This window comes from Microtus oregoni, unplaced genomic scaffold (assembly GCF_018167655.1).
Source record: "Microtus oregoni isolate MIOR12 unplaced genomic scaffold, Mior012 000034F_ref0000314, whole genome shotgun sequence".
NCBI lineage: Eukaryota > Metazoa > Chordata > Mammalia > Rodentia > Cricetidae > Microtus > Microtus oregoni.
Genome location: NW_024543093.1, coordinates 13563874 through 13806815, shown reverse-complemented (window position 1 = coordinate 13806815; position 242942 = coordinate 13563874). Strand labels below are relative to the sequence as shown.

At 40.5% G+C, this 242942-nt stretch overlaps 6 protein-coding genes and 4 pseudogenes across 14 annotated transcripts; 5 read left to right on the top strand and 5 right to left on the bottom strand.

Moving 5' to 3' along the window:
• The first annotated feature begins 15937 nt into the window (after window positions 1-15937).
• On the top strand, window positions 15938-32229 carry LOC121432384 (zinc finger protein 14-like). Of its 2 annotated transcripts, XM_041630320.1 has the most exons (4): window positions 15938-16047; window positions 28917-29043; window positions 29226-29283; window positions 30255-32229. In XM_041630320.1, exons 1-4 carry the CDS (start codon window positions 16027-16029, stop codon window positions 31648-31650), a joined length of 1602 nt encoding a protein of 533 aa, XP_041486254.1. In that variant the 5' UTR covers window positions 15938-16026; the 3' UTR covers window positions 31651-32229. The 2 variants fall into 2 exon arrangements, with proteins under 2 accessions (XP_041486254.1, XP_041486255.1); XM_041630321.1 differs by lacking the exons at window positions 28917-29043; window positions 29226-29283 and having other exon boundaries at window positions 15961-16047.
• Window positions 32230-52121: 19892 nt separating this feature from the next.
• Window positions 52122-65875, top strand: LOC121432345 (zinc finger protein 14-like). Its single transcript, XM_041630201.1, has 4 exons — window positions 52122-52252; window positions 60952-61078; window positions 61289-61349; window positions 62453-65875. The coding sequence occupies exons 1-4, from the start codon at window positions 52232-52234 to the stop codon at window positions 63777-63779; spliced, it is 1536 nt and encodes a 511-aa protein (XP_041486135.1). The 5' UTR covers window positions 52122-52231; the 3' UTR covers window positions 63780-65875.
• Window positions 65876-72679: 6804 nt separating this feature from the next.
• Window positions 72680-83559, bottom strand: LOC121432344 (annotated as a pseudogene).
• Window positions 83560-88999: 5440 nt separating this feature from the next.
• On the bottom strand, window positions 89000-89352 carry LOC121432348 (40S ribosomal protein S27-like). Its single transcript, XM_041630203.1, has one exon. The coding sequence runs from the start codon at window positions 89321-89323 to the stop codon at window positions 89069-89071; it is 255 nt and encodes an 84-aa protein (XP_041486137.1). The 5' UTR covers window positions 89324-89352; the 3' UTR covers window positions 89000-89068.
• Window positions 89353-94715: 5363 nt separating this feature from the next.
• LOC121432349 lies at window positions 94716-95085 on the top strand (annotated as a pseudogene).
• A 7261-nt stretch (window positions 95086-102346) lies between these two features.
• LOC121432346 (zinc finger protein OZF-like) lies at window positions 102347-120255 on the bottom strand. Of its 2 annotated transcripts, XM_041630202.1 has the most exons (3): window positions 120147-120235; window positions 107889-108015; window positions 102347-106256 (listed from the first exon to the last, which is right to left on the bottom strand). In XM_041630202.1, the coding sequence occupies exon 3, from the start codon at window positions 106175-106177 to the stop codon at window positions 104834-104836; it is 1344 nt and encodes a 447-aa protein (XP_041486136.1). In that variant the 5' UTR covers window positions 106178-106256; window positions 107889-108015; window positions 120147-120235; the 3' UTR covers window positions 102347-104833. The 2 variants fall into 2 exon arrangements, 1 of the variants encoding a protein (XP_041486136.1); XR_005972190.1 differs by lacking the exons at window positions 102347-106256; window positions 107889-108015 and adding an exon at window positions 116166-116596 and having other exon boundaries at window positions 120147-120255.
• A 417-nt stretch (window positions 120256-120672) lies between these two features.
• Window positions 120673-122798, top strand: LOC121432319 (zinc finger protein 14-like). Its single transcript, XM_041630172.1, has 3 exons — window positions 120673-120725; window positions 121083-121372; window positions 121657-122798. The coding sequence occupies exons 1-3, from the start codon at window positions 120673-120675 to the stop codon at window positions 122796-122798; spliced, it is 1485 nt and encodes a 494-aa protein (XP_041486106.1).
• Window positions 122799-135725: 12927 nt separating this feature from the next.
• On the top strand, window positions 135726-137044 carry LOC121432425 (annotated as a pseudogene).
• Window positions 137045-149841: 12797 nt separating this feature from the next.
• LOC121432366 (zinc finger protein 709-like) lies at window positions 149842-237400 on the bottom strand. 7 transcript variants are annotated; one of them, XM_041630285.1, is made up of 9 exons: window positions 237208-237400; window positions 230685-230801; window positions 230146-230203; window positions 220976-221102; window positions 220347-220404; window positions 218774-218906; window positions 154057-154183; window positions 153796-153853; window positions 149842-153166 (listed from the first exon to the last, which is right to left on the bottom strand). In XM_041630285.1, exons 4-9 carry the CDS (start codon window positions 221007-221009, stop codon window positions 151267-151269), a joined length of 2310 nt encoding a protein of 769 aa, XP_041486219.1. In that variant the 5' UTR covers window positions 221010-221102; window positions 230146-230203; window positions 230685-230801; window positions 237208-237400; the 3' UTR covers window positions 149842-151266. The 7 variants fall into 7 exon arrangements, with proteins under 7 accessions (XP_041486219.1, XP_041486220.1, XP_041486218.1 ...); XM_041630286.1 differs by lacking the exon at window positions 230685-230801 and having other exon boundaries at window positions 230146-230201; XM_041630284.1 differs by lacking the exons at window positions 230146-230203; window positions 230685-230801.
• On the bottom strand, window positions 222632-225997 carry LOC121432296 (annotated as a pseudogene).
• Window positions 237401-242942: the final 5542 nt, after the last annotated feature.

Sequence of the window (242942 nt, the reverse complement as noted above, 5' to 3'; positions counted from 1 at the left end):
CCGTACCAGATTCAAGCCAGACCTATTGGAGAACACCTCTCTAGTTCCTCTGCACTGGGGGCTGGAGGGGAGAGCATGCAGCATCTCTCAGTGCAGAACCAGGAGGCTCCGAAATGCGCCCCCCCTTCCCCGCCCTTGCACCGCTCCCGCCCACCAGTTGCACTAGCCTGGCAGAGATCAGTTTTTCCTTCTTGCACCCCAGGTCCTAGGTTGACCGAAGACTCCCAGGGCTTTAACAAATAATGCAGCCCTGCTGGAACCAGCGGGGGCAGAGTCTATGGATTAAACTCAACGGGGTCAGAGTTATAGATTAAACTCATCTGGAGGCTGAGGTGTCAGAGGTCCGCGGGAAAGCGTGGGGGTAAAGGTCAGGCTAAGAGGGACCACGAGCAGAGGAAGTGCAGGAAGTGTGGGTAGAGCTTGGCCTGGGCTGGTGTCACAGCCGCTCCTTAAGTATTGAGGACCAGATAATTTTTGAAGCCACGAGGAGGATTACAGTTTCAAGGCCAGCCGGGGATATGTGGGAGAATTTGTTTCAAAAAAAGAGAAAAAGGTATTTTAGAAGGGGTCCACACAAGTCTGAGGGCATATTGAAGGAAAGATTGGATTCGGAGTGTGCCAAATCCCTCAGTCAGTCTCTCTTCTTGAGTGTTCCTTCTACTTACTCCTCTGGCTTTCTTCTCTCCCCTACTCCCTTCTTCCCTTCCTCCTTTCCTCCCTTACAAAAACTTACCCTGAAAAACATCAATCATCCCAAGCTAGAAAAGGAACTCTTAAAGAAGGGTCCCTTCATATATTCGTTGGTCATAGCGGCATCGGAAGCTGCCGCGTGTCATGCAGAAGACTCTAGGACCCAAACAGCTTTACCTGCAAACATTTAGTGTAGTGAGTTCGAAGCCTCTGGCTTCTGCTACACCGTCAGTACTGGACCCGGATGAGACTCCTCTCAGATAGATAACCTGCTGTTGTGCTGAGTCATGGAAATCCTTCAGCTACGATGGAGAGGTGGAAGGACACATGGACAATGGAACTGGAGACGCCACAATGTGATGGAGTTGAGAGAAAACTGCAGTTGATCCAGGAGCAGGTCGTGCCCAGAGGGGTCGGCGAGATGCTTTTTCTTCCTTACTTATGGGGAGGAAGTTACAAGGACAGATATGGAAGGACTGAGAAATTAGTGGGATTGGGGTGCATGATGTGAAATTCCCAGAGAATTAATTTAAAAAATCGTTAAAAATTAAAACGAAGGGACTCTTGGGAAATGTAGCCTTGTAAAATCAGCCCCCTTCCAAGCATAGTGGAAAAACCAACCATGCTTCCTCTCCCACTGAAAAGCGATTGTGTGTTTTCTGTGTTAATTGAATAGCACCACCCAGGTATCTACTGGAAAAGACAGTTAGGTAAGGCTATAGGAGGGTTTTTTAGTTTGTATTTAATTTTCTTTATTACGTTTTTTTCGTGTGTGTGTGTGTGTGTGTGTGTGTGTGCCAAGACACACCTGTGAAGGTCAGAGAACAATTTATAGGAGCCAGTTCCCTTTCCACCACGAGGGGGCAGAGCATTTATGATGCACTGCCGGAGGAGAAGGGATTAGCTGGTCTAGGTCTGGACTTTTCTACAGGGGGAGGTTTGGGAGGGTAAACATCCCCCTGGGGGGAGGGGGGAGCTGTGATCGGCAGTTTCTGCACACACTGGTTTTAGCTACAGTTTAATAGTCAGTCAGTACTAATGTTTGGAGCCGGGGAAGGCTCTGACCTTCGCCATTTCCGTGAGTCTGAGGCCTCGGGGTCCTTGATGAGGCTGTGCTCTATCAACACCACACACATGCAGGACTGCATTGGTTCCCTGCAGGCCCACCCCCAAGTCCAGTCTTTCCCTAAGCTCTTTTTGACATTTTTTTTTTTTTTGTCACCGAGAGAAAAGTAACTAATACAGTCAGCCCTTCCGTTACTGTAGTAAAGTGTATGAAGTGAATGATTTATCGGGATGAGGCTATGCTCTATCAACACCACACACATCCTGGAATGCATTGGTTCCCTGCAGGCCCACCCCCAAGTCCAGTCTTTCCCTAAGCTCTTTTTGACATTTTTTTTTTTGTCACCGAGAGAAAAGTAACTAATACAGTCAGCCCTTCCGTTACTGTAGTAAAGTGTATGAAGTGAATGATTTATCGGGATGAGGCTATGCTCTATCAACACCACACACATCCAGGAATGCATTGGTTCCCTGCAGGCCCACCCCCAAGTCCAGTCTTTCCCTAAGCTCTTTTTGACAATTTTTTTTTTTGTCACCGAGAGAAAAGTAACTAATACAGTCAGCCCTTCCGTTACTGTAGTAAAGTGTATGAAGTGAATGATTTATCGGGATATGTTTTTATTTTGGCTCACCCTTTCAGAAGTTTTAGGCCATGGTGAGCAACTTTTATAGGTTTAGGGTCTATGACCAAACAGAGAATAATAGCAGGGGAAAACCTAATTTCCACCTATTGGGCTCTACCTCTGACAGCTCCCACCCTCTATATAGCACTTCTGGCTTGGGAACAAGCCTGCTTGCAACACAGGAGCCTTTGAGGAATGTTCTGACTAGTATTTGTCGACTGGCCTCGATAGTAGGAGAGAAGCTGAACTGAGGAGATGCTTGCAGCACACGACGCAATATCTGTGTGTCACCGTCTTGATTGATGTGGAAGGGCCCGGCCCATTGTGGGACTATGAGGCATAAAACAGTGGGAAGGTCCTGTGAGATATAAAAAAGGGCTGATGTGGCCTTGGAAGCCATCCAGCAAGCAGCTTTTCTGCAGAGTTCCCAGCTCTGTTTCTGCTTGAGTTTCTGTCCTAACTTCCTTAAATGTTGGGCAGTGATTGGGACATGTAACTCAAATAAATTCTTTCCTCCCCGCAAGCTGGTTTGGCCAATGTTTCATCACAGCAGCTAAAAGTAAATAGAACAGGTCACCAAATCAAAAAAATAAATAAATAAATAAAATTAGGGCCAGGGATACAGTTCAGTCGGGAGAATACTTGACTCGCATGTACAGGGTTTAGGTTCAATGTCTGGAATCACATGAAACCAGGCATGACTGGGCAGCACCTGGGAGGCACAGGCAGCAGATCTCTGAGTTCGAGGCCAGTCTGATCTACAGAGCTACTTCTAGGACAGCCAGGGCTACACAGAGAAATCCTGTCTCAAACAACAACAACACACCCCCCCACACACACACACCAGATATGGTGGTTGTGGTTAACCTGGTTACCTGGTTGTTCTTTAATTTTTTATTTTTTATTTTTCTGTCACCTTGACACAAGCTAGACTTATGTGGGAAGAGCCGAGCCCACTAGCACAATCTGGGCAGGTGGGTCCTGGATTGTGCAGGAGCGCAGACTCAGAAGGCAATGAGGAGTAAGGTAGGAAGTCGAACTCCCCCATGGCCTCTCTTCAGTTCCTGCCTTGAACTCCTGTCCTGACTTCCCTCAGAGCTGGAGTGTGAACTGAAGTTATAAATGGAAGTAAAGCCGTTCCTTCCCAAGTCGCTGTTGGTCATGGCAGCTTGTGACAGCAATAGTTGACATAGTCACTCAGAGGCTTAATATTAGTTGCAAATTGTTTGGCTTGTAACTCATGCTTATTACTAACTAGTTCTGACAACTTAAATTAACCCATTTTTATTTTTTGTTTCTATTTATTATTTTTAAGCAATCTTTTTTTATTTTACATATCAATCTCAGTTCCTTCTCCCTCCTCTCCTTCCTCTCCTCCCACCTTCCCCTCATCCCACCCCATCCACTCCTCAGAGAGGGTGAGGCCTCCCATGGGGAGTCAACAAAGTCCATCACATCACTTGAGGCAAGACCAAGGCCTTCCTCCCTGTATCTAGGCTGAGTAAGGTATCCCTCCATAGGGAATAAGCTCCAAAAAGCCAGTTCATGCCCCAGGGATAAATATTTGTCCCATTTTTATTAATCTACACTTTGCCTCGTGGCTTTGCAGCTTTATCTGTTTTCATGCATCTTGCTTCTCTGCTGGCTGGCTCACATCTCTCCCTGACTCCACCCTTTTTTCTCCCTGTATTTCCATGAGACTTCCCAGCCTGCCTTTATTCTGCCTTGCTATAAGCCAAAGCAGCTTCTTTATTGACCAATGAGAGAAATACATACAAGTTTATAGCATACAGAAGTATTATCACACAGCACAAGGGCAACATTTTAGTCTACCTTTTCCTATATTAATTTCCCCACTAAACTAACCTCTCTCATAATCCCCTATTATATTTATTAAAGACCCCCATCATCAAAAATCCTATTTAAATTAACACTATTAGTGTATAAAAAATTGTTGCTTCAGTTAAACAGTATAGCTTAGGAGAAAATCATCTTCATAACAATCCTCCTGTAAAAATGCCCAGTAAGGTCAGTGGGGATCTCCCCATGTCAATTCACATCATGCCAAATACCAGAGAAGAATGGCAGCAGCGAACATGTAAAGGCACAGCAGTAGGAAGAGACATTGATCCGCTGAAGTCAACTGATGATCTCCTGACATGACCACCAGCAGTGCATAAGAGTGTGCATATCTGCACACACAGAGACACATAAGTGAAATGAAACGACTCGAAAATAAGAAGCTCGGAGGACAGGGCCGGAGACATCGCTCAGGGTTCAGGGCACCTGCAGCTATTGCAGATGGCCTGGATTCAATTCCCAGAACACACACGGTGGCTCACAGGCACCTGCAACTCCAGTCCCAAGGGAGTCGACATCCTCTTCTGATCTCCATGGGCACCACACACACATGGTCACTTACATACATGCAAGTAATATAAAATAATTAAAGTAATTAAAAAATAAGAGGCCAGCCAGGAACACATGAATTCCACAGAGTGAGTTCCAGAATAACCAGGGTTACACAGAGAAACCCTGTCTTGAAAAACAAAAACAACAACAACAAAAAAATCTTTTTATCAATCAAAGTCCCAGGCGAGCTCACTGTATGGACAGGCACGTTAATTATGATATTCATAAGAACATACAAAGGACATGGAGCACCAAAACTATTCAGAAATAAAAATATGCCCACTTTGTTTCCTCTTAATGAACGTGGAACTTTCTTTTCTTTTTTTTCTTTTCTTTCTTTTCTTTTTGAGACCGGATTAAATGAGCATGATAGACTTGTGGATACGTTGAGGTGGTAACTACATTTGATTTTTGAACCACAGCCATTCACATCAGAACAAGATGGGGGCATTACACATCACCCAGAGGTCTTGAACTTGGAGCAAAATAAAAGGGCAGATGAATTTGGGGTTTGGTCTCGTGGAATGTTGTTAAGGCAGTTCTTGTATGGGCAGTGAGGGTACACCATTGGTGTTTTGAGGGGTAGTGGGGTAGACTATTTCACTGAATTCTGCTTCAGCACACTCTCAGGATTTCCAGAGTTTGGGGGTAATAAGAATCCACAAGGTCGGTTCCAGGCCACAAAGAGCTACATAAGCACGACCTCGTTTCAAAAACAAAAGAAAAATGCAGTGTTTGCTTCGGTGACAGAACCTCAGATCTGTTTCTTCTGTTTAGATATCTACTGTAGCTCTTACAGAATAATCTACCCTTGAGCTCAGGAAGAAAGCCCTGTGGCCCTCTAGGCGCCTGGAAGGTACCAGTCCCGCCTCTTCTCATCCAGGCGCGGGTGGTTCGCAGCGCCCCCTGCAGGTGCTCGGAGAGGTTCGAGTTCAGCTACATTTCTGTTGATTCTGGGATCCCAGAGAGGTAAGGGAGTAGGTGAGGCTGCCCCAGGCCAGGTTTTTGGTCACTACGTGTCCGAGCTCAGCGGCTCCACCCGCAATCACAGCCCGTCCGCCACGCTCAGAATCAGCTCTGGCTGTCTGCGTGGCTCTTTGTTGTCGGTCCGGACGCGGAAGCATAGCAGTGTGAGCGCCAGCGCCACCTTCATCTCGCTCATGGAGAAAGTCTGCCTACGCAGTTCCTGCGGGAGAGCCCCGGTGGGGACTCTCACCGCGCTGGGACCCAGACAGGCGTCCTCGGACCGAAACTGACCGTCCGCCACAGCCTTACCTGAGACTCCATTTTGACATTTGCATACTGTAGGTTCATAATGTAGCTCAGACTTCCACAATAATTAGCAGAAGGAGGGAAGAACTCTGATGCGGTCACCCCTCACCTTCCAATCCCGACTCTCCAAATTTATACAGGTAATCTAAGTGGAGGGCGAGAAGGAGATCCGGAACCCCAACCATCCCACCCACCGTCTGTCCTCACCAGCAGCCTCAGACAACATCCTGACACCCCAAACCCTCTGACTTCACCTGGGGCCTGCCGAGAAGGGACCTCTCCGGGTTTTCTGGGTCAAAGAGAAAGGGGTTATAGACCTGAGAGAGGGGCAAAATTAGGCAGATTGGGTCAGGTTTCTCAGAACACCCAGCCAGTCCCCACTCCAGAAATAGGCAGAAGTCAGGTTTCTCCTGTTACCACCCCGCCTCCTCCCTTGTTCTGGTGTTGCTGGGTTCCCGGACTGGAGAGATGGCTCAGACGTTAAGAGCATTGCCTGCTCTTCCAAAGGTCCTGAGTTCAATTCCTAGCAACCACATGGTGGCTCACAACCATCTGTAATGGGGTCTGGTGCCCTCTTCTGGCCTGCAGGCATACACACAGACAGAATATTGTATACATAATAAATAAATAAATAAATATTTTTTAAAAATTGGAAAAACCACTACAATGGAGGAATCTGGGTCTTTGTATGATGATATGATAGACAGTTTGAAAATGGAATTATTAAATGACAGGACGTCTAATTTACATGGGATTTATGTGATGTCACTTGTAAATATTATCAGCTTTTTAATTTCTGTCTAATCACTAAAAAAGTTGATTTATCTGAGTGCTAAGATACAGGCCTTAGAAAAACCAAATAAAACCTCTCACAGAGGGCTGGAGAGGTGGCTCAGAGGTTAAGAGCACTGGCTGCTCTTCCAGAGGTCCTGAGTTCAATTCCCAGCAGCCACATGGTGGCTCACAACCATCTGTACTGACATCTGGCGCCCTCCTCTGGCATGCCGGCATACATCGAGGCAGAATGTTGTATACATAATAAATAAATAAATCTAAAAAAAAAAAAAACAGATCACAGAGATATTCAAATCCAGACAGAAGAATTTAATGTAGATCTAATTTCAGCATTATAAGAATAGGGAGGGGGACTGGAGAGATGGCTCAGAGGTTAAGAGCACCATGGTGGCTCACAACTATCTGTACTGAGATTTGGCGCCCTCCTCTGGTGTGCAGGCATACATCGAGGCAGAATATTGTATACATAATAAATAAATAAATCTTTTTTAAAAAAGAATAGGGAGGAACAGCCTAAGGTTTTCAGACAACCAACTTTAATATATCCAGTAACTGTACAGGAGTTGCCAGATGGCAGAGGCTCTGTTATGGTTAACTGAATTCCTGTGCCAAAGTTAGATTTAAGGAGATTCAAGGAAGCAATAGCCTCATGTGGCATGCACTCATTTTTTTTTTTTTTTTTGTGAAGCAAATGTTGAACTCATGGTCATTTTGTTATAGAATTATCCCTAAAGACTGGATAGAGTTGGTTAGTGGTGTTTTAGAGCCTGGTCCACGGTGACAATGGAGTACCTGTGTACCTTTTAAAGTGACTATAGCTAGGAAGTTCCTAGAAACAAGCTTTTTCCTATGAATAATTTATTCAGAACATCCCTCCCTTCTGGATTATGCAGAAGGTGTGACAAAGGCTGGCATTGAACTAATGAATGCAGGTCAACAAGGAATATTCAAGGTACTCCTTTGCTGTCAGGAAACTCCACAAGAGGCCTCTTTGTAGGCCCCTATGCCAAATCTCATTCAGTCATTTCCTGCCATCTTAGAAAAAACCCCTTCCCAGAGCAATAAAGAACCTAAGCCTATTGTAAGAAGCCATACTGCTCTGGATAATAGAACAGCAATAGAAGAGAGAACAAAAATTCAGGAGAAATCATAAAAAGCAAGTATTTTGACAAACTTTTATAAGTGAACAAAGACAACAATTAAAAATTTGAGCAAAAGAAGTTGTCATTGAAGGTCTGATAGACATAGGCTTCCTGCTCCAGTTTTCCCCTTTACCCTATAATAACTACAAATATCTTGTCTTCAACTCCCTCAGAGACCCAAGAAAGAAATAATATTAACTGAATATGCAGGAAGTGCTAGAAAGCAACTTTCAAAAAAAAATGTGATAAATGAAAGGAACAGCTGGCTACCTGGACAGTCACCCAGAGTTCCTCTGAAGCATTGGGATTTCCTATTGCAGCGCCAGCATCCACAGCTGTCTTATTGTTGCTCCAGCCTCCAGAACTGAGCTGTTTTATTGTGGCTGTACCCTTCCAGAGCTGTCCTATTGTGGCTCCAGTCTCCAGAGCTGTACCATATGGCTTTATCCCTCCAGAGCTGTTCTATTGCAGCTCTCTACCCTCTCCAGAGTTGTCCTATTGCAGCTGTAAGCTTAGCCTGGCTTCCCGATAAGTCAGGATATGTCTGCAACTCTACAAGTGTAACACATTCCCATATAGTTAGTTAGAGCTTTCCTTGTTTATCAGAAGCAGAAATCAAGTTATGATAGAAATCAAATTCGGTACAAGACTTGGACTCACCAAGATAGGATAGATAAAGAATATTTTCTCTGAATTTGTCAAATGCAAGTGGAGTATACATTGTTGATGTATTTATTGCCTGTAATATATTGTATATAGTTATTTTACTTATTGTATAGCATTTTTCTTAAATTAGTTAGAGCCTGTCTTATTTTAGACAAAAAGGGAAATGTAGTGATATTTCATTTGTATTTTAATAAATAAAGCTTACCTGAAGGTCAGTGCAAAGCAACCACACTAGTCAGCCATAGAGGCCAGGCAGTGGCGGCACACACCTGTCATCCCAGCAGCTACACTAGTCAGCCATAGAGGCCCAACAGTGGTAGTGCACACCTTTAATCCCAGCACTAGAGAAGGCTATAAGGAAGGATGAGACAGGAACTTGCTCTTTTTCAGTCTGAAGATTTCAAAGAGGTAAGAGCTCTCTAGTGTCTTGGCTGCTTTGCTTTTCTGATCTTCAGTTGAACCCCAATTTCTGTCTCTGAGTTTTTATTAATTGTGCTACAGTGGTGACCCCAAAACCATAAAAAAGAAAATTATTTTTGCTGCTACTTCATAGCTGTAATTTTTCTATTGTTATGAATTGCAGTGTAAACATCTGTATTTTCTGATGGTCTTAGGTGACCCCTGTGAAAGGTTAGAATTGCTGTCCTAGATTATATCTTTTGTTTATTCTTCTCTCGGGTCTCATGCCCTTTACTTGTTGATTTTTACAAATTGTTTGTATATTTTAGATGTGTGTGTTGATTGCAGACATCTCTCAGTCTTTTGTCTGAATTCTCACTTGGTTCATGGTATATTGTTGGCAATAATTCTTTATTTTTATGTTACTTGTCCTCCCCTTCTTCCTCCTCAAAATATCAGGCTTCCAAAGGCTTTGACTTAACACATTTGGTTAAGGCTCAAATGTTTGTGGGTTTTTTTTTTAATTATTGGATTTTTGAGACACGATTTCTCTGTGTAGCTTTGCTGGAACTTGCTTTGTAGACCTGGCTGGCCTCAAACTCAGAGATCCACCTGCCTCTGCCTCCCAAGTGCTGGGTTTAAAGGTGTGCACCACCCCTGCCTAGCAAAGCTCAAACTCTTAACAGTTTCAAAACATTGGAAACAGGGCTTCCACCCCCAGTTCCAGCCTCTCTGGAAGGTTCCATGGTCACTACATTGGACATTCTGGATGTGCCTGGCCCTGTGACTGCCTGTGGCCCTCTAAGAAGGTCACACTGCCTTGTGCATACTCCCCACCTGGCACAGGAGAACTGTTCCTGAAGAGCTGGCATCCTCACACACTGTGCCATCAGCCAGACTGGCCTCCTTCTCTCTGCCTGAATTTTGCCCAGTTCAGGTTAAAACAGGACAGAAATACTGGCAGGTGATTGTATGAACCCATCAGTTTGGTACCAGCCTGGACAATAAAACAAGACTGCATCACAAACTAATCAACTTAAAAATGGAAATAAGGATGGGTATGGTGACTTAATCTTGTAATCCCAGTGCTTGGTGGGGGAGGGATGGGTAGAGAAAAGCTTGAGGCTAACCTAACTACATGAAGATATCCTTACTCAAAAAAGAATTGTAATTTTGAGGCAGAGTTTCAATGTGTTGCCCAGGCTGGCTTTGCAATGAGTCTTTGCAGCTCTTTTCATTGGAAGGTGGGGCTGTCTCTCCACGCGGGGAACCTGGGCTGAAAAGGGGACTTACTTGTTCTGGACTGAGGAGTGTTGTAAAAATGCTAATTCTGACACTAAGCTCTTGAAGAGATCCTAAATGTTCTGCCCGTTCTCTCTTGGAGCCCTACAGTTTGTTTCCTTGCTGGAAAACCCAGACTCCCATCAAGGAAGGAAGGAGACAAAGGAAAAGTCCAGCTGGCCCAGCAAGGTTGTAAAGTCCTTTTCCTATTTGTTTTGCTTTGCCTCTTGTTTTTATTTTGCTAGTGTTGTCTGTACAGCTCAAGAACATGTGCACACTAAGCAAGCCCCCTATTCCTGAGCTATGCCCGAGACCTTTATTTGAGAGAAGATATTGTTATATAGCCCAGCCTGGCCTGAAACCCATAAATCTGGCACAGTCACCCACATTCTGAGATTACAGGTGTGTGTTGTCCCCCTGCCCAGTTTAAAGCCAGTGACTTTAAATGGTGTGGTAATTAGAAAGAGATATTAATATGCTTGACATTAATGTAGTGGTTTCAGTGAGATGTGTGCCATATCTCAGGCATTTGAATGCTAGGTCCCTAGCTGGTGCTGTCTGTGGAGCCTTGAGTGTGGCCTTGTTGGAGGACATATATCACAGGAGGCAGGCTTTGAGAGTTTAAAAGCCATTTTGTGTTTGCTCTCTAGGCTTCGTACATGGGTTTCAAGATGTTAACTCTCAGTTTCTACTCTAGCCTCTTTAGGAAGTTAAGGCCTACCAGGCCAAAAGGAGCCAAACTGGAGTCTTCCTGGAGCTGTCAAAGGTCCTATCTGTGCCTAACCAATAAGGAGCGACCAAATGGTGTTTCCTGAATGCCTAGCAACAGGCGCTGTCAGAGGTTCTGATCGTGCCTAGCCAATGAGAGACCAGCATGAAATGCCAACGGTCAATGGATCAGAACCCCTGGGTGCTGGGAGGGTATGTAAGTTTTTCCAAGCTGTTAAACAAACAAGTCTGCTATAAACCTTCTATATGACTCTCAGCACCTGTGTCCGTTGACGTCGCAGCTTTTTACCCCCTCCCCCGGGGAAGATGTTAGGACCCAGCACTATCCCTCCATATCTGATGCCTGCTGTCATATTTCCCTGCTGTAGTGGACATATAGCCCTCTCTAACTGTAAACCAAGAAAACCGTTCCTATCCTAACTTTCATTGGTCATGATTTTTTTTTACAGCAATAAAAAAATGAACTAATAAACATGCTGAGTTTCCAGGACGACTGTGTGGCAAAGTAGAAAGTGTTCTTTGCTGAGCTCCTTGGTATGCAAGGAGCATGAGTCCATGGCATCATTCCCATAACTTTTAAGTGCAGAGTATTATTCGCACCTTAAAGATGAGGAAACCGAAGTGTGAGAGGGAAACTCTTAACCGCGAAGGTATTCTCCAGACCCACGTCTGAAGACTACATATGTCTGAAGCCACATCCCTTTTCACAAGGGGTTGGGAATTGACTCAGTGTGTAAAGCACTTGCTATACAAATTTAGGAATGAAGTCTGGATTCCCAACACCTACATAAATACCAAGCTGGATTGGCAGCCTCTTCCTCTGTTTCCCCCTTCTACTATAATCCCAGTGTGAGACAGAGACAGGATCTCCACAGCAAGATAGCTAGCAAGTTTAGACAAATCTGTGAACTCAGGGTTCATTTGAGATCCTACTCCACTGTACAAGGTGGAGGGCATTGGAGGAAGACACCTGACATCAAATCCAGGCTTCCACAACCTGCACACATTCACATACATGTATACGTTCTCACATGTGATCATACCCCACACACATGCACACATGTGTATGTTCACACATACGTGTTCCCACAGAAACACGACACATGCATGCATACACACTCATGTGCAGCAAACAGAAAGGATTGTTGGAGAGATGCCTACAACCTGAACATCTTGTTTTTGTTTTGTTTTGTTTTGTTTTGTTTTTTTAGTCAGGGTCTCACTGTGTAACCACAGCCGACCTCCAGCTCATGATTCTTTCTCTTGAGACCGTTGAGTGCTGACATTGTAGGCCTGCACCGGCACCTGGCCTCCCCAGCATTCTGTTCACTGCAGGAAGAATCTCTGTCTCAGTGCCCTCCTTCAGGGTTCTCAGTCTCACTAGGGACCACAGGAAACTGAGCAGGTAGCTCCTGTTTCTTTCCCTTTTTCTCATGTCTCCTAGTCCAACTTCTGGTCTTAGCAGATCTTGAAGGCCTCTGCATCTTGAGGGTACAAGGTCCCTAGAGCCTCCTCTTCCCTCACGGGGGCAGATCCCCTGCCAGAGAAGAGCCAGATGTAGGAGAGGATCCCCAAACCACAACAGATGGTAAACTCAATGGGGTGGGGGAAGAGGAAACAGAGGTGCAGTCACTTGTTTAAGCCACACAGTGAAGTAAGTACACATGATGGCACAGGTAACATATTTTAAATGGCCTTTAGATATTTAGGAGTACAAAAGAAGACTTTGTAGCCATGAGCATGGTCACAGTTTCAAGACCAGCCTGGACTACATATAAAGTAAAATTTCATTAAACAACAACAGCAGCAAAGGCAAGCCCAGTGTAGTGGTGCACTCCTTTAATCCCAGCACTCAGGAGGCAGAGGAATGTGGATCTCCATGTGTTGAAACCCAACCTAGTCTACATAGTGAAGTCCTAGACAGACAGAGCTACATAGTGAGACCTTGTCTCAAAACGAAGAAACCAAAACAAGCAAGCAAACAAAAACCCACCCGAGAGTATGTTGAGGGCAACACCAGCTTAGGGGTGTGCTATGTTCCTAATTTGGTTGCAAAGGACCTAGTGAACTGTTCTGGAACATGGAAGAACAAAAGATTGTTGTCTTTTTAATGAAAGGATGAATAATGAGAGGACCAAGAATGCATGTGACTCATTGGTTCTTTTTATCCTTCCTTTTTTCTTCTTTTCCTCTCCCATTCTCTCTCTCTTAACTCACCCTCCCCCAAGTGATTACTTATATAAAAGTCAGATACTGGAGTAAAAACCTGATAGATCCAAAGAGTGACAGAGGAACGATCAGCTGACCCTGCCTCTCCACACTTCCAGATGGAAAAGACCTTGCATCTTTCTAAGTTCCTCCCCACTATCCCTCAGATGACAAAACTTAGTTGGAATACCACCAACCATTCCAGGCCATGGAGAGAATGGAAAGCCCTTAAGATGTGTTGTGTTGCCAGGCAGTGGTGGCACAGGCCTTTAATCCCAGCATGCAGGAAGAAGAGATAAGCAGATTTTTGTGAGTTCGAGGCCAGCCTGGTTTACAGAGCAAGTTCATGGACAGGCTCCAAAAAGCTACAGAGAAACCCCGTCTCAAACTCCCCCCTCAAAAAAAAAAAAAACCCCAATGTGTTGTGTTATAAGAAGTGGCTTTTTGTCCCCCATTTTCTGATAGTGTTGACTTGTTACCTCTCCCATTGAGAGATTGTGAGGTTGTGATAGTGGCAGATTGTTTTGTCAATTGAGATGGATTAAAGCACCCAATGATTTAAGCAGATGCATCTATATGTGTGTGTCATGTGCTTTGTGACCCTCTGTAGTAGAGGCCATGCCTGAAATGCAAGAGGCCCTGGATTCCTTTCCTGGTACTACAAAAAGAGATGATGACCTTGGTTAATGTGAATGGGTCTCACTCTTTAGTTGAAAGGCTACAGAGCAAAAAATGACTCTCAGTAAAGACAAAATCCTGCTCTGTGCCTATAGACTCAGCATCTGTCTGAGTTTGTGCCTGGAGCCAGAGGCTCTACAGATTTTGGACTTGTCTGTCAAATAACCACATGGACCAAGTTCTTAAAATAAACCTGCTAAGATAGAAAGAAGCTAGGTATGGCACACGTGAATTATGTACCCATCTGGGAGGCTGAGGCATAAGGAGCATATATTTAAAGTGGACCTGGGCTTTATATCTCAATATAAATGTGCTACATACCTTCAGATAAATAAGTAAAATGTATTTTAGTCAGAAATCAGTTGCTTAAACAAAACACCCAGGACAAACAGTTTGGGAAAAGGAGGAGCTTATTTTGGCTCATGGTTTTAGCTGGTCCCATTGGCTTAGGCCTTAGGTAAAGCAGAGAGGCACGGTGGGAAGCCCAAAGAGAAAGCTAAGTTGTTCAGCTCACAGTGGCAGGGAGGTAGAGAGATAAAGGCTAATGCTTGGGTCCTCAGCAGAGGGCTAGAGTTCCAATACTTGCTTCGAGGACACATCCATCACCTCCAAACAGCACTTATGGATCATGTCCTTCAACACATGGACTTTGTGGGGGGCATTTAACATCCATCTCCAAACTAAAAATCAAATTATTTCATTATTCAACTCTAGCCTCCTATACACACAACAGAATAAATGTTACCACGTAACTGAGATTCCTGCACACACATGCTTATTGCAGCATCAAGTACAATAGCCGAGTAGTGGAACCAGCCTAGGTCAATAGATGAATAAACGGATAAAACAATGTGGTAATTATGGACAGTGAAGAATTATTCATCCACAAAGAATGTTGTTTGCAGAAAAATGATGGAACTGGAGGAAGTCAACAGATATTACATGTTTGCCCTTATATGATGACTCTAAATAGAAGATGATATGAAGATAAAGGGAAGTTTATTAAGGAAGAGAAAGACAATATCAGGAGGAGGGATTTCTAAAATGCCATCAGTGAACACGATCAAAGTTATTGCGTAGAGGAATTTAAAAGAATCAGTGTTAGTTTGCTATGTCATGTCTTTTTCTGGCTTATTCTGATTGAGGAGCAAACGATTTAAGATGGAATTTATTCCAGAAGGCTGTTGTGACACTATTTGTATGTGGAAAAACAGGAAGGCCCCACTGAGCACAAGAGGATGATGAAGTTGGAGAGTTGCACTGAGTTCGTATCCCAGCACTCAAGTTAGAGGTCCCCTATACACGCCTGAGATCCTATCTATGAGGGCGCATCACGTAAGAGGATCGCTGTGGTTAGCGGGTTTCCTTCCAGTTTAGCCAGGGAAATCTGAGCCGGAGCCAAAGTGATGAGTGAAAAAAAACAAACAAACAAAACAAAACAAAACAAAAAACAAAAACCCTGCCTCTAAGGAAAAGCGAGACGGCATCTGACGCCCTCTTCTGGTCTCCGTGAAGTCTCACACACTCAAACTCGGATCCATCCACTCAGAAACGTAAGTAAAAATAAAAACTAATAAGTCTTTCAAAAGCCCTGGATGAGTGAGCGTGTGTGCGGAGGAGAGCAGGCTTGCTAGACAGCTCTGGCTGGCTTGGATCTCACTCTGTAGACAAAGGTAGCGGGGGACTTGGAGACTTCCTCTGCTGACCGAGTGCTGGCTTTAAAAGTGTGCACCACCAAGCCCGGCCTGGGACGTGTTCTTAAATGTGGAACCCTCTAGTTTGAACCAGGTTTATTCCAGAGACGGGGCAGTAAATTGCAATCTGCACTTAAAGAGCCACTGGGCTGGTAAATGCTGCTGGACTTGCTAACTCAGTTCTAAGGAGTTGGGCTCGGTATTATTCACCAATCAGCGATACGGTTACTCCCCTGAGCTAACCAATGAGGAGCACGGATAATGGACGGTGGCACCCTTGCCGCCATATTTGAGTTCCGGGTAGCCGAAGGGAGGAGAGTTGTTCTTGGGCTTCCGTCCTGGTTGCGGGCTCCTTAGGTGGGGAACACCTGGATGCATCCGAAGCAGGACATGGTGAGTGTGCCCGGGCTCCTGGAGTGGCGGGCGGCAGGGTTGTGACACTGCTGCGGCTTTGCACAGTTTCCCTGGCGCTGTGCAGCCGAGTCTGGCACTGTGCAGCCCAGTGTGGCCCCTCGTCCCCAGGGCGCTTGGATGGTGGAAAGCAGTACCGGCAGTCGTGAGTGTGGCGTCCAGTCCAGGTCTGTCCCTTCCCTGCAGCATTCCTGGTCCGCAGTGCTCCCGCGATGAGGCTGCGCCGCGAACCTGCGCCTCCGCGGACGCTGCAGCTCTTGCGGGTCGGTGACGCCGAGTGCAGACTCTGCGGCGAGGGCACGTGGGTGGTGCGCGCTGTTTTGCACTTTTTCGTTTCCTTGTTCCCTGCTTTAGTTTTACACTGTGGTCACCCGTTTTTTTCTCCTTAAACCTTTTCTTTTTTAGGTGCTAGCGATCTCAGGTCTCACTCTAGGCGAAGGCTTTACCGTAGGCTTGTACCTCCACCCCTCTTCCTGGGTTTGTTTTGTGCGAATAAAGCTGGATTTATGTAGCAGTGACTTGACTCTGTGTAGACAAAAATCCCCCAAGGAGAAAGGAGAGAAATTTAAAGTTACTCCAAAATTTAATTTATTTGTACTGATCATTTCCGACGCAGTATGTGAGATTTTGGGAAACCTTTCCAGCCATGGTAGCTCTGAAAAAAGCCCAGGGAGTAAGGGATTATGTAATTTTTTTTTTTTTTCATACAGGGTTTCACTGTTTAGCGCTGGCTGGCACACAACTAGCTATGTAGACCAAGCTAGCCTGGAACTGAGATCCTCCACAGTCCTGGGATTATAGGTGATTCTCCCCCGACTGTGCATAATTTTATTTCTGTTGTATAGCTAGCCCTAAGCTATTTCTGCAAATGTACTGTGAGTGGGAGGAATTTCTTCAATCCCAATGGAGGCAGAGACAGACCTATCTCAGAGCCACACAGTGAGACCCTGTTTCATATAACCTAGACACATAAACAACAACAAAAACCAAACAGAACACCAGGATTACAGTCCTTGGGGAAAATATTAATATCTTCAGTTTCTTCCTGTTATCTTCAAGTGGTTAAGTCTTTGTAGACAGTGTAATTTCTTTGTTATTTTTTAAATTAAAAAACTTTTTTAATGCGTGCATATAAATATTTATGTCTGTGTGAGTGTTTGCTGCCTGTGTGGGGGTACCTGCTGAGACCAGAAGACAGCATGGATCTCCTGGAATTGGTGTTACAAGCAGTTGTCAGTAGCTTTTGTGGATGCTGGGAACTGAACTTGCGTCCTCTGGAAGGACAATATGTACTCATAACTGCTAAGTGATTTCACCAACTCTGGACAGTGTGATTTCTGACGGTTGGAAATCTGGGTTTGTCAGAAAGAAAGACAACATGTTTGTTTTCTACCTGCTACAGAAAACATTTTGAAAGTTGATTTTGGTGTTCAGAGCATTTTTGTTTTTCTAGTTAAGTTCTGATGTAGCCTACTATTCTGGAACTTCTGATCTTCCTGCCTCCACTTCCCCAGTGCTGGACCTACAGGAATGAAGGAAGCAACAAGCCAGGCCTAATGCAACACTTGGAATCCAGGGCCTTGTACCAACTGAGCCACATCCTCAGCCTTGTAGTTCAATTTTAAAAGTTGGCCTTTTTTTTTTTTTCTCAGATTCTGACAGGGAAATCCTAAAATAGAAGCAGACAGGAGGTAGGTGTGTGTGAGTTAGGGTGTTACTCTCAGCATTACTAAAGGCCAAGCCAGTCACTATCATTAACTGGCCCCTCTACTTGAGTTGGTATATTGGTTTGAATGTGATGTGGGAGTGATTTCTTTCTAATCTGTTGCTTTCGTTGGTTAATTAATAAAGAAACTGCCTAGGCCCATTTGATAGACCAACCCTTAGGTGGGTGGAGTAAACAGAACAGAATGCTGGGAGAAAGAAGCTGAGTCAGGAGTTGCCATGATTCTCCCACCTGACACAGCCGCAGGTTAAGATCTTCCCTGGTAAGCCAGCTCTTGGGCTACACAGATTATTAGAAATGGGTTAGATCAATATATAAGAGCTAGCCAGTAAGAGGCTGGAACTAATGGGCCAGGCAGTGTTTAAAAGAATACAGTTTCCGTATAATTATTTCAGGTATAAAGCTAGCCATGCGGGCGGCCGGGTGCCAGGAACATAGCCCACCGCTCCTATCACTACATGAATGGTATAATATTTCCACACAGCCTCATGTGTTTGTTTACTTAGTTTTTCAGTAGATGCAGCTGTTTGATAGACTAGACCCTTTAGGAAGCAGACTGAGTAGGGAAGACAAGCCTTGAAGTCAGGCCTTGAAGTTTCATAGCCTGGTCTGGCTTCCTGACTGCGGATGTAGTGAGATGCATCCCATGCTGGTGCTATCATGCTTTTCCCTCGATGAAGCCTCTATCTCTTCTTTAACTGTGAGCCAGAGAGGGTGAGGGCTCCCAGTGCGGAGTCAACACGGTCTGTAACATCACTTGAGGTGGGACCAAGTCCCATCCCCTACATCCAGGTTGAGCAATCTAATTTCTCCATAGGGAATGTGCTCCAAAAAATAGTTCCTGCAAAAGGGATAAATACTGGTTCCTCTGCCAGTGGCCCCACTGCCCAAGCCACACAACTGTGTCACCCACATTTAGAGGGCCTCGTTCTGTCCTATGCAGGTTCCCCAGCTGTCAATTCAGGCTCAGTGAGCTTGCACTGTGTGTGGGTTCTCCATCATGGTCTTGAGCCCTTTGCTTATTTAATCGCTATTTAATCACTCGTCCCTCTTTACAACTGGACTCCAGGAGCTCAGCCCAGTGCTTAGCTGTGGATCTCTGCATCTGCTTCCATCAGTTGCTAGATAGAGGTTCTATGATGACAGTTAAGTAGTCATCAATCTGATTACAGGGGAAGGGCAGTTAAGGTACCCTCTCCACAATTGCTTAGATTCTTAGTTGGGATCATACTTGTGGATTCCTGGGAATTTCCCTAGTGCTAGGTTTCTCACTAACCCCATAATGGCTTTCTCTATCAAGCTATCTTTTTCCTTGCTCTCCCTCTCTGAACTTCCCCCAACTCAACTTTCCCCATCCCTCATATTCTTTATGTATAATATCCATTTATGAGTGAGCACATACTGTGTTTGTCTTTCTGGGTCTAAGTTACTTCACTCAGGATTCTTTTTTTTCCTAGTTTCATCCATTTGCCTGCAAATTTCAAGATGTCATTGTTTTTTGCCACTGAGTAATACTCCATTGTATAAATGTACCACATTTTCTTTATCTATTCTTTGGTTGAGGGGCATCTAGTTTGTTTCCAGGTTCTGACTTTTACAAATAATGCTTCCATGAACATAGTTGAGCCAGTGTCCTTGTGGTAGGAGTGTGCATCCTTTAGGTACATGCCCAAGAGTGGATTGCTGGGTCTTGAGGTAGATTGATTCCCAATTGTCTGAGAAACCACCATACTGATTTCCAAAGCTGCTGTACAAGTTAGTACTCCCACCAACAGTGTGGAAGTCTCCTTACTCCACATCCTCTCTAGCATAAGCTGTCAACAGTGTTTTTGATCTTACCCATTATGACAAGTGTAAGATGGTATCTCAGAGTTGTTTTTTTTTTAATTTTTTTGTTGTTGATATTTATTTATTTATTTATTTATTATGTATATAATATTCTATCTGTGTGTTTGTCTGCAGGCCAGAAGAGGGCACCAGACCTCATTACAGATGGTTGTGAGCCACCATGTGGTTGCTGGGAATTGAACTCAGGACCTTTGGAAGAGCAGGCAATGCTCTTAACCGCTGAGCCATCTCTCCAGCCCCCTCAGAGTTGTTTTGATTTGTGTTTCCTTGATGGCTAAGGGTGTTGAACAGTACCTTCAGTGCCTTTTGGCACTGTTGAGAATTCTGTTTAGGTCTATACTCTATTGTTTTTTTTCAAACTTTATTTAACTTCATTTCATGCACATTGGTATAACAATGTCAGATTCTCTTGAACTGGAGCTACAGACAGCTGTGAGCTGCCATGTGGGTGCTAGGAATTGAACCCGGGTCCTCTGGAGGAACAGTCAGTGCTCTTAACCACTGAGCCATCTCTCCAGCCCCTATACTCTATTTTTTAATTGGATTATTTGGTTTTTTTTTGATGTCTAGTTTCTTGAGTTCTTTGTACATTTTGGAGATCAGCCATCTGTCAGATTTGGGGTTTGTGAAGATACTTTCCCATTTTGTAGACTCCCATTTTGTTTTGTTGACTGTGTCCTTCACCTTACAGAAGCTTCTCAATTTCAGGAGGTCTCCTTTATTAATTGTTGATCTCAGTGTCTGTACTACTGGTGGTATATTTAGAAAGTGGTCTCCTGTGCATTCAAGGCTACTTCCCACTTTCTCTTCTCTGAGGTTCAGTGTGATTGGATTTATGTTGAGGGCTTTGATCCATCTAGACTTGAGTTTTGTGCATGGGGATAGATATAAATCTATTTGCATTCTTCTACATGCCACCATCCAGTTATGCAGCACCATTTGTTAAAGATGCTTTCCTTTTTCCATTCTATAATTTTAGTTTCTTTGTCAAAAATCAGGTGTTCATAGGTGTGTGGATTAATATCAGGGTCTTTGATTCAATTTTATTGGTCTACTTATCTATTTTTCTGTCAATGCCAAGCTGTTTTCATTAATGTAGCTCTCTGTATAATAGAGCTTGATGTCAGGGATGGTGATGCCTCTATAAGTTCTTTTATTGTACAGGATTGTTTTGGCTATCCTGGGTTTTTTTGTTTTTCAATATGAAGTTGAGTATTGTTCTTTAGAGGTCTGTGAAGAATTGTGCTGGGATTTTAATGGGGATTGTGTTGAATCTGTAGATTACTTTTGATAGGATTGCCATTTTCACTATGTTGATCCTACCTATCCAAGAGACTGGGAGTTCTTTTTATTTTTATGTTATCTTCAGGTTTTTTTTCTTAAGACTTAAATTTCTTGTCATACAGGTCTTTCACTTGTTTGGTTAGAATTGCCCTGTGGTTGCTGCAGGCCGCTTCCCTGCCACCCCAGCTCCTGGCTGCCTGGCTAGCTTATGCCCCGAAATAACAACACACAAACTGTATTCTTTTAAACACTGATTGGCCTATTATATCTAGCCTCTTCTCGGCTAACTCTCGCACCTGGACTAGCCCATTTCTAATAATGTGTGTAGCACCCCAAGGTACTCTTACCGGGAAGATTCTGGCCTACGTCCATCCTGGGTCGGAGCTTCATCGCGTCTGCCCTGGCGATGAGCTGCATGGTGTCTGTCTGGGGCATCTTCCTCTTCCTCCCAGCATTCTGTTCTGTTTACTCCACCCACCTATGTTCTAACCTATGAGGGCCAAGCAGTTTCTTTATTTTTTAACCAATGACCTTCCTCCATCACTGTAGAAACGAGGGGACCACTTGTTCATCCCAGCTGCCCAGCTAGCTTAGCCCTGAAATAACCACACAGAAACTGTATTAATTAAATCACTGCTTGGCCCATTAGCTCTAGCCTCTTATTGGCTAACTCTCACATCTTGACTTAACCCATTTCTATTAATCTGTATATTGCCACATGGCAGTGGCTTACTGGCAAAGATTGAGCATGTTTGACTCTGGAGACAGCTCCATAGCATCTCTCTGACTCCTCCCTTCTTTCTCAGTATTCGGTTTTGTCTTCCCTGCCTACCTAAGTTCTGCCCTATCAACAGGCCCAAAGCATTTTATTAACCAGTGAAAGCAACACAAAGAAGGACCTCCAACACAAAAAAGGGGGAAGTGCTGTGGTACATGGTCTGTACCCTGTTAATTGTATTTTAATAAATGCTGAGTTCCAGTAACCAGGCAGAAAATATAGGCAGGACAACCAGGCAGAAAGTAGAGGCAGGATGATGAAAATAGGAGAATTCTGGGAGAGGAAAGCTTTCTCTGCAGTCATGACCCAATCACAGATGAAGCAAGATATGACTGCCTCACTGAAAAAGGTACCAAGCCATGTGGCTAACACAGACAAGAATAATGGGCTAACATAAGTTGTAAGAGTTAATAAGAAGTCTGAGCTACTAGGCCAATCAGTTTATAACTAATGGTAGTCCTCTGTGTGATTTCTATAGGACTTAATGACTGCGGGAACTGGGCAGGACAGAAACCAGACAACATTGCCTTAAGATATTTTATGTTGTTCATGGCTATTCTGAAGCATAATGTTTCTCTAGTTTCTTTCTTAGCCTGTTTATCATCTGTATATAGGAGGGCTAATAATTTTTTTTTTTTTAGTAGATCTTGTATTAGTAAAGGTGTTCATCAGTTGTAGGAGTTCTCTGGTAGAATTTTGGGGGTCACTTATGTATACTATCATATCGTCTGCAAATAGTGAAAGTTTGACTTCTTTACAATTTGTATCACCTTGATCTCTGTTTGTTTTATTAATCTAGCTAGAGCTTTGAGTACTGTTGAATAGATATGGAGAGAATGGACAGCCTTCTCTTGTTTTGGGTTTTACTTTGATTCTTTCCATTTAGTTTTATGTTGGCTGATGGCCTGCTGTCTATTGCCTTTAATACAATGAAGTATGTTCCTTGTATCCATGATTCCTCTGATACTTTTATCATGGAGGGGTGTTGTATTTTGTCAAAGGCTTTTTCAGCATCTAAGGTGTTGTATTTTGTCGAAGGCTTTTTCAGCATCTAATGAGATCATCATGTTTTTTTCTTTGAGTTTGTTTATATGATGGATTATGTTGATAAAGTTTTGTATGTTGAACCATCCCTGCATCTCTGGGATTCAATTTATGGACCTATTTGATTATGGTGGATAATTTTTTTTGATGTGTTCTTGGATTCAGTTTGCCAGTATTTTATTGAATGTTTTTGCATTAGTGTTCACGAGGGAGATTGGTCTGTAGTTCTTTCTTAGTTGTACATTTGTGTGTTTTGGGTATCAGGGTAACTGTATCCCCATAAAAAGTGTTTAGCAATGTTCCTTCTGTTTCTGTTGTGTGGAACAATTTGAGGAGTATTGGTATTAGCTCTTCTTTGAAATTACAGTAGAATTCTGTAATTTCTGAAAACTATCTGGCCCTGGGTTGGTTTTTTTTTTTTTTTTTTTTTGGTTGGGAGATTTTTGATGGCTGCTTCTATTTCCTTAGGTGTTATAGGTCTATTTAAATTGTTTATCTGGTCTTGATTTAATTTTGGCATATGCTACCTATCTAGAAAATTGTTCATTTCCTTTATTTTTTTTTCAATTTTATGGAGTATAGGTTTTTGAAGTACGACCTGATGGTTCTCTGGATATCCTCAGTGTCTGTTGTTAGTCCCCCTTTTCATTTCTGATTTTGCCAATTTGGATATTCTCTCTCTGCCTTTTGATTAGCTTGGATAAAGGTTTGTCTATCTTGTTGATTTTTCTCCAAGAGCCAACTCTTTGTCTCATTGACTCTTTGTAATGTTTCTTTGTTTCTATTTTATTGATTTCAGTCCTCAATTTGATTATTTCCTGCTGTCTAGTCCTCCTGGGTGAATTTGCTTCTTTTTGTTCTAGAGCTTTCATGTGTGCTGTTAAATTGCTAGTGTGAGATTTCTTTATACATTCTTTATGTAGGCATTTAGTGCTGTAAACGTTCCTCTTCACACTGCTTTCATAGTGTCTCATAGATTTGGGTATGTTGTACATTCATTTTCATTGAATTCTAGGAAGTCTTTAATTTCTTTCTATATTTCTTCCTTGACTTGGGGGTGATTCAGTTGAGCATTGTTCAATTTCCATGAGTTTGTGGGCTTCCTGAAATTAGTTGTTGAATTCTAACTTTAAGCCATGGTGGTTTTCCAATTTTTTAATTTCTGTTGAGATTTGCTTTGTTACTAAGTATGTGGTTAATTTTAGAGAAGGTCCCATGAGGTGCTGAGATGAAGGTATATTCTTTTGTGCTTGGGTGAAATATTCTATAGATGTCGGTTAAACCCATTTGAGTCATAACATCTGTTCTCCTTTATTTCTCTGTTAAGTTTCTGTCTGGCAGACCGGTCCAGTGGTGAGAGTGGGGATTTGAAGTCTCCCACTATTAGTGTGTGGAGTTTGATGTGTGACTTAAACTTTAGTAATGTTTCTTTTACAAATGTGGGTGCCCTTGTATTTGGAGCATAGATGTTCAGAATTGAGACTTAATCTTGGTGGATTTTTTTCTGTGATGATGAATATGAAATGTCCTTATCTTTTGATTAATTATAGTTTGAAATCTATTTTGTTAGATATTAGGATCAGGACACGAGGTAGTTTCTTAGGTCCATTTTTGTTTTTGCCAGATAGGGTTTCTCTGTAGCTTTGGAGCCTGTCCTGGAACTAGCTCTTGTAGACCAGGCTGGCCTCGAAATCACAAAAATTTACCTGCCTCCACCTCCCAAGTGCTAGGATTAAAGGTGTGTGCTACTACTGCCTAACTTTGTTTGGAAAATCTTTTCCTAACCTTTTACTCTTGAGATAATGTTTGTCTTTGAAGTCGAGGTTTTTTTTTTGTATGCAATAGAAGGATGGATCCTGTTTTTATATCCATTCTGTTAGCCTGTGTCTTTTTATAGGCAAGTTGAGATCATTGATATTAAGAGATATTAATGATCTGTGATTGATAGTTTTTGTTGTTGGCAGTATTGTGTGTGTTTCTCTTCTTTGTGGTTTGCTGGTTCTACTTCATTTGCATTGGGATGTTGAGGCTTTGCTGGTGTAGAACCACTAGTTTTTGGTGATGCCATACTGTTCTTTAGGTTGTTGAATATATTCTTACACTATCATCTACCCATATCTTTCTCTAGTTGGTGCAGATGGGGCCTGTGGGTTATGTGGTCGCTCTTTCTCTAGAGGCAGGCATAGCTGTGCCTCTCGTGGTTGCTGATACTGTGGCTCCCTCAGGTGCAGGTGTGGCCAAGGCTCTGGTAGTCGTGGTTGCAGATTTGGTGGAGATATGACTGGGGGTTGGAGAGACTGCTCCCAGGTCGCTGGGGTTTTGGTGGGTGGGGGTGGGGCATGGGATGTGCCTGTGGGGGCTAGGGCCTAGAGAGCGGGGGGCCCTCCGGTCAGGAACCCCGTCACTTCTCCAGGTGCAGTCAGAGCCAAGCCACTTCTTGGATTCTAACAAGTGAAATCAACTTTTCTGTCCAGAGCTTCTTGGTCTCCCTGAGGATTTTAGGTCTTTAACCCTTCCATGTGGGTTCTGGGAATTGAACCTGGATCCTCTGGAAGAGCAGAAAGTGCTCTTAATCACTGAGCGATCTCTCCAGCCCAGATCTTTATTATATTATTATTATTTAAATATTTATTTTATTTTATTATGTGTTTATGTGTGTTTGTCTTCATGCGTGGGTGGGTGCCTAAGAGTCAGAACTGGAACTGGAGTGACAGTTGACTCTGAGGTGCTTGGCATGTGTACTGGGAACTGAACTAGGCCTTCTGTAATAGCAGTACACACTCAGTTCCTAATTTTAAAAAGTTTATTTTTAATGTGTATGAGTGTTTTGCCTGTGTGTATGCATGCATGTCACTCAGAAGCCAGAGGTGGTGTTGGGTCTTCAGAAACTGGACATCCATCCAGATGGTTGTTAGTTACCATTTGGGTACTGGAAGCTGAAGCCAGACCTTTGCAAGCAAATGCTTTTAACTGATGAACCACTTCTCCAGGTCTTAGATCTAGTTTATGTTTAAGGTCATTACTGAGATGTTTACTAATTCCTGGATTTTTTATTGGTTGATTTTCTGTTTGGTTGGATTATTGATTGTTCTTTCTCTATTGACCTTAAAGATTTTCCTTTTTTTTTTTTCCCTCTCCCGAGATAAGGTTTCTCTGTAGCTTTGGAGCCTGTCCTGGAACTAGCTCTTAATCTTCTTTCCTGCCCCCCACCCCACTAGTGTATGTAGCTCTGGCTACCCTGGAACTCGCTATGTAGACCAGGCTAGCCTCATACTCACAGAGATCTGCCTTGCAGGCAGGCAGGCAGGCAGGCAGGCATACTTTTAATCCCAGTAATTGGGATTAAAAGTATGTACCACTATGCTCAATTTAAATTTTTTTAAAAAAATAAAACTTTAATATCAAAACAATCTTTCAAATAAATAAAAACATTACACACCAAAATTACCATACCCAAAGTCATGCACCTCAATGAATTTATATATGGTTAGGATTGGCATTTGGATGGAAGCTGTGGAACTTTACGTTAAATTTTATACTTTCAGTATTGGGCATATTTTATGTACTTATTTACCACCAAACCCCGAAGTCCATGACAGATTAGAAAAACTTAGCTTTATATCTTCATTCCTAACTATTCCCTGCATTCACTCCCTATAGATTTCTCCTTTCTTCTGTGTTCTGTGTTGTGCTGTTCCCATATGGACAATAGTTTATGCAGATGCATGTATTATTGACTTCTTCAGCATATCCTCCCAGTGTGTACTTTCCTGTGTGTACTTTTCTTCTTACAGCTCATAATATTACTTCATTTTTCCTGTGTGTTCTGAAGTTCTTTTCTCATATCTGTTTGGTGTTTTAAGTGCCCTTTGTGTTTGAATGTCTGTCTTGATTGAGAATTTTTCTGCTATGATTTCATTGAATAGATTTAACTTTGCCTTTAATTTTTAATTTCATCTCTTCCCCCATCTCATGGATTTTAGGTTAAGAGTTAAACCGTCTCCTCAGCTTTCCATTCCCCCCGCCCCCAAATTTAGGTTTGAAGTTGAGAAAGAGGAACAGAGAAGGCTTCTGTGACAACCTGTACCCCATGCCACTTCTCACCCCCCCCCCCAAAAAACCAATAACAGTCTAGACAGAAAGCCATTTATAAGGGGCTAGGGTGGTGCACACACCTTTAATTGCAGCACCCCAGAGGCAGAGGCAGGCAGATCTCTGTGACTTCAAGGCCAGCCTGGTCTACAAAAGCAAGTCCAGGACAGTCATAGCTATTAAACAGAGAAACCCTGTCTCAAAAAAAAAAAAAAAACCAGTACAAAAATTGTGATAAAGATGCTAAAGTGTAGTTCTCTAGAACTGATTGCTTCTGGTGGGCATATGAGTGGGGAAGGAATCCGTTTTCTTTAAGAGGCTGGCCACAGGGAGTTCGACCGTACTCCAGTGAGTATTTGGGCAATATAAATTTATAAATTGAACTTTTCTTTTTCTTTTAAAAACTTTCTTCCACTTTTTATTTTGGGGGGGAAGGGTTCCCAGGGTTGTGGGGCAGCCCAGGGAGGAGCAGAAAGTGAATGTGCTTGGTGTTCATGATGTGAAATTTCCAAATAATCAATAAAAATATTATGAAAAATTAGGTTTTGATTCATAATCCTGTCTCAAGGATCATGGTTGTTGTGGTGATGCTAATTTTTTGGTTTGTCTATTGATATTTGATTATATTTTGATGATTGCAAGCTCCACATAGTCTTTATTCTGCTTATCCAACCATATTTTATAAGCTGTTATATTCTATTTAATTGACTTTAAATTTTATATTCTTTTTCACAAAAATGTTAATTTCCTGAAACTTGCAAGGAGTAAAAGAGAAAGGATGAAATTCCAAATAAATAGAACCACAAAGCAGATGGCCCTAGCAATTTAATTACCCCAAAAAAGATGTAAATAAATAAAAGTATTGAAGATAAGATTTTGGTTTTTAATGCTATAAAAGTAGAAAAGCTGGTTACTCATTAAAAAAATAGTGGAATTTACCCGTACCTTCACTCATGGAATAATTAACTCAATGTGTATCCTCTGGACTCTGAAAAGATGAGAGCAAATACAGCAGACGGAGGTACAGGGTGGTTGTCAGAGTAGGACTCAGAAGCGTGGAGTCACTAATTGGATTTCATCAAATGGAAAAAACTTCTGCCTGGCAATGGAAATGAATGAAGGGACAATTTATAGAATGGGAAGTATTCTACTAGGTGACATCTGAGAGGGAGTAATACCTAGAGTATATGAAGAACTCAGCAGAGGAAGCATTAAAGTTGAAATCTATATAAGCAGGCAAATTAAATGATCATACTTTTGAAGTTCAAGTGACCAGCAAAGGCATAACATGACAGTCTATTTAAGATCTTTAATCATTCTGCCAATCCTAGAACTACATTGAGAATCAGCGAGTGCTCGGATTAAAGGTGTTTGCCACCACTGCCTGGCCTCTATTGCTAACTAATGGCTTAGCTCAGGACTCTGATCTTCAGGCAAGCTTGATTGGTTAGACTACAAACAAAATATCATTACAAAATATCAGTGAATAAGCTGATAAATTTTGATCAGTTGGTTTATTAAATTGTGTATGTTAGTGTGTGATTTATGTATATGTCTGTACACATACACACATGTAAACTCTATGGTAAATTGTATTGTGCTAGGGACTAGGGAGATGACCTGATGGCTATGAGAGCTAACCATTCTTCTAGAAGACCATTTGATTTCCAGTATATGTGCCCCATAGCTCATAAATTCTAGCTTTGGGGGAGGGGTGTGTGTCCTAATGCCATCTGCAGTTGCACGGCATACTAACCTGTAAACACACACATAAATACATCATAAAAGAAAAGAAATGGATCTTGTCATTTTCAGTAAAATGTTTTGAACTCTAGCCACCATCATTTATAACTAAGCCGGAGTGAAGAAGGGTAAGTAGTATATATTGTATTCTGCGTGTAGAAAACACACCTGAAAGTGGAATGGGAAAAGTAAAAGGTTAGAAGGTAGGAATGAAAGGGGGCAGCCAGATACACAGTGACTTTTGAGGAATAAAGCATGAAGGAAACTAGTCATGTGACTATGTATCACCTGTGCTTTTCCACTATTCTTCCTGTAAATGTATGTGGATTATTGTAGGAGCCAGTGACCTTTGAGGATGTGGCTGTGAACTTCACTCTAGGAGAGTGGACTATGTTGGATTCTAGTCAAAAGAAGCTCTACAGAGATGTGATGAAGGAAACCTTTATGAACCTGCTCTCCGTAGGTAAATTCAAAACCACTCAGATTCCTTTACTTTGATCATCACAGTTGTTTCTTGTTCATCTGTGTAGTTGCATGATTTTAAAAAGTGAAAGAACAATGTTGTGTCACATGCTTGATCATATTATAGCAGAAAAGTGTAATTTTGAATAAATCTTTGCATAATTTTTTTGGGTGTACTTTTAGGGAAAACAGAAGAAGAAGATATTGAAGAGGAGTATCAGAAGTATAAGGGAAACCTGAGGTAATTTACCATTACAGAAAGATATGCATCAAGTATCTGGTGGTGAAAGAAAATCTTGAGCACTTAGAATATTGAAAGATGCCATAACAAAAACCATTTTGCCTTATGAATGTTCAACTGCTTACTGGCTTAGTGTCATATACAGTTAATGTTTGTATAATATCTGAAAGATTACAGAGCCTTATTTGATTGTATTGCCATCCTCACGACCTCTAGTTAAATGTTTAACCCTTTAATATTCATAATGATTCTCTTTTTAAAATGTGTATTTATTTGTGTCTGTGTGCATTGGTGCATGCATGCTTAAAGTGGTACAGTTGTGGAGGTTAGAGGATAACCTTCAGGGATGGGCTCCTTCCCTCTTTGCAGATCTCAGGGTTCAAACTCAGGTCTTCAGACTTGCCAGCAGATGCCTTTATCTACTGAGCCATCTCATCTCCCTGTAGTGGGAGGAGGCCACTTATTGGTTAACTGGCTAGCTTAGACCCGAAATAATCACACAGAAACCATATCAATTAAATCACTGCTTGGCCCATTAGCTCTAACTTCTTATTGACTAACTCTTAAATTTCTTAATTTAACCCATTTCTATTAATCTGTGTATTGCCACGTGGCTGTGGCTTACTGGCTAAAGTTCTGGCATTTGTCTCTGGTGGGACTAAATGGCATCTCTCTGACCCTGCCTCCTTTCTCCCAGCATTCACTTTAGTTTTCCCCACCTAGCTCTGTTCTTTTGCCCTATTACAGGCCAAGATGGTTTCTTTATTCATTAACCAATAAGAGCAACACATAGACAGAAGGACCTCCCACACCACCTCCCCAAAGTTTATACATTCTTTGGAAATTGAGTCAATACTCTTATTTCTTTCTTTGGGAAAGGTTCTTTTTGTGTAGTCCAGTTGGGCCACTAGCAGGCTTTCCTCCTGTCACAACCTCTTAGTATAATTAATATTACTCTTTATTTTTTTCAGAACCCTGGTGGTTGAGAGGCTCAGTAAATATGATCACGGTAGTCAGAATGGAGAAGCCCACCGACAGAGCCCAGAGCGTGTTGTGAATGAGAAAATGCTTCCTGCAATAACTGACTGTGAAAGAGACTTCATTGCTCATTTTCCCTCAGACACACATGCCAAAGGTCAAACTGTAGAGAAACCATACCAGTATCAGGAGCATATGGAGAAGGCTTTTAAATTTAAGAAATGTTGGAAGGATTTCACTTATTCTGAGTTACTTCGGATGCATAAAAGTCCTCCTATGAGACAGAAACCTTATGAAAGCAAACAATCTAATGAAGCCTGTAGGAGTTTCACTTCTGATCACGATTATGAAGGAAATTGCACCGAAGAGAAATCATATGTTTGTAAACAGTGTGGGAAAGCATGGAGTGATTCCTGTAGCCTTCTCTGGCATGAAAAAAGTCATATTCAAGAGAAACGTCACACGTGTAAACAATGTGGAAAAGCATTTAGTCGTCCCTCACAACTTCACAAACATGAAAGAATCCACACTGGTGAGAAACCTTATGTTTGTACACATTGTGGAAAAGCCTTCATTGATCGTAGAACCTGTTACAATCATGAAAGAACTCACACTGGAGTGAAACCCTATGCTTGTAAACAGTGTGGGAAAGCATTTCTTCGTTCCTGCCAACTTCTCATTCACGAAAGAATTCATACTGGAGAGAGACCTTTTGTGTGTAAACATTGCGGAAAGGCTTTCACCTACTCCAGTGCTTGTTATTATCATGAAAGAATTCACACTGGAGAGAAGCCCTGTGTTTGTAAGCAGTGTGGAAAAGCTTTTAAATGCTCTGCATACCTTCACATTCATGAAAGATCTCACAGTGGAGAAAAACCCTATGTATGTAAGCATTGTGGAAAAGCCTTTGCTTATGCCACTGGATGTCACAAGCATGAAAGAATCCACACTGGAGAGAAACCATATATGTGTGTGCAGTGTGGGAAACTCTTCAGTTTCCCCAGATCCCTACACATACATGAAAGATCTCACAGTGGAGAAAAACCCTATGTGTGTAAGCAGTGTGGGAAATCATTCACTCAGGGAACTTCTTTGAGAAGACATGAACGAATTCACACTGGAGAAAAACCTTATGTATGTAAGCAATGTGGGAAAGCCTTTATCCAACGTGATGATTGTTATAGTCACGAACGAACTCACACTGGAGAGAAACCATACATGTGTGTTCAATGTGGGAAAACATTCACTTTTTCTAAATCCCTTCTAATACATGAAAAAAATCACACTGGAGAAAAACCGTATATATGTAAGCAGTGTGGGAAAGCATTTACCTGTTCCACGTACCTCCTTAGACATGAAAGAACTCACAGTGAAAAACTTAGTGGATAATATTTCTACTAATGTGAAGCATGGGACTGTCTGACATGAACTTTTATTTTGATGTATGAAAAAAGAAAGTGGAGAGATACTAGACTATAAGAGCTGCAGAAGTATAATTTTGGTCCTTGTAGACAGGTTTCTGTGAGATGAGACCCTGTACACCAGGCATGCTGGTCTGTGCCTTTCATTTGAGCAATGAGAAAGTAGAGGCTAGACAATTGCAGTATTAAATGAAGGCTGTGCTATTTACTGGATTTTAACACAGCTTGAGAGGCTTAAGAACCAATTACAACTAAATAAAATTGTAAATATAAGAAAGTTGTGTTTTTACCAATAAGATAAAATTTATGAAAAATTTCCCATATGGTTGAGTTTTATGAAAGTAATGTGAAGATATCAAAGATTAATTTGTGTTTAATATTTCTTAAAATAAACCATATGAAAGAGATACAGTAAGTTCTGAATGCTTTTTTTTAAAAACTTGATGATTTACATAAGTATGTTCTGTTTTGCCAAACTTATGTCAGTGTGTCTCATAACACAGAGAACATATGTATACCAAAGCAAATTATCAGAAAACCTATTAAAAAGTCTAACTCATGATATTGCCTGTGTCTTTATATAATTTTATGTATAGCTTTTTTCTTATTACATGGAATTAGTAATAAACATTTGGAAAATGTAAGCCACAACAAATTTCTCATGTGAAAAGTTAACTGTCTTAGCTCACCCATGAGTCAGTAAACATCTGTTGTGCTTAGACTTCCCTAAGCCCAGCCCAGTGTGTAGTTTAGTGCTGTTTGGGACAGATTACTCAGTGCCCTATCCTGGGATCCATTTTATTTATCAATTGAACAAACATTCTGAACCTGAATGAACAAAGTATTAATTTTTATGTATGGGCTTATTGCCTGCACCATATTTGTGCAGTGCCAGTGAAGTTCTGAAGAGCATGCTAGAACTGAAGTTGCAGATGGTTGTGAGCTGTCATAGGTGCAGGGAATCCTTACCCCAGTCCTCTGTAAGAGCAGCCAGGGTTTTTAGCTGCTGAGCCATCTCTCCAGACCTAGGCAAAGTGATTTTAAATATAATATTGCTGCATTTAAGGAGGAAGTGCCAGAAGTTGAATGTCAGGGACCAACCTTGACAAAAATACCACTTGCCAAGATAGGGACATGGGGATCAGAAAAATGAGTAAAGAATATGAAGATGCGAATACAAGTAATAATAAAGCAGAAAACAAAGGATAGTATCAGAAGGGAGTTCCAGTGAATACTGAAATCACCTATGTTTTATACCCCAACACGAAAGGGGGAAGAAGGTAACAAAAGAGTTCTTTAACACTGAGACATCAAAGCATTCTGTTTTTAGGCAGAAGCCACCCTAGACCAAGACCAAGTATCCTGAAGGTAAGTATGCTTGCATGTCAGGGTGGAGTGGATATATCTGTATGGATCATCTTAGTGTCAAAAGTACCAAGTAACCACATCCTGAGTCAGTATGTGTAGCTCTGGTTCTTGTCAACAATTTTTAGCAACCTCCGAGCTCTGTGACCATCACATGAGGTAGAAATAGGCTCACATTTTTGGGCCTCCACAGTTGAAGCTATTAAATGTGCTTGGAATAAAACAAGTCAATCTAATAATATTGTAGGTGTATTATTTTTAATCATGGTCTATTCTCAAACAAGAAATCTTGATTTTTTTCATCATCATTTTACTTTTGAAAATATGGTTGGCAAGTAACTTATACCTGGTTTTGCTTGTGGTCCTTGCACTCCATAGAATGCTGAAGCAGAATAGCTTGAGCCCTCTATTGAAGACCAATAAGACACTCTTTGAAAGAGCAACAACAGAAAATGTATAAAGAAACTATTTGCACTGAGGTGATGTAAGTCTAAGGTTGGTAATGTATTAATGAGACATACCTCTAAATAAATTATATAAACATACTGGTTAGTCCATTATGTTTTATGTCAATTATTTATAATCTCTTGCCTCTTAAAAGTCTATTAATGACAAGTATGTTTACGTTTTCTCAGTATAAGGCTTGTAATGGACATAGCCTTCTAGAAATAGAAGAAATAGCATGTAGAACATAGAGCTAGCACCATTGTTTCCAATAAAGCTTCTGTTTTTCTGGCCAAAATAAAAAACACTGATGACAACTTATGCTGGAGAGGTTGTAGGGTAAAGGGAACACTCCTGCATTGCTGGTGGGAATGCAAGCTGGTACAGCCCCTTTGGATGTCAGTGTAGCGATTTCTCAGAAAATAAGAAAACAACCTTCCTCAAGACCTAATAATACCACTTTTGGATATATATCCAAAGGATGCTCAGTTGTGCCACGTGGATATATGCTCAATTATGTTCATAGCATTGTTTGTCATAGCCAGAACCTGGAAAAAACCTAAATGTCCCTCGACTGAAGAATGGATAAGGAAAGTGTGGTACATTTAATTGATGGAGTACTACACAGCAGAAAAAAATAATGCCATCTTGAATTTTGCAGCGAAATAGATGGAGCTAGAAAACATCATTTTGGGGCTGGAGAGATGGCTCAGAGGTTAAGAGCATTGCCTGTTCTTCCAAAAGTCCTGAGTTCAATTCCCAGCAACCACATGGTGGCTCACAACCATCTGTAATGGGTTCTGGTGCCCTCTTCTGGCCTGTAGGCATACACATGGACAGAATATTGTATACATAATAAAAAATATTTTATTTAAAAAGAGAAAACATTTTGAGTGAGGTTACCCAGACACAGAAAGACAATTTCACATGTATTCACTCATAAGTGGGTTTAAAAATAAAGCAAAGAAAATCAGCCCACAAATCACAATCCCAGAGAACGTAGGCAACAATGAGGACCCTAAGAGAGACATACATATATCTAATCTACATGGGAAGTAAAAAAAGACAAGATCTCCTGTGTAAATTGGGAATGTAGAGCTCAATAAAAATCAACAATAATAAAAAATAACTTATCTTGTTACAAAAAAAAAAGCTTATTGTAACATGAGTGCCTGTTTGCCGGGGTTTCTGTCCTGCCCAATTCCTGCAGCCATTCAGCCCCAAAGAAAATCACACAGAGGTCTCCATAATATTATAAACTGATTGACCTATTAGCTCAGGCTTTGTTTTAGCTGTTATAATTTATATTAACCCATTGTTCTTATCTATGTTAGCTACACTGCTCAGTACCTTTTTCAGTGGGGCAGGTCACATCTTGCTTCTGTGGTCTTGGCAGGACTCGGGAGAGCTTCCTTCTTCCCGGAATTCTCCTGTTCTCATTGCCCCACCTCTATTTCCTGTCTGGTTGTCCCGCCTATACTTCCTGCCTGGCTACCAGCCAATCAGCATTTATTTAAAACATGATTAACAGAATACAGACAATTCTCCCGCACCAGCTTATGTTTCTTAGAAAATATGCATTATGTGGCCTGGGGAGATGGCTTAGCAGAGGGCCAGAGATGAGTTCCCAACTATATAAGTCTTCTCACAACTTCATGTAACTCCAGCATATAGCACCCTCTTCTTACCTCTTTGGGTATCTACATTTAATTATGCATACATAGATACACATATGTAAAATATAATGTTATCTATATGTACATAGGTATGTGCACACACACATATATATAATATAGATATTAGATGGTAGTTTTCAAGTATCCTTCACATGCCAGCACTCAGAATTAAGCATGCAAAGTTGGAGGATTCTTTGCTCTGTCTATATTGTTACAAGAAGACTAATTGTTGCAGTGCTAGGGTTGACAATTTTGGTGAGAAAATTGAGGTGTGGTGAGTAAACACTGGACAAATATTTGTGAGATGGAAATAAAGCTACTGTTGAAAATCAGTTTCTGAACATTTCTCCAATGTAAATGACCTTGGCTTTGATACCCACTACTGTCAAACAAGAAAAAACATCAAAATAAAGGTTAATGAAATAGTGTATAGATGATTTACTCAGCAATCAAGCTTCATTGGCATTTCATTTGTTTCTAATCAAATGATTCCTGTTTTCATTTAAAGGATGAAAATATTCCAACTAGACAAAACAAATAGTAGCACGAAATGTCTTATTTCTCATTTCTGCAGGTCACTCTGCATTCTGTAGCCCCTTTGCAGCTTTATTATACTATTTATAATACAGTTGGTAGAGTAGTTACCAAAAACTGGATGCTACCAAAATGGATATTCACATTTAGAATCAGTAAAATTAGAACTTCTCTCTTTGCATAAAATAATGAATTCTAAATGTACCAAACATTTTAACATAAAATTTGAAATTCCAATATCTGGTTTGCACAGCAAGTACTTTTACCCATTGAGCCATTTCCCCCGGCCATGCTTTTGAGTCTGTATTCTAGGATTTTGTTGAATGTTTTACTAAAGCACTTTTAACTTTTCCGTTGCAGCCTTTAGGGTTTCTTATCTGATATTGTGTGCATTCAGGATATACTGGCTTTCCCTTATTATATTCACTTTATTTACTTCCTTTTTATTATTGGTCTACACAAGATATCTTACACTTTGTTGAATTAAAACTGGAGAAAATGGACACCGTTGTCTTTTCCTTTAATGAAATTTCTTTTACTTTTTTATTTGTTATAATGTTTGCTAATTGTTCTCTGTTGCTTTTATTATATGAGGGATGTTCTTTCTATTTCTACTTTTTTCAGGACTTTAATCATGGGTGCTGATTTTGATAAAATATTCAAATGGGAAAAAGTAAACCTCTGCTGTTGGTGTGATCTTATGATTTCTATATTTAAATAAATGTATGTGATATACTGCATTTTATTGTGTATATTGTGTATATTATATTGTGTATATTGACTATAAATTCCTGGGATAATGCTAACCTGGTTGTGAATGATGGTTTTTATGTGTTGCTGAATTACGTTTTCAAGTATCTTACAATTTTTATAGATATGTTTTATGAACATTTTCTTGCAATTGTCTTTTTGAAAAAATTTCAGAATTACCATATGTATATGTGTGTTCATTTATAGTATGTGTGTCTGCATGGATAAGCATGTCAAGGTACACATGTGGTGGCCAGAACAGGTTTTCTCCTGCTTTTATGTTTGTTCTAGATATGGAATGCAGGCCATCATGATGGCTTGCCTAGCAAGTGCCTTTACCGGTTGAACCATCTCATTGCTCCAGTAACTATCCTCCCCTCCCCCCAAGACAGGGTCTCTCTTGTGTAGCCCTGGATGTCCTGGAATTCACTTTGTAGACCAGACTGGCCTCGAACTCAGGTTCACCTTGCCTTTGCCTCCCGAGTGCTGGGATAAAGGTGTGCATCACCACCTTCCAGCTGCTACTTTCTATCAGATCATGGAAAACATCTGACTTTTTGTGTTTCTGTTGAGAAATTTCTAATATTAAAAACTTTGTTTTTTTCATGGAACTTTTCCCATTGTTATTTTTTATTCTCCGTGCTAATGTTTTATATGTAATATGGTATATGTAGGCGCTCTCCCATCTTTTCAGTTTGTATCCTAAATATTTCCTGAGTCAGAATAGTAATTTCTCCCTGTTTTAGGTAATTTCCTGCTACAGTTTCACAGAGTGTGTTACTTTCGCCATAGTTTGATGTTTTCCTATATCCTCATGCTTCATGAATGTAATCTGTTTTGGGTGGGAGTTGATCCTACATGCTCTGTTCATCCTTTTCTGTTTTCTCCTCATTAGTGTCTAAGTGTGCTCATTCATGTTTGTCTTCTAAAGTTGATACTATCTTCTATTTGATCTATATTATTTTTGTAGGTTTTAAAACTTTCTTTAGGTTTGTTTCTTTTTTAAAAAATGTTTTATGAATATGAGTGCTCTATCTACATATGGAGGCTGCAAGAAGACATCAGATTCCATTATAGATGGTTGTGAGCCACCATGTAGTTGCTGGAGATTAAACTCAGGACCCCTGGAATAGCAGCCAGTACTCTTAACCTCTGTGCCATCTCTCCAGCCTCTGTTTGTTTATTTATTTGTGTTTATATGTGGGTGTGAGTGTGGTACTATGGATGTGTAGAAGTCAGAGGAATCAGTTCTATTCTACTACTCTATGGGTTCTAGGGTTCAAACTCAGTTCATCAGGCTTGGTAGTAAGTGACCTTACCCACTGAGCCTCTTGCTAGTCCTTGTGGCTTTTTACTGAGTTTTTGACTTGATGACCTCTTCATTCATAAGATTTTAATTTAATGTTCTTAGTTTTTATACAGCTATTGAATCCCTCTTTCATATCTTCAAAGAAATCCCCAGTTTTATTGGGGTACACTTACTTGTATTCTTTTATTCAGGATTTTATTGGTTTGTATCTGTTTTGTTTTGTTGTTGGCCCCCCTTCCCTTTGGTTAGGCATTCTTATGATTGATTGTCTTTTGGAGTACTTTGATTTAATCTGATTCACTCTCATTGGAATCCACTGCCTTGGATTTGACATTTTCCAAGAGGTTCATTCTACCATGATCCCTTATGTTTGTGCTTTGGGATTTCCATATCTCCGGTTATCCTGTTGGTTGGATTCTCACTCCCCTCAGCTGCCATCTTCTTTCAATTGAATAGTTACAGTCTGCAAAGGGAACTGGTTTTTAGTAGAGGCTGGGATTTGTTAATCAGTGTACTGGTTGTAGGTTAGTACCTAAACAGACCATGTACTGACTCCTTGAGTCATGATCCTCAGTACCACTCCAGCTGCAGAAACAACTACAGTTGCTGGAAAGGATCACCAGGCAAGTCATGTTAGAAAACAGTGGTGCAGCCAGATGTAGTTAGTGGCATGTGTCTTTAATCCAGCACTTGGGATGCAGAAGTAGGCAGATCTCTGTGAGTTCAGTGTCAGCTTGATCTACATAGTTCAGGCCAGTCAGGGCTATATAGTGAAGCCTTATTTCAAACAACCACAAAAATTGCTGCCTTTAAATTCTGTATCTATTGGAACAAGGATAGTATGGTTTATAGTAAGTATTAGTTACTAAGTTTAGATGTGGAAGGGAATTCGATCAGCTGAGAGAATAAGGCTGACAAAGTAGACAAAAAGAGAAAATGGAGAGGTTGGTTTGGTTCCACAAAGGTAAGGGTTTTTCAGGCCATGGAGAGTTATAGTTGAAAAGTAAAAATGAGTGTGAGGGATGGAGAGAGAAAATGAGGTAGGAATGAGAGGGAGAGTATATGGTTCGTAGTAGGAAGAATAGTAGAAAGTAGAAAGACAATGTCTGTCTGCATGTATGTCTGCCAGCCAGACCAGAAGAGGGCACCAAATCTCATTACAGATGGTTGAGAGCCACCACGTGGTTGCTAGGAATTGAACTCGGGACCTCTGTATCTTAACTGCTGAGCCATCTCTCCAGCCCTACCAAAACACCTTTAAGATGTTTTGAAAAGCATAAAAGCTAAAGGCAGACCGTTAAGAGATTTATGCAAGAGTAAAGATTAAAAAATCAATTGTAAGTCAGGTATGATGGTACAACTTAAATCAGAGCACTAAGAGGAAGAGGCAGGCAGTCTCCAAATTTGAGGCCAACTCTGTCTCACAGTTCCAAGCTAGCTATAGCTACATAGTGGGACTGTCTCAGAAAATCTAAATGAACGCTGAAGTGTAATAAAAGTAAAATTAGTTAAAATATATATTTTATACGAAAACCTTCCCTCCCAATGCCATTCCATGTAGAAATTTCTGGTGCTGAAAGAAGTACAATTCAGTGCCCCAACTCAAACTGTTAGAACCAGTTTGTGGCTACGCAGTGCCCAGAGGATTTTAAACAATTTGTCCTTGGATTGCTCTCCTAGCCCAGCGGTACAGAGGTCAACTTTGGATTTCTCAGTTCCCACAGTGCCCTGGCACGTTGCAACGCTTCAGGAGAACCCCCTCAGGCAATCAGCTCCAGGCATGTTTGCCATCCTTACGCTTCTTTGTCCTGAAAGTACACTGATCCCAAACATGTTCATGAAACACTTGGTTTTATCTCCAGGCCAGTCTGTCACTCCCCACCTACCTGTTCTTCAGGTGCCATTGTCAGGGAGGGGGAAAGCAGTTACCCAGGCGTTCTCACTAACCAGGCTCAGAGGTCACACAGCAGCCTTGCCCTCTTCCCATGTCTCACACAAGCCCGAAGCGTGGCTGGTAGATCTGCTAAATGTTTCCGCAGTCCATCATTTCATTTGAAAAAACAGTTGAGATCGTTTCTGTTCAGAGGAGCCCACAGTGCACTGTGCATTCATCTGTTTCTTCTTGGCAGACATCCAAGTTATTTAATTTATTTTCATCTTGTCTTTTATTGGAATAGCAACTATTGCTTATTCTGATTATTTTCTTTCACTGAATTGCAATGGTGGGACTTAAGTAATTCTCTGTCTTACATCCAAGTCTCCAGCATCTCTCCACCATCACACTCAGTGGGCCTTGATTGTGAGCTCACTCCCCCATTGTCCTGCATGTGCTGCTGACTCCACTGTTCATGCATCTTTGCCTGATCAGATGGCTGTGGTTTCATGGGATTATGTTGGGGTCTTCTGTTTTATGTCAGCACCTTCGTATTCTTACTACTGTGACGTTCTAATATACCTTGAAAGCAGCTCTGGTGATGCTTCCCACGTTATCCTTTGTCTTCAGGGTGGCTTTTGCTATCAGGGACTTTTTGTGCTTCCAAATGCATTTTAGGTTTTTTTTTCAATTTCTGTGAAAAATCACATTGGAGTTTTGATGTGAATGGCATTGAATCCAGATTCTTTATGTAAAGACATGCTCATTTATCTGAGTACACACCCTTGCCTGGTGAATTACATGTTGTTAGATGAGCTCACTACCAAATCTTGGTGTCGAGTATTTTGGGTTCTGATCAGGTAGGCATCCTCTTGGAAAATCCGACAGATATTCGAGCATACAGAGGGACAACATGAGGGAAGCAAGTAGCATATTGTCATAAATGAAATGCTAAAGAAATTTTGGTGTGAGGACTCATCTTCAAGATATCTTATTATTAATATGCAAGCATTTCTAAATATACTAATGTATTGTTCCCTTGCATTTCTTTTTTGAGCAGCATGTAAAATGCTAAATAGAAATAGTATTAGATGTGTTTTGATAATAGCTGACGTGGAAGTCTGAGTGACATTTCATCCTTTCAGGTTTATGCATTCCTGTTGGAAATAAAACAATAGTTCTCATCAATCATTAATACATAAAATTGCACTAATGTGCTTCTCATATTTTATAGACCTCAAATAACAGAGTTTTTATGAACATATTTAAAGTAGTCAATGTGGAGAGACCTAACACAGACCAAAGCACAGTGTGAACATGAAAACTTTTTCCTCTAAGATACCTTGTATCTTAGTTTGGGTTTCTATTGTGGTGAAACACCATAACCAAAAGCAACTTGGGGAGGAAAGAGTTTATTCCTTTACTCTTCCATATCATGGTTCACCATTGAAAGCTGACAAAGCAGGAACCAGGAGACAGGAACTGTTGTAGAAGTCATGAAGGACTACTGGTCACTGGTTTGCTCATGGTTTTTTCATCCTTTTTTATTGTTTGTTTTGGCTTTTTGAGACAAGTAGTCTTGGTTATCCTGCTAAAACTCAGTTTGTAGACCAAACTGGCCTCAAACTCATAGAGATCCTCTTGCCTCTGCCTCCTGAGTGCCGGTATTAAAGGTGTGTGCTACCCAGCATGCAGCTTACTTTCTTATAGCACTTGGGGCCACCAGGCCATGGGTGGCACCACCCATACTGGGCTGGTGCCATCCACATCAATCACTAAGAAAATACCATGATTTTTCTTAAATGCCTACAGCTCAGTTTTATGGAGGTAATTTCTAAATTGAGCGTCCCTCCTCTCAGATGATCTCAGCTTGTGTAAAGTTGACATAAAACTAGTCAACAAACCGTGTATTACTCATCTGTTTGTAGATATTCTCATTGATCATTTATCCATTTACTTCTCAGAGTTTATATCAAATACCAACATGAGAATGAGCCATATTTAGAAAGTACCTGTAAATGTATGGAGTGTAGAAAACTCTTCAGTTCTTCTTACTGATTTTAGAGCCATAAAACAGTCTCATACTGGAAATAAAGCTTATGAAAGTAAGTTATGCAATGAATTCAATAGGCACCTCACATTTGATAAGGGTCATGAACCATCACACTTAGGAACTCACCATGAATATAAAGAAAGTGGGAAAGCTTTCAGAAAATGTAGGTATGTTGAAATTCATGAAGGAAATACTCTGGAGAAACCATTTGTTTGTGACCACAATGTGACAGCGTTTGCTCCTTATAGTTTCCTTAAAAACCTGAAAGGGAGAGCCAGTCCAAGCTCTCCCATTTCCATACCTGCATGCCTATCAGCTACCCCACTTACTGCATCTACCTGAGACCATGTGGAATCCCAGTGACATTCCAGTGGTCTGCCGACAGATAGCTGCCCCATCTACTGCTGGGCCTCAACCATGTGAGCCCTAGTTAGAGATGCTAGGATCCAGTTTCCCCCTCACCTGCCTGCCTATCAGTCACCCTATCTATTGTGTCAACCTGGAAGCCTTACCTGGAAGCCCAGAATAGTTTTAAGACTAAAAAGTATCATTCAGCTGTCCACAACCTGACAGTTTGGGTGACAGCAAAGATCCAAACCTTCATCCAACAAAGGTAAGGCCCAGGTATACGTATTTTGAAATACCACAAATTACAACAAATGTCTAAATCTCATCACAAAACACAAAAAGCATGAACAACCAAAACAATGTCTCCTCCAAAAACTAGCACCCCCATTGTAATGTTCCCCAAGAAAAGCAACTTAACTGATACACAAGACAAAGATTTCCAAGTAACAATTATAAATATGTTCAAAGAGCTCAAGAAGGATTGTTATAAATAAATGCTTGAAAGAAGGCCATGGAAACCCAAACAGTTGAATGAAATAATTAAAGCAGGTCCCCAGATCATAGGGCTACCAGGTGGCCCTGTTTAGGTACTGAGGAGTTCCATCTGGACGGGTGAGTGTGTGCTATCCAGGGGTGAATTGTCCCGGAAGAGAGCACAAACCCCCCTCCCCCAGCTCCTTCTGCAGGGCTGTCTTTCTTACACATGACCCCCCCCCCCCCCAAGCCTGCGTTTTCTGCTAGGTCCTTTGCTCAGGAACAGTTTTCTGCTTCTACACTAAGGCTACCCACCCAGAGCGGTGAGTGCCTACCAGGCAGGCCTCAAGGACCCCCGAAAGGGAGCCCGGGCACCTTCAGCTTGTGCTCCAGGGGTGCCTGTGCTCTCCTGGATCTCACCCCACCTGCCCGGTTTTTCCTTTTGTCCCCGGATCATCGGGCTACCAGGCGGCCCAGTTTAGGTACTGAGGAGTTCCATCTGGACGGGTGAGTGTGTGCTATCCAGGGGCGGACTGTCCCGGAAGAGAGCACAAACCCCCCTCCCCCAGTTCCTTCTGCAGGGCTGTCTTTCTTATGCACAACCCAGCCCCCCAGCACCCCCCCCCCCCCAACCCTGCCCTGCTGTATGCTAGAACCAGTGCTCAAGAATAGTTTTCTGCTCCTACACTAAGGCGACCTACCCAGAGCGGTGAGTGCCTGCCTACCGGGCAGGCCTCAAGGACGCCACCCCCCCCCCCCCAAAGGGAGCACACGCACCTTCAGCTTTTGCAGCAGGGTGTCCTGTGTTCTACTCGTCCCCGCCCTGCCCCCCAAGTTCTACCTTTTTGTCCGCAGGTCATTGGACTACCAGGCGTCTATGTTTCGGTGCTGAGGAGTTCCATCTGGACCGGACGGTTCTTGCTTCTACACTGAAGAGATACACCCAGAGAGTCAGTCACAGCAAAGACTGGACCAAGACACCAGGCCTCTCCTGGCACCATTTGAAGGAAGAGATGGGAAGATGCCAAGGCAAGAATTCCTCCAACAACCTGAAAGGCAACATGACATCACCAGAATCCAGGGATCCCAAAATAAGAAGAATTGTACACCCTTCTCTAGAAGAGTTAGAAGAAATCGACTCAAAAGTGAATTATATGAAAATAATAGAAGACCTTAAACAGAAGGTGAAAAACTGCCATAAACAATTAGAGATCACAAACAAAAAGGTAGAGGAAATGAATAAATCGCTCAAAGATACCCAAGAAAACCAAGAGAAACAAGAAAAAGCAATCAAACAGGTAAGGGAAGCGGTTCAAGACATGAAGAATGAAATGGAAGTAATGAAGAAAACACAAACCGAGGGAAGGATGGAGATGGAAAATCTGGGTAAACGAACAGGAAATACAGAGACAAGGACTACTAACAGATTACAAGAGATAGAAGAAAGAATTTCAGACACTGAAGATACCATAGAGAAAATAAACACACTGATCAAAGAAAACAGCAAAGCCAACAAATTCTCATCACAAAACATGCAGGAAATCTGGGACACAATAAAAAGACCAAACCTAAGAATAATTGGGATAGAAGAAGGAGAAGAAGTACAGCTCAACGGTCCAGAAAATATATTTAATAAAATTATAGAAGAAAACTTTCCCAACCTAAAGAAGGATATTCCTTTGAAGGTTCAAGAAGCATACAGAACACCGAATAGACTGGACCAAAAAAAAAATCTCCTCACCATATAATAATCAAAACACAAAACATACAGAATAAAGAAAGAATATTAAGAGCTGCAAAGGAAAAAGGCTAAGTTACTTATAAAGGTAAACCTATCAGACTTACAACTGATTTCTCTATGGAAACAATGAAAGCCAGAAGGTCCTGGATAGATGTACTGCAAAAACGAAGAGACCATGGATGCAAGCCCAGACTACTATACCAAGCCAAGCTTTCATTCACTATAAATGGAGAAAACAAACTTTTCCAGGATAAAAACAAATTTAAACAATACGTAGCCACAAATCCAGCTTAACAGAAAGTAATAGAAGGAAAATCACAAACCAAGGAGTCCAACAATAACCACAATAACTCAAACATCTAGAGACCCTTCACCAGCACAACTCAAAGAAAGGAAACACACAAACTCTACTACTAAAAAAGTGACTGGAATTAACAACCACTGGTCATTAATATCACTTAATGTCAATGGGCTCAACTCACCTATAAAAAGGCACAGGCTAAGAGATTGGATACAAAAACAGGATCCAACATTCTGCTGTTTACAAGAAACACACCTTAACCACAAAGACAGGCACCATTCAGAGTAAAGGGATGGGAAAAGGTTTATCAAGCAAATGGACCTAAGAAACAAGCAGGTGTGGCCATACTAATTTCTAACAAAGTTGACTTCAAACTTAAATCAATCAGAAGAGATGGAGAGGGACATTTTATACTCATAACAGGAACAATTCATCAGGATGAAGTCTCAATCCTGAATATCTACGCCCCTAATATAAAAGCACCCACGTACGTAAAAGAAACATTACTAAAACTCAAGGCAGCCATCAAACCGCACACACTAATAGTAGGAGACTTCAACACTCCTCTCTCACCAATGGACAGGTCAATCAGACAGAAACCTAACAGAGAAATTAGAGAATTAATGGAGGTAATGAAGCAAATGGACTTAACAGACATCTATAGAAAATTTCACCCAAATAGGATAGAATATACCTTCTTCTCTGCAGCTCATGGAACCTTCTCGAAAATTGACCACATACTTGGTAACAAAGCAAACATCCACAGTTACAAAAAAAATATTCGTAACCTCCTGTATCTTATCAGATCACCATGGATTAAAGTTAAAATTCAACAATAATGCTACCCCCAGAAAGCCTACAAACTCATGGAAACTGAACAGTCAACTACTGAACCACACCTGGCTCAAGGAAGAAATAAAGAAAGAAATTAAAGTCTTCCTCGAATTCAATGAAAATAAAGAAACAACCTACTCAAACTTATGGGACACTATGAAAACAGTCCTAAGAGGAATGTTCATAGCACTAAGGGCCCACTTAAAGAAAACAGAAAAAGCACACATTGGAGACTTAACAGCCCACCTGAAAGCTCTAGAAAAAAAAAAAAGAAGCAGACTCACCTAAGAGGAGTAGAAGACTGGAAATAATCAAACTGAGGGCTGAATCAACAAAATAGAAACACAGAAAACAATCCAAAGAATCAATGAAACAAAAAGCGGTTCCTGGAGAAAATCAACAAGATTGATAAACCCCTATCCAAACTAATCAAATGGCAGAGAGAGAATATGCAAATTAATAGGATCAGAAAAGAAAAGGGGGACATAACCACAGACACAGAGGAAATTCAGAGAATCGTTAGATCTTACTACAAAAGCCTGTATGCCACAAAACTGGAAAATGTAAAAGAAATGGACACTTTTTAGATAAATACCATATACCAAAGTTACACCAGGACCAGGTGAACAACCTAAATAGACCTGTTAGTCGCGAAGAATTAGAAGCTGTTATCAAAAACCTCCCTACCAAAAAAAGCCCAGGACCAGATGGTTTCAATGCGGAATTCTACCAGAACTACCAAGAAGACCTAATACCTATACTCCTTAATGTATTTCACAATATAGAAACAGAAGAGTCATTGCCAAATTCCTTTTATGAAGCTACAGTCACTCTGATACCAAAACTGCACAAAGACTCAGCCAAGAAAGAGAATTACAGGCCAATCTCACTCATGAATATCGATGCAAAAATCCTCACAAAATACTGGCAAACCGTATCCAAGAACACATTAGGAAAATTACCCATTATGATCAAGTAAGCTTCATCCCAGAGATGCAGGGCTGGTTCAACATAAGAAAATCTATCAATGTAATCCATCATATAAATAAACTGAAAGAAAAAAACCATATGATCATTTCATTAGATGCTGAAAAAGCATTTGACAAAATTCAACATCTCTTTATGATAAAAGAAAGTATTGGAGAGATTACGGATACAAGGGTCATACCTAAATATAATAAAAGCTATATACAGCAAGCCGACAGCTAACATCAAATTAAACGGAGAGAAACTCAAAGCCATCCCACTAAAATCAGGAACACAACAAGGCTGTCCACTCTCGCCATACCTCTTCAATATAGTGCTTGAAGTTCTAGCAATAGCAATAAGACAACATAAGGGGATCAAGGGGATTCGAATTGGAAAGGAAGAAGTTAAACTTTCGTTATTTGCAGATGATATGATAGTCTACATAAGCGACCCCAAAAACTCCACCAAAGAACTTTTACAGTTGATAAACAGCTTTAGTAATGTGGCAGGATACAAGATCAACTCCAAAAAATCAGTCGCCCTCTTATACACAAAGGATATGGAAGCAGAGAGGGAAATCAGAGAAGCTCCACCTTTCACGATAGCTGCAAACAGCATAAAATATCTTGGGGTAAATCTAACCAAGGAAGTGAAAGATCTATTTGACAAGAACTTTAAGGCATTGAAGAAAGAAATTGAAGAGGATACCAGAAAATGGAAGGACCTCCCTTGCTCTTGGATTGGGAGGATCAACATCGTAAAAATGGCAATTCTACCAAAGGCAATTTATAGATTCAATGCAATCCCCATCAAGGTCACATCAAAATTCTTCACAGATCTTGAGAGGACAATAATCAACTTTATATGAAAAAACAAAAAACCCAGGATAGCCAAAACAATCCTATACAATAAAGGATCTTCTGGAGGCATTACCATCCCTGACTTCAAACTCTATTACAGAGCTACAGTAATGAAAACAGTGTGGTACTGGCATAAAAACAGAGAAGTCGACCAATGGAATCGTATAGAAGACCCGGATTTTAACCCACAAACCTATGATCACCTCATTTTCGATAAAGGAGCTAAAAGTATACAATGGAAGAAAGAAAGCATCTTCAACAAATGGTGCTGGCACAACTGGATGTCAACCTGTAGAAGAATGAAAATAGACCCATATCTATCACCATACACAAAACTCAAGTCCAAATGGATTAAAGACCTCAATATCAGTCTGAACACACTGAACCTGATAGAAGAGAAAGTGGGAAGTACCCTACAACAGATGGGCACAGGAGATCGCTTCCTAGGTATAACCCCAGCAGCACAGACATTAAGGGCAACATTGAATAAATGGGATCTACTAAAACTGAGAAGCTTCTGTAAAGCAAAGGACACTGTCACTAAGACAAAAAGGCAACCTACTGACTGGGAGAAGATCTTCACCAACCCCGCAACAGACAAAGGTGTGATCTCCAAAATATATAGAGAACTCAAGAAACTAGACTTTAAAATGCTAATTAATCCAATTAAAAAATGGGGCACTGAACTGAACAGAGAATTCTCAACAGAAGAAGTTCAAATGTCTAAAAGACACTTAAGGTCATGCTCAACCTCCTTAGAAATCAGGGAAATGCAAATCAAAACAACTTTGAGATATCATCTTACACCTGTCAGAATGGCTAAAATAAAAAACTCCAATGATAGCCTTTGCTGGAGAGGTTGTGGAGGAAGGGGTACCCTCATCCATTGCTGGTGGGAATGCAATCTTATGCAACCACTTTGGAAATCAGTGTTTTGGTTTCTCAGGAAATTCGGGATCAACCTACCCCTGGACCCAGCCATACCACTCTTGGGAATATACCCAAAAGATGCCCGATCATATGACAAAAGAATCTGTTCAACTATGTTCATAGCAGTATTATTTGTAATAGCCAGAACCTGGAAACAATCTAGATGTCCTTCAATGGAAGAATGGATGAAGAAAGTGTGGAATATATACACATTAGAGTACTACGCTGCGGTAAAAAACCATGACTTCTCGAATTTTGCATGCAAATGGATGGAAATAGAAAACACTATCCTGAGTGAGGTAACCCAGACCCAAAAAGATGAACATGGGATGTACTCACTCATAATTGGTTTCTAGACATAAATAAGGGTCATGGAGTCTACAATTGGTGAACCTAAAGAAGCTAAATAAGAAGGTGAACCCAAGGAAAAACATATAGTTAACCTCTTGCCTATGGGAAGTAGACAAAATTGCAGGGGAGAAAAGTGGGATCTTGGGGGTAGGGTAGGTTGGGGTAAGGGGAGATGGGGAGAGAAAAGGGAGAAGGGGAGGATGGGGGGAACTTGGGGAAACAGGATGATTGGGATAAAGAAAGGCTGGATAGGGGAGCACGGAAGCACAATTGTTAGTTAAGGGAGCCACCTTAGGGCTGGCAAGAGACTTGAACCTAGAGTGGCTCCCAGGAGCGCAAGGCGATGTCCCCAGTTAGTTCCTTGGGCAGCTGAGGATAGGGAACCTGAAATGACCCTGTCCTATAGCAATACTGACGAATATCTTGCATATCACCATAGAACCTTCATCTGGTGATGGATGGAGATAGAGACAGAGACCCACACTGGAGCACTGGACTGAGCTCCCAAGGTCCCAATGAGGAGCAGAAGGAGGGAGAAGATGAGCAAGGAAGTCAGGACCACGAGGGGTGCACCCACCCACTGAGACAGTGGGGCTGATCTATTGGGAGCTCACCAAGCCCAGCTGGACTATGACTGAAAAAGCATGGGATAAAACCGGACTCTCTGAACATGGCGAACAATGAGGGCTGCTGAGAAGCCAAGGACAATGGCACTGGGTCTTGATCCTACTTCATGTTCTTGCTTTGTGGGAGCCTAGCCAGTTTGGAGGTTCACCTTCCTAGACATGGACAGAGGGGGGAGGACCTTGGACTTTCCACAGGGCAGGGAACCCTGACTGCTCTTTGGACTGGAGAGGGAGGGGGAGAGGTGTGGGGGGAGGGGGAGAAGAGTGGGAGGAGGAGGGAAATAAAAAAAAAGTTCAAAGTCAACGGTGAGTGTCTGTTGAAATAAAAAATGAAGTAAATATAGAAAAAAAATAAAAAAGAAAAAAGAAATAATTAAAGCAAAAATATGATTTATTAAGGAAATATAACCTTTGACAAAAGCAAAATGAAACTTGGAATGAAAAACCCAGGGATTCAAACACAAAGCACAGAGGAAAGCCTCACCAACAAATTGAATCAAGAAAAAGAGAAATTACCAGGTCTTAAAGAAAAGATAGAAGAAATGGATCTCTCAGTCAAATGTTAGACCTGTGAAAGGAAGGAACATTCAGGGAATCTGGGACACAATGAAAAAGCCTAATAAAAATAAGGAGAAGAAATCCATGGCAAAGGTGCAGAATGTATTTTCTACAAAATTATAGAAGAAAACTTTCCTAAAGAAAGATGTCTTTTAAGGTACAAGAAGCACATAGAACACCCAATAGAGAGGACCAGAACAGAAATTCCCCACAATACAAGACTAAATCAAAATACTAAGTGTACAAAACAAAGAAAGGCTGTTGAAACACTAAGAGAGGAAACTCAAGTCACATTTAAAGGCAAACCCATCAGAATAATACCTGGTATCCATGGTGATTTTTAAAGCTAGGATGGCCTGAATTGATATTTATAAGATGTGAATTGTCAGTCCAAATTACTATACCCAGCAAAACTATCAGTCATAATCAAGAAAGGAGAAAGAAACAAAAACATATTCAAAGGGAGGCTGGAAGAATGGCTCCGGAGATAAGAGCACTGGCTACTCTTCTAGGGGATATGGATGTAATTCTCAGTACTCACAAGGCGGTTCACAGCCACCTGTAACTCCACTTCCAAAGGAACTGGTGTACTCTTCTGGCCTGTAAGGCCAGCAGTCAGTCACATGTGTGGTGCACAGACATACATGCAGACAAAAGACATATAAAATTAAAAAAAATAGACTTGGGCGTTTCATATCCACTAAATTATCTCTACAGAAGATACTAGAAGAGAATTATATTTGAATTTAAAGAGAATATTAAACCCACTGAAGGAAAGAAAAAGAATACTCTTGGAACAGTTAACCAAAAGAGGTCTAAGAAAACAAGACCACAACAATAAAATAACAGGAATTAATAAACACTGCTAAGAAATAATTTATAATATATAATTTATAATAAGCAATAATACATCTTTTTGCTGACTCTAAGAAATATACTTCACCATCATGAATGGTCATTACCTTAAAATAAAAGTATGGTGAAGGTAATCTAAGCAAATGGATCTAAGAACAAAGCAGGCCTAGCTATTCGAATATCTGGCAAAAGACTTCAAATTAAAGTTCCTCAGAAGAGATGGGGGATGACACTTTATATCCATTAAAGGAAAAACCCAACAAGAGGATATAATTCTAAACATTTACACCAAACACAGGGGCACCCAGTTTCATAAAAGAAATAGCATTATATCTTAGATCACATATTGCCCCTAACACAATGGTAGCGGGTGATTTCAATACTCGTCTCTCATCAATAGAAGGTACCCAGACAAAAACTAACACAAAAATTCTGGAGTTAAATGATCTCTCTCTCTGTTTTTCTCCCTCTCCCTCTCTCTCCTCTCTCTTTCTCTTTCTTGTTTTTGTTTTTCAAGACAGGTTTTCTTTGTGTAACAACTCTGGCTGTCCTGAAACTTGCCTCATAGGCCAGGATGACCTCGATCTCACAGAGATCCACCTGTCTCTGCCTCTAGAGCGCTGGGATCACAAGTGTGTTCTACTAAAACCATAATTTGACTTGGGATGACATTTTCCTTCTTGTAAATTTTAAGGTATTGGAAGATCAATTCATGGCAGAGGAAGCAATGGAAGACTTGGGTGAGCTCCCAGAGTTCAGTGGCTCAGTGTCTCTGCCTCATCGCTAGAGAATGACCCACTGGGGCTCCAGGTCCGAAAATCAGTGTGATCTAGAAGCTTGGGAATATGTTACACTTCTGAATGTAGAATTTCCTCAAGACCTTGGGCCAAAAAAAAAAAAACAAAAAAAAAACCAAACAAACAAAAAAAAAAAAACAAAAAAAAAACACTTTTTGTTTGAAGTTGAAAGGTTGCTTTTCATACCTGTTGAATCTCTTGTAGAACACTTCTGCATGCAATTCCATTTTTCTCCAGACATTGTATAATTGCATTGTCGATATGTTTTAATTTTCTTGCCAGAAAATGGGTAGATTGAAACGCAAGGTGTGAGAGAGCCTTAGCTTTACCTCATCCCTAAATCTTTAGCTTGCACATCAGGTCCTCCTTTCTGTTCCTTTGCCCAGAATGATTTAAAGATTCCTTCGAAGGTGATATCTTGGATTTTCTCGTTGGGGTCTAGAAGTTCCAGTGCAAAGCGGGGTAACTCTTTCCTCGGTGCTGGAGAGGGGTGGGCGGAGTAGGAAGGATCCATTGAATACACAAGGCAACGAGCGCATGCACTAAAAAAACCTACAGAATGTTTTCTTAAATGCCATGAAACTCTAGGTTGTGCCAGGGTTGTACTAGCGAAGAGCAAGCTAAATGAGTCACGAGTGACAACTGTGTCTTCGGCGGCACTTGCACGCAGAAAAACCGTTTTCCCTTTAGTTCGGTGTATCGGAGGCGGGGATAATTTTATTCACCAATGAACGACGCTGTTATTCTCCCGCATGGACTGTCCAATAAGAGGCGCAGATAATCGAAGGATTCCGCCCTTGCTGCCATCTTGGAGGCTGTGTAGCTGCGGGAGGGTCCTAGCCGCTTTGCCTTGGCGGCCATCCCTCCTGCCGACTGCAGGCTCCTAGGAGAGGACACCAGGATGCGTCACAAGCGGAGAATGGTGAGTGTACCGAGCGCGTCTGGATTCGAGGGTGGCGGGTTTGTGACGCTACAACGACTTTGACCAGGAGACCAGCCTCCAGTCCTGTCCCTTCCCTGGGAAGCGGCTTCATCCCAGTCCTCCCAGGGGGAGTCCGTACCTCCAATTTGAGCCTCTGCAGAAACTGCAGCGCTGGCAGGTTGGTGATGCTGAATCCAAACTATGCTGGGGACGATCGTGGGTGGTGAGCGCTATTGCCCGTCTGTCTGCCTCTTGCATTTCTGTTTGCCCTGCTTTAGTTTTCCTCTGTGATCACCTTGTGGTTTTCTTTTTGTACTGCCAGTTGAACCCTAGGCTTTATGCATGTTCGGCACAGGTCCCTCGCTGTGTGGAGGATTTTCTCCTCTGCTTCTCTTTCCTACCTCTCTTTCGATCGCTCCGTCACCTTTTAATAATATTACAGGTCAAAATTGTTTTTCTTGATTATTTATAAGGCAAAAGGTGGGATTGTGAAAAAGCTTTCCTAGCCTTGTTGATTGTGAGAGAGGGAAAAAAAAAAGCCTGGGGAAAGGGGAGTTCATGTAACTGTAATTCTGTTTGCTTTGGTGGGTTTCTCCAAACAGAAAGAATTGGGAGTGAAAGTTCGCCAGTCAGAATGTAATTGGAATACAGTTCTTAGAAGAAAATTAATCTCCAGCTCTTTCCTTTTGCCTATAACTATTTGTTCATTGTACACAGTAATTTCTGACCGTCTGGAATAGTCAGCCTGAGACAAAGACTCTTTCTGGTGAAAATATTTTTTGAGCTTGAGTGTGCAGTACATTGAAATTAATATTACTATTAAGTGTGTGTGATACTTGGTGTTGCCGCCTGGGCCATGGCGTGCTTGCAGAGGTCCGAGGTCAATCCTGTGCTGTTGGTTTTCCCCTCACTTTTATGTGGCTTCTGGGGATCACACTCAAGTCACTCATCTTATTTTGCAAGTTACTATTATTATTATTTTTTATTTGATTTGATCAGTTGAAGCATTTGAGACCTGTTCCCTCCACTCTTTTTTTCTTTCTTTCTTCCTTTCTTCCTTCCTTCCTTTTTCTTTTCTTTTTAAAGAGAGACAAGTTATCATGCATCCAGCTTGTCTTAGAACTAAGTATATAGCTGAAGGTGACCTTGAACTTATGACATTGCTGCCTCTACCTCTGAAGTGTGAGTACAGACCTGAGCAACAAAGCTCAGCTTTATGCAGTGCCGGGGATGACATTCAGGTTTTCAGCAATGATTGTCAAGCAGTGTAACAACCGATCCGCACCCTCAGCCCCAGTGTGTTGCTTTAAAAAGTTGCATCAAGAAAACTGAGATGCCTAATGACACAATTGTAAATTTTAATGTGGAGTGTACATATATGTATAATGTATGCCAATTAAAAGGCAGTGACAGACAGTATTAGCATATGATAACCATTTCTTTTCAGGAGAAAGGAATATACACACAACACACATATACATACATATATACATACATTTACTGGATAGATAGATAGATAGATAGATAGATAGATAGATAGATGGAATAAGGGAAGGAGGGAGGGATAGGGATAGTTGTGAGATTTTCCAGAAAGGAAGAATTGAAATATACCAAGGACTGATTTTACAGAAAACAAAACTATTTCCCATTGTTTGAAGCTCTTGTATGTACAGCTTAATGGAAGTTGGCGGTGGGGGGGGTGTGTGTGGTGGGGGGGTGGTCTAAGGTTGCTAGCTGCATTGTTTGGATAGTATACTAGTGTATACTGGTTAGGTTTTGTTTTTTGTTTTTCTTTAGTCAGATTGACACAAGTTAGGGGCTTCTGGGAAATGGGAACTTTCTTAATAGGATTGCTGGCAGGCAAGGCTCATTATGTTGAAGAATGATTGATGTGAGAGGGCCCAGCTGACTGTGGGCGGGGCTACCTCTGCACAGGTTTCCTGGGTTTTATAACAGAGCCGACCCAGCAAGCCTCAAGAAGCCAGCCAATAAGCAGTATTTCTTTCATGGGCTATACTTCAGTTCCTACCTCTAGTTACCTGCCCTACTTTGAGTTCCTGTCTTGGCTTCCGTGATCACAACACGTAAGTCAAGTAAATCCTTTCCTTCCGTATTTGTTCTTCCCAGTTGTGTTCTTATCACAACAATAGAAAACAAACCAGGTTAGATAGGGATGTGTTCCCAGCCCAAACCAGGTTAGATAGGGATGTGTGCACAGCCCTAACCAGGTTAGATAGGGACGAGTACACAGCCCAAACCAGGTTAGATAGGGACGAGTACACAGCCCAAACCAGGTTAGATAGGGATGTGTGCACAGCCCTAACCAGGTTAGATAGGGATGTGTGCACAGCCCAAACCAGGTTAGATAGGGATGTGTGCACAGCCCAAACCAGGTTAGATAGGGATGTGTGCACAGCCCAAACCAGGTTAGATAGGGATGTGTTCCCAGCCCAAACCAGGTTAGATAGGGATGTGTGCACAGCCCAAACCAGGTTAGATAGGGATGTGTGCACAGCCCAACCAGGTTAGATAGGGACGAGTACACAGCCCAAACCAGGTTAGATAGGGACGAGTACGCAGCCCAAACCAGGTTAGATAGGGACGAGTACGCAGCCCAAACCAGGTTAGATAGGGATGTGTGCACAGCCCAAACCAGGTTAGATAGGGATGTGTGCACAGCCCAAACCAGGTTAGATAGGGATGTGTGCACAGCCCAACCAGGTTAGATAGGGACGAGTACACAGCCCAAACCAGGTTAGATAGGGATGTGTGCACAGCCCAAACCAGGTTAGATAGGGACGAGTACACAGCCCAAACCAGGTTAGATAGGGACGAGTACACAGCCCAAACCAAGGAGAGCCCCAGTCTGTTAAGCTATTCCCTACACGTGTCTGGCTCAACTTCTCAAAGACATATCTCCCTGCAGTAGAGAAGGCAGAAAGTCAGTCATCTTGGACAGTCATGCTGCATAGAGTTGAGTTGGGCAGACGTCAACTGTGAAAAAGTGATCTCTTATTTTGTATTTAAAGCTACTTCACTTCCTTTAGAGTGCCAAGAAACTTCTTGTTGATCCTGGGTCAAGTAGCTGTTTTCCCTGCTCCTGGTCACATGAGTTTCCTGAGGGTATCTGATGTCATTGTTGAAAATGAGTATCAGCCAGCTCTCTGAAGCTGTGACAATGTGTCTCAGAAATTGACGGAAAGCTGAGATGAGACTCTATGAGTTTATGTCCTGAAATGTTACAGCGCAGGAGGTAGTTTGAAGTGCCTGGTAGAATCCTTTCCCTCCGGGTTGCTAGCAAATTTTGTGGCCATGAGTTTTGCTCTTCTCAGTAGCTCACTGTGGAAATACTGTGTAACCAATTCTGAATGCCTAATTGTCATGTGTTATGAAAGACCCTTATAATAGTCACTAAGGTTTCCTCCTTCCCTCCCTCCCCCCAACCCCAGACAGGGTCTCACTAAGTAGCTCTGGCTGTCCTGGAACTCACCGTGTAGATCAGGCTGGCCTTGAACTCACTTATCTGTGTTCCTATACCACATTTGTGTTTTTATATTTGGGGTGTGTGTGTGTGTGTAGAATACCCAGTATTTCTTTTTCTTTTTTTCATTTTTCTTTTTGTCGTTGTCGTTGTTGTTTTGTTTTTGAGACAAGGTCTCACTATTTAGCTCTGGATGGCCTGGAACTCACTACATAGATCAGGCTGGCCTCAAACTCACGGAGATCCACCTGCCTCTGCTTCCTGAGTGCTGGGATTAAAGGCATGTGCTACTACATGTGGCCCCCCACTAACTATTTTCTGAGGAGATCATGGATGGTTTCTAAAAGATGTACATCTTAGATTCTGGAGAACTCACGAGAGTGTCTCAGGAAACCAAGAACTTTACTCAGTTTTTATAATTAGTGCCACTGGGCTATTTAATCATTGGTCTAAATGATTGAAGGTCATAGACACAAAGTGTTGTGTAATTGGCCAAATTTTACAAATAGATTCAAATATTTGTGATACAGCAGAAATATAGGAACTTTTTTTGTAACAGAATTCTTCCTGTCATTTTGGCAGTGAGCCAGCAAGTGAGACTTTATCTGAGTGGAAAAACATAAGTCATAGAAACTGAGCATTTGAATAAAAATTGATCATGAAATCTTGCCTCATTCAGTAAAAAGATATAACATAAAATTCTTGTTCTTTGAGCCTATTTTTGTAGGAAATTGTTACTAGGTGCAGACAAGTATTTAAGAAAACCTCATGAAGCCGGGCGGTGGTGGCGCACACCTTTAATCTCAGCACTTGGGAGGCAGAGGCAGGCGGATCTCTGTGAGTTCGAGACCAGCCTGGTCTACAAGAGCTAGTTCCAGGACAGGCTCCAAAACCACAGAGAAACCCTGTCTCAAAAAAACCAAAAAAAAAAAAAAAAAAAAAAACAAAAAACAAAAACCTTATGAATCAGGTATCAGTTTACCTAGGATAACTAAGCATCAGGTGGGAAGGGGTGTGAGTTTAAGGTCAGCCTGGGCTACAGAGTGAGTTCCAGGACAGCCAAAGATACACAGAGAAACCCTGGAATGCTTGTTTCCTCAGGGCTTCAGTAAGAAACCAGAGATTGAAAGTCCATAAACTGTTTATGCTTTACTAATTGACTGGTAGAGTTATGCTGCCTTTTGATACAGAAGAGACATCTGAACCCCTGTCTAGTGGCAGATGTCCTAATGGCTCTTGATTCTTAGACCCTGCACACAGACCTTTTAAAGGTAAAAGAGGTAGCTAAGGGAAGGTAGAGGCTCAAAGAATCCCCAATGAGGGGCTTGTTTCCAGGAGGTTGGGGCTTAGGAGAGCAGTTTTGCCTCGTGTCTTAGTTAGGGTTTCTAGTGCTGTGATGAAACGCCATGGCCAAAACCAACTTGAGGAAGAAAGGGTTAATTTGGTGTACATATCCTGAATCACAGTCCACTGAAGGCCAGGGCGGGAACTCAGACTTACTGAGAACCTAGAGGCAGAAGCTGGTACACAGGCCATGAAGGAATACTGCTTACTGGCTTGCTCTCATGGCTTGTTTCCTTATAGCACACAGGGCCACCAGCCCAGGAATGACACCACCCTTTCTTATGGAGACAACTTCTCAATCAAAGGTCCCTCCTCTCAGGTGACTTCAGTTGACATAAAACTAACTAGCATACCTTGGGGGAGTGGTAGCCTGGTGTCTTCCAATCTCAGGGCCGTTTTTCCTCTTCTTCACCTGCCAAAGATTTGATTTGGTCAGTTCTATAATCCTTTGCAATTGTTAGAAGTAATTTGCCCATGAAGACTTTTGATGTGTGTGTGTGTGTGTGTGTGTGTGTGTGTGTGTGAGAGAGAGAGAGAGAGAGAGAGAGAGAGAGAGAGAGACCTGATTGTCTCCAACTTGAGCATCAGAAGTATTCAAGCTGTGGCATGCTAGACACATGTGAGAACAGAAAAAGAAAATGAGAGAAAAAAAAAAAACACTGGGGAAAAACTATTAAAATAAAAGTAGCAGCAGAATTTGGCTCTGATCCAGACAGCAGTAGCATTAGGAGGCAGGAGGATTTATCATGTTACAAGGTTTCTCAGTTAAGGCATTACATTCACTTGGCGTGTTCCGAGTCTCATCTGACCTTGGATAAAGAGGCAGCTGTTGGTCCCCTTTCCTCCTCATTTCATGTCCTTTCTTTCCCGCTCAGTCATCTGCTCTGCCTCTTCGAAGCCACAGCACAAGAGTACAAATGTTCTTAATGTTTAATTTCAGGAATAGATACTTTATCAGCTAGGCAGATGTGAAACTAGGAAAAAGCAAGGCTGGAGAGAGAATTTTTTTTTGTGTTACAGTTTCTATGTAACTTTGTCTGTCCCAGAACTCACTATATACTGTGTAGAACAGGCTGACCTCCACCTCACAGAAATGGCCAGCCTGTCCAGTGCTGGAATTAAGGCCTGTACCACCACACCCAGTCTGAGAAAAACTTAAAATTCAATCAGCTGTAGGGATAGGTCCTGCTCCAAAGAACAGAAATGATTTCAGCGAATCCAGAAGACCCATGTTTTAATTTTGGGATAGCAAAATGTAGCAGAATCACTTCAGGTGAACAAATACATAATCAAAGGAGAAAAATGGAAAAGAGAGAGAAAAAAACATTTTCTGTACATACCAAGTGACTGTGGACTTAGGTTCTGTGGCTCCACAGAGCAGAAACCATCCTACGGGGAGGACTAGGAATGTTTCTTTCTTCATGTCCGGACAGAGAAGGCTGTTGCTCATCTTTATTCCTTCTTCTTGTCCTCTCTGTGACAGGCGAAACAACTGCAGAGAATGTCTGTCCTCAGCCACCGTGTTCTTTAGGACAGGGAGGCCTTAGCTTGTTGACTTTTTTCTTTTTGATCATGAGCTTAGCCTTTGAAGACTGAGCCACCTACCTCTTCAGCCCTTGAAGAATCTTTTTGACCATATTGATTGATTACTTTGATCCATCATTGCAGTCATAAACATCTGTATGGAAAAACTGTTAGAAAGTAGTGGATAAGTTTTAGTAGTGAGAGAGGAGAATTTTGTTTTCCTTTCCTATCAGATTTGCCAAATGTGTACTGGAAGATGGGATCTGAACCTGGTGTTTCCAAGTTCTAGTTTAGTTTAGTTTATGTATCTGCCTGCCTGAGTCTATGTATGTTTACATAGTTTGTGTACATCCATGAAGAAGCCAGCAGATGTCAGAAGAGGGTTTTGGATCCCTTGAAAATGGAGTTATAGTTGTTTGTGCGTTACCATGTGGGTGCTGAGAATTGGACCTGGAATACTGAAAGAGCAAACAGTACCCTTAACTGCTGAACTATGTCTCCAACCCCCATTACCAGCTCTTTGCCTGTGTTTAAACCAATGGTTCTTAACCTTTCTAATGCTATGCCTTGATGTGGGATTTCCCTTTGTATGCTGTGATTACCATTGATTAATAAAGAAACTGCTTTGGACCTATAGCAAGGCAGAACTTAGCTAGGCTGGTAAAACTATATTGAATGCTGGGAGAAAGAAGGTGGAGTCAAAGAGAAGCCATGTAGCCCCACTGGAGACAGATGCTGGGAACTTTACCCTATAAGCCACAGCCATGTGGCAATACACAGATTACTAGAAATGGACTAAATTAAGATATAAGTGTTAGCCAAGCTAATGGGCCAAGTAGTGTTTTAATTCATACAGTTTCTGTGTGGTTATTTCAGGGCTGAGCAGCCGGGAACCAACAAGCAGCTTCCTTACAACAGTGACCCTTTAATACAGTTCCTCATGTTGTAGTGATACCCAACCATAAAATTATTTTTTGTTGCTGCTTCATAACTGTAATTTTCCCAATTATGAATTGTAATATAAATATCTGTGTTTTCCAATGGTTTTAGGTGACCCCTGTGAAAGGGTTGCTCAACCCCAAAATGGTCATGGCCTACAGGTTGAGAACCACTGGTTTAGACTATTGAAATAATAATCCTAACAGATTTGTACATGTAGCCAGGTCTAGTAAAGCAATAGTACAGATCAAAAATAAACTCTGAAGAATGATAGTAGGCCATATAATTGGGAATATTCAAGGTGTGTATCATGTACAGATGATTATTTTGATAGGCTTCTATTTTGTAAGCGTTTGCTCACTGTGATTGTTCCTTCCCCTAATATACCTAACTTTAATCCTATGAAGCCCCATTATGATAAACATAAAATAATAGAGAAATCTCTGAAAAGATTCATTTTGTGAACATTATTTGCCTTTTTGTGCATGCACCCAAAATTAGTTCAGAGTAAATCCCATAGGCTCTGCCCATGGTTCCTGAAGCATTGTACAACCTATTTGACTAGAAACATGATAATAAGGGGAGTGTTTTCATTGTTTAAAGCAGGTATACATGTATCCTCCTAGTAAATGTAGGGGTTCTAGGTTGCTAACTGGTTGATAGGTACCTTGTTTCCAGAGGGGTGATAGCATAGCCCAAGTCAATGCAGTCCCATTTTGCTTATACAGTTACTGTGCTAATAGTGCCTCCCTATTATATTAGCCTGTAACTTTTGTGTGTGTTAGCCACATGGCTTGGTACCTTTATCAGTGAGGCGTTCTCATCTTGCTTCCTCTGCATCTGAGTGACGAGTGTAGACTGACTCGTTCCTCTTCCCAGAATTCTCCTGTTTTCTTCACCCCACCTATACTTCCTACCTAGTTGCCCCACCTATACTTTCTGCCTGGCTACTGGCCAATCAGTGTTTTATTAAAATACAAGTGACAAATCTTTAAGTATGAAACCATTGTCCCACAGCAGTCCTACTGCTCAGTGCTAACCTCCATGGCCGCTTTGTCATCTGTGCTCTCCTTGTCCAAAATTTTAAGCTCGTTTACACTTATTTTCTATGTCAAATTATTTCGTTTTCTTTAAATTAACTTCTTTCCAGTCATCAGGCTCTGGACAGAATGAAGACAGATTTTGGTTAAAACCCAAATAGCCTCTGTCCTGATTTCCCCTTGAAACCTCATGAGCCAGGCCTTGACAGTTCCCATTTCTTTTAGCATTCTCATGTTTTAAGCGTCTGTCAGAATGGCCAGTTAATCTCTGCTTTCAGCACACTTAAAGTATCCCTCAACATCTTTCATGATTCTAGGTCCTGTCAAGTTGGCAGTTAATTTTTGATATTTTTTCATGTGGATTCTTGCAGGAGCCAGTGACCTTTGAGGATGTGGCTGTGAACTTCACTCTAGGAGAGTGGGCTTTGTTGGATTCTAGTCAAAAGAAGCTCTACAGAGATGTGATGACAGAAACCTTTATGAACCTGATCTCCATAGGTAAAATATATATCATTTCTTTACTCATACAATTAGAGAACAGCTGTTTCTTGCTCACCTGTATGGATACATGAATTGAAATATTGGAAGGGAACTTCATGGAAAATGTAGCATTCCAGGTCATATTGCACATAACAAAATGTAGAGTTGAGTAAGTTTTTGTATGATATTGAATTCAGTCATAATAATTTTTTGGGGTTTGCTTTTTAGGTAAAACAAAGGAAAAAGAAAACATTGAAGACAACTACCAAAATCTCAGGAAAAATGTGAGGTAATATACACTCAGAGAGAGAGGAATTTGTATCAAATAAAATATTTGCATGTGATAGGAAATCTAAAAACAAGCAAATGATCCTGTACATCTTGGTGCCATTGATTTGATCTCAAATTTTCTCTACAAGTACATTGAGTTAGAACATTCAGAATTAGAAGATTCTAACTCTGTAGTGTATGAATATTGCCAAAATGTGCAACATCAACCTATGTAAGACCTGTCCCCAAAATTGTCCTTCCTAGAGAAATTATATGTGTATTTTATTAAGTTACCTTTCAACTTTGAATATAAGGAATGTGAAGTAAAATGAGTTTCGGGTTTAGACTGAAACCTATTATCAATAAATCACATATAGGATGTTCAGCTCTTCCAAAACCCATAATGTTTGATGCACATCATTTCTCATTAAAAATATTTAACTTTGTTAGCTGTGGTGTACACAGTAGTTATGAAAAAGAAGCAGTAGGGGGCTGGAGAGATGGCTCAGAGGTTAAGAGCATTGCCTGAGCCGGGCAGTGGTAGCACACGCCTTTAATTCCAGCACTTGTGAGGCAGAGGCAGGCGGATCTCTGTGAGTTCGAGGCCAACCTGGTCTACAAGAGCTAGTTCCAGGACAGGAACCAAAAAAGCTACGGAGAAACTCCGTCTTGAAAATCAAAAAGAGAAAAAAAAAAAAAAAAAAGAGCATTGCCTGCTCTTCCAAAGGTCCTGAGTTCAATTCCCAGCAACCAGATGGCGGCTCACAACCATCTGTAATGGGGTCTGGTGCCCTCTTCTGGCTTGAAGACATATAGATAGACAGAATATTGTATACATAATAAGTAAATAAATATTTTTTTAAAAAAAGAAGCAGTAGTATTTAAGACCTTTTTTTGTTTGTATGCTGTCTTCAGGACCGCAAACTGACTGTTCAGTCCCTTTATATTTACAAATTCTTAGAGAAGCAGAATCAGCAGCGTCATTCCCTTTCTCCCAGGGTCTTGTATATGGCCCAGATGGACTTACTTGCTGTCCTTCTGCTGCCTGCAGAATACTGTACCAGTGGCCCAGCGTCCAGCCTCCAGTTAAGAGTGTAGTTATGCTTTTCTCCTTTTTTGCAGAACTCCGGTGGTTGAAGGAAACTGTGACTATGGAGATGGCAGTCAGTGTGGAGAATCCCAGCAGCTGATTCCAGAGCCTGTTGTTCAAAGAGCCGTGCCTCCCGCCGTGATGATGTCTGAAAACGGTGTGCTCGCCAGAGACGTTATTGTTCATTCACGCTCACGTGTGCACCTCAGATGCGAAATTACAGAGAAACCATATGGGTCTCAGGAACAAGTGGAGGAAGCTTTTACACATGAGAAATGTTGGAAAGATTTAACTTATTCTGAGTTCTTTCAGGCAAAGCAGAGTCCTCCTAGAGAGACAGCCAATCAAAATAAGCAATCTAATGAAGTCTGTAGGAGTCTCAGTTTTGATCCGTGTTGTGAGAGAATTCACACTGGAGATAAACTCCATGAATGGAAGCAAGTGGAGAGAGCCTTCTGGAGGTACAGTTATGGTCAAATATATAAAAGAATCACCGTTGGAGATAAACCTTTTGTGTGCGCGCAGTATGACGAAACCTTGGTAAATTCCAGTCACCTTATTAAACATGAACTAATTCACCCTGAAGAGAAGTGTTACACATGTAAGCAGTGTGGGAAAGCATTCAGATATTCCTCATCCCTCCAGAACCACGAAAGGATTCATAGTGGGGAGAGGCCATATGTATGTAAACAGTGTGGAAAAGCATTCATTCGTTCCTATGACCTTCTCATCCATGAAAGAATTCACAGTGGAGAAAAACCTTACACTTGTGAGCATTGTGGAAAAGCCTTCACCCATTACAGTGGCTGGTACAGTCATGAAAGGATTCACACCAGAGAGAAACCCTATGTTTGCACACAGTGTGGGAAAGCGTTTTCATGTTCTACATCTTTTCGGAGGCATGAAAGAATTCACACCGGTGAGAAACCTTATATATGTAAGCACTGTGGAAAAGCCTTCACCCATTCCAGTGCTCGTTACATTCATGAGAGAATTCACACCGGAGAGAAACCCTATGTTTGCAAGCATTGTGGAAAAGCATTTCTTCGTGGGAGCCATCTTCACAACCATGAGAGAATTCACACTGGAGAGAAACCCTATGTTTGCAAGCATTGTGGGAAAGCCTTCATCCAACGCGACGCTTGTTATAATCATGAAAGAATTCACACTGGAGAGAAACCATATGTATGTAAGGAATGTGGGAAAGCCTTCAGGATTTCCACATCCCTTCGTGATCATGAAAGAATTCATACTGGAGAAAAACCTTATGTATGTAATTATTGTGGGAAAGCATTTAGGGTTTCCACATGCCTTCACAAACACGAAAGAGCTCACATGGAAAAGAAACCCAGTGGGTAGAGCCTAAATCCGTGTACGTCATGTGGAATTGTCTTTGATCAACTTGCTGTTGTTGTGGGGTATGAAAAAGATAGTGTGGAGGGCCAGTGAGATGGCTCGGGGTAAGAGCGCTTGCCTTCAAGCCTGGTAGAGTGGGATCCTCAGAACCCGTGTGAGGAGAGAGAACTGAGTCCCCAAGGTTTCCTCTGACTTGCACACATGTGCCGTCGTTTGCATGCACAATCTCCCACACATATATAAATAAATGGGATAGTTTAAAATGCTTTTTTTAAAAAAAAAAATTTGGTTTTTCAAGACAGGGTTTCTCTGTGAAGCCCTGTCTGTCCTAGAACTTGCTCTGTAGAACTCAGAAATCCACCTGCCTCTGCCTCCTGAGTGCTGGGATTAAAATCCTGCACCACCACAACCTGGCTTTAAAATACGTTTTCGCGGTATTTCCTTATTTTTTGGTCTTTTTGAGATGGGATTTCTCTGTGTAACAGACCTGGCTGTCTTGGAACTCTCTTTGTAAACCAGACTGGCCTTGGACTCACAGAGATCCTCCTGCTTTTGCCTCCCAAGTGCTGGGATTAAAACCATGTGCCACCACCCGACTTTTATTCTTCATGACGTGTAGGTGTGTGGGTTTGTGCATGTGAGGGTTGGTGCGCGTAGAGGCCAGAGGTGTCAGAGTCCCTGAAGCTGGAGCGACAGGTGGTTGTGAGCTTCCCAGTGTGAGTGCTGGAAATCCAGCCGCATCTGTACTCTGAACTACTGAGCCGTCTTTCCAGCTCTATAAGAGTAATAACTAAAAAAAAAAAAAAGCTGGAAAGAGCTGTAATAGGAGACTGAAATTTATACACATCTGGAATGTGACCTGTTTCATCAAATGTGCAAAGGCACATATTTCCTTGAAAATTTCATTTTATATAAACTATAGTTTATGATGATTGAATTTTTGCAGGTGTACGTGCATGAGTGAACACATGCCGAGTGCGCGTGTGTCAGTGCACAGCTTCAGGCGTCTGTCCTGCTCTTTCCACTGTGTAGGTCGGTCCTGGGTTGTCCGAGTTCAGAGCAAGTACCTCAGCCCGTGAACACTCTTGCTGGCCCTGGTGCATCTCTCTTACTCACTAGGGAAGTAGAGGCGAGAGAATTCCAACATCGAATACAGGGAATTTGAACACAACCTGGAAGAGTTAGGAACCCCTTCCAACCAAATGAAAAAATTCAGCATTAAAAATATAAGCTGTGTATTGTCTCAAATAAGGTGAAAGGAAATTTTCTTCTGTATGTTGTAAAAGTAAGGAACCCTCTGAAGAAATGTTTTCTTTTGGAAGTGTGATTTTGTGGAATTTGTGGAAAATGGTTTTGCCTGTTGTCTCTTCTGCTTGGAAAAACCAAGGCTATCAGAATACCGTGTTAAGCAACAATAGCAACAGTATGCCTACATGTATTGATGTCTTTTAGTTTGATAAATCAAGTTTTGTATTGAAATAAGGTCTCATTTTGTAGACCAGGCTGGCCTCTGCCTCACTGAGATTGCCTCTGTCTCCCAAGAGATGTTATTAAAGGTCTGTGCCACCAAGTCATGATCAGTTTGATTTTAATGGGCTTTTTTTTTTTTTTAAAAAGCCAAGCGAGGTAATACCCTTTTCCATTTCAATCTGAAGCTGTGTTTGACTCATGAAATTCAAGTACATTTGTGAGAGTCCAGTGGACTTAATTTATATGGAGTTTTTTAATGTGGTTCATTTGACATTGAAAATAGATTGCTTGTAAATTGTGTTTCCAATTATCCTTGTATGACAAATTATGTTTTTCTTATTATTCTTCATTGGCAATTTCCTAACATTTATATGAACGCTTGGATTTTCTAATAATAAAGTTTCTTACATAGATTTTTGTAATTTTTTACTTTAAAATATATATTTTCAATTAAGATGTGTTGGAAAATTGGCTTAGTGGGTAAAGTCATTTCCCATAAAGCCTGAGGATCTGGGTTCGATTCCTAGAACCCACACATGACACCATGTGATACTCGTTTATTTGGAGAAATTCTCATTGCATCTCAGAGTTTACACCACATTTGAACAGGGCAATCAGGAACTTGTAGAAAGGCCCAATAAATTTTTCCCTAATGTTCTCCAGACTTTTGCTTTTATTAAATTTAATTACATGGGAAATAGCAAAAGATAAGATCTCTTGAGTAAATTGGGAGCATGGGGGCATTGGGAGAGGGTTGAAGGGAAGGGGAGAAGCAGAGAGGGAAGCAGGAAAAAAAATGTAGAGCTCAATAAAAAAAATAAATATACATCACTATCCCTTCAATTTCCTCCCCACTCCTACCCAAATTCTCTCCATATTATTTCACTATTGTTATAGTACATACAAAGGAATAAATGAATACAGTCTGCTGAGTCCCTTTGGTGTTACCTGCATATATTTGTGTTTAGGGCTAATCAATTCGTATCGGATAAACAATTAGGGGATTCATTTCTGGGGAGGCTAGTTCTCCCTCTTAGTAGTTGTTGATGTGGAATTGTTTGGTCTTTTTTTTTTTTTTTGACAATCATGTTTCATGTGTGTGGCTTCCCTATCCTATCTAGAGGGCTCAATCTCACAGTAGTCTTTCTTCCCCTCTTTCAGCAAAGTTCCTGAGCCTCAGGTGCAGGAGTTTTGTGGTAGATGTACCAATTGGCCATCCCATGGTAACTGACTAGTCATGCTTTTTGTAATGGACTCCTGGTGCTACAAAAACAAGCTACTTTGATGAGAGTTCGAATCTACTTATCTGCAGGCATAGATAAGGATGAGCTTTGGGGGAGTGTTAGGAGTTGCACTGATTTAGAAAAGTGCTCAGAGTAGGTTCTCTAGGCATGAGTAGCTGGCTTAGGTTTAGTAGGCAGGGTTTCCCTCTCGTTGCATGGGCCGTAAATCCAACTGGACAGTTGTTAACACTCAAGATAAAATGCCACATTTTTATTGTTGGGATTCATAGCTTTACATTTGGGTATTGCTACCTAATGCTCCCCTTCCTTGGCAACTTGCATAGCACCTTCAGATACTCAGAGCCACAAGGATGAAGTTTCTGGGTCAGTTCCAGCTCTCTTACTCCAAGTTCTGTGTCCAAAATGTGTCACGTCCTCAGCAATAGGGGCTCACCTTTAAGCTCTGGGAAATAACACAAGGCCACATAGCCTATGTTTGGGGAGTCTCTTGCACTTCTCTAACCAACTTGAATGGGCTGGGGTTTTTTCCTGTGATAATGAGGCTCTTGGGAGAAACAACATTGCTCCAAGTCATATAACCTCTTTAAGTTTGTGTGTGTATATTATAGATATTTGTATTCTAGATAAATTTAGGTAAGTGTAAAATGATTCCCTATGTACTTTTTGAGCATTCTTAGTTATTTATCCCTCCCTGCTCTCTATTGCCCTTCCGTTTTCCTCCCCAGTTAGAAGCCCCATGTTCTCCATACCACCTGTGTCCTGCCACTCCCCACTCTAGCCCTCTCGCCTCTGCCCCCAAATTTCGTTATTTTCCTGGTGTCTATCGTTCCTTGATATTCATGTCTGAATTTTCAGAACTAGAACCACAAAGAGAACATGCGACGTTTGTCTTTCTGGGTCTGGGCTACTTCATATGTTACAGTATGTCTTGTTTCTCCCCATTTGCCTGTGTCACTCGTGTTTACGTATGACTAGATTTCCATTGTGTGTGTGTGCTCATTTTCATTATTCATCAGTTGATGGGAATTTAGGTTGTTTCCATTTCTTAGCTATGTGAGCAGAGCAGCAGTGAATATGGCTAAGCAATGTCTATGGAGTAGGATAGTGAGTCCTGTTGGCCAAAGGGTGGTATAGCTGAGTCATATGGTAGATTGATTTTTAGCTCTTTGAGAATTCTCCACACAGATTTCTGGAGTGGCTTGATTTGCAGTTCCACCAAGAATGAATAGGGTCCTTTCCATGCATCCTCTTCAGCATTTGTTTTTTGTTTTGTTGACCTTAGCTGTTCTGATTGAGATAAAATGAAATCTAGTCATTTTGTTTGCATTTCCCTAAGAAGAAGGGGTAACGGACAACCCTGTCTTGTTACTAATTTCAAAATACACAGGAGGGAAAATCCTGGGATTCTTTTTCTAGAGACGTAAAACACTTAAATAAAAGGCCTCTGTGGGCTTTTTTTAAAATTGATTTTTTATTGAGCTCTACATATTTTTCTGCTCTGTTGACTTTTTTTTTTTAACAATAACAAGAAACCATTAATATTAAAAGTTATTAGTTAACACTTGATCCCTGTGAGTTTGAGGCAAGACTGGTCTAGTTCCAGGGCTGACAGAGAAATATATAGAGAGAGACCTTATCTTTAAATAAATAAGTGTTGTGTCCAGATTATGACCCCCCCCCCCCAAGAGAGAGACCACCAGAGAGGCCCAGACTGTAATAAGCAAGGTTTAATCAGCATAATACAAACATGTTTGGAATCCCTGTCTTCAAACCCTGTTGCAGCGAGGTAGAGAGAGGAGTTGTATCTCCTCTGTGGGGTAAGCTTTTAAAGGCATAGCTACAAAGAGGCTTTTTGAAGCTGCTTTCCGCAGGGCCAGGGCGCAATGTCTTTTCTTCTCTCCCATCCTGCTTCTTTATCACCAGGTGGCTGGCTGGCTGGGCTGAGCTAAGTGACCTTGTGCTCAGAATCTCCCGGGTAGGAGAGCAGAAGGCCACTATCTTCCTGGGAAAATATTTTGCTAGGAAATTTCTTCTCATCCCTTCGAGAATAAGGGGTGAGGATCCCATAATAAGTAGGTAAATAAATGCTATTAGTGAGCAGTGTGTGTTAATTTCCATTATTTTTGTTTGGGAGTGGTTTTTAGACCTCTTTTGATTGACTGTTCTGAAATTCATTATTTTCTGTGACTGCTTGGGTGTGTTTGTGTTTGCCTTCAGATTGTATATTCATGTCTCCTTCGATTGTACCTCATTTTGCTGGGTATAGTATTCTCTGTTGGCAATTGTTTTCTTTTAGAATGTTGGTGCCCATAGAGGCTAGAATAGGGAATTGAACCCTCTGGACCTGCAGTTACAGTTGTTAGTATCCTGTGGGTGCTGAGAGTCAAGTGGATGTCCTCTGGAATAGGCGAAATTACTCTTCACCCTTGAGCAGTCACTGCATCCCCAAGCAACACTGTCTTTAAATATTTTCTTATTTACATAGTGCTTTTCCGTCAGTTAGGTTTTAAAGCAAAATTTAATTTTATTATTGTGGCTATGATGTATTTGTGTAAGCAGATATACCTGTGTGTACATACAGTTGCCAGGCCAACGTTTTGCTGTCAGTTTTACTCCTCCTACTTTTTTGTGGGTTTTTGAGATCAAATTCAGGCTCTTATAGTCTAGCAGCAGTGTCTCTGCCTGCTGATTCCCTTAGAAGTGATTTTTTTTTTAAAGAAAATAATTTATAGAAGTGCCAGAATACAAAAATTAATATGCAAAATTAGAGGCTTTGTTATGTCTTAATTATAAACATTCTATGAAAGAACTCAGGGAAAAAATCGCATTAAAACTATTCAAACCTATAAAAGTAAACAACCAAAAAAATCTCCCGAAGAAACAAAAATCCCTGGAATAAACCCAAAGACAACAACTTTGTGTTGGGCTTTTTTTGCTGTTGATTTTATTTTTTAAGAGAGAGTCTTACTGTGTAATCCTGGCTGGATTTGAATGTCTCTCTCTGCCTCCCAGGTATGGAAATAAAAGGCATATGACACCATACTCATCAACCCCACAAGAACTTTAAAACACACACCTTAAAGACAAAGAAAGAAACTGAGTAGAAAAACAGCCTACAGAATCTTGGCTAACTACAGAGTTGACTGATGATTAATAAACAGAATATGTAAAGAACTAAAAAAAAAAAACCTGAAGAAACGAAAAAAATTCATTTTAGACTGAACTTGTTGCTGTGACTGAAGCCAGTGCAGGAGCTGCTGCAGCTGGAGGATCCACCAGACCCTGAAAGACTGAAATGAGGTGGACAGACCTCTACTAGATCTACAAAAGATGTACTAGTAGCAGTTTATCCAGTAATTCTCCAGCAACTGTTGCTGGGACCAACATCAGCACCCCAAAAGGAAACTGAAAAACTGTGAACTAATCACAAACTCTAGATAGTGCTTCAGACACCAAAGACTCCATCAACTGTGATCAATTTGTTTCTACTGTCCTCAGTTTGTTAATGGACTTGATTATGGCAGCAAGAGCGCTAACAAAAATGGAGCTGGGAATATGTAGAGGGTATTATTTGCCTTGATAAATCCTGTCCCATGGAAAGGATACATGAATGGCTCAACAGGCATAAATCAATGGATGTATTTAATTATATAAATGGACCCAAGGATGTAAACCACGTGATTATGGTGTACATAGGATTTTTGGCAAAATCCTAAATCCTGTTATAATAAAGTCCCTGGGGTCACTAGAAAGGGGTGGAACATATCTCAACAGATATAAATTAAAAATCTATAGCCACCATTTAATAAATAGTAAAAACCACAATGAATTCCAATAAAATCATGAACAAGACAAAGGGGTCACTTGTCACCACTATTATCCAATATGATGATTGAAGTCCTGGCTAGGGTAATAAAAGACAGACAGATTATATAAAAGGAATAAATAGGAATGGGAGAGGTCAAAGTGCCCCCATTTGGAGATGCTATATTCTATATACGAAAGACGCATTCATTCACACACTCAGGAGTCCCTGGGTACTAAACTGAAAGCTATATTTATGCAGAGGACATGGTGCAGACCCACATAGGTCCTGTACTTGCTGCTTTCGTTTCTGTGAGGTTATATGAGCCTTGCTTAGTTGATTCAGAGGGCCTTGTTCTCATGGATTTCTTCATCCTCTCTGGGTCTTATCCTATTCTACGAGGTTCCCTGAGCTCTGAGGGAGAGGAGAGATTCGATGGCGACATCTCATTTAGACTCTTTCCATGCAATGTCTGGCTATGGGTTTCCATCCTTGTTCCCATCTGCTGCAGGAAGCTTTTCTGGTAATGACTGAATAAGGAACTGATCTGTGAGTATAGCAAAATACCATTACTACTGACCCTTTTTTTCCTTCTTAGACTAGTAGTATTTGATTTTACCCTAGCTCTTGAGCTATCTAGTCCTGTGTTCTTGGCTATCCAGTGTGCTTCCGTGGGTGTCAATGGGTTCTGTCTTGAGGAGTAGGGCTTAAGTCAAATCAGTCATAGACTGCTTATTCCCACGAGCTTTGTGTCATTGCCCTAGTATATTTTGCAGGCAGGACAGGTTGTAGATGATGGGGTTTGTGGCTGGGTTGGTGTGTATGTTCCTCTTCAAGTAGCCTGCAGAGTAACTTCTCATACCAAAGACACTAGAAGATGGGGGTGAGGGTTCTGTGTAGGCAACAGCTCAATTTTTCCACATTTTATGAGTTGTGTGGGTGTTGTTTTCAGCAATGGAACCTTGCTGTTAGTTTGTGGGGAGCAGTCTTTGTCTTTGCAAAACTTTGGGGATTTTCATATGATCCCTTTGGTCAACAACTCAATTGGATATGTCCCTGTACTAGAAACTTCATTTGGTGACAAGAGAGATGCATGCCTGGTTCTTCAAATCCAGTTTTAAAGTCTGTGGCTGGTGGGGTCACAGGTCCTGGAGTAGGGGATTTCTTACTATGTGGATAGCATGGCCACTTTGTTAAGCCATCTTGTAAGCACTTACACCCAGAGATTAATGTTGTACACATCCTTCATCAAAGATGCTCCCTCATGCTCCCTACTGTAGGAGGTAATGGCAAAGAATCCCATGTCTGATCAGGTGCCATGACTAAGTAATGGTAGAGTGTTGATTCCTAAATGGATCAGAGATATTACTCCCTCCAGGGTTCAGGTAACAGTGCAGAAGTGTGGGGGTGGAACAAAGACGAAGGATGGGAAGGAGTGAATGCAGCAAAAACATGTAAAAACTTGCTGGGCATAGTGTAATACGACTAGTCCCAGCACAGGAGAGAGGTAGGGAGAACTGAGTTAGACGCCAGCCTGGTCTACACAGCCACTGCCAGAACAGATACTGTCTCAAAGAATGGTGTGTGTGTGTGTGTGTGTGTGTTAAGAACTCACTGCACCTACAGTTATCTACACTAGATCCACACAAGATTGGGCCTGTGAACATTTCTCCATGGATAGGAGAAGGAAACACGAACCCACACATATCCAGTAGGGGACTATTGATAATTCATGGTTGTAGAGGAACAGCCATCTTTGCAGTGGCTTAGGCTCAGACAATCTGCCCTTCAGTAGATGATCTCTAATGCATGCTTGAGCAAGAAACTCAAATTAGCCTTAGTGGGGCCCACACAGAATATGGAACTAAGAAGGGGATTTGTTAAGGATCCCAGAAATAGAGGGACAGAGATGAAAAGGAAATGTGGAAGAGAAAAGGACTAAAATTAATTATAGAGGTGAATAAAACCATCAGAAAAAATTAAGAGCAAGGAAGGGCTAGAGAGATGGTTCATCAGTTAAAGATTCCTTGCTGAAGCCGAGCGGTGGTGGCGCACACCTTTAATCCCAGCACTCGGGAGGCAGAGGCAGGCGGATCTCTGTGAGTTCAAGACCAGCCTGGTCTACAAGAGCTAGTTCCAGGACAGGCTCCAAAACCACAGAGAAACCCTGTCTCAAAAAACCAAAAAACCAAAAAAAAAAAAAAAAAAAAAGATTCCTCGCTGGTCTTCAGAGAACACGAGTTTAGTTCCTAGCATCATCACAGCTGTTTGACAACATGCTATAACTCCAGCTTCAAGGATCTGATGATTGTGGCCTCCACAGGCACCCATATGCGGGTGAGCTTAATCATATAAACACACAGCCAAGTGTACTGGTTCATGCTTTTAATCCCAGCCATTGGAAGTCAGAAGCCAGTGAATCTATGTTTGATGTCAGACTGGTCTAAATAGCAACAGCACAGTCATAGATACAGTATGAGGCCCTTTCTCAAAAAACAAAAATATCCCCCCAAACCCAACCAAAGAAGCAAATAAATAAATAAGGGTAAAACACATATACAAAAATATAATTTGAGCAAGGTGTGGTGGTGCAAGCTTTAATTCCAACTCTTTGGTGGCAAAGGCAGGATCTATGTGAGTTGTATACCAGTCATAGTGAGATCCTGTCTACAAACAAAAAAGAAACAAAGCACTATTACTGGAACAACACATACATTGAAAAGTACAACATATAAAAATCTATGTAAACACCAGAAAATTTCCATTTTCACATAAATGTAAGGAAATTGCAAAGGAATTAATAATACTTTTTAAAAATATAACACATGAGAAAATACTTTTAAGAAGCATATATTTTTACTTTCAAATGAACCATAATTACCAATAAACTAGGTGAAATTAAGTCTACTGTTCTATTAAAAATGCATCTCAGTTCAATGAATCCAACAGCTCTACAGTAAAGTTGAGAAAGTTTTACCTCATTTCATTTAAACAATACCATTTAAATGAAATTAGTTAACCAAACTTACACTACCTCAACACAATTTTTTTTTTTTATATGATTGCTATTGTTAGGGACAGTCTCTTGGTAGCTTCAACATTCCAAACAGTAGGCAATACAGGCAGGCAAAATTATGACATTGTTTATGAAATCTTATTTCAAAACTATAAAAAAACAATGTAAAAGGTTACATATAAGACTTGAACAATGACAAAAATGGTCATAATTTTACTGTACTCCAGGTTATTTCCAGAAATATTCTGTACAAATAAATTTGTTCAGTCTCCACATTTATTATTCTTATAAGATTGAACTACATTTCATAAATTTTCTTATTTGAAAAAATTCACAACTTTCTATTTGCTTTATACACATAATTACTTAAAGATGTGTTTTTATTTCTAAGTACGTGTATCACATGTGTTCTGTACTTGCAGAGGCCAGAAGAGGGCCATCACATCTCAGATGTGGAATTAAGAGCTGGCTGTGGGCCACACTGTGTGGATGCTGAAAAACACAGATCCTCAGGGAGAGCTGTATGTGCTTTTAACAGTGGAACCATCTTTTCATTTTGTAAAGAAAATTCCACTTGCTTATAACTAGTTCTTCTTAAACTTCCCATGTGGTGCTCAAACCCACTATATCCATTATAGTTCTCTACCTCTACCAACCCTCCTTCACCAAGTGCTAGAATAAAAGGCATGCTCTACCATGCCCAGCGCAATAGGATTTTATCCTATATATATTTGCATATTGGGGATACAGCTACACTTTTGTAGCTTTCAGTTAGTTAATCTCCACTATTTTTAAAAATAAACATTCAGTTTGTGTGTGAGTCCATGTGTGTACATGGAACTCAGAGGTAAACATTTGGGAATTCTCTATTTCCACTATAAGGGACCCTGGGATGGAACTCAGATTACCTGACTTAGAAATAAACACCTTTACCCACCGAGCCTTCTTGTGAGTTGTTCACACTCTTCTTTAATACCTCACAACATAAGTAAGTTATCCACAGGCAAGGTCACCAGATACATTGCTGTAAATTTCCAGTTCTTTTCTGTTGGCTTCCATGCATATAAAGGGATGTGGAAGACACAAAAGCTTCTCTTATTTTTGAATGTGAAAGGTTTCTCGCCAATGAATTTTTTCATGTTTCACAAGATAGCTGCAATCACTGAAGGCTTTCCCACATTTTTTACATACATATGGTTTCTCTCCAGTGTGAATTCGTTCGTGACGGTAACGGGCACTCTGATGTGTAAAGGCTTTTCCACAATGTTTACATATGTAAGGTTTCTCTCCAGTATGAGTTCTTTCATGGTTGCGAAGGTATGTGGAACACCTAAAGGCTTTTTTACAGTGTTTACATACATAAGGCTTTTCTCCAGTATGAGTTCGTTCATGATTATAGCAGGCCTTACGTTGAATGAAAGCTTTCCCACAATGCTTACATGCATAAGGTTTCTCCCCAGTGTGGATCTTTTCATGGCTGATAAGATGACTGGAATGAATGAATGCCTTTCCACACTTTTTACATACATATGGTTTTTCTCCAGTATGAATTCTCTCATGACTGTAACGGGTACTGGAATGGGTGAAGGCTTTCCCACAATGCTTACATGTGTAAGGTTTCTCTCCAGTGTGAGTTCTTTCATGGTTGCGAAGGCATGTGGACCATGTAAATGCCTTCCCACACTGCTTACATACATAGGGCTTTTCTCCAGTGTGAGTTCTTTCATGATTGTAACAAGCATCACGCTGGATGAAGGATTTGCCACACTGCTTACACGCATAAGGTTTTTCTCCGGTGTGAATTCTTTCATGGTTGCGAAGGGACGTAGAACAGGTAAATGCTTTTCCACATTGCTTGCAAACATAGGGTTTCTCTTCAGTGTGAATTATTTCATGTCTATAACAGGCACTGTGATGGCTGAAGGCTTTTCCACAATGCTTACAGGTATAAGGTTTCTCTCCAGTGTGAGTTCTTTCATGGACAAGAAGGTGTGATGAACGAATGAATGCTTTGCCACACTGCTTACACACATAGGGTGCGTCTCCACTGTGGATTCTTTCATGTTTCTGAAGGTACGAGTAGTGTCTAAATGCCTTTCCACACTGATTACACACATAACATTCCTTCTCAGTATGAATTTTTTCATGGTAGACAAGCTGACTGAAATTAGCAAAGGTTTCGCCACATTGCGCACACATAAATGGTCTCACTCCAGTGTGCAATCTTTCATATATTCGAAAGTAAGTGTATTTCCTGACGGCTTTATCAAACTGATTGTATTCGTGACATGTACCATCACCGTCAATTTGCTCATCATTTTTGTCAGAAGTGTGAATCCTATACGCTTCATTAGATTGTTTCTTTTTGTGAACTATCTGCCTGGGATTTTTGAGTACCTGAAAGTATTCAGAAGAGGTGAAATCTGCATAGTGTTTCTCATGTTGGAAAGCTATTTCCACACAACCCTCATTCTCAAATGGCTTCTTTTCAGCTTCACTTGTGAGATGCACATCTGAGGGGAAATGACCAATGGTGCCTCTTGCACACACACTGCGTTCACGTACTGCTGTTGCAGAAGGCATGCGCTCATTAGCAACATATTCTGGAACCGGGTGGTGGGCTTCTCCACACTGACAACCATGTCCATATTTACAGTCTCTCTCAATTACCTGAGTTCTGCAAAAAGAAAAAGGAAACAAAAGAGCATAACATTTTAAGATTAGCCAAGAGAAGCCCTGGAGGCTGGATGCTGTGACTCACTCCCGTTAACTTCCATTAATAGAGTATTTAGGAGGCAGCAGCAGAATGACATCAACTTTGAGATTCACATGGAAAGGGCCTGACTTAAGGGACAATACTAAATGCGGACTTTATTTGTATAAAGAATTTTTCTTCAAGAGTGTAGACCCAGCCGGGCGGTGAAGGCGCACGCCTTTAATCCCAGCACTTGGGAGGCAGTGGCAGGCGGATCTCTGTGAGTTCGAGACCAGCCTGGTCTACAAGAGCTAGTTCCAGGACAGGCACCAAAGCTACAGAGAAACCCTGTCTCGAAAAAAAAAAAAAAAGTGTAGACCCTTGTGGGTTCCTCATGCTCCACTGGAATACCCTGTACCCACTGCTATACAGGTAATACTGATGGGACTCCAGGGATTATTTAAAAAAAAAAAAAACAACTTCTACAAAGAAACCATGTAGTTACTAGAAGAGGATGTGAGGAAGGATGCTGTAGGAGTTGGCGAGAAAGGAAAAGGACACATCTATGATTAGATACATTGCACACATGTATGAAATTACCAAGGAATAAGTTTTGGAAATGTCTCTACCAGTTAACAATGGGAAAAATTACTCATGCAAAGGTGTGAAGCAAGCATGATGAAATTTGAAATACCTGAGTCGTCTTCACGAGATTTATTGAAGCTAGATCCCAATGATCCCAATTTAAAACTGAAATTCATTGTACTTAATATAGAAGCATATATCCAAGTCCTAAAGTCAACCTGATAAAAATAGATTAAATACTTTTGTGCATGAAGAGGAGATTGTATAGCTCAAATCACTGGAGAATGTCTTACACTGCCTGATGTTGTAACACATTTAGGAAATATTACTAGAGTACAGAGATGGAATTCCCAACAACTCTGGATGGACAAACTAACACAGGTTTTAGAAAACATTGTCATAGAACCATTTTACATTTAGATGTAGTTGGATCATTGGTTTGGTTTTCTTCTTCCCTAAAATAAATTACACATACTTCATGCAAATTTCCCCCTTTTGAGTGTGAATTACCGGAGACTTCTTCTGACATTCACATACTCCTCTTCAATGTGTTCTTCTGTTTTCCCTGGAAGTAAATCAAAAGAAATCATTATGACTTATCCAACACTAGAAAACACTTATTAAAGTCTACCGTTTGCTGTGGTACAGTATGACTTGGTATGCTACAAATACCATCACATCCCCTTTCAATATTTCAGTTCATGAAACTATACAAATAAGCAAGAAAAGCTGCTCTCTTGCTGAACGAGAAGCTATAAAAGAATCATAGCATCTTGTTTTTACCTATGGAGATCAGGTTCATAAAGGTTTCTGTCATCACATCTCTGTAGAACTGCTTTTGACTAGAATTCAAGAAAGCCCACTCTCCTGGACTGAAGTTCACAGCCACATCCTCAAAGGTCACTGGCTCCTAAAAAACAGGGAAATGGTTAATGTGAACTGCCAAGAGAGATAGAAGGAATACACCTGGATAGAGAGAAGAAAAAAAAAGAAGATGATAGGGAGACTCTTTAAAGGTGTGTGTGTGTGTGTGTGTGTGTTTCCCTTTGCATTGGCCTTAGAAAGTTAAGTTTAGCCCCACCTCGTCAGCCCTAGAGAATTAAGTCTTACTCCCTAAGATAGAAAAGTTGAGTGATTAGTTTGCCAACTTCATGGATTCCTCTCAGTTCCTGATCTGCTAAAGGTTGGTCCTTACAGCAGCAAGATATATTCTTAGGAACTCAGTGTCACACTCACACACCAAAACAATCTCTTTATCATGGATGCATCAAAGTATGAAATTCCCACAACACTTGACGTTATGTTAGTTAAGTTTCAGCATGGATTTGGGAGGGCACACAAGGGAGGAGAGTCAGTATTTCTTCGTGGCTACTGGTAGGCTAAATCATACTCCACACCCACCACTTTTTTTTTTTTTTTTTTTGGTTTTTTCGAGACAGGGTTTCTCTGTGGCTTTGGAGTCTGTCCTGGAACTAGCTCTTGTAGACCAGGCTGGTCTCGAACTCACAGAGATCCGCCTGCCTCTGCCTCCCGAGTGCTGGGATTAAAGGCGTGCGCCACCACCGCCCAGCACACACCCACCACTTTCATCTGCATCTCCTAATGGCTGAGAATGTTGAACACTTTGTATTTATAAGACATTTCTATTTCTTCTCATGAGAATGTTCTGTACAGTTCCACAGTCCACTTTTTTAATTTGCCTTGGTGGTTTGCCTGCATGTATGTCTGTGTGAGGGTGCTGGATCCCCTGGGACTGGAGCTATAGACAGTGTGGGTGCTGGGAATTGAACTGGGGTGATTTGGAAGAACAGTCAGTGCTCATAATGGCTAAGCCATCTTTCCAGCCCTACAGTCCACTTTTTAATTAGGATGTTTGATGCCTTGATTCTTTTTATGTTGTTTTGAATCGCTTTGTATTACAGACACTAATCCCTTTTAGATGTATAGCTGATTTTCTCCCATTCTGTGGGCTGCCTGCCTCTTCATGTAATTGACTCTTTGTTGTACAAAAGATTTTCAGTGTCATGAAATCCCATTTGTTTTACTTGAAGTCCTATCTAGAAATTCCTTACCTGTGCTTGTCATCTGAACCGCACTTACAAAATTTTCATCGAGAAATTTCTGGATATTAAGTTGTTAAGGTCCTAATCTATTTGGGGTTGAGTTTTGTGCAAAGTGAAAGATAAGGATCTAGTTTCATTTGTCTGCATTTTACAGCTACATTAAGAGGCCACCTCACTCCAGTCAAAATGGCTATCACGAGGAATAAAAATGACAAGCGCTGGCCTGGATGTAGGTAAAAGGGAGCCCTTGTCCTGTTGGTGAAAATGTAAACTAGTGCACACGCTGTGCTCATCAGCCTGGAGGATTCTAAAGAAAGAGAAATAGGGCTGAAAAGACTGTTGAGCAGTTGAGAGCCCATCAGCGCTTGCAGAACCCCCAGGCTGTATTCTCAGCATTCACCTCACAACTGTCTAACTCCAGTTCCAGGGGATCTGACACCTTATGCTCTTCACGAACACATACATACATGCAATATTCAGAGATACATGTAGGAAAAATACCCATGCAAATAAATATAAAAAATTTCAAAACTTGAAATGGATTTATCATATTGCCCGCCTATACCACTCCTGGGCATATGCCCTCAGCACTTTGTACCTTATTATAGAGATACACTTGCACATCCATATTCACGCTGAGCAATTCACAACAGGTAGGAAAAAGAATCAACCTAGATATCCTTCGACTTAAGAACGTATAATGAAAATATGGTGTTATCTACACAGCAGACTATTATTCAGCTGTAGAGAAAATGAAAATTTTTATGTAAATGGACAAAACTGAAAAAAATTATACTGAGTGAGTTCAACTAGGCTAAAAAAAAAAAAAAAACACTGCAAGGTTTTTCCTCATATGAGGTTCCTAGGTTCAAATCTTTGGTTTTTGTGTGTTTCTAACACCAAGTGCATGTGGAGAAGAAAGCAAAACCAGGCTATTGGCAGGGAGGATACATGGAGGTGTAGAATGCAGATAAAACAAAAGTAGAGAGTGGAATACAGGGGACTGAAGGGCTCAATCAGGTTTGGGAATGACAGAGATGGCAAAAGAGGAACCAGAATAAGGCTTAAAAAAATAAAATACACATGAAAAAGTTATTTGGGCACTTAATGATCTTGCAATCCAAGTTAAATAAATACATACATATATTGAGTGAACACACATATACTACAGTACACATAATGAGAGGGGATATTAGAACATATGTCATATGAATGATCAGTGAGAAAATATTGGAAGCTAAAGGTTTAAGAAGGGACGAGGATGGAACGTAGGGGAAAGGAGTGTTAAGAACTGAGTTAACCACTAAAGATGTGTAAAGTAGTGTTATAAAACAGCACTAGCTTGTAAACTAATTTAAAATACATTTTTCTTGGAGGGGGTGGGGAACAGAGCCTTACGAGGTAGCCCTTGTTAGCCTGGAGCTCTGCCTATAAACCAGGCTGGCCACAAACCCACAAAGATCTAAGCAAGCAAAAGTACCACCCATTAGTGAATAATGCTGCTCCCTAAAAGCCACAGGTACTAAATAAAAATGTCAGGGTCAGGCACAGGTCACTACCATATGAGTTATTGGTCAGAGAAGCTTCTGTAGCATCCCAAACAATATAGGCTATTGTCATTGCTTTGGATTACCAACCATAACTAGATGATAAAATTCTACTGTTGAAGACACCACACATCTTGGTTGCTGGATACAGGGAAACCAATCATGAGCTAACCAGGAAATCCCTGGGTAGCTATCTTTCAGAGCGCTGCTGAGTGGTACTATGAAAGCTGCTGGGGGAGAAGAGGCACCAAAGATTTTATCCTGAGCTGAACCCTGGATGCTACAATACTGATATGCCAGACAAGATGAGCCTACTGGAAAAGATGTTTATGGAGCTAAGGAGTTTTGACAATGAAATTTCAGGTCTGCGGCAGAAGACGGAAGTCACGTCTGATAATTTAGCATGGTTAAAACCCATGGCTAGGAATGTCAAAGGTCCTAAGGGACAAGTCCCTGATGTTGTGTTTCTAAGTGCTGATGTTGACACACTCACGGCCTTCTGAATGTCTGGGCTTCCTTCCCCAACCTGGGTCAAAGGGGCTTCTTACTGTAGCCATGGTAGTTAAGACAGAGAAGCATTACTGTTTAAATTATGAAAATAACTGTGTGTGCTCAACCATAGATAGGACATTATATCAACCCTCTATTCCCAAGACTCAGGAAATATTGCAGAAAAACTGAAGTGAAAATGTAAGCGCTGGGGCACGGGGAGCAGTATTATCAAATGCTGCGCTCTGGACCTGACATGGCTGTTGCATACATGAATTAACAATCACTGTGGTTACCCACACAAGGAATCATGCCAGTGAAAAAGCCCAGCAATGGACTTGGGAGAGGCTTCCAAAGCCCCATTCTTAACTGAATAGCTAGTTTTAGTTGGTGGCTTCTTGGGGAGGGAGAGTCATTTTTCTTTTGGAGTGTGGCCTTGTTATGTTGCCATATTCTTGTATAGAACCCCTTGCCCATGTAAATAAGGGCTGCACTAATTAAACTCAATGGTCCATAAGTACACTATTTTAGAAACTGACCCTGTCTTCATACCTTGAATCTACCTTGACCTTAACCCTAGGTACACCTGAAAATATTCATTTGTAAATAACAGAAAGACTTTACTATACAGAACTCATATGATCTTTTGAAAGAGGCATTGCTATGACGGCTGAGGAAATTAAACTATATATTGCTGCATAACTATTCTTTCCTTGGTAAAAAGTCTTCCACTTATTTACACTGCGTTCTAAATGCCCATCATATTAGAAGATAGAACTCAAGTAATTTCTCCTGTGGCACAAATGTTTGATCAAGCTGTTTTGGTTTGTCTTTGAGACAGGACTTGACACTATTTACGGTTGAGGATGTCACTGAACTGACAGCAATCCTCCCACTTCAGCCTTGCAATTGCTGAGATTTCAGGATTTCATTATGACCAACAATGGCTAATGTTTTTAATCCCTTCAACAATGGTACCACAACTACTAAACTCCATCTCTTTCATGTAATTAGTTTTACCCATCGAAGAAAGACAGTTAAGTTTTCTAGTCTAATGTTCTCTGTCACTCCCTTGTAACTGGTGTGCGCATGCACACTTGTACACAAAGACACATCCACAATCTTGACATTTAAACAGATAATTTTAACAAAAATGTGTATGTCTTTTATGTGTAACTGCTTTCATTGCAATAAACTATTTTGCTTGATTTTCATTCTGTATTATTTTTTGATATGTCTGCGTGTATAACACCTGTGTGCAGTCTCTAGAGGCCAGAAGAGAATGTCAGGTCCATGGGAGCTGGGTTTACAGGTATTGGTGAGCTGCCCAACCTGGCTGCAGGGAAAAGAACCCAGGTCCCCTGCAAAATTGGCAAGTATTCTTGATAGCTGTATCATCTCCTGAGGCCTAAACTTTCCGATTGATTTGGTACTTATTTTCCTTTCAACTTCTACTAGAAAATTAAAAGTGTTCTTTTCCAAGTACAGTTTACCCTGAGTTTTAAAAAATTCAATGTACAAGTAATTTAAACTCACTTTCAAGTAAAAGTATACTGTTTCATCCACAATGGAAGTATTTTAGCCTCTCCAAGTTTGTCTTTCTCGTCTTAATATGCAAATGCTCATTATTTTACTTATCATTAACTAGAATTATCTAGTACACTGCTAAAAATCCCTTCAATTTGAGTATGAATACAACACAGAGGGAATTTAAAAAAGTAAACATTTTCTTTATAGCATTTAGTACTTTCTTGAACATAGCAGAATATAAAATCAACATTCAATAAGCAAGAACATTCCTCTATTCCCATAAAGACTGGCTGAGAGAGAAAACCAGGAACACGATCCCATTCGCAGTAACAGGAAAAGAACTTGAAGGAAAAGATCTCGACCATGACAACTTCAAATGGTAAAGAAACTGAATACCCCAGCCTAAGGACTGCAAGAAACGACACTGTACAAATGGAGATCCCCTCAGAGAATGCCATGTGATAAATACTCTCAGACTCAGCTCCTTCTTCTTGGAGAAGCAGCTCAGGGCACACAAACAACAATACAACCATAAGCACCTGTTCCCCTCCAAAGAGCTCACAAACACCAGGTCTAGCAAAGCTTTTCAAAAATCCTAATTTTGGCCTCAGAAATAGTCACTGAAAAAAAAAATTTAGGTTTCTCTCCTTCTTCTAAGATTGGGAATTTTGGCCCATGTTCACAGAGGGCAAAATCAAATACCCTCTAGAAATCACCATTTTTTAAAAAGCAGAACACACACCCCCACACACAGTTTAATTGATGAGTTGAGGTTTGGGGATGTAGCCTAAAGCCAAAGTCCTGTCCTATTGAACCGCGGTACTAAAAAGAATATAATTCAGATAGGTGACGACAGAAAAAAATCGAAAGCAGCCCAGATATACCTGTAAGGGCAGACGAGCAACAGCTCTCACTGCCCACGTCCCCTCACACCAGCCTGGACTCTGAGTCACCAACCTGCCAGCGCTGCCGTAAGTGCTGAGGTGCACATCCCAGGGACGACTCACCCCAGGAAGACAGGGACCCGGGACGAAGTAGCTTCCCTGGGACAGAACCGGACGGGATCCGGTGTCCGGCCGCTGCTCTGCACGCAATTCCAGAGCTCTGGGGATCAGCGAGCCAGCAGGGCACACCCGGCTGGACAGCACCAGAGGACCGGCCAGGCGACAGCGCTCTAGGAGGATTCCAGGATCCCGGGGCCCACTCACCATTTCCTCTTTCAGATGCATGCACGTGTTCTTCCCAATCGGCTCGAAACCAGGAGAGACAGGTAGTGCAAACCGAGCCCAGCAGGCCTCCTCGACAACACAGGACTCAAACATGGTGGCACGGAGGGCGCCTTCCGAATATCCGCGCTCCTCATTGGACAGTTTGTGAAGGGCAGCAACAGCCTCCCTGATTGACGGAAGATGAGGGCAGCCTTGCGCTTAAATGCCTGAATTAATTACCTTCACCTTCTCAGAGGCAGTCAGAGTGACAGTTTCCATCGTACTCCAAGTTCTTTTTTTAAAGCTGGGTTAAGCCTGTTCCGACCAGGTTTATAGCTTTTCATTTAAGGGGAGCATGCTCCAAACTTTCAGGTGCCCACGCGCTTGGTGTGTGTGTGTATGCTGCAAACTTTCAGGTGCCCACGCGCTTGGTGTGTGTGTGTGTGTTGTGATTGTCCTACACAGTATGTTAGTACATCTTACAACAGGTCCTAATGGGAGGGCCTATATAAGGCCTGAATTACCATTTGTCTCTTTGAAAGTCTAGGCTTTGTTTTTTCTTATACCAATCATTTTCTTTGGTTATACTTTACTGCTGGGGTATAAAACCATTAGGGATGGCCAAAAGTAACCATTATAATTACTGTTATTGTTATTATTATAAAAACTATTGTTATTTATAGCTGTTATTATAGTTGTTGCTGTTAGGGTCAGTTGAGATTACAGTCCATGAGATACTGGGTATTTAAGACTCCCAAGTTCCTTTAGCTTTTCACCAGTGGTTTTTCCTGGGGGAATTTTGAGGTACCCTGTAGTCCCATGGAAATTAGTAGACCTGGAGACAGGTCCACAATATTATTCCTGTGGTCCTTGTGCACATTGGTACAGGTTTCCAAATATGGCTTTTGAACATCCGAAAGAACAATTACTTCAGTATTGATGAAGTCCTGTTTGAAAATTGAGCTGTAGGGGCTACAGAAATGGTTCAGTGGTTTAGAGTACTTACTGTTCTTGCATACGACATGGCTCCAATTTCTGGCAATCAGTTGGGGGCTCACAGTCATCTATAACTTCAGTTCCAGGGGATGTAGAGTCCTCTGACTTCCACAGGCCCCAAGCCTTCACTGAGCATGCACACATACAGGCAAAACATCCAACCAAAACACATACAATTGGGCCGGGCGGTGGTGGTGCATGCCTTTAATCCTAGCACTCGGGAGGCAGAGGCAGGAGGATCTCTGTGAGTTCAAGACCAGCCTGGTCTACAAGAGCTAGCTCCAGGACAGGCTCCAAAACCACAAAGAAACCCTGTCTCGAAAAAACAAACAAAACAAAACAAAAAACACATACAAGTGGCAAAAGTTTGACCGTGAAAGATTATAAAGTAAACTTGAAGTCAGGTGGTGGTGGTACATACCTTTAATCCCAGCACTTGGGAGGTAGAGGCAGGTGGATCTCTGTGAGTTTGAGGCCAGCCTGGTCTACAAAGTGAGTTCCAGGATAGTCAGGGCTACACAGAGAAACTCCATTTCAAAAAAACAAAAACAAAAAAAAAACAAAGTAAACAAGCAAATAAAAGATAACTTGATATAAGTTTTGATATGTTAATATGTTAAGTAGAAATCTGGCATAGTGAAAAATATGAGCATTTATTTTGATGAAACATAACTTTTTTTTTTTTTTTTTTGGTTTTTCGAGACAGGGTTTCTCTGTGGTTTGGAGCCTGTCCTGGAACTAGCTCTGTAGACCAGGCTGGTCTCGAACTCACAGAGATCCGCCTGCCTCTGCCTCCCGAGTGCTGGGATTAAAGGCGTGCGCCACCATCGCCCGGCCATAACGTTTGTTTTTAACCATATTAATTACCTAAACAACTCTGAAATCACAGGGCTAAGTTCTATCCCCAGTCTTTCCATTTTAGGAATGGCAGAGTCTAAAGGATCATTTCTGAGAGGAAGGCCTGTTCATGATAATGAAATTGTACACTGGAGTAGAAGCTATTGTGTTCTGAGAGCAATGAGGGCATTTTAGATTCCTTACAGACTCAGAGCTGAAACGGTGATTAACCAAAAACCATACCAACTAATGCTTATCTTTTCAAGAAAGTGTCTTTAGTTACACTGTGAACAAAAAGAAATTTAGGACAGCCTGAAATTTTAATTAATATTACCACTTACTTATAAGCTGAATTGTATCATGGAAAAAATATAAAAAGAGGTACATATTACATATATACATGGGTATTCTAAAGATAATTTTAAATCAATAAATATTGTATAATATTTTAGTTTTGGGTTAGTCTATTGATTGTATCATATTTTACTGTCATCAGCAATCTCTAATATAAAGCTTATCCTTTTTTAACAAATTATCTTTTATTTGCACGGTCGTTTTGCCTGCATGTATGTTTCAGGGTGTCAGATCTTGGAGTCAAGGACAGTTGTTACCTGTCATGTGTGTAGCGCCTGCACACAAGCTGGAAACTAAGCTGGAGATTTAAAAACACATGCACACCCAGACAGACAGAGACACGGGGACACAGGTCATCCTTGATACAAGAATGCCAAGTTTATTGTGCTCCAGGGAAGCTTATATAGGGATCCTTAACTGATAGCCATACCCCAGCTCTTGGGGTCTTTCAGCTGCAGGCCTCCTCACCAGAACCCACTCCCCTGCCATCAGGGTCTATTGCTCAGAGCAGCTGCAGGCACAGGTAAACAAGTTGTTTTGCTCAGTTCACTCCAGCAGGCTAAGGGTCTGAGGCAGGCAAAGAAAGTCAAGGGGCCAGGGGGCTGCAGCCCCCAATACATGTGTGTGCTGGGGACTGAACCTGGGTCCTCTGGAAGAGCAGTCAGTGTTCTTAACCATGGAGCCCAAAGCTTGTCCTCCATATCAAAGACTTAGAGACTAGACTGATTATTGATAATAATATAAGCATGTGGGACAGAAACCACCAGCTTGGTATTTAAATTACCTTTTTAAAAATTGACTTAAATTGGACAGAACCAGAACTTTAAAAAAAAAAAAAGCCTGTCATGCAGACCACCAGGAGGAGAACCATGAGCAGCAGGGCTGTGGGTCAGGCCAGGCTGCTGGGAGGGGAAGGCTAAGCATCAGCATGATGGGCTGGAAGGGTCAGGCTGCCTAGAGGAGAAGTGTGAGCAGCAGCGAGGTTAGCCAGACTGCCGGGAGGAGAAGTATAAGCAGCAGCATGTTAGATTGGGACCAGGTCAGGCAGCCAGGAAGAAAAGTGTGAGCAGCAATGTGGGGGATAGGGCCTGGGCCAGACTGCCGGGAGGAGAAGCATGAGCAGCAATGACAGCAGTGGCCTCCAGAAATTATCTGAGCGCCAGAGCCTCAGCCTTACCAACACCAGGAGGAGCAACCATCTGAGCATTGGGCTCAAAGGCACCTGGAGGAACAATCACCAGAGGCTCTCCTCTACCTACACCTGAAGAAGTGATCAAAGGAGCCACAGCCCCCAACTACACCAATTGGAGGAAAAGGGACACGCCCCCTCCCAAACAGGCTTGATCTGTTTAGATCGGCAGAAAAGATGGGTAGACAACACAGTAAGAACACACTCAACAACATAAGGAGCAAAACAACACCACCAGAAACCAGTGGTTTGACCACAACAAAACTTAAACATCCCAATGAAGATGAAGCAGAAGAAGAGCAATCTTAAAAACAACTTTATGAAGATGATTGAGATTTTTAAAGAGAAAATGAAAAATTCCTTTAAAGAAGTGGAAAAAAAGACAATCAAAAAAAACTGGAAGAAATCAATAAATATCTTAAAGAAAACCAAGAAAAAGCAATCAAACAGGTGAAAAAAACAGTTCAAGACTAGAAAACTGAAATAGAAGCAATAAAAGAAAAACACAATCCAAGGAAAATATGGAAATGGAAAATTTGGGTAAATGATCAGGAACTACAGATGCAAGCATAACCAACAGAATACAAGAGATGAAAGAGAGATTCGCAGGCTCTGAAGATATGATAGAGGAGATAGATTCATAGGTCAAAGAAAATGCTAAATACAACAAATTCTTTTTTTTTAACTTTTTTTTTTTACAACAAATTCTTAACACAACATGTCCAGGAAGCTGGGACATCATGGAAACATTGATCCAAAGAATAACAGGAATTGAAGAAGGAGAAGTCCAGCTCAAAGACACAGAAAATATACTCAACAAAATCATAGAAGACTTTTCCAACCTAAAGAAGGACACACCTATAAAAATATAAGAAGCCTATAGAAAACCAAATAGACTGGGCTGAAATCAAAGTCCCCTTGCCACATAATAATCAAAACAGTAATCATACAGAATAAAGAAAGAATATTAAGAGCTGCAAAGGAAAAGGACCAAGTAACATATAAAGGCAAACCTATCAGAATTGCACCCGACATCTCAATGGGAACAGTGAAAGCCAGAATGTCCTGGTTAGGCATTATACAGACATTAAGAGACCACAGATGCCAGCCAAGACTACTATATCCAGTAAAAACTTTCAATCAACAAAGATGGAGAAAATAAGATATTCTATGACAAAACCAGATTTAGTCAATACCTATCCACAAATTCAGCCCTAGTGAAAGTACTAGAAGGAAAACTCCAACCCAAAGAAGTTAGTTATATTCACGAAAACACAGGCAAAAGATAATCCCACACCAGAAAATCCCAAAGAGAAACACAAACACACACACACACACACACACCCCTCCACCACCACCACCACCAACACCAACAACAACAACAACAAGAAAATAATAGGAACCTGCAATCACTGGTCATTATTATCTTTTTATATCATGGGGCTCAGTTCATCTATAAAAAGACATAAACTAATAGATTGGTTACAAAAACAGAATCCACCTTTCTGCTGCATACAGGAAACACATTTTAACCTCAAAGACAGATATTACCTCAGAATTGTGGGGGGCCAGCCTCAGCAGAGAAGAGGGTCTTAAATCTGGGATGTCTGGAAGGCAAAATGAGTACATGAACACAGGACTCTGATGCAAGCTAACAGGCTATCAGCTGCATGGCAAGTACTTTTTATTGTGCTTCTTTCTGCCATGATCTTCAAACCTCAGTCTTTTATTGTGAATTTTACACAGGAAAATGATTCTTTTTTCTTGTCACAGGTTAATCATTCCCTGGGCAAAGCAGTTCACAAGAAGTAAAAGGATTCTTTGAAATCATAACATCATCATTCATTATGACATTTTCCCAGTTCCCAAGCCCCATGCCAGCCACTATATTCTTAATTCTTAGCTGAGTTAATCATAAAACAACTTCTGAAGCTTTCATCTCAGAGGCTACCTTCTTGCAGTTACAGAAGCATAGTTCAGTGGGTTTTATTCCATAGTCGTACCCTTCCTATTGTTGGTCCTCACAATTCCAGTTTTGATTTATAAGGCCATAGTCAGACAGACCTAAAAGTCCTAAGTTCCTCAAAAACTTTATTCGTCATAGTCAAGTTCTTTTCTGTCAGTGTAATTATTTTGCCAAGTTTTATAATCAGGTAAAAAAGAATTTCTGCATTTTTCTCAAATTTCCCCAATTCTTTTTTTTTTTTTTTATACCAAAATGTGTTTATTGGGATGGTTCCCACTCATCTCGAATCCGGTGCTTTTCAGTGCTGCTTCCTCCTGAAGGAGCATCCTTCTGTCAGTCTTGCTTTCCCGCATGTAGGCTGACAGAGGACAGGGGAGCAGCCGACACACAGGACTACTGTCTGTGCATGGCTAAAGACCGTGGTGATTTTATAGCATCCTGGGCACTTCACATCCATAAAGTAGGAATTGGGGCTCTGCACCAGGCACTTTTTCTTGTGTTTCCTTTTTTCCTCCTCTGGTGAGGGATGAAGGAGATCCTTTGCGAGAGGCATGTTCTCGTAGGGAGGTCGTCACCGCCGGAAAGGCAAATTTCCCCAATTCTATCATTGGTGAGGTTCTTTCCCCCCATAACCTGATTTACAGCTTCAATGCCTGCCCGCTCTATCTGATCAGGAAGACTCATATTATTGTACAGCACATCCATATTTTCAGAAGCCACTGGTGTGGGAAAGAGAAAAAGAACATGAAGAACAAGTACACTAAATAGAATTGTTATAACTAGAATCATTGCCAAGTGGCATGTTGGTGTTTTCTCCTTGGCCCTCAAGTAACACACTGTTTAGCTGCCACTGGGTTGCCTGGAGGGAATTATTACTTCCTGCAACTCAGGAACTGCATGTGGAGGGGGGCTGTGCTTTGCTGTCTCCGACACAGAGTAAAGGGTTGGGGAAAGATTTTCCAATCAAATGGACCTGAAAAACAAGTTGGTGTAGCTATCCTAATATCTAGCAAAATAGACTTCAAACTAAAATCAGTTGAACGAGATGAAGAAGATCATTTCATATTCATCACAGGAAAAATCCATCAAGATGAAGTCTCAATTCTGAACATCTCTGCCACAAATGCAAGAGCACCCTCATTGTAAAAGGAACATTATTAAAGCTTAAATCACACATCAAGCCCCATACACTTATAGTGGGAGACTTCAACACACCCTCTCACCACAGGACAGGACAGAAACTTAACAGAGAAATAAAGAATCTAAATGGATGTTATGACTCAAATGGGCTTAACAGACATCTATAGAACATTTCACCCAAACACAAAAAAATATACCTTCTTCTCAGCACCTCACGGATCCTTCTCAAAAATCAACCATACTTGGTAACAAAGCAAATTTCAACAGATAGAAAAAAAATTGGAATAACCTCCTGAGTCTTATTGGACTATCATGGCTTAAAGTTTGAATTCAGCAACAGCACTAATTGCAACAAGCCCACAAACTCATGGAAACTGATCAATTCTCAACTGAATCACCACTTGGTCAAGGAAGGAAGAAAGAAAGACATTGAAGACTTCCTAAAATTCAATGAAAATGAATGCATAGCATATGCAAACTTATGAGACAGTTTGGAAGCAGTGTTAAGAGGAAAGTTCACAGTCTTAAGTGCCTACATTAAAAACCTGGAGAAATTCCACATTAGTGAATTAACAGAACACCTGAAAGCCATAGAACAAAAAGAAGCAAACTCACCAGAAGGACTAAATGACAGGAAATAATCAAACTGATAGCTGAAGTCAACAAAATAGAAACAATGAAAACAATGCAAAGAATCAAGAGACAAAGAATTGGTTCTTTGAGAAAATCAACAAAATAGACAAACCTTTATCCAAACTGACCAAAAGGCAGAGAGAGAATATCCAAATTAACAAAATCAGAAATAAGAAAGCTGACAGAACAGACACGGAGGAAATACAGAGAATCATCAGGCCGTACTTCAAAAACCAGTACTCCACAAAATTGGAAAACTTAAAGGAAATAGGCAAATTTCTAGATAAATATCACATACCAAAATTAAATCAAGACCAGCCAAGCAAATTAAGTAGACCTTTAACCACTAAGGAAATACAAGTAGCCATCAACTACCGATGGTTTCATTGCAGAACTCTATCAGATTTTCAAATAATTAATACCAATTCTTCTCAAATTGTTCTAAAAATAGAACCAGAAGGAACATTGCCAAGCTCTTTTTTTGAGGCTACAGTTACTCTGACACCCAAACCACACAAATTGCAACTAAGAAAGAGAATTACAGACCAGTCTCCTTCATAGACATTGATGCAAAAATACTCAATAAAATACTGGCAAACCGAATATAAGAGCACATCAGAAAATTCATCCACCATGACCAAGTAGGCATCATACCAGAGATGCAGGGATGGTTCAACATACAAAAATTTGTCAATGTAATCCACAATATAAACAAACTGAAAGAAAAAACCCCCACATGATCATCTCATTAGATGCTGAAAAAGCCTTTGACAAATTTCAGCACCCCTTCATGATAAAAGTTTTGGAAAGAGGAGGTACAAGGAACATACCTAAACATAATAAAGGCAATATACAGCAAACCAACAGCCAACATTAAACTAAATGCAGAGAGAATCAAAGTGATCCCACTGACATCAGGAACAAGACAAGGTTGTAAACTCTTTTCATATCTGTCCAATACAGTACTTGAAGTTTTAGCCAGAGTAATAAGACACAGAAAAAAAGGAGATCAAGGAATACAAATTGGAAAAGAAGAAGTCAAACTGTCACTATTTGCTGATGATATGATAGTATGCATATATGACCCCAAAATACCACCAGGAAACTCCAACAACTGATAAATATCTTTAGTAATGTAACAGGATACAAGATTAACTACAAAAATAAATCAGTAGCCCTCCTATATACATATGATAAATGAGTTGAAAAGGATATCTGAGAAACATCACCCTTTACAATAGCCACAAATAACATAAAATACCTTGGGATAACTCTAACCAAGCAAGTGAAAGACCCATGTGACAAGAACTTTAAATATTTGAAGGAAGAAATTAAAGACATCAGAAAATGGAAAGATCTCCCATGCTCTTGGATAAGTAGGGTTAACATAGTATAAATGGCAATCTTACCAAAAACAATATACATATTCAGTGCAATACCCCTAAAAATTCCAGCAAAATTCTTCACAGACCTTGAAAGAACAATACTCAACTTCATATGGAAAAAAACCCAGAAAGCCAAAATAATCCTTGTGTAATAAAGGAAATTCTGGAGGTGTCACAATCCCTGACTTCAAACTCTACTATAGAGCTACAGTAATGAAAACAGTTTGGTATTGGCATAAAAACATACAGGAGAACCAATGACTTTGAAATGAAAACCTAGATATCAACCCACAACCTATGAACACTGATTTTTGACAAAGAATCTAAGATTATAAAATTGAATAAAGAAAGCATATTCAACAAATGGCGCTGGCATAACTGGATGTCAACATGTAGAAGAATGCAAATAGATCCATATCTATTGCCACACACAAAACTCAAGTCCAAATGAATCAAAGTCCCCAACAGAACACCAACCACATTGGACCTCATACAAGAGAAAGTGGGAAGTAGCCTTGAACACATAGGCACAGGAGACAACTTACTAAATATAATTCCAGTAGCACAGACACTGAGATTGACAATTAATAAATGAGACCTTATGAAACTGAGAAGCTTTTGTAAAACAAAGGACACAATCAAAAAGACAAAATGGTAATCTACAGACTGGGAAAGGATCTTCATCAACTCCACATGTGATAGAGGACTGATCACCAAAATATACAAAGAACTCAAGAAACTAGACATCAAAAGCACAAATAATCCTATAAAAACACGGGGTAGCACCTAAACAGAGGACTCTCAACAGACGAATCTCAAATGCCCAAAAGACACTTAAGGAGATGCTCAACATTTTTAGCCATCAGGGAAATGCAAATCAAAACAACTCTGAGATATTATCTTACACCTGTCAGAATGACTAAGATCAAAAACACTAATGACAACGTTTGCTGGAGAAAATGTGGAGTAAAGGGAACACTGCCCCATTGCTGGTGGGAGTGCAAACTTGTACAGTCACTTTGGAAATCGGTATGGTGATTTCTCAGAAAATTAGGAATCAATCAACCCAGCAGTACTACTCTTAGACATATATCCAAAGGATGCTCAATCATACCACAAGGGTATTTGCTCAACTGTGTTCATAACAGCATTATTTATAATAGCCAGAACCTGGAAGCAACCTTGATGCCCCTGAACTGAAGAATGGATAAGAAAAAATGTGGTACATTTACACAATTGGGTACTACTCAGCAGTAAAAAATAATGACATCTTGAAATTTGTTTCTTTGGAGGCAAATGAATGGAACTAGAAAAAAACCATCCTGAGTGAGGTAACCCAGACCCAGAAAGACAAATATAATATTTACTCACTCATAAGTGGCTTTTAGACATAAAGCAAAGAATAACCAGGCTACAGCTATCTAGAGAATCTAGACAACAAAGAAGACCCTAAGAGAGAAATACATGGATCTGACTAGGAAAGAGAAAAAGTCAAGGACCTCCTATCCTTTGGGAGTAGAAAGAGGATGGGAGGGAGAAGGGGAGGAAGGAGGAGGAGTGGGGAAGATATATAACTCAATTAAAAACAATAAAGTATAAAAAAACTGTCATTAAAGAGAACCTGAGTAGACCGTCTGTTGGTCTTATTTTATAAGTTATAATGTGTCTTAGAATTATGAGATACTGTTGTTATTTTAATACTTAATAACATGGTCAATTTTCTTATGCATGGAATAAGCATACTTTGATTTTGACTGTGACTTTTGATTGGTATTGTACATCTTGTTATCCTTACTATGAAAGTAGAATTTCACAGAAAAATTGCCAAGCAGTTTTCTATCATTATATATACATACATACATATATATATCCGCCAATATATAAAATTTTACACTTAACATTTGTATATCAGGAATATTTCTGGGGACTATGAGATGGTTCAGTGGTTGAGAAGTCTTGCTACTCTCCCAGAAAACTTGAATTATCCCCAAGACACACATGGTGATTCACAACCATCTTCACCTCAACTTCCAGGGAATCCAATGCCTCTTCTATTTTCTATGGTACTAGACCTGCACATGGTGTCCAGACATATGTCCAGGCAAAATATTCATACACATTAAAAATCAAAAAACTTATTAAAAAATTTCTAGAGCAATTTTTCTTTTCTTTTCTTTTCTTTTTTCTTTTTCTTTCTTTCTTTTTTTTTTTTTTTTTGGTTTTTCGAGACAGGGTTTCTCTGTGGCTTTGGAACCTGTCCTGGAACTAGCTCTGTAGACCAGGCTGGTCTCGAACTCACAGAGATCCGCCTGCCTCTGCCTCCCGAGTGCTGGGATTAAAGGCGTGTGCCACCATCGCCCAGCACTAGAGCAATTTTTCAAAGACTTATAATACATATTATCCAGAGGCATCCCAAATGTTATAAATCAATTTTTTGTTTTATTATTTTGCTATACATGAAACTCACTATAAGTGTAAATAAAATAAAAAATTCCTAAAAATAGATCATTATTAAAATTTCTGTATCAATGCTAATTGTAATACCAGAATGACAATTATATTTCATGGTAAAATAAATATTGTTTTATAGAACTATTTAACATTTTAAGATTTCATTGAACATTTAATAGAGCTTAAAATATCATATTAAAATGTTTTAAGTCCCTCCCCTACACCCCTCCTTCCCTGCAATTGATAAATTGTGTGGAGGTGGATGCTTGGGTATGTTCAAGATTTGGCCTCACCTGTAATCCACAGCTATGGCCTAGGCAGGCATTTGTTGCTGGAGGTATAATGGATGCCAGTACTGCTCTATAAGAGTATGGAAGACCATCCTCATACGTGATTCCCTAGCAGGTGGCTTACGCGAAGCTGCCAAAGCCTTAGATAAAAGCCAACTCCATCTTTGTGTGCTTACGTACACTTGTGATGAGCCTATGTATGTCATGTTGATGGAGGAACTTTGTGATAACCACCAAATCAACCCAATTAAGGTTGAAGACAACAAGAAACTAGGAAATAGGTAGACCTCTGTAAAATTGATCAAGAGGGGAAGCCATGGAAAGTGGCTGGGTGCAGTTATACAGTGGTTGAGGACTATAGCAAAGAATCTCAGGCCAAGGATATCACTGAAGAGTACTTCAAATGCAAAAAGTGAATAAATAAAAATTTTGACTCATTTAAAAATAAGAGGTTTTAAGAGTTGCTGGGGTAGGTGCCAAGTATCTAGGAAGAGGCACTGTCAACTCAAGTGATATAACTTCATTTAAGATGTGTGTGTCTGTGTGCGCGCAATGCATATATTATATTCACATATATGTTTTGTATGTAATTTTATGTAACACATAATGAGTCTTTGATGATGTATCAAACATCCTATAAGTATCTGTTCTTCCTCCATCTCCCGTATTGACTACCTTCATCTTATCCCCAATTTAAATTCCCCCTCCTCCAGATTTTCTACTTTTTCCCTGTATTATCACTCATTCCCTGCTTCTCCCCTCTCTAGATCTACCCCAACATCATTTTCAGGTAAATAGAATCAACTAGAAAACAATTGCAGTAACCCAGAAAGATAAAAATCTCTCTTCTCCTTGCTCTTCTGTAGTTCCTAGCTCCAAATCTTCAGATGTGAAAATATAACCTGGAGTAACCACTGAAACCATATCTTCCAAATAAAAACATATGAAAGCTCTTGTGTAGGATTGAGCCAATAATTAAAATTCTCAAAATCTAACTGTACCCTTTTCACACCGGTTTTTTCTAAATTAGTCTGCACAAAATTTAAAAAGTATTTATTTCTGTGATAAGATTCAACTACATAAAATTTTCACAAATGTCATCTTATTAAAAGGACTCAGCCTTTTCATAATCTGTAATGAAAATTTCATTTGCTGGACGTGGTTCTTCTTGGAACCTAAGTTGGTTGTCTGGGTTTCTCTCTTCTATAGCTCTGACAAACCACTAACTCCAATGTGACTTTTAAAACAAAGTGTTTCATTGGGCTTGCAGCTATAGAGGGCTAGAATCTGTGATGGCGGGGCAAAGGCATAGTAGCAGCAACAGTTGAGAGCTCACATCTTAATCCACAAGGAGGCAGAAGAACACACTGGTGTGCTACTTGTAATGCTATACTTTGTTGTCAACTTGATTACATCTGGAATTAACTGAAATCCAAACAATAGAGGGCAAACCAATGGGGGGATTTTGCTTGAGTTTTGAAGTAGGAAGATCCAGTTCTAATTTGGCTCTTGAGCCAAATTACACACCTTTAATCTGGAACACACCTTCTCCTGGAGATTTATATAAAGACATGGACTAAGGAAGCTTTTGCTCTTGGCCTGTCTGCTTTCAGGTCTATTCTTTCACTGGCATTGGAGCCTACTTCTTTGGGATTTTAGTGTATACTGAGGAAATTTAGCTGAGATATCCAGTCATGTAGACTGAGCAGCTACTGGATTCTTGGACTTTGTTTACTGCTAGCTGTTAATGGATTAGCTGAAGCACAACCTAAAAGTCATGCTAATACGTCTCCTTTCTAGATAGAGATTAATTCTATAAGGTCTGTTACTTTAAGCACTCCAACTTAAACACTTGCCTTTTGAAACCTCCAAACTTGCCTAGAGTGACAGATATTTCAACAAGGTCATAATTCTTAACCATTTTCACACAGCTCCACAAATTCCAAACCAAGTATTCAAACTTATGAACCTATATGAGCCATTCTCACCCAGGCCACTACAGTGGTAGGCATACTTGCTGTTATAGCTAATAATAACAATAATAATGATCATAATGAATATTACGGCAGGCACTTGCACACATAGTATAGCTGGTTTTCATACTATATATAGTAAAACATTGTATATAAAATAATACTTTTGCAGGTCTCACAATCTGTTTCTTTTTCTCTTTTTTCCCTTTTGTTCTCTCTCTTTCATTCTTTTTTTTTCGAGACAGGGTTTCTCTTGTGGCTTTGAAGCCTGTCCTAGAACCAGCCTAGCTTTGAACTCACAGAGATCCACCTGTGCAGGTTGGGCTGAACTGGAAACGACAGAATAGAAAAAGGTTTGGAGAAACTCAGATTTGGCACAATTTCTTTTCATCAATGGCCTCCTGGGATCACTTCAGGAGGCCATTGGTGAAAGAGCATGTGCAGAACTTCTGGCACATTGGAAAAGCAATGGGAAGCTTTCCTAGGACTGAAGCAGTTGTGCAGTGGAGTCTGAGGCTATCAGTCAAGCTATGTGTTCTGTGCATGGCAGAACCAAAAGAGTGAAGACCATGTAAAATAAGATCCGAATATGCTGAGCAAATTCCAGATACGATGTACAGAGCTAGATCATTTGATTTACACTGTAGAGTTTTTGTTTTCCTTTGATCTGAGTGGAAGTCTGCACTGGTTCTTTGGATTTGGAAAAGAGAAATAAAAAAAATTGTGATTTTCAGGAGCCCACAGTAGAGAGCTTTTGGGCCTGTTTTTAAAAAAGACTTATTATAAAACATGTAAAAAAGTTATTATAAAATGTTTAAAGTGTTAGAATTTTTAAACACTGGAAGACTTCTAAAGTTATAGTATGCTTTAAATTTAGATATTAAGAATATTTGGCGACAAAAATATGGAGGTTTATAGACTAGTAGTGATGTCTTTGAATGTCATGTTGACAAGGGGTCAGTTGTGTTGGCTAAATTTTGTTAACCTGGCACAAGCTAAGATACACATCTGAGAAGGAATTTAAGTGGATAAAATAGCTCTATTAGATTAAGGTGTAGGCAAGTCTGTGGGGACATTTTCTTGATGAATGATTGATGTGGAATGGCCCAGCCCACTTGGGGTGGTTTGCGCCTAGAGTGCTGGGCCCACACTGTGAAAACGAGGTAACTGAGTAAGCTATGAGGAGCACAGCAATAAACAGGATTTCTCCATCACCTCTGCTTGAGTTCTCGCCTCCAGATTCCTGCCAGGCTTGACTTCACGCCCTGGCTCCCTGTATGATTGGACTGTGACATGGAAGTATAAGTCAAAAAGAAGCCCCACCTCAAAGTTGATTCTTTTTTTTGTCATGGTATTTATCATCGAAAAAAGAAAACAAACTAAAAACATAGCCCTTACACTCAAAGCCTCAAAAGAACATCATTAAGCTGGGAGGTGATGGTGAATGCCTTTAATCCCAGCAATGGGGAGGCTGAGGTAGATGGATCTCTGTGACTTTGAGTCCAGCCTGGTCTATAGAGTGGGTTCCAGGCCAGCCAGGGCTACACAAAGAGAAACACTGTCAAAAAAAAAAATAAGAAAGAAAGAAAGAAAGAAAAGAAAAAAGAAAAAAGAAAAAAAGGGAAAATAATTTAAAAAATCTGCAAATGAACCATATAGATCCTTATAACCCTGCAAAAGACTCAACTCCAGGCCAGGCAGTAGTGTCTCATGCCTTTAATCCTAGCACTGAGGAGACAGAGGTAGGTGGATGTCTGTGAGTTGGAGGCCAGCCTGGTCCACAGGGAAAGTTCCAGGACAGACTCCAAAGCTACACAAAAAGAAACAATAAGAAAAACAAAAAACCCAATTCCAAAGAAGAGAAAGTTGGGGAATAGCCTTGAACTCACTGGCACAGGAAAAGACTTGAACAGAACACTGTTAGCATAGACACTAACACTAATAACTAATAAATGATACCTCATGAATCCGAGAAGCTTATGCACAACAAAAATCTTCATTTTGGGACAAAGCGACACCCTACAGACAGGTAAAAGACTTTGACACAGTGGAAATTTATTACAGTGTTAAAAGCAAAGGAATTATGAAAGTTACTGACAATTTGGTGGGTTTGGGAAAAACCATGAGTGAGTGAACCTGACACAGAAGACGAATGGCTTATGTTGTCTTAGAGGGAGGAAGAGTGAATATTAGAACACATCATATATAAAATGTAGGCCAAAAGGGTAACACTGGGGAGAAAGTTATAAGGACACAGGGCAGTTGTTATAAGGATATATGTTGGACAGAACCAAAACACTATTATGGAAAAAGCATATAGAAGTGATGGAACGGTGCTATTAAAGGCACTGGCTGTTCTTCCAGAGGTCCTGAGTTCAACTTCCAGTAACCACATGGAGGCTAACAGCCATGTATAGTGGGATCTGATGCTTCCTTCTGGCATAAAGTTATACATGCAGACAGAGCACTCATATATATAAAATAAATGAATACATCTTAAAATAAAAAAGCATGTAGGAAGCCGGGCGGTGGTGGCACACGCCTTTAATCCCAGCACTTGGGAGGCAGAGGCAGGCGGATCTCTGTGAGTTCGAGACCAGCCTGGTCTACAAGAGCTAGTTCCAGGACAGGCCCCAAAACCACAGAGAAACCCTGTCTCGAAAAACCAAAAAAAAAAAAAAAAAAAAAGCATGTAGAAACCTTAGTAAAGACATAAAATGTTTCAATGGAGACATTCTTTATTGATGAGTAACGTTGCTCCAAGAATCATTGTTTAAACTGGGAACTCAGTGCCAAATTTCAGACACTTCTAGTGCTTGTTGGCCAGGGAGGAACCAGCATCTCCTGCAAAATATAGGTTATCCATGATTGCCCACCAGAACTTGATAGCAAGATCCTATGGCCAAAGAGAACATGTACTTTTATCACAGTACATTGAGAAATCAAGCTGGAGCTGAGTTGGGAGTTTTCTCTCTATCCCCCAGCCTTCAAAGTCTATGAATTTGCTATGCAATCTGCTAGGAAGCAGTCATCCATTATTACCAACTGTGAATCCAGTGAGCTATCTTAACAACCTGCTGAGAAAACATATACATTCTCAAATTATGGAAAGTTACAAGGATGACCCATTCCTTTCTCACTGGCTTTGTGACCCCTCCACAGAGAAAACTCATGCCAGGTTTTAAAAAAATAATCATTTTTATTCTCTATGTCTGTCTGTGTATGTGTGCATACACAATAGTGTGTGTGCCTGTGGACAGTCAAAAGAGGCATATGGTCAGATCCTTTGGAACTAGAATGACATGTATGTGAAAGTCACCTGACTTCCATGGCGGGAAACAAAGTGAAGCCATCTGGAAGTATAGCCAATGCTCTTCATCAAGCATTAATTTCCCCAGGCAGCAATTCATTTCCTTATACGTTTGCTATTGTTGGAGAGTTTATTGTTTGCCTCAGGTTTCCAAGAAACAGAAATGGCAGGGAAGCAAAATCATGCCAACATTATCAAGTAAATATTTTGTAAGTTCAATTATGTACATATTTTATGTGTTTCTGTGTATATGTGTGCGCCGTGTGCTTGTAAGGACCTGCAGACTTCAGAGGCATTGAATGTACTACCACGAGTGTGTCTGCAACTGAACCCGAGTCCTCTGCCAAAAAAAAAAAACAAAAACAAAAACCAAAAAAAAAAAAACAAAAAATGGTAAACACTCCTGTTGAGTCAACATTCCCACCTATTTTTAAAAAGTAGTTAAATAACAACCACAACTCCCCTTCCCTTTTCTCCCTCCAACCCTTCATACATTCTCACAATAATTTGTGGAATTGATGACGTTTGTCTTTATTGTTACACACACACATATTCATAAACATATGATCATAACCTCCTGATACTGTTCTTGTTTAGGTATCTCTGGTTTTAGGTTTGGCCACCCTGTACCCAATACAGGGCTCACACCTGGGAGATAGTTCTGTCTCATTATTTGTTTATAGTTCTTTTTTAAGGGTGGAATCCTCCTACTTCCCTGTCTGTTGTCATTGTTCTTGTTGGGCACACAATGTTGAGGTATTATAGGTGTAACTTCTCTGACATTTCTAAGAGACCAACTCACTCAAGAAATCCTTCTAATCTGGTTCTTAAAATCTTGCCACCCCTTTTAAGATGTTCTCTGAGCCTCAGGGGCAGGAGCTGCACTGTAGTTGTATCAAGTAGGTCTGAGGTCTCAGCTATCAGCTGATCTCTGCATTATAAAATTAGGCTTAAAGAACTGTTTGCTCTAAAGAGTTTTTAAAAAGTACTATACTTGTTTTAAAACTCAGGAATTATGCTAGCCTAGCAAATTGGCAGACATAGGTTCTTTTTCTTGTTCAGAATTATTATGTATACAGTGTTCTGCCTGCATCTATGCCTGCTGGCCAGAAGAGGGTAGCAGATTTTATTACAGATGGTTGTGAGCTACCATGTAGTTGCTGGGAATTGAACTCAGGACCTCTTATCAGTGCTCTTAACCTTTGAGCCATCTCTCCAGCCCCAGATATAGATTTCCTAAAATCCATGACCTTGCTAGCCCAGATCAGGTTTCCAGTACCAGGAATGATTTTTGTCCTGTTGAGAAGGTCTTCAATTATACAGTAGCTGGTTACCACCACACAATCCTAACTCTTTGGTATCTTGTCAGGCTGATCACTGTTGGGGTTCATATGGTTCTTACTTTCCTATTGCTGTGACGAGACATCATATCCAAAACTTATGAAAGAAAAGATTTTCTGGGTGGGGTGCTGCACACCTTTAATCCCAGCACTTGGGAGGCAGAGGCAGACAGATCCCAGTGAGTTCAAGGTCAACCTGGTCTACAAAGTGAGTTCCAGGAGAACAAGGGCTGTTATATAGAAAAACTCTGTCTTGAAAAACTACACACACGCGTGGAAGAAAGAAAACATTTCTTGGCACTCATGCTTGCAGAGGTTAGAGCCCATGATTATCATGGCAGGCAGTCTGGCACCAGGCAGACAAGCACAGTTCTGAGCAGTAGCTAAGCCCTTACCTTACATCATGACCTGAAAGTTGGAGGCAGAGAGAAAGAGCTAACGTGGAAGAACATAAGCACTGAAACCTCAAGGCCACCCCAGCCCCATCTTCTAATCCTCCCAACAATTCCAAGTGGAAATCAGTCATTCAAATATAGGATCATATGGGGACCATTCTCATTCAAACCACAATAGAAGTCACAGCTGGGGAGGGCTATGGACTGCTTCTCTTACTTGGCAACTTGCACTATATCTATTACCATGCCAGTTAGATTAAATGAAGGTGGGGCTGGAGAGATGGCTCAGTGGTTAAGAGCACTGAGTGCTCTTCTGAAGGTCCTGAGTTCAATTCCCAGCAACCCACGTGGTGGCTCACAACCATCTGTAATGAGACCTGGCGCCCTCTTCTGGCCTTCAGGCATACATGGAGGCTGAACATTGTGTACATAATAAATAAATAAATCTTTAAAAATAAAAAAAAGATTAAATGAAGGTGGTTTTGTCGTTAGATCCAGCTCAAATCCTTCGAAGTCCTGCATCCAAATTGTGCAACAAAACCGACTTACCTTCAAGCTTGCAGAGATGACCAAAGGAAAGAGAAAGCCCCTAAATTACTTTGGGAATCACACAGACTATCCTAAACAAATCAAATGGAGATTTCTCATACTGGTGTTTTTATTAGTGCAGGATTCTTGGGAGGAGGCACTACAAAGTCAAATGATACAACGTCATTTAATATACACATGTACGTATATCCATGTGTGGATACATAATCTCAGTTGCACTATTATGTATTGTATTTAACTTTAGGTATGTGCAAAATAACAACTCTTAAGCATTATCAAACATTGGTATTTGTTCCTCTTTCCTGTATTCACCTTTCCCATCCTGTGCCAAACTAGAAACTTCTGCCTCCAGTCTTCCCATTTTTCTCCTCACAGCCCTCACATCCAGCTAGTGCCCTCCCCAGCCTCCTCTCTAATCACCAATGGAACACCATTCAGCTATAAAGAAATCTTAAATCAGAAAAGTTTGACACATAGAATCAACTAGAAAACAAGTACATTAACCCATATTCAGAAAGATCAATCTCTCTCCTCTTTCATTTGTGGTTTCTGGCTCTAAATTCTCAGACGTGAAAAGATAACCTGGACTAAAAGAAACCACATCTTGCCTTCCTAATAAAAACGTAATGAAAGCAAAACTCCTGTGAAAGAATGGGCCAATAACAAAAATGCTCAGAATTTGACTATACTTTCCTCAAACTGTTCATTTCTAAAATATTCTGGAGTAACTTCCAGAAAGTATTATATCTTACATGAGATTCAAATACATGAAAAATTTTTTTTAGCATATCCAAAATGACACGTAATTCGTTTTTTTTTTTTTTTTCAGTTTTGCAATGAAAATTCTCTTGACTGGATTTGGATGGATCTTCTTAAGGTCCAAAGAAGGTTGTGTTTTCTATAGCTGTGATGGATCACAACTGCTAAAACAAGTTTTAAAAGCAAGTGTTATATTTGGCTTGCAGTTACAGAGTGTGAGTATCTGTGTTAGCAAAGAATGGCCATGCTATCCCATAATAAGGAGGCAGAGAGAATACACTGGGAGTGTCACTATCTTTTGTATCACCTTAAAACTTCCTGAGAGTGACAGATGTTCTCCAACAGGTCATACCTCTTACCCATTCTCAGTTAGTACCCATTTCAGTTAGAAACCCAGTATTCAAACTTACGAGTCTTTGGGCCCATTCTCACTCAGAACACTAGTATAGTTGTATTCAAAGGTACTGTCCTAGCCATAGAGGGCAAAACAGACATTATTCCACATCTTGTAAGTGGTTTTTATCATATACAGAGTCACATATAATGAGTTAGGTATTACACTTTTTCTGGGTGGTGGTGGCACACGTCTTTAATCCCAGCACTTGGGGGGCAGAAGCAGGCGAATCTCTGAGTTTGAGGCCAGCCTGGTCTACAGAGCTAGTTCCAGGACAGCTAGAGCTGTTTTACACTCTTACACACACACAAAAACCTGTCTCAAAAATCAAAACAGAACCAACAACAAAAAAGAATCACACTTTGTTCTCTCAGTGTTTCTACATTTAAAAATGTATCTATTAGTTTTTGTTTCAACTGCTTTGAACATTTTATTCACTTCATACTCACCTGTATGTCTCTGTGTATGTATTTATTGGGAAGTATACATGTGATTGTCAGAATACAACTTTCAAGACTCGGGTTTTTATTTACACAGTGTAAGACCCAGGGAGGTAACTGAGATAATCAGGTTTTGCATGAGAACTACTCTTAGCTGATGCACCTCATGACCAGTTTTCTTTCAATCCTCACAATGGAGGCGAGCTGATCAAATGCAGCATCGCATACTTACGCTGGTAGAAGTGCTACCCACTGCACTTCTTGTCACCGTGAGATCACACGGGTTTGTGTAGGGATGTGAAACAGAAATGCAGGCATATTCTGGCTATATGAAAGATGTTTCTTTCTTTCTTTCTTTTTTTTTTTGGTTTTTTTTTGAGACAGGGTTTCTCTGTGGCTTTGGAGCCTGTCCTGGAACTAGCTCTGTAGACCAGGCTGGTCTCGAACTCACAGAGATCTGCCTGCTTCTGCCTCCCGAGTGCTGGGATTAAAGATGTGCGCCACTATTGCCCGGCCCGGAAGATGTTTCTGAACATTATAAATTGATTTTCCACATCCATTTCAAAGTTTTCCACCACTATGAAATTCTTTTATGGATATAATCAGAACTATGATTGCTAAAGGCTTTTCCACATGATCACAGATGTATGGCATCTTCTAATCTTTCATGAGCATTACACCAACTGGAAATGGGGAAGGCTTTTCCACAGTGCTTACATAAGGTCTTTCCCACAATGCTTACATCCATTTGCCTACTGTCTAGCGTGATGCCTTTTACGACTGTCATGCCAACTGGAAGTGAAGGTTTTTTTCAACAATGCTTAGATGCACAAGGTTTCTCTCCACTGTGACTCCTTTCATGAATGTTAAGATAACTGGATCGGGCAAAGGTTTTTCCATAATGCTTACATGTGAATTCTTTTATGATTATGACAGGAACTCAAAATGGCAAAGGTTTTGCCACAAGAATACACACACAAGGTTTCTCACCAGTATGAATTCTTTCATGAATGGTATGTACAACTAGTCAAGCTGTTTCCACAATGATTACGTACATAAAGCTTTTCATAGTGAATTCTTTCATGTCTCTTTTGATGAGAAGAACTCCTGAAGGCTTTCCCACAATGCTGACATGCATAAGGCTTCTTTCCAGAGTGAATTCTTTCATGAAGGTCACGATAATCCGAGGTGGAGAAGCTTTTCCCGCAATGCTTACATGCATAAGGCTTATCTCCAGTATGAACGATTTCATGTCTCTTAAGATAAATGGAGCGGGTAAAGGCTTTTCCACAGTGCTTACACGAGTAAGGCTTCTCTCCAGTATGAATCCTTTCATGAATGTTACGATAATAAGAAGTGCTGAAGACTTTCCCACAATGTTTACATGCATAAATCTTCTCTCCCGTGTGAGTTCTTTCATGAATTTTACAGTGCTTGGAACTGTTGAAAGCCTTTCCACAATGTTTACAGGCATAAGAAGTCTTTACATTATGATTTTGTTCGTGGCAGTTATGCAGACTGGGAATGGTGAAAGTTTTTCCACAGTGCTTACATGTACAAGGCTTCTCTCCAGTGTGAACTCTTTCATGAGTGTTATAAGAACTCAAAGTGGCAAAGGTTTTGCCACAATGTTTACATGTATACAATTTCTCTCCAGTGTGGATTCTTTTGTGAGTGTTACAAGAATTGGAACTGGTGAAGGTTTTTTCACAATGCTTATGTGCATAAGGCTTCTCAGCACAGTGACTTCTTTCGTGAATGTTACAATTACTAGAATGGGTGAAAGCTTTTCCACAATGCTTACATTCATAAGGCTTTACTTCTCTGTGAGTTACTTCATGTTTCTCAAAACATGTTTTCTCACATTGCTTACAAATGTAACTTCTCTCTCCAAGATGACTTTTTTCATGGTTGACGAGGTCACTGGAATCAATGAAAGCTTCTACACAATGCTTACACACAAAGGGTTTCACTCCTGTATGGATTCCGTGATTTTTCTGGTCACGTGTACATCTCTTTAAGATGTTCTCACTGAGTTTCTCTCCAGTGTGAATTCTCTCCTGAGGCTGATCAGAAGGAAGACTCCTACAGGCTTCATTACATTGTTGGTTTTTATAAGGTTTGTCTCTAGGAGAGGTTTCAAGTACCTGAAGTGATTCAAAATGACTGATATCTTTCCAATGTTTCGTTGGTTTAAAAGACTTCACCACAGCTTCCTGACATTGAAATTCATTGCTTCTACTTTGGTCTCTTTGATAAACTTGTAAGGATGAATCATCAATGACATTCCTTTCATGTAATCTGCTTTCATATACTGTTTTTGCAGGAGGCACGTCATTATTAACCATATTCTCTGGAGTAGATTCCTGGTTTTCATCACACTCAGTATCACGCTGATATCCACAGTCTTTCTCAACCACTTGAGTTCTGCAAAAATAATGAGAACAGCATTACTGTAGAAAAAAAATATTTGAGGCTGGCTTATGGAGTACACTACAACCATACTATCCTGAGACAATAGCAGAATGTCTCCAATGTTAAGGACAATATGAACCACATGTAAAGACCCTGGCATGTGTAAAGACGGAGAGTGGTGATATTTATTTAAGAATTATGAAGGAGCTGTATCATAGGGTCAGATATAAAGAACAATTCCAGCTCTTCGAGCAGATCCTCCATCGGCAATCATGTGGAGAGCACATAAGTTCCTGTTGATCTGAAGGATCTGATGCCCTTCTCTGGTCTCCACAAATGGTTTTGCACAGGTGGTGAATACAAGCACACATATACATACACATAAAATAAGTGACAAACATAGAAAGAGTGAATATGAAGGCAAAAGTCCTGGTGTTAGCAGACAGTCATAATAATCACATAGTCCTCGAACAGTATGATATTTTGACATTTGAAATACTTAGCCTGTGTTGGCTAGTTTGTTATCAGTTCAACCTGAACCAGAGTTGAGAACATGGCTAGATCAGAGTGGCTTGTAAGCAAAGGCTGTGGGAGCATTTTTTAATTCCTGATTAATGAGGTCATGTTAGGTAATATGTTCCTGGGCAGGAGTACAGGAGCTGTAAGAAAAGTATGTTAGTAATCCATGAGGAACAAGCCAGAAAGCAGCCTTCCTCCCCGGTCTTCAGTTCAGTTCCAGCCTCCAGGTCCCTGTCTGTTTTAAGCCCCTATGCTGCCTTCCCTTGCTGGGCTATAACATGGAAGTGTAAACCAAAATATGCCCCATTACTCAAAAGATGACTTTGGTCATGGTGTTTAACACAGGAACTGAAAGCATCATAAAACAGAAGTTGCTTACCAGGTTCACAGGGGTAATCCTGAGAGAGGTGACCATGTGGTTTTTATGAGGGCTATGAGAAGGTCTAGACTACTGGGCTCTTTCAGAGCTTCTTACATGACACATTGGTGATATTACTCGATTACACAGATGAGAAACTCAAATACTGAATGAGACAGTTCAATATTGTTACAGAAATTGGTGTAGAATCAATTTGCAATTAGATATATTTGGATCATTTGGTAGGTTCGCAGTTAGTTGTCCTACCACTCAAATGTTTGATGTAAATTGTTTTTGTTTGTTTGTTTGTTTTTGTAGATAGGGTTTCTCTGTATAGCCCTGATTACCCTGGAACTCACTCTGTAGACCAGACTAGACTCAAGCTCAGAGATTTGCCTGCCTCTGCCTCCCGAGTGCTGGGATTAAACAGGTGTGCCACCACCACCTGACTGTAAATTGCTTTCTATTGAATAAAAATTACCCCAGATTTCGGCTGAGATCTCTGTGGTCCTCTTCAATATTTTCTTCTAGTGTTTCCTCTAGAAATAAACCCAAAGAGTTCATTATGACAAATTCAATGCTTAGAAACAAGTAGAATCTAGTTCTTATGACATGGATGCATTCATTAAATTCGATAAATATTCCCTGCAGGAATTCAAACCACAACACCACACACATAACCAGGACACAGTTGCTCTCTGACTGCTGACTGAATAAGCAAGGGCAGTGTGCTGGTGTTTATTTTTTATTCATTTATTTATTTTTACCTATGGAGATCAGGTTCAAAAATGTTTCCTTCATCACATCTCTGTAGAGCTTCTTTTGCCTATCATCCAACATCGCCCACTCTTCTACAGTGAAGATCACACCTACATCCACAAAGGCCACCGGTTCCTAAAACAGTGCACATATTAGGATGGTTAGTTTTAACAGCCAGGTTGATGACATACAGAATCGTCTAGGACAGAAATTACTGAAGACAGCTCTATAAGTGATTATGTAGATAAAGGTTAACCCAAAACATCCATAGGATACCGTCTTGAGTTTTTGCTGTAAGAAAGGCAGATGCACAGTCTCAGTTACTATTCTGCTGCTGAGATGAGAGCTCATGATCAAGGCAGCTACTATAAAAGGAAGCAACGGATCAGGGCTTGCTCACACAGTCAATGATTGTCACAGAAGAATCAGGACAGGCATGGAGTGGGAACAGTAGCTGAATGTTTTACTCCTGAGGAAAGGCAGCAGGCAGAGAGACAGACACAATGCCTGGAATGGGCTTTTGAAACTCAAAGACCACTACTAATGACATCCCCTCCCACATATTGCCACATCTCCTAATTCTATCCTAATTCTAACTTCTACTAACTGGGATGAAGCTTTCAAACATATGAGCCTATGAGGGCTATTCACACGTAAAACAACACACCCACCTATTCGAGATGCAGCATTTCGTGAAATATAAAGGGTTTATATTAGTGGAAGGTGGGAGCCGAGACACAGGCAACTATACACCAATCTAGTTCTGATTGTGTGTGATTTGATCAGCTGCTTCAGAATCCTGTATTTTACAGACTATGCCCTTAAATTGTGAGATAAAATAATAAACTCATTCTGCCTCAAGTCACTGTTTTCTGAGTCATTTCTGACAGACAGATGGAAAAGCCTAACATAACAAATACATTTTTTTTTTCGAGACAGGGTTTCTCTGTGGTTTTGGAGCCTGTCCTGGAACTAGCTCTTGTAGACCAGGCTGGTCTCAAACTCCCAGAAATCCGCCTGCCTCTGCCTCCCGAGTGCTGGGATTAAAGGCGTGCGCCACCACGGCCCGGCCTAACAAATACATTTTTTTAAAAAGTGGGACCATTGTTGTAAATAAACCTAAGCAGGGCATTTAGAACTTGTTTTGGAAGGAATGTGGAGGAACTGGCAAAAAAAAAAAATTCTTTAGAGAAGGAAAAATCTAGAACACATTGAATGACTCTAAGAAAAAAAGGTTGATAGAAATGGCATGGACCAGGAAGGTTCAGAGGAGACAGAGAGTCAGGAATTTCAGTAAGGGCTATGCTTGTGCAATTAGGATTAAGAACAGAGCTGTGTTCTGTCCTACATCAGAGAACTTGAAATGAACGTGAATGTAGAAAGTGTTGAATACTTTAGTAGAAGAAACGAGGGTGAACAAACTAAAATTCCAAACAAGCAAAGCAAATGCAACTGATGACACGATTAGCACTAACCACTGAACCAGAGCGAAGCAGGCAAGCACAGAGCAAACACAGGGACCGGGTTTGCACAACGCCCATTGTACAGAGAACTGAACAATGAACCTAGCATTGTGTGGGTATCCTTTGGACAAACATCTTTAATGGGCTGTACCGATATCTGCTTTAAAAATAGAAACAAGCAGTCCCTTTAGTAATGGCATGGTAACTCCTTATTGTACTCAAATACCTTTTGGGAATCATATGGAACATAGGGGAAATAGGCAGACCTGCACTTACTTCAGTCTGAGGTACATGCGCAATAAGGTAACCTGTAGTGTGAAAAGGAATGTTCAAGAATAATCTTTCTTTTTCTGTTGTTACAATATTTTTTCTTCTAAACAACTGGGCTTGCATATGTTTAGAGTCTGATGACTCTGGGAATGTCATGTGCATTAGGCAGGTTTACCAAATGACATCCTGTCAGTCAAAACACTAATCCTCTGTGGATGCTGCATCCTCCAGCAACCAATTCCTCTTTCTTTCAGTCTCCCAGCTAGCTGTTGATACCCGTGAGCACCCTCACTCATGTAGGCTGTTAGCATCTTTCACTATAGATTGATTCCTATAGTGTGCCTTTGCTTTGAATGAACTGGGCCCTGCCCAGATCCCAACAACAGACTAATTTAGTTCCTGGCAAATGGGTACATAGAGGGAAGTAAATCAATTCTCTCATTACTAAAAACTTCCCGCTCACTTTCTATACCTTTTTCATTGTGGTATCTATTGCTCCAATGTCTAACTAGTCAGTTTTGTCAATAAGAATCATCAACCTAGCCGGGCGGTGGTGGCGCACACCTTTAATCGCAGAGACAGGCGGATCTCTGTGAGTTCGAGACCAGCCTGGTCTACAGGACTGGCTCCAGGACAGGCTCCAAAGCCACAGAGAAACCCTGTCTCGAAAAATCAAAAAAGAAAAAGAAAAAAAAAAGAATCATCAACCTAAATAAATCGTCGACCACGTTCTACAATAAAGGATATATCTTTTCTGACATGTTTTCCCTCCAGGAACAGATGAGAAATTGTATAGATTGCTTTTATCTCAACTTGACACAAGCTAGAGTCATCAGAAGGAGATCCAGCTACAAGGCATTTTCTTATTTAGGGACCAGTGGGAGAGGGCAAAGCCCACTGTGGATGGTGCCGTCGCTAAGCGGAGAGTCCTGGGCTCTATAATTTATTTATTTTTATTTCATGTGCATTGGTGTTTTGCCTGCATGGATGTTTGTGTAAGTGTGGGAAAGATCCTAGAACTGGAGTGACAGACAGTTGTGAGCTGCCAGGTAGGTGCTGGGAATTGTACCTGGGTCCTCTGGAAGAGATGTCAGTGCTCTTAACTGCCGAGCCATCTCTCCAGCCTCCGTCCTGGGTTAGAGTGGTATATCATTTGTGTTATAATAAATAAAGCTTGCCTGAAGATCAGAGCATAAAACAGTCACACTGGTCAGGTGTACAGATCAGGCAGTGGTGGCACACACCTTTAATCCCAGTAACCACACTAGTTAGTCATAGAGGCCAGGCAGAGGTGGTGCACGCCTTTAATTCCTACACTGGAGAGGAATAGAAGATGGAAGGAAACAGGTCCCAGTTCAGGCTCATTCTAAGGATTTGTGGAGGCAAAGAAAGAGTGAACAGGAATTGGGCAATGTGGACGACTCTGATGGGCCCTATCAGAGACATGCCATTGCTCAAAACACATGTAACAGAGTTAGCATGAGGAGTTTAGTGAAAACTGAATGAGAAGGCAGGGTAAAACCAGGAGAGTGTGGTCACGTGACCTGGCTCTCAGCCAAGATGGCGACCACCACATGAAAAGTTGTCATGCTACAGTGCACGGCCACACACCCCTGCACAGGCTAGCTGAACTCAGTGGGTTATAAAAACTAAAAAGGAAACCAAAAGGCACATAAAATTAAGAGCTGGGTGTGCTGATGGTGTAAGGGCTAGATACGATTACATCACTTCTATGTAGGAAATTCCCAACAATAAACATATATTTAAAACGGCTGTTATCTTAATAATAAAACAGTAAAACAGATGTAGGGCTAGGATACAGGTAACCAGGTGTAAAGCTTGCTGTGCAAGCCTGAAGACCTCAAACCCCATGGAGGATGAGAACAGTGAATCCTTACTCACCGTGGGTGGGAGTTTAAATTGCTGCAATTAACAAGCCATCAGTGTGAGCTTGTCTCAAAAGGGAAAAATAGAAATACTATTTCATCCAGCGTACATCTCTCCTCGTATAATGAAAACAATCCATACACTACAACAGATACTCGCATTCATGGTCATGGTTGCTCTAGTCCTAATGGGTGGAGAAATATCAGCCTGGATGTCCATCAGCTGATGACCGGATAACAGTCACATCACACACACACACGCAGGAATATGACTCCGTAATGACCAAACTGAAGTGCTGGATGGAACTGGAAATGTAACTACCCTGTGCCGGGTAACCGAAAGGTACAGAGTCAAACAAATGCTGTCTCTTTACCTCATATATGGGTTCTATCTTTAACCTCTTCCTGTATGATTCAGAACTGGACTGAGTGTCTACACAGAGCATGGAGAAGGCAGGCTCCATGGGATCTGTGCGTAGGTGGGACTGGGACGGGAACGGTAGTAGGTATGTGATGTGGTGGACACGGTGTGGCTATGGGAAAGGGAAGAGAGAAGGAGTTTACTGTATCAAGGTTCAGGATTCTCCTCGGCTATGCAGTGCTTTCCAGGCCAGCCTGCTGGTACACAAGGGGCGGACCAAGCCTTTAATCCCAGAATGCATGAGGAAGGCCAGGGAGAAGTCCAAGTCTAAAGCTAGTCTGGTCAACACAGCTAGTTTCAGGGCTGCACTGAGAAACTCTGTTGCCAAAAGCAAAACAAAACAAAAAGAAAGAAAAAATATATTAAATACTAAATAAAAATCAACAATAAAATGAAAATCATAGTGACCACACATACAAGTGTAATAAATGTGTTATAAATGTACAGCACACTCAAGTCAATTTTTAACAAAACAATGTCTCCAGCAGGTAAGCAGCTTGTTTGTCATTCTCTCCGATGAACATTTCGAAGCTTTTCAATTGCTCAGAAATTACATTACCTACAAGACCCAGCTATCTGAAGGCTAAAGGAGGAGCTGAAATGTTAGTACTTCTCCTCAAGGAATGTAATCTTGAAAATGACTCCTTACAGAAAGCACACTCCCAATCTCTTCTGCTCCAAACAGTGTAGAGCAAAACCAGGAGCAGCAATGAAATTCAATTTAATTCCATGAAGCTCTTCACCAGACTCGCTGCCCTTCTTCATATTCGGCAAAGTTTGGAAAACTTCGCAAAATTCCAATTTTAATCTCAAATTTGATCACTGCATGCCACTTCTCCCAGGGCAATGGTAGGATGAAGGTGACTCACACTCTCCCTTCTGCTCCTGAAATCCAGTCCAGAGTCTCACATCCAGCTTTGTTACAGAAAACCTGCTGTGGTCTCCCTTTCCTCTCCCCCCAACAGATCACAGAGACCTTCTCCTCCCACATTCCTTCCTCCAGCTCATCTCTTTTCCCAGTCTCTCACACCAGCAGTCATTCCCTGGGAACACAGCAGCTGAGCAGGCCAGGAGAAAGGTTAAACAAACTGGATTCCTAAACTACCCCCTCCTCTCCTCCAAAGGCAACCCCCCCCATCATCCCCATCTCTGCAACAGAACACTTACACAGCCTTCTTGCCCCCTCTGCCCACATCTCCTGGGGATCCCGCAGACCTTCTCTTCCTTTCCTCCCTCTGCCCACTTGTTGTTTTACCCCAAGCCCCAGCTCAGAGCAGGCATTCTCTGCTAACAGACCTCTTCTGTCTGGGAAGCAAGTCAACTGTCTGTAGATCTTCCCCTCTCCTTCAGTTCCTACAGATCCAAGTATAAAAACACAATCAATAACATTCAGGGCAGTATGTTTCTACTACAGCCCAGCTATCTTACAACAGGTCCTGAATATCCCAACATAGTTGAAGCACAAGAAACAGACTTTAAATCTGACTACATGAATATTTAAGAGGTCCTTAAAAATGGAAATGAATAAATCCCTTCAAGAAAGCCAAGAAAATACAAACAAACAAAGGAAGGAAATGAATTAAGTTTTTCAAGACCTGAAAACAGAAATATAATAAAAAAAAAAACTCAGGAAATTCTTGAAACGAAAAATTTAGGAATTTGAACGGCAACTACAGAGGCAAGCTTCACCAACAGAAGGCAATAGGTTGAAGAGAGAATTTCAGGTGTTGAAGAGACAATAGAAGAAATGGATACATCCATCAAGGAAAACGTTAAATCTCAAAAACTCCTGTCACAAAACATCCAGAAGATCTGGGACACGATAAAATGATCAAACCTAAGAAAAATAAAAATAGAGGAAGAAGAATACCATTTCAAAGGTTCAGAAAGTATTCTCAACAAAATTATAGAAAAAAACTATCCTAACCTAAACAAGGGCATAGCTATAAAAGTACAAGAAGCATACAGAACACCAAGTTGCCGGGCTGTGGTGGTGCATGCCTTTAATCCCAGCACTCAGGAGGCAGAGGCAGGCGGATCTCTGTGAGTTCGAGGCCAGCCTGGTCTACAAGAGCTAGTTCCAGGACAGGAACCAAAAGCTATGGAGAAACCCTGTCTCGAAAATCAAAAACAAAAAAACAAAAAACAACACCACGTAGGTGCACATGCCTTTAATCCCAACACTCGGGAGACAGAGTTAGGCAGATCTCTGTGAATTTGTGATCTCTGGTCTACAAGAGCTAGTTCCAGGACAGGCTCCAAAGCTACAGAGAAACCCTCTTTCTAAAACACTAAACATACAGAACAAGAAAGAGTATTAAAAGATGTAAGGGAAAAAAAACCAAGTAACATATAAAGGCAGACCTATTAGTAAGACTGACTTCTCGATAGAAACTAAAAGTCAGAAGAGACTGGGCAGAGGTGCTGTAAACTCTTAAGTGACCACAGATGATGGCCTATACTATTATACCCAGCAAAACTTCCAAATACCATAAATGGATAAAATAGGATATTCCTTGATAAAGTCAAATTTAAACAATATTTACTCTAAATCTAAGTGTACAGAAAGTCTAACAGTACAACTCTAACCTATATAGGTTAACTATACTCATGAAAAAACAGAAAATAAATAATCTGTGACCAGCAAAATCAAGAAGGGAAAGCACACACATGCACACACACACACAAACACACACCGTCACCACCAATCAACAAGACAGACAAACCATTATTCAAACTAATTAAAAGGCAGAGGTAGAATATCCACATTAACAAAAAGAAAGAAATGAAAAGGGGGCATAACAACATACACCAAAAAAAAATCCAGAGACTCATAATGACATGTTTTAAAAACCTGGACTCCACCAAATTGAAAAATCTAAGATACAGATAATGTTCTCAATAGGTACTACTTACCAAAGTTAAACCAAGATCAGACAGACAATTTAAATATAATCCCTCATGAAAAAGAAGTAATTAAAAGTTTCTCAACACTTCTCCCCCGAAAAAATCCAGGACCAAAAAGTGTTTCAGTTCAGAATTCTACCAGACATTCAAAAAAGAGTTAATGCCAATGCTCTTCATATTATTCCACAAAAGCGAAATTGAAGGAATACTGCCCACTTAATTTTGTTATGTCACTTGTTGCACTGATATTCAAACCACATATAGATCCAACAAAGAAAGAGAATTACAGACCAATTTCACTTACACATGAATGCAAAAATACTCAGTAAAATACAAACCCGAGAACACATCAAAAAGATCATCCACCATGATTAAGCAGGTTTCATCCCGGAGATACACAGATGATTCAACACATAAAATAAATGTACTCCCCCATATAAACAAAAACAAAACAAAACACATGATCATCTCATTAGATGTCACTTTGATGAAAACCAACACCCCTTCATGGAAAAAAATCCAGGAGAGATTAATGATACAAGGGACATATATAATCATAATAAAGGCATTTTACAGCAAGTCAACAGCCAACATCAAATTAAATGGAAAGAGATGTAAAGAAATTCCACTAAAATCAGAAAAAAGAAAAGGCTGTGCACTCTCCCCATATCTACTCAATATAGTACGTTAATTGCTAGCTAGAGCAGTAGGACACCTGAAGGAGATCAAGGGGCTACAAATTAGAAAGGAAAAGGTCAAAGTATCTCTATTTGCAAATATTTCCTAATATTAGCTCCCTGACGACGCAAAAATTCCCAATCAAGCCAAATCAAAACAAGCCAAATTAAGAAATATCCAGGTTTAATGGAAGATCTGCGCTCTCGGGTGGCCCCGAGGGGAAACCGGGAAGCTGGGAAACAGGACCACTGGGAGGGAGAGAGACCACTGTGTTTTTTTTCTGGGGGGATCACTTAAGTACCCTGGCCTGCTGGGATTTGAAGTCCAGACCAGGCCTGGGATAGATGCAGAGGGACTGGGGGCCTATACTCCCAACCTAACATTCCAGACTCTTTGGCTATAGGGGTGACAGAAAATTGGAATGGTAATTATGACAAACATTTAGGCTCTCTTTGGAAAAAAGGGAGTAGACTCAAATCCAGCTACTTCCTGCGGGCAGGGGGCAGTGTGGAGAAGGCGGGGCAGTGTGGAGAAGGGGAGAGAGCCAGGTGTCCACATTTAGCGAGAGGTGTGGCTGGAAAGGCATCCCATGAACTGTCATCCCGGAGAAGGCAGGCATCATTCCTTGGGGGAGATGAGAAGGCAGGTGTCTAGGAAAAAAGTTGTTATCGCTAAAGATGAGTGTGCCAGAATGAGGAGCATGTAGGCCCTTCATTGTGGCATCCTGGAAAACAGGAGGGTGGAAGGTCCTGTCTGCTGGACAGACCACGTGTCTTGAGCAGGTGCCCGCTTGAGCTGAGAGATGGTCCCAGCATGGGTGTCCCAAGAGCTTGGCAGCCGAGGGGGTGCTGAGGATTATGTTAAGGAGAAAGGGCCTGCCATAAAGCAACTCAAAAGGGCTCAGGCCTGTAGGGGAACATAGGGTAGCCCTGAGGCGAGGGCCAAGACAACCTGAATTCAGTGGAGAGCTTGGTAGGTTGTTGTTTGATGAGTCCCATTGTCCAGATGTTGAGAGCTTCTGACGTGAGCTCCATGACCCTGAGCTACCGCATCTGCTGTTTCCCTGGAGACCGGAAATGCTTCTGTCCGTCCTGTAAAAGTGTCCACGAGTGTTAAGAGATAACAGTTCAAAGCCAGGTCTGCTTTAGTCCCTGTAAGCCTCTTACAGAAATCTTTTAAATTGAGCCTGCCTGATACAAATGAACAAAGCTCACATATGTATGGTTTTTTGGTCTCTGTGCTCTCCCCCCTTCCCCCTTAGCCATGCTCTCTCACAGCACCTTGCTGCCTGAGGCACTGGCCCCTCCCCCACTCCCTCTGGCCCAGACTCCCGACCCCTCCAGCGGAGCACCATTCTTTCCCCAGCCCTAGTTGGAGGTTCACGGTCAACTTCCACCTTCCCTCCTCCCCCTCCTACCACACAGCTCCACTCCAGGACTGCCTCTCCAAACTGGGTTAGTCCCTCCCCTGCTCCATTTTCTCTTCCAAATCTCTCTCAGGTAAAAAAGCGGCCAGCTTCCTTTTCTACTAATCGGTCTGCTACCTCAGTCAGTACAAGATATTAGAAAAGAGTTAAAAAAAAAAAAAGTTGAGGATGGTCCCCAAACTCCTATACGGGAATTGGTGAAAATGGCCTTTAAAGTTTTTAATGCCCGAGAAAAATCAGCTGAGTCTTCCCGACAGACAAAGCTACAACAATCTATAGGCCCAGGCCTTAGCAACTGCCCTAAGGTCACAGGAAGTGGGACAAGGGAAGTCAATCACAGGGCTCTATCAAGCATGGCCTAAATGGTCACTTGGCACGATATTGCACTACACCTGCTCCGAGGTTGTGCCCTATCTGCCAGCAACCTGGACACTAGAAATCACAATACCCCCATGCAGGCTTGTCCTCTATGCCAAGCCACAGAGGTCCCGCCTCATCACCATCAGCAAGTGAAACTGTACTAGCCTTCAAACGTCTCAGCCTTGCAGAAGATTGGCTCCCCAAAAGTGGTATATCCTATAACCCTCTCCTAGCCTAGGGTCATGCTACAAGTGGCAGGTAAGTCCATTACTTTTCACTCGGGTCTTAAGTTTCCCTCACCAATTTCAGATATGGGGGTAGATGGGACCTGTTCCTCCCCACTTAAAACTCTGCCACTGACCTACATTCTTGTAGGACAATTTTTCTCCCATTCTTTCTTAGCTATACCTGCTTGCCCAGCACCCTTACTGGGTGGAGATATCCTTAGCCACTTCCTCAAAGCTTTGTTCTACTTCTTGGAGCCCCTTTTAACCCCACCCATCTCCAAGATTCTATTTGACAGGTTCACTCCTCCTGCCAGTCATGTGCCCAGGCCAACCCACAAGGAGCTTTCCACATATACCACCTTCGTGAACACCAACTGGGCAAAGATTGACAGGTTAATTTCACCCATGCCTACTCAAAAAAATTCTGTTATCTCTTAACACTCGTGGACACTTTTACAGGACGGACAGAAGCATTTCCGGTCTCCAGGGAAACAGCAGATGCGGTAGCTCAGGGTCATGGAGCTCACGTCAGAAGCTCTCAACATCTGGACAATGGGACTCATCAAACAACAACCTACCAAGCTCTCCACTGAATTCAGGTTGTCCTGGCCCTCGCCTCAGGGCTACCCTATGTTCCCCTACAGGCCTGAGCCCTTTTGAGTTGCTTTATGGCAGGCCCTTTCTCCTTAACCATCACCTCCCAGTTCAAACTCCTCCACTGGCGGAGTACCTACCCTACCTCTCCCTTTTAAGGTCCCTTCTCTGTTCACATGCTGACAGTTGTCTTCCTGCCACCACACCAGTGGACTCTAATGCCCCTAAACCTGCCCCACTCTCCCCAGGGGACAGAGTACTCCTCACACAGTTAACTCCTAGCTCTTTCAAGCCTCGATGGACAGGACCTCACATAGTAATCCTCAGCACCCCCTCGGCTGCCAAGCTCTTGGGACACCCATGCTGGGACCATCTCTCAGCTCAAGCGGGCACCTGCTCAAGACACGTGGTCTGTCCAGCAGACAGGACCTTCCACCCTCCAGTTTTCCAGGATGCCACAATGAAGGGCCTACCTGCTCCTCATTCTGGCACACTCATCTTTAGCGATAACAACTTTTTTCCTAGACACCTGCCTTCTCATCTCCCCCAAGGAATGATGCTTGCCTTCTCCGGGATGACAGTTCATGGGATGCCTTTCCAGCCACACCTCTCGCTAAATGTGGACACCTGGCTCTCGCCTTCTCCACACTGCCCCGCCTTCTCCACACTGCCCCCTGCCCGCAGGAAGTAGCTGGATTTGAGTCTACTCCCTTTTTTCCAAAGAGAGCCTAAATGTTTGTCATAATTACCATTCCAATTTTCTGTCACCCCTATAGCCAAAGAGTCTGGAATGTTAGGTTGGGAGTATAGGCCCCCAGTCCCTCTGCATCTATCCCAGGCCTGGTCTGGACTTCAAATCCCAGCAAGACAGGTCCTGACCCCTCCCTGGTGGTGGGCTCAAGACCACTCCCCAGGGTACTTAAGTGATCTACACCCCCCCTCCCCAACACATGGTCTCCCTTTCTTCCTCCCAGGGGTAGCGTTCCTGTGGCTTCCCGGTTTCCCCCTTGGGGCCACCTCAGAGTGCAGATCTCCTATTAAACCTGAATATTTCTTAATTTGGCTTGTTTTGATTTGGCTTGATTGGGATTTTTTGCGTCGTCAGGTAGCTAATATTAGGAAATCTTCCTAACATTTATGATATATATCGTCATGTTTGGCTGCTATCTCTTAGAAGCCTGTTCTTTTCTAATGAGAGACAGAAAGGGAGTGGACCTAGAGGGGGGGGAAGGAGAAAGGAACTGGAAGGATAAGAGAGGGGAAACTATAATCAGGATATACCATATGAGAATGAAAACGTTTTCAATAAATGGAAATAATCCACTACAAACAAATAAAATGCGAAACTAATTTAAATTTTTCTCTTTAAGGCAACTGCAGTCAGGGGAAGAAGAAAAAATTTCCTGAATAGTGTCATTTTGTAAAACTTAAGTAAAACCAACCAAACAAACAACAAACAAAACCCAACAAAACAAAAGGAAAAATGCAAAACCACCTTGGATGAGGTGTTAAGGTGCTGAGACAGCTCTGTGGGAAATTTCTCTCACACCAAGAGGTAAGGGAAACAATTCCGAGTCAGACCAGATGGGGTAGGGGAGTGAAGAAGCGTGAAATGAAATCCAAGGTAATAATGGGAAAAAAAAAAATCTAAACCAGCGCAAACCGAAAACTCCACAGATCACCCAAGTCCCCACACAGCACAGCAGCCTGGATGATCAACAAGCTGGATCAACAACCCGCCAGCGCTGCAAAAATCCGTGTAGCACAGGTTCATGGCAAGGACCCACCCAAGAGTGCTGGGATTGTGATGAAGCGGCTTCACAGGACACAAAAGTGGGGCGCTCGGGGCTCAAGGCCGCCTGTGGGGTGCACACTTCAAGCACAGGTGGGCACAGGCATTGCTGAGCCAGACTCCACCTTCCACTGGACTTCACAGCGCCAGAGGAAACCCCACGTGCTGGCGTCACAGAACTCCAAAGCAACTGAAGTCCCACATCCGCCCCCCAGGATTCCAGGAGCCCAACGCACACTCACCATTGTGTGCTTCTGATGTGTCTAGGTGTCCTCCCAAAGAGGTCCGCAGAACGCACAATCGCCCCAAACAGGTACTCACAAGAATCCCCCGGTAACAAGCGTTAAAAAGGCTTAGGGCACAAGCGCTGCAACCATCCGTACTTACTCCTGATTGGACAGCTCAGCGTCTTTTAGTAATATGGTCCCTGATTGGCGCACTGTACTCCGCCCGCGAAAAGTATCAAAACATTTTAGAAAAGCTCAGCTGCAAGTCCTGACTGCCTGCTCTCTAGAAGAAGGCGAACTTCTGTGAATTCAAAGCATTTCAGGGCTACATGGTGAGACCCTGACCAAAAACGAAACAAAGAAGCTCGGCATGGTGCAGGCATTTCTAATCGGGATCTCTAAGTGGAGCTAGTCTGGTCCAGAGAACTAGTTCCCGGACAGACCATAGTACCAGAGAAAAGCTGTCTCGGAAAACCAAAACAAGTAAGGAAACAAAAATAAACAACAATAACAACAAATTTTAAAACAAAAGCTCTAACGTATGATCCGTCCCCTGTGGAATGAACCTGTTCCTTTCCGAGATTTCACTGCATTGTAAGACAACACACTCTGGGATTTGGGATGCACTCAACTCACTGCGTCACACCCCCCCCCCCCCCCCCCCGTATTTGCCATGTGCCCTTTCCATAGAGATAGTGCCTTAAGTTAGCTCAGTCCATTACTATCTCTTGCCCCACGGGAATAAAGGACTAAAGAGTAGAAGCAGGCCCAAAGTAGGTTCAAACATAGGAAACACACCTAAGGCTTGATAAGAAACCTCAAAGATAAGAGATGAGGTAAAATCCCATGACTTTCTCACACGTGGGTACAAGTTTCAAAGTATCCATTTCGGCCCTTAACAACCTTCAACCTTTCCCTTGTTTACACTAATGCTCTCTCTCTTTCTTGCAGAACTCAGGTGATTGAGAAAGACTGTGGATATGAATGTGGTAGTCAGTGTGATGAAAATCAGGAGCCAGTACCAGAAAATATTAATAAAGACACGCCTTCTTCAATTAGAGTTTATGAAAGCCAGTCACATGTAAGAAACATCATTGGTCATTCATCCTCACAAATATGTCCACAAGACCAAACTGGAGTAAAACAGTCTGAATATATGGAAGCTGTGGCAAAGGGTTTCAAACATGAGAAACATTGGGAAGATATTAATCAGATACTTGAAACTTTTGCAGAGAAGTCCTGTAAAAATTAATATAATGAGGTCTGTAGGAATCTTCCTTCTGGTAAGTCTCAGGAGAGAACTCACACCAAAGATAAACTCATTGTAGAAGTCTTTTTTTTTTTTTTTTAAAATTTATTTATTTATTATGTATACAATATTCTGTCTGTGTGTATGCCTTCAGGCTAGAAGAGGGCACCAGACCTCATTACAGATGGTTGTGAGCCACCATGTGGTTGCTGGAAATTGAACTCAGGACCTTTGGAAGAACAGGCAATGCTCTTACCCTCTGAGCCATCTCTCCAGCCCCCATTGTAGAAGTCTTAAAGAGGGGCAAATATGGCCAGAAAGATGAAGGGATCCATACAGAAGTGAAACCATTGTGTAAGCATTGTGAAGAAGCTTTCATTGATTCAATTGACCTCATCAGCTATGAAAAAATTCATACTGGTGATAAAAGTTACATTTGTAAGCAATGTGGGAAAACATTTAAATATGCTTCATGTTTTGAGAAACATAAAGTAAGTCACAAAGGAGAGAAACTTTATTCATGTAAGTACTGCGGGAAAGTCTTCACCCGCTCCTATAGTCTTAACATTCATGAAAGTATTCACACCGGAGAAAAGCTTTATATCTGTAAGCATTGTGGAAAAAGCTTCACCAGTCCCGCTTATTTTAAAATTCATGAAAGAATTCATACTGGAGAAAAACCCTACACATGTACATATTATGATAAAACCTTTGCCATTTTGAGTTCTCGTAATACTCATGAAAGAGTTCACAGGGCTGGGAAGGCTTATCCATGTAAGCATTGTGGAAAAGCCTTTACCAGCTCCAGTTGGAGAAATGTTCATGAAAAGAGCCACACTGGAGAGAAGCCTTATGCATGTAAGCATTGTGGAAAAACCTTTTATGGATCTAGTTCTCGTGACTCTCATGAAAGAAGTCACACCGGGGAGAAATCCTTTGTTTGCAAAACATGTGGGAAAATGTTCCTTCTCTCTCATCATTTTATCAGCCATGAAAGAATTCACTCTGGCAAAAAACCTTATGCATGTAAGCATTTTGGAAAAACCTTCACCAGTTCCAGGTGGCGTGAGACTCGTGAAAGAAATCACAATCTAAAGAAGCCTCAGTTTGTATGTAAGCATTGTAAGAAGTCTTTCACCAGTTCAAAGCTCTGTACCATTCATGAAAGAACACACACTAGAAAGAAACTTTATGCTTTTAAGCATTGTGGGAAAACTCTCACCAGTTCCATGCACTGTAATATTCATGAAAGAACTCACACTGGAGAGAAGCCTTATCCCTGTCGCATTGTGGAAAAGCCTTCCCTAATTCTTATAATCGTAATATCCATGAAAGAACTCACACTGGAGAGAAGCCTTATCCCTGTCAGCATTGTGGGAAAACCTTTGCCAGTTCCACTTGCCGTAATATTCATGTAAAAACTCACACTGGAGAGAAGCCGATACATGTAAGCATTGTGGAAAAACATTTACCCGTTCCAGTCATCTGGATATTCATGAATCAACTCACACTGGAGAGAAGCCTTATGCCTGTAAGCATTGTGGGAAAGCCTTCCCTAATTCTTATAATCGTAAAATCCATGAAAGAACTCACACAGGAGAGAAACTTTATGCATGCAAGCATTGTGGAAAAACTTTTCAAACTTCTTATAGTTGTAACATCCATGAAAGAACTCACACAGGAGAGAAACCTTATGCATGTAAGCATTGTGGGAAAACCTTCACTAGTTCTACTTACCGTAACATTCATGAAAGAAATCATAGTGGAGAGAATCTTCCTGCATGCAAGCATTGTGGAAAAACCTTTCAGACTTCTTATAGTTGTAACATCCATGAAAGAACTCACACAGGAGAGAAACCTTATGCATGTAAGCATTGTGGGAAAACCTTCACCAGTTCTGCTTACTGTAACATTCAGGAAAGAATTCACAGTGGAGAGAATCTTCATGCATGCAAGCATTGTGGAAAAACCTTTCAAAGTTCTTATCATTGTAACATCCATGAAAGAACTTACACAGGAGAGAAACCTTATGCATATAAGCATTGTGGGAAAACCTTCACCAGTTCCATTACTTGTAAAATTCATGAAAGAACTCACACAAGAGAGCAGCCTTATGCATGCAAGCATTGTGGCAGTACCTTTGCCATTTTGAGTTCTCTTAACATTCACGAAAGAACTCACACTGGGGCTGGAGAGATGGCTCAGTGGTTAAGAGCATTGCCTGCTCTTCCAAAGGTCCTGAGTTCAATTCCCAGCATCCACATGGTGGCTCACAACCATCTGTAAAGAGGTCTGGCGCCCTCTTCTGGTCCTAGGCATACAGACAGAATATTGTATACATAATAAAGAAATAAATATTAAAAAAAAAAGAACTCACACTGGAGAGAAGCCTTATGCATGCAAGCATTGTGGAAAAGTTTTCACTCGTTCCAGTTATCGTAATATTCATGAAAGAGGACACACTAAAGAGAAGCCTTTAGTGTGTAAGCATTGTGGAAATTTTTGTCAATTTCAATTGGTGGAACACTCCTGAAAGAATTCAGACTAGTTAAAAACCCTTTGTGTGAGAGAAACTGTTCAGTCTGATGATCTTACCATTCATGGAAGAATTCACATGGGAGAGAAGCTTTATGCATGTAAGCATTGTGGAGGGATCTTCAGTTGCTCTTGTCATAAGAATCATGAAAGCAGTCACTCTAGAAAGTAGTATAATACAAGTAAACGTGGGTAAATCGTTCACAAGTTCCACTTGCCACAGGAGTCATAAAAACATTCACACTGGAGAAAAACCATTTGTAAACCATGGAAAACTGTTTCTTTGCTCTAATTATTTTACTAAGCATAAAAGATCTCATAGTGGAGAGGAACATTATTAATGTCACCATTGCGAGAAGCCTTTAATGCTTCTTCCAGTTCCTGTAGCATGCAGTGGAGCAACTTACACTGGGGAGAAGCCTAGTGCATGTAAGCATCTTGCAAAAGTTTTCACAGTTCCGTTTGTTGCAACATTCATAAAGAATTCACCCTGGAGTGAAGCTGTACATGTGTAACCATGTGGAAAAGCCTTTGGCAGTGATGTTTTCTATTATACTCATGAACACACTGATGGAAAACTTTGTAATAAATGTGCGTTGACTGAGTTTTCTGTCCTGCCTGGTTCCCACAATCATTAAGTCCCAAAGAAATCACACAGAGGTCTATATTTGTTATAGACTGATTGGCCCATTAGCTCAGGCTTCTTATTAACTCTTACAACTTATATTAGCTCAATTATTCTAGTATATGTTAGCCACATGGCTCGGTACCTTTTTCAGTGAGGTAGTCACATTTTGCTTCCACTGAGGCTGGGTAAAGGACTGCAGAAAGAACTTTCTTCGTCCCAGAATTTTCCTGTTCTCCTTGACCCACCTCTACTTCCTATCTGATTGTCCCGCTTCTACTTCCTGCCTGGCTACTGGCCAATCAGCATTTATTTAAAATATAACTGACAGAATACAGACCATTGTCCCACACCAAATGTGGAAAATGATTCATAGAATTTAGATGCTTCTGCGTAGTGTGTGCCTATATTTCTGTTTTTCATAGCCTTACACAAACCCATAGAATCTCAGAGTGAAAAGGAGTGTACTGGGTAGAACTTATTCCAGTATTAACTGTGGCAGTGCTTTGGTCAAGTTGCCTATAGTGTGAAATATAAAAGAAGAATGTTGCTGGACATGAGATGTATCAGCTAGTAATGGTTCTTTCCAGAAAACCTGATGATTTCAGTTACCTTCCTGGGTCTTATATGGTGGAAATAGAAAACCAATTACTGAAAGCTGTGTTTTGACAATCATATGCACACTTGTAAACGAACAGAGAAAGAGATACAAATGAGTAAAGTAAAATGTGCAAAGGAGTGAAGACATAAACTAAGAAATATGATGTATTAAATATGGAAAGAAACAGATTGGTAGACTTCAAAACTAATTTTAACTATCAATATGTTAGTATATATAGGATGAAAACCACTTGCAGTGTGTGTAATAATATGGATCATTTTTCATTCCCTAGGACAATAGGCTTTGAATACAAGTGTAGTAGTCTGAGCGAGAATGCCCCTATAGGCTCATAAATTTTAATGCTTTGCTCTCAATTTGTGGGACTCTTTGAGCATGTTTAAAGGGTATGGTAGGTTGAAGAATATCTGTTAACTCTAGCAAAGTTTTGAGATTTCAAAACCTGAAACTCCCAGTGTTTTCTCCATCTCCTGATTATGGATTAGGAGGTGACCTCTCAGCTATTCCTGCTACCATGCCTTTGCTGTGCGGTTGTGGATATGAAACCTCTGTGACTGTAAGGCTAGTGTGACCCTTCCTTTTAAAAGTCGCATTAGCATTTGATTTGTCACAGTTATATAAAAGAAACTTTGACAACCAACTTGGGGCTTTAACAAAAACCAAGTTCAATCAAAAGAAACTTTCAGCCGGGCCATGGTGGCACACGCCTTTAATCCCAGCACTCGGGAGGCAGAGGCAGGCGGATCTCTGTGAGTTCGAGACCAGCCTGGTCTACAGAGCTAGTTCCAGGACAGGCTCCAAAGCCACAGAGAAACCCTGTTTCGAAAAACAAACAAACAAACAAACAAAAGAAACTTTCATTATAAAATTATAAGAAGGCTTGGTCTCGTTTTAAATGAGATAAAAATTTGTGAAAAATTTTTAAGTCGTTAAATTTTATATCAGAAATAAATATTTTGTACAAGTGAGTCCAAATTATTTTAGAAATAAATAGCTTGGAAGAAGTACAGTCACATTCTCAGCATTTTTATTATTCATTCAGTCCTACAGAGGAGTTTTACATTGCATCATGTCTTTATTAGGAAGGTAAGATGTGGCTTCTCTAGTTACTCTAGGTTATATTTTAACATCTGATAATGGAGCTGGGACCCGTATATGAGTGATGATAAATGGTATTTATCTTTCTGGGTCCGGGTAATCAGTTGGTGGAGCTGCTGAGAAGGATAAAATGATATGGCATAGTTGGAGAGGGTGTGTCACTGGGATGGCTTTGAGGTTTCCATGCTCTTACTGTTTCAAGTTAGCCCTATCTCAAGTTTGAACTTTGAGATCATGATGGCAGCTCTCCACTACTGCTCAGGACTATCCTTGCTTGCCCACTGCCATGTTGCCTGCCATGCTAGTCATGGGCTCTAACTTCCAGAAGTGCCAATAGATGTTTACTCTCATAAATTGTTTTAGTTGTCAAGTCTCTTCACAGCAATAGGAAAGTTACTAAGAACCCTATGAACCACAACAGTGATCATAATGGCAAGGTATATCAGTAAAGGCATTCATGTCTTAATGGGCAATCAGTGACTGACTATATATTTATATTTAAGGTCTGTTCAACAGGTGGGCAATTATACCTGTAACTGGAACCCTAATCAACCAATACCGGGCCCACAGAAGTGGGTCCACTCCACCTTAACTGAAGGTCAGAGAGTTTAAGCCTGCTCTTTCAAAGTTGTTGACAAGAAGTCTGACTTAAGGAGTGATTATAAGCAAGATATTCTGACCTAGGGTATGGTTACTTGGGGTTTTGGGTATTATGATGGCCCATAGAGGTGGATCCACTCCACCCTGACCTTCATTTTTCAGACAGGAGGTTTGACCCGGGGAGTGGCTGCCTACAGGATACTTGGTCTAAGGTGTTGTCGCTTCATGTCCTGCCTAAAACATTAGAATGCTTAACTCAGGAGATATTGGTTTGATGTCTCAATATTTGATGAACAGACCAAGTGATGAGTGGATGCTTAAAATAAATCTCACACTAGTTCAGAAATGAGAAATAGATAGTTTATTTAGGGTTAAACTCACAAATCAGAATTCTCTGCTTGAACGGTGGACATAGATCGAATCCAGCAATCCAACAATCTGAACGAACAGCTGGCAAAAAGGAGAAAGGGGCAGATGCAGGCTCTGCATCAGCATATATGGTCTGAGAGGCCACACCCCAGTAGGCAGGTGAACACAACTGTACGACTTCCTACAGTAAATATTGAAACAAGTAGTTGTTGTGTTTGTCCTTTGTGTCATGTTAAAGCAGTCTTGCCTTCCCCCCCTTTTGGATTGGAAAATAAACACAGGCATATTCAGGATTCAATATTCACTGGGTTGCCCTCCAAGTACTATCCTGTGCCTCTGTATTTCTTTCATATCTCTGTCCCTCTTGCCTAACATTCCTAACCCACATGCTTCTACCCTGGAACTTACAAACCCATCGAGGCTGGACTGGGACAGATGTCATCGCAATGTGTGGCTATGACAAACCTGCCAGAATAGGTCATGGAATTTAGGGAACCAACATCTGCCTCTACTAAATCCAGTTGTTTAAATTTTATAAGTCAAAAATGGTAGCTTGAGTATAATAAGGTATAGTTGTACCGCCTTGTTAAGTTCTCCATTCCTCTTGCAAACTGAGGGTGTAGCCTAGAGAACGTTCTTCATCAACATTGATATATAATCCAGGAAAACAGTTCTATCTGTTCCTTCTTGGTCTTAGTTTCCTTCCAGTTCTTTTTGCATCGTATTTTCTCTAAATCTGTTGACATGACACGATCTTAAAATGTTTAGTCTTCCTTATTGATGGAATGGATGACATGAGTGTAATACCCAGGACAGAGATGAGAAATATATGCAGAAAAAGCTTTCTGTTTGGGTCTAGAAGGTCTGGAATCCCTTTCTCTGGCATAAATGACCAATATGTGGTCATTTGAGGAAAATTGTAAGCATGATAGAAGTAAGGTCTAGGAAGATGTCCTTTAGGGGATGCACTGGTCATGACCTATCTCTCTCTCTCTCTCTCTCTCTCTCTCTCTCTCTCTCTCAGATTTTAAAATCATCAAATAATAATCAGCTAGTGATATAAATGTTTACAAGAAACTATACATTACAAATAAATAGTTATCTTTCTGAGTGTATTAAGATTTTAGATTTTTTAATACCATTTAGTGATGATGTCTAATACCATAGATCTAAAGAACGGAATACTTGACATCCAGAGTGGCTTCCTCTGCTTTACAGACATTCCACATGACACAGCCATCGGATTTTATCCTCCGTCTCCAAACTAGTGTGGCCACATGTTCACATTTCCCCCAATCATTCCAGATTTATAAAAAATGATCAATAACCCTTCTTCTGGAGGAAATTGCATTTTCTCTATGGAAAAAAGCAGTCACGTTTAAACTCAGACAGTGAAGGCCTCTTGTGGATCCCGACTCTCTGACTGGGAAGCTCAGTTCTGCATGACTAATGTAAATCTGGATTTCAGTGGAAATCAGCTGTCCCAGTTCTCGGTACACCTTTAGGCCTTGGTTCTAGACAAATTAACTGGAAGTGAGCAGTGCAGTAACTACAGTCTAAGTGTTCTATTTCAGTACTCACCACTAGGAAAGGACCTCCATGCCAGTGTGATAGCGAGGCTCATAAGTATATATTCATGTAAATATAAGCATATTCAAAATATGAATATGTTTACATTTGTGGCTGCACATTTTTTGCCAACTAAAGAGCAGGCACGCTTGATAATTAGGGAATGTGATTCATGTGTAAAAGGTATTATCATGTCTCTTTTGTCTTATGCTGTAACTTCCATAGGATAATTGTCAAATCATATTTGGCACATAAATATTACTCATATCCCCACTTTTGGAAATTTAAAATATGTACATACCATTGCAGACAACTATTCATTGGTCATGTTTGCTCTTCCTCTATCAGGAGAAGCAGTTAAGGATGCTATCATCTTTTTACTTAGAGTTTTGCTATTTTAGAACCCTGTAAAATATTTGAAACTATTAGTAGTCCTCCTTTTCATGAATTTTGCCAACATCATGCTGTATCCCACATTACAGGCATTCCATATAACCTGCAGGGTCAATCTTTTGGTGAAAGAGTCAATGGACAACTTATTTCTTTAGAAATAAAGAAGCAGGAGAAGGGTAGTATAGCTACTCCTTATAATATTGATTTTCTATTTTATATACTTAAAATTTTTTAAATTTGGGAAAGGGTGGCCTTACTGCCACAGAATATTATTAGGCCCCTTCAAGTAAATTTAGGATCAGGGTTCTTTGGTAAGGTATTATGTCTGATCAATGGAGTAGCTCAGATCTAATAATTCACTGGAGCCAAGCCTACATTTGCATTTTTCTTTTTTTAAATATTAATTTATTATGTATGCAATATTCTGTCTGTATGTAGGCCAGAAGAGGGCACCAGACCTTATTACAGATGGTTGTGAGCCACCATGTGGTTGCTGGGAATTGAACTCAGGACCTTTGGAAGAGCAGGCAATGCTCAACCACTGAGCCATCTTTCCAGCCCTGTGTTTTTCTTCAGAGGACGGAAAAGCCACTGTGGATGCCTGGAAGACTGACTTAAACTGTGGAAGATTGATGAAGAGGTTCCAAGTCTTCTGCAGAAGTTTTAGATTAAGAGAAGAAAGTTGAAGAGCTACTGGGGCAACCTGGACCTGGTTCTCAAGTCTACAGTGGCCCTATTCTAGTTAGCCTTTGGGCCAACCCTGACTCGAATCAGCAAGGGACATAGAGGACGTACCCCCAGACTCTTGGGTCTGTGGGGACCCCATTCATGCAGGAACATCGATCCCTACCTATGGCCCGAATGGGTGATGGCCACAACACAGTGGAGTAGGCCATGTGATTCTAAACCTGGCCTGCAGTGATACTTCAGCCAAAACCCCACAAAAATGCCGCAGCCAAGAGCCCACCCTTATGGTGGTTAGGCCATGGGGCACTATAAGAATCTCCTAGTAATGAGGATTCATGGATCAGCCTTGCATTACAGTGCTCTGAGTGGTACAGGGAGACCCACCATCAGGCCTGGGGCTGCCCATCCCAGGATTCAAAAAGAAAAAAAATGGGCCCATCTGGTACCTTACAGTATCAGCTAGAAGGCCACTATTAGAGTGAGCAGTGGTATGGTATTGCATCTTATAGGAGAGAGAGAGAGAGAGAGAGAGAGAGAGAGAGAGAATGGTTCAGTGATGTGGGTTTCCCCTCTGTATAGCATTGGGTAATAAAGAAGCTTCTTTGACCTATGATAGGACAAAATAGAGCTAAGTGGAAAAACTAAACTCAATACTGGGAGAAAGGAGGCAAAGGAGAAACACGCCATGTAGCTGCGGAGGAGACAGATGCTGGAAGGTTCTTGGTAAGCCACGATTGGTGCACAGATTAATAGAGATGGGTTAATTTAAGATTTAAGAGCTAGCTAGAAATACTCACAAGCTAATAGGCTAAGCAGTGATTTAATTTATACAGTTTTTGTGTTATTATTTCATGGCTGGGAATGAATGAACAGCCTCTGTCAACAGATCAGGTCCTGTGGACAGAGGCAAATCTGACGAGATGTGAGAGGAAGGGAGTGGGTTGAGACAGTGAGGGAGTGCAACCCTTGACCAGGGGCAACAGCACTCAGGAAAGGGAGCCCTGCACTTTGTCTGAGCAGCACACCAGAGATGATCCTCTAGATGAGAGTACGGATGAGCCAACTTTGAGGACTGGATAACGGAAGACCTAGCCTCACCCCTCATCTGCAGCATAGCAACAAGGGCTGGCAGGGGATGACCCTCCCCTGCCCATCAACACTGAAGCAAGTAGGAGAGTTGACCCTGTGTTCATCATCCCTGGTCCATACCAGCTGCACCAGTCAGGAGAGCAAGCCCTGCACCTCATCAGGGCAGCACAATCCATCCAACACTGTTGGCACAAGTGTGGAAGAATGGATGCTGCAAGAACAAACCACACCTTTCTCAGTGGTTTTGTTACCCTCTCCACAGAGGTCTTATAAACTATTTATTTTATGTTTCTGCTCATTTGTGTAGATGTATTTGAGTGTAAATGGGTGTGTGTGTGTGTGTGTGTGTGTGTGTGTGTGTGTGTTTGTGCATGTCTCCAAGGGCTAGAAAAGAGTCATGACTGCCCTGGAAAAGGAATTACATTAGTGTCACTCACCAGTATGGGTGGTTGGGAATGAACTGGGGTATTCTAGAAGACATCCAAGTGCTCTTAGCTCCTTAGTCCTCATTCTAGATCTTTTCAACTTGGTTCAGAGTCTGTGACTGGAGAACTATGTAAATGACAAAGAAACCACCCAAACTGCCATGCAGATGGAGGGTTGGTTTGGTTTGAAATAGGTCAGTCATATCCTCTACTCCAAGCTTCAAGGAACATCTAAGAAAAAGGGTAGAGATTCTAAGGGCCAGAACATGAGAAGAGCAACCAAGGTTTTTTCAGCATATGATATAGTCACTGCACATAAAAATTCTGTACATGTGGCAATGTTCAAAAGCTACATGGGATTGAGCTTGTGGGTGTTTTATCTTGGGAAAAGGAGGGGCAAAACTACTGAACTGTATCACTCAGGGAGAATTTCCGACAAACAGCTACTGAGTACAGGGGAGTTGGGTTCTTCAATTAATAAATTGCCATCCAGGCTTCAGCAGAAAATCCAAATTAAATTCGGTTGACCACAAATAGATACAAAAGGGGGAGAATGTGCTGAGAAGTAATTGTTGAGGAATAGAAAGAAGGGATTAAAACAGGTAATTGAAAATTTGAAAAACTAAACTTTTTTATACAAATACATGAAACTGTTTAAAGATTAAAGGATCAGTAAAAATTGAAAAATAAAACACTGCAAATGTTTATTTGAAGAACACTGATGAGTATAAAACAGAATTTATATAAGTACAGGGGTAGAACTAGTACAAAGATTAAAAACACTTACTGCTCTTCCAGAGTACTGGAGTTTGTTTCCTTGTATCATGTTCACAACTTTTTCTAGATCTAGAACATCCTACACTGTAGGAGAAAATGCAGGTATAATCCAGTGGCCAGCCTACTTGGCATACCGCCCTTCTAAAGAAGAAGCATGGCTTACCATGCTCCTGAGTATTCCCAGAAGTCAGAACGCTGAATTCTGAAGTACCATGAGTAGATGGTAGCTGGCCTGCAAATGAGTCTGCACTCTTCGTGTCTCTAGTGTGCTTCTGTATAGAGACCCTGGTGGTACGGGTGCTCAGTGACCAACCTGAGCTAATGTGCTAACCTGTCAGAGTGGAAAGGCTTCCAGTAGAAGCAGTTGTTCATGTACAATGGAGCAGACGGTGCTCCCTGAAAGTGTGACTCTTTCGTAAGTCACAGGCATTACTGTCTTGTGGAGGAACACCCTGGTATACACACACACACACACACACACACACACACACACACCAAATAATTATTATCTGTGTGGAGAAATAACCTATATTTTATTTAGTGGCACAATTATTTCTAAGGGCTCTTTAGCAGTAGGGGATTAAATGCTATGAACTATCATTTTACTAACACCATTTTTTTTTTTTGGAGATGAAAGGGTTTATTTCATCTTAGAGCTTACATTTCACCATGAAGGGAATTCTGAGTAGGAACCTGGAAAGAGAAACTGAGTAATACTCCTTATTTCATTTCTCCCCTGATTTGCTCACCTTACTTTCTTTTTTTTTATATTTTAATTTTTTTTCATTTTTTTTATTGCGAAAAGAAGAAAAAAAACATAAACAAAAAACAAGTTTCCACCTCCTCCCAGCCTCCCATTTCCCTTCCCCTCCTCCCACCCTTCTCCCCCTCCTCCCACCCTTCTCCCCCTCCTCCCACCCTTCTCCCCCTCCTCCCACCCTTCTCCCCCTCACCCCACTCCTCTCCCCCTCCCTCTCCAGTCCACAGAGCTACTAACACCATTTTTAATAAGACAATAACCACCTTAGCTTCAGGTCATACATGTTTTATAGAATTTAATTTAAGTCTCCAGAAAGCAATTTAAGTAGCAGAGCCAAATCCTTAATAGTGATAAGCAGGTAAGAGTGTATCCCATTGACCTAAGTCAAAATTATAAATTTTGCTATTTTAGTTTGCTTACTATGGAAGCTAAGCATTCATTTACATGTTGATTATACATGAAGGAGAAAATGACATGCATATCTCGAATGACTAAGAACTCTGGAAATTTTATCTGTGTTGGTTCAAGTGCTTAATGTCGTAATTGTAACTGTTTCTCTAGGAGAGGTTGGGCTTTTTAGGCCTTTCCTCATGAAGGGACCATTGACAGTCTGTATTTATTATTTCCACTATGACAAAAATGCAAACAAACAAAAATAAAAATAAATAAACTAAGAGAAATCAATCATTCAAGCAAAGAAGCAAAGAAGCAACTACTATAGCACAAAATAACCTCAGGTTTGGGGCAGTTAAACTAGCTCATAGTGCAGGCCGTGGACTCCCACCAGCCATTTCTTGGAATTAAGATATTGCAGTGGCCTATCTTGGCATATTTGTGGCAAAAAAGGCCAAGAGTCAGAGAAATTTGATCTCTATTCAGATTTCTTGGGAGAGCCTGGCTGCAGAAAACATTTATTCACCCTGCCCAGAGTAACTGAAATGTGGCCAGCGGAAGACCATCCATCTTCCCTTCTCCCTCCCCCACCATCTCAATTTAAGAAAATAATGATATGAATTTTAACTCTGCTTTCATGGTCTCTCTCTTTTTTTTTATTGAAGAAAAAAAAATTTCCGCCTCCTCCCAGCCTCCCATTTCCCTCCCACTCCTCTCCCCCTCCCCCCACCCCTCTCCCCCTCCCTCTCCAGTCTGAAGAGCAGTCAGGGTTCCCTGCCCTGTGGAAAGTCCAAAGTCTTCCCCCCTCCATCCTGGTCTAGGAAGGTGAGCATCCAAACTGGCTAGGCTCCCACAAAGCCAGAACATGAAGTAGGATCAAGACCCAGTGCCATTGTCCTTGGCTTCTCAGCAGCCCTCATTGTTCGCCATGTTCAGAGAGTCCGGTTTTATCCCATGCTTATTCAGTCCCAGTCCAGCTGGGCTTGGTGAGCTCCCAATAGATCAGCCCCACTGTCTCTGTGGGTGGGTGCACCCCTTGTGGTCCTGACTTCTTTGCTCATCTTCTCCCTCATTTCTGCTCCTCATTGGGACCTTGGGAGCTCAGTCCGGTGCTCCAGTGCGGGTCTCTGTCTCTATCTCCATCCATCGCCAGATGAAGGTTCTTTGGTGATATGCAAGATATTCATCAGTATGGCTATAGGATCGGGTCATTTCAGGTTCTCTCTTCTCAGCTGCCCAAGGAACTAACTGGGGACATCTCCCTGGACACCTTTTACATCTTAATATATCAATGATTGTACAAAATGCATTGTCTCAAAGAACTCGTATCAATTTATCTGGCATACAGATGCTAGAAACCAGCCAAGGTCCTCTGGAATTGACGTCTGTGGTATCATCTGCTGAGCCATATATCCACCTCTGATTGACATTAAGATTTTAACAGAAATAAACCATAACATTCACCAATACTTTCTTCAGATGGCCACCCTGGGGTGTTGAGATAATTCAGCCAATAAAAGCTAGGCTCGAGTCTGTCAGCTGCCCTAGGAGTCTTGGGCCCTTGGCTGCTGTCGCTGTCTGCTCAAGCCTCTCGGGAACTCTGTCCGCCTGCTCAGACTGCCCAGACCGTCTGCATCTCTACCCAGCGCTGCCTCTGAGCCCTCAGCGTAGGCCCTGCGGCCGACATGAGCAAGGACCATCTCCTCAACGACTCCCAGATTGAAGCGGATTTCTGATTGAATGATTCTCACAAATACAAAGATGGAGAACACCAACATAAGGAGCACAAGAAGGATAAGGAAAAGGACCGGGAAAAGTCTAAGCACAGCAACAGTGAACATAAAGATTCTGAAAAGAAACATAAAGAGAAAGAGAAAACCAAACACAAAGATGGAAGTTCAGAAAAACATAGACAAACATAAAGACAGAGACAAGGAAAAACGAAAGGAGGGAAAGAGTAGAGCAGCTGGGGATGCAAAATTAAAGGAGAAGGAAAATGGCTTCTCTAGTTCACCACGAATTAAAAATGAACCTGAAGGGCTGGAGATACGGCTCAGTGGTTAAGAGCACTGACTGCTCTTCCAGAGGACCCTGGTTCAATTCCCAGCACCCACATGGCAGCTCACAATTGTCTGAAGATCCAGTTGCAGGGGATCTGACACCTTCACACCAATGCACATAAAATAAAGTTAAATACAGCATTAAAAAAAATGAACCTGAAGATGATGGCCGTTTTGCTCCTCCAAAAGAGGATATAAAGCCCCTGAAGAGACCTCGAGATGAGGATGATGCTGATTATAAACCTAAGAAAATTAAGACAGAAGATATTAAGAAGGAGAAGAAAAAAATTAGAAGAAGAGGATGGCAAATTGAAAAAGCTGAGTCCCAAAGCAGAAGAAGTAGTTACATTCTTTGCAAAAAATGCTTGACCATGAATATACTACTAAGGAAATATTCAGAAAAAAAATCTTTAAAGATTGGAGAAAGGAAATGACTAATGAGGAGAAAAATACAATTACCAACCTAAGCAAATGCGACTTCACACAGCTGAGTCAGTGTTTTCAAGGCCAGTCTAAGGCTCGGAAGCAGACGAGTAAGGAAGGAAAATGGAAAATCAAAGAAGAAAATGAAAAATTATTGAAAGAATATGGCTTTTGTGTTATGGATAATCATAGAGAGCAGATTGCAAACTTCAAGATAGAGTCTCCAAGGGCTTTTTCGTGGCCGAGGCAACCATCCCAAGATGGGCATGCTGAAGAGAAGGATCATGCCTGACAACATCATTGTCAACTGTAACAAAGATGCCAAGGTCCCTTCTCCTTCTCCAGGACACAAATGGAAAGAAGTCCGACATGATAACAAGGTTACTTGGCTGGTCTCCTGGACAGAGAATATACAGGGTTCTATCAAATACATCATGCTGAATCCCAGTTCCCGAATCAAGGGCAGAAATACGAGACTGCTCGGCAGCTGAAGAAGTGTGTGAACAAGGTCCGAAATCAGTATAGGGAAGATGGGAAGCCCAAAGAGATGAAAGTTCGGCAGAGAGCTGTAGCACTGTACTTCATTGATAAGGTTTTTAAGAACTTACAAATATTTATGGAGAACAAACAGCCTGAGGATGATCGTTTTGATGGATTTAATACTGGTATTCTAAATAAGCATCTTCAGAATCTCATGGAAGGTTTGACTGCTAAGGTTTTCCGTACGTACAATGCCTCCATCACGCTACAACAGCAGCTTAAAGAGCTCACAGCCCCTTATGAGAATGTACCAGCAAAGATTCTTATAACCGTGCCAATCGAGCTGTTGTGATTGTAACCACCAGAGGGCGCCACCAAAGACCTTTGAGATGAACTTGCAGTCTAAGATTGCTGCCAAGAAAAACCAGGTAGCAGATGCTCGAAGGGACCTGAAAAGTGCTAAGGTTGATGCCAAAGTCATGAAGGATGCAAAGACCAAGAAGGTTGTAGAGTCCAAAAAGAAGGCTGTCCAGAGACAAGAAGAGCTGCTGATGACGCTAGAAGTTCAAGCAACAGATGGAGGGGAGAATAAACAAATTGCCTTGGGAACTTCCGAATTCAATTATCTGGACCCTAGGATCAAAGTGGCTTGGTGTAACAAGTGTGTGTGTGGGGGTCCCAAATGAGAAGATTTACAACAAAGCCCCTAAGGAGAAGTTTGCTTGGGCCATTGATATGACCAATGAGGACTACAAGTTTTGACCAGTCTTGCCAGGGGTTCTATGAAAAGGTGTGGTTTGGGGAAGATGGGAGAGGCTGCAAGTCTTAAACAAACCAACATCTTCGCAAAAAGATAGACCTGGAGATATTATAAGGGACATCTGGGCCAGTTATCCTATGGACAACTTATTTAAAAATATTTCAGATATCAAAATTCTAAGTGTTTGATTTGTTTTGAATTTTATTTTTATTTTCCAGATTATATTGGTGTGTTTTTACAGTTAGGGTTTTGCAATAACTTCTATATTTTAATAGAAACAAATTCCTAAACTCCCTCCTCTCCCCTATTTCAGGAATTTAAATTTAAGTAGAACAAATCAAAAACCCAGCACACCTATTGGAGTTGTCACTCTATTGTCATGGGAATCAGATTTCATTAAACTTGGAGCAGTTGTGACATTGGCTGTGTTTTGGTTCAGGCACCTATTCACAGAAAAGCATGATGGGAAAATATTTCCTGACTTGAGTGTTCCTTTTTAAGTGTGAATTTTTATTACTTTTTAAATTATTTTAAAATATTTACGCCTTCTTCTTGATCTTAAAGATCGTGTAGCTTGGGGTGAGGAGAGATGAAGGGCGAGCGAGTCTAAGGATCATGAAATAAGCAGTGACTGAAACCATTTTCCCGTCAGTTTTGGTTTGGAGCATTCTTGGTGCCCTTTAAGAGATCCATCTTTTTCATTGGAGACCCCAGTCTTTCATTTGAAAGATTTTATTGTCTAAAAACTTCTACAGGTCAATAAATTTAGAGGAAAATGAGCATTTGGTCCAAGAAAAAAAACAACAAAAAGAAAAAAACCAAAAAGGAAAAGTAATAAAGATTTTAGTGCTTTTATTTTTTCTTTTGTAATTGTGTAAAAAAAATGGGGGGGGGGACATAAAAAGCAAAATTTTTAATGTGAAGACTTTTTTCTACAATAATTAGTTTTAAAGGCATTGTTAGCTTAGTATGTGTGCAGAGGCCATTCCCTCATTTTTCCTCAAGTATCTTCTATTTTTATCATGAATTCCTTTTTAATCAACTCTAGGTTATTTAAAATAAACTCCTATAACTTAATGGGAAAAAAAGCTAGGCTCACTAAATTTTAACTAAATTGCATCTCTGAACATGACCATCACAGATGTTCTTCATATGACAGTGACTGTTTTAACTAATCTTAGTCATGATGTGACTGACTGTCCTCACAGCTAAACAACCCCCATATTGGTGAGTTCAAAAATGTTCTCTTGAAGAAGATGATTGCCACCCACTCTCTGGATGAGCCAAGGGGATGTTGTTAAAAATGTACATTGGACCTGATACAGCTGCTAAAGTCTTTGATGTTTCAGGTGTGACTATGATTTCAGGATTGTCAAGAAAAGGATGTTGCCTGTCCAGCATACCTCTTGACTAGTTTGAAGAGTAACAATAGTTCAAGAAATAATAAAGTTGCATAATTGTCCTAGGAAGAATTATCCTAACCACAAGAGTCTAAGAAAAATGCAAATAAATAGATGATATCAAAAGTTAATGAGAACAGTCTAGGAATAGGGAATAATGAAAGCAAAATCATAGAAACTCAAATGCCCTCATTTCTAATAACTGTGCCAATAATGTGGGACACAACAGTGTAGGAAGCCAAGAGAACAGGGACTTGAGAACAAGAGATAAGCAATGCCAACTTAAAACTAAGTTTCTAAGTTATGTATCTACAGGATTATAGGAAAAAACCTGGTATATTCTCCAAAGGAGATACAGTAGTATAGAATATAGAACGAAGTGATTCAACCTTGGCTGATGAGTTGATTGTGAGAGTTTAGATTTCACTACAGCTAAATATTAACCACCAAAGCTAAACTTCTTTTTTTGCTTTGCATCACACTGTAACTGCAAAGACTGCTGACTGGGCACACTCTATTTTTCTACCTGTAGACGTGCCTAGTGAGAAAACATCCTTTGTTGCTTGCTATCTGCTTATGCTTGTGATATTAAAGTTACAAATCAAGTAGGTAATGATTACCAGTGGGAAAATTCAGGAATGGAAAGGATAGGAAGTAAGGGAACAAATTGGCAATTATTTTAATTATTATTAGAAACTTAAGGAAACAAATATGAGTGTAACTGTTTATGAATCTATTAAAACTATGAATATAGTATCATGGTATCCATAAAATGACTCATGCTATCCAGGGCCACGGCCACTTGTTTGAAACAGGTGGTCAGAGATTTCTTTCTTTCACCGACTTCACACATCCATCCCAGGTCATGGGACCCATTAGGAGCAAGGCTCCTAGCAGCCTATCTCTCTTGGGCAAATGATTTCCAAAAGGAGAGACTGCATAGCAGGGTTTCCTATAAGGAGTTGGTGCAATGTCCTCATTGCAAACCCGCCCCCATCAGCCCTATGTAGGATCTCTGCTAGCTTTCTCCCATTGCACACCTTCCCTGCATAGCAGCAAAGTAGGTGCCACTTGACAATGAGCTCTTTGTCTTCTGAAGTCAGACTCCACTCTCCTTCCTGCGTTTAGTCTTCTGTACCCTGAAATGTAGTACTAGTGAAAATTCTATTTTTGCCTCCAAAGAAGTTCACCTTGTAAAATGATTAATTCCTGATTAAATATTCCTTCATGCAATTTCTTCTACTTGGAGAGGCTGAGAGCAAAAGAAGCAAACAACAACGCAATACCAAGCCCTTGATCCACTCTCAAAGGGCAAGCCTGGGAAAGATTTTCAAATACTTCAATTTTGCCCCAGAATTAGTCAGTGAAAAGATGTCGGATTTAAAACTTTCTTCCTCCATGACTGGGAATTGTGACACCCTATTACAGGGCAAACCGTTCAACCCTTGCATATGATTAATGCCATTTCCCTCCATCTCGACTCTCCTCCACTGTGTAAAATGTACATTGCTTAGTTCTAACCACTGAGTCTTCCTTCTTGTGGCCTCTCTGATCTACAGAACAGGAAACTATCATAGTCAGAGATATTTCAGTGTGTCCTGTAATCCCATGGAACTCATTTAACCTGGAAATAGGATCCAAAATAGTATTATCCTGTCCACACTGGTTCAGGTTCCCAAACATGAGTTTTGAACATTACAATGGATATGTGATACAGTAGTGAGGAAATCCTGCTTAAAAATGTAGCTGTTGAAGCCGGGCGGTGGTGGCGCACGCCTTTAATCCCAGCACTTGGGAGGCAGAGGCAGGCGGATCTCTGTGAGTTCGAGACCAGCCTGGTCTACAAGAGCTAGTTCCAGGACAGGCTCCAAAACCACAGAAAAACCCTGTCTCGAAAAACCAAAATAAATAAATAAATAAATAAATAAATAAATAAATAAATAAAAATGTAGCTGTTGAGGCTACAGTGAGGGTGCAGTGCTTAAGAGTCCTTATTGCTCTTACAAAAGGCATGGATTTTATATCCTGAAACTACTTGGTGGCTCCTAATCACCTATAAATTAAATTCCAAGTGATCTGGTTCCCTTCTCTGACTTCCACAGCAAACAATCATGGTGGTTATACAAACATGCAGATAAAACATTGTGGCATACAAAATGAGATTCATTCATCTAAGGATTTTAAAATTTTTAACTGAATATTATTTATTTATTTGTTTGTTTGTTTATTGTTGTTCTACAAAGCTTTATTTTTACTTAGTCCAAGGCTTGAGGGACACCATGGCTGTTATAAAGCTGCCTAATGGCTTGAAAGGTTGAGGTGGAGGTCCTCAGGCTGACTGGTACAAAGACAAAGCCACAGCCTCTTGGATGGCAAGGGGAACTCCAAGTCATGCATGAGTGTGAAACAGTAAGGACATAGTCACCCAGAGATTGTCTGGGCATGCCAGTCTGCTTGGGTCTGGCCCTGTCAGTCTAGGGAAGTAGGTCAGGTTGTTGCCAATCTTCTTGATGGGCTTCACCTCCTCATGCAGGAGGTGGTTTTTCAAGATGTCACAGAACTGCGTCTTTGCAGGTAGAAGACAGGGAATGAAGACACAATAGGGCTTACTAGAGAATCTTCTCCTGGGCCAAGACAGGTTCCATGGCTTCTTGAGTTTTACCTCACTCACTTTAAGAGGGCTTCTGCACATCCTAGAAGAGAGTGTGGCCACAGTGACTGTTTTGCAGTTTGAAGAGATCCTAGGCACCCTCGAACTTCTCCTTGGCCAATTTGTAGAAAAGGGGCCTATACCTTCCAGAGCCACATCAAGTCAATCAAATTGTAGTTCAAACATGGTAGGTGTAGGAGGCCTGACAGTGCAAGACCACCAGGGGTTCCATGGCAGCTTCCACTTCAGTGGAATAATTCTGAGGAATCCACAAGGTCATTGCTGATCATCAGTGTGGATCTAACTGCAAAGAGATGGTGCTGGCTGGTCCTAGGAGCTGAAGGCAGTGAGCCTATAGTCCCAGAGGATGCCGCTAGAGGGACTGTAAGGTGACTGCAAGCTAACAAAGAGGGAGATCCTGGATCTTTTCTGTCCTAACACTGTTGAAACAAGACCCAGATCCACAGGACCTCCAAGGTGCTGTTCACATCTAACAGTTTCTAAAGTAAAATATTTTTTTTTTGTCTGTTGTATAGCTCTTGGTTTAAACTTGACAGTGACAGATTTTTAAATAAACTTGACTTAAGACTCGATTTGTAAATTAGAAATCTCTCCCATTTAATGGAAACTATAACCAAAAACAATATTGACCAATGTTTTATCTAACTTTTAAAAATGTTCAAATACACTATGAGCCAGGCGGTGGTGGCAACACGCCTTTAATCTTAGCACTCAGGAGACAGAGGCTGATGGATTCTGTGAGTTTGAGACCAGCCTGGTCTACAGAGCAAGTGCCAGGACAGGTTACAAAGCTACAGAGAAACTGTCTTGAAACACCCCCCCCCTCCCAATACATTATGAACTAAAAGAAATTTCGGTCAACATGCAAATTATAATTAATAGGAACTTTTTTGTGTTTGTGTCTCTCTGTATTATTCTTTTTGTTTTTGCTTTTCTTTTCTTTTTTTATACAGTGATTCTCTGCGTAGTCCTGGCTTTCCAGGAACTTGCTCTGTTGAGGAGGCTGGCCTTGCTCTCACAGAAATCCACATGATTTGGTCTCCCAAGTGCTGTGCCACCACTGTCCAGCCTAATGTGACCACTTACTTATGAACCAAATAGTACCATATTAGTTTTATAAAACAGAGTAAATATAAAGAGTACCTTTATATAAAGATTTAATAAAGATAATTTTAAAGCTAAGGAATTGCATAGTTTCTCAGTTTTAAATTACTCTGTTGATTAAAGCATTCTTTAGAGTTCCATGGTAGTGGAGGCACATACCTTCAATTCCAGGATTCAGAAGGATAGGTGGATAGATCACTGTGAGTTCAAAGCTACCCTGAACTACAAAGCATGTTCCAGGACAGCCAGGGTACTTACACAGAAACTCTCTCTTGACAAACTAAAAACAAACAACAAATAAACAAACAAAAACCATATTTATATTTTACCAGAATTAGCAATCTTTAATCTAAAGCTTATTCTTTTAAAGATATGATTGTGATCTAAATAGAAAACCTGAATGTCCAAAACATAGAGCCTAACCTGATTATTGGTAAGCCTTTTAGACTGAACAGACATCACCAGCTTAGCATTTAAACCACATTTTAAAATTTATTTTAATTTGGGAAATTAAATAATCAAAGCTTGGGAAAGTCAGTCTTCTAAGCGGAGAGCATGATCTTCGATAGGAAGGATCAACATAATAAAAACGGCAACCCTACCAAAAGCAATCCCTTCAAAATATGAACACAATTCTGCACAGATCCTGAAACAAAGATAATCAACTTCATATGGAAAAACAAAAAACCCAGGGGAGCCAAAACAATCCTGTACAATAAACAAACTTCCAGAGGTATCACCATCCCTGATATTGAGATTCATTATACAGCTACAGTAATAAAAACAGTTTGTATTGGCATAAAAACAGAGAGATTGATCAAAATTGATAATCTAACTACCTCAGGACCCAACAGTACCACTCTTGGGCATATACCCAAAAGATGCTCAAGCACATTACAAGGACATTTTCAACTATGTTCATAGCAGTATTATTTGTAATAACCAGAACCTGGAAACAATCTAGATGCCCCTCAACTGAATACTGAATAAAGAAAATGTGGTACATTTACACAATGGAGTACTACTCAAAGGTAAAAAACAATGACATCTTGAAATCTGCATGCAAATGGATGGGACTGGAAATAACTATTTTGAGTGAGGTAACACACACCCAGAAAGATAAACATAGTATGTAATTGCTCCTAAATGCATACTAACTCTAAAGCAAAGGATATTGAGTCTATAGTTTATGATCCTAGAAAAGCTAAGTAAGAAGATGGACCCTAAGAAAAACATTACATAGATCCACCTAGCAAGTCAAAATAGACAAGATTGCCTAAAATATTGGGAGCATGTGGGTGGGCGGAGTAGGTAGGGTAGAAAAGGGAGAGGAGGGGAGAAAGGGAGGAGGGAGAACTTGAGGGAATATGATGGTTGAGCTGGAGGAAAAGCAGAGATGAGAGGAAGGTAAGATATATTTTGATTGAGGGAGCCATTATGGGGCTAGCAAGAAACCTGGTTCTACAGAAATCCCCAGGAACCCACAAGGATGACCCAAACTAAGACCCTAAGCAACAGAGATGGTGCCCTAACTGGCCTTGCCCTGTAGTCAGATTGATGATTATCTTAAATATCACCAGAGAACCTTCATCCAGCAACTGATAGAAACAAAGGCAGAGACCTGTATCAGAGCACTGGACTGAGGGAACTGAGGAAACGAAGTCCAGTTGAAGAGTGGGAAGAGTGAGAATATGAGCAAAGAGGTCAAGACCATGATGGGGACACCCACTAAAACAGTTCACCTGAGCTAATGGGAGCTCACCAACACCTGTCAGGCAAAGAAGGAGCCAGCATAGGTCCAAACTAGTACCTCTGAATGTGGGTGATAGATGTATGGCTGGGACAGACTGTGGGGACACAGGTAGTGGCAACAGGATTTATCCCTACTGCTTCTACTAGCTTTTTTGGAATGGAGAGCCTTGGACCTTCTCCAAAGCAATGTGCTTTACCCTCTCTGAGGAGTGAATGGGGAGTAAGGTGGTGAGGTAGGTGGAGGGAATGAGAGAAGGGGAAGTAGTGGGAACTGGGATTGGTGTGTTAGATGGAAAAAGATAGTTTATGTCTAAAAATGTAAAGAAATAAAGAGGAGAGCATAATAGACAGGCCATCAGTCCTTTTTAATGTTATAAGTTAAATTTATCTTAGATAAGATCCTTCTTAATCTTAGAAAAATGAAGTGAGATATTAATTATTATGATTTTAATACTTATCAGCATAGCCAATATTACTTGTATGGAATAATAATACTTGGATTTTGACTGTGACTCTTTTTTGGTTTTGGATGTTTTTTCATTCACACCATGGAAATGAAATTACACACACACACACAAAATACCAAGTTCGCAATGGTGTACAGACATGCAGACACACACCCATACACATAAAAAATAACATTAAAAATTTTAGAAACATATTTTTGAAAAGGTATCCATAGCAATTTGTCCAACAATGATTTACAATGAATATTATCCAGAGGCATCCAAAATGCCAAAAAACAAAATTAAGACTTATTATTTTTGTTATGCATGAGAATTACCACAAAGGAAATCAAGTTAATATTTTCTGTAAATAGATTATTATTAACATCTCTGTAAGAATGTTAGCTCTTCTACTTCATTGAAAAAAATGAAGAGTTTTAAAGAAATAAATGGCAATATAACATATTATCAAACATTGAATACAGCCCTAAATATTTCATTTAAATATTTTACAAGTTGCTGTGGCAGAGAATTAAATTCTCTTTATTTAATAGCAGGTAAAATTATGTGTCGCTGAGGCTGAGTATTTGAATGCACTTCATATACTATAGATATTCCACTGCTCAATTCCAGTTAATTTGCCTACAATGAAGGCCTAAATATTTACTGATAATTGGATAACATGATTTCCGTTCAAATACATATTCACATTAGTCACCCAGGACCAGGGTTTCCAAGTCTGAGAGTTGGGACCTATGTTATCTGGGTTTGCCCTTAACTTTTTCCCCAGAAGAATATGTAGTTTGCTCAAGAGGATAGGCTATTAATTTTTTTAATCTGGAATGTTGTGGAAAAATGTAACCTTTTTGTCACTGTGTATTTGAGACAGAGGTGAGCTAAATTTCCTTTATAATCCCATGGTGATATTGTGCAAAATGTCTCTAAAACAAAAGAACCAGCACTGGCCGTCTAGTATTCCTTTCTACATTTATTGTATGGGAACTTCATCATTAAATGATTTAAAAATACTATAAAATTTAGTACAGTCAGAATAATTACTTTTTAGCTGTGATGTGTATTTCCTTTGAAACATTTGTATCTCAAGCCAGTTGATGTTTGATAAAGATTATAAGTCAATATTTATTTAAGAGTGCAATGCCATGTCCGATAAAAGCCCTAAAGGACATCCTTTTAGACCTTACTTGTATGATGCTTATAGATTTCCTCAATCACATGAGCACATCTTGGTCATGGTTTATACCAGAGTAAGCAATTTCTGACCTCCAGGGCCCCAACAGAGCAATTAATCTACATGTTTTCCTAGTCATTGCTTGGTATTACATTCATGTAATCTCTTCCTTCAATAAAAAAGACTGAAAATTTTAAGATTATGTCAACAAGACTAGAGAAAACATGAGACAATAAATAATTGGAGAGAACTAAGACTATGGGAGAGGAGATATAACCTTTATTCATTGATTATACTTCAGGAAAGAAAGAAGGTAACTAAATCTACATCCTCCTCTCCTCAAGATGCTAGAGGAAAGGAAAATGAAACAAGGCTGTACAAATCTACCTTCTCATACCAAAGCTAACATTTTGGATTATAACAACATCAAACAGTTGGAATTTAATCACTTATAAAATCTTTCCACAATATCTTTGAAGATTAGGACCCATGACAGAGTTTTCTGAAATTATTGTGTTTTATTTTGCTTTTAGTTGCTGTGATAAATGCCATGACCAAAAGCAACATAGTGAAGAAAGGCTAATTTAGATGACACATCCATGTCACAGTCCAATACTAAGAAAACCCATGGCAGGAAGATGAGCAGTAACCATGGAAGAACTTGATTAGTGGTTCCACTGTAGGCTGAATCATGAACAGATAACTTTCTTATATAGTACAGGACTACCTGCTATGTGATAGTGGTGACAAATACGTACTAGTCCCCCAGCCACCAATCAAAAGAATCCCTCAAAGACATGGATGGTCACAGGCTGTACTGACCAATACAATATCTAGACTGAAGTTCACTCTTCCAAGGGAACTTGGAATAAAATTGCAATAAAATTCATTAGTACACTATGACACCAAACATTCATTTTTTGAAGTTCATCTAATTTTCCAAACAAACTGAGTTTGCAACAAATTACTTTTGAAACCACAGAGACAACATTGTTAACAAATTCAGTACTCATTTGCACCACAGTGTCATTATCAGAGACTAGTCTACAGTACAGGTCTGCTCTGTTGTCCTGTGACTGCCATATATACACTATGGGACACATACGCCTAAATTTACATTGACACTCTTTCTCGTCATCTCCCACTCTCCGTCCCTTTACTTCTCACAATATTAAAGGAACAGCATGAATTATCCCTAGAGTTGGCTCACAGAATGAGTTAGTCTCTTGATCATTTCCTGTCACACATGATCGTTTGCCTCTCTGCCTGGGATTATGCAACACAAAGGATATCAGTAGAAGTAAAGTAATGGGACTTTTTAACATAAAGAAACCACAGGAATTAAACTGCATTCTTTTAAAATATTTATAACTGTGTGTGTGTGTGTCTGTGTGGCACTCAACATGGCTGCTGGGAAAAGAACTCTGTTCATCCATAAGAACACAAGAGCTCTATCTATACTGCTGACACATCTCCACACTTATGTTCTTAGTAAGTTCATTGTTCTGTAATATCGTCATACATGAAATTCTTAGACAAAGTGAAAATTATCATTTCCACATGACTGTGAATAGACATTTCTTCCATTTTAGAACTTGGGAGGCTGAAGCAAGAGGCATCTTCAAGGTAAGCCTTAGCTAAATAGCAAACCAATAACAAAAATCTTCAAAATTTAACTTACTATTGGTATTGAAGATATTTACCGACCTACCCATCAAACCAAAGGAAATTGAGCAAGACAAAACCTGGCTAGAGATTAATTTTCAAGAGGTGGAATAAGGTAATAAATCAGAATAGTCAAAAGACATGGCATAGAGGGTTGATTAAGTTCCCAGACTAGATACATATACATGTGCACTTCCAACAAGCCACCATGGTGAGACTCATTATCAGTTAGGCAACACACAGCCCTTGCAGATGGTGTCTGGTGGTCAAATATGCATGGAAATCATTAGGACATTGGGTGGTTTGAAAATCTATTGTGCTTAAAATCATCTGTTTGCTCAAAGTCCACACAGATGACTATCTATGTGTATAATATCCCAGTGTCTATACTGGATGCAAAGTTGAAACTTTTTCAGTCTAGTGAGAGAAATGTTTTCTGATACCAGCACACATAATGACAAACATTTCCTGAGGAGGCACAGAAGTCACAGTGCTAGTTAGTTTCCCCTCTCTCATCTTGTGATATTTTTAATTTCTTCGTAGAGCATGCCCCAAAAGTAATGGATTATAGAACATTATGTGATTGTGTACTACCCAGAGTTGAATTTCTTTTGATTTGTAAATATAAATTTTTATAGAAACATCATCAGCATTTTATTGCCCCCTCCCCACAAATAGGGAGTACTAGTTTGTCCCAGATAAATCTCAAACATGTTGTGCTTTTTCTAATGCATCCTAATAGGACAATAACAAAAGCACATCTTCCAGTTTACAACAGTACTTAGTGAAATTTTGTAGTAATGCTATCCTCACTGTTTTTCAGAACAAAGGTGTGAGAAATACTATGTGTAGATACTGAAAATGTGGTAAATATATATAGTGAAAAATTGGTACATGGTTATAAGCATTTAAGCTATTGAATTTGAGGGCAGTTAGATGGGATTTGGAAAATATCATGGGTGAGTGAACCTGACACAGAAAGAAAAATGCTTAGGTTTTTTTCTTGTATGCAGATCTTAGCTACCACATTTCCATGTTTATTTAACCATGTGTATAGGAAAGACAATAAAAATAGGGACAATTAGATGGAAGAAGAGTTTGTTAGAACACATCACAAAAATATTGGGAGAGAGTATAACAGTGGGTTAAAAGGTATAAGCAAAGACCGTAGTTTTAAGATTTGAAGAATAGGGTGTATGTGGTAAAAAAAAAAAATCACACCATCCATGTCACAGAGAAAGCTAGTTTAAAACCATAGTTAAAATATAGATGACTCAGTAGATATTTCTCCATTGATGATCACTGCTGCCCCAAGTGCCATTGGCTAGTAATGAGAAATTAGTGCCAAGGATGGGATACTTTCCTTTTATTTCCCAGCCCAGGCGCAACTAAGGTCTCCCTCCCTCAAATTGCAGGTTATTGCCAATATTCTTTGTTGTCCATCACAAAGCTTTTTCGAAAGGAAACATATGGTTTGTAAACAGTACATTGAGAAATCAAGTTGTAACTTAGCTAAAAATTTTCTTTTTAATAAGTAGCTCCAAAGTAAAAGCCCTTACTTTACTACATGGTAGAAAAAAAAACCACTCAATTATTACCAGCAGTAAAACCAGTAAACCACAATAACAACCGGTCAAGAAAAATATGTATTTTCAAACACTAGAATGAATATTAGAAGAATAAATCACTCCTCTCTATATAGATTTGTGAAGACCTCCAAAGAGAAAACACATATGAAACGTTTTTAAACTACTCATTTTTATGTAGTGTGAGTGTAAGAGTTGTGTGTTTTCATGTATGTGCATGTGTGTTTGTTTGGCATGTGTATGTACATGACTCCCGGGGCAAGAAAAGAATCATAAGTCGTGTGCTTGATGTGCAAAATTGCAATGTAACTCACCAAATGTGGGTTGAAAGTAAATGTGTATTTTGGAGGACACGTGCACAAAAGAGATTATGAAATGTGTATATTTGTAATTTAACTCCTAATATTTAGTACATATAAAATGAAAACCAATTATAGTAAGTGCAATAATTCCTGTCATTTTTTGCTTTTGTTTTTCTTTTTTAAAAAATTATTGCTAGTGTAGTAGGTTTGAAAACAATTGCAGTAGAGGTTCACTTGAAAATGCCCAGTAGGTTTTTTGAAACTTTGTTCTCATTAGTAGATATGTATGAGGATGATCAAGAGCTATGGGCTCTTGATGAGTATCTGTCATAATCTCTTTTGTTCTACATTGGAACTTTTTTTTTTTGGATTTTCGAGACAGGGTTTCTCCGTAGCTTTTTGGTTCCTGTCCTGGAACTAGCTCTTGTAGACCAGGCTGGCCTCGAACTCACAGAGATCTGCCTGCCTCTGCCTCCCGAGTGCCGGGATTAAAGGCATGCACCACCACCGCCCAGCAACTACATTGGAATTTTTTATTTGTTAATTGTATCTCCACCTCTATGAATATGTTATTTATTTATTTATTTTTTGGTTTTTCGAGACAGGGTTTCTCTGTGGTTTTGAAGCCTGTCCTGGAACTAGCTCTGTAGACCAGACTGGTCTCGAACTCACAGAGATCCGCCTGCTTCTGCCTCCCAAGTGCTGGGATTAAAGGTGTGCGCCACCACCGTCCGGCTGAATATGTTACTTTTTACTCATTTGTGTGTCTCTCTGTGTTTGTGTGTGCACACATATGTGTATGTGTGTGTGTGTGTTCAATAGTAAGTGTACATGTGATTGTTAGAAGACAGCTTCAGAAAATGATACATTATTTCCACCATGTAAGATCCAGGAAGGCAATGCACATAATCACATTTACTGGGAAGAATCATGACTAGCTGATGTAAATCACAGAATATCCGGAACACGCTACCAAAGAGGACAAACACTTTTAAGTTTTATTCATTCTAAACCCTTTGACTATTTTCCCACATTTATTCTAAACATAAAGGTTCTCACAAAGTGAAAAATTTATTGAGTATAATAGGAACTGTGGATGCTAAAAGATTTTCCACATGGTTATACATGTAAAGTCTGTCTCCAGAGTGAATTCTTTAGAATGGCAGCAGGAACTCTGAAGGCTTTGGACAATACTTAAATGGATCTATGCTTTAGAATTCTTTCCACTGTAAACCTGTGCATGCGGGTTTCAGAAGCTGGATGTGCTGAAGACTTTCCCACATTACAGACAATGTGTGAGATCTTTATGCTTGTTAAAATCACAAGAATAAAGAAATAGTTCATATACCATGCGTACATACAAAAGGTTTCTATCCAGTGTGAATGTTTTTACTCTTGGACCAAGTGAATCTAGTAAAGGCTTTCTGACAATGGTTACACGCATTAGGCTACTGACTAGTGTGAAAAGTTTCAGATCTGTTATGATCACAAGAGCAGCTGAAGGCTTTTCCACAATTCTTATGTGCATAAAGCTTTAATTTCAAGTGAAATATTTTATGCCTGTTAAGGTCAATAGAATGAACAGTTTCCACATCTTTTACACACACAGGGTTTTTCTCAAGTTTGTTTTTTTTCATGCAAATCAGGAGAAGTTGAAGTGTTCAAAGTTTTCCTGTAATGTATACATGCAAAAGCCTTCTCTCTAATTTGAACCCTTTCATGCATGATCAGCTGAATGGAGTGGATAAATGCTTTTCCACAATGCTTTAATGTATGAGACTTCTCTTTAATGTGAACTCTTTTCATGAGTCTTACAGAAAGTGAAATTGGTGAAGGCTTTTTCCACAATACCTATACGAACAAGGTTTCTATGCAGTGTGACTCTTGCCATGTCTGTTATAACTATTGGGGTTGTTGAATGAATTTCCACAATGCTTACTTACATAAGGCTTTTTCTCCAGGATGAATTATTTCATGGATGTTCAGATGACTACGCCAGAAAAAGGTTTTCCCACAATGCATGCATATATAAGTCCAATGCTTCTCTGTAGTGTGGCTCTTTTCATATCTGTTACACCTACTGGGTTGTTGAAGATTTTTCCACAATGCTCATGCATAAGGTTTCTCTGCAGTGTGGTTCCTCTCATGCCTGCTACGACTACTGGGGTGGTTGAAGGCTTTTCCACAATGCTTACATACATAAGGCTTTTTTCCAGTGTGAATTATTTCATGGATATTAAGAAGACTGAGACAAGAAAAGGCTTTTCCACAATGCGTGCATGTATATTGACTCTCAACCCTGTGCATTCTTTCATGAATTCTACAAGCATTGGAATTGGTGAAGGCTTTTCCACAATACTTACATGCATAAGGTTTCTCTCCAGTGTGAATTCTTTCATGAATGTTTCGATAAGTAGAACTGGTGAACTTTTTTCCACAATGCTTGCAGGCATAAGGTTTCTCTGCAGTGTGGCTCCTCTCATGTCTGTTACGACTACTGGGATTGTTGAAGGCTGTTCCACAATGCTTACATGCATAAGGCTTTTCTCCAGTGTGAATTATTTCATGTGTATTCAGAAGACTGGGACAGGAAAAGGCTTTTCCACAATACTTGCATGTATAATGCCTCTCTGCCGTGTGCATTCTTTCATGAATACTACAAGTATTGGAATTGGTGAATGTTTTTCCACAATACTTACATGCATAAGGTTTCTCTCCAGTGTGAATTCTTTCATGAATGTTTTGATAAGTAGAACTGGTGAACTTTTTTCCACAATGCTTGCAGGCATAAATTTTCTCTGCAGTGTGGCTCCTCTCATGTCTGTTACGACTACTGGGGTGGTTGAAGGCTTTTCCACAATACTTACATACATAAGGCTTTTTTCCAGTGTGAATTATCTCATGGGTATTCAGAAGACTGGGACAGGAAAAGGTTTTTCCACAATACTTGCATGTATAATGCCTCTCTGCCATGTGCATTCTTTCATGAATGCTACAAGCATTGGAATTGGTGAACGCTTTCCCACAATGCTTACATGCATAAGGTTTCTCTACAGTGTGCATTCTTTCATGAATGTTTCTATAAGAAGAACTGGTAAACATTTTTCCACAATGACTGCAGGCATAAGGTTTCTTTGCAGTGTGGCTCCTCTCATGTCTGTTACGACTACTGGGGTGGTTGAAGGCTTTCCCACAATGCTTACATGGATAAGATTTCTCTCCAGTGTGAATTCTTTCATGAATGTTTCGATAAGAAGAACTGGTGAATTTTTTTCCACAGTGCTTGCAAGCATAAGGTTTTTGTCCATTGTAACTGCTTTCATGACTGTTATGATGATTGAATTGGGTGAAGGCTTTTCCATAATATATAGAAGCATTTGGCTTCTCTCCTATGTGAGTTACTTTATGTTTCTCAAAACATGCTGCATATTTAAATGTTTTGCCACATTCCCTACAAATGTACCATTTCTTTTCAATATGACTTTTTTCATGGTTGGTAAGATCGCTGGAATCAATGAAGGATTCTTCAGTGAGATTACATATGAATTGTTTCACTTCTTTATGGGTTCCTTCATCATTCTGGTCATATGTGCATCTCATTAAGACATTCTCATTGGGTTTATTTTCAGTATGACTTCTCTCCTGAGGCTGATCAAAACAGAGACTCCTACAGGCTTCATTACACTGTTGAATTTTACTGGGTTTCTCTTCAGGAGAAGCTTCAAGTACTTGAAGTGATTCAGAATAACTGCTATCTTTCCAATGTTTCTGATGTGTAAAAGCTTTTGCCACAGCTTCCTTAAACAGTGGTGGTTTTCCTCTAGTATTTTTTCGGAGATACCCATGTAAGGATAAATGACCAATAATGTTTCTTACATAAAATGAAGTCTCATGAGCTTTTACTCTGGGTGGCATGTCTTTATTGATCATACTCTCTAGAATAGATTGCTGGTTTTTATCACACTCAGTATAACATTCATATCCATGGTCTTTCTCAATCCCCTGAAATCTGCAAAAAAAAAAAATGAGAAAAACAATACTGTAGCCGAGAGAAATATTGGAGGTTGGCCTGTGTGGAACACAACTATACTATCTCAGAGGGAACAGATAAATGGTATCAATGTCAAGGACAATATGTATGACATGGAAAGAACCTGCCATGTGTGAAGCAGTATTGATTTTACTTCTCTAAGAATTATGAAGAAGCTGTATCACAGGCTTGGAGGTTAAGAACAATTCTTAATCTTTAAGAAAACCAGATTTAATGACAGGGATTCATGAGAAGAATTTTTTTTTTGGTCACAGCAAAAGAAAGCAGACAAAACACAGTATTGATGCTCAAAGCCTTATAAGTATGAACAGAAACTAAAACCTTTTGCACATGACAGGATGTTTTGTGTAATAATCCATTGGAAACACTTTTTTCTGCCCTCCGTCCCACTTGACATATTTGTAATATTAATAGATTAAAGACATGAAATACACAAATATTGAATGTCACAATACAATACTCCATTACAAGAATTTGTGTAGACTTGTTTTTCACTTAGGTATATTTGGAGCACTTCACAAATTCTCAATTGTCCTTTGAGTTCTAAATGTATAATATAAATTATTTTCTACTGAATAAAAAATTACCCCATATTCCTGCTGAGATCTTTATAGTCTTCTTCAATATTTTCCTCTAGTGCTTTTTCTAGAAAAAAAAATCCAGAGAATACATTATGACACATTCATATTCAACATAAAAATTACTGCAATCTAGTTCTTATGATATGGGTATGCACACTAAATTCACCACATTTTCACTTCAAGAATTCAATATCAACATGATATGCATAAGTATGACACAGTTGTTCACTGACTGGATAAGCAATGGGTATATGTAGTACTTTTTACCTATGGAGATCAGGTTCAAATATGTTTCTTTCATCACATCTCTGTAGAGCTTCTTTTGACTAGAATCCAGCACTGCCCACTCTTCCGAGGTGAAGTTCACTGCCACATCCTCAAATTTTACTGGCTCCTATGAGTACATATATTAATTAGGACGTTTATTTTCACTGAAAGACCAATAAGATATATAATCATCTTGTATATATATTTCTGAAGAAACCTCTGAGTTATTGTATCAATAGGATTTACTGAAGAATATCATGGGATTCATCTTGATTACTTGATGACTCACTGTCTCATTTACTATTTTAGTGTTTCCTTTATTAGCATCTTCACACTTCTGAATTTTATGAACTTGACTCTTTAATTGTGATATGAAATAAACTGCTTCTGCCTTAGGAAACTTTTCTCATAATAATCTGTGACAGCCGGAGGAAAAGCCTGATATAAGGTAGAGCAATGCGGAAATCCAAGCAGCGATAGAGGAAGGAAGAAGGTGGAGTCAAGATGATGCCATGAGCTGTTGAAGGAGAAAAACACCAAAACTCTTCTAGTAACCCACACCTTCATGGAGACTCACACATTAATAGAAATGGGTTAATTTAAGATGTAGAGTTAGCTAATAAGAAGGCTGAGCTAATAGGTCAAAGAGTATATAATCAATATTAAAGCAGTTATTTCATAAGCAACTGTAGGAGGTAATGATCAGGACCCAGTGGGTGGAGAGAAACTGGTCCAGGGCAATTAGAGGAATGGAGAATATTTGCAACTACATAAGGGTGCCCAATATCTGGCAACATACATCTACATAAAGCCCCAAAAAACGTTTAAAAAAGTGTTTCTAGACAGGAGTCGAATTGGAGCTTCCTGGTAACTGCATTTTTTTCCAGAGAGCCTCTGTTTGCTGGTGGCTTGGAGAGATGCTGTTCCTTTAAGACATGGCATCATGATGATCATGCTGTGTCTGGAATGATTCTGGCTCTTTCAGGAGGTCCTGCTGTGGAGCACTTATGGGGTTTGTGAGCAGTATGCAGCAACATGTTTGCTGGAGCTGGGGTGGCGAACATGGTTTAAAGAACTAGTGGTACCTCCACCATACTGAAAGGCTGAGAGAGGCAGAGTCAACATCCAGGGACTCAGAAACCATACTGCTTACCATGTAAATAAACTAAACAAAGAAAAATCTCCTTGTTAGAAAAGGATTTCAGATACACAATAGGACATATTTAGACATAAAACCCCTCTAAAGGAGACATAATGTTTCAAAAATGTGCACAGGCTTCGGTGAGAGGACAAATATAGACAAGTATAAATAGAAAGTTTTAAAAAATAAAGAATTTGAAGAGAAAGTAAAAATAATATAAAACAAAAAAGTCACATAAAAATGGAAAATACACAGAGTATCTGGATTGTGCATATTATTGTATTTTCTTTGAATTTTTCACTGCAGAGAGACATTTGATTCTAGGGACTGATAAACTAAATATATATATATAGTATTTTGACTTCCAAATTTGAGTTTAAGGATATGTTACTTTGATAAAGATGTTCTGCTTTTGTTTTCACACATGAAGAGCACCTGTGGATTCCTTCCAGGCCAATGTGTTTTGATGGAACAAGAACCACCCAAAAAGGTCTCCATGAACCCTAAAAATACTTCACCCAACAACAGCAGGAAGTAGTTTAGAAAAAACAATGTACAGACACCGTAAATGTTTGTTTATAATTGTTTGCTTTCATTTTAAGTGAGTTGATTAGAAGTGGTTAACAGTCACAGTCAATCTCCTTTTTAAAAAGAGGGTGGGGTGGAATATGATATAGAAATGAATACTTTACATTGGTATGGACTTTGGTTTCTCAGTAAAAAAATTTAGGTCAATTTTGTTATATGTATATTTCTAGTCTTGCTTAAAGTATTAGATTTATAAAGTTCATTTAAAAATGTAATGCATAATTAAAAATTACAGATTAATAGATAGTCATTAACAATAGTCAAACTTGTAATTATGTAAGTTATGTTTCCTAGATATACTGAGATATTTTTCAGTTAGATAATCTCCAACACTTCAAAGTCCTAGAGAATATGGCATTTAAAAGGCTTTAAGAACTTAGACTTTTTCAAAAGTAACACACGTCTGCTTCTGGCAGCACCAATTACTTTGGAGAGGTTGATGGGCACTGAAGAAACTCATTACAGAATTTGCCTTCAATGTGACAAGGCGCTAGCCATTTAAGCAAGAAACTGCTCTTCCCTGGACTGATTCACAGTAGTCTGTATAAATTGGACATGCAGGACCCACATCTGGCAAGGAGATTACCTCCCACCTGAACCCAGCTTCAGGCACTGCCTGAATTCCCAACAAGTCAGGATACCTTTCTCATCAAAGTTGTAGGTATCCTGAGTACCTTCCCTTCACAGTTGTAGGTAGGTATTGCCGGACTTTCAGACAAGTCAGGATACCTTTCTCATCAAAGTTGTAGGTATCCTGAATACCTTCCCTTTCACAGTTGTAGGTAGGTATTGCCGGACTTTCAGACAAGTCAGGATACCTTTCTCCTCATAGCTGTAGATACTCAGCATACTGTCACAAAACAGCCACAAGTATAGTCTGGCTTCCTGATAAGTCAGTATACTTTTCTCTCCAGAGCTGTAACACTTGCAGGTATAACCTGACTTCCCAACAGTCAGGATACATTTCCGTCCAGAGATGTAATACTTGCAGCTAACACACAACTCTCTCTGAACAATGAACCTAGCCAACTTTTGGGCATCCTTCTCGGAACAATGAACTTTATAGGGCTGTATCAATATCTTATTAAAAAATTGCAACAATGGCCATCCAGATAGAAACTAAACAGAAAAATAAAGAAACAGATGTTATGACTCAAAAAGATGTAGCAGATATCTATAAATACACAAACACAGAATTTACCTTCTTATAACCCTTCTCCAAAACTGACTATGGAACTGAGTATGTAACCATCTCCAAAACTATGTAATTGGCCATAAAGCAAGTCTCAACAGATATAAAAAATTGAAATAACCCCTGTATCTTTTTGAACTACCAAGGATTAAAGCTGGATTTCAACAACAACAGAAAGCCTACAAACTCATGGAAATTCAGCAACTTTCTACTGAGTTACCACTTGATCAAGGAACAAAAAAGATAGAAAGAAGTTAAGGAATTCCTAGAATTCAATGAAAATAAATGGTCAACATACCTAAATTATGGGACACAATGAAAGCTGTACTAAGAATAAAGTTCATAACACTGAGTTTCTTATGCAGAATTTGGAGAGATCTCATACTCAAGACTTAACACATACCAGATTTAACAGCACAAAGCTGTAGGACAAAAGGAAGCATATACATCCAAGAGCAGTAGATGGCATGAAATAACCAAATAGAGGACTGAAATCAATAAAACACAAAGAGAACAATCCCAAAGAACCAATGAAACAAAGAGTTGGTTCATCAAAAAAATCAACAAAATAGATAAACCCTTATCAAAAGTAAAGGCAGAGAGCAAATATCCAAATTAACAAAATCAGAAACAAAAAAAAATACATAACAACAGACTCTGAAGAATTCTGTAGGATCATTAGGTCATATTCAACAAGCTTTACTACATAAAATTGAAAAAAGGAATGGACAAGTTTCTTGATAGATACCACTTATCAAAGTTTAAACAAGATCAGATAAAAAGTCCAAATAGACCAATCCCTCCTAAAGCAATAGTAATCAATAATTTTTTTGATTATTTTATTGTTTTATAAATAATACCATTCAAAATTTCCACTTCCTCCCCTCCTCCCATTTCCCTCCTGCTCTCACACTCAGTCTCCCCCCTCCCCCTCCAGTCCTAAGAGAGGGCAGGGTACCTTGCCCTGTAAGAAGTCCAAGGCCCTCCCCCTCCATCCAGGCTTAGGAACGTGTGCATCCAAATAGACTAGCATCCCCCAAAACCAGCACATGTGGTAGAGTCAAATCCCAATGCCTTTATCATTGGCTTCTCAGTCGGTCCCAATTGTCAGCCACATTCAGAGAGTCCAGTTTGATCACATGCTTGTTCTGTCCCAGTCTAGCTGGCTTTGGTGAACTCCCATTAGCTCAGGCACCCTGGACCAACCCCTTGTAGTCCTGATTCCTTGCTCATATTCTCCCTCCTTCTGTTCTTCAACTGGACCTTGGGAGCTCAGTCCAGTGCTGCAATGGGGTCTCTGTCTCTATCTCCATCTGTCGCCAGACGAAGGTTTTATGGTGATATTCAAGATAGTCATCAGGAACACGCCCCACTGGATGGCCAGAAAAGTTTCTCAATAAAATTTTTCAACGAAAAGACTTTCAGGGACAGATGGTTTGAAGGTAAAATTCTACCAGCATTTCAAGGAACAGTTAATACCAATACTCTTCAAATTATTTCACAAACTAGAAACAGAAGGAACACGGCCATTTTTTTCTATGAGCCAACAGTCAGCAAGACGCCAAAACCACACAAATACTCAACAAGAAAAGAGAATTACAGACCATTTTTACTCATGGACATTGACGTGAAAATACTCAATAAAATACTGGCAACCAAATCTAAGAACACATCAAAAAGATCCTCTACCATGATCCAGAGATACACAGATAGTTCAACATAAGAAAATCTGTCAATGTAAGCCTCCATAGAAACAAAATAACTGGAAGAAAAAAACCACATGGTCATCTCATTAGATGCTGAAAATCCTTTGACAAAATCAAAGACCCCTTCACAATGAAAGTCTTGGAGCAATCAGAGATAAAAGGTCATACTGAAACATAATAAAGAAGTATACAACAAATCAAACGACAACATCAAATTAAATGAAGATAAACTCAAAGCAACTCTATTCAAGAAAAAGACAAGACTGTCTACTCTATCAATACCTATTCAATATAGTACTTCGAGTTCTAGCAAGGGGATACAAAATAGAATGGAACAAGTGTCCTTCTCTAATTCCTGTTTCAGTCCTAGTGTTTATCTCAGCAATAAAAAGCAAATTTAAAGGACATGGCTTATTGGGTTGCTCCTCAACACATCCTCAGTTTCATTCTGAGCCGGGCGATGGTGGCGCACGCCTTTAATCCCAGCACTCAGAGGCAGAGGTAGGTGGATGTCTGTGAGTTCGAGACCAGCATGGTCTACAGAGCTAGTTCCAGGACAGGCACCAAAGCCACAGAGACACCTTGTCTTGAAATGCCCCCGCACCAAAAAAAGCTCTTCTGAGGCTAAAGAGGTAAGTCAGACGTTTGGAGGACTGATGGTCTTCCAGAGAGACCACGCTTGGTTCCCAGCACCACAGGTGGCTCCCAACTGTCTGTAACTGCAACACCAGGGGATGGGGATCTTACACACTCTTTTTCTTTTTCTTTCTTCTTTTAAATATCAACTAAAAGGATTTATTTCAGCCAGCTGAGACTACACTCAGGTATTCGAGACCTAAGGGAAGCCCCAAGCACTTAGACCAAATCCCACATCCTGTAATCTTGCTCAACAGTGCAGGGGGAGCTTTTGCCCCAGCAGGCAGTTTAACAGTAGCCAAGATAAGCAGTAGCTGGAGGGGGAGGTCTTATACCCTCTTTTGGCCTTCAAAAGAGGTCAAAATGTATTCACATACTACATGAAAGCTGAATACAGACATACATGCAAATAAAGCATGCATGAAGAACAAATAAATCTAAAAACCAAGATAACAACAACACACATCTCTTATAGATAAAGCCCCGAGAAAACATCATAAAAATACATCAAGTACTTCTGAGTAAGTTTTTTTGTAATGAGCCACTGAAAAATCTCTTACATAGTTAAATATTGCAGCATATTTTGGTGACATTCAGAAATTACAGAGATGGGATATTCAAATTCTGAATGATCATATACAGTTGCAGTTTTATAAACATCCATGTTCAAATTAATTTATACTGATATATATTTAGATAATATACTAGGTTCTCAGTTGTCTTATCATACTCAAATGCTTGATGAAAATTCCTCTCTCTTGAGTATAAATTACCCCAGATTTCTCCTGAGACTCTGGTAGTCCTCTTCAATATTTTCTTCATGTGTTTTCTCTAGAAGTAAACCCAAAGAAATCATGACTTAGTCAACATTACAAAAATTTATTACATTCTAAATTTTATGATGTGACCAGGCACATTAACTTCACTCCATGTTCCCTTTCGATATTTCAAACCAAAAACCACTAAACACGTAAGCAGGAAATAGTTGTCTGAATGAATAAGCTAAGGAATCATAGTGTGTTTTACCTATGGAGATCAGGTTTAGAATTTTCCTTCATCACATCTCTATAGAGCTTCCTTTGACTAGAATTTAATAAAGTCCATTCGTCTGATGTGAAGTTCGCATCCATATTCTCAAAAGTCACGGGCTCCTAAAACAGTGCACATATTAGGATGGGTGGGTTTACCTGACAGGTTGATAGGATGCAGAACCGTCTAGCACATGTGCTTCGGAAGACACTTCTAAGTGGTTATGCAGATAAAGGTTAACATGAGGAATTATAGGGATTACATGAGTTAATGTGAGAAAAACCACTCATGGTGCATGGAAGCAATCTCTGACTTGTATGCAGGATTATATTAGAAGAAGAAAGGAACTGACGAACATATAGCCACACATTGTAAATTGTGCTTATGATTTTGTAGACAGAAGTTTCTGTACCTTGGTCCTTCCGTGTTAAGTCCCAAAGAAACACACAGAGGCTTATATTAATTATAAACTGCTTAGTCTATTAGCTCAGGCTTATTATTAAATAGCTCTTAGAACTCAGATTAAGCATAATTCTTGTCTATGTTGAGCCAAGTGGCTTGGTACCTTCTCTCAGTGCCTGGATGGTCTTTAGCTCTCTACCTTACCTCTTCCCAGATTTCTCTTAGTCTGGTGGCCCCCAACTACACTTCCTGCCTAGCTACTGGCTAATCAGCATTTTCTTAAACCAAATGGGTGACAAATCTTTACAGTATACAAAAGGATTATCCCACAGCATGATTGGACCATCTGTTTCACTCTCTAGCTTTAAAGTTACTATCATGATTTACTAAACCCTTCAACCATGAGAAGAATTAAACTTTTACTGCCTTACGTCATTTTGTCAGGTAGTTTATCACAGCCATAGGAAAAGGCTAATATAGGAATAGACACAAAGAAGTTGGGCCAGTGTTGAAAATAAGCCTGACCAGGTTCTCTAGGCATTTTAAACTTGTGTGTGCGTCTGTTGGAAAATAGTTTTTTTCTTTTTTTTTTTTTTTTTTTTAAATTTATTTATTTATTAAGGATTTCTGCCTCGTCCCCACAACCGCTTCCCATTTCCCTCCCCCTCCCCCGATCAATTCCCCCTCCCTCATCTGCTCGAAGAGCAATCAGGGTTCCCTGACCTGTGGGAAGCCCAAGGACTGCCCACCTCTATCCAGGTCTCGTAAGGTGAGCATCCAAACTGCCTAGGCTCCCACAAAGCCAGTACGTGCAGTAGGATCAAAAACCCATTGCAATTGTTCTTGAATTCTCAGTATTCCTCACTGTCCGCTATGTTCAGCTAGTCCGGATTTATCCCATGTTTTTTCAGACCTAGGCCAGCTGGCCTTGGTGAGATCCCAATAGAACATCCCCATTGTCTTAGTGTGTGGGTGCACCCCTCGTGGTCCTGAGTTCCTTGCTCGTGCTCCGTCTCCTTCTGCTCCTGATTTGGACCTTGAGATTTAGCACAGAGAAAGAGAGCGAGCGAGAGAGAGATCATCATAGAAGACAAAGCAAATTTGAGCAGACCATTTGGTAGATGCGGTCTAGACAAAAATGATGAAAGAAATGCTTACAGAAGACACATAGATCAGGAAGTCTCAGAGTAGAACAAGGATTCAGTTTTGAAGTAAGATGGAGGTCATTAATTTCTAATTTCTTCAATAACCTAGCTTCTTTCTGCCCTGGGACCAGGAACATAAAGGAACTTATGTTTAAAAACAATGAAGTACTTTAGGAAGTGAAAAAGAGTATAAGCAAGCTTAAAATTTTAAGACATGACGTGATGATAAAGCAGTTATAATTGGTATGAAATTAATTCTAGGCCCTGGGAGAATAGCGAGACAGAACAAGAAAAACAACCTGAGACTTTACTTGGGTTTTGCACCCAACACCCTGTGAGTATTGTTTGAACAGTCATCTGTATATAACCTTGAACCACATCTGCTATCAGGTTTCATGTTTAAGAAAAATAGCAATGTGTTAGCCCCTCAAACACCTTATTAATCCCTTACATCTATTTAATTGCATTTTGAAACACATCTGGGAACAATGAAAAATGGCCTGAAAGTAATGTGCCATTTTGGGGCACGTGTACCATAAGTCAAACTGTGTTTTCAAAATTAGCATCTAAGGAAAGTCTTTTTACCACTTTTCATGTGAATAAGGCATATGATTAAAATCAGAGGCATGATGGGAAAGGGCATATGCAGGGAGCAAGGCTTTCCAAATGTCCCCCTTTCTGTCAAAACGCAGAACCTGCTGTTCATTCTTAGACACCAAATCTATCTTTAAAAGCCCCAGGCAACTCTTTTGGCGCGTAGCATCGCCCAGCGCAGCCTATCTGGGCGCTGGGTCCGAATACCCGGGGCTCCCGGGCGGGCAGCAGTTCCTTTGTCTCTGTGGCCTGCCTGCACCAAGCGGGGTAGGCGCTTTGTCTGCGGGCTGCCCAACCAGCACGGAGGCCTGATCTTTCGGCGCCAGGAGACCCAGCATTGGGGTGAGTTTCTGGCCCACGGCGCCAGCCTGGGACGGGGAGCTCGGGGGTTTCTTGGCCCCCTGTCCTGCTTGGGCTCTCTGCTGCCTCTTTCTTCCTGGCCCACCCAGCTTCCGTCCAGAGCCCTCCCCACTTCGCTCCCACTGCCCTCTTTTGGCGCGTAGCATCGCCCAGCGCAGCCTATCTGGGTGCTGGGTCCGAGTACCCGGGGCTCCCGGGCGGGCAGCAGTTCCTTTGTTTCTGTGGCCTGCCTGCACCAAGCAGGGTAGGCGCTTTGTCTGCGGGCTGCCCAACCAGCACGGAGGCCTGATCTTTCGGCGCCAGGAGACCCAGCATTGGGGTGAGTTTCTGGCCCACGGCGCCAGCCTGGGACGGGGAGCTCGGGGGTTTCTTGGCCCCCTGTCCTGCTTGGGCTCTCTGCTGCCTCTTTCTTCCTGGCCCACCCAGCTTCCGTCCAGAGCCCTCCCCACTTCGCCCCCACTGTCCTCTTTTGGCGCGTAGCATCGCCCAGCGCAGCCTATCTGGGCGCTGGGTCCGAGTACCCGGGGCTCCCGGGCGGGCAGCAGTTCCTTTGTTTCTGTGGCCTGCCTGCACCAAGCGGGGTAGGCGCTTTGTCTGCGGGCTGCCCAACCAGCACGGAGGCCTGATCTTTCGGCGCCAGGAGACCCAGCATTGGGGTGAGTTTCTGGCCCACGGCGCCAGCCTGGGACGGGGAGCTCGGGGGTTTCTTGGCCCCCTGTCCTGCTTGGGCTCTCTGCTGCCTCTTTCTTCCTGGCCCACCCAGCTTCCGTCCAGAGCCCTCCCCACTTCGCCCCCACTGCCCTCTTTAGGCGCCTGGCATCGCCCAGCCCAGCCTATCTGGGCGCAGGGTCCGAGTATCCGGGGCTCCCGGGCGGACAGCAGTTCCTTTGTTTCTGTGGCCTGCCTGCACCAAGCGGGGTAGGCGCTTTGTCTGCGAGCTGCCCAACCAGCACGGAGGCCTGATCTTTCGGTGCCAGGAGACCCAGCATTGGGAGAGCCAACATTGGGGAGAGACAGCGTTTGGTAGGCAAGGAGACCTAATCCGGTAAAAGAAGATCCATAGGGAGCATTTGGAAGAAGAGATGGGCCGACGTCAAGGCAAGAATTCGCCCAACAAGCTGAAAAGCAACATGAAGCTACCAGAAACAAGCGACCTCACAACGGGAGGACAAGAACCCCTTAATCAAGAGGAAGGAGAAAAGATTGACTTCATGAAAGTGATTGACACCCTTAAACAGCATGTAAAAAACGCCCTTATAGAAATGGATGAGAAATATAACAGAAAGTTTGAAGAATTGAATAAATCAGTGAATGATACCCTAGAAAACCAAGGAAAAACAATGGAAACAGTTCAAGACCTGAAAACTGAAATGGAGGCAAAGAAGAAAACACAAACAGAGGGCCGTCTGGACATGGAAAATCTAGGTAAACGAATAGAGACTACAGAAACAAGCATAACCAGCAGAATACAAGAGATAGAAGAAAGACTCTCGGATTCTGAAGATACCATAGAGAAAATAAACACACTGATCAAAGAAAACAGCAAGTCCAACAAACTCTCATCACAAAACATTCAGGAAATATGGGACACAATAAAAAGACCAAACCTAAGAATAATAGGAGTAGAAGAAGGAGAAGAAGGGCAGCTCAATGGTCCAGAAAATCTATTTAATAAAATTATAGAAGAAAACTTTCCCAACCTAAGGAAAGATTTTCCTATGAAGGTGCAAGAAGCATACAGAACACCGAATAGGCTGGATCAAAAAAAAACATCCCCTCGCCATATAATTATCAAAACACAAAGCATACAGAATAAGGAAAGAATATTAAGAGCTGCAAAGGAAAAAGGCCAAATTACTTATAAAGGTAAACCTATCAGACTTACACCTGACTTCTCTATGGAAACCATGAAAGCCAGAAGGTCCTGGATAGATGTACTGCAGAAACTGAGAGACCATGGGTGCAAGCCCAGATTACTATACCCAGCCAAGCTTTCATTCACTATAAATGGAGAAAATAAAATTTTCCAGGATAAAAACAAATTTAAACAATACGCAGCCACAAATCCAGCCTTACAGAAAGTAATTGAAGGAAAATCACTAACCAAGGAGTCCAACAATGACCACAATACCTCAGACATCTAGAGACCCTTCACCAACACAAAACAAAGAAGGGAAACACACAAACTCTACGACTAAAAAAAAATGACCGGAGTTAACAACCACTGGTCATTAATATCACTTAATGTCAATGGACTCAACTCACCTATAAAAAGGCACAGGCTAAGAGATTGGATAAGAAAACAGGATCCAACATTCTGCTGTTTACAAGAAACACACCTCAACCACAAAGACAGGCACCTACTCAGAGTAAAGGGCTGGGAAAAGGCCTATCAAGCAAATGGTCCTAAGAAACAGGCAGGTGTGGCCATACTAATCTCTAACAAAGTTGACTTTAAACTTAAATCAATCAGAAGAGATGGAGAGGGGCATTTTATACTCATAACAGGAACAGTTCATCAGGATGAAGTCTCAATCCTGAACATCTATGCCCCTAATATAAAAGCACCCACGTACATAAAAGAAACATTGCTAAAATTCAAGGCAGACATCAAACCGCACACACTAATAGTAGGAGACTTCAACACTCCTCTCTCACCAATGGACAGGTCAATCAGACAGGAACCTAACAGAGAAATAAGAGAATTAGTGGAGGTAATGAATCAAATGGACTTAACAGACATCTATAGAACATTCCATCCAAATAGGAAAGAATATACCTTCTTCTCTGCAGCTCATGGAACCTTCTCGAAAATCGACCACATAGTCGGTAACAAAGCAAACATCCACAGTTACAAAAAAATATTAGTAACCACCTGTGTCTTATCAGATCACCATGGATTAAAGTTAGAATTCAACAATAATGCTACCCCCAGAAAGCATACAAAGTCATGGAAACTGAACAGTCAACTATTGAACCATAGCTGGATTAAGGAAGAAATAAAGAAAGAAATTAAAGTCTTCCTGGAATTCAATGAAAATAAAGAAACAACATACTCAAACTTATGGGACACTATGAAAGCAGTCCTAAGAGGAAAGTTCATAGCACTAAGTGCCCACTTAAAGAAAACAGAGAAAGCTCACATTGGAGACTTAACAGCCCACCTGAAAGCTCTAGAAAAAAAAGAAGCAGACTCACCTAGGAGGAGTAGAAGACTGGAAATAATCAAAATGAGGGCTGAAATCAACAAAATAGAAACACAGAAAACAATACAAAAAATCAATGAAACAAAAAGCTGGTTCCTGGAGAAAATCAACAAGATTGACAAACCACTATCCAAGCTAATCAAACGGCAGAGAGAGAATTTGCAAATTAATAAGATCAGAAATGAAAAGGGGGACATAACCACAGACACAGAGGAAATTCAGAGAATCATTAGATCTTACTACAAAAGCCTATATGCCACAAAATTGGAAAATGTAAAGGAAATGGATACTTTTTTAGATAAATATCATATACCAAAGTTAAATCAGGACCTGGTGAACAATCTAAATAGACCTGTTAGTCGCGAAGAATTAGAAGAGGTTATCAAAAACCTCCCTACCAAAAAAAGCCCAGGACCAGATGGTTTCAATGCGGAATTCTACCAGATCTTCCAAGAAGATCTAATACCTATACTCCTTAATGTATTCCACAAGATAGAAACAGAAGGGTCATTACCAAACTCCTTATATGAAGCCACAATTACTCTGATACCAAAACCACTCAAAGACTCAACCAGGAAAGAGAACTACAGGCCAATCTCACTCATGAATATCGACGCAAAAATCCTCAACAAAATACTGGCAAATCGAATCCAAGAACACATCCGAAAAATTATCCATTATGATCAAGTAGGCTTCATTCCTGAGATGCAGGGCTGGTTCAACATACGAAAATCTATCAATGTAATCCAGCATATAAATAAACTGAAAGAAAAAAACCATATGATCATTTCATTAGATGCTGAAAAAGCATTTGACAAAATTCAACATCCATTTATGTTAAAAGTCTTGGAGAGATTAGGGATACAAGGGTCATACCTAAATATAATAAAAGCTATATACAGCAAGCCGACAGCTAACATCAAATTAAACGGAGAGAAACTCAAAGCCATCCCACTTAACTCAGGAACACGACAAGGCTGTCCACTCTCCCCATACCTCTTCAATATAGTGCTTGAAGTTCTAGCAATAGCAATAAGACAACATAATGGGATCAAGGGGATTCGAATTGGAAAGGAAGAAGTTAAACTTTCGTTATTTGCAGATGATATGATAGTGTACATAAGCGACCCCAAAAACTCCACCAAAGAACTCCTACAGCTGATAAACAGCTTTAGTAATGTGGCAATACAAGATCAACTCCAAAAAATCAGTCGCCCTCTTATACACAAAGGATATGGAAGCAGAGAGGGAAATCAGAGAAGCTTCACCATTCACAATAGCCAAAAACAGCATAAAATATCTTGGGGTACATCTAACCAAGGAAGTGAAAGATCTATTTGACAAGAACTTTAAGGCATTGAAGAAAGAAATTGAAGAGGATACCAAAAAATGGATGGACCTCCCTTGCTCTTGGATTGGGAGGATCAACATAGTAAAAATGGCAATTCTACCAAAGGCTATTTATAGATTCAATGCAATCCCCATCAAGATCCCATCAAAATTCTTCACAGATCTGGAGAGAACAATAATCAACTTTATATGGAAAAACAAAAAACCCAGGATAGCCAAAACAATCCTATACAATAAAGGATCTTCTGGAGGCATTACCATCCCTGACTTCAAACTCTATTACAGAGTTACAGTAATGAAAACAGTGTGGTACTGGCATAAAAACAGAGAAGTCGACCAATGGAATCGTATAGAAGACCCGGATTTTATCCCACAAACCTATGAACACCTGATTTTCGATAAAGGAGCTAAAAGTATAAAATGGAAGAAAGAAAGCATCTTCAACAAATGGTGCTGGCACAACTGGAAGTCATCTTGTAGAAGAATGAAAATAGACCCTTATCTATCACCGTGCACAAAACTCAAGTCCAAATGGATTAAAGACCTCAATATCAGCCCGAACACACTGAACCTGATAGAAGAGAAAGTGGGAAGTACCCTACAGGAGCTGGGCACAGGAGATCGCTTCCTATGTATAACCCCAGAAGCACAGACATTAAGGGCAACATTGAATAAATGGGACCTACTTAAACTGAGAAGCTTCTGTAAAGCAAAGGACATAGTCAATAAGACACAAAGGCAACCTACTGATTGGGAGAAGATCTTCACCAACCCCACAACAGACAAAGGTCTGATCTCCAAAATATATAGAGAACTCAAGAAACTAGACTTTAAAATGCTAATTAACCCAATTAAAAAATGGGGCACTGAATTGAACAGAGAATTCTCAGCAGAGGAAGTTCAAATGGCCAAAAGACACTTAAAGTCGTGCTCAACTTCCTTAGCAATCAGGGAAATGCAAATCAAAACAACTTTGAGATATCATCTTACACCTGTCAGAATGGCTAAAGTCAAAAACACCAAGGATAACCTTTGCTGGAGAGGCTGTGGAGGAACGGGTACCCTCATCCATTGCTGGTGGGAATGCCATCTTGTGCAACCACTGTGGAAGTCAGTGTTTCGGTTTCTCAGGAAATTCGGGATCAACTTACCCCTGGACCCAGCAATACCACTCCTGGGAATATACCCAAGAGATGCTCTATCATATGACAAAAGCATTTGTTCAACTATGTTCATAGCAGTATTATTTGTAATAGCCAGAACCTGGAAACAACCTAGATGCCCTTCAATGGAAGAATGGATGAAGAAAGTATGGAATATATACACGCTAGAGTACTACGCTGCGGTAAAAAACAATGACTTCTCGAATTTTGCAGGCAAATGGATGGAAATAGAAAACACTATCCTGAGTGAGGTGTCCAAGACCCAAAAAGATGAACATGGGATGTACTCGCTCATAATTGGTTTCTAGCCATAAATTAGGGCCACGGAGTCTACAATAGGTGAACCTAAAGAAGCTAAGTAAGAAGGTGAACCCAAGGAAAAACATATAGTTATCCTCTTGGCTAAGGGAAGTAGACCCAATTGCCGGGGAGAAAATTAGGATCTTGGGGGTGGGGTGGGATGGGGGTAAGGGGAGATGGGGAGAGAAAAGGTAGAAGGGAAGGAGGGGGGACTTGGGGAATCAGGAGAATTGGGATAAAGGAAAGGTGGATAGGGGAGCACGGAACCACAATTCTTAGTTAAGGGAACCACTTTAGGGTGAGCAAGAGATTTGACCCTAGAGGGGCTCCCAAGTGCCCAACATGAGGTTCCCAGTTAGTTCCTTGGGTAGCTGAGGATTGGGAACCTGAAATGACCCTATCCTAGAGCAATACTGACGAATATCTTGCATATCATCATAGAACCTTCATCTGGTGATGGATGGAGACAGAGACAGAGACCCACACTGGAGCACTGGACTGAGCTCCCAAGGTCCCAATGAGGAGCAGAAGGAGGGAGAACATGAGCAAAGAAGTCGGGACCACGAGGCGTGCACCCACCCACTGAGACAGTGGAGCTGATCTACTGGGAGCTCACCAAGGCCAGCTGGACTGTGACCGAAAAAGCATGGGATAAAACCGGACTCTCTGAACATGGCGAACAATGAGGGCTGATGAGACGCCAAGGACAATGACACGGGGTTTTGATCCTACTTAATGTGCTGGCTTTGTGGAAGCCTAGCCAGTTTGGATGTTCACCTTCCTAGATATGGACGGAGGGGGGAGGACCTAGGACTTACCACAGGGCAGGGAACCTGGACTGCTCTGTGGACTGGAGAGGGAGGGGGAGAGGAGTGGGGGGAGGGGTAGAAGGGTGGGAGGAGGGGGAGAAGGGTGGGAGGAGGGGGAGGGAAATGGGAGGCTGGGAGGAGGTGGAAACTTGTTTTTTGTTTATGTTTTTTTTCTTCTTTTCTTAATAAAAAAAATTATTAAAAAAAAAAAAAGCCCCAGGCAATAATTGGTGACCCAACCCTGTTCATATCCACAGTTTGGATATTTTAGGAAGATTATTGAAAAAGAGTTTCTGTGGGAGCACATTCTGTTCCTTCAGTCAATAGCCTTTAAGGTACCAGCCCACTTGGGCATTGTCTCTTATACTGAAAAGCAGTGGTAAACATGAGCCTGTTCTCTTGCTTCTGGCTCCTGCTTCCGGCTGCTAGACTTGGTTCCTGTTCACATACAGGAATGTTGTCGAGGATAGTGATCTGTAAATTTTCCCCTTAAATAATAACCCTTTTATTATTCGTAATTCTGAACTGGTGTGGGATTGTTTTGTGACTTACATCATCATCCTGTGCCCAAACGTTTGGTTTTAGAACGAGCTGGCTCTATTGTCTGCCACCAGCTCGGAGTGTGCCTGACAAGGCATAAGACCCCTCCCTCAGCTGACCGTGGCCTGTGCATGGAGCCAGAAGTTCATTTGGATATAGACTTTTCACGGAGCGGCGATTTTTCTTGCTGCTGACTAACCGATCAGGGCCTACTACAGGACACACAGGTTGTGATTTCTATTAATAACCTAGCTAGGTTAGTTTTGTAGGTGGCCTGCAACATCTACTGGTAGGTAATGGTTATTGCAGCTAATCCAGCTAATTAAACCACAGGTAAAAGTTAATATTCTAAACATAGATCATAAGTTGCTAATTTAAAAAGGGGCAATATGTCAGACAACCTAACTGTCCAAGATTTCAATATCCTCTTTACTTACTCCATGTGTGAGGCTTTACAAGAGTTATATGATGTCCCTTCTACATAACTATTTTTAATTCTGGGGATTAGTCTTGTCCGCAATATTTTTTCTTAAAAATATGGTTTGACAATAGGATGAAGAATGAGGTGTTTTTAGAAATGGTAAAGTCTTTATAGACTGATACCAAACTTTTTAAGAAAGAGTTTGGAAATCTGAAGAAGGATATGACCACTTTAACATAACTCAGTCAACTGAGATACTTTTAGAAATGGTACAAACTGGTACCAAGCTTCTCAAACACGAGGTTGGGAATCTGAAGGAGGATACAAACAATTTTACTAACAAAACTCAGAAAACTGAGGTACTTTTGGAAATGTTACAGACTGATAGTAATTTATTTAAAGGAAGATTCAGCACTCTGAAGGAGGAAACAGCCAATTTGGCACATAAAACCCAATCAAGGATACTTCCCACTTTCTTTTCTATAAGGTTCAGTGTGCTGGCTTAACGTTGAAGACTTTGATCCATTTAGACTTGAGTTTTTTGCATGGTGATAGATATGGGACTATTTTCATTCTTCTACATGTTGATATCCAGTTATGCCAGCATCATTTGTTAAATATGCATTCTTTCTTCCATTTGATATTTTTTGCTTCTTTGTCAAAAATCAGGTGTTCGAAGGAGTGTGGATTAATATCCGGGTCTTCTATTCAGTTCCATTGGTCCTCGTGTCTGTTCTTATGCCAGTACCAAGCTGTTTTCAATATTAAAGCTCTGTAGTAGGGTTTGAAGTCAGGGATTGTGATGTCATCAGAAGTTCTTTTGTTGTACAGGATTCTTTTGGCTATCTTGGGTTTTTGATTTTCCATATGAAATTGAGTATTATTCTTTTGAAATCTGTGAAAAATTTTGCTGGGATTTTGCTGGGCATTGCATTAAATCTGTAGATTGCTTTCGGTAAGATTGCCAATTTTTACTATGTTAATTCCACTTACCCAGGAGCATGGGAGATCTTTAACTTTCTGGTGTCTTCTTCAATTTCTTTCTTTAAAGATTTAAAGTTCTTGTCATACAAGACTTTTCCTTCTTTGGTTAGAGTTACTTTGAGATATTTTATGCTACTTGTGGCTATTGTGAATGGTGTTGTTTCTCTGAATTTGTTTCGGATCCTTTTATCATCTGTGTACAGGAGGGCTACTGATTTTTTTTTTGAGTTAATCTTGTATCCTGCTATATTACTGAAAGTGTTTATAAATTGTAGGAGATCACTTCCTAAATATAACCCCAGCAGCACAGACGCTGAGAAAAACAATTAACAAATGGGACCTGCTGAAACTGAAAAGCTTCTGTAAAGCAAAGGATATGGACAACAAGACAAAACAACAGCCTACAGAATGGGAAAAGATCTTCACTAACTCTACATCAGACAGAGGTCTGATCCCCAAATTATATAAAGAATTGAAGAGGTTCGCGAGCTAACCAAGCAGCGCGGAGTTTCGATCTGGGCACTGAGTGAAACATCATTGTGCTGAGTGAGTGCTGCGGCAGCTGGGAACATACCTCAGCCTGCCCACACTTCCTGGATATCCTACAGGGGCTATACTGCCCAAACCACCTCTCTCTTCCTATCCCATTGAGCTTACATCCAGATCACCACACCCCCTGTCTCCCTCCCTCCCTCCCTCTCTCCTTTGGGGCATAGCGCCTCCCTGCCCAGCCTGCTAGGACGCTGGGACCGAATCCGAACCGGGAGGACAAAGGGGTGGCCGGTAGCTCCTTTGTTCCCAAAGCCTGCCCGCAACGAGCGGGGTGGGCCCTTTGTTCACAAGCTAACCAAGCAGCGCGGAGTTTCGATCTGGGCACCGAGTGAAACATCATTGTGGAGAAACATCTCTGGGGAGTGACATCAGTGGGAAGGTACATCAGTGGGCAAGAAGACCTGATCCTGTAAAAGAAGATCCAAAGGGGAGTATTGGGAGGAAGAGATGGGCAGACGCCAATGCAGGAATTCTCCCAACAATCTGAAAAACAACACAAAACCACCAGAAGCCAGTGACCCCACAACAGGAGGACATGAACACCTTAATCAAGAAGAAGTAGAAAAAACTGACTTCATGAAAGTGATTGACACCCTTAAACAGCATATAAAAAACGCCCTTATAGAAATGGATGAGAAGTATAATAGAAAGTTCGAGGAATTGAGTAAATCAGTGAATGATACCCTAGGAAACCAAGGAAAAACAATCAAGCAGATAAAGGAAACAGTTCATGACTTGAAAACTGAAATGGAGGCAAAGAAGAAAACACAAACAGAGGGCCGGCTGGACATGGAAAATCTAGGTAAATGAATAGAGACTACAGAATCAAGTATAAACAGCAGAATACAAGAGATAGAAGAAAGAATCTCAGATGCTGAGGATAACATAGAGAAAATAAACACTCTGATCAAAGAAAACAGCAAGTCCAACAAACTCTCATCACAAAACATTCAGGAAATATGGGACACAATAAAAAGACCAAACCTAAGAATAATTGGAGTAGAAGAAGGAGAAGAAGTGCAGCTCAACGGTACAGAAAATATACTTAATAAAATTATAGAAGAAAACTTTCCCAACCTGAAGACAGATGTACCTATGAAGGTTCAAGAAGCATACAGAACACCAAAAAGGCTGGATCAAAAGAAAACATCCCCTCGCCAAATAATAATCAAAACACAAAATATACAGAATAAAGAAAGAATATTAAGAGCCGCAAAGGAAAAAGGCCAAGTTACTTATAAAGGTAAACCTATCAGACTTACACCTGACTTCTCTATGGAAACCATGAAAGCCAGAAGGTCCTGGATAGATGTTCTCCAAAAACTAAGAGACCACGGATGCATGCCCAGACTACTATATCCAGCCAAACTTTCATTCACTGTAAATGGAGAAAACAAAATTTTCCAGGATAAAAACAAATTTAAACAATACGTAGCCACAAATCCAGCCTTACAGAAAATAATAGAAGGAAAATACACTAACCAAGGAGTACAACAATGACCACAATAACTCAGACATCTAGAGACTCTTCACCAGCGCAAATCAAAGAAGGAAAACACACAAACCCTACTACTAAAAAAGTGACCGGAGTTAACAACCACTGGTCATTAATATCACTTAATATCAATGGGCTCAACTCACCTATAAAAAGGCACAGGCAAAGAGATTGGATACGAAAACAGGATCCAACATTCTGCTGTCTACAAGAAACACACCTCAACCACAAAGACAGGCACCTACTCAGAGTAAAGAGCTGGGAAAAGGCTTATCAAGCAAATGGTCCTAAGAAACAAGCAGGTGTCGCCATACTGATTTCTAACAAAGTTGACTTCAAACTTAAATCAATCAGAAGAGATGGAGAGGGACATTTTATACTCATAACAGGAACAATTCATCAGGAAGAAGTCTCAATCCTGAATATCTATGCCCCTAATATAAAAGCACCCACGTACGTAAAAGAAACATTACTAAAACTCAAGTAAGCTATCAAACCGCACACACTAATAGTAGGAGACTTCAACACTCCTCTCTCACCAATGGACAGGTCAATCAGACAGAAACCTAACAGAGAAATTAGAGAATTAATGGAGGTAATGAAGCAAATGGACTTAACAGACATCTATAGATTATTCCACCCGAAGAGGAAAGAATATACCTTCTTCTCTGCAGCTCATGGAACCTTCTCGAAAATTGACCACATACTTGGTAACAAAGCTAACTTACACAGTTACAAAAAAATATTAGTAACCACCTGTGTCTTATCAGATCACCATGGATTAAAGTTAGAATTCAACAACAATGCTACCCCCAGAAAGCCTACAAACTCAAGGAAACTGAACACTCAACTTCTGAACCATACCTGGATTAAGGAAGAAATAAAGAAAGAAATTAAAGTCTTCCTTGAATTCAATGAAAATAAAGAAACAACATATTCGAACTTATGGGACACTATGAAAGCAGTCCTGAGAGGAAAGTTCATAACACTAAGTGCCCACCTAAAGAAAACAGAGAAAGCACATATTGGAGACTTAACAGCCCACATGAAAGCTCTAGAAAAAAAAGAAGCAGACTCACCTAGGAGGAGTAGAAGACTGGAAATAGTCAAACTGAGGGCTGAAATCAACAAAATAGAAACACAGAAAACAATCCAAAGAATCAATGAAACAAAAAGCTGGTTCCTGGAGAAAATCAACAAGATTGATAAACCCCTATCCAAACTAATCAAACGACAGAGAGAGAACACGCAAATTAATAAGATCAGAAATGAAAAGGGGGACATAACCACAGACACAGAGGAAATTCAGAGAGTCATTAGATCTTACTACAAAAGCCTGTATGCCACAAAACTGGAAAATGTAAAAGAAATGGACGCTTTTTTAGATAAATACCATTTACCAAAACTAAACCAGGACCAGGTGAACAATCTAAACAGACCTGTTGGTCGCGAAGAATTAGAAGCTGTTATCAAAAACCACCCTACCAAAAAAGCCCAGGACCAGATGGTTTCAATGCAGAATTCTACCAGAACTTCCAAGAAGACCTAATACCTATACTCCTTAATGTATTCCACAATATAGAAACAGAAGGGTCATTACCAAATTCCTTTTATGAAGCCACAATTACTCTGATACCAAAACCACTCAAAGACTCAACCAGGAAAGAGAACTACAGGCCAATCTCACTCATGAATATCGACGCAAAAATCCTCAACAAAATACTGGCAAATCGAATCCAAGAACACATCCGAAAAATTATCCATTATGATCACGCAGGCTTCATTCCTGAGATGCAGGGCTGGTTCAACATACGAAAATCTATCAATGTAATCCAGCATATAAATAAACTGAAAGAAAAAAACCATATGATCATTTCATTAGATGCTGAAAAAGCATTTGACAAAATTCAACATCCATTTATGTTAAAAGTCTTGGAGAGATTAGGGATACAAGGGTCATACCTAAATATAATAAAAGCTATATACAGCAAGCCGACAGCTAACATCAAATTAAACGGAGAGAAACTCAAAGCCATCCCACTTAACTCAGGAACACGACAAGGCTGTCCACTCTCCCCATACCTCTTCAATATAGTGCTTGAAGTTCTAGCAATAGCAATAAGACAACATAATGGGATCAAGGGGATTCGAATTGGAAAGGAAGAAGTTAAACTTTCATTATTTGCAGATGAAAAGATAGTGTACATAAGCGACCCCCAAAACTCCACCAAAGAACTTATACAGCTGATAAACAGCTTTAGTAATGTGTCAGGATACAAGATAAACTCCAAAAAATCAGTCACCCTCTTATACACAAAGGATATGGAAGCAGAGAGGGAAATCAGAGAAGCTTCACCATTCACGATAGCCACAAACAGCATTAAATATCTTGGGGTAAATCTAACCAAGGAAGTGAAAGATCTATTTGACAAGAACTTTAAGGCATTGAAGAAATTGAAGAGGATACCAAAAAATGGATGGACCTCCCTTGCTCTTGGATTGGGAGGATCAACATAGTAAAAATGGCAATTCTACCAAAGGCTATTTATAGATTCAATGCAATCCCCATCAAGATCCCATCAAAATTCTTCACAGATCTGGAGAAGACAATAATCAACTTTATATGGAAAAACAAAAAACCCAGGATAGCCAAAACAATCCTATACAATAAAGGATCTTCTGGAGGCATTACCATCCCTGACTTCAAACTCTATTACAGAGCTACAGTAATGAAAACAGTGTGGTACTGGCATAAAAACAGAGAAGTCGACCAATGGAATCGTATAGAAGACCCGGATTTTATCCCACAAACCTATGAACACCTCATTTTCGATAAAGGAGCTAAAAGTATACAATGGAAGAAAGAAAGCATCTTCAACAAATGGTGCTGGCACAACTGGATGTCAACCTGTAGAAGAATGAAAATAGACCCATATCTATCACCCTGCACAAAACTCAAGTCCAAATGGATTAAAGACCTCAATATCAGCCCGAACACTCTGAACCTGATAGAAGAGAAAGTGGGAAATACCCTACAACAGATGGGCACAGGAGATCGCTTCCTATGTATAACCCCAGAAGCACAGACATTAAGGGCAACATTGAATAAATGGGACCTACTTAAACTGAGAAGCTTCTGTAAAGCAAAGGACATGGTCACTAAGACACAAAGGCAACCTACTGACTGGGAGAAGATCTTCACCAACCCCGCAACAGACAAAGGTCTGATCTCCAAAATATATAGAGAACTCAAGAAACTAGACTTTAAAATGCTAATTAACCCAATTAAAAAATGGGGCACTGAACTGAACAGAGAATTCTCAACAGAAGAAGTTCAAATGGCCAAAAGACACTTAAGGTCATGCTCAACTTCCTTAGCAATCAGGGAAATGCAAATCAAAACAACTTTGAGATATCATCTTACACCTGTCAGAATGGCTAAAGTCAAAAACACCAAGGATAACCTTTGCTGGAGAGGCTGTGGAGGAACGGGTACCCTCATCCATTGCTGGTGGGAATGCAATCTTGTGCAACCACTGTGGAAGTCAGTGTTTCGGTTTCTCAGGAAATTCGGGATCAACTTACCCCTGGACCCAGCAATACCACTCTTGGGAATATACCTAAGAGATGCTCTATCAAATGACAAAAGCATTTGTTCAACTATGTTCATAGCAGTATTATTTGTAATAGCCAGAACCTGGAAACAACCTAGATGCCCTTCAATGGAAGAATGGATGAAGAAAGTATGGAATATATACACGCTAGAGTACTATGCTGCGGTAAAAAACAATGACTTCTCGAATTTTGCATGCAAATGGATGGAAATAGAAAACACTATCCTGAGTGAGGTGTCCCAGACCCAAAAAGATGAATATGGGATGTACTCACTCATAATTGGTTTCTAGCCATAAATAAGGACCACGGAGTCTACAATAGGTGAACCTAAAGAAGCTAAGTAGGAAGGTGAACCCAAGGAAAAACATCCAGTTGTCCTCTTGGCTAAGGGAAGTAGACCAAATTTCCGGTACGAAAATGGGATCTTGGGGGTGGGGTGGGATGGGGGTAAGGGGAGATGGGGAGAGAAAAGGTAGAAGGGAAGGAGGGGGGACCTGGGGAAACAGGAGAATTGGGATAAAGGAAAGGTGGATAGGAGAGCACGGAACCACAATTCTTAGTTAAGGGAGCCACTTTAGGGTGGGCAAGAGACTTGACCCTAGAGGGGCTCCCTAGTGCCCAAGATGAGCTTCCCAGTTAGTTCCTTGGGCAGCTGAGGATTGGGAACCTGAAATGACCCTATCCTAGAGCAATACTGACGAATATCTTGCATATCATCATAGAATCTTCATCTGGTGATGGATAGAGATAGAGACAGAGACCCACACAGGAGCACTGGACTGAGCTCCCAAGGTCCCAATGAGGAGCAGAAGGAGGGAGAACATGAGCAAAGAAGTCGGGACCACGAGGCGTGCATCCACCCTCTGAGACAGTGGAGCTGATCTACGGGGAGCTCACCAAGGCCAGCTGGACTGTGACCGAAAAAGCATTGGATAAAACCGGACTCTCTGAACATGGCGAACAATGAGGGCTGATGAGACACCAAGGACAATGGCAGGGGGTTTTGATCCTACTTAATGTGCTGGCTTTGTGGGAGCCTAGCCAGTTTGGATGTTCACCTTCCTAGATATGGACGGAGGGGGGAGGACCTAGGACTTAACACAGGGCAGGGAACCCGGACTGCTCTGTGGACTGGAGAGGGAGGGGGAGAGGAGTTGGGGGAGGGGGAGAAGGGTGGGAGGAGTGGGAGAAGGGTGGGAGGAGGGGAAGGGAAATGGGAGGCTGGGAGGAGGTGGAAACTTGTTTTTTGTTTATGTTTTTTTTTCTTCTTTTCGCAATAAAAAAAAAGAATTGAAGAAATTGGTCATCAAAAGAACACATAATCCAATAAAAAAAATGGAGTACAGACCTAAACAGAGAACTCTCAACAGAGGAATCTAAAATGGCTGAAAGACACTTAAGGAAATGTTCAACATCCTCAGTAATCAGAGAAATGCAAATCAAAACAATTCTGAGATTCCATCTTACACCTGTAAGAATGGCCAAGATCAAAAACACTAATGATAACTTATGCTGGAAAGGTTGTGGGGAAAAGGGAACACTTCTGCATTGCTGGTAGGAATGCAAGCTGGTCCAGCCCGTTTGGATGTCAATGTGGCAATTTCTCAGAAAATTAGGAAACAACCATCCTCAAGACCCAGTAATACCACTTTTTGGTATATATCCAAAGGATGCTTAATCATGCCACAAGGTCTTGTGCTCAACTATGTTCATAGCAGCATTGTCTATCATAACCAGAAGCTGGAAACTACCTAAATGCCCCTGGACTGTAGAACGGATAATGAAAATGTATCCAAAGTTGAGACATTATCTCTATTGGACAGACTTCATAATTTGGAATCCTCAATGAGGGCATTAGAGCAGAACACTGGACAGCAGATCCAGACATTACAAAAGGCAATGGTAAGCAGATTTGAAAGGATTGAGCCAATTATCGAATTTGATGACCAGGAACAAAAGGTGAAAAGGCACAATTTAACCTCGTCGATACATAAAAATCTCCAGGATAGCTTCCCCACAGTTCTGCCTGCCTTTCCATTAATAACACCAGAAAAAGTATCTAGCCCAAAGTAACCTAAGATTGTCAAAGAAAGTACATGGGAGCCCATATGTACGACCAATCTAAAGGAAACTAAACAAGCAATTGTAGCTTATAGACTACATTTGTCTTTGTTAGGGAAATGGTCAAAATGTGGGTTTTCAGTAGCAAAGCAATGCCTCAATATTGGACTCAGTTAATCTCAGCAGTCCTAGAAAGTAGACTGCAATTACTCTGAAAGGGCTTTTTTTTAAAGAGGAGGCAAGAATTTTAGAGCAACAAGAAAATGCAAAAGGACTTGAGATTTCCCTAGATCAAATTCAAGGTGAAGGACTTTACTCTGATCCTCAGGATCAAGCTCGTTATGATGTCCACACCTTGTCCCTATGTAGCACAACAGCTTTAAAGGCTTGGAACAGGATTCAGGAACCAAGGAAAATATTTGAATCATATCTTAGGGTTAAACAGTGTCAGTGAGAACCTTTTAATGACTTTTTGCAAAGACTAACTAGGGCTGTACAAATAGGGGTAACTGACCCAGAAGCTAAACATTTAATTATTGAATCTTCGCCTATGAGAATGTCAAAACAGAGTGCAAAAGGATCCTTGGGCCTTTAAAGATCAGACCAGCACCCATGGATGAATGGATCTTGCATACAATGAAATGTCAAGACACTTGACTATGGTACGGAAGCTTGGGTAGGAGACGCAATTTCCAATGCTAAGAGAAGACATGAAAATACCAAATGTTTTAATGGTGATAGAATGGAACATCTAAGAAGGGATTGTAGACAAGGGATTCCTAGGAATAATGTCTCCTCTGGGAATGGCAGAAATAGGAGGACTCAGCCTTCAGGTATATGTAGGAGGTGTGGTAAAGGCTGACGTTGGACCAATTAATGTAGGTCAATGAAAGATAGACAAGGCAACCTGATAACATCGGGAAATGTAAGGGGGGCCTCTCACAGGCCCCCATGACTAATGTGGCCCAGTCATTCAAATTACTGTGGAGAACGCGTCTGAACAGGAATATTAAAAAATCCAACGCCTTTAGTAAAAAGCAATACAGGTCTGAATGATAGATCAAATGTGGAGGATGAGTCAGAAACTTCAGTAGGAGAGAGGAAACATATATTCTGGTAGACATCTACAAATGATAAAAGCCGGGCTGGAGAGATGGCTCAGTGGTTAAGAGCACTGCCTGCTCTTCCAAAGGTCCTGAGTTCAATTCCCAGCAACCAAATGGTGGCTCACAGCCATCTGTAATGAGATCTGGTGCCCTCTTCTGGCCTGCAGGAATGCATACAGACAGAACACTGTATACTTAATAAATAAATAATTCTTTAAAAAAAATGATAAAAGCCCAAATCTAAGAGTGTGTATAAATGGCATTTTTATTGCAGGCTTACTAGACATGTGTGTGGCTGTATCATTACTTCAGAATCTTGGCTTCCAAATCAGCCTCTTAAAGAGGTAGATGTTCAGTTGCTGGGAATTAGAACCCTACCTTGGGTAAAACAAAGTACAAGATGGGTTGAATGCATAGGGCCAAATGGGCAAATAGGAAGACTAAGGCCATATATAGTCAATATTGCAGTGAACTTGTGGGGCTGTGACCTATTACAGCAACGGAATACCCAGATGAACATTCCTGCAGCCCCAAAAACTTATGTTTTTGAGGAAAGTCTTAGAAAATGTTATAGACAACGGACACAAGCCATTCAGGCTGTATAAGAACACAAAGCAATTGATAAACCTTCAGAGGTACCAACAGCCCTACCTTTAAAATGGTTCACTGAGAAACAAATATGGGTTAAGCAGTGGCCTCTAGCTGAGGAAAAGTTGCAGGCTTTAGAACAGCTGGTACAGGAGCAACTAGATGCTGGACATATAGAAGAATCTACCAGCCCTTGGAATTCTCCTGTATTTGTTGTTAAAAAGAAATCTGGAAAATGAAGAAGATGACAGATCTAAGGGCTATCAACAAGGTTATTCAACCTATGGACACTCTACAATCTGAAATTCCTCTGCTTTCTATTACCAAAGGGATGGCCTCTCATAGTTATGGATTTAAAGGATTGTTTCTTCACCATACCTTTACAAGAAAAGGATAAGAGAAAAGTTTGCCTTCACAGTGCCTACTTATAATAAAACTCTCAGCCTACTAGGAGATATCAATGGTTTATCCTCCCACAGAGAATGAGCAATAGCCCCACCATGTGTCAATACTTTGTCAGTCAGCCATTGGAAATAAGATATAAGCAATTTCCTAAATCTATAATCTACCATTATATGAATGACATTTTGTGATCTGATTCAAATACAGATAATTTAGTAAAGGATGCTTGCCTAAATGGGGATTATAACTTGATCCTGAAAAGATTCAAAGAGGAGCTGTTGGCCCTGGATCATTGGGCTACCGGCGGCCCTGTTTAGTTGCTGAGGAATCCCATCAGGACGGGTGAGTGTGTGCTACCCAGGGGCGGACTGTCCCGGAAGAGAGCACAAACCCCCTTCCCCAGCTGCTTCTGCAGGGCTGTCTTTCTTTCGCACGGCCCAGCACCCCCAGCACCCCTCCCCAACCCTGCCCTGCTGTATGCTAGGACCAGTGCTCAACTTTAGTTTTAAGCTCCTAAACTAAGGCGACCCACCCAGAGCGGTGAGTGCCTGCCTACCGGGCAGGCCTCAGGGTCCCCTGTAAGGGAGCCGGGCACCTTCAGCTCCGGCGCCAGGCTTCCTGCGCGCTCCTGGATACCACCCCCACCCACTTGCTCCATTCATCCTGTTGGCCCTGGATCATTGGGCTACCGGCGGCCCTGTTTAGTTGCTGAGGAATCCCATCAGGACGGTTGCGGAGGAATCCCATCTGGACGGGAACGGTTCCTGCTTCTACACTGAAGAGATATACCCTGAGAGTCAATCACAGCAAAGACTGGACCAAGAGACCAGGCCTCTACTGGCTCCATTTGAAGGAAGAGATGGGAAGGCGCCAATACAAGAATTCCTCCAACAATCTGAAAGGCAACATGACACCACTAGAAACCAGGGATCCTGAAATAAGAAGAATTGTACACCCTACTCCTGAAGAAATAGAAGAAATCGACTCAAAAGTGAACTATATGAAAATAATAGAGGACCTTAAACAGGAGGTGAAAAACTGCCATAAACAATTAGAGATTACAAACAAAAAGGTAGAGGAAATGAATAAATCGCTCAAAGACACGCAAGAAAACCAAGAGAAACAAGAAAAAGCAATCAAACAGGTTAGGGAAGCGGTTCAAGACATGAAGAATGAAATGGAAGCAATGAAGAAAGCACAAACCGAGGGAAGAATGGAGATGGAAAATCTGGGTAAACAAACAGGAATGACAGAAACAAGTACTAACAACAGATTACAAGAGATAGAAGAGAGAATATCAGACACTGAAGATACCATAGAAAAAATAAACACACTGATCAAAGAAAACAGCAAAACCAACAAATTCTCATCACAAAACATTCAGGAAATTTGGGACACAATAAAAAGCCCAAACCTAAGAATAATTGGAGTAGAAGAAGGAGAAGAAGTGCAGCTCAACGGTACAGAAAATATACTTAATAAAATTATAGAAGAAAACTTTCCCAACCTGAAGAAAGAGGTACCTATGAAGGTTCAAGAAGCATACAGAACACCAAATAGGCTGGATCAAAAAAAAAAAACATCCCCTCGCCATATAATAATCAAAACACAAAATATACAGAATAAAGAAAGAATATTAAGAGCCGCAGAGGAAAAAGGCCAAGTTACTTATAAAGGTAAACCTATCAGACTTACACCTGACTTCTCTATGGAAACCATGAAAGCCAGAAGGTCCTGGATAGATGTACTGCAAAAACTAAGAGATCATGGATGCAAGCCCCGACTACTATATCCAGCCAAGCTTTCGTTCACTAAAAATGGAGAAAACAAAATTTTCCAGGATAAAAACAAATTCAAACAATACGTAGCCACAAATCCAGCCTTACAGAAAATTATAGAAGGAAAATCACTAACCAAGGAGTCCAACAATGCCCACAATAACTCAGTCATCTAGAGACCTTTCACCAGCGCAACTCAAAGAAGGGAAACACACAAACCCTACTACTAAAAAAGTGACCGGAGTTAACAACCACTGGTCATTAATATCACTTAATGTCAATGGGCTCAACTCACCTATAAAAAGGCACAGGCTAAGGAATTGGATACGAAAACAGGATCCAACATTCTGCTGTCTACAAGAAACACACCTCAACCACAAAGACAGGCACCTACTCAGAGTAAAGGGCTGGGAAAAGGCTTATCAAGCAAATGGTCCTAAGAAACAAGCAGGTGTGGCCATACTGATTTCTAACAAAGTTGACTTCAAACTTAAATCAATCAGAAGAGATGGAGAGGGACATTATATACTCATAACAGGAACAATTCATCAGGATGAAGTCTCAATCCTGAATATATATGCCCCGAATATAAAAGCACCCACATATGTAAAAGAAACATTACTAAAACTCAAGGCAGCCATCAAACCACACACACTAATAGTAGGAGACTTCAACACTCCTCTCTCACCAATGGACAGGTCAATCAGACAGAAACCTAACAGAGAAATTAGAGAATTAATGGAAGTAATGAAGCAAATGGACTTAACAGACATCTGTAGATTATTCCACCCGAAGAGGAAAGAATATACCTTCTTCTCTGCAGCTCATGGAACCTTCTCGAAAATTGACCACATACTCGGTAACAAAGCTAACTTACACAGTTACAAAAAAATATTAGTAACCACCTGTGTCTTATCAGATCACCATGGATTAAAGTTAGAATTCAACAACAATGCTACCCCCAGAAAGCCTACAAACTCAAGGAAACTGAACACTCAACTTCTGAACCATACCTGGATTAAGGAAGAAATAAAGAAAGAAATTAAAGTCTTCCTTGAATTCAATGAAAATAAAGAAACAACATATTCGAACTTATGGGACACTATGAAAGCAGTCCTGAGAGGAAAGTTCATAACACTAAGTGCCCACCTAAAGAAAACAGAGAAAGCACATATTGGAGACTTAACAGCCCACATGAAAGCTCTAGAAAAAAAAGAAGCAGACTCACCTAGGAGGAGTAGAAGACTGGAAATAGTCAAACTGAGGGCTGAAATCAACAAAATAGAAACACAGAAAACAATCCAAAGAATCAATGAAACAAAAAGCTGGTTCCTGGAGAAAATCAACAAGATTGATAAACCCCTATCCAAACTAATCAAACGACAGAGAGAGAACACGCAAATTAATAAGATCAGAAATGAAAAGGGGGACATAACCACAGACACAGAGGAAATTCAGAGAGTCATTAGATCTTACTACAAAAGCCTGTATGCCACAAAACTGGAAAATGTAAAAGAAATGGACGCTTTTTTAGATAAATACCAAATACCAAACCACCCTACCAAAAAAAGCCCAGGACCAGATGGTTTCAATGCGGAATTCTACCAGAACTTCCAAGAAGAGCTAATACCCATACTCCTTAATGTATTCCACAATATAGAAACAGAAGGGTCATTACCTAATTCCTTTTATGAAGCTACAGTTACTCTGATACCAAAACCACACAAAGACTCAACCAGGAAAGAGAATTACAGGCCAATCTCACTCATGAACATCGACGCAAAAATCCTCAACAAAATACTGGAAAACCGAATCCAAGAACACATTAGGAAAATTATCCACTATGATCAAGTAGGCTTCATTCCTGAGATGCAGGGCTGGTTCAACATACGAAAATCTATCAATGTAATCCAGCATATAAATAAACTGAAGGAAAATAACCATATGATCATCTCATTAGATGCTGAAAAAGCATTCGACAAAATTCAACATCCATTTATGTTAAAAGTCTTGGAGAGATTAGGGATACAAGGGTCATACCTAAATATAATAAAAGCTATATACAGCAAGCCGACAGCTAACATCAAATTAAACGGAGAGAAACTCAAAGCCATCCCGCTTAACTCAGGAACACGACAAGGATGTCCACTCTCTCCATACCTCTTCAATATAGTACTTGAAGTTCTAGCAATAGCAATAAGACAACATAATGGGATCAAGGGGATTCGAATTGGAAAGGAAGAAGTTAAACTTTCGTTATTCGCAGATGATATGATAGTGTACTTAAGCGACCCCCAAAACTCCACCAAAGAACTTATACAGCTGATAAACAGCTTTAGTAATGTGTCAGGATACAAAATCAACTCCAAAAAATCAGTCGCCCTCTTATACACAAAGGATATGGAAGCAGAGAGGGAAATCAGAGAAGCTTCACCATTCACGATAGCCACAAACAGCATTAAATATCTTGGGGTAAATCTAACCAAGGAAGTGAAAGATTTATTTGACAAGAACTTTAAGGCATTGAAGAAAGAAATTGAAGAGGATACCAAAAAATGGATGGATCTACCTTGCTCTTGGATTGGGAGGATCAACATAGTAAAAATGGCAATTCTACCTAAGGCAATTTATAGATTCAATGCAATCCCCATCAAGATCCCATCAAAATTCTTCACAGATCTGGAGAGGACAATAATCAACTTTATATGGAAAAACAAAAAACCCAGGATAGCCAAAACAATCCTATACAATAAAGGATCTTCTGGAGGCATTACCATCCCTGACTTCAAACTCTATTACAGAGCTACAGTAATGAAAACAGTGTGGTACTGGCATAAAAACAGAGAAGTCGACCAATGGAATCGTATAGAAGACCCGGATTTTATCCCACAAACCTATGAACACCTCATTTTCGATAAAGGAGCTAAAAGTATACAATGGAAGAAAGAAAGCATCTTCAACAAATGGTGCTGGCACAACTGGATGTCAACCTGTAGAAGAATGAAAATAGACCCATATCTATCACCCTGCACAAAACTCAAGTCCAAATGGATTAAAGACCTCAATATCAGTCCGAACACTCTGAACCTGATAGAAGAGAAAGTGGGAAATACCCTACAACAGATGGGCACAGGAGATCGCTTCCTATGTATAACCCCAGAAGCACAGACATTAAGGGCAACATTGAATAAATGGGACCTACTTAAACTGAGAAGCTTCTGTAAAGCAAAGGACATGGTCACTAAGACACAAAGGCAACCTACTGACTGGGAGAAGATCTTCACCAACCCCGCAACAGACAAAGGTCTGATCTCCAAAATATATAGAGAACTCAAGAAACTAGACTTTAAAATGCTAATTAACCCAATTAAAAAATGGGGCACTGAACTGAACAGAGAATTCTCAACAGAAGAAGTTCAAATGGCCAAAAGACACTTAAGGTCATGCTCAACTTCCTTAGCAATCAGGGAAATGCAAATCAAAACAACTTTGAGATATCATCTTACACCTGTGAGAATGGCTAAAGTCAAAAACACCAAGGATAACCTTTGCTGGAGAGGTTGTGGAGGAAGAGGTACCCTCATCCATTGCTGGTGGGAATGCAATCTTGTGCAACCACTATGGAAGTCAGTGTTTCGGTTTCTTAGGAAATTCGGGATCAACCTACCCCTGGACCCAGCAATACCACTCTTGGGAATATACCCAAGAAATTCCCTATCATATGACAAAAGCATTTGTTCAACTATGTTCATAGCAGTATTATTTGTAATAGCCAGAACCTGGAAACAACCTAGATGCCCTTCAATGGAAGAATGGATGAAGAAAGTATGGAATATCTACACATTAGAGTACTACTCAGCGGTAAAAAACAATGACTTCTCGAATTTTGCATGCAAATGGATGGAAATAGAAAACACTATCCTGAGTGAGGTATCCCAGACCCAAAAAGATGAACATGGGATGTATTCACTCATAATTGGTTTCTAGCCATAAATAAGGGTCACGGAGTCTACAATAGGTGAATCTAAAGAAGCTAAGTAAGAAGGGGAACCCAAGGAAAAACATATAGTTATCCTCTTGGCTAAGGGAAGTAGACAAAATTGCCGGGGAGAAAATTGGGATCTTGGGGTGGGGTGGGTTGGGGGTAAGGGGAGATGGGGAGAGAAAAGTTAGAAGGGAAGGAGGTCGGGCCTTGCGAAAGCAGGAGGACTGGGATAAAGGAAGGTTGGACAGGGGAGCACGGAACCACAATTCTTAGTTAAGGGAACCACTTTAGGGTTGGCAAGAGACCTGACCCTAGAGGGGCTCCCAGGTGCCCAAGCTGAGGTCCCCAGTTAGTTCCTTGGGCAGTTGAGAATAGGGAACCTGAAATGACCCTATCCTATAGCAATACTGACGAATATCTTGCATATCATCATAGAACCTTCATCTGGTGATGGATGGAGATAGAGACAGAGACCCACACTGGAGCACTGGACTGAGCTCCCAAAGTCCCAATGAGGAGCAGAAGGAGGGAGAACATGAGCAAAGAAGTCGGGACCACGAGGGATGCACCCACCCACTGAGACAGTGGAGCTGATCTATTGAGAGCTCACCAAGACCAGCTGGACTGTGACTGAAAAAGCATGGGATAAAACTGGACTCTCTGAACATGGCGACCTATGAGGGCTGATGAGATGCAAAGGACAATGGCACGGGGGTTTGATCCTACGTAATGTGATGGCTTTGTGGGAGCCCAGCCAGTTTGGATGTTCACCTTCCTAGATATGTACGGAGGTGGGAGGTCCTAGGTCTTACCACAGGGCAGAAAACCCTGACTGCTCTTTGGACTGGAGAGAGACGGGGAAAGGAGTGGGGGGAGGGGGAGAAGGGTGGGAGGAGGGGGCGTAGGAGGGGAGGAGGGGGAGGGAAATGGGAGGCTGGGAGGAGGTGGAAACTTGTTTTTTTTTCTCCTTTTCTCAATAAAAAAAAAAGAAAAAAAAAGAAAAAAAATAAATTTAGGTGCGCCTAAGGAACTTAAAAAAAAAGATTCAAAGAGGAGATTCTGTTAATTACCTAGGTTACAGAATAGTTTACAGAAAATTAGAACACAAAAGGCACAAATTAGGAGAGACCAGTTGCGGGCTCTTAATGACTTTCAAAGATTATTAGGAGACATTTCTAGTCTACGACTGGCTGTTAGGATAACACCTGATCTAATAATATATTTAAACAAAAGCTTAGATGGTGATAAAAACTTGAATAGTCCCAGAGAATTAACAGCTGAAGCAGAAAGGAATTGATGATTGTTGAGAAGAAATTACAGGAGGCACATGTGGATAGGGTGAATCCAAATCTTAATTGTATTCTTGTCATATTGCCTTCCAGAATTTCTCCTACAGAAATTTTAATGCAGAGGGATGTTATTATCATAAAATGTTTTTTTTACCACATAAACCAATTAAAAAATCAAAAACTTGTATAGAAAAGGTCTCTGAATTAATTATAAAAGGTAAACTGAGACTTCATCAATTAGTAGGTATGGACCCAGCAGAGATTATAGTGCCTTTTACTGCTTTAGAAAAAAAAGGTTTTTGGAAGACAATGAACCCTGACTAACGGCGTGTGCTAATTTTTGCATGAAAGACTAGTTTAAATTTCTTCTACCATAAAATGTTTTCCATTGACAGTAAGGTAGGAATTAAGATTATTTTCCCCCCCGAGACATAGTTTCTCTGTGTAGAACTAACTCTGCGGGAACTCACTATGTACATAAGGCTGACTTTAAACCTAAAGATCTGCTTGTCTCTGTCTCCCAGAGCTGGGATTAAAGAACTGTACTACTACCACCTAGCAGGAATTAAGAGATTAACAATAAGGGCTAGTAATAATCAGATATAATGGTGTATGTCTTTAATCCTAGCAATTAGGAGGCAGAGTCAGGTAGATCAAGGTCATTCTGGTTAACACAGTGATTAGCAGAACAGTCAAAGCTACACAGTGAGACACTGTCTCAAAAAGAGAGATATTTCCAGACAAAGACTACCAGACCAGCTGAGCTGACTGGAAGAGGTTCAGACCATGTCATGGGGTCTGATTGAATGCAACATAATTCAAACAACAAGTAAATGCAGAAAACTAATATTTATTGTAATCAAGCTGCTGCTGATCGATCAGGGATGCAGAACAGATTCGGGAGCAGAACTGTGACCCTGAAGCAGAACGTTACAGAGCTTTGAAAGCACAAAACACACAAACATCTGTGCCAAGTTACAGTTACATTTTCCACCAATCAGAATTCAGGGAACAGGAGCTTTCCTAGGGATATTTCTTCTCATTGGTTGTCTTACTCCTGTGGCTGGGCAGTTTGCCCAGCATTCATGCCTCAACTTGCCAACCAGGATCTGGGTCACCCAGGAAGGTCTTGGAAAGTTAAACTTCATTTGACATTTATTCAAAATGGAAGTTCTATTCAAACTGGCTTCATTTTGGTTCCTTCTTACAAACAGAGAAGCCTGGAAAAAGCAGAGACCAGCCAACCTGCTGGGTAAAGAGTCAGACCAGTTGAACTATCAGCAAAGAGCAGTGCAAAACCTGCTGAACTGCCCACAGGCTTGCAAGGCTCTCTAGCTGACTGGCATTCCTGAGCTGTTGCCCATGCTACAGTTGGCTTTGGTAATGCAGCTGTCTTTAATTCATTTCTAACCCTGTAATTCCTCACTTATATTTCTGTAATCGCCCCAATGAACCTCACTGGTTCACCAAGCTGGACTTAGGAAATAGCCATACTTTAGTCTATTGTTGGTTTCCAGTCTGGCTTGAACAGATGACTGGTCACATTTCCAATAGAATCTCATCACAAAACAACTACATATAAAGTCACATAGTAATTCAAATTCAGTTTATACTCAGTGACTTCAATACCCAACTCACCAATCAACTAATGAACTAGACAAGAAATAAACAGAGAAAATCTGTAATTAATAACACAATGAGGTCAGCTGTGGTCTGGTATGCCTTTAATTCCAGCACTCAGAAGGCAGATACAGGTAGATCTCCATAAATTACAGGTCACCCTGGTCTACACAGCAAGTTTGAGGCCAGTTGGAGCTACATAATTGAGACTGAGTCTCAAAAGGACAATAAACAAACAAGCAAACAGAATGAATGACACCATAAAACAGATTGACCAGCTAAATACATAAAGGATATTCCACTCAAACACAAGAGAATACACACACTTCTATGCATCTAACGGAAAGTCTCTATGAGGATACAAAGCAAGTTTCCACAAATAGAGGAAACCTAAAACAATGTCTCGTATTCTAGCTCATCACAATGCAATAGGACTGAAAGCCAATAGCAATAGAAATTATAGAAAATCTACAAGCTCATAGAAATTAAATAACACACTACTGAATGATGAATGTGTCAATGAAGAAATAAGGAGATCAAGTATTTCCTTATATTAAATGAAAATGAAGCCATGATGTGAGAAGACGGATAAAATACAATGAAGACAGTACTAAGAAGTTCATTTATAACTCATTTTCCTATCCTAAAAGAAGTATACGAGAGGTTGGATGGTGGTGGTGCACACCTTTAATCTCAGCACTGGGGAGGCAGAGGTCAGCCTGGTCTAGAGTTGAGTCTCAGGGCAGCCAGGTGTACACAGAGAAACCATGTCTTGGAAAAAAACCAACCAAACAAACAACCAAACCAAAGACAATAACAACAGCAAAATCACACAAGAGGGATTCTCTCCCTCCCCTCCAAGGTCTTCCCTGTAGAGGTCTCAGAGCATGTCCTACTGAAAACATGCTATTTGATGCTGATGTTTTTTGTACTGATCAGGAAAGTCTTCATAACACTAGCTTTGAAATACATGCACACACACACACACACACACAAACACACGAGCACACTAAACAAAATATACGTGGTAGTGTTTACTTAATATGCAGAGACTCCCACCTTCTGTTTCCTCCAAAGCACCATATTAAACCAAGTGTGCTGCTGACTCAGTTTTTGCAAGCCCAAAACTTGGGAGATGAACCGAGGATCACAACTTCAAGGTCATCGACAGCTACTATGGAGCTCCAGGGCAGAAAAACCGAAAAATAAAAAATAAAATAAAAATAATCTCACAAAAGACCTCTTCTGCTTGGAGAAGCAGTCTCGAGCAAAACCAATACAACACCAAAGAGATTACAGGAAATGATAAAAACAGGTCGGAAACGAGTGTGCCAGGGCAGACAGGCAGCAACGTTCACCACCCGCGTCCCTTCTCTGCACAGTCCGAACTCCGCATCTCCAGCCCTGCAGGCTGCATCGTCTGCGGAGGCGGAGGTTCATCGCGGATTCCCCACGACAGGCTGGGGACTGGGATGAAGCCAGCACTGCAGCAACAGGACAGGAGCGGACTGCACAGCTGGCTGCCGGCTCCGCCTGTGCCAGACTCCACCCCTGAGTCTGCTGCACAGCGCCAGGGACCGTCCGGTCGGCGGCGCCAGGCTGCACCAACGACTCCAGGAGCCACCGCGCACTCACCATGTCCTGCTCCGGACGCGTGCAGAGGTCCTCTCGGAGGGGCCTGCCGTCAGAATAGGTGACACCGACAGAAGCCAGCTGTCACACACCTCACAAAAGCTACTTGGGATTCAAAAATGGAGCCAGGGGCGGAAACCATGGAACATTCTTGTTCCTCATTCGAGATTTCCAGCAATGTAGTAACAGCGTCCCTGATTGGCGCAAGATGCCGAACCCGCCTTCTTATTCGTGAGTAGCGGGGCCAACATCCTTTCGCAACACGGGGAGGGGGGGGGGGGGAGAGAATAAAATCAACATCCAATCGTAACCCAGGCTTTCCCCCTGGACTAAGACTGAGGGAAAATCGCACTTAAGGGGAACACCATTTGAGATTTTAGCGCACAGACTCGCTTCCCGTGTACTCAGTGGCATCCTACTTTTATTCCACATAAAATAGTGCACAGATTGGCTCTGAACAGCCCAGATTCAGTGCCCTTAAAGAAAACCCGGGACCATAACAGGAAGGGCCCCGGGTCAGTGAAAGCAGAGTAGGAAGAACAGGGCCAAATGTACCAACTAAAGAATTTGTCAGGAATGCACTTCTTTTTTTTTTTTTAATTTTTTTTTCTTGAGAAAAGAAGAAAAAAAAACATAAATAAAAAACAAGTTTCCACCTCCTCCCAGCCTCCCATTTCCCTCCCCCTCCTCCCACCCTTCTCCCCCTCCTCCCAGCCTTCTCCCCCTCCCCCCACTCCTCTCCCCCTCCCTCTCCAGTCCACAGAGCAGTCCGGGTTCCCTGCCCTGTGGAAAGTCCTAGGTCCTCCCCCCTCCGTCCATCTAGGAAGGTGAACATCCAAACTGGCTAGGCTCCCACAAAGCCAGCACATTAAGTAGGATCAAAACCCCGTGCCATTGTCCTTGGTGTCTCAGCAGCCCTCATTGTTCGCCATGTTCAGAGTCCGGTTTTATCCCATGCTTTTTCAGTCACAGTCCAGCTGGTCTTGGTGAGCTCCCAATAGATCAGCCCCATTGTCTCAGTGGGTGGGTGCACCCCTCGTGGTCCCGACTTCTTTGCTCATGTTCTCCCTCCTTCTGCTCCTCATTGGGACCTTGGGAGCTCAGTCCAGTGCTCCTGTGTGGGTCTCTGTCTCTATCTCTATCCATCACCAGATGAAGATTCTATGATGATATGCCAGATATTCGTCAGTATTGCTATAGGATAGGGTCATTTCAGGTTCCCAATCCTCAGCTGCCCAAGGAACTAACTGGGAACCTCATCTTGGGCACTTGGGAGCCCCTCTAGGGTCAAGTCACTTGACCACCCTAAAGTGGCTCCCTTAACTAAGAATTGTGGTTCCGTGCTCCCCTATCCACCTTTCCTTTATCCCAATTCTCCTGTTTCCCCAGGTCCCCCCTCCTTCCCTTCTACCTTTTATCGCCCCATCTCCCCTTACCCCCATCCCACCCCACCCCCAAGATCCCATTTTCGTACCGGAAATTTGGTCTACTTCCCTTAGCCAAGAGGATAACTATATGTTTTTCCTTGGGTTCACCTTCTTACTTAGCTTCTTTAGGTTCACCTATTGTAGACTCCGTGGCCCTTATTTATGGCTAGAAACCAATTATGAGTGAGTACATCCCATATTCATCTTTTTGGGTCTGGGACACCTCACTCAGGATAGTGTTTTCTATTTCCATCCATTTGCATGCAAAATTCGAGAAGTCATTGTTTTTTACCGCAGCGTAGTACTCTAGCGTGTATATATTCATACTTTCTTTATCCATTCTTCCATTGAAGGGCATCTAGGTTGTTTCCAGGTTCTGGCTATTACAAATAATACTGCTATGAACATAGTTGAACAAATGCTTTTGTCATTTGATAGAGTATCTCTTGGGTATATTCCCAAGAGTGGTATTGCTGGGTCCAGGGGTAGTTTGATCCCGAATCTCCTGAGAAACCGAAACACTGACTTCCACAGTGGTTGCATAAGATTGCATTCCCACCAGCAATGGATGAGGGTACCCGTTCCTCCACAGCCTCTCCAGCAAAGGTTATCCTTGGTGTTTTTGACTTTAGCCATTCTGACAGGTGTAAGATGATATCTCAAAGTTGTTTTGATTTGCATTTCCCTGATTGCTAAGGAAGTTGAGCACGACCTTAAGTGTCTTTTGGCCATTTGAACTTCTTCTGTTGAGAATTCTCTGTTCAGTTCAGTGCCCCATTTTTTAATTGGGTTAATTAGCATTTTAAAGTCTAGTTTCTTGAGTTCTCTATATATTTTGGAGATCAGACCTTTGTCTGTTGCGGGGTTGGTGAAGATCTTCTCCCAGTCAGTAGGTTGCCTTTGTGTCTTAGTGACCATGTCCTTTGCTTTACAGAAGCTTCTCAGTTTAAGTAGGTCCCATTTATTCAATGTTGCCCTTAATGTCTGTGCTTCTGGGGTTATACATAGGAAGCGATCTCCTGTGCCCATCTGTTGTAGGGTACTTCCCACTTTCTCTTCTATCCTTTTCAGTGTGTTCGGACTGATATTGAGGTCTTTAATCCATTTGGACTTGAGTTTTGTCCATGGTGACAGATATGGGTCTATTTTCATTCTTCTACAGGTTGACATCCAGTTGTGCCAGCACCATTTGTTGAAGATGCTTTCTTTCTTCCATTGTATACTTTTAGCTCCTTTATCGAAAATGAGGTGATCATAGGTTTGTGGGTTAAAATCCGGGTCTTCTATACGATTCCCTTGGTCGACTTCTCTGTTTTTATGCCAGTACCACACTGTTTTCATTACTGTAGCTCTGTAATAGAGTTTGAAGTCAGGGATGGTAATGCCTCCAGAATATCCTTTATTGTATAGGATTGTTTTGGCTATCCTGGGTTTTTTGTTTTTCCATATAAAGTTGATTAGTGTCCTCTCCAGATCTGTGAAGAATTTTGATGGGATCTTGATGGGGATTGCATTGAATCTATAAATTGCCTTAGGTAGAATTGCCATTTTTACTATGTTGATCCTCCCAATCCAAGAGCAAGGGAGGTCCTTCCATTTTCTGGTATCCTCTTCAATTTCTTTCTTCAATGCCTTAAAGTTCTTGTCAAATAGATCTTTCACTTCCTTGGTTAGATTTACCCCAAGATATTTAATGCTGTTTGTGGCTATCGTGAATGGTGAAGCTTCTCTGATTTCCCTCTCTGCTTCCATATCCTTTGTGTATAAGAGGGCGACTGATTTTTTGGAATTGATCTTGTATCCTGACACATTACTAAAGCTGTTTATCAGCTGTATAAGTTCTTTGGTGGAGTTTTGGGGGTCGCTTATGTACACTATCATATCATCTGCAAATAATGAAAGTTTAACTTCTTCCTTTCCAATTCGAATCCCCTTGATCCCATTATGTTGTCTTATTGCTATTGCTAGAACTTCAAGCACTATATTGAAGAGGTATGGCGAGAGTGGACAGCCTTGCCGTGTTCCTGAGTTAAGTGGGATGGCTTTGAGTTTCTCTCCGTTTAATTTGATGTTAGCTGTCGACTTGCTGTATATAGCTTTTATTATATTTAGGTATGACCCTTGTATCCCTAATCTCTCCAAGACTTTTAACATAAATGGATGTTGAATTTTGTCAAATGCGTTTTCAGCATCTAATGAAATGATCATATGGTTTTTTTCTTTCAGTTTATTTATATGCTGGATTACATTGATAGATTTTCGTATGTTGAACCAGCCCTGCATCTCAGGAATGAAGCCTACTTGATCATAATGGATAATTTTTCAGATGTGTTCTTGGATTCGATTTGCCAGTGTTTTGTTGAGGATTTTTGCGTCGATATTCATGAGTGAGATTGGCCTGTAGTTCTCTTTCCTGGTTGAGTCTTTGAGTGGTTTTGGTATCAGAGTAATTGTGGCTTCATAAAAGGAATTTGGTAATGACCCTTCTGTTTCTATATTGTGGAATACATTAAGGAGTATAGGTATTAGGTCTTCTTGGAAGTTCTGGTAGAATTCTGCATTGAAACCATCTGGTCCTGGGCTTTTTTTGGTAGGGAGGTTTTTGATAACAGCTTCTAATTCTTCGCGACTGACAGGTCTGTTTAGATTGTTCACCTGGTCCTGGTTTAGTTTTGGTAAATGGTATTTATCTAAAAAAGCGTCCATTTCTTTTACATTTTCCAGTTTTGTGGCATACAGGCTTTTGTAGTAAGATCTAATGACTCTCTGAATTTCCTCTGTGTCTGTGGTTATGTCCCCCTTTTCATTTCTGATCTTATTAATTTGCGTGTTCTCTCTCTGTCATTTGATTACTTTGGATAGGGGTTTATCAATCTTGTTGATTTTCTCCAGGAACCAGCTTTTTGTTTCATTGATTCTTTGGATTGTTTTCTGTGTTTTTATTTTGTTGATTTCAGCCCTCAGTTTGATTATTTCCAGTCTTCTACTCCTCCTAGGTGAGTTTGCTTCTTTTTTTTCTAGAGCTTTCAACTGGGCTGTTAAGTCTCCAATATGTGCTTTTTCTGTTTTCTTTAAGTGGGCACTTAGTGCTATGAACTTTCCTCTTAGGAGTGCTTTCATAGTGTCCCATAAGTTTGAGTATGTTGTTTCTTTATTTTCATTGAATTCGAGGAAGACTTTAATTTCTTTCTTAATTTCTTCCTTGACCCAGGTGTGGTTCAGTAGATGACTGTTCAGTTTCCATGAGTTTGTAGGCTTTCTGGGGGTAGCATTGTTGTTGAATTCTAACTTTAATCCATGGTGATCTGATAAGACACAGGTGGTTACTAATATTTTTTGTAACTGTGTAAGTTAGCTTTGTTACCGAGTATGTGGTCAATTTTCGAGTAGGTTCCATGAGCTGCAGAGAAGAAGGTATATTCTTTCCTCTTTGGGTGGAATAATCTATAGATGTCTGTTAAGTCCATTTGCTTCATTACCTCCATTAATTCTCTAATTTCTCTGTTAGGTTTCTGTCTGATTGACCTGTCCATTGGTGAGAGAGGAGTGTTGAAGTCTCCTACTATTAGTGTGTGCGGTTTGATGGCTGCCTTGAGTTTTAGTAATGTTTCTTTTACGTACGTGGGTGCTTTTATATTAGGGGCATAGATATTCAGGATTGAGACTTCTTCCTGATGAATTGTTCCTGTTATGAGTATAAAATGTCCCTCTCCATCTCTTCTGATTGATTTAAGTTTGAAGTCAACTTTGTTAGAAATTAGTATGGCCACACCTGCTTGTTTCTTAGGTCCATTTGCTTGATAAGCCTTTTCCCAGCCTTTTACTCTGAGTAGGTGCCTGTCTTTGTGGTTGAGGTGTCTTTCTTGTAAACAGCAGAATGTTGGATCCTGTTTTTGTACCCAATCTCTTAGCCTGTGCCTTTTAATAGGTGAGTTGAGTCCATTGACATTAAGTGATATTAATGACCAGTGGTTGTTAACTCCGGTCACTTTTTTAGTAGTAGGGTTTGTGTGTTTTCCTTCTTTGATTTGCGCTGGTGAAAGGTCTCTAGATGTCTGCGTTATTGTGGTCATTGTTGGACTCCTTGGTTAGTGATTTTCCTTCTATTATTTTCTGTAAGGCTGGATTTGTGGCTACGTATTGTTTAAATTTGTTTTTATCCTGGAAAATTTTGTTTTCTCCATATTTAGTGAACGAAAGTTTGGCTGGATATAGTAGTCTGGGCATGCATCCGTGGTCTCTTAGTTTTTGGAGTACATCTATCCAGGACCTTCTGGCTTTCATGGTTTCCATAGAGAAGTCAGGTGTAAGTCTGATATGTTTACCTTTATGAGTAACTTGGTCTTTTTCCTTTGCGGCTCTTAATATTCTTTCTTTATTCTGTATATTTTGTGTTTTGATTATTATATGGCGAGGGGATGTTTTCTTTTGATCCAGCCTATTTGGTGTTCTGTATGCTTCTTGAACCTTCATAGGTACATCTGTCTTCAGGTTGGGAAAGTTTTCTTCTATAATTTTATTAAGTATATTTTCTGTACCGTTGAGCTGCACTTCTTCTCCTTCTTCTACTCCAATTATTCTTAGGTTTGGGCTTTTTATTGTGTCCCATATTTCCTGAATGTTTTGTGATGAGTGTTTGTTGGCCTTGCTGTTTTCTTTGATCAGAGCGTTTATTTTCTCTATGTTATCCTCAGAATCTGAGATTCTTTCTTCTATCTCTTGTATTCTGCTGGTTATGCTTGATTCTGTAGTCTCTATTCGTTTACCTAGATTTTCCATGTCCAGACGGCCCTCTGTTTGTGTTTTCTTCTTTGCCTCCATTTCAGTTTTCAAGTCATGAACTGTTTCCATTATCTGCTTGATTGTTTTTCCTTGGTTTTCTAGGGTATCATTCACTGATTTACTCAATTCCTCGAACTTTCTGTTATACTTCTCATCCATTTCTATAAGGGCGTTTTTTATATGCTGTTTAAGGGTGTCAATCACTTTCATGAAGTCAGTTTTTTCTACTTCTTCTTGATTAAGGTGTTCATGTCCTCCTGTTGTGAGGTCACTGGCTTCTGGTGGTTTCGTGTTGTTTTTCAGATTGTTGGGAGAATTCCTGCATTGGCATCTGCCCATCTCTTCCTCCCAATACTCCCCTTTGGATTTTCTTTTACAGGATCAGGTCTTCTTGCCCACTGATGTACCTTCCCAGTGATGTCACTGCCCAGAGATGTTTCTCCACAATATTTCACTTGGGGCCCAGATCGAAACTCCACGCTGCTTGGTTAGCTCGCGAACAAAGGGCCCACCCTGCTCGCTGCGGGCAGGCTATGGGAACAAAGGAGCTACCGGCCACCCCTTTGTCCTCCCGGTTCGGGTTTTGTCCCAGCGCCCTAGCAGGCTGAGCAGGGAGGCGCTATGCCCCAAAGAAGCAGGAATGCACTTCTTGACTGAGTGCGGGAAAACAGAATTACCCGGAAGCAATGGTCCACGAAGGATCGCGGGTGAGGCACGGGAACAGATCTTGAACGGGAGACAGAGACCTTACTTTGCCCAGGTCAAGAAGATAACCCACAGTATCAAGTGTCAATGTATTCTCAGTCTTCAGGGCCACACACTGTGCTGTAAAGGAAGCCTCAAACAGGAACGTTTCCTAGTGATGAGGGACAGATACCAAATATGTTAACCCAGGGAGCATCCTATAAGTTCCTTCTACCATGAAATCGCTCCTTCAGCACTTTAACATTCATAAGATGGGCAAGGGCTTCTGCAATCATATTAAAGTTTTAACCAATGTAAACTATCAAATTCGCAAATACTTCTCTAGGGCTCTATTTTCTAAAGTGTGTCATTAAACATGATTGGTTTGCATTGCAATGAGAATCTGAAAAAAAATCTAAACAAACAAACATAGATAGCACTATAAACCAAATGGACATAATAGACATCTTCTGAACAATCCACTCAAACTGAAAAGAATATATATTCTTCTCAGTCGCCCATGTTTTTATAAAATCAACCACATATTAAGACTTAAATCACAACAAATATAAAGAAATTGTAGTAACAATCAACATTCTATCTGACCACAAAGGGTTAAATCTGGATATCTTCAGAAATAGAAACTATAGAAAGTAAATAAACTCATTGAAATTAAACAGCACACTACTGAGTAATAATAAGAATTAAAAAACTAAAAAACTAAAATTGCATGAAATAAAAATAGTATACATATATAATATATGTGTGTGTATATACACACACATGTTCATAAATATATATTAGTGCTAATAACTGAACTAAAAACCCATGGAAGGCAATGGACATATTCCTACGAAGAATGTTTATAGAATTAAGTACCTACACCAAAACATTTGAGATATCTCAAATTAATAGTTAATAATGGACCTGAGGCCTAAGAAAAACAAGCACAAGTAACACCTGAAAGTGACAGATTGGAAGGCATGATAAGAATCAAGGCTGAAAGCCAGGCGATGGTGGCGCACGCCTTTAATCCCAGCACTCGGAGGCAGAGACAGGCGGATCTCTGTGAGTTCGAGACCAGCCTGGTCTACAGAGCTAGTTCCAGGACAGGCTCCAAAGCCACAGAGAATCCCTGTCACGAAAAACCAAAAAAAAAAAAAAAAAAAAAAAAAAAAAAGAATCAAGGCTGAAATTAGTGACATAGGAACCACAACAATACCAAAATCAGTACAAAGAATCAGTAAAATGATGATTTCGGTCTTTGAAATCATCAACAAGGCTGACAAATTGAACTGCTTACATTTTTTTTTTTTGTGATATTGGTTTTTGGATTTTTCTAGACAGGGTCTCTCTGTGTAGCACCGGTTGTTCTAAAACTCACTCTGTAGAACAAGGTGGCTTCAAACAGTGATCTGCCTTTGTCTCCCAAGTGCTGGGATTATTGGCATGAGCCATGGCTGTCCAGCTGAACTGCTGAGGTTTTTTTCTTTTGTTTACTTGATACAACCTAGAGTCGTCTGGGAAGGGGAAACCTCAATTGAGAAATTTCTTTCAAAAGATTTGCTTGCATGTAAATATATGTGTCATATTTGTTATTAATGGTTAATATGGGAGTTCCCAGTCCATTGTGGGGAGTGCCATCTGTGAGGAGGTGGTCATGGTAGGTATAGAAAAAGTAAATAAACATTAATCTCACAGCAAGCCAGTACAAAGCATTCATTTATTAACTTGGCTTCAGTTTTGGCTTACAGGTTCTGCTTTGAGTTCTTACTTTCCTTTCTGCTGTCTTACTTTTCTTTATGATGGACTATATAAGTTGTAATTGAAATAAACAAAAACAAAAATAAATATGAAAATGACAAATTTGGGACTCAAATCTTATCTCAGAGATGAGGCTCATCTGCAGAATGCAAGATATAAAAGAAAGAATCTTATCCATTGAAGACATAATAGAATAAATTGATATTCAGGTCAAAGAAAATGTTAAATCTAAACTCTCTTGGCATAGAACATCCATGGGACCATACGGAAAACCAGGATAATAAGAGAAAAATCAAGGTCAAAGGCACAGAAATGATTTTAAGATACTCAAAGATGAATTTCTACCATAAAGAAAGATGCATTTTATCTAAATATTGTGAATTAAAACTGGATATTGTCAAAACCAGAAACAAGACAAAGTTTACAATTTGGTTACACCATGCCTTCTAGTCATTTTGAGTGAGATTTTTTCATTTTCTTTCAGGCATGCTGCCAAGTTACAAGTGTGAGCTCTCTACGATATTCATGTAGGCACTTTCTGCTATGAATGTACCTCATTTTCAGTTGTCTATGATATGTCACCATAATAGTTTTTGTTCCAGTGCTGGCTCAAGGAAGGTGTCAGACACCCTGAATTTGAGGCAACAAGCACTTGGAAGACCCAACTCGGTTTCAAGAACAGCAAACACTCTTGACTACAAAATTGTATCTCTGAACCATAGACAACATTTTGCGATGAATTCTTTTCTTATTCTTGGCTATTCTGACTTGTGAAAGATGAACTGATAAATAGATCTGAGCAATGAACTGTGGCCTCATCTCTAATCCTTGAGTTTTCTTTTCCATTCCTATACCAAGTTCCTGTGCACAAACCCATTTGTAGCTGTCTCCTACATTAAAGTCCTAGTTTACCCAATATGGCATGAGTTTAGAATGTACAGAGCAAACGGAAAGGCAGGATTTTTGTGGAAAAGCAGGTGGCGAGTACTGAGTAGCACTGAATAGATTTGAATTGTCGGAAGACCAGCTTCCTTAAGTTTTTGGCAATAAGGGTTCATACCAGAATTTCTTTAAAGTGTTTTGTTAGATAATGCAGAGAAGACAGAGTGAGAACAGTTCATCACTGAGAGACCTTTATAATAAAAGGAAAAAAACTGTCCAAAGTGAGCATAGTCATAGGCTGCTACCCATGTTGCTTCTTCAGATTTTGTGGTACAGAAAGAGGCAATGTCAAATCCAAGTTTGTGTGGCTGTGTGTTCAGAGGGCAACAGGCTTCTTTGTTGGGACAACTAGAATCATCAGATGTACAGAATGGTGACTGTACATTGGGCTTCTGGATTCCTGAGTAGGAACACTGGAATATTAGCTACTTTGGGGATATGCAGAGACCGCAACAGAAAGTTCCCTCGGTCTTATTTGGCCCAGGGGATAGAGTCTGGAACAGCAATGGCCATCCTCAATTACACCTGAAGCGTGCACCCCACAGGCAGCCTTGACGCCCAGGTTCCCTACTTTTCTGCCTCACGAAACTTCTTTCTTACAATTTTCAACACTCTTGGGTGAGTACTTGCCATAAAACTGCACCTATACAGATTTTAAAGATCTGGCAAGTTGAGGATGCTGACTGAGTCCATACTGTGCTATCAAGGGACTTCTCCACTATGGGCAACCTACTAGTAGATATCCTCCTGGAAAAAGCGACTCTCAATGCCCCCATAGCCATCAGTGCCAATATCTCTTTAGCTACACTGACCTTACCCTCCTTTAAATTTTGAGACAGTGTTTCTCTGTGTGATCATGGCTGTCCTATAATTAGCTCTGTACTCTGGAGTGGTTTCAAAATCAGATATTTTCCAGTGTCTGCCTCCAAGTGTTGGGATTAAAGGTGTGGACAATGCTGTACTGCTAGGGGTGACCTTCTTAACGACCAAACACTTTCTTTTCAAATTTTTGACTGACATGATCAAACTGTCAACTTTACAGATAAAGCTCAATACTATAGGAACACTCTATACTCCAAGCGTTAACAAATGATGAGCCATTGGACATAAACTTAAATATTATTGAAATTAATAATATAATTGGGCATTATAGCAATCTACATACAGTTTACAAGAACAATAAAGAGTACACATTCTTCCGAGAAGGGCAGTTCATCTTTCTTGAAAACTGACCATATATTAGGTCCCAACGTAGGTGTTAACAAATAAAGAAACACAGAAATAATTTTCATCCTATTTGATCACAATGGTGTACAGGTGAGTATCTTTAGCAGAAGACAAGAGAATATATACAGACTCAGGGAAACTAAGCACCACACTTCTGAATGACTCTTGAGAAAGAAAACATTCAAAGGACATCTAGAAATCCGACAATCTGTATCTCAGTAAACAACATAGCATCATGTTGCTGGGCCCTAACATCTTTCTCAGGGGACTAGGTAAAAAGGCACACTGTCAATGTCTCAGATGCTGGGAGTCTGGTAGAAGGCATGCAGCAGACTCATTTATTTAACAACCAGGAAAAAGTTACATACTCTTCCAGCACAAAGGTGTTCTCGTCCATTGGCAGTCGTCATCACTTGGTCATCGCTCATTGACTAGGCACAATCAGTACCTCTGAAAATGCCAGGAAGACTCCTTTTAGGCATGCTAGCCTTTAACTTCCTACATATACACCCATTTTATTTATTACTTGGGGGCTCCCAGGAACACAAGTTCTTTGCTCATGCCTTGTGGACCTGGCCACAAAAAGGCTCAGCAAGTGGACTGTGCCTGTCTTAGGCTGACCTGCCAAACAAGCTCTTACTTGTCATTGACTACTATCCCTTGAAGAGCATTCATTACTGGAGAGAGTCCAGGTTTGGGGGACTAGAGAGTAGCTTTTTGAAGTACACATAACCAGGCATGAATAACGTCCTGTGGAGGGCAGGAAGAAGGATGGCTAAGAATTATCAAAACCTGAAAAGTCACCTTAGTTGCTGTCTGCTGATGTTGAATCTACTGCATGAGACATATAAAGAGATTAAAGATTAACACCTTACCAATTAAGGCATATGTGAATATCCATGAGGGATCCAATAGTCCTTTTATATTATGCCAAACTTTTTTTTAAAAAAATGAGTAATCAAAGGCCATAACCTCGGCCCTTAATAAACCAGAGAGAGCAAGAAAGAGGAATACATACATTATCCATCTTGGGTTATTCCCTCCTTTGTGAAAGTATGCTGATTCATGCCTGAGTTTACATCTCTTACTGGAACCTATATTGGCTTTGTGGCAGGCTGAGGAAAAACACAAGCATTCCCTTCTCCCATGGCTTAGCAGGGAGGTGGCATCTGCCAGTAGAAGCAGATAGGATCTCTCCACCTGAACAGGGGCATTGGTGTGATCCTTCACAGGGATACACAGTGCTTGTTTTCTGGCCTGAGCCCCTTGCCGTAAAAACTAAGAAAGTTCATATGGAAAAGGCCATATGAGGATCTCTCATATCCTCTGGTGAGAGAGTCCTAGAGAATAGCTTATTAAGAGCTCTGTTGGTCCTCTCCACAATGGCTTATCCATTGCAGGTGATGGCAGTGGTATGGGAAAACTTCCAAGAGCTTAGAAAGTCATTGAATTATTGAGAGACACAGTCAGGGCCATCATGGACCTCAAGGTTATCAAAGAAAACTCTATCATCAGTAGTTAGGACAACATCCATATTCTCCACGATGTCTCTGCCCCAGAGGTTTCTAGGTACCACAGAAATGATAAGGTGAATGGCTTCCTTCTTGCCATCAAGGTCTCTCCAATAGATGGGATTGATTGGTGGAAACTTTTGAATCTTGTTGGCTTCCTACACCACTAAAGGGAGGCACAGGTCTAAATTTCCAATGGGGGAAGTGGAGTGCTTCCATTTGTTTATATGGTGACATTACACTCATGTTCACCAAGTCTGTGAGAGCTTTTTCAAAAAAATAAACAGTTAACATTGGGTATCATGGAAAAATGAGCAATGTCCAGTTGATTTTTAGATTACCAGAGCCTCCTCTTACTGGTGCAGCTGAGGAGTACCCTGCCTAGAGTTTAAAGGGGTAGGTACTCCAGCAGATTGTGATGTGCAATCCTTTGCCCAATGAAATCTGTTATTGCATCTGGTGCATCATGTGCTAGGTTTTGCCCTGGGACAGTCATTCCATAGATGGCCTGGTTTGCTGCATCCCCAGCAAGATCTATCTACTTGAAGAGCATTGAATGTGTTGTGGACACGCTGCCTGTCTTCAAGAAGGGCATCCAGGGAAGTTGTATGGACAGCCATGGGATCACTACTGGGGTCAAGATCTCTTGTGGCCAATACCCACTTGTGAAAGTCCTTATTGCAGACCACTGTGATTGCATTATGGGCTGGACATTCCCAAACCATGACTGATGGATGGGATGAAAAAGGTTTCTCATCCACTGAGCATGTCAAGGGTCATTAGAACATTAAGAACTTGAGCTTTCTCTCGATCCTTGTAAGCTGATTTTAAGCTAAGAAACATGATTAGTCTCTTCACAGTGTTGAAAGGAGCGGAGCAGCGGCTGCGTCCCTGCCACCCTGGCTCATGGCCGCCTGGCTAGCTTATGCCCCAAAATAATTACACGGAAACTGTATTCTTTTGAACACCAACTCTTATTGGCTAGCTCTTACATATTGATCTATCCCATTTCTAATATTCTGTGTAACACCACGAGCTGGCTTACCAGGAAAGATCTTAACCTGCATCTGTCTGGAGTGGGAGAATCATGGTGACTGACTGACTTGGCTTTCTTTCTCCCAGAATTCTTTTCTGTCTACTCTGCCTACCTAATTTTCTGTCCTATTAAAGGGCTAAGGCAGTTTCTTTATTTAACCAATGAAATCAACACAAAACAGAAGACTCCCACATCAGCTCAGCATTAAGAACAGTATAGCACCCACAGTAAATCTGCAGTTGATTGTCCATTGAGTGATGACCTGTCCATTAGTCATGGATTGGCCTTCAAGCCTGTTACCAACAGGTTTCTAACTTGGCCTTCAGAGCTCTTACCATATGTAGGCTGTGGGACCCTTCAGCATACTTCTGCAATCTTATTCAAAAGACAGGGAAACATTTATTGATTTTTTTTCACGTTCAATGAGAAAGTAGGGTGGAGAGTAGACCTGTGCCCCACTAGGGAAATGTTAATCAAACACATGGTTTGAGGACAAAGCTGTAAAGAAGCTTCATCCATGTCTATCTTGTCCTTAAGAATAATTCTATTACAAACTGACCATGAGTTTAACATTTGAGTCACACAAGGTGAATTTATGCCATGTAAGAGTATCTCTTCCTGCTGGCATAACTGGATATCACCATATAGAAAAATGAAAATAGACCCATATCTGTCTCCATACACAAAACTCAAGTCCAAATGGATCAAAGACCTCGACATAATGCCAGCCACAATGAATCTTATAGAAGAGAAAGGGAGAAGTACACTTGAAGGCATTGGCACAGGGAACCACTTCCTAAATAGAACCCCAGCAGCACCGCCTCTGAAACAATTAATAAATGGGACTTCCTCAAACTTAAAAGCTTCTGTAAAGCAAAGGACATGGTCAACAAGACAAAATGACAGCCTACAGAATGGGAAATGGTCTTCACCAACCCCACATCAGACAGAGGTCTGATCTCCAAAATATACAAAGGACTCAAGAAATTGGATACCAAAAGATCACATAATCCAATAAAATTGGAGTACAGACCTAAAAAGAGAACTCTCAATAGAGGAATCTAAAATGGCTGAAAGACACTTAAGGAAATGTTCAACATCACTATTCATCAGAGAAATGCAAATCAAAAGAACTCTGAGATTCCATCTTACACATGCAAGAATGGCAAAGATCACATTCACTGATGACAACTTATGCTGGAGAAGTCATGGGGAAAAGGGAACACTTCTGCATTGCTGGTGAGAATGCAAGCTGGTACACCCGCTTTGGATGTCAGTGTCACGATTTCTCAGAAAAAGAGGAAACAACCTTAATCAAGATGCAATAATACAACTTTTGGCTATATACGCAAAGGGTGCTCAATTGTGCCAGAAGGACATGTGCTCAACTATGCTCATAGCAGCTTTGTTTATCATACCCCAAACCTGGAAACAACATAAATGCCCCTCAATCGAAGAATGGATAAGAAAAATGTGGTACATTTACACAATGGAATACTACATAGCAGAAAAAAATGACAGCTTGAATTTTGCAGGCAAATGGATGGAGCTAGAAAACATTATTTTGAGTGAGGTAACCCAGACACAGAAATACAATTATCACATGTAATCACTCATAGGTGGTTTTTAAACATAAAGCAAAGAAAGCCCGCCTACATACCACAATCCCAGAGAACTTACACAATAACGCAGACACTAAGAGAGACTTACATAGATCTAATCTACATGAGAAGTAGAAAGTATAAAAAGACAAGATCTCCTGAGTAAATCAGGAGCATGGGGACTTAGGAGGAGGATTGAAGGGAGGAGGGGAAAGGCAGGGAGGGGAGCAGAAAAAAGTAGAGCTCAATAAATGTCCATAAAAAAGTGTATTGCTTCCTTGAATCTCCTTAAATTACATGGGCACAGGCATTCAATTAGCTCTTTTAGAGCCTCTATCATTTGTCAATTCCTGTTAAGTTACTAGATATATTAAAATTGGGTTTTGAGAACCTTAGGCTGTTCTTCCCTAAACGTGAAATTCAATGTTGAGATTGGTTCTCCATTAAATTCCTCATCTGTACATGAATATATCAATGATTTTTTTATTAAGCTTTTCCAATAGTTGTATCCTGGTAGTCAAACCAAACAACTTTTAAGAGATCAACCAAGATTTATCAAAACAATATCAAGGTTATCACAATGGTAACTAGTAGTATGTTTATCCAATTTAAGTTGATTATCCCTTCATTTAGTTATTTCATTTTAAAAACATACATTACATAATCATACAGAGAAATAACTTTGTATAGTGGACTTTTACTTTGTATATTTTAACATGGGAAAACTCTCCCTTTAAAACAATTCCTACCTTTAAAATTCCCAATTTTCTCACCTAATCTATTACTTATGGTGATGAAGAAGTGAGGCTTATTCTTCTCCATAGAGCAGTAATATCTTGACAGAACTTCAAGGCAGCTACCTAGCTTTGCAGCAGCCCAACAAGGAGCTTCCTGGAAAGTCCTCAAGGACAGAAGAAAGGATAATCTAACCGAGAGTGTGGTGACTCCAGCAACACGTAGCTCTGGCTTATACCAGTGGTGCAAAGCCACAGGCAAATAGGCTTTTCACTAATTCAGACTTCTGGAGAGAAGTTGGGCACTAGATGTCACATGAATAATAAAAACCCAGAGACAATATTGAGGTTCAAACTGAAGATCAGAAAAGCAAAGCAGTCAAGCCACTAAAGAGTTTTTAACTCTATCAAGGCTCAGACAAAGGGGGTGAACCTATTCTCAACATGACTGCAGACTGCAATGCTCCCCTCCAGACCTCAGAATACAATGAGCTCCTGTCTTCCCTGCCTCACATGCCTCTCTCCATCACTCCTGTCTCCACCTCCCTAGTGCTGGGATAAATACAGCAAAAAAATACATAGTAATTCATAGACATCACAGAATAGTCAACAATATCGTCGGAGTATTTAAAATGTTCAAATATCAGTTTGAGAAAAACCAAAATGAGAAGTTTGGTATAAGAAGGAACCTTTGTAAAGTCCCTGTTCATTCGTTTTTCTGCTTACAGTTTGAGGAGAGTGAGATATAGATTCAGAGCCTTTATAAATTTAGAGTGATTTAATCGATGGATAAATGTTGTATCTGTTCTTCCTCAATCTTTTTTAGTGTTTTTTTTCATTTTACATACCATTTCCAGTGGCCACTTCCTCCTCTTTTTCCACCACCCACCTCTGCCCATCCCATTCCCCATCCACTCCTCAGAGTTTGTAAGCCTCCCTTTGGGAGAAAACAATGTCTGGTATACCAGTTTGAGTCAGGACCAAGACCGTCTCCCTATATAAATCTGAGCAAGTTGTTCCACCATAGGGTATGGGCTACAAAAGGCCAACTCATGTACCCAGGGTATGTCCTGGTCCCACTGCCATGGGTTCCCCAAACAGAACAAGACACAACTGTCACACATTCAGAAGACTTTGTTTGGTCCCATGTAGTATCCCTAACTGTCAATCTTGAGTCCATGAGCTACGACTAGTTGGGCCACCTGTCTTTGTGGTTTTCTCATTGATGATCTTGTTGTCCCTTGCTCAGATGATCCCTCCTCCTCTTTGACTAATCTCCAAAAGCACAGCCCAGTGCTCCACTCTGGGTCTGTTCTTCTGCTTCCACCAGTTAGTGGATTCAGGTTCAATGATGACAATTATAGTAGTCACCAATTGGATTATAGGAGAAGGTCAGTTCAGGTACCCTCTCCAAGAAGGAGTCTTAGCTGGGATAATTTTTGTGAATTCTTGCCTATTTCCCTAACACCTGGTTTCGCTCTCACCTCATAATGGCTTGCTCTTTCAAGACAACTCTTTCATTGCTCCCTCTCTCCATTGCTCCCCCAATTCAGTCATCTCAAGTCCTCATATGGCCATCCCCCATTCCTGCCCTTTTCCCCTTCCATGCCCAGTAGTAGATCTTAGGTATTTTCCTTTCCTGGGACCCTCCATGTATATCCCTCTTATGTTTTTCTTTTAATCTAATTTCATTGGGGTTGTAAATTGTAATCTGGTTATACTTTGCCTTATGTTTAACATCCACATAGCATTGTATCTTACTGGGTCTATGAACATAATTGAGCAAACAACTTTGTGGTATGAACGCACGTGCACCTTTTGGGTATATGCCCAAAGGTTATACTGTGGGAGTCTTGGTGTATATTGATTCCCAATTTTCTGAAAAATCACCACACAGATTTCCAAAGTGCTGTACAAGTTTGCACTCCCATCGGCAGTGGAGAAGTGATCCTCTTACTTTACATTTTCTCCAGCATGAACTGTTATCAGTGTTTATGATCTTAGCCATTCTGACAGGTGTAAGATGGTATATATAAAAGTTATTTTGATTTGCATTTCCCTGATGCCTTAGAATGTTGAATTAGTCCATAAGTGTCTTTTGGTCATTTGGAATTCTTCAGTTAAGAATTTTCTGATTAGATCTGCATTCTATATTTAATTGGATTATTTGGTATTTTGATGTCTTGTGTCTTGAGTTTTTTTACATGTTTTAGAGATCAGCCCTTTATCAGATACAGGGTTGGTGAAGACATTTTCTTATTCTGTTCACTGTCCTTTTGTCTTATTCACTATGTCCTTTGCCTTTCAGTAGCTTCTCAGTTTCAGGAGGTCTCATTTATTAATTGTTGTTCTCAGTGTCTGTGCTACTACTGTAATACTTAGGAAGGGAATTTCCTGTTTTCATGTATTCAAGGCTACTTGTGAGTGTCTCTTCTATACTGTTCAGTATAACTGAATTCATGCTGAGGTGTTTGATCCATTTGGATGTTGGTTTTGTTCATGGTGATTGAAATGGATCTACGTGCATCCCTCTACATGTTGATATCTAGTTATGCCAGCACCATTTGTTGAACACGCTTTCTTTTATCCATTGTACAATTTTTGCCTTCATGTCAAAAATCCGGTGTTCATAGTCATAGTTATATTTTATTTCTGTTTTAATAAATAAAGCTTGCCTGAAGATCAGGGTGCAAATCTAAGCTGCTAGAGACCAGAAAGTAGGGACACACACCTTCAATCCAATGACTCAAGGCCACTCTGGACTAAACAAGACTGAGTTAGTCTAAAAGATAAATAGAACTCACATAATGGTATTCCCAGCACTTTTTTTGTTCCTGTAATAAGTATCATAAATAAAAGCAACTGAGTGCAAGGAAGTATTCATTTAACTTATTGTTTCAGGTCACAAACCGTCATTGATGGAAGCCATGGCAGGAAGTATGGATTAACTGATGATTAGTTAATATTCTTATATAAGCCAGATCCACCTTTGTAGTGATGGGTTTGACCATTCTGGACTATGCCCTGCAAGATCAATTAAAAGTATCCCTCATGGACATGACCACAGGCCCATCTGTGCAATATAATTCCCAAATTAAAGCTCCTTCTTCCAAGGTGATATGACTTTGGATCAAGTTGACAATAAAAATGTATCGGTACATTATCAGAGCTAACAGATTGTGTTTTCTGAAGTCTAGAGGAAACACTGAATGCCTTTGACCTGCAATCAAAAAGACTGATGTGCCACCATGAGCCCTTGGGGGCCATTCTTAATCAAACCATAAAAAGAGTTAAAAAGTGAGGAGGGATATTAACTGCTTCTCTCACTGAGCAACATTCTATGAAAGTAAGAAGGTGAGTTTAGTTTTATCTGGAGCTCAACTGTTTCAGCCTGGATTGACAATGTGCAATGGTTTCAGTTAATATGACTCACATTCAGCCTCACAGAGATAGCCAAAACAAAAAAAAATCCTAAGTTTCTTAGGGAATTATTTAACTATCATGGACAACTCAAATGAAGATTTATTCTGCCTGATATTGGTGTTTTTTTTTTTTTTAATGAATGTGAGGTTCGTTGGTTTAGGAACTGTAAAGCCAAGTGGCCTCACTTCATTTTGTGTTTGTATATACACACACAAACATACACACCCACACATACATATACTCACATACGTATGTATGTATAAATTTTTAAATGTGTACACATTTTATGTCATGATTATAATGTAGACAGAGTTTTCGTTTCCAATAAGCCCACTCCTAAATAACCAAAGACACTTTTAAATTTTAAATTCTTGGCTTATAGCTCAGGCTTATTAGTAGCTAGCTCTTACAACCCATTTCTGTTGCACCAGTGCAGGTAGGGCCAAATCCGAGCGAAGGATATCAGGATTAATGGAACACGCACTTTGGATGTTGCAGAATTAGAAGCCTTTATTGTACATCTCCAAGGCGGATTTATACCTAACCCAGACAGGTAGGCCAACAGGATGGAGACCTTATTGCCAGATCCTCAGGTTAGGGCCAAGAAAATGTGTACTCAGGAAGCAGAGTTGTTAAGGAACTCTCAGAGCAGGAAACTTGCAAGTTTCTCAGAAACCCAGAAGAATAAGGGCAAGAAAGGTTATCTACATGTGAGGTGAGTAGGAAGGCCAGAACTCCATTAGGTTCCAACACATTTCTATTAATTTATATATTGCCATATGGTGCGTGGCTTTACCTCTCCATCTTGTCTCCTCCTTTCTTCCCAGTGTCCTAGTTTGGTTGTTATGCCTACATTTCCTACCTGGCTACCCGCCAATGAAGTTCCTATTAAACCAATCTGAGTGTAAAAGCATCACAGTTCACAGCATCTCCCATTTTTTGTCTCATCAAAAACAAAGGTTTTAACTTTAGCATAATAAGATTATATATAACAAAAAGTTATTACGTAAGAATTACATTCGCATGTCCAGTCCATTTCAATTTGACAAAATTAGAGAAAGTATTTAATTATCTATCTTTGGGAGTCTAAAGTTTTATATTTAATTTACCTTTACCATAAGAAAAATTAATTCTAATTATTAATCTTTAATTCGATTAAGATCCCAAAAGGGTGAAATTTGCCTAACAACAGGGACATTAAGCTACCTGGACAAGCATTCAAAGTTCTCCTGTAATGCTGGGGCATCCATCTTTGGCCTATAGGCTAGTATATATGACAGAAATTTTTGTGATGCAGGGCATTTTGAATGACTGTAATATCGTGGCAAAGTTTGGTAATTGCTTCTATTTGTATCCTACTGACCCAGTCTGGACAGTATATTGCCAGGAATTGAGGTAAGGGCAGTTTTTCCCCCAAAGCTTTTGGCGTAAAGAAAGTAAACTCCATACTCCTCTCTCTTATCCTTTCTCTCTCTCTGTATTGATTAGGAAGTGTACATGTGATTCTTAGAAGACAGCTTCTAGAACTGAGACATTATTTCCACCACATAAGATCCAGGGAGACAATGTAGATAATCCCATTTACTGGGAAGAATTATGACTAGCTGATACATCTCATCCTAGTACATTCTTCCGTTACTCACAATAGAAGCGATTTTACCAATACAGCATTACTGAGTTATTACTGATATTTATACTACACACTAGATGTACTACACATTAGATGGCAAGGACAACTCCTAGTCATAATTGATTGTAAAACACTTAAGGACATAGTCACCCAGAGATGGCCAGGGCATGGCAGTCTGCTTGGGTCTGGCCCTGTCACTCTAGAAAAGTAGGTCATGTTGTTTGCAATCTTTTTGATGAGCTTCACCTCCTCATTCAGGAGTTGGTTTTCCAAGATGTCACAGAAATGAGAATCTTTGCCAGCAGAAGCAAGGGAATGAAAATAAAATAGGGTTTAGTGAAGTTTCTTCTCCTGGGCCGAGGCAGGTTTCATGGCTTCTTGAGTTTTACCTCACTCACCATGAGCAGCCATTAGAGACCATGAGTGCAAAATGTCTCTAAAACAAAAGAACCAACACTGGCCGTCTAGTATTCCCTTCTATATCTATTGTGTGGGAAGTTCGCCATTAAATGATTTAAAAATAATAAAAAATTTAGTGCAGTCAGAGTAATTACTTTTTATCTGTGATGTGTATTTCCTTTTAAACATTTGTATTTCTACCCAGTTGATATTTGATAAAGATTCTAAGTCTATATTTATTTAAGAGTGATGGAGGTGGGACTTGTATCTTATCTGTTGCTTTCATTGGTTAATTAATAAAGAAACTGCTTGGCCCTCTGATAGGGTAGAATTTAGATAGGCGGAGTAAACAGAACAGAATGCTGGGAGAAAGAAGCTGAGTCAGATAGTCACCATGATTTTCCCACTCCAGACAGACGCAGGTTAAGATCTTCCCTGGTAAGCCACCTTGTGGGCTACACAGAGTATTAGAAGTGGGTTAGATCAATATGTAAGAGCTAGCCAATAAGAGGCTGGAACTAATGGGCCAGGCAGTGTTTAAAAAGAATAGTTTCCGGGGCTGGAGAGATGGCTCAGAGGTTAAGAGTGTTGCCTGCTCTTCCAAAGGTCCTGAGTTCAATTCCCAGCAACCACATGGTGGCTCACAACCATCTGTAATGGGGTCTGGTGCCCTCTTCTGGCCTTCGGGCATACACACAGACAGAATATTGTATACATAATAAATAAATATTTTTTAAAAAAAGAATAGTTTCCATAATTATTTCGGATATAAAGCTAGCCTTGCGGACGGCAAGGGGCCAGGAACACAGCCCACCGCTCGTATTACAACATAAGATTGCAAAGCCATGTCCGATAAAAGCCCTAAAGGACATTCTTTTAGACCTTACTTCTATCATGCTTACAGATTTCCTCACTCACATGAGCATATCTTGGTCATCGTTTATAGCAGAGTAAGCAATTGCTGACCTGCAGGGCTCCAACATACCAATTAATCTGCATGCTTTCCCAGTCTCCTTGTTTGCTGTTACATTCATGTAATCCCTTTCTTCAATAAAAAAGACTGAAAAATTTAAGATTATGTCAACAAGATTAGAGAAAATATGAGAAAATAAATACTTGGAGAGAACTAAGACTGTGGGAGAGAAGATATAAGCTTTTTTTTTTCTTAGATTTTTGACAGGGTTTCTCTGTAGTGCCTGTCCTGGAACTAGCTCTTGTAGACCAGGCTGGCCTCGAACTCACAGAGATCTGTCTGCCTCTGCCTCCCAAGTACTGGAATTAAAGGTATGCACCACCACCACCCAGCAGGAGATATAACTTTTATTCGTTGATTATACTGCAGCAAAGAAAAAGGCAACTAAATCTACATAGTCCTCTCCTCAAGATACAATAGAAAAGGAAAATGAAACAAGGCTGTACAAAGTAACATTCTTATATCAAAGCTACCATTTTGGATTATATCAACATCAAACAGTTGGAATTTAATCACTTATAAAATCTCCAACAATATCTTTGAAGAATAGGACCCATGAAATATTTTCCTGAAATTAGTATGTGCTTTATTTTGCTTTTAGGTGCTGTGATAAATGCCATGACCAAAAGCAACATAGTGAAGAAATGTTAATTTGGATTACACATCCATGTCACAGTCCAACACTGAGAAAATCCATGGCAGGAAGACAAGCAGTAACCATGGAAAACTTGATTAGTGGTTCCACTGTAGACTGGATCATGAACAGATAACTTTCTTACATAGTACCGGAACAACTGCCATGTGAGAGTGGTGCCAAAAAACGTACTAGTCCCCCAGCCACCAATCAAAAGAATCCCTCAAAGACATGGATGGTCACAGGCTGTACTGACCAATACAATTTCTAAATTGAAGTTCACTCTTCAAGGGAACTTGGAATAAATTTGCAATAAAATTTATTAGTACACTATGACACCTAACATTAATTTTCTAAAGTCCATCTAATTTTCCAATACAAACTTAGTTTGTAACCATACTTTGAAACCATAGAGACAACATTGTTAATAAATTCAGTACTCATTTGCGCCACAGTGTCATTATTAGAGACTAGTCTACAGTACAGGTCTGCTCTGTAGTCCCGTGACCACCATATATTTGGTATGGGACACATGCACGTAAATTTACATTGACACTCTTTCTCGTCATCTCCCACTCTCCGTCCCTTTACTTCTCACAATATTAAAGGAACAGCATGAATTATCCCTAGAGTTGGCTCACAGAATGAGTTAGTCTCTTGATCATTTCCTGTCACACATGATCGTTTGCCTCTCTGCCTGGGATTATGCAACACAAAGGATATCAGTAGAAGTAAAGCAATGGGTCTTTCTAACATAAAGAAACCATAGGAATTAGACTGCATTCTTTTAAAATATTTATAACTGTGTGTGTGTCTTTGTGCCACTCAACATGGCTGCTGGGCAAAGAACTCTGCCATCCACAAGAACACAAGAGCTCTATCTATACTGCTGACACATCTCCACACTTATGTTCTTAGTAAGTTCATTGTTCTGTAATATCTTCATACACGAAATTCTAAGACAAAGTGAAAATTATCACTTCCACATGACTGAGAATAGACATTGCTGCCATTTTCGCACTTGGGAGGCTGAAGCAAGGGGCAACTTCAAGGCAAGCCTTAGCTAAATAGCAAGTCAATAACAAAAATCTTCAAAATTTAACTTACTATTGGTATTGAAGATATTTACTGACCTACCCATCAAACAAATGGAAATTGAGCAAGACAAAACCTGGCTAGAGATTAATTTTCAAGAGATGGAATAAGGTAATAAATCAAAAGAGTAAAAAGAGATAGCATAGAGGGATGATGAAGTTCCCAGACTAGATACATATACATGTGCACTTCCAACAAGCTACCATGGTGAGAATAATCATCAGTTAGGCAACACACAGCCTTTGCAGCTGATGTCTGGTGGTCAAATATGTATGGAAATCATTAGGAGATTGGGTGGTTTGAAAATCTATTGTGCTTAAAGCACACAGGTGATTTTCTATGTGTACTGGATGCAAAGTTGAAACTTTGTCAGTCTTGTGAGAGAAATGTCTTGTGATATCAGCACACATAATGACAACTATTGCTTGTGGAGGCACAGAACTCAGTGCTAATTAGTTTCCCCTCTCTTGTCTTGTGATATTTTTAATTTCTTCGTAGAGCATGCCGAAAAGTAACTAATAAGAACATTATGTGACAGTGTACTATCTGTAGGTGAATTACATTTGATTTTTAATTCTTTTTTTTTGTTTTTTCACTTTCCAAAGTATTATTAAGGTATAATTAACAAATTGAAATTATATATCTTAATATATGTATTTTTATAGAAAATTTTTTTTTTATTTTTCCATTCAAAAATTTACACTGCCTCCCCTCCTCCCATTCCCTTCCTGTTCCCCAACTCACCCTCCTCCCTCCCACTCCCTCCTTAATAGAGGGTAGGGTGGTCTCCCCTGTGGGAAATCCAAGGCCCTCCCCCCTCCAATAATCCTATACAATAAAGGAACTTCTGGAGGCATTATCATTCCTGTCTTCAAACTCCATTCCAGAGCTACAATAATGAAAACAGCTTGGTATTGGCATAAAAACAGAGATGCTGACCAATAGAATCGAATCGAAGACCCGGATTTTAACCCACAAACCTATGAACACCTGATTTTCGACAAAGGAGCCAAGATTATACAATGGAAGAAAAAAAATCTTCAACAAATGGTGCTGGCATAACTAGATGTCAACCTGTAGAAGAATGAAAACAGATCCGTATCTATCACCATGCACAGATCTCAAGTCCAAATGGATTAAAGACCTCAATATAAATCTGACCACACTGAACCCGACAGAAGAGAATGTGGGAAGTACACTGCAACACATGGGCACAGGAGACCGCGTCCTATGTATAACCCCAGTAGCACAGACAATAAGAGCAACAATGAATAAATGGGATCTCCTGAAACTGAGAAACTTCTGTAAAGCAAAGAACACTGTCATTAAGACAAAAAGGCATCCTACTGAATGGGAGAAGATCTTTACCAACCCCGCATCAGAAAAAGTCTGTTCTCCAAAATATATAAAGAACTCAAGAAACTAGACATTAAAATTCTAAATAACCCAATTAAAAATGGGGTATTGAAATGAACAGAGAATTCTCAACAGAAGACCTATAAACAGCCAAAATACACTTAAGGTAATTATAGAACAAAATGACAGCATTGCGCATGGTTTCTTGGTAGCAGCAATTTCTCAGGTCTGCTCTGCTTGCTAGAGGCAAGCAAGTGCTCTCACCTAAGAGAGGCTTCCTGACTAAGCTTTAGCTGCAAAACTCTGCAGCTCTTTTAAGATGTTCGGCCACGAAGCACTTAAACAGTGTTGATGAATAGCTGAATGCATGCTTTTCGGTTTTCAGCTGTTGCAGGAAGGCTGCACCACCGTTTAAAAATGCCGGCTTTCTGGGCCGTCCTGCCAGGACAAACTGATCCTTTCAGGCAGGCAGTCTTCTCTAAAGTGTGACTTCATTCATAACTGTTTTGATTACTGAGGTCACTAAAGACTTTTCCAAGATGTTTACATGCTCAAGACTTTTCTCCTGTGTGAATCTTTTCATGAATGTTCAGGTGATCGGAGAAGGTAAACTTTTTCACAATGCTTAAATGTTTAAGAATTAGTTTAATGTGAATTCTTTCATTGAGTCTTTAAGGAACTGAAATTGGTGAAGCCTTTTCTACAATGCCTAAATGAATAAGGTGTCTCTGCAGTGTGATTCCTTCCACAACTGTTACAGCTATTGAGGTTATTAAATGATTTTTCCACAATGCTTACTTACTTAAGAGTTTTTTTCCAATGTGAGTAATTTTATAGATATTCACATGACTATGTCAGAAAAACGATTTTTTCCACAATGCTTGCAGGCATAAGGTTTCTCTGCAGTGTGGCTGCTTTCATGTCTGTTACGACTACTGGGGTGGTTGAAGGCTTTTCCACAATGCTTACATACATAAGGCTTTTCTCCAGTGTGAATTATCTCATGGGTATTCAGATTACTGGAACAAAAAAAGGTTTTTCCACAATGCTTACACGCATAACGTTTCTCTGCAGTGTGGCTCCTCTCATGTCTGTTATGACTACTGCGGTTATTGAAGGCTTTTCCACAATGCTCACATGCATAAGGTTTCTCTCCAGTGTGAATTCTTTCATGAATGTTTCGATAAGAAGAACTGGTGAAATTTTTTCCACAATGCTTGCAGGCATAATGCTTTTGTCCAGTGTCACTGCTTTCATGACTGTTATGATGACTGAATTGGGTGAAGGCATTTCCGTAATGTATAGAATCATATGGCTTCTCTTCTTTGTGAGTTACTTTTTGTTTCTCAAAACATGGTGCATATTTTAATGTTTTGCTACGTTGCCTACAAATGTTTCTTTTCTCTTCAATATGACTTTTTTCATGGATGGTAAGGTCACTGGAATTAATGAAGGATTCTTCACAGAGATTACATACAAATTGTTTCACTTCTTTATGGTTTTGTTCATCATTCTGTCCCTGTGTGTATCTCATGAAGACATCCTCATTGAGTTTATCTCTAGTATAAGTTCTCTCCTGAGACTGATCTAAACACAGACTCCTACAGACTTCCTTACATTGTTGAATCTTACAGGGTTTCTCTTTAGGAGAAGTTTCAAGTACCTGAAGAGATTCTGAATAACTGATATCTTTCAAATGTTTCTTATGTGTAAAAGCTTTTTCCACAGCTCCCTTATACAGGAGTGGTTTCCCTCTAGTTTTTCCTCTGAGATACCCATGTAAGGATAAATGACCAATAATGTTTCTTACATGTAATGGAGTCTCATGAGCTCTTACTCTGGATGGCGTGTCTTTATTGATTATAATCTCAGGAATAGTTTGCTGGTTTTTATCACACTCAGTATGACATTCATATCCATGGTCTTTCTCAATCCTCTGAATTCTGCAAAAAAAAAAAAAAATGAGAAAAGCAATACTGAAACCCAGGAGAAATATTGGAGGCTGGCCTGTGTGGAACACAACAATACTATCTCAGAGGGAAGACAATAATGGTATCAATGTCAATGACAATATGTTTTGCACGAAAAGACCCTGCCATGTGTGAAGAAGTAGGGAACTGACTTTACTTCTCGAACAATTAAAAGGAGCTGTATCATAGGTTTAGATGTTAAGAACAATTCTCAATTTGTAAGTAAACCAGATATAATGACAAGGATTCATGTGAAGATTTCATAAATTTTGATACACTTGATATGAAGAATTTCTTGCATTTTCTGCATTCCACAAAATTTTTGTCAAAGGTGTTGTACAAAAACATAACTCAGACACGAAAAGATATAAAATAATTAAGAGTTATAAAAGGAGTGAACAGAAAGGAAAAAGTCCTGGTGTTTGTAGACAAAATGACAGGCACATGAAGTGGTGAACCACTGTGGCATGTCAGCATTCTAAATACTCAGCCAGTGAGAGTTAGCTAATTATCATCTATACCCATCTACGGTCATAGGAGAACAGGGTCCCTCAATTGAAAAATGACTCAATCAGATTGGCCTGGATACAACATCTGTATGAGCATTTTCACATTCCTGATTAAGGGGGGTTAATTATGTTTGGTATCTCCCATGGGCAGGAGATCAGGCTCTGTGTATGAAATGTATATGCTAGTTAGTTTTGATCTACTTGACACAAACTAGAACCCACATTTGGGAAGAAGGAACTAGACAGCAGAAAATGGCTTTATCAGATTGACATTTAGACATGTCTCTGGTAGCTTTGTCTTGATCTCTGTATGAGATGGAGTGGCCTAGTTCACTATGAGTGGTATCCCCGTAGAGATGTGGGCTAAGGTTGAGTAAGGCACGTAGCTGATTTAGGGATGAAGATCACTCCAGTAAACAGGATTTCTCCTTCACTTGTACTTCAGTGCCTGGTTCCAGATTTCTGCCATGCTTCAGTTCCTGCCTTGGCTTCCCTTTATGAAGGGACTGTGACAGGAAGGATAAAATTGTCCTCCACCACAGAGTTGGTCTTTTCTTTTTTCTTTTTAGTCACAGCAAAAGAAAGCAAACCAAGCACAGTACTGATGCTCAAAGCCTCATAAGTATGAACAGAAAGTAAAACCTTTGCATATAATGGGATGTTTTGTGTAATAATCCACTGGAAACCTTCTTCTGGGCTCAGTCTCATGTGACATATTTGTGATATTAATAGATTACATACATGAAATACACAAATATTGAATGTCACGGTTCAGTGCTCCATTCAAGGAATTTGTGCAGAATCATTTTTCACTTAGGTATATTTGGAGCATGTGGCAGGTTCTCAGTTGTCCCGTGAATCTCAAATGTATAATATAAATTATTTTCTACCGAATATAAATTACCCCATATTCCTGTTGAGATCTTTAGAGTCCTCTTCAAAATATTCTTCTAGTGCTTTTTCTAGAATAAAATCCAGAGAATACATTATAACAGTCATATTCAACATAAAAATTATTGCAACCTAGTTCTTATGATATGGGTATACACACTAAATTCACCACATTTTCACTTCAGGAACTCAGTACCAACATAACACACATAAGTAGGACATGCTGAATAGATCAAGCCACTAGTGCGGCCCAGCTGCCCAGAACCAAAATAATTACACAGAAACTGTATTAATTAAATCACTGCTTGGCCCATTAGCTCTAGATTCTGATTGGCTAACTCTTACATCTTAATTTAACACATTTAACACATTTCTTTTAATCTGTATTTCACAAGGAGGTCGTGGCCTACCACCAAAGTCTTAGCATATCTATGTCTGACAGCAGATCCATGGCGTCCCCGACTCCACCCTTTTTCTCCCAGCATTCAGTCCTGTCCGCACCGCCTAGCTAAGTAATGCCCTATCAACAGACCAAAGGTCTTCATTTATTAATGGTACTCACAGCACACAAAGGGGACGCCCACATCAAGGACACAGTTGTTCACTGACTGAATAAGCAATGGGAGCATGTAGTACTTTTACCTATGGAGATCAGGTTCAAAAATGTTTCCTTCATCACATCTCTGTAGAGCTTCTTTCGACTTGAATCCAACACAGCCCACTCCTCTGAGGTGAAGTTCACTTCCACATCCTCAATATTTACTGGAATCTAAGAGTACATATATTAATTAGAATGATTGATTTTCACTGATGGACTGAAAGGATACATAATCATCTTGTATATATGTTTCTTACAAAACTTCTAATCATTATACAAATAGGATTTACTGAAGAATATGGGATGCTATCTTGATTACTTGATGACACACTGCCTCATTTACTATTTATTAGTGTGTCATTTAATTGCAGCTTCACACTTCTTAATTTTAAAAATGAGACTCTTCAATTGCGATATGAAATAAACTGTTTCTGCCTTAAGTCACTTTCCTCAGAATAATTGGTGACAGCCAGAGGAAAAGCCTGATATAAGGTATAGCAAGGTGGAAATCCAAGCAGAGATAGAGGATGGAAAAGGTGGAGTCAAAATGATGCCATGAAGCTGCTGAAGGAGAAAGATGCCAAAACTTTCCCAGTAAACCACACCTTCATGGTGACACAGAGATTAATAGACATGGGTTAACTGAACATGTAGAGTTAACTATTAAGAAGGCTAATAGGCCAAGGAGCACATAATTAATATTAAGCCTCAGAGTGGTTATTTCATAAGCAGCTGTAGGAGCTAGTGAGCAGGAAGCAGTGGGTGGAGAGAAACTGGTCTGGGGCAACCAGAGGAATGGAGAATATTTGTAGCTATATAATGATGCCCAATGTTTGGAAACATACATCTATGTAAAGCCTAAGAAAGTGTTAAAAAAAAAAGGGCTCCTGGACCCACAAAAACAGGAATCAATTGGAGCTCTTTGGTAGCCATATTTTTTCAGATAGTGTCTGTTTGCTGATGGCTAAGAGAGACACTGCTGCTTTAATACATGGCATCCAGGATCATGCTGCTATCAGGAATGGCTCTGGCTCTTTCGAGAGGTCCTGGTGTGGAGCACTTATGGGGTTGTGAGAAGCTTGCAGCAAATGCTTGCTGGAGCTGGGGTGGTGAGCATGGTTTGCAGAGCTAATGGTAAATGTACCTACACCATATTGAAAGGCTGAGAGGCAGAGTCAGAATCCAGGGCTTCAGCAACCATATTCCTTACCATGTAAAAAAGCAAAACAAAACAAAACAAAACACTCCTTCTCTGAAATGGATTTCAGATACACAAAAGGACAAACTCAGACATAAAAGACATCTAAACAAGACACAGTGTGTTTCAAACATGTGCATAGCCTTCAATGAGAGAGCACACAAAGAGTACAGACAGACAGACAGGCATAAAAAGAAACAGTTTTAAAAAATAAGACAAAGGCTTTAAAGAGTCACTAAAAGTAGTATAAAAGTGTACAAGAAATGTACAAGACAATGGAATTCAGCAAGTATTTGGAAATAGAAACATAGCACCAGAAGAAGATGAAAGGCTTCCAGCCACATTTGATCACCTCCACATTATACAGGAAGTGGGTTTCCAACAGCAATGTACAAACTAAACACATACACAAAAACAACCTACTGCCCCAAGGCATATATTCTGCCAATTTTTAAGAAAAGGCCATCAAAGCTTTAGCTGTTGCCTACAATCTTTATTGAAGTTATACAAAAAGAATCCCCAAAACTGAAAAAATACATGATGAACAAAACCGCTTTCCCTTGGGAGAAAGGCTGTGTTCCCTCTTAACATGCACATCCCACTGTGCTGACTCTTTTACGTCTTCTACCCTTTCTCTAATTTCACGTAGCAGTTCTTTCAGCTCCTCAATTTCTTTCTCATATTCAGTAAATGATCCTTCAGCCTCCTTCATCTGCTCATTTAGTACAGCCATTCTCTTCTCAATGACTTCAGTAGATTTGCCATACTGTGCCACTGCCTCATCATACTGAGAGTTATAATCATAGGCCAAACCCAACTGGTAGTGAGTCTCTGCAAGGAGATGGTCATGGCTTCCAAATACTGTTCTTGGAGGCTTAAGCAAGCCTGGAACTCCTCCACAGCTTGGATATAATTCTCAGATTCAACACTAACTTCTCCAAGTATAAGATGGGCTTGTACAGCATAAAGCTGGGCTTCTTTTGTTTCTTGCCTTTTAAAAATGATCTTTGCTAAATCCAGCATATCCCAGGCAAGCTCTAAGTTATCAATCTCCTCCTCTTCATTTTCTTGAAGAAAACTTGTTTCCAAGAACTGATTCATTTGTGTTTTCTTCAGCCTTGTCATTTCCTTTGTCTTCTTCCTCCAAGCCTTCAGTTTCTTCACTCTCTTTCATCTGTTCGACTCTCTCTTGTGTCTCTTCATTAGCAGCTCTCTTAAATTTGTCTGCAGGTGCTTTCTCCATGGCCTTCTGGGCGACCTTGGTCTCAACCGCATCTCCAGCTCCCCCAGACTCTTCTACAGGTAGCACAGCTTCCTCCTGTTCAGGAACCAGCTCTGCCTTGACCTTCTATACACCAGTACCATCTTTAGTCTCTGTTAGTTTTTCTGCAGAAGTCTGTGATTCACTAGGAGTCTGATCTCCTACAGCTGATGGTCCATCAACTGAACCATTGTTCAGAAGAACTGTAATCTCCTGCCCTGGCTTCTCATAGACATCTGACCCAGCCTCTGCAGCCACCACTGGTGACACTTCATCTTGCCCTGACAATTGCTCAAGAACAGCCGTTCCTAGTTCACTCTCAAAGGCAGACACCTGATCGTTTGGCTCCTCCCCACCCACGTCTGACTTGACTGTAGAATCTACTGTTTCAGCTTCTCCCTTCGTGGAAGTGCTCTGCTTTTCTGGAGCCTCAACAGGCTGAGCTTATGAAGTTGCTTTTGCCTTTTTTTACGCTCATTATTTCCCCTCCCTCTTTCTCCTGAGGCACTATTTCTTTGCACTCTTTATTTTGAACATAAGCTCCAGAAATTGATTTTCCTTCTACAGCACACAATGAATGCCTGTTTTGTCTTCCCAGAAGCGACCTCAACTTAATTCAGTCCTGGTATTGCTGCTTCTTTCTTTTGCCTCTTCAGAGGATTCAGTTAACAGCTTTGAAGTGGATTTAACTTTCCCCTCTAGCCTCTCTTCAGGCTCACTTATATCCATATCTTCTCTTCCACCCTTCTCCACTTGACTTTACTCTTCTGTATCAGTTTCAGGCTTTAACAGAGACTTGCTTTTGCTTTTTTGGCTCCTTTTTCTCCCATATATTGGAAAAATATATTCACTTTTTTTGTGACATATGATAGTTTCAGTAACATAATAGGATCTAAAATCAACATTCAATAATCAAAAATATTTATCTACTCCAATCAATACTGGGACTAAAGAGAAAAATCAGGTACAAAATCCCATTCAGAGTAACATGAAAAGAATGATTTAGAAATAAATGGGAAAACTGGGTAAAAGACAATGACAACCTAAAATGGTAAAAAAAAAATTAATACTCAGGTCCATGAATAATACTGTACAAATAAATATTCCATTTGATAGAGTGCCTTGGTTATACTCACAGTATTCCTATGACACTGCAGCCTGCCTTGTTCAACCATTCAAGGAGAGAAATGTCTGCTGAGACACTCTGTCTCCCTTTGGCAAATAATTTCAGGAAAAACCAACTACAAACGAATGCACAGCCCAGTAAGCTGCATAAACTTTCTCATTCCCAAGCCCCTTTAAGGGTCATATAAAGGGTCCCAGGCAGCTTGTCCCTGTTGCACAGCTGAAAAATTCGCTGACATTTGCTGTCTGTGTTAATGACCAGTGTGGTCTGTGGAAGTCAGACTCTGCATTCTTTCCAGCTTGTTGTGTACTCATTCTGTAACCTGAAATCTGACATTGGAAATAGTATGTTTTTTTCTTCAAGGAAGCTCATCCATGCAATCCCTTCTACTTAGAGAAGCAGCCTAAGGTAAACCAAACAACAAGCCAGTTCCAAGGCCATGATTCCCTTCACAGGGATCAACCTGGACAAGTCTGAAACAGCTTTTCAAACACCAAAGCTTTTCCATCAGGAATGTTTGGGGAAAAAAAAAATCCTAATTTAAAGTTCTCTTTCTCTGTGACTGAAAATTTTACCCAGTCTTATAGAGAGAACAATTGAATCCTCTATCATCATGATCTCAATAATAAACACACACACACACACACACACACACACACACACACACACACACACTTAATGAGGAGTTTAGAATTGGGGTATGAAGCCTAAACAGATCATTTGTTTATCTTATCCAAGTGTGGCTTGGTGTTCGTGAGCCATATTAAGAAAAATATAAAATCACAAAGGTGATGATCAGAAAAATCTAAAGCAGCACGGATACGCCTGTAAGAGACATCGGCAAGACATGACTCCACCCAGGTTCCTTCACACCACAGACTGGATTCAGTGTCACCAACCTGACTGGGCTGCAAGTTCTGGAGAAGTACAGGCTCCAGGTGCCTTTCACCACCAGGAAGAATGTGACCTATGACAAAGTATTTTCCCTATAATAGAAAGGCAGGAGGTGTTGTGCATAACTGCCTACTTTGCATGCAATTCCAGTGCTGTAGGAAGGATGGAGCTAGTGCAGGACACAAGTCAGAGCACACCCTGCACAGCATCACGGGAACATCAAGGCCGCAACGACACAGTCTCAACACTGTAACAAATGTACAACTTTTGTCATGAGGAGACCAGGGAAACTTCACCATTCCTTGTATATCAAGGTATCCTGCTATTCCGTAGAAGGGAATATCATGGAGAACCAAAACCACAAGCCTCAGAAGTTAAATACAATTCAAAGAAGGTGGCAATAGTGAAGCTTCCTGAATGAAGAGTCCAAGAATAAGAATATCAAAATGTAGATTCCAGAAATAAGAATGTAGAAATAAAGAAATACAAAGTTGTAAGCCTAAAAGAATGAAAGCACAATGTCAGCAGCTTTCTCAGAATCTACAGGATTAACTATTAACAGTGGGTTACTCAACTTTACAACCCATAACTCTATTTGCAAGCGTGAAGCAGTCCTCTGCAAAATTAGGGTTGCTCTGAAAACTGAGGATCAACTTTTAGATAACCCTCTTGGCCACCCATGACCAGAAATTGATGTGAGCTGAACTAAGTTTTAAAGGATGGGATGTATGTGACTTTTGACTTTTTGGTCTTATACTGTCCCCTACCCTTCCCTGCTAAGCAAAACTCTCAGTGTCCGGGGAGGTACAACACCTTTGTAAATACTATTAAGGAATGCCAAGGAAAAACAATGGACTAAACACATACACTAGTTTAACTGAGCAATGTAAATTGCAAAGAAGGGCAATCTGAATCTGAATTTTACCTTGAGATTGTAAAAATTCTTTAGTTATTGCCTATACTTACTATAAAAGGAGGAGTTCGAAAAACAGCCTTTGCCACAGCCTTCCCAATGCATCTCTGACTGTGGTCTCAGCTAGCTCATAAGCTTTTGGTATCCCATGTTCATTTATTTTTTTTAATTTCTTGTTTTTTCCTGGAATAAAGTTTGCTTCCGGTTCATTAGACTATGGTGAACTATCTCCATTTTTGCAGGACCCTGTGGACCCAATGCTGAATATTCATACAATTCATTGGACATTTGTTGAAGGTAAGTAATAGCATTCCTTGTTGATGAAAGAGACATAAGGCCTAGATATTGTGACTCAGGATGCTAAGGCCAAATTCAATAAGTGGATAGAAGGAGCCCCTAGGTCTGTCTAGACATAGAAATGAAATGGAGGGCCTGCTTTGTAAACACCAGAGTTTATCTTTAGTGTTTATTTTGGGACATCAGTTGAGAAAATGACTCCATTAGATTGGCTTGTAGGTAACTTTAAAGGGAAGCTATCTTGATTAATGAGGGGAAGCTGGAATCTGTATAGATCCTAGCAGATGAGAGATGCCAACACCATGAATGACTGCCAAGGACAGAAGCAGTTATGGACTTGAGGTAGGCTGAGTCTAGGAGTCAAGTGATGTGTGCTGTGGATAGCAGGACAGAAAAGTGTCCCCTTAGCCCTTTGAAGACTAGACTATCATGAGTGAAGCCCAGATGAAGGACACTGAGCTACAGAATATGATTAACAATGTTGAATTTGGGGTTTGCTTTGAGCTAATTGTACCTGTGCTCTGCTTCTTTCCTTTTGAAATAAGAAGTGTATATCATATACTTGATTTTACAGGAGCCAAGAGAGGAGACATTTTGGATTTAAGAGACACTAAATATTTAAAGTGTGTAATTTTTTAAGACTGTGGGATTCCTACAGTTATGCTCTGATTTATATTGTTATAATAACATGAGATCATAGGGACAAACAGGAAAGGAAAAGTTATGGTGTAATAGTGGTAAATCTGTATGTCAAGATCACAAGGAGTCAATTGTGCTGGTTAGGGTTTTGTCCACTTGACACAAGCCACAGTAATCTGAGAAGAGGGAGCCTCAATTGGGAAAATGGTTCCATCAGATTTGCCTGTTGGCAGTCTGTGGGGGTATTTTCTTGATTAATAATTGATATGTGAGGACCTAGTCTGCTGTGGTACCACCCATTATTATCATATGGGACTGAGTTCTATAAGAAATGAAGGTGAGGAAGTGTTGAGGAGCAACCCAGTAAGCAGTGTCCTTCTATAATCTCTGATTCTGTCCTAGTGTTTATCTCAGCAATAAAAAGAAATTAAAAAAAGCTCTTCTGAGGCTAAAGAGGTAAGTCAGACGCTTAGAGGACTGATGGTCTTCCAGAGAGACCACGCTTGGTTCCCAGCACCACAGGTGGCTCCCAACTGTCTGTAACTGCAGCACCAGGGGATGGGGATCTTACACACTCTTTTTCTTTCTTCCTTTTTTTTTTTTTTTAAAATATCCAACTAAAAGGATTTATTTCAGCCAGCTGAGACTATACTGTTATTCAGGCCCTAAGTGGTGTAGAAGGTTCTTCTGTTTGTGTGTTGCTTTCATTGGTTGAATAAAGAGACTGCCTTGTCCTTTTGATAGGGCAGCCCTTAGGTGGGCAGAGCAGACAAAACAGAATGCTCGGAAGAAGGGCAGTGTGGCAGACACCATGAATCTCCAGCCTGAGATGGATGTAAGTTAGAATCTTGTCAGTAAGCACAGTGATATTGTGATATACAGATTTAATAAAAATGGGTTAATCAAGATATAAGAGTTAGCCAAAACGAGGCTAAATATAATGGGCCAGGCAGTAATTTAATTAATACAATTTCCATGTGGTTATTTCGGGGGTTAAGCTAGCCGGGATGCAGCCTGCCACTCCTGCTACACCTAAGTATAGTCCCAAGCATTTGGACCAAATCCCACATCCTGTAATCATGCTCAACAGTACAGTGGGAGCTTTGCCCCAGCAGGCAGTTTAACAGTAGTTAAGATAAACAGTAGCTAGAGAGGGAGGTCTTATACCCTTTTTTGGCCCTTAGAAGAGGTTAAAATGTATTCATGTATGATGTAGGAGGTCCTTCTGTATTTGTGTTGCTTTTATTGGTTGAATAAAAAAACTGTCTTTGCCTTTTGATAGTGCAGCAATTAGGTAGGCGGAGTAGACAGAACTGGATGCTGAAAAGAAGAGCAGACAGAGATTACCACCATGAAGTCAGCCGCCAGGTCAGAGATGCTTAATCTTTTCCTGTGAGCCATGACCTCTTGGTGAAATACAGATTATTAGAAATGGTTTAAATCCAGATGTGAGAATTAGCCAATAAGAGGCTAGAGCTATGACTTTTCATGACAATGAGACGTGTCTGTTCTTGGTAGCATAAATCTACTTCAAGAAGAAGATAGGCATCGAAGAGGCTCCTTATGGAGTTGGTTAGCCATTTGGGCAAGAAACTGCTCTTGCCTGAACTGTTGCATAAATAGGACATAAAGAAACCGCAGAGAGATGACTGCTGAACTTGCCAAAAGATGAGATTATCCTTTGGGGTTCCTGTTTCATAAAAGAATCTCCAAGACATTCTGCAGAAAACAGAAAAAAGTGACTAAGCTATCTTTAAAATTTCCTGTTTCATGGGAATGTCTGCTGGTTACTATGGGCCTGTTGGCTGAAGATGGATGGCCCAAAGGTACAGAAAAACTTTGAGTGACTGTCCAGGAAGTAAGATGTCTCTGTCATTTCTAGAGTTTTGGAAGTTGCTTATAATGCACTTCCAATTTACATAGAAAATATGAAGTCTTTGATAGAGCTGAAGAATAGATAGATAATTATAGTCATAGTTTTCCTTAGTTATGATAAAAGATAAAGTAGATATAAAAATTATAACCATAATTCTTGCTGATAACTGTTTTGTTACTATGATAAAATGAAAGCCTTCATTTTTTGTTTAAACAGAAAAGGGGAAATGCTGTAGGAGGTCCTTCTGTATTTGTGTTTCTTTCATTGGTTGAATAAAGAAACTGCCTTGACCTTTTGACAGGGCAGCAATTAGGTAGGCGGACTAGACAGAACTGGATGCTGGGAAGAAGGCCAGATAGAGATTGCCACCATGGAGCCAGCGGCCAGGTCAGACATGGTGATTCTTGCACGATAAACCATGACCTCTTGGTGAAATACAGATTATTAGAAATGGGTTCAATCAAGATGTGAGAATTAGCCAATAAGAGGCTAGAGCTAATGGTCAGGCAGTGATTTAATGAATACAGTTTCAGTGTGATTAAGTCGGGTGTTTGCTAGCCAGGCGGCCGGGACCAAAAGCAGGCCCTCTCTTCTACTACACATGTACTACATAAATGTGGAACACAGACATACATGCAAACAAAGCATGCATAAAAAATGAATAAATCTAAAAAACCAAGATAACAACAACAAACATCCCTTATATATAAAGCCCTGAGAAAGCATCATAAAAAGACATCAAATACTTCTGAGTATGAGGACGTTTTTATGTAACGAATCACTGAAAAGGCTCTTACATCGTTAAATGATGCAGCACATTTTGGTGACATTCAGAAATTACAGAGACAGGATATTCAAATTCAGAATGATCACATCCAATTGCAGTTTTATAAACATCAACATTAAAATTAATTTAAAATGAGATATATTTAGATAATATACTAGGTTCTCAGGTATCTTATCATCCCCAAATGTTTGATGTAAATTCCTCTCTCTTGAGTATAAGTTACCCCAGATTTCTCTTGAGACTCTGGTAGTCCTCTTCAATATTTTCTTCATGTGTTTTCTCTAGAAGTAAACCCAAAGAAATCATGACTTAGTCAACATTATAAAAATTTATTACATTCTAAATTTTATGATGTGACCAGGCACTTTAACTTCATTCCATGTTTCCTTTTGATATTTCAAGCCAGAAACCACTATACACATAAGCAGGAAACAGTTGTCTGAATGAATAAGCTAAGGAATCATAGTGTGTTTTATCTATGGAGATCAGGTTCATAGTTTTCTTTCATTACATCTCTGTAGAGCTTCCTTTGACTAGAATCCAATAAAGTCCACTCACTTGAGGTGAAGTTCACAGCCAAATCCTCAAAAGTTATGGGCTCCTAAAACATTTTAGGATGGGCGGTTTTACCTGACAGGTTGACAGGAGGCAGAGCCATCGAGTGCATGTGCTACAGAAGACACTTCTAAGTAGTTATGCAGATAAAGGTTAACAAGAGGAATTATAGGGATTACATGAATTAATGTGAGAAAAACCACTCACGGTATGTGGAAGCAATCTCTGACTTGTATGAAGGATTATAATAGAGGAAGAATGAATTGAACATCCAGGCACTCATTCTTGATTGTGGTTATGTACAGAAGTTTCTATACCTTGGTCCTGCAGTGTTAAGTACCAAAGAAACATACAGAGGCTTATATTAAATATATACAACTCAGGCTTATTATTATCTAGCTCTTAGAACTCAAATTAAGCATAATTCTTGTCTATGTTAAGCCATGTGGCTTGGAACCTTCTCTCAATGAGGCATTCTCATCCTACTTCCTCCTTGCCTGGATGGTGTTTGGCTCTCTGCCTTACCTCTTCCCAGAATTCTCTTAGTCTGGTGGCCCAACCTACACTTCCTACCTGGCTATGTGCCAATCAGCATTTTACTAAACCAAATGAGTGACAAATCTTTACAGTATACAAAAGCATTATCCCATAAGATGATTCGACCATCTGTTTCACACTCTTGCTTTAAGATTTTTATCATGATTTACTGAACCCTTCAAGTATGAGAAGAAATAATCTTTTTCTGCCTTAATTCATTTTGTTAGATAGTTTATCACAATAATAGGAAAACCCTAATATAGGAACAGACACAAAAAAGTGGGGCCATTGTTGAAAAAAAGCGTGACCAGGTTCTCTGGGCAATTTGAACGTGTGTGTGTGTGTTTGTGTGTGTGTGTGTCTTGGTTTTTTCTTGAGGCAAAGAGAAAGAGAGTGAACAAGAGAGAGTGATCAGCATATTAGAAAAAGCAAATCTGAGTGAATCATTTAGGTAGATGCTATACATACAAAAATGATGAAACAAATGCTTACAGAAGAGGCACAGATCAGGAAGGCTCAGAGTAGAACAAGGATTTAGTTTCGAACTAAGGTGTGTGTGGGGGGCATTACTTTGTTATTTTGTTCAAGAACTTAGCTTCATTTTGCCCTGGGACCAGAAACTTAAAAAAACTTATGTTGAAAAATAATGAAGTACTTCAGTAAGTGAAAAGAGTAGGAGCAAGCTTAAAATTTTAAGACACGAGATGATGAGAAAGCAGCTGTAATTGGTATGAAATTAATTCTAGGCCCTGGGAGAATAGTAAGACAGAACAAGAGAAACAACCTGAGACTTTACTTGGGTTTTGCACCCAACACCCTGTGAGTATTCTTTGAACAATCATCTGTATATAACCTTGGACCACATCCCCTATCAGGTTTCATGTTTTGAAAAAAAGATGGCAATGCGTTAGCCCCTCAGACTCCTTATTAATCCCTTATATCTTTTCAATTGCATTTTGATACACATCTGCTAACAGTGGAAAATAGCCTGAAAGTTATGTGTCATTTTGGGGCTCATGTACCTTAGTCACAATGTGTTTTCAAAATTAGCATCTAAGGAAAGTCTTTTTAGCACTTTGCCTGTGAATGAGGCATATGATTAAAATCAGAGGCATGATGGGAAAGGCATATGCAAGGAGCAAGGCTTTCCAAATGTCCCCTTCAGTCAAAATGCAGAACCCTCTGTGCATGCTCAGCCACCAAATCTTCCTTTCAATAATAATTGGTAACCCAACCCTGTTCACACCCACAGTTTGGATATTTTAGGAAGGTTATTGAAGAGAGGGATCGAGAAAGACCTTGAACTAAAATTACTAAAAACAGGAGCAGCAAAGCAGGTCATTTTCAATGGGCTGTGCTCTGATATTGTAGGATGGAAGTTGCTGACATATCTGCTGATCCTGTACTTGCAACTCATGCACTTTCTGACCCTCTCTAGCGTTCCTTTCCCTTCTCTCACTGTATACATTGGCTATGATTCTGTGAGCTAACACTCCTCAATAGGGAATAATGCCTTGTTATGTGAAAAACTGATGAGCATGGAAAAACCTCAGTCGTTTGTTAAGTTTTAAGATTTGCTACCAATGACCCTATAATTACAGGTGGTTAATCCAAGCATTGAGATGCATACCTACGATCTTGATAGTCATGAAACTACAAAAGGGGATCATTAGATTGAGGCCAGCCTGGGCTACAATATTTTGTATCAAAATAAATTATTGAAAAAAAAGGATCGAAAAAGAAAGACTGACTCCAAAGAAATAAAACATGAAGACGTCCTTCTTTTTTTTTCTTATTTTTCCAAGAACTTTGGGTGCATCATTAATTTACCAATTTGTGAGATATCAATTTTTTTAAATGTTAGTCACCAATATTATAAACCTAAAACTGTCTTCATTCTGTTTCATAGACTTGTTTACACCGTGGTTTTTCATTAATTTTAGGAATTTAAATTTTTCTTTCTTGATTTGTTCCTTGATCTAATTATGATTTAGTAGAATGTTGCTCAGTTTCCAAGAGTCTGTACTTTTTGTAATTCTATTGCTGATAATAACCACCTTTAGTCCACTTGACAAATAGGCTACCATTTCTCTATATTTGTAGAGATCTCTTCCTGTCCGAATATGGTTGTGTATTCTTCAGTGTTTGGCTGTATTGGTCTAGTACATGTCTACTTGTTTCACTGATTTGTTTAGCTTTTCATCCAGAAGAATCAATCAATTGATAAGACTAGGTTACTGAAGTCATATATTACCTGTAATTTTAGATCTAGTAGTATGTCTTTTACAAAATTGGGTACCTGTGTTTGTTGTGCATGTTAATGTTCAGTTTCCTCTTACGAGTGTTCCTATGAGTATAAAATGATACTATATCTCTTTTTGAAGAGTTTTGGTTTGAAGTTGATTTTATCAGATACACAATAGCTATGCCTTCTTGGTTCATTTGCATGGAAGACCAGTTTAAATTTCTTTTACCCTACAGAAATGGTATCCATTATTGACTATCAGGTAGGAATTAAGATTTTTTTTTCCCCATGAGGCATACTTTTTCTTTGTAGCACTAACTGTGCCGGAACTCACTGTGTAGATGAGGCCAGCCTCAAACCCAACGATCTGCTTTTCTCTGCCTCCCAAGAGCTGGGATTAAAGGTGTGTGCTACTACCGCCTGGCAGGAATTAAGACATTAACATTAAGAGCTATTAATAATCAGACATAGTGGTGCATGTCTTTAATCCTAGCAATTAGGAGGCAGAGGCAGGTAGATCGAGGCCATTCTGGTTAACATAATGATTAGCAGAACAGTCAAAGCTACACAGTGAGACACTGTCTCAAAAAGATATTTCCAGACAAAGACTCTCAGAGCAGCGGAGATCCTGGAAGAGGTTCAGACCAGCATGTTATGGGGTCTGATCGAATGCAACATAATTCAAACAACAAGTAAGTGCAGAAAACTAATATTTATTGTAATCAAGCTGCTGCTGATCGATCAGGGATGCAGAACAGATTTGGGAACAGAACTGTGACCCTGAAGCAGAACATTACAGAGCTTTGAAAGCATAAAACACACAAACATCTGTGTCAAGTTACAGTTACATTTTCCACCAATCAGAATTCAGGGAACAGGAGCTTTCCTAGGGATATTTCTTCTCATTGGTTGTCTTACTCCTGTGGCTGGACAATTTGCCCAGCATTAATGCCTCAACTTGCCAACCAGGATCTGGGTCACCCAGGAAGGTCTTGGAAAGTTAAACTTCATTTGACATTTATTCAAAATGGAAGTTCTATTCAAACTGGCTTCAGTTTGGTTCCTTCTTACAAACAGAGAAGCCTGGAAAAAGCAGAGACCAGCCAACCTGCTGGGTAAAGAGTCAGACCAGTTGAACTATCAGCAAAGAGCAGTGCCCAACCTGCTGAACAGCCCACAGGCTTGCAAGGCTCTCTAGATGACTGGCATTCCTGAGCTGTTGCCCATGCTACAGTTGGCTTTGGTAATGCAGCTGTCTTTAATTCATTTCTGACCCTGTAATTCCTCACTTATATTTCTGTAATAGCTCCAATGAAACTCACTGGTTCACCAAGCTGGACTTTGGTAGTAGCCATACTTTAGTCTATTGTTGGTTTCCTGTCTGGCTTGAACAGATGACTGGTCACATCTCCAATAGAATGTCATCACAAAACAACTACGTATAAAGTCACATAGTAATTCAAATTCAGCTTATACTCAGTGACTTCAATACCCAACTCACCAATCAACTATTGAACTAGGCAAGAAAAAACAGAGAAAATCTGTAATTAATGACACAATGAGGTCAGCTATGGTCTGGTATGCCTTTAATCCCAGCACTCAGAAGCCAGATGCGGGTAGATCTCCATAAATTACTGGTCACCCTGGTCTACACAGCAAGTTTGAGGCCAGTTGGAGCTACATAATTGAGACTGAGTCTCAAAAGGACAATAAACAAACAAGCAAACAGAATGAATGACACCATAAAACAGATTGACCAGCTAAATACATAAAGGATATTCCACTCAAACACAAGAGAATACACACACTTCTATGCATCTAATGGAAAGTCTCTATATGAGGATACAAAGCGAGTTTCCACAAATAGAGGAAACCTAAAACAATGTCTCGTATTCTAGCTCATCACAATGCAATAGGACTGAAAGCCAATAGCAACAGAAATTACAGAAAATCTACAAGCTCATAGAAATTAAATAACACACTACTGAATGATGAATGTGTCAATGAAGAAATAAGGAGATCAAGTATTTCCTTATATTAAATGAAAATGAAGCCATGATGTGAGCAGACAGATAAAATACAATGAAGACAGTACTAAGAAGTTCATTTATAACTCATTTTCCTATCCTAAAAAAAGTATACGAGAGGTTGGATGGTAGTGGCGCACACCTTTAATCTCAGCACTGGGGAGGCAGAGGTCAGCCTGGTGTAGAGTTGAGTTTCAGGGCAGCCAGGTGTACACGGAGAAACCATGTCTTGGAAAAAACCAAACCGACTCCCTACCCCCCAAAAGACAGTAACAACAACAACAAAATCACACAAGAGGGATTCCCTCCTTCCCCTCTCAGATCTTCACTCTGGACATCTCAAGAGCATGGCCTACGGAAAACATCCTATTTGACGCTGCTGTTTTCTGTACACATCAGGAAAACCTCCGTTTCACTAGTTTTGGCATGCACACACACACATGAGCACACTAAACAAAATATATGTTTTTCATATCATCAGATCTCAGATGAACAACCAAAAGAAGGACCTTAGCTATTTGGAAAACAAGAACCCAAACTCCAATTCACTAAATGGAAGAAATAATGACTATCAAGGCTGAAATTAATGAAACAAAAGTGAGAATTTAAAAAAAAAATATCCCTCCGAGATGGAAAGATGACTCAGGAGAGCATGGGTTGCCTTTACAGAGGATCTCAGCTGGGTTCTCAGGACCAACATCGTGGATCAGAACCACCTATAATTCCATTTCCAGGGGGGATCTAATACTCTCTTCTGACCTCTCTGCACCTGGCAAACATGATCCACATTCTTTCTTGATGGCAAAACACTCATTCATGGTAAGTAAAGCAAACTAAATGTAAAAAATAAATTAAAAAGTAGAATCAACAAAATTACAGGTTGGTGTTTGAAAAGATAAACATGGTTCACAGCCCATAGCCAAATTAAACAAGAGAGAAAAAAAGCCCAATTAATAGAATGAGAGATGAAAAAGGAGACATCACAATACACAGCCCAAAATTTACGATAACATATTTGAACATTTATACCCAAAGTCTGGGTATGGTGTCATCCACCTTTAATCCTAGCACTTGGGAGGCAGAGGTAGGCTGACCTTGGTTAGTCAGAGGCCAGCCTCATCTACATAGCAAGTTCCAGGCCAGCAAAAGCTACATAGAAAAATGCTGTCTCAAACAAAGTTTTCAATAACCTTATTAGAATGCATTCAGTGTTAGACACAAGAGGGTTATGCTAAGCAATCAGTGCCACGGCTGCTGCTCAGGAAACTCAGAAGGGTTTAGGATCTTCATGCCTAAATCTGAGGGAGAAAAACGATCTGCTTTAAAAATTATGCAGCAGGGCTCACTTGGTTGTGTTTGCTTAATATGCAGAGACTCCCTCCATCTGTTTCCTCCCCAGCACCACATTAAACCAAGTGTGGTGATTCATTCCTCGCAACCCTAAAACTTGGGAGGTGAACGGAGGATCACAACTTCAAGGTCATCGACAGCTACTATGGACTTCCAGGACAGCAAGGCCGAAAAAATAAAAAATACAATAAAAATAAACTTGCGGCACAGGCCCCTTCTGTTTGGAAAAGCAGCCTCGAGCAAAACCAATACAACACCAAAGAGATTACAGAAAACGATAAAAACAGGTCGGAAACGAGTGTGCCAGGGCAGACGGGCAGCAACGTTCACCACCCGCGTCCTTTCTCTACACAGTCCGAACTCCAGTCTCCAGTCCCGCGGATTCCCCACGACAGGCTGGGGACTGGGATGAAGCCAGCACCGCAGCAACAGGACATGAGCAGACTGCACAGCCGGCTGCCGGCTCCGCCTGTGCCAGACTCCACCCCTGAGTCTGCTGCACAGCGCCAGGGACCGTCCGGTCGGCGGCGCCAGGCTGCACCAACGACTCCAGGAGCCACCGCGCACTCACCATGTCCTGCTCCGGACGCGTGCAGAGGTCCTCTCGGAGGGGCCTGCCGTCAGAATAGGTGACACCGACGGAAGCCAGCTGTCACACACCTCACAAAAGCTACTTGGGATTCAAAAATGGAGCCAGGGGCGGAAACCGCGGGACATTCTTGTTCCTCATTCGACATTTCCAGCAAGGAAGTAACAGCGTCCCTGATTGGCGCAAGATGCTGAACCCGCCTTCTTATTCAAGAGTAGCGGGGCCAACATCCTTTCCCGTCGCGGGAGGTGGGGGAGGTGGGGGTGGGGTGGGGGGGGTGGGGTGGGGGGAGGGGCAAAAAAATCAACATCCAATCTTAAACCAGGCTTTCCCCTTAGAATAAGCCTGAGGGATAATTGCACTTAAGGGGAACAGCATTTGAGATTTTAGCATACAGACTCGCTTCCCTGTGTAGTCAGTGGATCCTAGTTTTATTCCATATAAAATAGTGCACAGATTGGCTCTGAACAGCCCAGATTCAGTGCCCTTAAAGAAAACCCAGGACCATAACAGGAAGTGTCCCGAGTTAGTGGAAGCAGAGTAAGAACTAGGTCCCAATGTGCCAACTAAAGAATTTGTCAGGAATGCACTTCTTGACTGAGTGCGGGGAAAACAGAATTACCCGGAAGCAATGGTCCAGGAAGGATAGCGGGTGAGGCGTGGGAACAGATCTTGAACGGGAGACAGAGACCTTACTTTGCCCAGGTCGAGAAGATAACCCACAGTATCAAGTGTCGAGGTATTCTCAGTCTTCAGGACCGCACACTGTGCTGTACAGGAAGCCTCAAACAGGAACATTTCCTAGTGATGAGGGACAGATACCAAATAAGTTAACCCAGAAAGCATCCTATAAGTTCCTTCTACTGTTTATAGAATTAAGTACCTACACCAAAACATTTGAGATATCTCAAATTAATAATTAATAATGGACCTGAAGGCCTAAGAAAAACAAACAAAAGTAACACCTGAAAGTGACAGATTGGAAGGCATGATCAAAATCAAGGCTGAAATTAATGACACAGGAGCCACAACAATACCAAAAACAGCACAAAGAATCAATAAAATGATGATTTCTGTCTTTGAAATCATCAAGAAGGTTGACAAATTCAACTGTTTTCTGTTGTTGTTTTTGCTTCTTTGTGGTTTTTCAAGACAGGGTCTCTCTGTGTAGCACTGTCTGTTCTAAAACTCACTCTGTAGAACAAGTTGGCCTCAAACAAACAGTCATCTGCCTCTGCCTCCCAAGTGCTGGGATTATTGGCATGAGCCTTGGCTGCCCAGCTGAACTGCTTAGGTTTTTTTTCTTTTATTTACATGATACAACCTAGAGTCATCTGGGAAGGGGAAATTGAGAAAATTCTTTCAAAGATTTGTTTGTATGTACAGATATGTGTCATATTTGTGATTAATGGTGAATGTGGGAGTTCCCAGTGCATTGTGGGGAGTGCCGTCTGTGTGTAGGTGGTCATGGAGGTATAGTAAAAATAAATGAACATTAATATGACAACAGGCCAGTGAGAAGCATTCATTATACCTTTGCTTCACGTTCAGCTTCCACGTTCTGCTTTGAGTTCTTACTTTCCTTTATGAGGTCTTACTTTCCTTTGTGATGGACGATATAAGATGTAAAATGAAATAAAGCCTTTTCTCCCAAAGCAAAAATAAATATGAAATGACAAACTTGAAACTCAAATCTTACGTGAGAGATGAGGCTCATCAACATAATGCAAGCTATAAAAGAAAGAATCTCACTCATTGAAGACACAATAGAAGAAATGGATATGTAGCTCAAAGAAAATGTTAAATCTAAACTCTCTTGGCACTGGACATCCATGGGACCATACGGAAAACCAGGACAATAAGAAAAAAATCAAGGTCAAAGGCACAGGAATAATTTTAATACACTCAAAGAAGAAGAATTTCTACCCTAAAGAACAGATGCATTTTATCTGAATACTGTGGATTAAAACTAGATATTGTCAAAAACTGAAAGAAGAGAAAGCAGTGTGAGTATACCTTATCTTCTACTCATTTTGAGTGAGATTTTCTTCTCCTTGTTTCAGGCATGTTGCCAAGTTACTAGTATGAGCTCTCCAAGATATTTATGTAGGCACTTTCTGTTACGGATGTACCTCATTTTCAGTTGTCTATGGTATGTCCCCATAGCAGTTTTTGTTCCAGTGGTGGCCCAAGGAAAGTGTCAGACACCCTGAATATGAGGCAACAGGCACTTGGGAGACACGACTCAATTCTAGAGCAGCAAACACTCTTGACTACAGAATTGTCTCTCTGAACCCTAGACACAATTTTGTTATGATTTCTTTTTTTATTCTTGGCTATTCTGACTTGTGAAAGATGAACTGATAAATAGATCTGAGCAATGAACTGTTGTCTCATCCCTTATCCTTGAGTTTTCTATTCCAGTCCTATACCAATTCCTGTGCACAAACCCATTTGCAGCTGTCTCCTGCCTCAAAGTCCTGTTTTTCCTTTTATGTCACAAGTTTAGAATGTACAGAGCAAAATGAAGGCAGTGTCTTTGTGGAAAAGGCAGGTAGGGAGTACTGACTAGCCCTAAATAGCTTTGAATTGCCAGAAGACCAGCTTCCTTAAGTGTATTGGCAATAAAGTTCATATAAGAACTTCCTTAAAGTGTTTTATTAGATAATGCAGAGAAAGCAGAGTGAGAACAGTTTATCACTGAGACCTTATTAATAAAATGGATAAACAGTCCAAAGGGAGCATAGTCATAGGCTGCTACCCATGTTACTTCTTTAGGCTTTGTCGTACGGAGGGAAGCAATGTTGAGTTCAAGTGTCTGCGGCTGTGTGTTCAGAGGGCAACAGATTTTTGGTGGGACAACTAGAAACATCAGAAGCACAGAATGGTGAATGTAACTTGGGCTTCTGTGTTCCTGAGTAGGAGCACTGAAAAACTACCTACTTTGAGGATATGCAGAGACCCCAACTGAAGGTTCCCCTGGTGTTATTTGGTCCAGAGAATGATAAAGTCTGGAACAGCAATGGCACCTGAAGTGTAAACCCCTCGGGCAACCTTTTTCCCTACTCTTCTGTCTAAGGAAACTCCTTTCTTACAATTTTCAACACTCTTGGGTGAGTCCTTGCCATAAAACTGCACCTATACAGATTTTAAAGATCTGGCAGTTTGAGGATGCTGACTGAGTCCATACTATGCTATCAAGAGACTTTTCCACTGTGGGCAACCTACTAGTAGATATCCTCCCGGAAAAAGCGACTCTCAAAGCCCCCATAGCCATCAGTGTCAATATCTATTTAGCTAAGCTGACCTTCTCTTCCTTTGAATTTTGAAACAGTGTTTCTCTGTGTGGTCATTGGTTTGTACTCTGGAATGGTTTCAAAGTCAGTGGTCTTCTATTTTCTCCCTCCTAGTACCACTACTTTCTGGCATCTAGCAGCATAGTTTTGTACCCTAATCTTCAAGCAAGCTTTATTTATTAAAACAGAAATAAAATATAACTATGACTATGACAGTCACAAGTAGCCTTGAACACATGAAAACAGGAGATTCCCTTCCTAAATATTACAGTAGTAGCACAGACACTGAGAACAACAATTAATAAATGAGACCTCCTGAAACTGAGACGCTTCTGTAAGGCAAGGGACATGGTGAATAAGAAAAAGGACAGTGAAGAGAATGAGAAAATGTCTTCAACAACCCTGTATCTGATAAAGGGTTTATCTCCAAAATATGTAAAGAAATCAAGACACTAGACATCAAAATATGAAATAATTCAATTAAATATAGGATGCAGATCTAATCAGAAAATTCTCAACTGAAGAATTCCAAATGGCCACAAGACACTTATAGAAATATTCAACATACTGAGCCATCAGGAAAATGAAAATCAAAATAACTTTTATATATACCATCTTACACCTGTCAGAATGGCTAAGATCATAAACACTGATAACAGTTCATGCTGGAGAGGATGTAAAGTAAGAGGATCACTCCTCCACTGTTGATAGGAGTGCAAACTTGTACAGCACTTTGGAAATCAGTATGGTCGTTTTTCAGAAAATTGGGAATCAATATAGATGAAGACTCCCACAATATAACCTTTGGGCACATACCCAAAGGATGCCCATTTATACCACAAAGATATTTGGTCAACTATGTTCATAGACCCAGAAAGATACCATGGTATGTGGATATTAAACATAAAGGCAATGGATAACCAGATTAAAATTTACAACCCCAATGAAATTAGATTAAAAAAATAAGAAGGATATACATGGAGAGTCCCAGGGAAAAAATAGTTAAGATCTACTTATTGGACATGGAAGGGGGAAAGGGAAGGAACGGGGAACAGCAATATGAGGACTTGAGATGGCTGAGTTGGAGGAGCAATGGAGAGAGAGAGAGCAATGGAAGAGTTATCTTGAAAGAGCAGGACATTATGAGGTGAGAGAGAAACCAGGTGTTAAGGAAATTGCCAGGAATTCACAAAAATGACCCCAACTAAGACTCCTAGAAATAGTGGAGAGGGTACCTGAACTGACCTTCTCCTATAATCCCATTGGTGACTATTATAATTGTCATCATTGAACCTGCATCCACTAACTGATGGAAGCAGAAGAACAGACCCAGAGTGGAGCACTGGGTTGTGCTTTTGGAGATTAGTCAAAGAGGAGGAGGGATCATCTGAGCAAGGGGCAACAAGATCATCAATGAGAAAACCACAAAGACAGGTGCCCCAACTAGTCGTAGCTCATGGACTCAAGATTGACAGTTAGGGATACTACATGGGACCAAACTAAGTCTTCTGAATGTGTGACAGTTGTGTCTTGTTCTGTTTGGGGAACCCATGGCAGTGGGACCAGGACATACCCTGGGTACATGAGTTGGCCTTTTGTAGCCCATTCCCTATGGTGGTACAACTTGAACAGATTTATATAGGGAGACGGTCTTGGTCTTGTCTCAAATGGTATACCAGATATTGTTTTCTCCCAAAGGGAAGCTTACAAACTCTGAGGAGTGGATGGGGAATGGGATGGGCAGAGGTCGGTGGTGGAAAAAGAGGAGGAAGTGGCCACTGGAAATGGTATGTAAAATGAAAAAATATTAAGACTGAGGAGGAACAGATACAACATTTATCCATCGATTAAACCACTCTAAATTTAGAAAGGCTCTGAATCTATATCCCACTCTCCTTAAACTGTAAGCAGAAAAACGAATGAACAGGGGCTTTACAAAGGTTCCTTCTTATACCAAACCTCTCATTTTGGTTTTTCTCAATTAAACTGGTATATGAACAGTTTAAATACTCCAACAATATTGTTGAATATTCTGTGATGTATTATTTTTCTATGAATTACTATGTATTTTTTTTTGCTTCTTATTCCTGTAATAAGTATCAAGAATAAAAGCAACTGAGTGCAAGGAAGTATTCATTTAACTTATTGTTTCAGGTCACAAACCGTCATTGATCGAAGCCATGGCAGGAAGTATGGATTAACTGATTAGTTAATATTCTTATATAAGCCAGATCCACCTTTGTAGTGATGGTATTGACCATTCTGAACTAGGCCCTCCAAGATCAATTAAAAGTATCCCTCATGGACATGACCACAGGCCCATCTGTGCAATATAATTCCTTAATTAAAGCTCCTTCTTCCAAGGTGATATGATTTTGAACCAAGTTGACAATAAAAATGTATCGGTACATTATCAGAGCT

Excerpts from the sequence above, each read along its gene's own strand:
- LOC121432384 (XM_041630320.1), top strand. The coding sequence starts at position 16,027 with ATGCATCCGAAGCAGGACATG. Across the intron at positions 16,048-28,916 it reads TGCATCCGAAGCAGGACATG|GAGCCAGTGACCTTTGAGGA; the intron begins GTGAGTGTGCCC and ends GGATTATTGTAG. Across the intron at positions 29,044-29,225 it reads TATGAACCTGCTCTCCGTAG|GGAAAACAGAAGAAGAAGAT; the intron begins GTAAATTCAAAA and ends GTGTACTTTTAG.
- LOC121432345 (XM_041630201.1), top strand. The coding sequence starts at position 52,232 with ATGCGTCACAAGCGGAGAATG. Across the intron at positions 52,253-60,951 it reads TGCGTCACAAGCGGAGAATG|GAGCCAGTGACCTTTGAGGA; the intron begins GTGAGTGTACCG and ends GGATTCTTGCAG. Across the intron at positions 61,079-61,288 it reads TATGAACCTGATCTCCATAG|GTAAAACAAAGGAAAAAGAA; the intron begins GTAAAATATATA and ends TTTGCTTTTTAG.
- LOC121432348 (XM_041630203.1), bottom strand. The coding sequence starts at position 89,323 with ATGCCTCTCGCAAAGGATCTCCTTCATCCCTCACCAGAGGAGGAAAAA.
- LOC121432346 (XM_041630202.1), bottom strand. The coding sequence starts at position 106,177 with ATGGTTAATAATGACGTGCCTCCTGCAAAAACAGTATATGAAAGCAGA.
- LOC121432319 (XM_041630172.1), top strand. The coding sequence starts at position 120,673 with ATGATCCGTCCCCTGTGGAATGAACCTGTTCCTTTCCGAGATTTCACT. Across the intron at positions 120,726-121,082 it reads TTCCGAGATTTCACTGCATT|AACTCAGGTGATTGAGAAAG; the intron begins GTAAGACAACAC and ends TCTTTCTTGCAG. Across the intron at positions 121,373-121,656 it reads AACTTTTGCAGAGAAGTCCT|CCCCCATTGTAGAAGTCTTA; the intron begins GTAAAAATTAAT and ends CCATCTCTCCAG.
- LOC121432366 (XM_041630284.1), bottom strand. Across the intron at positions 220,405-220,975 it reads TTTGAACCTGATCTCCATAG|AAAAAGCACTAGAAGAATAT; the intron begins GTAAAAGTACTA and ends ATTTTATTCTAG. Across the intron at positions 154,184-218,773 it reads CTCATGAGACTCCATTACAT|GAGCCAGTAAAATTTGAGGA; the intron begins GTAAGAAACATT and ends ATGTACTCATAG.